Source organism: Lepidochelys kempii, chromosome 11 (assembly GCF_965140285.1).
Source record: "Lepidochelys kempii isolate rLepKem1 chromosome 11, rLepKem1.hap1, whole genome shotgun sequence".
In the NCBI taxonomy this organism is placed as follows: domain Eukaryota; kingdom Metazoa; phylum Chordata; order Testudines; family Cheloniidae; genus Lepidochelys; species Lepidochelys kempii.
Window position 1 is genome coordinate 29,672,994 of NC_136390.1, and position 276,484 is coordinate 29,949,477.

Here is a 276,484-nt window from a genome sequence, read left to right on the forward strand (position 1 = left end):
TGGGTGGGATACACCAGTAGGAGAGGGAAGCTGAAACCTGGGAGAAGAGAGGTGGGAGGACCTTGGAGAGGGCAAGGCACAAAAGGGAACTGGAGAGACATGCGCAGGGTGGGAGTTGCTTTGGCTGAGGGGAGCTCAGGAGAGGGGGACTGGGAGGAGGTGAATTAGGGAGGCAGGGGTATTTAGATGGAAGGCAGAATGGGAGGTGGGGGATATGAAGGGGAGGGCAGAGGGAGGAGTGTGGGGAGATAGGGATGGGAGAACAAGGGGTAGGCAGTGGGGGAGAACTGAGAGGCTTGGGGCACAGCAAGGGGTGTTTGGGGAAAGGGGCTGGGCTGGAGGGGGAGTGTGAGGAGAGGTGAGAGACCTGAGGGAAAGGAGCAGCGCTGGGGTGTGGGGGGAAGCGGAGGGATGTGAGGCAGGGAAAACGGAGGGTTTGAGAGGACAGAGAATTTAGGGAATATTTGGGGAGCAGGGCGGTGCACAGAGCGGGGAGGGAACATATTGAGGTACTGTGAGGGTCTTTGCGCCCCCCACGTGTGGGCAAAAATCACGTGGCGACTCTCTCATATGTTCTGCATTTGGCGGGGGGCGGGGGACAACCCATTTGCACGGAGCGCTGCCTCAGCTGCTGCTGAGGTGCCACAATCGCGGCAGCTTGTCGGCTCCCAAGCCAGTGAGACGCGAGCCATAAACCGTAGCCCGTTAGCCTCCTCCGTGGCAGTTGTTGCTCTGCGGGAGCCAGGGTAGGAGGGAGGCGGGTCCGGGAGCCGCTGGGGGGAGCCCCGTTGCTCTGGGGGCTCCGGGGTGGCGGTGCTGCCCGGCACTGCAGAGCCAAGTGAGGAGCAGCGGAGGTGCAGAGCAGGCAGGGGCAGGCGGGGCTCGCCGAGCTCCGCAGCTCCTCGCACGCGCCGCCGCGCGCACAGCTCCGGGGCCGCGGCCGCTGCCTCGCCACAGCGCGAGTCTCGCTGCCCGCTAGCATGAGGAGGAAAAGACCCCTGGAGCACGATTTCTGTTCCAGCTAAAAACCGGACCGGGAGCAACCGACAGGCTGTAACCCCCGCCCCGCGGCTTGCAGAGGAAGGGGAGAAGCTGCCAGCCCAACGGGGGGTCCTTCCTGCTGAGCTCCCTGGGGCTCTCTGCTTGCTACCAGCCGCCGCCGGGGGTAACGGGGGACCTGTATCTCAAGCCCTCCTGTAAGCCGCAGAACCGGGGCTGAGAAGAGAGGGGAGCAGCTCCTGAGGCGCAGCTAGGAAGCTGCCTCCTCCCGGGGATTGGGGCGCCTCGCCTGGTGCTCGCCGATCGCCTCTCCGTCCATGTGCTTGACTTGTGTCCGGCTGGGAGTGGCTGATAGTGAGAGCCCGGCCAGAAGGAGACTCCCTTGCTGCATCTTGCTGGGTGGGGGGATTAGGAAGGCTGCCCTTCCCCGTCTTTCTAGGGGTGCACTGAGCCTGGGAAGAGAGACCTTTGTGCCCGGTCCTCGCCAAAGGATAGCGCCGTGGAGGAGGAAGACAGGGAGGAGAGGGGCAAGTATCTGCCCCTCTCATTGCAGGCTTTGCACCTAGTTTGCTCGGAATACATCTACTTTCCCCCTCTGACATGCAGGTGCAGCAGAGGGAAGTGGAATAAGGGAGATACAGAGCGAGCGAGCTGCACAAAGGTAAAACGGGACTGAATGTCTTTGTGTGGCTCTTGGTTTTAAGGGGGGGGGAAGGGAAGGTTCTGCCTGTTAGGGAGCGATTGGAAAGTAAGGGGCTGCAGAAAGAAAAAGAGGAAGCATCTGAAAAAAGGAGGGGAGTGAGGAGAGAAGCAGGAAGGGAAAGAAAAGAGGAGGTAAGGAGAGGGAATAGGAAAGAGGAAGGGAGACGGAAGAATGCAGAAGGGCAGAGAAAGAGGCAGGGAGAGAGAGGAGCAGAAAAGTAGAGAGTGAAGGGGAGCGGCAGACCCTCCCCCCTTGTGCTGTTCAAGCCCAGAAGTGCCTCCTTTCTGGTGACTCTGGCTAGCCCCTCTGTATTATGTCTGCACTCCGAAGGAAATTCGGGGACGATTACCAGGTAGTGACCACCTCTTCCAGTGGCTCAGGCTTCCACCAGCAGCAAGCTGCAGCAGCAGCTCCTAGGAGAAAGAGGCAGCGATTTGTGGACAAGAATGGCCGTTGCAATGTGCAGCATGGCAACTTGGGCAGTGAGACAAGCCGCTACCTGTCGGACCTGTTCACCACCCTGGTGGACCTCAAGTGGCGCTGGAACCTCTTTATCTTCATCCTCACGTACACTGTGGCCTGGCTCTTCATGGCCTCCATGTGGTGGCTCATCGCTTACATGCGGGGTGATCTGAACAAAGCCCATGATGATAACTACACTCCCTGTGTGGCCAATGTCTACAATTTCCCCTCCGCCTTCCTGTTCTTTATTGAAACTGAGGCTACCATTGGGTATGGCTACCGTTATATCACTGACAAATGCCCCGAGGGCATCATCCTCTTCCTCTTCCAGTCCATCCTGGGCTCTATCGTGGATGCCTTCCTCATTGGCTGCATGTTTATCAAGATGTCACAGCCTAAGAAGCGGGCAGAGACACTGATGTTCAGTGAGCATGCTGTCATCTCCATGCGGGATGGCAAACTTACCCTTATGTTCAGGGTAGGCAACCTTCGCAACAGCCACATGGTCTCCGCGCAGATCCGCTGCAAGCTACTTAAAGTAAGTGCATAGTCCTGTTCTTGCCTTCTCCTTGGCGCTCAAACTTCCTCCTGAACGATTTATCTCTCCCCACAGCTCTTGTGCTGCTGTCTTCTTTGCAGAGCCCATCCAACTCCTCCTTCACTTTCCTCTTCTCTCTAGGACCTTCACACCATCTCTTCCTCCTCCTCTGCAGGATATTAACACCTCCTGCACATTCCACTGCTTCCCCTTGTCCTCATGCTGCCTCTTCCTTCATAGAGTACTCACATTTCACCCTCTCCCCAGAATTCTCTCACCTTTTCCTGAACCTTTCCCCAGTCCCTTGAAGCACTCACACCTTCTTCCCCTTTCACCAACCTCCTTCTCTCCTGACCACTCTCAGTTCCCCTTCTACTTTCCCACCTCTTCCAGAGAGCATTCAAGATTATTTCTCCACCTTACCACTTCTGACTTCAGTACCTTCCTCCTCTTCTCTCCAGAGCATTCCCTTTAGCACTGTCCTTTTTTCTGCTTCTCCTTCCTTTCTTCTCTTCCTTTACAGGACTCTCAGCCCCATCACCTTCCTCCTGAGCACTCCTTCCCCTTCTTTCTCCAGAGCACTTGCATTCCCACTCTATCCAGAATTCATCTTCATTCATTCCTCCTTCATTTTCAAAGCATTAGTTTCCCAAGTCAGAGTTAATTTTTAAACTCCCCTCCATCCAGCTCAGTTTTTTAAATCAACATTTTTCTTTGTTCTTTGTGTGTCAATCTTTGGAGTATCTTACAAGCACAAGAGTATTTTCTACAGTTGGCCTTTAAGTTTTGGTCTCTGCATCCTTTACACTATAATTTGCTGTCAACACATTTCCAGTTTGGTTACTATGTCTATTCAGCACTGTAATGTGTGTGCATTTTATAGACAGAATAGGTAGATTCCTGCCCTTAACATTATGCAGCCTACATTTTGAGCTGTTAAGTAAACAGGATCTATTTTTTAAAAAAAGCAATCTCTATTCAGAATCTCTGGTTATTGTTTTACCTTTTGTTTTGTCAATTTTCTGCTGTATATTTTTTGAATAATATTGAGGGCTAATCACGGAGACCCTTTTTTGCGCAGATAGTTCATTAACTTCCTGGGAGGCCGAATCTCAAGATAGTGGGTTTTAAAATTGTATAGGTTTCAGAGTAACAGCCGTGTTAGTCTGTATTCGCAAAAAGAAAAGGAGGACTTGTGGCACCTTAGAGACTAACCAATTTATTAGAGCATAAGCTTTCGTGAGCTACAGCTCACTTAGTCTCTAAGGTGCCACAAGTACTCCTTTTCTTAAAATTGTATAGATGATTTGTAAGGAAAACTGACCATTTAACTGACATTTTAAATATAACTTAACATCCTTACAAACTTAGATTCAAATCAAATTTGGTCCAAAACCTAAAAACAATTTAAATATTTCTGTAGTGTTCCACAAGAAAAATTCTGTGGTAAACAGTACATATTTTAAAATATCCACCTGAAGTGTTTGCAGCTCAGACATTTCAGTATTTTTATAGGGCTTGATCTAAAACTCATTGAAGTCATTGGAGAGACTCCCACTGTCTTCAATGGGCTTTGGATGAAGCCCGTAGATCAGGGGTGGCCAACCTGTGGCTCTTCAGAAGTTAATATGTGGCTCCTTGTACAGGCACCGACTCCAGGGCTGGAGCTAGAGGTGCCAACTTTCCAATGTGCCCTGGGGTGCTCACTGCTCAACCCCTGGCTCTGCCACAGGCCCTATTCCCACTCCACTCCTTCCCACCCCCTCCTCTGAGCCTGCCATGACCTCACTGCTCCCCCTCCCTCCCACAGCCTTTTGCACACCACAAAACAGCTGATTGGGAGGTGCTGATTGGTGGGGCTGCAGGTGGGTGGGAGATGCTGGGAGCGGCGGGTGGAGGAGCTGATGCGGGGGCTGCTGATGTATTACTGTGGCTCTTTGGCAATGTACACTGGTAAATTCTGGCTCCTTCTCAGGCTCAGGTTGGCCACCCCTGCCCTACATTATAGTAGTCTGCAAATGAAATTGACTAAAATCTGACTATAAAATACTCATTGTCTAGGAAATGGATATTCACTATTCTAAAATATTGAAAACTAAAAACATTTTTTTAATATTCTCGAGGGTTATTGGTAAGAGAGGTTAAGAGATCCCCACCCCCTGCCAAATTCTGTTCTCAGTTACACCTGTGCAAGCCCTTTAAAATCATGGTTTTAACTAAGGCCCCAGTCCTGCAATTTGAAAAGTGTTGGCAGAATCCCATTGATTTCCAAACAATGAGGCATATATGCCACAGTACGGTTATATGCGGAGGCTGCAACTTTATTAAAACTTTGTAAATTACCTGGAAGGGCTGTTCTAGAGCAGGTTTCAATTGATCGTCAATGGCTTCAGCTTGGCAGACGTGAGGGTAGAAGTGAGGGCTATGCCCATTCAGGCCTGCCCAGGAACCCTGGCTGGAAGCCAGGGTGCCAAACTGTTCCCCCTCTTCCATGCAGGAGGTAGAAGAGATGGGGGGACCTCACAGTGTGTAAGACATGAGAGCATACTCTCTTATTGTGCAATGCTGTGCTTGGGGTCCTTGCTCAAGCAGCCCATTGGGTTACATGGATCTCACCTCGGACCCTTTTGAATCCACCAACCGTACTAGAAACTTTTAAAGTCATGACAGATGTTATTTAAACCCTAAATCTGGACCTCCAGGATGCTGGCTGGAAGGTGAAAAATCCCACACAGAAATTTGACAGTTCTGTCATATGGGGAAAAATCCCTTCCAGAGCCTGAAGAAAACTTGGCAATCAGCTTTCTGCTGGCATCCTAAGAGATCTAGCTCACGAGAGAAGCGGGGGCCTGGAAAAGAGCCCAACATGGCTGCTCCCAAGCACCAAACAGACACAGCCTCCACCTTCTTGCTGCCCGGTAGGGGAGAAGTAATGAGCTGCCCCATCCCCACCCTCCATGTCCAATGGAAGCAGCAGTAGGCAGTACAGGGCCCCTCCCCCATCCCACAGCACAGGGAACGGGGGTGAGAAATGAGAAAGAAGCAGCACCTTCCCCCCTCTCCCATACACATATGCTATGGGGAGGGAGAACCTGGTGAAGTGCAGGAGCTGTGCCGCAGCTGCTCCTGCCTGAGCTCTCTCTCTCCCCCCCCACTTGTGGGGGTGTCCCCATTGCTCCTGGACCCATCAACGATGCACACTGCCTAGCCAGATGAGCACCAGTGAAAGTGTCACACTATATGGATTCAGTGGCAGGATTGTGGCATTTAGACCTGAACAAATGTTTCCAAATGAGATTATTCTCTATTTTCAGTAGTATTTGGAGAACTAGGTCCATAGTTATGTACTAATTCGTGGTAAAGTGTAACCTCCAACTATGGTGTTAGCGAACACATTGTCCTCAACTTCAGTGAATTTCTTATATGCATCATAGGATAGAAATGTTTAAAGAAATTATAGAAATTAAGTTGCTTCTTTATTACCCTGCCAGGATAATTTCCATAGATCAAAAATAAAACGTTACGGAGGTACTCTAACTTCCCCCCTTCGCAGCTATTTTAGATCTTTTTGATAATGAAATCAGACATTAGTTATATATTTTCCGTATCTGGTTAAAGGGGATTGTTTTCTATTATCAGTTGTTTAAATTACTAGAATAAAATGTGTGAAATAGCCTGGTTGGTGTTCATTTAGTCTTTAGGGGGCACCAAAATAAACCATGGAACTGCTTTACATTATTAGGCTGTACTATCCAGTTAGAGGTTATGCTACTGATTTTAGCCCAACCTTATATTTAAATTAAATATTTTAAGGAGTTCAACCTTGAGGTACATTTCAATAACAATGCTGCTTTGTGAATTAAAAAGTTCTCCCTTTGTATAATTTTGGCATGCCCCTGCAAAGGATTATAAGAGGTGAAGCTGCTTTTAGAACTTGCCATGATTCCACAAAACTTAGCAAATATTACAGATGTGAGTGCATGACTCTATAATCACTTTTTGTGCTTGGTTTAGAAGAGTGAGCCAGTCCATGAGGGAGATTTATTGTGGAAATTTGTTGAATATAAATATTTCTGTGAAGAAAACTTGTCTTAGTATCAATTTAAATAAAATACCACATGCATTGTAATATGTAGAAATAAAATCACATAAAACCAGGCTACAATTAAAGGCATTATATTAAAAATTATACTGTAGAATGTTCATACATACTGTGCCACACAAACAGTAACAGTATGAGAGTTTGTTCATTATCGTAATTTTGGATGGATTGTGTCCCTGAGCTGACATGCATAGAGGGTGCTCTCCCCACTCACATTTCTCCCTGACTGTGGAATGATGAGGTGGTTTTGTGGAAATGTGTCCTCAATTTTTCAGATGTTGTGGAGCGCTCTCTGCAAGGATGGGGATGTGTGTGTGGAGTGTCCTAAAGGAGAAGGGTAAGTTAGGGGCCAGAAAATGGCTAGAAGCTATGTACACTGACCCCAACTAACTCTGCAGGGTGTACTCTGAAAAGTTTGTGAATCTCTCTTCACCATGGATCTTTGAACATGCGCAGGTTCTGGGAGCTGAGCCCAGAGCATGCTGGACAAAAGTTGGCTCCTAGATAGAATTATATGACAAAAAAATTCTGCAGTGAGAGTGATCTCGTAGGAAAAGGAAAACTTCAACGAAGAGTACTGATACGTGTAAATAGTCTTTTTAAAAAGTTTTCTATTCCAGTATAGTATTTGAAGGATATCCCACTATTTCAACATGGAAAACATTTTCCTATGATTTGTGTGACCTATGCTGGATTTTCTTTGTTTGGGGAACACAGGAGATTCATCTTAGAGGTTACTGAAACATTGTTTTATCCCAAGACAAAGTAATAAGATTGGAATCTCAAAGTTATGTCTACAGCTGGTTTAAAAAAAACCTTCTGTTAAGATGCTTATTTGATGGGAAATAGCTTTTTCAACAAATTAGAATTTTTCACAAAAATGTAAGTTGTTGAAATATTTTTGATTTTTGCTGAAAAACCAAAAAACTCAAAAACTAAAAGTTCTGGAAAACATTTGGTTTTGAGGTTTTTGAGGTTTGTTGACAAAACCCCAAAGATTTGGACAAAAGTGAAAACCATGTCATTTCTATTGACTCCTTTCTCTCCCGACCCCCTTTCCTCTGCCATAAATATATATTTCCCAGCCTGCTCTGGTTAACTCTGCCCATCATCATAATGGTCTTTTGAGATCACTGGCAAACTACAGTTCTATTGTTTAAAATAATGTAGGGGCCAGACGCTTGTACTCTTGTTCAGATTGAGTAGCACCTTGACTTTGTTAGGACCTCTTGTGGAATAATGGATTATATCACAGAAATGTAAAGATTCTGTAGTGTAACATTAGGGGTATCCTGACCCTACTTCAGGGTACTAGAGGGAGCACAGTGATGAACATCATATGCAGGGTAGAGTGATTTCATATCATGGTTTGGACACCCATAGAACATTCTAGAGCTTTGATTAGACTTTCTCTGCCCTGTACTGAGTCGCTGTTTGCTCCAACCCTCTCCTTTCTCCTCCCTCACAATTGCTTCACCTCCGCTTCAATCCACCTGCCCTTCTTATCTTCTCCCCTGCTGTCTCTCTCCTTCCTTTGAATATTCCCTCTCCCTTCGCTTTTCTTTCCGTTTTTTAGCTTATTCCTCTTAAACCAAACCCCCTTTCTCCCCTCCCCTCACCTGAAAAAAAAATTGTGGAGCTAACATGTTTGCTACCATCACATTGTTCACTGTGTGTGTTATACCCCTTCCCTCACTCTAGGGTGACCAGACAGCAAATGTGAAAAATTGGGACAAGGGGTGGGGTAATAGGAGCCTATATAAGAAAAAGACCCCAAAATCGGGACAGTCCCTATAAAATCGGGACATCTGGTCACCTACCTCACTCTGTGTCTGTCTTGTCTATTTACACTGTGTGCTCTTTGGAATGGTGATTGTCTCTTACTCTGTGTGTAGAGTGTCTAGCCTAGGGGGTCTCAAACTCAAATGACCACGAAGGCCACATGAGGCTGCATCACTGACCCCCCCATGCTGCCCTGGCCCCGCCCACACTCCGCCCCTTCCATGAGGCCCCGCCCCTTCCATGAGGCCCTGCCCCTGCCCCACCTCTTCCCAGCCCCCATTCCAACTCCTTCTTTGAAATTCCCACCCCAACTCTGTCCCATCCCTGCCCCCAGAAGGTGTAGGAGGAGTGCGGGGTGCAGCAGGGGGCTCAGGACAGGGGGCTCAGGGTGCAGGAGGGGTGTGGGGTGCGGCAGGGAGGTTGGGGTGCAGGAGGGGTTTGGTGGGTGGGCTCCGGCCCAGCGTGCACAGCAGGCTCCCCACCTGCCTGCCTGTCCTACCCCTGTGCCGCTCCAGGAAGCAGCTGGAACCTGGGGGCTTGGGGGTGGGGGGCACAGGGGTCTGTGTGTTGCCCTGGCCGCGCCTTCAGGCACCGCTCCCCACAGCTCCCATTGGTTGGGAACGGGGAACCGTGGCCAATAGGAGCTTCGGGGAGGTACCTGGAGGAGCGGCCAGGGAAACACACAGATCCCTGTGTCCCCCCTCTCCCAGGTCCCGGCTGCTTCCTGGAGCAGCGTGGGGGCAGGGTAGGCAGGCAGGCGGGGAACCTGCCCTTGCCCCTCGTGCGCGCCGGGCCGGCCAGAGCTGCTCTAGGTAAACGCTGGGGACTGCGGGGAGCTGGCGGGCAGCAGAAAATAACTCCGTGGTCCGCGTGTTTGAGACCCCTGGTCTAGCCCAATGGGGTTCCATTCTTATTTCATTCTTAGACACTACTATAGAAGACTTTATTTTTAATAAAAATTAGCTTCAGGCTTTGTCAAGCAAATTTGAAAATGTCATTGTAACATCATATTAAAACTTATAATGAACCAGATTATAAATGTTGGGTTTTCAAAAATGCAAATTAAGGCTCTGATCCTAGAAACATGTACATAGGTAACTTTATTCCTATGAATACACCACTTGACTTCAGTGGGACAACCAGTGTGCTTAAAGTTTAAGCATGTGCAAAAACGTTTGCGGCAGCAGCCATTAAAATTGCATTTTATTAAAACCAGTCTTTGTAGCATAAAATATTGTCATGCAGAACAAAATAGCTTTAGCATTAACAATGAAAAGTAATTTAGACTTTCAATACATTAGCAAAGTTATTGGTGAACTTTTTTTATGCACATAGACCAAAATTTTCAAAAATAGGAGCCTAAAATTAGGATCCTAAACCCTAGGATTTAGGGAGCTGAGGGTGGGATTTTCCAAAGCACCTAAGTCCCATTGACTTCAAACTGTGAATTTTGGTAGAGAAATATGGCCTGGTCTAAGTATTTCAGCCTTCTTGACTTGTGGAAGTTTAATATATCAGAAAGTGGCAGATATAACATGGACTGTTCGCTTATTGGTTTTGTGTCTGAATTTGTTTTGTTCATAATAAGAGAGGCATTGAAACCTTGGACTTTTCCTTTTCAGCACAGATGAGGAATTTAAGTGTGAAACTTTTTAGTAAAAAAAAATAAAATAAAAAAATTTCCATGTAAATCTGAAATTCTGCTAACATTTACTACTATGACTAATGAAATTCTAACACCACTACACAGAGTTCGGAAACTAATTAAAGAAACAACCACAAAACATCTACATTAGCAGTTTAAAGTGGTAAGAAAGTAAAGAACTAGAAAAATGGAAATTAAAAAAAACCTGATCTAAATATAATCAATTTAAATAAAAATCATTATTTAACATTTTTTAAATGTCAGGTTTTAAATTATTTTTAAAAAATCATGATTTTATCTACACTGACCAGCTGCTGATCCATTAGGACAAGTGGCTGAAGAGGGAGAGGGAGTGGGTGGAGCCATGGCTCTTGCTCCTTCAGCCTACTGAGTTGGTCAACCACTTGGGAACATGCTGTGTATTGAAAGGGTGCAGCAAATTGCTCCCCACTTCCAGTACAACCGGGATGCTCCTGACTCTATTCGTGGGTTGGTGCTATTACACGCTACTCCTTATTTGGGATATACATATAATGCAGTAAAGCATCAAGAGGTTTGCAAGGCTGTTAAGTATCGTGCATCTTCCATGATCTTCTCAGTATTTGCAATCTCAGAAAATCAAAAATCCTGAGCTGAACCCTCTCGAGATCAAAAACCATGAAGCAGAGCTCAAAACCTCATGAGATTTGCCCAACAAATCCTGAGATTTTTAGAACAGTAGTTCTCAAAGCTGGTCCGCCGCTTGTTCAGGGAAAGCTCCTGGCGGGCCGGGCCGGTTTGTTTACCTGCCGCATCTGCAGGTTCGGCTGATCGTGGCTCTCACTGGCAGCGGTTCACCACTCCAGGCCAATGGAGGCTGCGGGAAGGGCGGCCAGCACATCCCTTGGCCCACGCTGCTTCCCGCAATCCCCATTGGCCTGGAGCGGTGGACTGTGAACAAGTGGTGGACTGGCTTTGAGCACCACTGTTTTAGAAACATCATCAAACCATGTTTTTTAGTCTTTTGACTTTTTAATTCCCCTCTACTCTTCTGGCTATGTGTGTGAGATAATTTCAGGTTGAAAAGTCAACCTTTAATGCACACAAAAAAGCCTCTTCCTGGCTGCTCAGATGGAGACTTCACTTACCTCTCCTCACCCCTAAGCTGTGGCAACTTCCGTACATTTTCTTTTAATATCTTGACTCCCTCCTGCCTTGATGCCCCCTGGAGCTTCTCTTCTTCCCTGGACCCAGGAGTACCACTTCTTCAGCTCTCCCTCTCCCTTGCCTTACTGCTCCCCAGGATTTCTCTGCCTGGATTCCAACCAACACAGCGTTCCCCTGGCTGCTTTGGGAGGACTCCCCTTTCCCACAGCTACCACCAGGCTGGGAGAGTTGCCGCCTCCATCTCCCACCCCATCACTGTTCTCTGCATCCCCTTCAACCTCCCTCCTCTCTCCATTCCCTCTGCAACTCCTACATTTGCCTCCTTCTCCCCCCACCCACCCCATATCCTTTATTAAGGACAGCCTCACTTCCACATGCATCTGAATTGTAGGGAAATGGTGGCCATCTTGCTGGCTTCAGCCCCACTGGCAGTAGTAGGAGATGGTGGCCATTTTGAATATTTATGAAAATTAATAAGTTGTCAATGTCAGCCTTTCATTATTTTTTTCATGAGACAGGTAAGTGAACACCCCCAAATCGCTAGTCATGATAAAATGGAGAGAGGTGGCAATACTGCACTCTCATTCAGCTACCCTGTTGTGCTGTAGCTCAGCTGAGATCTCCTGTGTCCATCATGGTCATAGAAGTTGCTGCTGCAGGCCACCAAGGGCTGCTGTGTAACCTGCCGAGCAGGCAGCCAGGAGGCCTCCATATCTACTCTCTTTCTGGCTTCCCCTACTGGATCCAGGGAGAGATGCTGCTGGGAGGGTTTAGGCAGTGGCAGCAGGTGTGGGGAAAAGCCCAGCTTTACCTCAGACAGCTCTATGCAGCAACTAACTATCCCCTACAGCCTTCAGCATCCATCTTAGCTAGCTTAACATTCCCCAGACTTTCTGCAGCATGCACCCCCTCCATCCCCACACACACACTCCCTCATCCATGACTTTTGAGTTTTGTGTAGCTCCATGCCCCACCTCCGTCAGTGCTTAAGGCAGCTTGTGTTGCCTATAAACTGAAGTTTATGGTTGTATGCAAAGTATTTTCAGCTATTCAAAGTGCATACAAAACACAGTGGAGTAGCGCCAATTTTGGCAGCTACTGATTTAGATGCCATCATGTCGTAACCATGTCACCAAGTTAAGTACAGCACCCTTATTCAGTTGCATTGTGTTTTTACAAGACTGCTAACAAAAACAATTCCTTTCCAAAACTGTCTGGTGGCCCACCTGTATGTTTTTGGCAAAATATTGTTCCTTTGAGAAGCACAGACAAGGATATTTATACAGATGTGTTTTAGATGTTTAGTTTGATTTGATATATTTACATAAAGCTCATTGTTTTGTGGTAGGATGTGATAGCAGAGGCAACTCAGTCACTTCTATCTATGATGGATTTGAATTCATTGTCGTATTGGAATCCTGTTTTAATAAAATGCAATAAAATCTCTTGGGCTTTTCTCACCCCACCCCATATTTCACAGCTAAAACTTCAGGGCTATAAAATATAACCTGTGATTACATATGAATCTGAAATATGATTTTCTTAGAGACTGGCTTTGGGTTTTTTGGTATAGTTTTAAAATGTATAGGACCAAATCCTGAGAGGGGACCATAAAAAATAAACAGGCAATTATATCACAGAACAAACATTTTACAAAGGGTTCTGGTGATGTTATAAACTATTATGTTAAAACATGAGTATCCAATCTCAAAATGGAATTATAGCACTATCATTTAAAAATTCAAACAGATGCTTCAGAGTGCTAGACCTGTGGCTTTCATGGTTCTTGCTCTTCCACTGCTCCTATTTTGGTTAACCCTGAAATTTCACAGAGAATTCCTCATTTGTCTCTCTCTCTCCCCCTGAACACCCCATTTCTGACCCTCTGTTCCACTGCCTATCTGAAAGGATCTTTAGGTTTCAGAGGCTTTTAATATACAGCTGCCAGAGCAGAGGCTTTTAATATACAGCTGCCAGAGCAGAGTCCTCTGTTGCTTAAAAGCTGGATCTTTCTCTCAGGGCAACTAGTATGACTTCCTCCGGTCCCATAAATGGTCGGATTTTGTAATTCACTGCTATGCTGACTATAATACATTCAACATTACAATCCAAGGGTGTGTGTGTGTGTGTATATTAAATATATGCAGATATAGTGTATAGTTTTATGTAAATGTTTATGGTCCCAGTATAACTAATTACTGATGCCTTCTGAATTATAACAACAAAAGACATAATTAGAGGAAATAATACAAGCTGGATCCTGCCAACATTTAAGAATGTAACTTTATCAGTGTGTGTAATCCCCTTGAGTTAAATAAGACTATCCATGTTAGTTGCGTGCAAAGTAAAGTTGCATGCAAGATCTGGCCTACATCAGTAATGAATAGTTTTAAAAGGTATTAAAATATTACTTTAAACTAGAAACTTCATTTTGGTCACTTATATCAAAAGTTGGTATTTGCAGATGTGCCAGTTTTTGATTTAGTTCACTTTTACTTAGAAAAAATAACTTCTCTGTTTTATGAGGTAAAGTCAACAACAAACCGTGGTTACCAGCAAAGGCTACAGTGGTCTGTGCTAGCCAGCATAGTCAGAGCACTAAGAAAGAGAAATAAAGAATCAGAGCAACAGCAGGAGGTGGGAGAGAAGAAGGGAAAAATATGGCAGAGCAGCAGGAAAGGAGGTGTATTGAGTCAATAGGAAGAGAAGAAGGAGGGTGATATATGGTAACAAATTGCAAAGTGTCCTTTGTTACTATACATCATATGTAAATTAGTAATCCAAAAATTATATTAAGATTCAATTTTTGTGCGAGATCATGGCTATATTAACAAACCACTTGCATTTCACTCAATTTATTGCCTGAGCCACTCGATGAAATTAAGTACATAAAGTTGTTATATTTAGTTCTTGAAGGTAGGATAATTTTCTCTTTATAAGCTGGTAATTTACAAGGTTAAAACTAACTGGAAATAAAATGGAAGATTCCTTCATATATTATCAGGCCAGAAGGAACCATTGTGGTCATCTAGTCCAGTGGTTCTCAAAGCCGGTCTGCCGCTTGTTCAGGGAAAGCCCCTGGTGGGCCGGGTCGATTTGTTTACCTGCCACGTCTGCAGGTTTGGCCGATCGCGGCTCCCACTGGCCGCGGTTCGCTGCTCCAGGCCAATGGGGGTTGCAGGAAGGGTGGCCAGCACATCCGTCGGCCCGCACTGCTTCCCGCAGCCCCCATTGGCCTGGAGTGGCGAACTGCAGCCTGTGGGAGCCACGATCGGCCGAACCTGCAGACGCGGCAGGTAAACAAACTGGCCTGGCCCGCCAGTGGTTTTCCCTGAACAAGAGGCGGACCGGCTTTGAGAATCACTGTTGTAGTCTGACCTCTTGTATGACACTGGTGTTAGTATTTCCCTGAATGATTCCTATTTGAACTAGAGCATATCCCGTAGAAAAACATCTTGATTGTCAAATGTCCAGTGATGAAAAGTCTAACACAGCCCTTGATAAGATGTTCCAATGGTTAATTATCCTCTTTTAAAATTTGTGCGCTATATTTCTAATCTGAAAATGGTCCAATCTTGTTTAAATTAAATTTAAATTTTATACATGTGAGTAGCCACATGTGTTCTTACTCATGAAAGTAAGGCCAAGGGACTACTTGTGTGAGTAAGAACTCATCACCTGGGAAAAAGGTTTTCCAGAACAAACCTTAAATGAGTATCATAAACTTGAAATCTAGTCAAATTTTAATAAATGTGTTAAAAGTGGTTTCTGATTCTATACCTGTCCTTGAATCCCTCTGCCAATTTTTGTGGTTTTTACCATTACATTTTCCTATTAAACAAAACATTTTCCCTCAAATCCTCTGTTGCAGAGTGAATAATTTTCACAAACAGAAAGAAAACTGACAAGCTAAGGCTCCAAACCTGCCTTTGCACAAGAGGAGTGCTGTGTCCATGCAGATCCCATTGTAGAACTGGGCAACGTAAACAAAGTGGAAAATCACATTTTGGTCTGCAGCATTTTAACCAATGATGCTACAATACCTAAACTTACTGTAACTGAAAGAAAAACAATTTTCCCTAAATTTTGAAGTATGTACGTTTGAATAATAGACAAAAAATGTAGCCTATAAAGCAAAAGTTTCAATTAAATCAGATTAAAAAGTGTCTTTCACAGCACTGGAATGATATTTTTCATCTTTATGGTTACAGCCATAAAATATGACTTTTTTTTTTAAAGTGTTAAACTCGGAAGGTTTACGTTTTTTAAGCAATGTTGCTGCCTTATACAGATAGATTAAGATGATCAGAAATGGAAAAAAAAGTGACAGTTGTCATCAACATTTTGAAATCTGTGAATTTTTCCAAACTGCTTTAAAATAGATTCCAGTTGAATCTTGATTTGCAGAATTGCCTTTGATATTGCAATTCTGCTACCTACCAAATAGCTTTCATAACGACTTGACATTAAACCTAGAAAGCTTGCATCCTGTTTTCCCTTGTTCACTAACAAACAGAATCATGCAAAAGAATAACATGAAGGAGGACATATGACCTGTTTTTGATAAAAGGCAGTTTTAGCTGTTGGTGTTAGTCTTGTGATATATTTTAAATATAAAACAAAGCATAGAGAAAAATTGAAGGGCTTGTCACCATTGCCATGCAGTTTGAACTATGGGGCTATGAATAGCAATGTGCACCAAAGTGCTGCACTGTAACTCCCCTGTGTGGATGCTGCTGGCACAAACTAAAAGGTTCCTAGTTCATATTAATGTAATCCTCTTCAGACAGTATTACATTAAAGTGATCTAGGAACCTTTTCATTCACACCTGAATCATCCACATGAGGGAGTTTGAGTGTAGCACTTTGGTGTACAGTGCTATTCAGGCCACCGTAGTCTGAACTTCAGGGCAGTGTAGAAGTGCCCTGAGAATCTATACATCATATAATAATAAACCCCACAGGCTTTATTTGCAACTTATAATTACCAGTGTACATTTAGATATGGTGAAATTTACCCAGCTTCTTTAGAGACACAGAAGTTGCTAATGCTGGAGAACTGCTATGGTTATGATGCATCAGACAAGGAAAGAGGACTCCATGCTCCTTGTATGCAATAGAGTTGGGCTCCAAGACAGCATTGTGAAGGGCAGTGGGAGGTGTCGTGTTTTGGTGGCAGGCATAGCTAGTGCGTTTGAGATTAAACAGATGTTAGTTCAGGTGCTGAAATAGTAATGACCTGCAAAGTTTAACTTAAATATGCAGATTTTTTTAAACTAGGTTCATTTGAGCTGAGACCTTGAACTTCAACATTCAGCTCAGAATATTTTTACAGATTTGTTTTGAGGTTCTTCAAATACAGCTTATAGGAAAGAAGTTGAAACCATTAACTACAACAACAAACACCGCTCTACTCTGTGATTATGTAGTTATGCACACTGAGTATGTAGTTATAGAGTAAAAACTTCTAAGGGAATACTTTAAAATATGTTTTCTACTCACTTTTACACTGCCATTAATCATTGTTAATCAGCTTCCATACACCTATATTTTGATGAGCAGCCCATTAATATGTTTAAATGCAGTAGATGTATGAAATAAGTTTATTATAATAGGCCTGTAAGTGGACTTCTGACTCTTTGGTCTTCTCGGATACATTCTGTAGCATGCAGTGGTTTTATATTACACTTTAACATATATACACCAGTTGGTAATAGGTTAAACTTGTAGGAAGGGCAATGTAACACACTCTGGCTGCACAGATACTTATTAATGGCCTGAATCTGCCACCCTGACTTTCAGGGAGTAGTCCCTTACATGTGACTAGTCCCATGGACTTGATTGCAACCACTTGCCTAATAGTAGCAGGGCTCTAATTAAGGGTACTCTTCAAATTTCCTTTCAGCTGTTTTTGTGGCTTTTCAATGAACTCTTGCTGCTTTTCTCGGGGGCCCCCTAGTCAAACATGCACATTTACACTCTGTAGTCTGAGCTATGGGAGGAGCTGCCCCTACATGAATACTTCATTTGACTGAGCTGTTCTGTAAAATTAGGGCTGTGAATGAGCTGCAGAATTAGATTAAAGGCACATTTATTTTACTCTGATTTTATTTCCTGACTTTTCAGTGTGGCAGTGTCCTGGTGGCAGAACCACCACTGCCGTACACCCACTTCTGTAATTTGTGTGAACAGACATTTTGGGGCCAGGCATTTTTCCAAAGCTCTTGAGTTAGTGAGCTGTAATTATAGTTAGATGTATATTGTAAATAATTCATGCATGTTCTATATGAACAACATTGGGTTTCTGCCTGGTTTTCTGTAACATAGCAGCGTAATGATTTGTTTGGATTTTGTCTCAGATGATTGATAATGCAAAGTGTTGGCAATGATGTGAATTGCTTTCAGGCTGTCTCGAAAATTGCTGTACTAGAGGTGATTTCTTCTCTTTTTTTTCTGCATGCTTGTCTAGTCTCGGCAGACACCTGAGGGCGAGTTCCTCCCTCTCGATCAACTTGAACTGGATGTAGGTTTTAGCACAGGGGCAGATCAACTTTTTCTTGTTTCCCCGCTTACAATCTGCCATGTGATTGATGCCAAAAGCCCCTTCTATGACCTCTCTCAGCGAAGCATGCAAACTGAACAGTTTGAGATTGTCGTCATCCTAGAGGGCATTGTGGAAACAACTGGTGAGTAAAAAAAAACAAAACAAAAACAACCACCCAGCAAAAATTATGTTTGTATATATTTTATAATTGTTTTGCTTTTTCCAAAAGCGAAATAGATTTTTACAATGGCTTTTATTCTGTTGTCGTAGAATGTCATTAATGAATACAAGGTTACTGTACACCTATTTTCATATGAACTACATATTATTTGAGAGATTGTTTTGAAAACTGAAATGTATGTTTTATAAATATGCATCTGCGTGCCCAAGATGGTTGGTAAGCTAATACAATAACAGTAAATATCTGTAGAAATTGATTCAGCTGCTCAGTTGTGCCTGTCTCGGGCCTTTTGGAAAGTAGAAAATAAATGACAGATGCATGCAGGTCTGTTCTCTTTGCAGTCTTTACTGTAGAATAATGTATTTTATGTTTGCTGCAAGGTACATGCATGATTGTGTTGGAGTTACTAGTGGACACTCGCCAGTATGCTTGCGTGCATGCTGATAAGCATGGCTTCAATGGGAGAATATTTAGAGATAATACATTTAGGAAAATATTCTATTTACTATTTTTTCAGTTCATATTTTTGTTTTTAAATATTTTTGTACTACCCAAATGTAATAGGGGGGAAATATTTAAAATAAAGAGAAACTTTTGATATTAGATTCCTTCTAAATGGGAAAAGTACACTGTGTGCATAAACAAGGGAGTATATTTTATGAAGAATTTATGCCACTAACTGTATTTTTAATCCAAACATACTGTTCTAATCCTGAACATTGTCAGCAGTAATGTAATTTGAATACACCACCTTTGGTTCCAAAAAATACCAGTTTTTTGAGGATGGAATATTGAATAATATAGGGCCATGAGCGTTTGGACAAGAGTCAACGTGCACAGAGGTTGTGGCAGGATAGAAGCCAGAGGGACTAAGCTCGCAGTCCTTGAATAAATTCAGTTCAGCTTTCACTGAAGTCAGTGAGAGCAGAATTAGGTTCTATCCTTATTCAACTAAAACTCCTGCTAACATTAGTGAGTGTTTTGCTTGTGTAAAATCTTAAGAACTGAGACTCAGAATGTTTATATAAACAGAACTACTATGCATATGCTATTTATTAGAGATTGGTGATAATGGGAAAAGAATTCTGCAAATAATAATTGGAAATTTTAAACTTGCTTAGACTGGGTTTTCACCCCCTTTTTAATTCACTTTTTGTAAATATTCTAGTCTTAAGATGGTCTTCATGTTATCAAAATCAGCTGCTGGGAGTAGGATCTTATTCTGCAAACCCTAACTTACATGAATTTTTAGGATCAGGAGCTAGATGTATAGAAGTAGACAAAAGTGTGATAAACGAAGTGAAAAATAATATATGGATAAAGCATGAAAAAAATGAAAGCGCTTAGAGTACAATAGAGAGAATGTGAACAGAAGATAGAAGAGGAGAAGCTCAGAGAGAAAGCAACCCAATTCTTGAATTAACTGGTGAGAGATGAAGCAGAATTAAACGATTAGAGTTTGAGAATGTAGAAGAAACAGTGGAGTGCAGCAGGGAAAGCAAGCTTTGAGAAATTAAATGGGAAAAGGATGGTACTGTAAGAGGACTAAGAAAGAAGAAGGTGGGGGCCTGATTTCATACAAAATACATTTGGCATCTGCACTGTGAACAGTTTTTACCATGAATCTGATCTAGAGAGAAGAAAAATACAAGTGATACAAATAAAAAACTGAAATAAAAAGGCAGTCTAGTCTAGTTTCTGGTGCCAAACATATTACTTGTAGGGATTTACCTCATGTTTCTGGATTGAACAATAAACTGAATCTAGTGGAAATAAAGTGAAAATTAGAAAGTTTCTCTATTACCTTTTACATTTAAAAAAAAAATCCTTCTCCAGTTTTTTCCTTCCTTTCCTTCCTACCATCTCTTCCCAAAATATACTGCAATTTAAAATGAAAACTTGTTTAAATTTTATCAACTGCCATGTCACCTTCTTTTTAAACATACCAGTTCTGATCTTCTCTAAGGACCAGATTGTCATCTACCTGGGAAAAACTCAGAGTTCCCACTCAGACTGTTCTGATTTTTTGGGGAGGATGAGAGGCAGGATTTGCCCACACACAGACCTTGAAGAAGGCTTACTCCCATAAATCTCTGGAAACCCCATGGATCTCAGGATACCTGGCAGAAGCCAGGGCTGTGCACATGGACATCCTTTTCTATGCACTAGTTCCTAGGCTCACTTGTCTTGTGATTGCTCCTGAATCTTTCCTTGGGAGATCAGTTCTTATAGTGGAAGGTGCTACCTGTGTAGGGTAACACTAACTCATCCACTATTATTTTGCCTGGGTTTCTGGGCTGATGATGCTGTGGAGAAGTGGTCACCCTCTGACCACATGGTTTTCACACAGAGAGGCTTCTGTGATCTCTGAGACCAGCAAACACCACTTAGCTTCTTTCACATCATTTGGGTTCCCCCCACAACGCATAGCCTTAAATACTGCACGCTGACGTTTTTATTTATTGGATTCATATACTGGCCTTTTTTAATGGTGTGTTCATTGTAAGTTTAACTGAGATCCTTGGATCACTTTTCACCACTGTGAGCTCTTCCTCGCACTAAGGAAGTTTCTGATGTAATATTTTCAATAAGGGGAGTAGATTTGGTAACAGACCCTACCGCCTTCATATGGTAAATTGAGGCTAATGAGGAACTCCCTTTCTGCTTTGATTTGGGGACAGCATCAGCCCACACATTTGGCCTTAAAAGCATAGCTTTAAGGGAGAGGATCCTCTTTTGAAAATATAATAATAATGTTGCTATGACTTGTATTCATATAGATGTCACTTCTGCAGTGTCATCTAATGGTCACAGTTGAATCATAACAAAGACGCAGAAACTGTAGTATCCAAACTCCTTTGGAAGAGTGACTGTATTTCCTCAACACAAAAATGTTCCACAGCAGTTCCAGGGAAACAAAATGGGTTAGGACAAAAGTGGACCGATTTCTCTGTCTGCACTAGCAATATGTGCTTTCATAGGCTTCCCAGTAGATATGGTCTGAAGCAGGAATTTTTCCTCCAAATTTGGACAGCAGGTGCAGCTTGATGTATGTTTACTATAATGAGTGTATCTTAAATAGAAGAGTATCTCTGTTATTCCAGTGGTATTCCAAACTAATATGATGTAAATTATGATGACTAAGTGCCCTGCTTCCCACCTTCCATTATTGTGAGAAGTTGGGATATCTCCTTGAAGAACCAGGTAAGGGTTATATAAAAACTACTCTTTTTAATTTTAAAGTTCAGTAGAGAAACAAGTGGCCAAAAACAAACCAATCATCCCTGCCTCCCGATTTCAACCCTACAAAATATTCCTTCTATCTACTTTAAAAGTGATCTGCTAATCTACAGCTCAAACGAGCATTAAGATTCCTGGCCTCACTGAAATCAATGACAAAATTCCCATTGACTTCAATAGGGCAGTATTTCAGCTCAGTCATAACCTACTGCTACAGCTAGGTTTCTGCTTGCTCCTTTATTTTTAACAGTTGCTTAAGCGCTTCCCTTAGCTGTTCAACTCAACCCTCTTGATGATGCTGATCTTTAGAGTTGCTGAACAAAGGGCATTGCATCTGTATAGCATCTACCATGATCAGTCCATACAGAAGAGAGGAACAACAATTCCCATCTAGAAGGATTAAAATCTTCCTGCCAAACAACCCCTAGAACCAGGAAAAACTACCAACAACATCACTGTATATTACAAACATTCCTATAGTAAAACTATAATCTGGGATATATTCTGTATATTCTGAATCACAATTGCAACAAAATGCTACCCAGTTACTAACCTACGTCTCCCCAGAGGCCACGTCTAAAGTCAACGTTCACGTTACTCACCCAGCTTTTAGGTGTGCCTGTATCACATGGAGCCCCAACGTGGAAGTAGGACACCAAAGGAAAATAGCAGTTTCCTGTGTCACTGCCTACTTTGTTAGTAATGGTTTCATGGTAGGAAGAGGAGGAAGTACTTCTGTATAGGTTGGCGTTGACCCATGTAGCAGTGAATGTATGAGGTGGCCTTGGAGAAATGCCATTCCCACTAACACACACACTTGCTAAAATTTGCTGAATGTAATGTAACAGCAGAAAGGAGGAAAAAGGTGAAAGGCAGCGGCTCTACTGCCAGCTACATTAGTGGCTATAATACCACTAGTAATGCAAGAGGACATACCTGCAGGTGGATGGGGGCTGTGAAGAAACGGCCTGCCACTTTTCCTTCACAGGACTCAGCCTGGCTAGAGCTTTTTCTGCTGTGGGTTTTGGGCCGCTTTCCTTGCCAGCAGTGTATCATCTGGGGGTTTATTCTAATTACTTCTTCTCTCATGTAGTGTAGGACCAGTGCCTTCAGGCAAGAAATGGCCTTCTGGCAAACACTCTTGGGTGAACTGGTCCCTAAATCTCAGCCTAATATACTCACCTAGAACAAAATGACATTTTGTGCCTTGCTGAACAATGATCACCCTAAGGGAGTGTAGGAAGACACACAGTGCTAGTGTAAGTAGGTATACTGGAATGTCTGAGATGATTCCCTTTATGGTCCCTGTTTAAACATTGCTGTTCTTGATGCCTTCTGTAGGATCAACAGGCATGGACTTCACTCCTCCTTCCATGAAATTATCTCTGAGTGACATGCAGGTTCCCAAAACATGGTTCCATTGAACCCCTCTCAAACTTTCAGAACCTTCCCTCAATTTAAAGCCCACCAGACTTCTTGACCTGTATCTTGGTGGGTTGTCCTTAATACTGTCATCTGTGCTTTCATAGAAGTCCTTACTTGGTTGGTGTCAGGGTTCCTTCCCCACTCTGAACTCTAGGGTACAGATGCGGGGACCTGCATGAAAGACCCCCTAAGCTTATTTCTACTAGCTTAGGTTAAAACCTTCCCCAAGGCACAAATTTCTTTGTCCTTGGATGGTATGCTGCCACCACCAAGTGATTTAAACAAACCTTCAGGGAGGGCCACTTGGAGCCCTATCTCCCCCAAAATAATCCCCCCAAGCCCTTCACCCCCTTTCCTGGGGAAGGCTTGAGAATAATCTACCAACCAGATAGGTAAACAAGGTGAGCACAGACCCAACACCTTGGGTCTATAGGACACTGAAAAATCAATCAGGATCTTAAAAGAAGAATTTTATTTAAAGAAAAGATGAAAGAATCAACTCTGTAAAATCAGGATGGAAGATAACTTTACAGGGTAACAAAAGATTCACAAACACAGAGGAGATCCCTCTAGGCTTAGTTTCAAAGTTACAGAAAACAGAATAAGCCTCCCTCTAGCAAAGGGAAAATTCACAAGCTGAAAACAAAAGATAATCTAATGTGCCTTGCCTTATTTACTTACTCTTTTTGCAATATTGAGACTCATTTTAGGATGATTTTAAGAGAAGGAGTTTTTCTGACCTGATGCTTCTCTGCTTCCCTAGAGAACACACAAACAAGGAGCCCAAACAAAACCTCCCCCCCCCCCAAGATTTGAAAGTATCTTCTTTCCCCATTGGTCCTTTTGGTCAGGTGCCAACCAGGTTATTTGAGCTTCTTAACCCCTTACAGGTAACGAGGAATTCTAGGCTACCCTTAGCTGTATGATTATGACCGTTGGCTAAGGAGTTTATTGATTATCCAGTAAAGAAAGGTGGAAAGTGTGCAAGTTTTCCTGTTAAAAAGAATACAGAAAGCCTAACCTTTTAAAAATATACGTTTATGATAGATCAGTAATTTTAATTGATTAGCATCAACGTTTCATTCCAAATCTGTATTTAGTGTAAGTTCAAAACCTTTATTTTTGATGTTGGTCATGTTTCATATATATGATAAGTCCGTTAATGCCATTACTATTCTTCAGTGATAATAAATATGAGGTGAAGGTTAGTAGTTTAATGTTTCATTTTAAATGTAATGAAGGATGGAACATTTTTGCTATGTCAAATGAACACATGAGAAGCAATGATTCACTGATAATCCTAATTGTCCTGATCCCGGCCTCATTGAATTCGGTAGCAAAATGACTTTATTGAATGCAGTGGAATCAGGAATATGCCCTGTATCTCAAAATGTACATGTAGAAGGGACTGCTTTTTACTACATGTTATTTACCACAGTGATTGCATGATTGAGGATATGCAAGGGAGTAAAATTTCTTATTCCCTAGCATTTGTCTCTGTTGCTACTCCAGCCAACATTACTTCCCCCTTTTAAGTTCCCACAATGTGGGAAGTGTTCTCAGAGAACAGTTGCCTTAAAAGTGAGCAAGGGTTTTTCTGAAGGAGTTGCAAGCAAGGGATTGGGATTGTGTTTTTTGCAGCTTCATTTAATCTAGGTGTGGGTGTCAGCAACTTAGGAAAGAAGCCCCCCATCCCACTTCCAGATAGCAGGTTTCCCACAGAACCTTATTCCCATGCAAATTCTTCTGTGGGATTGCAGGAAGAAAGCAGGGCATAGTTTTAACCACAGATTCCAAACCTTTCCATCCTTCTCTGTCCAAGCCTCATCCTGTCTGATAGTTGATGGAATGATAGGGGCCATTATCTTTTTGTTGTAATGGCAAAACCGTCTATTAAAATATTTTAGCTTATTTTATTCAAACTGATTTGAAATTTAATTTTTAGTGTTCAGATTACTGAACATTCCAATATTATAATGACAACGTGTTGAATTTGTTGCCACATCTATCCTGGCATATGGTTGATTCCAAAAGTCAAATTTAAGGCATATGCAACAATGTACTGTATGCACCTGTTCACGTTACATAATGCCTTTCTATTATTCTGGTGTTTCTCTCTTTAGACAAAGATCTTCTCTGTTGCCATTAAGTAAACTATTGTTTGCCTAGAGAACTGCTTTTTTAAAACTTAAAATCTGACTCTACTTTCAAATTCACAGTATCAAAACATTTTATTTTTAGTTCTGATGCCTTAATTCCGTAAGGGTGAACCTCACTCTCGACAGAGGATCAGCACAGGGGTGAATTTCAAACACTATGAATTTATATTTAGAATACTATACAGCCTTTCTTCCATTTTGCATCTACCCTTTTTTATTTCCAAAGTGAGTTTACATGTCAGCACAGAGGATATGATTACATAATATATCTGAATTTCAAAACCTTAAGCAGCCCTGTAACACAGTAAGTTTTCTGAAGCTGCTTTCTTTTTTTATAAAATTGACTTGCAGACAGTCATTACCATGGAGAAGAGATCACTTTAGAAATAATAAAAATATCATATGGGGGAGCTGTGTTTTCCCCTTCAGTTGTGAAGAGCTCGAAAACTAATCCTTCGTGGTTCATATTAGACTCTTAGTCCCGTGCATTTGTTGATACTAACATGACAGAATGAACTGCAAAGGCCTTTCTTAGTGCTTATTGTTTCTATAGCTTGAGTTAAATGGAAATTCAATACCCATCTGCCTAAACTCAGTTTTTGCTTTTTTTATGGTAAAATATTCTCAATACGCTCTTGAAAAGTACTGTGAACACAGGGGCCAGTCCTGTAGTCTCCCGGCACAAAGAAATCTTATTGAGTTCTATAAATGGGTGGTTTATAGGATTAGGCCCATGGAGGACTTCTACCTATTAAACTCATCCTATTTTAATAATCTAATTATAATGAATAAAGTAAAAAAAATCCTTAGTTGAGAGAGTGAGTGTAAATTACTAAAGCTACTGTGCTGTTTTAATGTCAAGAATTCCAGTGAACATTTGAAGAATCTTCATTTCAACTGTTTTCAGCATTCTCTATCATCTCATTGATACTGACATGCCAGATATTGCATCATATAAAAATCTAGTATATTAGGTTGAAAGGAAGAACTTTATTTCCTTTTTTTTAAAAAAAAAAACTAAAGCAAAACAAAAACCTGTGTGAAGGAAAATATAGAATTCCAATTATATTAAGAAAAAAATATGAGATAGTTGGACTCATGAGAAAAGTATCAGGGAAACAATGTAGCACTCAATTTTTTTAACGTGTTTTATATTTTGAGACTTTTCACTTTTTAAATTCTTACAGACATTTATTTGAGAAGATCTTTAAAAATGAAAAGTTTTCCTTTAATATATGGGCTTCAGCATAGTTGGAAATAAAACTGCTTTAAAATGTGATATTAAAAAGTAGAAGCACATTTGGTTGCCTTTTGAGTGTTTCTACTGCAATCGAACTAGTAATATCATGATTAGATCATTGGGAATGGCTCTGCTTGGGGAATAATCTTCGATAGAAAACTCAGAGTAGCAAGAGGAGTGCACACATTTTGCATGTCACACCAAAATAGTGGCATGTTAAGTTAAAGTAAATAAAAATGGTATTTAGAAGTGGGAGGACATATCACACCATTTTATGTTAATGTTAAATAAGCATAGGTATAATTGAGGCCCTAATTAATAACATCTCTTTGGTTTTTCAGTTCTAAGGTTAAGCTGACATAGATTTTACCATTTGCTTTGATGGGCTGATTTGACAGCTTATTTCTCTTGCAGTGAAATAGCAAATTTTACTCCTAATTGCCCTTGTTTTTGTGTCTCTGAGAAGTGAAATTTGAGCAAAGCTATTAACTCCCTATGCAGAAGCATGTTTTGGGGAGAAGTCTGGATAGCTGATAATCACCTTATCTGCCTTCTCCTTCCCCCTTGAATGACTCCATCCGGGCATGATACTCATAACAGATGCATGAAGAGTGGGATGGGGAGCTCATGTGGGCCACCTTCAGAGTCACAGCCTCTGGTCTCCCCAGGAGTCAAATGTCCACATAAATGATGTAGAATTGAATGCTATTCCACTGGCGTGCATGTGTTTCTTCCTGTTACTTCAGGGTGACACAGTACAAGTGCTCAGTGACAATACTACAACAATATACTGTGTCAACAAACAGGGAGAGGCATACTCATTGCCACCGCATCAGGAAACAATCAATCGTTAGGACCAGTGCATCAATCATCAAGCCACATGAGTAACGAACCCTTCACATTCCTGGTCTACAGAATGCTATGTGTACTACCTACAAGTTCTTGCTGACAATATTCAGACAACCATAAATGGTCTTTCTAGGATTTAAGACATCTTGTGCAAGTGGGGGTATTGGACAATAGACCTAAACAAGAAATACCACAGATTCTGCTCCATTGGGGAACTTGGTCATGGCTTTCTCTCAGGTTCTTTCTCATTCTGTGGTCACTGAGGGTCATGTATGCCTACCCTCTATTCTCCTGATACTGAGAGTGCTTGGGAAGATCAGACAGGATGCAGCCCTGATGATATTGATAGCCCCAGCCTGGCCCAGGTAGTTCTGGTACTGTGACCTCATGAACTTGTTAGTACGGCCTCCAATCAACATATCCAGATATGATCGTACAATTGAAGGGGTGAGTTTTGCAGCTGGACTCTTCTTCCCTCCCTCTGACTGCCTGGATGCTGGCTGGCTAACATCTACAGATAGATCCTCCTCCTTGACCGTTCCAAATATTGTAGCATAGAGCAGCAAGACTCCACTAAACCCACATATGCTACCAAATGGAAGATAGTCTTCATCTGAGCTGTAGAGAATTGGCTGTCCCCTGTGGGGGCTCTGCTTGTCATCACTCTCTACTACCTGCTCACCTTAGGACACTCAGGTGTCTCCATTAGTGCCATCAGAGGGAGACTATCTGTGCTCAACACCCTCTGGTGGAAGCCCCCCTGCTTTCTTCCATCCAGCCATGACTAGATTCCTTATGGGGCTTATTCAAGTCTTCCCACCAATCAGAGAGACCCACCCTCCTGCTGGAATCTCAGTATTGTTTTAACATATCTGATGGGTTCTCCCTTTGAACTGCTGGCATATTCTCCTTTCTACCAACTGTCTATTAAAATTGCCCTTTTAATTGCCATTACATTGGCCAGAAGAATAGGGGAGATTCAGCTCCCTGATGTTGGGATCTTCCCATGCTGTTTTCCAGAAGGACAAAGTGACTTTGAGACCTCACCCAAGGTTCTTACCTAAAGTGGTTTCTGATTTTCATCTTAATATGATGATTCACCTATTTGTCTTCTTCCACAAACCTCAACGTAGTTGGGTGACAAGCCATGCTTTATACCTTGGATGTTGCCAGGTGCCTGTCTCACTATTTACTGAACAAAGCTCTTCAGGAAATCTCCAAGACCAGTCATTCTCAACCAGGGGTCTGGGCCCCCCGGGTGGGACTTGAGGAGGTTTCAGGAGGTCCACCAAGCAGAGCTGCCATGAGACTTGTTGAGGCCCAGGGCAGAAAACCAAAGCACCACTTAATGGAGCTGAAGCCCGGGACCCTGAGCCCTGCCACCTTGGGCTAAAGCTGAAGCCTGAGTAACTTAGCTTCATGGGGCCCCCTGTGGTGTGTGGCCTCGGGCAGTTGCTCTGTTTGCTACTCCCTAACGCTGGTCCTGCCTTTTATATGCAGAAAAACAGTTGTTGTGGCTAGCTAGGCCATGGAGTTTTTATAACATGTTGGGGGGGTGGGGTTCAGAAAGAAACAGATTAACAACCCCTGTCCAATATTCACTCTAATTTTTGACAGGCCGTGTGCGCAAACTTGTCTTCTGTGCAAATTTTTGTGCGTGCTGTGTTTCGTTGTGTGTGTGTGTGGGGTTTAGGATCTGTGTGTGTACGCACACAGCTTAGAGGGAACAGTGCCCCTGTCCTAGACTGTTTCTAACATTTCTCAACAGAATGAAAGGGCAACCTATCAAACTGGTTTCAGACTGTTGAGACATGGTATGAGCAGGTCTAGTTAGACCCACCTGTGCAAGTTAGGGCTCATTCCACCAGAGTCCAGGCAGCCTCTGTTGCATCTCTTGAGGCATTCTAATTCAAAAAATGTTTGCAAAATTGCTGCTTGGAGTTCCATTCACACCTTCACCCTGCACTATTCTCTGTTGGAGGGCTCGAGATCAGACGCCTGTGTCGGTAGAACTGTCTTGCAGTCATTATTCTAGTATACTGTGAGCACCACAGGACACAAGTTACTGCTTGTGAGTCTCCGGAAGTGGAATCTATGTGGAAGAAAGAATGGTTACTTAATCTACAGCAACTGTGGCTTTTTGAGATGGCATCCACATGTATTTCCCGACCCATCTTCCTTCCATGCTACTGTGGAGTCCTTGACTGCTTGGTTTTGTGTTAGCTAAGGCACTGGCAAGCAGATGCAGCCTCACCACCCTTTAAGCCCTTGGTGGTGGAGTGCCAGAGGGCATACAGGGTGCAGGGGCAGCCCCTACAGACACCGCCACTCAAAAAGATTCTAGCTCACTCACATAAAGTACATACACCCCTGAAGTGGGTTCTCAAAAGTGGGTTCTCAAAGAGCCACAGTTACAATAGGGCAAGTACCCACTCTTTATTTCCTTTATAAACTGCTATGGCTTGAGTTGCAGGTCAAGAACTGGATGGTGACATTTTATCAAAATGTGATTTCTGACTAATTTATTATTGCTCACCCAGAAGCTATTGAAATTCTCTAGTACTGGCCACTTGCACTTTTTACTCTCTGGCACTTTCTCCAGAGTATTAATATCTTTCCTAATTTGAGGTGATGAGAGAGCTTGTAGATCTGCATTTATGTCATAAAAATTGTAGATATTTTATTTTTGTTGCTGTATGCACCAAGCTCCAAGTACTGCTGTAGTGTCCATGCTTTGCAGGCTATTGAATTGTTGGGCTGGGTAGTAATATGTGAGATGTCAGTGCGCTGTCTTCAGGGTAGCGCATAGTTTATTTTTCTTCTTCTTCTAAAGTAGCTTTAATCTTCCATAGGATTATATGTCTCTGAGAGGAGTGGAGAAATATCTTCTATGTGTTGCTTGTAGGCATGAATGTTACAGGGGAGGGAGTAGGAACTGTGGGTTTTCAGTCCTTTGAAGGATCAGGAGAAGGGACAACCAGACAGTTATTTCTGGGCCCCTCAGCCCTTTCTTGTCACCTGGGGAACATAAGAGAGGAAGTTGTCCTTTGTAGCATTGCAAGAGTATGTTCTCTCTGCCCCTCCCTTTATGTTTACGGTCAAATAGGTTGTATGTTTTTTGAAGCAGGGACAGTGACTTTCTATATGCTTGCACAATGTCTAGTACAATGGCATCTTGATCTGACTGTGGCCTGAGTGTAACTGCATTACAAATAAGTGTCAGAATGTACCCTACATTTCTTACTCTAACATAGGCCTGTATATATTATAAATTACAACTACCAATGAAACCCAGAAACAACAACTTTCCAGTGACCATGAAGCCATTTATAGCCACTGGTGTTTATCAAATTGTCATAGAACTGTTTCATTCTCTGTGTCTTTTTACTTTCGTCAGTAAACTTTTATGTGGCGCCTTATCAAATGATGTTTGAGAATTGTTGCTTCAAAATTGAATTAAACTAAACCACTATCTAGTTCTCATGCATCTTATCTGAACTGTGCAAACCTCTGGAAATATATATTAAGATTTTATTACCACCATCTTACAATTTAGTTATTATCTGAACAAACTAAGGGCTATAACATTTTAGCATATTTTAAAAATTTCCATACTTTTTCATAAGAATTTAAAACATTATCACTTTAAAAGTATGGGCGCTATAGGAGTTCCTCAGTATAGTTCACCTTAAAAGCCATAATTCTTTAAAAGACCAGATATTGCTTATAAGAGCAACAGCTTTAACTTAAGGGGTATTTTTACCTACTTAAACATATATTGAGTAATAACTGTAGCCAAACACACACATCAGAGAAGAGCTTTATGATCCAAAAAATAGAGAATACAAACAAAACAGAAGACTTCTCACAGTTGCTCTTGGCACAATGCTGTTATAGAAAGCTAGACTGGGCTAGTGTTTGAGAAGAGGTGATGGGAATAGGTGGGAAAGTTGTCCCACTTAAATAGGGAGGAATAGAAAAATTAGAAGAGTTTTCTCCTCTGGGAAGGGGGAGGCAGGATTCTAATTATGAGCGGGTGGGGGTAAAAGAGCATAGGAAGTGCTAAGTACAAACATATGTATCTTGTGAACCTCTGTGCAGACCAGTACATATCAGTATACCTTTTCTGTTCTAAAGGCTGTAATCAGAATGGATAGAATACTGGAAGATGCACAGGGAAATGGACTTAGATGACCTTATTTATGTGTCTCCCATCTGTAATTTTTAAGTTATGAATTATCAGGAGAAAATCCAAGTTGGTGGTCTTTGTGTGGCAGCTCTGTAAATCCATCTCACTCTTCAGCTAATAGCTGAATTATGAATTTACTGTAATTCCTTCCTGTCATGCAGGGAAATATAACCCTTTGACAGGTACTTTTCCATCCACCCACTCATTTGTGAGACAGAAGCAAAATAAATGAGGCAGATTTTCCATTTCTTTATTCCATCTGCTAAATCCTAGTCTGTCACTTTTTTAAGATGGTCTATTTCTATTACCTTCTGTCTAATGTTAGTGCATTTGGAAAGTGTTGAACTGTGATTGCCTTTACTGAAAGGACTAATAGAGTCTGAGTATGTAATCATATCTAGCACATCACAATAATATTTGGTGGTCTCATGATGTGACACTCATATTGCAGAGGATGTAATCCTTTTTGTCCTTGAAATGCTTTTGTGTAATTTTTACTCATCTCCCAATTCTGTTCCTTACCTCACAGTACATGTTTGAATTGTGCATAAAAGCTTATGCTTAGGAAATGCTTTGGGAACGTGAAAAAATAGGTTGCCAACATTTTTGGATTATTCAAAGAAAACTGCAAAGCAATTCCATGTGGTTCTACCAGGTTCCTCAACCCTATCTCAGATGCCTACTTCTGAGGTTTTTGGGGCCAAATTTTGCTATTAGTGCTGTAAATCTGGAGTAGAGCCATTGAAGTTAAGGAGTTACTCTAAGTTTACGTTGATGTAACTGAATGATTAATACTGCATTCATTTTTTCTGTTCTTTTTTGTATTTGAAGGTCAGCTTAGCATTACCTTGCTTCTCAAAGATCGTGCAAAATTTTTTTTGGGGGGGAATAAATAAATAACCAGCTAAGGTGCTCAAGAGTGGCCATGACTCGTGAGGGTAATTTCTAATAGTTAAGGACCTGAAAATCATCATTTGATATGTATCTAGTCCCCAGAGTATTAAGATGTACAAGTTTTTGAAGTGCCCCCAAAGCATTTATTTTCAAAATTGACTGAAGTACTGTCCTATTTTTGTGAAACATTGTTGTAATAAAGATGTTTTTTTAAGAAATCTGCTGTTCATATAGGAATAGTGAAACGTCAAGAAATTGTTGCTAGAGAGAAATAATGTTTGAGTCTTATATTGGATTTCCATCAGAGGCCTCAATTGCTGCGTATGCTTAGGAGCCCATATCCTTTATAAATTGCAGTATTATCCTGCAACTTACTGATAAGCTACTGAAACTGTTACAAAGTGAGCATTTAATCAGAATCTGAAACTTGTAGGCACCTAGAAGGAAATTGGTTCATGAATTCATTCTTAAAGCTTATTAAATGTTATTTTGAAAATGTTTAAATAGAGCACAGAAATCAAACTTCCTGTCACATATTAATCAAAAAAGTGAGACTATAACAGCATATTTTTCATTGTTGATGTTTTCTGAATGATGAAAATTTAGATATCCCCTCAAAGAGCTTTCTCAAATATAAATACTTATCTAATAAAAAATGCTTAAGTGATCAATGAAGTGCAGTACAAATTTGAAAGCTGCGTATAATTTATATAAGTACTAATCTTGTTTTAAAATGTGTGAGGTACTAAGTATTGTCCTCAAGGTTACTCTATTCATATTGTTGCTTAAAAGGAACTTACAATTTATGTTTTTAATCTTTTTTTTTATTTCCCATTGTTTCTATTTTTTTGATCCAAATTGCCATCTCCAGCACAGACTCAGGCACGATGGGGAGGGGTGGGAGAGTTTGTTAAACACTTGGAGATTTGCAGATAAAATAACTGCTAAATGTTTGTTATTGATTTCAGCACAGAGAGACACATACGCTGTAAGGAACTTCATAAATCCTTTGAGTCATTGTGGATAGTTCTCTGAAAACATCCACTCAATATGCAGCGGCAGTCAAAAAGCTAACAATGTTAGGAAACATTAGGAAAGGAATAGATAATAAGACAGCAAATATCATAATGCCACCATAGAAATCCATGGTATGCCTACACCTTGAATAGCCTGTCTCAAAAAAGGTATATTAGAAATGGAAAAAGGTACAGAGCAGGGCAGCAGAAATGACTGGGGTATGGAACAGCTTCCATATGAGGAGTGATTAAAAAGACTGGGCCTGTTCAGTTTGGAAAAAGAGATGATGAAGGGAGGGATATGATAGAACACTATAAAATCATGACTGGTGTGGAGAAAGTGAATAAGGAGGTGTTATTTACGCCTTCACATAACACAAGAATCAGGGGTCATCTAATTTAAATAAATATGCAGCAGATTTAAAACAAACATAAGGAAGTGCTTCTTAACACAACGCACAGTCAACCTAAGGAACTTGTTGCTGGGGATGTTGTGAAGGCCACAAGTACAACTGGGTTAAAAAAAGAATGTAGATAAGTTCATAAAGGATAGCTCCAACCCTGGCTATTAGCTAGGATGGTAAGGGACACAACTCCATGCTCTGGGAGTCCCTAAACCTGAGACTGCTGGTTGCTGGGACTGAACAACGGGATGTATCACTTGGAAGCTGCCCTGTTTCTGTTCATTCCCTCTGAAGCATCTGGCACTGGCCACTGTTGGAAGATATGGTCCTGGGCTAGATGGACTATTGGTCTGACCCAGTATGGTCATGCTTATGTTCTTAATTGGTGCAACCTCTGTCTAGAACATCCCCACAGCCATCTCCAGAACCTTACACAGTCAGAGAGCATTAGCTCTCATTGTGATGCTGTAGCTAAAAGAGCTAACACGATCCTGGGATGCATAACCAGGAAAATCTCAAGTAGGAATTAGATACATGTATATATTTTATATGTATATTTGGCACTGGGGCAACTGCTGCTGGAATATTGTATCCAGTTCTGGTGCCCATAATTCAAGAAGGATATTAATAAATTGGAGAGGGCTCAGAGAAGAGCCACAAGAATGATTTAAAGGATTAGAAAACATACCTTATAGTTTTCAGAGTAACAGCCATGTTAGTCTGTATTCGCAAAAAGAAAAGGAGTACTTGTGGCACCTTAGAGACTAACCAATTTATTTGAGCATGAGCTTTCGTGAGCTACAGCTCACTTCATCCACGGTATGCATCCGATGAAGTGAGCTGTAGCTCACGAAAGCTCATGCTCAAATAAATTGGTTAGTCTCTAAGGTGCCACAAGTACTCCTTTTCTTTTTGCGTATACCTTATAGTGAAGGACTCAAAGAGCTCAATCAATTTACCTTAACCAAGAGAAGATAAAGGGGTGACTTGTTTACTGTCCATAAGTATCTACACGGGGAACAAGTATTTAAGAATGGTCTCTTAAATCTAGTAGAGAAAAGTATAACATGATCCAATGGCTGAAATTTGAAGCTAAACAAATTCAGACTGGAAATACGGCGTACATTTTTAATGATGAGAGTAATTATCCATTGGAACAATTACCAAGGGTTGTGGTGGATTCTCATCACTGACCGTTTTTAAATCAATATTGGATGTCTTTCTGCAAGATACGCTGTAGGAATTATTTTGGGAAAGTTCTATGGCCTGTGTTATACAGGAGGTCAGACTAGATAATCACAGGTCCCTTGTGGCCTTGATGATGATTTAAGTCCTGGTTCCAGGCCTTCGAAGATCTGCAGCATTCATGTGTAATCTCTCCATTTTCAACATGCCAAAACTGGCAAGGGCAATTGGTGATTATTCCTTAAAAACTACAGAAAGGCAAAGACCTCACCTTGATAAGACTGCTAAGATCATTGAAACTTTGAAGACCAAGAATGAGCATTCTAAAGAAATGATTGGTGCACTTTGCCTGCATATAATCTGTAAGGAAGAGTTATACTTACAAATCTACTACTAAGTGATGCCAGTGGAGTTGTACAGGAGAATTAAAGGAAGAACTTGAACGATCAGTATTGCCATTTTAATGCAAATGGTTGGGCCATAGGAAATAACTCAATAATGGTTACAAACAATCTTAGAAGAAAAAATGAATTCCTAATTAATGCTATTGTTTCTACATCTAAAAAGAAAACCATATAAGATTATCTGAGTTTCTGAAGATGCCATCCGAGAATACAGCGGGAAAAAAATGTAACTGAGGCCAGACAACAAATAATAAACATAAAAGAACTTGTCAGTCATCATAAACTTCTGATGTATGGGCATATAGCATAGTTTTAAAGATCATTTGAAAGAAGTAACACCTAGCACAGTCCTAAAGCATGTTAAAATTCAAAAATCACAATTAACATCAACCTCCTGGTTGTCTGATGGAGCTCTCAAGAAGATTCTGTTTGCGTCCAACTACTATATGTAGATTTAAAACTTTAACTATGCAAAACATAGAAAATGTTTTACACAAATATTTTAAGGACTCTCCAGTGAGGTACTAAACTTCTAAAACAATGGAAGGAGATTTTGGGAGGACTTGACAGATTAGAGGCTGAAAACACTTTGTTGCATTCACCGTGGAAAACTAGTTTAAGCAATAACAAACAAGGATTAAAATAATAAAAAATGATTCAGAGAAGTTTTGGACATTCTCCAACTTAGCCAGCATAACTGATCTCAAATACAAAGGCCATAGCTTGATCCCAAAACAGGAAGAAAAGGCTGAAATGTGGCAGATGAAAATGCTAATCTAGTTCCTTATCTCCTGGTTCAGAATATTTTCTTGAAACTTCAGATTTTTAACTCAAATCTATGTTTGTGAAGAAGGGTATGTCACAGTGTGTGGCATTAAAATAGTGGAAAATGTGAAAGTAAAATCATGGACGACAGGACAGTTGAATCCTGAATTTTGGGGTTTTTATATTACTTTCACGTCAGTCAAGCCAGATCAGCATCAATTAAGTGTGTGTTTTGCACATTCAGTTGTTTTGCTCAAAATATATAATAGGGTATATCATGAACATGCAGCTAAGGGTAGCAATAAAATCCCTCCTTTACCTGTAAAGGGTTAAGAAGCTCAGATAACCTGGTTGGCACCTGACCAAAAGGACCAATAAGGGGAGAAGATACTTTCAAATCTGTGGGGGGAAGGGTTTTGCTTTGGTTCTTTGTGTGTGTTCTCTCGGGAGACAAAGAAAGAGACCAAGCAAGTAATCTAGCTCCTACTGAATGATATATCTAAATTTACAGAAATAGTAAGTAATAGCAAGGAAATGCGTTAGAGTATCTTTTGTTTTAGCTTGTGAATTTTCCCTGTGCTAAGAGGGAGGTTTATACCTGTTTTTTGTAACTTTAAAGTTTTGCCTAGAGGGGAATCCTCTGTGTTTTGAATCTGATTACCCTGTAAAATTACCTTCCATCCTGATTTTAGAGGTGCTTCTTTAATTTGTTTTAATAATAAAATTCTGATGTTAAGAACCTGATTGGTTTTTAGGGTCCAGTTTGTGATCACCTTGTTTACCTATCTGGTTGGTAGATTATTCTCAAGCCTCCCCAGGAAAGGGGGTGAAGGGCTTGGGGGGATATTTTAGGGAAACAGGAACTCCAAGTGGTCCTTTTCCTGAATCTTTGTTTAACTCACTTGGTGGTGACAGCAGTACCCAACCAAGGACAAGGAAGGATTTGTGCCTTGGGTAAGGTTTTAACCTAAGCTGATAAAAATCAGTTTAGGGAGTCTTTCATGCGGGTCCCCACATCTATACCCTAGGGTTCAGAGTGGGGAGGGAACCCTGACAGGGTAGGTAATGAAAAAGCAAATAATTTGGTGAAAGTATATTGTTATCTAGAGGCAGATGCAAAAACAGTAGTATTTAGTTGGCAGACTGGGGTCTTTATTGTTCTCTTGTGTTTTACTTACAGAATTGCAAGCTTTTCGTTTTGAACAGTGTTTGCATTTTAATGTTTGAGGCATAAATATGCTAACAAGGCTAATTATATAACATTTTGCGTTTCACTTAATACAGGGTACATGTATAGGTTATTCCCTTCACTTTTTTCCCCATCAGAAAAGACTGATGTTTTGGCTTGTTTTTCTGGGTAGGGAATAGCCAGAACAATCCTGGTGAGACAGCAGAGAGAAATGATTGCATAGAGGTTTAAATATTATGAGTTAGTCTTTTGGAGCTTTCGTTTTACCTTACATAACGTGAATGCCTGGAAACCAGTCATGTTGTTTAAAAACATTTTGTTCATCCTTTAATCTAGTGGTATTTAACCCTCTGGGACTAGGCTTCATTTAGTGATTAAGAGGCATACATAAAATTGACCATATGTGGTCAATGTATACATGTATTTCAGTCTTTTCATGAACAAGTATTGAAGTGCTAAGCATGAGTTAGTAATCACTGCGGGACTGACTTGTGCGATGATCCAGAAAACTTAGGCACACTAAATTGTGATCTCTGAGTGTATCATAAATCCGAGCAATGCTTGCAGCAAGTAGAACATATTTAACAGGAAAAATATTAATTCCCAGCTCCCTAAGCACATGTGATTTATGTCCCCTGTGCAAGTGAAGCATTTTTATTTTCTTTTTAAAATATTGTATCTTAAATGTAGCTTAGAAGGAGTGAATGCACTTTAACCTTTAGGTAAGTGTAGTAAAATGAAGGCACAGCCATGGCAGGCACTGATTTATTGCATCCTGCAAAATCCATGAACATTGTTTAGACATTGTATAGAGGAGAAAAATACTTCCATTTCCCCACAAAGTGATTTTAATACTAGAGTGGCTATTGTTATCTCTTCTGTGCTGCAATGCTCATGTCACATTAAATTGTTAGTCGTCAGTAAATGTCCATTTTATCTGGCATGCAGAAATTGAAAAAAAATGCATCAGTATAATCAGGGAGCACTGCCCTCCCTCTGCGTCTTTCACCCACAGGGATCTAGTATCCTGTGCCTCGCATGTAACAAAGCCCTGGCTGGGATGATTTAACTGGGAATTGGTCCTGCTTCGAGCAGGGGGTTGGACTAGATGACCTCCTGGGGTCCCTTCCAACCCTGATAGTCTATGATTCTATGATTCTATATGTGCAGGGAGCCTCCTGGAACCCCACTGTCACTGGCCCCATTTGTTCACTCACCAGCTGGGCGGGGCCTAATGTGAAGGTGCAAATTTCCATCACTACTTGTTGGGTGCAACCCTCCAGGAGGGACTTAAACCATTTTAGTGTCTGACCCTGGACCCTAGCCACCTCTCTCACGTGACACAGCAGAATCTTATGGTCAACAGAGCTGAATGCTGCAGAGACATCCAGGAGGATATCCTCTATCTGTTGACTGGAAGAAATCATTCATCAGTGTAACTAAGGCAGTTTCGGTTCCATTTCTGTTTCAGTTGTCATCTGTAACTTCAGGTAAATAAGAGTAGTTAAACTTCTGTTTATGAAAAGTACTCTCTTAAAGTCTGTATTATGTCATCTTCTGGGGTCAGGGTGGAAAGGATTAGCCACGGTGTAGGAATTGACTCTAGTTCTTAGACTCTATAAATATTGATTTTTTTTTGGTATGTAATGATTTAACTCCAATCCTAAATTGAGACTAACTTTGTTTGATTTGTTGAATTGATCTGATAGCTTTAATACTTTGAGTTTAGTTTAATATTATTAACAGTAGCTTTGTTTGTTTTCCTGTTTTGAATTTTAATAAAATAAAACTGATTGAGTTACATTTCTTTCAATAAAACAATGTGGGTGTAGAACCTTTGAGGTGGGATACCAGCCAGTCAACTTAAAAGCTTGACCAGTTCCCTTCTAATTAGTCTTTTGTTTTCCAATGACGTAATGAGTTATAGATTTCATTATGTGAGCATGGGAAAAAGGCGTAACAATACTAAGGGTATGCCTACACTGGAGATGTCTCTTTGACATCACAAGGCAAGCATGTACCCTGCTAGCACGAAGTGTAGCCATGGCAGTGCGAGTGGTGGGAGGGCTAGCCGCCTCAAGTACGATCCCATCCTAAACCCTAGCTACATACTCAGGAAAGTTAGCCCCTCCCACTGCCAGGGCTACACTTTCATTTTTAGCATCCTAGCTAAATCACAGAACTCGAGGATGTCGTCTTGAACTAGAAATGATATCTTCCAACTCCAGTGTAGATCTACCCTAAAGCTTTCCATTGAGATGGACACTGACCACCAGCAAAAGCAGTGAGCATTACAAGGATCTGAAGTCTTGTTCCCTTTTTTTAATGGGGTGATGCCAGTGTATTAGTATTCTCCTTTTGGTTTGTAATTTTTCATGAGACTTTCTTTGAGAAATACAGAAAATAAAACTGTAGTAAGTACAGTGATGCAATTTTGTTGGTGCCTTGCCTCCACATCCTGGCAAAGAAGTGGGGAAAATCATCCTGACTAGATAGATGATTCAGGAATGTGAACTTTATTACATTAGCTTCTCCATTTCTGTGCAGAACCAGTCTTGCTTTCACCACTCCTTTTTTGCTGGATGGTGGTGGTTTCCATTGTTGAAATTAGAATGCTTAATAATGTTGTTCATCTCTAAACAAAAATCAGTCACATGACTTAGGTAGATGTGAGAAGCTGTAGAGACAGTGTTATGACCTCTTGCATAGACCAGCCAGATTGAATTTCTTAACTGATGTACGTCTCTATATGGTAGCACAGTTAATTGTGTTCATTGACGAGTCTTTGATTAGAACAGATGCTCATATTCAATATGTTGCAGCACATGCCAGGTTTATCATTAACAAACCTGAGTTATGTAACAGCAGGAAATAGTAAATCTTTTATTATATGTGGATCTATATCCTGGCAAAATCTTTGCATTAGGTGCTCATAAGGAGTTGGTATTTTCAGTAGTTAAGGTCTCTTATATCTGTCATCTATCAAACAGAAGCAATAGCTTGAAAACTGACAATGCTATGCCCAAGTGAAAACTGTTTGAAGAACTGTCAACCTTCAGTCCCTTTTTAACAGGGATGGTGAAGCCAAATCCCAAGGGGATTGCTGGAAACTTCAAAAGTCAGGTTTCACCAGCTGTGCATGGTAAAGGACCAAAAAGATTTATTTGTGTATTATTGAGCAGTAACACAGCAGCATCATCTGTGGTGATAGAACAGTAAAATTTTGCTGTGAACAGGGAGTCAGTTAATACTTTGCATTGCCTTTTTTCCCTATGGAAATATTTCGGAGTCCTTTGTTCTGGTGTGACACAGCCGACAGAATCTCGCACCATAGCTTGCTATGCTGGTGCATACAATGTGTTATGCACCACATAGACTACAGTGTGTGGAGGGTCAGGAGTCATCTGTAACAGTTTTTCCCTAATGGTGAATCCTGGGAAGATTCTAGATTGGTTGTTATGCCCAGGGGTCAGATTAACCTATCACTGAGAGTGAGCCTGCCTCACAATCATCTAAAGGCAGCAGCTTCTGTCCCACAGGCTGGGCCTGGCTTCCCATTCCAGGCATTGCGACCTGGTGCACGGCTTCGCAGCACCACTCAGGTTTGAAAGCTCCCATCTGAGGAGTTATATTAGTAGCCCTCCAGCTGGTGGAAACAATTAAGGAAGGAATCATGACCTGTACAAGTTATTGTTGGATAGTTCCCAGATATGTTACTTAATAAGGCTGCAGCCTAAGTAAAACACATTTCTTGCATCTTGTCTTTCTTTCCTGCATTTTCAGGACAAACACTAGTGCTAGCCAACGATTCCAATGGAAGCCAGTGAAGGGCATGTTGAATTAATTTAGATGGAAAATATATGGGCCAAAATAGTCAAAGGTGTTAACATAACTTCATCACTCTCCAATGTTTAAACAAGGTTTGGGGCTTGGTAACAGAGGCCTCAGCCTGCTTAGTACATGGTGCAAATACCTTTAAAAATCCTTTAAACCTTTTATTAAAAATACAGGGGAGAAAAAAGGAAGAACAACTTAAAGCATTTGAAATGTGGAGTATTAAATAAGGCTTTAATTTTAACATCTTTTTAGCTGGAGAGAGGTTTCAGAAGGAAAAAACCTCCTTATTAGCCTTTTAGACTATTTTAAAGATGGTAATAACTGTCCTTTTGGGGGGAAAGAGTAGAAATTAGTTGAGATGGACTGGAACAGTTGTTGCTGTTAAATTTTGATCCCATTTCCTAGAAGAGAAAACAAGACACACACATAAAGAGAGAGAAAAGTATAGCAAAGATAGCAGCGTCTATGTTTGCTGTAGGCTGTCACTTGTAACCTCACAGCTGGAAAAACACAGGCACAGCACATGGTCTTATCAGCCACTCTGAGACCTGGCAAACTTGTGTCAGCATTGGGCTGTTTAGGGCATTGCTTTTATCTGCCTCTTTCTGACCACATGCTCACAGCAGTTTTGGCCTGCTTAGCCAGACCCTTATTAGAGAGAAGGAAGAACAAGAGAGTTAGGAAGGAAAAGGAGACACTGAGGTGGGAGGGGCAAACAAAGTCTCACATCCCAGGTGGTATTGGGGATTTAGTTGGAGCCCATGGAGGTGCGATGTCATATGGGTCTCTGGGTTTGGCCCAGTCTGGTCAGGACATCTCTCCCAAATAAGATGAAGAGGGTCCCAGGAAGGGTTGGGGTGGTAGCCAGGATGGTTCCAGTAGCCAATCTTTATGTTTAAGGACTCCAAAAGGGAGTGGTGGGTGGAATAGCCCATTCACTCATCATTTTCTCTGCCAATTAATTTTCAGTCCTCAACTTTTGTTTAATAGGCATGATCCTAACACAGTCCTTGAATTATATCAGTAGGCCTTTTTGTTGGGACTAACTCATTCTTTCTGTCTCTTTCACACCTTTTTCCATCAATGTTTGTTGTCATAGATTATTGTGACATTTTATAAACTTTCACTTTTCACAATTGAGCTCACCATTAGAGTAAATGTTTAAGTCCAGTTATTACAACAGGAGGAATGCATTGGGTGTAAAGTCAAAATATACACCTCAGGGAGAGTCTACTATACTCATTAATTAAAACTATAGCTCTTCTTCATTAACAGGTGAAAACTAACTGGGATAAAATAGTATAGAAACATGTATTTCAGACAAAGAACATACATAAGGCACCTACATGGGAAGAAATATTTGATAATGGGCTCTTTAATGTAGTAGAGAAAGGTATAACACAATCCAAAGGCTGGAAACTGAAGCTAAGCAAATTGAAACCGGAAATAAAGCATAATTTTTTAACAGTGAGGGTAATTAACCAGTGGAACAATTTACCAAGGATTGTGGCTGATCAGATGTCTTTCTGAAAGATATGCTGTAGGAATTATTTTCAAAAGTGTTGTGTTATACAGGTCAGACTAGACTATCACAATGGTGTCTTCTGGCCTTCTAATTTATGCATATAATTACAGCTTAGATTTGAAATAGTATATACACAGTTTGAGTTTATTTCTATCCCCTGTTGTTGAACTGTTCTATTAAGTATGATAGATACTGTTATTACTTGTGAAAAATATTTTTCTCCATGCCATGAGATTTGTTTCATTAATGTACAGTATCTGAGGAAGATCATTTGATCTAAAAGTTCAAACTCTACAGTATGCAACTGATGGACCACTTTGAAGAAGCCTCAACCTGACTACAAAATTTGTCCCTACAAAGAACTGTGAGCTCAAAGATAGAATTTAGACGCCAAATTACCTGAATGTACATTTTTAGGGTTTTATATAACTCCTGAGGGAATTCTGCGCCAAAAATTAAAAATTGTGTACAATATTTTAAAATTCTGCAAAATACTTGATTTTCAATTATTTTGATAATTTATTTCAAAATACCTGTCAGCAAATATGTCTGTTGCAATACAGATAACACAAAAGATTCAGGGAATGTTTTTTGACAAATAGATTCCTTACTAGGCATATTAGCACATCTATATGGCTTCATGGTGCAGATGGCAATACTAATATTTTCATCTATGTCAAGCACAGAACATATTAAGGGTATGTGTACACAGCAAAAGAAAAACAAAAACAAAAACCAACCTGTGGCTGGCCCATTCCAGCCAACTTGGGGCTCAGGCTGTGGGGCTGTTTCATTGTTGTGCAGACTTCTGGGATCGGACTAGAGCTGGAGCTTGTGACCCTCCCACCCTACAGGGCCCTAGAGCCTGGGTTCCAGCCCATCACTGTATAGTCTGGGTGCTGGTGGACTTTGGCTTAGTGGGGTGGGGGTCTGGGTGCAGGTGGGCTTGGTGGGGTGGTCCACATGCAGCCGGGTGGGGGTTCCAGTGCAGGGGAGGCTAACAGGGAGGTGGTCTGGGGGTGTGTGAGGGTCTGGATGAAGAGGGTGGGGCTTGGTGGGCGTGCTCTGGATGTGTGTGGGGGTCCAGAAGTATGAGGGTTGGGCAGACAGGGGCAGGGGAGTGATGGGGGCAGAAAGCGAAGGAGTGGGCTGTGGAGTTTCCTGGAGCTGGGGGAGGTTCCCAGGGTGGGTTTGACCCGGCCCCGGCCCCGGCCCCGGCCCCGGCCCCAAGATTGGCCTGTGCAGGGGAGAATGAAGTCCCCCTCCCCCCCCCGGCCCACCGCCAAGCCAGGCCTAGCAGCTGGAGCCTTGGGTGGGGTAGGATCCACTGGTCGGGGCATCCCTAGCTCTGCCCCTCTCTGGATCCAGGCATACCATGATAGCAAGTGAGAGGGATAGAGTCTTGCACTCACGCCTAGCCCTGCCCCCCAAAGCAGTGATTTACATCTCCCCCAGCTGTTCCCGATGTACCACTTGGGACTACTGCCTGGGTGGTGTGCACGAATCAATTATTCTGTAGAGAAAGACTAAAATCTGTGGGGCACATTCTGTGCTTGTGGAGCGGTGCAGAATTCCCCCAGGAGTAATATATATATAACAACTTTTTCATATTGCAGAGGGACAGGCTGGCATAGTAATTAAAATACTATAGTATAATAGTATAAAATGGCATAGTAATTAGCAATGAAAGCAAACTACCGTATCTCTTAATAACCCTGCCACTGCGGGATTATTCCCTACAGTATGTTGTTAAATTCTTTGTCTTGTCTAATTTTAGATGATTCAAGTGAAGCCAGAAGGATACATAAACTTGGCAAGTAACTGCTATATTAACCTCCCTCCCCCAAATTCATACCTCTGGATCTACAGCACATACAACCTTTCAGAATCATCAATATCGGGCACTAACTGTTTTGCCATGCAATAGCCATTCCATGATGAAGGAATGTTCGTGTTTTGCGATCCCAGATATAACTGATTTTTTTTTTTAAAGTTCATTTCCTGCACATTACTACCACCATCACCTTCCTGGAGTCAGTTTTTGGCAAAGTTGTGTTTGTTTAGAGTGCCTTATCTCTGCATTTTCCATACATTACTATGTTTGGATGTCTTTCAAATTTAATCTTAACTCTGAACTTCCTGGGTTTGTATTGCTTGTTTTGGGGGTAATCATATTATTATAATGCTTTTTAATCCTTAAGTCATTGTTATATGTACTGAACCGTAACACCAGGTTAATGAAGTATTTCTGTCAGGGAATAAATATTAGAGTGAAATCCTGGCTTCTTTGAATTCAGTGGGCCCAGATTTCACCCTTTCTGATTTAGCTAATATACGGTAAGATGAGGATTCAATTACCATATATTCAACATTTCTTCCATTAGGGCCCCCTTCTTTGAAAATACTTGGGAAACATTCAAGTTTTATCATTCCCCTGCCATGTTCCTTCTAAGTGTCAATTTTTTTTAACATTATTGCAATAATGGGCTCGTAACAAGGAAAAGAACAGTTCAATCAAAATCTGCCTTGGTTACTGCAACTTTTTCATCACATAAAATGAGCCATAATATTACCATCAAATAATTTGTGTTGGAATAGACCTGTAGTGGGTCCAGCCTGTCCCTCTGCAATATGGAAAAGTTGTTACATGTACTTCAATGACAACCTTAAAGACCATAATCAGCAAAACTATTGTTTTTAAAAATAGTTTCACGATGGATTGCATAAATGTAAATTTAAATATGATAGCTTCTTTTCTGCCTGCAAATCAGTTTTGGAAAACTCAGCATCAGCACTGTTGTAGGCAAATTCAAAATCTGCTACTTCGTGATTTGTCCTTGAAAGACGAATGCATTGCAGTGCTAACCGCATATAATTAAATGTACTGTTTGTTATGAGCATAGTTAGAATATTTGGGCAGTATATTAGTATGTTTAAATGCCAAAGTTAGTGTACTGCTCTGAATTACCTTTTATAAAAAATAATTAAAAATATTAGATGAAGAGATATTCTAGCCCTGGTCCTGAAGCTGTAAACAAGTTTGGTGGATTGGCAAAAAGTTTTGTAACATTAAGGAGAGAGAATGAACGTGGCAGGATGTTACACTGACTGTGAAGCCCTGTGAGGGTATGTCTACACAGAAAAGAAGAACCCATGGCTGGCTAGTACCAGCTGACTTCGGCTTGTGGGGTCCGGGCTGCAGGGCTATTGCTGTGTACACTTCTGGTCTCGGGCTGGAGCCTGGGTTCTGGGACCCTGTGAAGTGGAGGGGTCCCTGAGCCCAGGCTCCAGCCCGAGCCCGGAAGTCTACACAGCACTTAAACAGTCCCACAGCCTGAGCCCTGCAAGCCGGCCAACCTCAGGCGTTCGTAAGTTAAAAATGCCCAAGTAGATTTCTAGAGAGACAAGGTGGGTGGGGAACAGTAGAACCTCAGAGATCAACATCTCGGGAACGGAGGTTGTTCATAACTCGGAAATGTGTGTACCTCTGAACAAGACATTGCGGACTTCAGCCATGGGGAGGAGAGGGTTGGCGCTGCAGTCGCAGGGGGTGGAGGGGTCAGGGCTCCAGGCGGGGGTCAGGGCCCTGGGCATGGGGGTGGGTGTCAGGGCTTCTGCCCCCCGGGAGCACCAGGGCTTAGGGCTTTAGACCACCTGGGAAGTGCTGAGGCTCAGGGCTTCAGCCTTGCAAGTCTCGTCCTGGCTTCAGCCTGATGGAGGGCGCTGGGCTCCCCATGGCTCCACTGACGGTTTCAGCTGGGGGTGGGACGCATCGGGGCATGGGGTTTTAGCTACTGGGGGAGCGCAGGGGCTGAAACCAGGAGCAGAACTGCAGGGAGCTAAAGCTCGGAGCCCTGGCGACTGCCATGGGACTGAAGCCGGGAACAGAGCCAGGGGGCTGAAGCCCCTCCCCCTGGGTCTGAACTGTGGGGCTGAAGCCGGGAACGGAGATACAGGGTTGAAGCTGGGAGCGGAGCCGCGGGGCTGAAGACCGGTGCCCCAGAACTCCCCCCTGAGTCTAAAACCCTAAGCCCTGGTGCTTCCAAGGATCAGAAGCCCCGAGGCTCCCAGAGCCCTAAGCTCACCCCCACCCCATGGCTGAAGTCTGGAGCCCCCTAGACTCTAGAGTTTTTATAGTATGTTTTCTTTTGGGGGGAGGGGAGGGGAGCTCTGAAAGAAAAAGTTTGAGAACTTCTGCAGTACGTTATTTGCTTCTTCTTTTGCTCCACTGCTGCCTGATTGATTACTTCTGGTTACTTCTGTAATTCTGGTGTTCCTGTCTTTGAGGTTCTACTTTAATATCTTTTATTGGACCAACTTCTGTTGGTGAGAGAGACAAGCTAGTTCTGTGTAACTTGAAAGCTTGTCTCTCTCACCAACAGAAGTTGGCAGAATAAAAGATATTCCCTCACCCAACTCCTCTTTTAATATCATGGGAATGACATGGCTACAACACTGCATACAAGTGGAATTCTGTCAGTTGAAAATTTTTCATTGGTTTCTCAATTGCATGAGGCTTTGTAAAATGAATAAACTGGTACTGATCTCGTTTTCCCCTTTAAATGATCATTTCCCTTACCATTGGGTTTTAAATAATATTTTTAAATGTAAGCCTTAACTTTCATTCTTTACTTTGAGAATTTGAGGTCACATTAGAGCCTTTACCATGGTCTGAGCTATTAATTAAATCTTCATAGATTTAAACAAACACATGCAAGCAGAGTTCTTTTCCACATTGCTCCAACAGGCATGTGGAAGCATCCTGCTAGCTGACATGAATCTGTCTTTAGAAGAGATTCTAAGTTAGTGTAATGAACAGATCATTAAGTATTTAATTTTTTCCTTCTCTACACTGATTCACTAACTGTTTCCAGCAATTCAATATGTGAGTCTTGATTTATGTAGTGTAATCTGTAGAAATATAAATCAAGTGAGCCTGCCGTCTTCAAGTACAGTTTACAAGCCCCTATTCAGCAAAGCTTTTAAGCACAAGCGTAACCTTAAGCATGTGCTTCAGCCCATCCCAGGATGGATTGATTTAAATCAAAGTGGTATAAGTAATTGATCTTATTCATGGTTTAAATCAGCAAGCAGAAAATTTGATTTAAGTAATTGATTTTAATCTTGTTTTGCATTCACACTTGTTAGTTATTGTCTTAAACAAAGGGCGATTCATATGTTCATTTGCAAGTAACTGTAGCCTTTACACTAAATTTGGTGCTGCTGCTTGCTAAGCAGGAGGATACATCACACCTATACATATTTACATAAATCATTATGTAGCTTAATTTACCTATTCAGAGTCTTACTTTTATATCTATTATTATGTTAGAAAAATGGCAAATGATGCATTTCTTAGTTACTAAATGACTAATTTTTTACTTGTCGTGTGTCAGTCTCTATTTGGATGGAAATTCAAATTAAATTAAAAATGTCTCAGAACAGAATTTTAATTTTTTTTTATTAATCTACCTTAAATGTGCTAGAAACATAAGAAAGGAAAAGTTTATCGAATAATTTATCAAACAAGTTTTGCATTTAAAACTAACTGGTTAATTTAAACAAAGGAAATATTATCTTTAGTTAGTGTAATGAACTGTTTGTTTCTGGTCAGTGAGTCCTTCAGGGTTTTAGAACTAGTAGATCTCATCATTCACACCAAGTTTTCATTCATAGATTGAAAGAGGAAAACGAGTTTTCCTATTTTCTCAGCTTCCAATTGGTTTCTTAACTTTAAATGAACTAGTCATTGAACTGAATTGGTTGAATAAACTGAAATGAAGAAAATATTCTCCCTGTACCTGTAGAAGAGGCTGCTGCTGTCCAAATCTGTTTTAGCACTTTAGCAAACTCAGGAGCTCAGCCAGTGACTTCCACCAGATCAGTTGTTTGCTTTCTTTAAAACTTGGCAGCAAACATGTACCACTTAATATTATTTTTTTAATTTTATTTAAAAGATCTTAATATCTTATAAGTAGTTTAGGCCTTAATAGAGGCTGTCAATTTCTAATTTAATTTTAAATAGGTTTATTTTTAAACAATAAATCTGTATTTAGTTTAAATATAATCTGATTATAAAAATGAAACTTTTTTATTTTTTTCAGTAATTGCTTTTTATGTACTGTGGTCTATCCTTACTCAGCAAAGCACTTAGGCATGTGGTTAACTGCTTGGCTGAATCAGAAATATGTTGTGTATCACTACAGAAAAAAACAATAGTGTTCTTTCATATTATTTACTTAACTTGCTATAGATTGAATACATAAGTATACAAAATTTCATACTGGGTTTTAGTAAAAGTGTCTGTCTTTTTTTAATTGTCCATTTTAAAAAATGCTATACATATGGTATTTCAGCTGGTTAGTATTCTTCTAAATATTGTACTTCGTAAACCAAAATAGGGAATCATTTGCAGAAAGTTCCAAGAGCGCCACATTATATGGATGGGACATGTCTATCTGAATTGCTCTTACTTCCCCTGGTGTTTACCGGGATTGTTATTAGCAATGGATGGCAATGCTGATTTCCATCCAGCTATAAGGGAGAAACACTGGAGGATAGTTGAGTTAGAAGAGAGCATCCAGACTACTAAGAGGTCTGTGTTTGCCTGAGATTGTAATCATATACTAGGCATTTACCTGAATTGTTATTGGCTAGAATGATAGTGGCAATTTCATTTGAACATGAAGAGGGAAGCCCATGTTAAAATCTTTCAGGTGTTTGCATGCTTTTAGAATTGTTATGGCTTTTTATGTGTTGCTGAAAATAAAATAAGATTTTTTTCCATATACTCTCAGTATTAATGTAGATATTTAGTTACTGTTTATCATTTTCAGATTAACATGCTTTAGAATATTTTTGTTGGGTTTTTTTGAGAGAGAATTTTTCAGAAAATATTTTAATATCCGTATTGAAATGACAAAATTCAGACAATGTTTTACACATTGGTGCAATGAATCTGTGATCACTCGCAAGGTGCTTGGAGACATGAGCATACTGAGGTGGTTGGGGAACCCATTTCAGGGCTGTGCTGGTATTGCCCATAGACCAAACATCGAAATATTGTTCTGAAAGGATTGTTCTTGGCCCAGAGATGGGTGAAGCTCTAACTTTCATGAATAAAACAGTTTTTGTGGACTTTCATCCGAGTAATCCTTGTTCATGAGAAATGTATGTGAAACCTAGTTTTGTAAGCCTTATAGAGTGAGGCTAAAAGAAAGCAAAAAATTAAACCATCCATTGCGGGACACTACCCTACAGAACTTTGTCTCCAGCAATTATTTGTGCTAGTGTGTGGCAGTGGGACCTATAAGAGGAGCAAGGTAGGTCAGGGAGGAGAAGGGTAAGGTAACAGAACATAACAGGATTTGTAATTTTTTTTAGGCTTGTTCTGCTGTATGGTGTTTACATGCTGAGATTTTTCTTCAGGCTTGTGTTAGGTTTTTATCTGGTGTCTAAGATAGATACTACATATTCTGCTATGCAGAAGAGACTATATTGACTGTTGGGGAAAGTTAGTTTTCTATTTCAAAAAGAAGAAACTCTCATTGCTCTATTTCTTTGACCACAGTTTGTTTGATATTATAAGCATTTTTTCCTTCCACTCAAAACTAAAACTGGTGGTTGCTGAAATACAAGTACTCTGCAGCTTATACAGTGCAGAGCAGAATGTGTGGCAGCTCTCTCTTACATTACTGTGCAAAGAGTATAACCAGTGGATCATCATGTATTTTGATCCACTGGGTAAAACGTTCTGCTTAGAGAGGGGAAAGTAGAAGCCCAGGGTTCTGAACAGTAGCAGCTGCAGAATCGCTCTGCTGATACTCCATGGCCTGGGGAAGAGGAGTTCTGACTACTGTGGCCAATGCCTGGACAAGGGCCTTTAAGTGCATTTTTATCTAAGTTTCTTTGCACTACAAACCTTGGGTTGTGTAATGTAATGAAATCAGTCCTGGTGGGGGAGAGAGTTGTCACACTCAACATACTGATACTGATTTACATCACTCCCAATGTACCCTCTGGCTGATTTTATGAGTGGTATTGACACGGTGTAGAGCAAGGTCACATCCTGATGCAGGGTTTTAGGCAGCGGTTGGGGGAGGGATGTGTGTGTATCTGTCATGGGAGCAGTGAGGGGATGAAATTGGAGAAGAACCTGCGTGACTCTCCCCTCCTCACCAAATAGGCTATTACTAAAGCAATATTAAGCCATTTTGATGCCTTTAGTCATCAAGGTATATTAGATAGAAAAGGGCAGAATGGCAACAAGCACTTTTTGCTACAATTTACTAGCATAAATTGAGTGATTTGTTTTAGATTAATGTCAGACTTCTAGAATCTATATACTGCCATTAGAGTATGTCCCTCAAGCAAAGGGGTCTTTGTCTAGCTAGCTGAACGGAAAGGGTATTGCCCCTTTAGAGGTTCCCTTACAACAGGTGGGAGAAGGGGGAAAGTTTACAGGGATGGACAGGAAGGGCAGGAAGCAGTTGGGGCCAGGTAAGGAGAAGATACTGAATTATGCTTCCTGCTGACCAGAAGAGTGAGGGGTTAATAATATCCCATGAAGTCCTGGCAAGGCCCTTTTTTACTGGGATCAGGTGGGCAGCAGCAACCCATTCTCAAATTTGTCAGGAGGATCTGGTTTCTCTTTGATCTGCTGCGGACATTATATTAGTTGCCCTTTTCCTTGTAGGGCTGGAAAGGAATTTTTCCCTCACTGCCAGATTGGGGGGTGGGTTTTTTCACTTTCCCCACAGCAGGTCTGGGACCCAGTGGGTGGAAGTAGGGGGATTGGGTTATGATATTGCAATTCAGTATGTAAAACCTTGTGGCAGATATCCAGTGCAGGTAGTCTGTATGGAAGAGCTATAGATATTGGATAAAATGGATTAGGAAAGGATTTCAAGGAAAGCATCCCTTAAGGCAGCTGAATTAGGGGGGTTGGAGTTCCTATGCCTAGAACTGCAGGGAGCCAACCCCCTTCTCTTATAGTGCCTTTCACCTTATGCAAGGGAAGGGCAGCAGGCTCCCAGCAGCAGGATAGTTGGGCAGGGGTGCTGGAACAATTTGTATAGTGCAGGTGCTGACAGCCATTAGACCTGTGTATGCTGGAAACCACTTCAAGACAAGGGGTGAGGCTGCACCCCTAGTTCATTCCCCTATGTAGTTGGAACCTGGCTGAGGATTATTTGGAAATGTTTAAGGAAAGGAGGGTGACCTTCACTGTGCAATTTGTTGCTGGTATTATATTGTCTGGAGTGGCTCATGACTGAGTGTGACAATTTAAGGGCAGACTGTCAAAAACAGGCCAGACACCCCAAACTGGTGGCATGTTCTATAATTAGATTTTCACTAAACCGGTAACAAATGTGGACTCCTGGATCACTGTAACAGTTGTGGAGTCACAGTCTGCCCCCTTAGGGTCTCCAGTCTATCTTGCCACCCAGGCAAGCTGGACTTAGTGATAAATGATCACTTACACCAAAAATCACAAAATATTTAGGTTGCTCCCATTCCAAGAGACCAGTCACTTACCTCAGATCAGTTTGTACCTTTACATCTCGTACCAAAGACAACATTGGTAGCCACTCTTTTAATAAATGAATTAAGGATTTATTAACTAGGAAAAAGAAAAGAGTTATTTACAGATTAAAGCAGGAAACATAATGTACAAATGAGTTCAGTCTATGGTTCCGAAAGGTGATAGATATAGTAATCTGTCAGCACTGAATGTCCTTTTAGGGCTTAACCCAGGTTGACCCAGGGATCTCTGCTTTCTTTTTGTTGGCTCCTGTTCACGTAAGAGTCCGAACAGCAAAGAGATGACAAATCTTGCCAACTATTTTTATTTCCTTCTTCCAGCATTCAGACTGATGGGTCAAGGGCTTCTGTATTTAGTTCTTCATGGGTGGATGGGGCAATAAAGAAAGCTTTTGTCTTTCAGTGGCCCCCTTAGTTTTGATAGTCCTTCTTGATTGGCAGGGGGAGCTATTCTTCCTATATGAGCTCACAAGTTCAGAGCAGGCATTTTTACAATTATAAAACAAACTTATATTTTAGCTTCTAGCATGGAATACAGACATTACAAGTATGCAATGTATGCAGCAACTCACAAGCCTTTTATAGAGTCTAAACACATCCTATATTATAGAGTCTAACACCTATCTTGAACATTAGTAACATATAGGTGAGCTGGTCTGATTTCCAGATATGAATATCATTCTTTACCTGATGCCTACAGACTTGGCAATAGCTGGCACTTGATTTACCAATGTCACAGCTAGGTTCTCCCAGATATTTTAAGTGAATTAAGGTGCAGCCTAATTAAACCACATCCATTGCCTCCTGTCTTTTTTCCGGTGCGGCTGGACAAACTATTATAACTTTTGCTAGTTCATCATGGCTGTTTAGCTGTGGTATGTCCTTGTAGTACCCCAAAGTGTTGATGCTTGTTTGTTTACATCTGGGAATTTGAGTTAAAACCAAAATTTCCAAAAATTGCATTGGACATGCAGAGAAAGTCCTTGTTTTACATTTCTGAAGATTCTCCAATCCACTACTGCAGTAGAAAGATTATAGAGGCATATCTTTTGACAAATGCAGAAATGTCTTTACCATCTTAAAATCCATTACCACAATCAAATCCCTCAACTCATTCTGTTAGACACTTTCCTGGTGAGAACTCTGTATGGAAGACATATTGGTAAACTTGTACAATATAAGTAAGGCCCTACCAAATTCACGGTTATGAAAAACGCGTCATGGTCCATGAAATCTGATCTCCCCTTGTGAAATCTGGTCTTTTGTGTGCTTTTACCCTATACAATCAGATTTCACAGGGGAGACCAGCGTTTCTCAAATCGGGGGTTCTGACCCAAAAGGGAGTTACGGGGGTGTTGCAAGGTTATTTTAGGGAGGTTGCGGTATTGCCACCCTTCTGCTCTGCCTTCAGAGCTGGTTGGCTGGAGAGCGGTGCTGTTGACCAGGTGCCCAGCTTTGAAGACAGAGCCGCTGCCAGCAGCAGCACAGAAGTAAAGGTGGCAATACCAAACCATGCCACCCTTACTTCTGCGCTGCTGCCTTCAGAGTTGGGTGGCCAGAGAGTGGTGGCTGCTGACCAGGAGCCTAGCTCTGAGGGCCACGGCACAGAAGTAAGGGTGGCAATACCATACCATGACACCCTAACTTCTGCGCTGCTGCTGGTGGTGGTGGTGGTTCTGCATTCAGAGCTGGGCTCCCGGCCAGCAGCTGCCGCTTTCCAGCCGCTCAGCTCTGAAGGCAGCGCTGCTGCCAGCAGCAGCACAGAAGTAAGGGGGCAGTACTGAAACCCCCCTATAATAACCTTGTAACCCCCCCACAACTCCTTTTTGAGTCAGGACCCCTACAATTACAACACCGTGATATTTCAGATTTAAATATGTGAAATCATGAAATTTACTATTTTTAAAATGCCATGACTGTGAAATTGACCAAAATGGACCATGAATTTGGTAGGGATAAGAGACAGAAAACCTACATCATGATTTAGATATTTAGAAAAGCTGGACATGCACAAGTCCATGGGGCCGGACAAGTTGTATCCGAGAGTGCTGAAGGAATTGGCGGCTGTGATTGCAGAGCCATTGGCCATTATCTTTGAAAACTCGTGGCGAATGGGGGAAGTCCCGGATGACTGGAAAAAGGCTAATGTAGTGCCAATCTTTAAAAAAGGGAAGAAGGAGGATCCTGGGAACTACAGGCCAGTCAGCCTCACCTCAGTCCCTGGAAAAATCATGGAGCAGGTCCTCAAAGAATCAATCCTGAAGCACTTACACGAGAGGAAAGTGATCAGGAACAGTCAGCATGGATTCACCAAGGGAAGGTCATGCCTGACTAATCTAATTGCCTTCTATGATGAGATTACTGGTTCTGTGGATGAAGGGAAAGCAGTGGATGTATTGTTTCTTGACTTTAGCAAAGCTTTTGACACGGTCTCCCACAGTATTCTTGTCAGCAAGTTAAAGAAGTATGAGCTGGATGAATTCACTATAAGGTGGGTAGAAAGTTGGCTAGATTGTCGGGCTCAACGGGTAGTGATCAATGGCTCCATGTCTAGTTGGCAGCTGGTGTCAAATAGAGTGCCCCAGGGGTCGGTCCTGGGGCCGGTTTTATTCAATATCTTCATAAATGATCTGGAGGATGGTGTGGATTGCACTCTCAGCAAATTTGCGGATGATACTAAACTAGGAGGAGTGGTAGATACGCTGTAGGGCAGGGATAGGATACAGAGGGACCTAGACAAATTGGAGGACTGGGCCAAAAGAAATCTGATGAGGTTCAATAAGGATAAGTGCAGGGTCCTGCGCTTAGGACGGAAGAACCCAATGCACTGCTACAGACTAGGGACCGAATGGCTAGGCAGCAGTTCTGCGGAAAAGGACCTAGGGGTGACAGTGGAAGAGAAGCTGGATATGAGTCAGCAGTGTGCCCTTGTTGCCAAGAAGGCCAATGGCATTTTGGGATGTATAAGTAGGGGCATTGCCAGCAGATCGAGGGACGTGATCGTTCCCCTTTATTCGACATTGGTGAGGCCTCATCTGGAGTACTGTGTCCAGTTTTGGGCCCCACACTTCAAGAATGATGTGGATAAATTGGAGAGAGTCCAGCGAAGGGCAACAAAAATGATTAGGGGTCTGGAACACATGACTTATGAGGAGAGGCTGAGGGAACTGGGATTGTTTAGTCTGCAGAAGAGAAGAATGAAGGGGGATTTGATAGCTGCTTTCAACTACCTGAGAGGTGGTTCCAGAGAGGATGGTTCTAGACTATTCTCAGTGGTAGAAGAGGACAGGACAAGGAGTAATGGTCTCAAGTTGCAGTGGGGGAGGTTTAGGTTGGATATTAGGAAAAAATTTTCACTAGGAGGGTGGTGAAACACTGGAATGCGTTACCTAGGGAGGTGGTAGAATCTCCTTCCTTAGAAGTTTTTAAAGTCAGGCTTGACAAAGTCCTGGCTGGGATGATTTAATTGGGGATTGGTCCTGCTTTGAGCAGGGGGTTGGACTACATGACCTCCTGAGGTCCCTTCCAACCCTGATATTCTATGATTCTGTGTGATCTTCCACTTATTTCTCGTCCATATTCTGTGTATTTCAGATCTGTATGTAAGTGAAAGGTCTGAACTATCTGTATAATATTTAATCTAAGCTTTTTGAGAGAGGAGCTGCCTTTTCTTACACATCTGTATGCCTTCAAGCAAATCTGGCGTTCTGTAAATAGTAATTACAACCACAATCCAGATTAGGCTAATTCACAAATAACAGTTAGTGAGAGACAATGGGTCTGTACTGATGTATTTTAAAAGGTCTTGCTGTAGATACAGATTAACTTTCCTTGCTTAGTATTTATTATTGTTTCAGCTGTAGTAAAATAAAAACTTCAAGCTCATTGATAAAGAAATTAAATATTTGTCTACTTGCACTTCACATACTTAAAAAAGCTATGTCCTTAAAATGTGCTACGGGTGGACAAAGGTAAATTTTAAAATTGTTGAACATGAAATAATTTTATTGTAAAAGGGCTAGAGAAACAAGAAATAGTAGGCCAGCTCTAATTGTGTCTCTTACTGCCAGTTCAGGGATGTGACTCCCACTATTTTAGTCACGGGGGTTCTTTTACATACCTTCAGGAACACTGATTAAATCCAAGCAAAATAATCACAATTATTAACCATAGCTATTATTAAGGAAAAATAAAATATTAAACAAAACATAAGATAGTGGTTACTGTAGTGATATGTTTGTAGAAGATTATAATTTAGAGACTCCCTCGTAAGGGACAGTATTATGAGCACAGGAATTTGGAGTTGTTCTGAAGGTGGGGGTTGGGAATACCACATGGTTGTGGGCATGTGCAGCAGTTTTCCAGAGACCCTCTCCAGTTTGTTTTATTAAAGTTTTATTCCTTTCTCATTCGCTGGTTTCTTATTTAGTGAACCCCAAGATCGTTACTGTTACTTAGATTGAAATCTCTTTTGTTGTCTCTGTGGAGAGCTGTAGCCAGAGATTACATCTTTGAAAATGGGCCTGACCTTGGTGAAGCACTTTTCTTTTGTTACGTATTGTTGCCAACCTTTCAGGATTGGCCTGGAATCTCCAGGAATTAAAGATTAATCTTTAATTAAATATTGTCATATGATGAAATCTCCAGGAATACATGCAACCAGAATTGGCAACCCTATTGGTACACTGAAACCAAGGTCTGATTGCCCAAAATGATTGAGTCCAAGCTTAGAGTACCATACAAAAGCAAAGTCTGTTTATTAATTAGCACAAGAATAAGTTTAAGGGCAGGTGAGCTTGTCTGCTTATTGTTAATCACCAGACAGTTGATAGATGAGCAAGATAAGCAATCTTAACTAAATCCTATGAAATCAAAAGCTATTTTAATCAGTTACTTAGCAGAAGTCATTTAAGGAGCTGTCTTATGACAGACCAATTAACAAATATTAAGAGTCTTAAGTCCAATTACATACCACTATTTCTGTGTTAGCCAGTGATTAGTAGCCCCTGTCTCCTCTCCAGGAATAAAAGGTTTAACCTTGTGGTGATCAACAACAAATTGTTAGTATCTTAAATTGCAATAGCATCTCAATATTCCAATAAAATCATTACAAGAGTTATTAAATATAATTCATTGGCAGTGTTAGTTAACTTTAATATAGACTGGTAAAAGGAAGTTTTGAGGAGGCTTTCCTTGGGTTGGTTCTTCTTAGCTGTCTGTGGCAGCTTGCTTATGGAGATGGACATAGTGAGTTATGTTGAGTGCTGTGTGTCTGAGTAGCCTCAGTCTGGACCAGTCCACACAAGAGATCCACTTCCTGGGCACTACAGTGCTAATAAACGATGGTCACATAAACACTACCCTATACCGGAAATTTACTGACCGCTATGCCTACCTACATGCCTCCAGCTTTCATCCAGACCACACCACACGATCCATTGTCTACAGCCAAGCTCTACAATACAACTGCACTTGCTCCAACCCCTCAGACAGAGACAAACACCTACAAGACCTCTATCAAGCGTTCTTACAACTACAGTACCCACCTGCTGAAGTGAAGAAACAGATGGACAGAGCCAGAAGAGTACTCAGAAATTACCTACTACAGGACAGGCCCAACAAAGAAAATAACAGAATGCCACTAGCCATCACCTTCAGCCCCCAACTAAAAACCTCTCCAACGTATCATCAAGGATCTACAACCTATCCTGAAGGACGACCAATCACTCTCACAGATCTTGGGAGACAGGCCAGTCCTTGCTTACAGACAGCCCCACAACCTGAAGCAAATACTCACCAGCAACCACATACCACACAACAGAACCACTAACCCGGGAACCTATCCTTGCAACAAAGCCCGTTGCCAACTGTGCCCACATATCTATTCAGGGGACACCATCATAGGGCCTAATCACATCAGCCACACTATCAGAGGCTCGTTCACCTGAACATCTACCAATGTGATATATGCCATCATGTGCCAGCAATGCCCCTCTGCCATGTACGTTGGCAAACTGGACAGTCTCTACGTAAAAGAATAAATGGACACAAATCAGACATCAAGAATTATAACATTCAAAAACCAGTCGGAGAACACTTCAATCTCTTTGGTACTTGATTACAGACCTAAAAGTGGCAATTCTTCAACAAAAAAACTTGAAAAACAGACTCCAACGAGAGACTGCTGAATTGGAATTAATTTGCAAACTGGATACAATTAACTTGGGCTTGAATAAAGACTGGGAGTGGATGGGTCATTACACAAAGTAAAACTATTTCCCCATGTTTATTCCCCCCCCCCACTGTTACTCAGATGTTCTTGTCAACTGCTGGAAATGGCCCACCTTGATAATCACTACAAAAGGTTTCCCCTCCCCCCACTCTCCTGCTGGTAGTAGCTCACCTTACCTGATCACTCTTGTTACAGTGTTAAGGGTAACACCCATTGTTTCATGTTCTCTGTGTATATAAATCTCCAATAAATTTGTTAGTCTCTAAGGTGCCACAAGTCCTCGTTTTCTTTTTGCGGATACAGACTAACACAGCTGATACTCTGAAACCTGCATTAGGGTTGTAATTCTTCCTTTTACAGTTATATTTTCTTTGTCTCTCTGGTGGGAGAGTCTCAGAACATCATTAAATGTGGAATTTTAACTCTTTTATTCAATCAGTTTTCTAAGATTTCTTCAGTTTCCTTAGGCTTTAACAGGAAATGAAATCTTTTCAGAAAGTCCAAACACACCTGTTCTTTATATAAAGGCTTTTAGTTTTCAAAACAGTTTTAAAAATTAAATAACTATTAGAGAGTCTTTAGCTTAAATAGTTATTAAAGAAGTTGTTGATTCTTTTACAATTTTTGAGGAAATGATTCTTGTTATTTACCTGAAGTGGGTGAAGTAGTTGCTTGCTTGCCAGATAACTAACTAAAATAACTCCCCACATTAATATCACTATTCTATATTTAAATGACTTCTTATATTAATAGTCAGTTTAGGAAGGTCATTAGATTTCAGGTTGGTTCATAAACTATTTTACTCTTTACATAGCAATGATAATAGGAAATAACACTGGAAGTTTTTAATATAGCTAATATATTTGCAGGTGTGCATTTCACAAAGGTGTTCACCATTTCAACAGCTCAGAAATAATAATAATATAATAATAAAGGCTTTAAACATTTCCAGCTAAACATGTTTTTCTTAGTGGCTTTTCTTCACAAAGTGTGTGTGGGAAGGGCTTACTTTATGGCTTAGCAGATACCACATCCCTACATTCCTCTTTAGTATATGCAGAATAAGGAGCATCCTGAAATTATTATTAATGACCAGGTATTTCCTAAATCGGGTTCTCAACCTTTTTCTTTCTGAGCTCTCCGCCGCCCCCATCCCAACATGCTGTAAAAACTCCATGGCCCAACTGTGGCACAACTAGTTTTTTGCATGTAAAAGCTAGGTCCTGTGTTAGGGGGTAGCAAGCAGGTCAATTGCCTGGGACCCCATGCCACAGGCGCCCCCGTGAAGCTAAGCTGCTCGGGCTTTGGCTTCAGCCCTGGGTGGTGGGGCTCAAGGCCTCGGGCTTCAGCCCCATGGAGTGGGACTTCAGCTTTGTGACTTGGGCCCCAGAGAGTCTAATGCTGGCCTTGCTTGATAGACCCCTTGCAACCTGCTTGTGACCCTCCAAGGGGCCCCGGACCCCTGCTTGAGAACCACTGTCCTGACCATCATCTTTGCAACATTTGTTTTCTTGAGATAAAGCTTGTACCTATACCAATCTGGTACCTTATATAAGAGGGAGATATCCTGCTCTCGATAAGAAATTCTTCTGGTGGGTTTATGTTGGCTTATGACCCAATCTCCTGTTCGTTGCAGCAATTAAATTTCTGTGAAATACTGTACAAAGCACAAATTTTAATAACCAATACATCTTTTAAAACATGGAACAAAAGAAAATAGTATAAAATTAAAGCAAAGTAAAATTAAAGACTGTATTTTAGATTTGTATAAACGTACTTGGGTGTAATAAACATGATCTTATGGCTAAGGTGGGCTATCTTCCTGACATTTGACTTGTCATTGAGTGACAGAAAGCAGAAATCTCCTGCAATTTCTTTAACTATCCCGAAAGTCTTACTATTTAATAAACTAATCACCAAAACCAGAGGGATGTAAGTTATATTTTCCAAGCATCATATGCGACAGTAAATATCTCCTGAAATTTAGTAAAGTCACAGGGCTTTGCTGATGACCTAATATTTATAAGAATAAGTTATTAAATAAAATTATTATTATTATTGCTTCAGTATTGAAGTCTCTCCACTACAGTTCCCATCCAGAACTCAGTGGTCTAATGTTTGTATATGATGGGAAAAATATTAAACAACACACACTAGTGACCTTGTCCAAAATATAAAATCCTGCAAAGCCCACCCAATTGAGGGACTTCCTGGCATCCATGGCAACCTACTTTCACAGGAAAAAGCATGAGAGAAAATGAGCTTTCCTGCATGAGCTTAAGATCAACAAATTCATGCTACAGCAGATTGAGCAAGAAAAGTAAGTTCCAGGAGAGAGTACTAGGGTGACCAGACAGCAAATGTGAAAAATCGGGACGGGGAGTGGGGGGGTAATAGGAGCCTATATAAGAAAAAGACCCAAAAATCAGGACATCTGATCACACTAGAGAGAACACTTCATTGAGAATGCCTTTCCTCCAGTACCTTGTGTACTGCATTGATTCACATTCCTGGGAATAGCTTCATCAACAAAAAGGGGTGAAGATTTGTTTGTTTGTTTTTTTAAAGAGCTTATTTTGTGGAGAAAATAACATTTGTGAAGCAACCCCAAATCCACAGCAAAGTGCAGAATCTTCAATAATATTCTGCCACACTGAAGTCAATGGGAGTTTTGCCATTGACTTAAATAGGGCAACATTTTTTGGCCCCATGTGTTCACAGTGCCCCAAGTAATGGGCAAACCCCTCAACAATTGCAGGTTTGCTTTGGCTTAGATAATCTTAGAAAAGTGAGCTTACCTCAACCTTTTGAAGTTGCCCTTGTCCTTCCTTTCCACATCCCATATTTCTTTTCCACAAATCCCACAAGTCCTGACCCATGTCTCAGTGATGGTGGTAGTAATGAGAACTGGCGAGGGCACAGGGTCTGGCACCTCTCTACCGTGCCTTGTCCAATACTTAGTTTTGCATGCTTTTGTGCTTTCCAAAGTCAGAGCTACTCCAGATTCCTGTGTTCCTTCTCTCATCCAAGTGAAATTGATTTACAATCACAAGTTAGCTCTGTAGAAATAGCCAGTCCTTGGTTAAGACCCTGAGATGGATTTTAGCATAGGTACCTGGTTGGGAATCAATTTAGGGGCAAGGTTGTTACTAATATATGATAGATTCAATTTGTTTCAGTTTTGGGCTAAGCTTCAGACTGGCTTCCCCGCCCACCGGACTACATTGATCAATTATGTAAATAGTAGCTACTGCACTTAAAAATGTGGAATACCAAAATGGTGTCCTTTGTTATGTATGATTTTCATCCATTTTCTTCAGGACATGGGGTGCTGTGAACTCTGCACATAATATGCACTTTTTAATATCCTTCTTGACATTGTTGCTTAGTGTAGTTTTATAAATGTCTGTTTCTCTTAAAGCACTGGAAATTGGGTGACAATTTGGAAGATAAGTGGTTCTAAAATATTCCGTACACTATTTTAAACAATAAAGAAAACAAATTCTTCCAGAAAAGTGGCTTCTGATGTGCTGGAGATTTTAGGTGGCACTAGTCTATTTGACAGAAACTATGCAGGATATACATATAGTAACTTACCTGTTAATTAGATATAGCCCTAAATATGTGGATAATATGCTTTACACAGGATATACTAAGTGGTACATTATTTATATTAAATACTGCTCTAAGTAGAGATAGACAAACCAACAAACTATTTCGCAAAATATTAAAACTGTAGCCATATCCCCAAATATGTTTAGTTTTGAAAAAGTTTAAATAAACAGCTGCTCTCCTTCTTTTTCAACTATTCAATGTTCCTTCCCTGTAGGCAAGCTAGCTTTAAATAGAGACCTGCTAATTTGAAAATCTCATTATGAAACTTAGCAGAGATCTATTTCTTTGATAGAGTTTGGGGAGAAGTCTGAGGTTTCCCTGCTGGAGGTGTTGGAGAGTTTTGGTGCATGGCTTTGGATCTTGATAGCTTTAAACTACGTTCTCATAGGCCTTTCGGGGCCTTATTGTTATGTCGTAGGCATGTACCATTTCCAAGTGATGCAGTGCATGCATTTCCTAGTGATGTCATCAGTGGGAGGATAAAGGAGGGAGAAATACCTACACCAATTATTTTAAATTAGAGAAAAGAAAGGAGAAATAAAGATACACATTATTCTAGTTTACCTCTATTTCCTGAAACCTTGTCCCACTCTTGAACATTCTGGGTGTAGGCATTTTGTTTAAAACTATACATGCTTTATCTTGATCAGCAGCCAAAGGCTATAATCCCACAATTTGTATGCCAGCTCCTTTTCCACTGCACTTCTCTCCTCCTCCCAGCTTCTTCCCATCTTCAACAAATGTTCCATCTTAAACTGAACTTGGAGTGTTGAACCAGTTCACGATTCTACAGTAAATGTTCATTTAAATTCAGCCTGGTGCTCCACTTCCCATGACACACTGTGAACACAGACCATGGAAAGATCCGCCTCAAGGGTTTGACAGATGACAGCCCCATGACAGCTGATTAGCTCCCTGCCCCATATAAACCCAGCGGGCACCACAGAAAGTGTCCAGGCACTAGCGTTGATCTTCTGTAGCTGCCATGATCATTCCTGCTCCTTGCTCTTGAATTCTTGGCTTGACCTCGGCTTGATTTGGACTTTGCCTCCTGACTCAGCCCCTGAAACCTGATGCGGACTCTGACCCTTGGTATCGACCATGGCCAGGACCTGACTATGAACTCCTCAGCTACTCCTAGCCAAATGTTTGCCCCTGCTCTGACCCTTGCCCCGACTGCCCATGTTGGGATCCTGACACTACCAAAAACATTCTTCAATAAAAGTTTGCCGTAGGAAGCTCAGTTAATTAATATAAAAATACAGAAAGAAAGGGGGAAGCAGAGGAGAAAAACAGCGGCAGTTTGAAATTGTTTCTTCTTCCTCTTCCCCATTAGTTTGGATTTCCTTTCGGCCTGTGGCCTAGCAACATCCGTCAATGTGACATCTTTTTCTCCAGAAAAAAAAATAAAACTTAGGCTCTTAATTTAGCTTTTAAAAAAATTGAAAGTGAGAGTCAGAATTATCCTTTGGGCCACACGTTGATAGGGCAGAGAGGTTCACATGGGAGAAGGAGAGGGTAAAGAGCATGTGTGTGTCTGTGTGGGAAGAAAAGCAGAGACTGTCATTTAGGCAGCTTTGAGGAAAAGTTTTGAAGTATATAATAAAAATAGAGTTTTGCTTGCTGTGTGAGATAAGGAAAGGAGTGGCTTCTTTGTTATTGGTCTGCATCATCTTGCCATGGAATTATTTTTAACCCTCCCTCACACCTCCCTTTCTTTTTAGATAAGAAAAGCTGAGCTATTCAGTTTCTGCAGTTTGCTACTCCTTTGATTTGTAGCTACTAGATTTGTGGAGCCTGTGGCTTCTGCATCTGGAGCTATTTGTGGTGCTGCAATTTGAACCTAACTGATCTTTCACTGAAAGATGTTCTTAACTCCATGGCATCCTTACCTCTCTATCTGCTCAAATTTTAAAACATACAATAAAGTTGGGATGAGGCTGCCTGTTACTGGACAGAGCTAAGAGCACCAGTCTCAGGTCAGACTGCTATGAAGCAGGGCATGTTCCCCAAACTGGTGGTATATTCTATCATAAGAATTCACCAAGCCAGTGACAAATGTGTGCTTCCAAAATCCTACACTAGTTATTGTGAAGCCACAGACAGTCTCCCTCATGCACCACACAGACAAACCAGACTTCTGTGATAAATGATTATTAAAACCAAGAATCACATATATTAGGTTCTTCTAGTTCCAAAGAACCATGGGAGAAGTAGTGGGAGCATTGAACCAGTTTGACACACTCCAGGTCAAAGTATACTTCAGATATTACCCAAAAATCACACTGGTAGCCAATCCTTTAGTAACTAAAAACTAAAGGTTTATTAATATAAAAAAGGAAGAGAGTTATTAATAGGTTAAAATGAACCATATGGGTTACAGCTTATTTCAGAGTTTGTAAATCAGGATAATATCAGTGATGTTTAATCTGCCAGTTTGTTAAGTCTCTCTAGTTCCTCCCAAATATTGAGTTCCTCAGTCCATTGTTCAAAGCTCTTCTTTGTTAGATATCATAATCCAGAGATATGCAGCAGGAAAGAGGAAAATTAGTAATGTCACAATCTCCACTTTTATATCCTCAGCCCATGTGCCTGGAAAGTTTGCTGGCACAAACATGGAGTCTTGGATCATGTGGCGTTACATGGCATTGCTGAGTCATGGGGCATCCATTCTTTCCGTGCCTTCCGAGGCATCCTCGAGAGGGGCTCTTTGGAAGAGCTGATTCTCCTTAATGGCCTATCAACCATGGCTGGCTGGTCTGGATGTAAATCTCTCTCATGGTGTTACCCACGAAAACAGCATGTTTGAGATACAAACACATAGAAAACAATCATAACTTCATACATAATGCTAATACACACATATAAACAAGATAACATTGTTCAACAGATCACAGCTTTTCCAGTGGTACCTTACAAGGCATACTTTGCATAAGATTTAGCACAATTGTGCAATAGTGGTGATACATCAGTGGTGATACCTTAGTGTACATATGATCCTTTCTCTTTCTATACAGTGTCACAGAGAACAAGCATGGAAAATGTTAACCTCAGAGATTGTGTCTGAGAACATCATAAGTAGCTGAAATGGTGGGTTTAAAATTGAAGGTGAAACTCCAGCTTAGAGGATTCTGACATATTGGGCCTGATTCTCATCTGGCATAGCTCCATTGACTTTTGTGGAGAATGGAGCTGAGAATCCGGCCAAAAATGTGTTGCTTATGGGGAAACTGCCAGTATGTGAGATTGGAAAGGAGAAACTGGCCTCAAGCCAAATAAAGAACCTGGCTATCCGCTGGGATCAGCAAATGTTCCACCCTGCACTCTCTCCCCTACAAAGGGACTGGAAGACATGTGGAAGTGAGTAGGAACCTCTTGGGGTCCAGAGAAGGGAGGAGGACTCTGAAGGATTAGACAAACATCTGAACATGGGAGTATCTACCCAAACCAAAAAGGCAGATACTCTTAGGTTCACATTCTGACTTTAAGATGGGAAAATGATAGTTTTAATATTTTCCCCATTTTAATGGGTTTAAAGCTTTTTTATTTTTTAAAGCTACATTGTTTACATGATCTAAGCACCTCCCACATAGCGGTGGTCTCTTGCTATATGTTTTTATAATAGATTAAATGTGCACCAAGAACTACACAAGAATTGAAGTGAAAAACATAAATCACTACTTTTTTGACAAGTAGGACCTGCAAATAAGCAATACAATCTATATCCTTCATGCTGTTCCATGATAATTCATGTTGTGAATGAGAGAAGCCATAGCTCTGTGGTTTAGCACTCACAGTAGAAAAATGTACTCTGTCTGTGAGTTATGTAATTTGAAAGGACTAGGAAGAAGTGTTTTCTGTTTCACTGGTATAAACCTATTTATTCTGCTCCTCACGCTCTGTTAAATAAGGAGCAGTTTAAAATGAGACTTCTGAAGAGAAGTGTAGTTCGTACCTGTCATACAAAAATCATACTTTTTAGTTCGTATCACAGTTTTTAAACATTTATAAGTGTGACTAGGGCTTTGCTCACATTTCTAGAAACCATTTGAATACGTGAAAGATTTTCCTGTAATTGAGAGGGGGAAATAGAGGTGAAACCTTTTAAGTGAATCTTAGTGACAAAGTAAAACTAACTCATTTAAATTACATGTGCAGTTAGAATGGTATTATTGTTCTTCGTTTCCTGTCTTAAACTTTTTTTTTGTTTGGTGTTGCTCTGCACATGTTCCATTCCACAGTAAGAGAAATTATTTCTACTTGTATGTGCAAATAAATTTGGCTCCCTTATATTTATAAAAGAACATGGAGGATCTGATGTAAAATGACATACAGTCAGTTAGTTTTGCACCTGTCAAGGTTCCTCCCGCACTCTGAACTCTAGGGTACAGATGTGGGGACCTGCATGAAAACCTCCTAAGCTTACTTTTACCAGCTTAGGTTAAAACTTCCCCAAGGTACAAATTAATTTTATCCTTTGTCCTTGGAATATCCACTGCCACCACCAAACTCTAACTGGGTTTACTGAGAAACGTAGTTTGGACATGTCTTTCCCCCCAAAATCCTCCCAACCCTTGCACCCCACTTCCTGGGAAAGGTTTGGTAAAAATCCTCACCAATTTGCATAGGTGACCACAGACCCAAACCCTTGGATTTGAGAACAATGAAAAAGCATTCAGTTTTCTTACAAGAAGACTTTTAATAGAAATAGAAGTAAATAGAAGTAAAGAAATCACCTCTGTAAAATCAGGATGGTAGATACCTTACAGGGTAATTAGATTCAAAACATAGAGAATCCCTCTAGGCAAAACCTTAAGTTACAAAAAAGACACACAGACAGAAATAGTCATTCTATTCAGCACAATTCTTTTCTCAGCCATTTAAAGAAATCATAATCTAACACATACCTAGCTAGATTACTTACTAAAAGTTCTAAGACTCCATTCCTGGTCTATCCCCGGCAAAAGCAGCATATAGACAGACACAGACCCTTTGTTTTCTCTCCCTCCTCCCAGCTTTGGAAGTATCTTGTCTCCTCATTGGTCATTTTGGTCAGGTGCCAGCGAGGTTACCTTTAGCTTCTTAACCCTTTACAGGTGAGAAGTTTTTTCCTCTGGCCAGGAGGGATTTTAAAGGGGTTTACCCTTCCCTTTATATTTATGACAGCACCCCATCAATATTTATAATAAACTCCCTGTTTATAATAATCATCTTTCTGAAGTACACAAGGCACATCTCCTCATAGGAAATGCTGAGGGAGCTATATTGTATATAAATGTACTTGCTGTTCTGAGTTTTCTGTAATATCCAGACACTCAGTTGGTCAAACAAAAAAGGAAGTTTCAATTTTAACTATGAATGTTTTGCTTTGAATCCGATTCTTCAAGTTATTAGAATAATTTGTTTGCTACAGTATGTAATCAAATGCCAATCAACTTTTGTTGCATGTAAATTGATTCCTCTCACAGAAGAACCACAAGAGCATCTGTTCTCAGTTGAAATTTAGAAAAATTAGGTTTATAAGGGGATGGAAAATGGATTGTATTGAAATGATAGAATGACTTTTCTATGTGGCTTGGTTTTATTTCAGATAATTGTACACAAGTTGTTCCACAGACATAGCAACACCAGATAGAGTTACAGGCTACTATTGAAAGGCTAAAGATAACAAAACATGAGCCAAAGTGTTCCCTGGTGTAATTCCATTGATTTAACATCAAAGGTGAATTTAGCTCTCGATTTTCATACAGCTCAGTTATAGACACTGCTCTCCAACAGTGCAGAGCTCCCCAGTCCAACTGTTGCTATACTCTGTTAGGGATGCAGTATATTTCCTACTGTGTACCCCGCCAATTGTTTCTCTCTTGAGCATCCCTGGAGAAGCTGGGAACATTCATGGTTTTGTGTGTGTAAAATGTGGAAAATACTGGAAAGCAAGTACAAATATATGAAGCCCAGGAAAATGAGCCTCCCCTAATCTAAATACAGTAATTAACAATCACAATAATTGGGTACTATATCACTACAAAATTTACCTATGAAATATATATGTATACACACACACACACAATACAGCACATATATAGCAGATATGTAAAAAATGTTTTCTGTCATTATATGAAACAGCACAAATGATAATGAAAGTGAAATCCTCCAAGACTAAATCGTTCAGTAAAGTACAGTTCTAGTAATACACCTTTCTACTACTGATTTGAAACCATTTCTAATCAATCTGCCAAGTCAGCTTACTGAAGCTGTGTTGATGCTTTACAGCATTAGCCAGTGCCTATTGCCTTCTTTAATGCTGCCACCCAGTCAAAACCTGTCAAAAAAACAATCTTCTTTATGACAGTTTTGCTCCAGTTTTTAGAACAGATTCATAATTGTCTAGTCCTTTACTCAATTTTCTGATCTGGGAATGTGTGTGTGAAGTGATTTCTTCCAACATTTAGTATGGCTTATTGGTACTGAATATCAATGACCCAGCATGATTCTTACAAAACATTAATGCAAGTCAACTTTAAGGACATCAGATGGAGTGGAGATCTATTAACATTTATAGTGGTTTCATAATCACAACATGGAATTTGTGACGAGATAAGAAATTAAATTCAACAGGATTAAGAAAACATCATAAAATGATGTGTGTTCCAGACTGAGAAATTATTGCACTTTCTATATACCGCTGCACTCATTACTGTACAAATGAAAGAATTACTGTTATTTTTTTACCTCATGATCTTTACCACAGAATCTTCTGTGCCTGTCTAGGTTGAATGGTATAAAACTAATTATTACAATTGTGGACAATTGCATGACATAATTTTCACCTGATGTGTATTTATAATCAAATATAAACAAGTCATTAAATTCACGTAAGGTCTTCAGTTCATTATCCATTTTATTTTATGTTTGGGAAAGCCAGAGGCTTGGTAACCTCCTCCCAAACTGAGAGATCCACTTCCAGGAGTGACAAAGTTTTCTGCTCCTTTGTTTTGGTGTCAAGTTTCTTTCTGGGCTGTCCAAAATCCATATACCTCACTCTACCAAATTCCTATCTTCTGCACAGACCCCAGCCACACTTCTGGTACAGCCTGATGTGATAGTACAGAATGGAAGGCCGATTCTACATCCAGATACAGCGTTGCTGTACCTCACAGCTTGGATGCTGGCTTGCTGACATTCATATTCAGAGCCTTTTTCACAGATGTCCAGAACATTCTTGTTTGTAGTGGAAGAGATTCCACTATACTGACTTATTCAGTAAAATGGAAGATGATCTATATCTGGGCAACACATAAGCAACTATTCCCATTAGAAACTCCAATATCAGATATTCTGGATTACTTACTAGACTTCCAAGATTCTCCATCAGTTCCATGAGAGTCCACTTGGCAGCTATTTCTATTCTTCCTCCTCCTATGAAGGTCACATATCTTCTCACGCTCTACAGTTGCAAGATTCCTTAAGGGCCTAACTCATCATTTCATAGTGTTTTAAGGCCACAAGGGGCCATCGGATCATTAAATCTGACCTTCTCTATATCATGGGCCATTGAATTTCACCCAGGTACCCTTCTACTAAACCCAAAGACTTGTTAGACTAAATCATTTCAGTCCATAGGAGACTTTGTTGTTGTGTGCACAGGCAGAGAACAGGAGAGACAAAGGTGCTACCAATGCCTGAGGCCCCTTCAATGACAGGGAATTAAACCATGCTCAGATGAAACCAGTAGGCAAACCATATCCCATGCTACCGAAGAAGGTGAAATCTCCCCCTCCCCATGTCCTGGCCAATCTGACATGGGGGTAAAACTCCTTCCTGATCCAATATATGGCAAGCAGTATGACCCTTGAGTGTTTGAGCAAGATGTACCACTCAGGCATCTAGAAAGAGGATTCTCTGTACCACCTCAAAGCACTGTTTCACCTGGCCAAACTATAGTAGTTCAGGAGAAGGTGGAAAACCCCTGGGATACATCTAGCCAATTGTGCATTGGGTGAAGAAAACCGTCCTGGCTCCTGCAGGTGACTACCTGAAGCATGCAATATAATTATAGTCACTATCTTCATGCAGACTTGCTATTGTTATGAACACGTGGAGAACAATGCAGGTAATCCCATTCTCCCCCGACCCATCAAGGAAAGAGATGAAGAGGGGATTCTCAAATCTATAGACTCTCAGAGGAGAAAGATCACTGTGACTATTCAGCCCACCACCCATCACCGCCCCCAAATCCCCACCCCTTCCCTGCCTCTTTTCCGCCTTCTCCACTGAGCGCGCCACTTATTTGAATCTATTCACTGACTGAAATAAATGCTCTTGCCATAGCTGGACTTTTGACACAGGCGGGTCATGGAGTTTTTATAGCATGCTGGGTGGGCCTCAGAAAAAAAAGGTTGAAAACCCCTCCTGTAAAAGGCATGCCCTTTCTGTAGAACAGATGGAATACTAACTCGTCCAGGACTGCACTTATCCATAATGTAAGAGGATTTTTTGAACAATGATTTTTTTTTTTAACCTGCCAATGTACCTTTTATGTGGTGGTTCATTATGATCAGTGGACAAATGAATAGGGAGGGAAGGAATGAAAGGGAGACCCGAAGTCTTTGCAGGTTGAGGTACCTCTTTGGGTTCAAAAGTGAGCTCAGTCCTAGGGGCTGGCAGAGTATGGTCTACCCCGAGCTATTGGTTAAATGCCTAGTATGCTAGAGATGGGCATGTAGCACCTCCTTCTAGTATTAAGTTAATAAATGGCCTGGCACTTAAATCCATCCCTGTATCTGTCTTCATTTGCCTGCATGTCGTGATCCACGTAGTTCAGGGGTTCTCAGTCTTCTTCTTTCTGAGGCCTCACTGCCAACGTGCTATAAAAACTCCACAGCCCACTTGCATCACAGCAACTCTTTTTCTGCATATAAAAGCCAGGGCCAGCATTAGGGGGCAGCAAGCTGGGGAATTGCCCAGGACCCCATACCACAGGGGCCCCTGAGAAGCTACATAGCTCAGACTTTGGCTTCAGCCTCAGATGGCAGGGCTCAGGGCCCTGGGCTTCAGCCCCAGGGAGAGGGGCTTCAGCTTTCTGTCATAGCGAGTCTAATATTGGCCCAGCTTGGTGGCCTCCCTGAAACCTGCTCGTGGCCCCCCAGGAGGTCCCAGACCCCTGGCTGAGAACCACTGATGTAGTTAATGGACAATGTGTGTAAGTGTAAGTATAGATTCAAATAGACCCTTTAATTATATTAAAATACTCATTATATCTGGCAGAATTATGGCTCTGGAACCTCTGCCCTCTAGCATCAAAATATAAACACAGTAATAACTGTAATATTAAATACCAGAATCTGGTAGCAGATCTACTGATATTTTGATGTCTCTGCATAGATCATCACAAGTACCAGTTTGACTCCAAAATTGCACTCTAGTCTAAGGGTCCAAGGTTTACATTTATAAATATTAATCTAAGCACTAGTAAATTTGTTATTTTAAGCGTGCAAGCATATTTTTATACATTCTGTGCAATGGTAACTTTTTATAATTTCTGTCTTTATTCACAAATTATTAGTCAATAGGTACCTTAGCGATCTTTGTAGGTTTGGAAAAAAATATTTAGAATGTTGCTATTTTACTGAGCCAAACTTCATGAGCAAAGAGTATAATCAAAAGTTATAATGTTACTACCAGCAACCTTTATTTCTGTTATGATTTTGGGGGAGAAGAGGTTTTTTTTAATTCAGTAGAAAATGGATGTTCTGTTTAAAGGGGGATTCCTGATTTTTTGAAGTGTTTTGTATGCAGCACACTGTAGCTTTTAGTGGAATTGTTTAAATTGCCTTTACTTCCTGTAAGGCTCAGTTGATAATACTAGTTCTTGGTTTGAAAGAGGAACAGTTGTCCTGTCATGTCCCACCCCAGGATTTGAGCTACTTGCCAAGGCTCATACCGCAAAGTTGAGGGGTGAAAGAGGTGCCCTGCATCTGGCAAAATATTAAATCAAGGTTCCTTCTGTCTGTCTCATGTGCTGTCCAAATAAAAGATGATGAGCTGATTGCAGGGCAGGAACTGAACATACTCCTTAAACCCTGCTCCACCAACTAATCATTATCTCGAGCTAGGTTTCCTGGGCCCCCTATCAAATCCAGCTTCCTTATGGTACAACCTGTCTTTGTTGGAGAGATTGCCAGCAACAGATCTTCTAGGGAGGACTCACCAGTGGAATGCTTTTTAGCCCCAGGTAGGAGAGGCCAAGAGCATTTTCTTGCCCTACAACAAACTAGGTATAGAGTTAGCAGCAGTTTCTCTCTTGTCGCTGTGAAGAAGAGGAAGACATGTAGCAGGGGTCCTTGAGCTACTCATTTTCTCTTAATTCATCCTAATTAGTAGCTTAACATGGGGACTTGACTTTTGCAATTGCTGTTTGCAGCAGCCATCTAGCTCTCTTTGAGCTTGTGTAACCTGCTACACTTTGGGTACTTGTATAATCACTGTAATTCCATTTTACAGCATGAATCATGAGCGGGTTCAGTCTGTTTTGACAGCAGAACTCCTGTCTATGAGTAATAACACAGAAGATAAATATGCAAATTTGGACTGTCATGGATGCGCGTACCCTGGGTTGCTTGAGTTTGGAATAAAGACATCACAATGTCATAAAGCTGCTAAGACTAAAAATCTTTAAGTTTATAAGAGGACAGTTTGCAAATACTATGTAAGCAAAATAATAGTATCAAACATACAGATTTCTTCAGTACCAAAAGATACACAGACCACACATCCTATGCAAATCCTGGGATTGTTTAGTCTGCGGAAGAGAAGAATGAGGGGGGATTTGATAGCTGCTTTCAACTACCTGACAGGGGGTTCCAAAGAGGATGGATCTAGACTGTTCTCAGTGGTAGCAGATGACAGAACGAGAAGTAATGGTCTCAAGTTGCAGTGGGGGAGGTCTAGGTTGGATATTAGGAAAAACTTTTGCATTAGGAGGGTGGTGAAACACTGGAATGCATTACCTAGGGAGGTGGTGGAATCTGGAAAAAGGCTAATGTAGTGCCAATCTTTAAAAAAGGGAAGAAGGAAGATCCTGGGAACTACAGGCCAGTCAGCCTCACCTCAGTCCCTGGAAAAATCATGGAGCAGGTCCTCAAAGAATCAATCCTGAAGCACTTGCATGAGAGGAAAGTGATCAGGAACAGCCAGCATGGATTCACCAAGGGAAGGTCATGCCTGACTAATCTAATCGCCTTTTATGATGAGATTACTGGTTCTGTGGATGAAGGGAAAGCAGTGGATGTATTGTTTCTTGACTTTAGCAAAGCTTTTGACACGGTCTCCCATAGTATTCTTGTCAGCAAGTTAAGGAAGTATGGGCTGGATGAATGCACTATAAGGTGGGTAGAAAGCTGGCTAAATTGTCGGGCTCAACGGGTAGTGATCAATGGCTCCATGTCTAGTTGGCAGCCGGTATCAAGTGGAGTGCCCCAAGGGTCGGTCCTGGGGCCGGTTTTATTCAATATCTTCATAAATGATCTGGAGGATGGTGTGGATTGCACTCTCAGCAAATTTGCGGATGATACTAAACTGGGAGGAGTGGTAGATACGCTGGAGGGGAGGGATAGGATACAGAAGGACCTAGACCAATTGGAAGATTGGGCCAAAAGGAATCTGATGAGGTTCAATAAGGATAAGTGCAGGGTCCTGCACTTAGGACGGAAGAACCCAATGCACAGCTACAGACTAGGAACCGAATGGCTAGGCAGCAGTTCTGCAGAAAAGGACCTAGGGGTGACAGTGGACGAGAAGCTGGATATGAGTCAGCAGTGTGCCCTTGTTGCCAAGAAGGCCAATGGCATTTTGGGATGTATAAGTAGGGGCATAGCGAGCAGATCGAGGGACGTGATCGTTCCCCTCTATTCGACATTGGTGAGGCCTCATCTGGAGTACTGTGTCCAGTTTTGGGCCCCACACTTCAAGAAGGATGTGGAGAAATTGGAGAGAGTCCAGCGAAGGGCAACAAAAATGATTAGGGGACTGGAACACATGAGTTATGAGGAGAGGCTGAGGGTGCTGGGATTGTTTAGCCTGCAGAAGAGAAGAATGAGGGGGGATTTGATAGCTGCTTTCAACTACCTGAAAGGGGGTTCCAAAGAGGATGGCTCTAGAATGTTCTCAATGGTAGCAGATGACAGAACGAGGAGTAATGGTCTCAAGTTGCAGTGGGGGAGGTTTAGATTGGATATTAGGAAAAACTTTTTCACTAAGAGGGTGGTGAAACACTGGAATGCGTTACCTAGGGAGGTGGTAGAATCTCCTTCCTTAGAGGTTTTTAAGGTCAGGCTTGACAAAGCCCTGGCTGGGATGATTTAACTGGGAATTGGTCCTGCTTTGAGCAGGGGGTTGGACTAGATGACCTTCTGGGGTCCCTTCCAACCCTGATATTCTATGATTCTATGATTCTATGATTCTAAGCTCCTTCCTTAGAAGTTTTTAAGGTCAGGCTTGACAAAGCCCTGGCTGGGATGATTTAGTTGGGGATTGGTCCTGCTTTGAGCAGGGGGTTGGACTAGCTGACTTCCTGAGGTCCCTTCCAACCCTGATATTCTATGATTTAAAACATGCACCATTGATTTGGCATTAATGTCATCACGCTGTTCTGAGCTGAACAAGCACCAAGTGGCCAGTTGTTTGAATAGGCTGTATCCATCTCCTTGTGGCTATCTTCTTGCTGCAATTAGTAAAACCAGGCCTTTCTGCTCCGAGACTCAGCAGATCTTGCAGAGTAAAGGAACAAAGGAGCTAGAAGCAGCAAATGTTCTGCATGGGTGTCAGATGGCCACCTTGCAGCTACTGAAGAGCACCCCCAGCAAGGAGCTCCGAGCTTTGGACTGGGGGTTTTCACTGATGGAAAAGGAAGATAGCAAAGCTCTTTAGCCCATGCTTCTGTCCGCCACTATCACAAAACCTCTCCTTGCTGAGGTTATGAGATGAGCTCCCCAAACCTCAAATTAGTATTGCTCCTGTCTGACTGCAGACTCTTTTGAAGCGTGTCCAGGAAACCTGGTATTTTGGCTAACAATCTCTTTCCTATTAAACCAGTCTAATGTCAAACTGTGTATGAGCTATTGCTGAGCTCAGGGCTGCTCTGTTTGTCTACACATAAACTGCACCTCCAGAATTTATTAGTCATTACTTTATGTAGAACTTAGAGATACTGTGAGTGGCAATGCACTGTGGAAAACCAAATTCTGTTGTTCTGTAACTGGATTCTGTTGCTGACAGCAGTAAATGTCATCTTTGTCAATAAGACTTGGAGAAAAAAATGTACCTCAAAGTAGCCTTAAAACTTTCCTGGAGCTGGGCAGAGAGATTCAGGTCAAACAGTATAGAGTGATATAGCTAGGCTTTTCAAGCTAACATGAATAAAAATATAGGTTTTCCTATAGGGAAAGATAAGCAGCTGTTTGGTTTTTTTTAAAAAAAACAAAGTTTAATTCCCATTCCACAACCACAAGGTGAAAAGTTGTTACTATCAGCAAAAGCCAATCCAAGTAGATACTGAACATATGGGAAATACAGACAGTATTTGATTTCTTTTTGAAGAATCTTATGCATATAAACTTGCGCAAGCAACTTTGGTCTATATATAGTCTCAGCAAACTAAAATGTCTACTTTTATGGAGTAATCAATGTTGTTGTTTGAAAGAACACTGAGAATTATGAGTACTAGGAAATGGGTAGAATTTTGCATAGGCGGCATATATTGCAAGGGCTTTGACATTTCTATTTGTGTTTTCGGGGCAGGTATTTCTCAAGCAGAGCACCTATTTTTGAAAAGCACTTGTCCAGTGGAATTCATAACACACCTTCTCTCTCTCTTTTCTTTTCTTTTTTTTGGTCTTCAAATATGGAGCTAGAACAAGCCAGAGAAGGAGACAACTTAAAATGAAGGTGAAAGAAATAAAGGAGATGAGAAATAATATAAAATAGGAACAGCAATAAACCTTTAAAAGAAACCAATCAGGAGCTGTTAAAGTAAAGAAAGAAGGTGCACATGGAGGGGGAGAATAAATGAGGGAGTGAGAGAGGAATAAAGTTAAGATAAATAAGACTTGATATAGTACTTAATTAAATTTTATTTTATTGACAGTATGGCTTCAATTAGCTAGCAGTTTCAGGGCACATCCAAAACCTTCAGATAGCCAGGCTTCAGAAAGCCAGCTGAATTCAGGCTTATTTTGCATAGCTGACCATTTCTACTGTAGACTACTGGGCAACTTCCCCCAAAAGAAAACTTTGTGCTGAAGCCCTGAGACACTTAATGGCTTTAATTTATGAAGGCTGTCATTTGACAACCCCAAGGGCACAGTAGCGGTAGGGCACGTCGAAGTGCCCCAATCCAAACTATACCCTTAACCACCAGCCTTGGAAAGTGTATGTCAGTCTTTACAAATATCTGAACCTACTTTACCTTAAAACCCATTATCTCCAGAGGGACATGACCCTGTTTTGGGCAACAGAGGATTTCAGATAAACCCAGCTTTGCCAAACACATTCTCCACTTTTTATTTTATGCCTCTAGAAAATGGCTCTCGACTTTTCTTATTTGGAAAGAGAAGTGATGATAGATGTGAGATAGTGCTGCTGTTGCTTAGTGTGTGTTTCTAGCATAAGTCATTAGGCAGATCTTTTTAAAAATTACTGCCAGGGTGACTAGTAGCTTTTTCACTGAATTTCCAGCCTTCTTTGAAGAACTGTGTGTAATCCCTGAAATGGTTTCACTCTTATAAGTCTATTATTTTAAAGTTTTGTTTGCTTTAGTGCTTCATTGTTCATTTTTATCTCTGTTCATTCTCAATTTAACTTTTTAAAACTCAGTTTAAAACTTAATTAAAGAAAACCAAAAATTTCTTCCAACTGGAAGGAGTTAAATACCTTACATAAAGAGCCTGAATCCATACTAGTCATTTCTAATGTAATGAAGTATCGTTGTAACTTTTAAATATTTTTTATGTTGCAGTATCTGAGTTCTTTTAATTTTACATGTAGGACTTATTAAACACATTTGCACCTTCAGACATACCGATGAATACAGATGGGCAATGCAAGTTGTTACTTTCCATGGAAGAGACACGGTCACAACCTAATCTAAATGTAGAATTGTGCTTGACTGAGATTAGAACCCGTCAGTAGTATTAACTTAAAACAAACAAACAAACAAAAAACAACCAAAACCCTTTAAGTTTAAAAAGAACAGGTGGCCTTTCTTTTTCTACCTGACCTTAAACTATCATAGTATGTAAAATTTGTAACTCTCACACTGCTGAAATTGTATTTATTTATCTTTTCCACAAACTGCTCTACATTTTTAATTCACAAAGTGGAAGACATCTATGTACTAATGGTGTTCACACATTCCTTAATTTATATGCCTGCTTGTACTTGAATGCATATGGATGTATCCCACTGATGTCAGCAGGAGCTTTGCAGACGTTCAAGGAGAGAATTTGTCCATGATCTCCCTTTTTAATAACGTTGTTTATTTCTAAATATGTTATAAAGCAAGAACGATTATCAAATTACAACAAAGCATTCTTATGGTATTTCTACAATGCCTGAATCAGTAAGATACTTTCTGTTGCAAAGAGTTGTAAAGTTAATATTTTCATGTAAAGTTTTGGGGTATTTTGGTTATAGTCCTTGAATATTGATAGCAGACCATATTATTTCTTCTTTGTCCAAAGAAGCGGTGGATGTGTGTGATTTCAGTATTTCTTACTACTGATAGTCCTCCTTATCCGAGCTAGTATTTTATTTACTGTATTAACCAAAACCTTGGTTGTTATGTTACGTGGTAGCTTAATAGGTCAGTAGGGAGGGTATATAGTAGCATCTTACTGTGGCAAGGATTATTTTAGAGTTACTCTCACTAATGCTGCAAGCTTCTTCCCCATTAGTATAGTATTTACAAATGTCTGTCAGTGGGCCTATTAACACTTCTTGAAAAGTTTTGTGAAATTCAGCAGGATAGCTGAGGCAGAGGCTTTACCTGGTTTTATATCTGAGTTGGAGGCCCATACCTCACCTCCTAGCATAAAATTTTACCTACTTATGGATATTTTTATTCAGAGCATTATATTTTTTCTTGCAAAACTCTTTAACTTCCAAACCAAAAGCCTGCCCCTTTATTTTGTTTTTTTTTAATATTTGTTTTATTTATCTAAGTTTTTTTCAGTTTGAATCTATTTAATTTCATCCTTGTATTTTGTAATTGTTGACAAAATTTCTTTGAACCATTTTATTTATATAACTGTTCCAGATTAAGTATGTTCTTATCAATCTATCTTTTCTTTTGTGTCTTCTTTAATTGGGAGCATCTGCTAATTAACTGGCCTCTCATTACAGCCTTCTCTGAGTCTAGGAACGGGCCCCTGTTAATGTTATCTTTAAGTTCAAAGTATTGAAGGATCTCTCTCTTTTTTTGATAGCTTCTTTTCTCTGAGGAAAAGAAGCCAGCTTAATCACCATGAATTAATGTGGGAAAGATAGTTTCGTAGGTCGAGTGAGGCTGAGCCATTGATCTTATCTTATGACTGTTCCAATTGTGCTGCTTTCAGCTAATTGCAAGAGAGACTGTATAAAGACATGTTATATTAGGTATGGTGAAGGATGTCTGGCTAAACCCTGTCCTGCTCCAGTGTCTAATGATTCATTTGTGTCCGTACACCATGCTGCCTAACCTGTTAGCAGTAATGTACATACTATAAGTGATTCCTAGTTCAGGCGGGTAGGGTGGGCTGCTGGAATGGAGGCAAAAGAGGCTCCACATGGCCCCTGCACTAGAAGAAATCCTGGGAGCTTGGGAATGCTGGCCAATCAACATCCATCTCCCCTGGCTGGCCAATGGGTGACAGAGACCCCCCAGGTAGGGTGACCACCTTTTCAAAAGGCAAAAGTGGGATACATATAGTCCTAGCCCTCTGTGGCCCCTGCCCCTCCTCTCTGTGAGGCTCTGGCCAGGCCAGAAGCCAGAGCCAGGCTGTGGTAAGAACGGCCCAGGAAGCCCGGGACATTCCACCTGTCCTGGGCAGGGGGCTGGGCTGGTGCTGCTCCCGAGTCTTGGGCAGGCAAGGATTGGCACTGCAGGATATCTGGGACAAATGCAGTCCAGAAGTCATTCAGCCTGGAACCAAGACTTGAACTGTGCATTTCGGGACTGCCCCGCCCAATTTGGGACACATAGTCTCCCTACTCCCAGGGGGAGGAACTACCTATTGTCCCTTGGCGAGAGCTCCCTGCCTTGCTACTGGGACTGTTCCCCTCAATTTCCTCCACCTAGTGATGGGGGTGGGTGGCATCTAGCCAAGGCTTTCAAAGGAAAAGAGGGTCCATTCTGAGCTTTATGGTTCTATGGCTAAGGAAATGTAGTGTGAAACTGCTAATCTAAAACCAAAATGCCTTATCTGTCAAAAATAAAGATACTAAGGATCAAATTTTAGCCATCTGAAATAAGGCAGCAGACTGGTTTTCCTATTAACTTGAATGGGAGCAGGTTGAAGTCCTTAATGAGGAGGAAAGAAGTAAGCTGGGACTAATGTTATTGCTGTATTTGCTTTTTAGTAAAAACTAACAATACCTTGCCTATTAGAGATTGTGCAGTAAATGTGTGCAGATTAAAGCTACCTAATCACCACACTCCAATCCTGTTTGTTAGTATAGCTTGTTGCTTTTGGTCTTAAATTTAGAATTGTAAGCTGTTTGGAGCATAGACTCTCTCTTACTATAGTTTCTTGCTTTGTACAGCTCATAAGCTTGAAGGGATCCTGATTTTCAAAATGGTGGTGTAAAGCTTTAAAAAACATGTGAGGCAAAAGTGGGTCAGGAGAGCCTCAGCTGGTGTAAATTGTTATACATTGACTTGAGTGGAGTGATGACAATTTACACTACCTGAGCATCAGCTTGTTACTTTTTTATATAATTAAGACAATGCATTGAGGGACATAATCTGATATAAGACTAATCAAGTTAATGATGATGGTTTCCATGAAGTTACAGTATATTCACCCTTTGGCCCTGGTCCTGAAAGCTGCTCATGTGTTTTTCCCCTGCACAGAATTCCTCACGAGTGAGTGTTTGCAGGATTGGAGTCTTAGACATAAGCTATTACATAAATTATGATACAAAGAAATCATTAAGGCCCTATAATGGGGAATATAAATCCTTCCTGGTCTGGAGGAGGCTATGTTGCTGCCAGAGGCTCAATTAGAGCCTCAATCAGAGGCCCCTTCCCAAGTGCACCTGTATTAGCTATTAGGTCTGGGTGAAGGACTTAAAAGAGAGAGAAGCTGGGACACGCTTTTGCAGCCTGGGGCAAGCAGGAAGCCTGCTTGGGTGGGGCCCTGGTGAGCTGTAGCCTGCCAGAACCTCTGAGTAAGGGAAAGATTGTGCCAGCTTCTGGACCATGGGGTTTATCAAGACACAGGTGCCCTGTGGTTAGACAGAAGGACAGCTTCTAGCAGCAAAGGCAAGCTGTAATGGGGGGGGGGGCAGCACACCGAGACCAGCCAGGATGAAGGGTTGATTGTTTGCATGTTTCTATTGCCTTTAGGAGGAGGAAAAAAAAAAAAATCTCTGTTGCCCTGGAAAGGGCTGGTCTCTGTAAAGTGGCCTGGTTGGTGATCCAGGTTGTTCCTATGGCCAGAGAAGGCCAAAGTCAGTGGGAAAAACTGAGGCAGTGTTGCTACATCACTCTGTGGCCAAAAATGGGTGTGCTTGAATGGTAACTTTACTACAGGCTCCTAATTCAGGCACATACATGCCTAAATGTTTCTCCAGACTGAAACATTGTTCTTTTAGTGAAAACAAACTTGAAGTGTTTGAAATGTGAGTGTCTCTTCTGAGATGATCAGCCCTCTGTTCATTTTTAGTACTACCATGTTTTGAGATCATACTAAAATTATAGAGAGTATAGCAGTTCTCTGTACCCATCATGCCCATTAGACGCATGAGCACTGTTGCCACTTAGACATAATGATTTTGGTTTTGACCAGGAGAGGCAAGTATTTTCTTTTTTGATGTACACACAAGTCCCATTAACATTAGACTTCCCACACACTCACTCAGAGGAAAAGTAGATGCAGCGAAAAAGATGGCAGACTTTTCAGTAACTAGTAATCAGATCTTTACAGTTTAGCCTTATTCTTAACAGAAAGATGAAACCAGGGGTAAATCAAAATACTCACTGTTAAGCCACTGAGAGAGCTTTGCCCTTGGCTTCTGTGCACAGTCACATAGCATTATATACCTAGCTAGTCAAATACTAGGAGTTAAAGAAATTTGACCATTAGATTATTGTAATTTTTAAAGCATTTAGTATCATTTAATGCATTTAGGAAGAGAATAGAGAGTGGTTCTAATACGTTCCTATTTTGTGGATCTCTGATTCACTATAAATAGTGTGTGTGTAAAAATGTTTTCAATGTTCATTCATATTTTTATAAACATGTGAATGAACAATGCAATACAACAACACTGCAAGTGTGTGTGTAATATATGTGGAAAACTTGAGGAGCTCTGTGTAGCTTGAAAGCTTCTCTTCCACCAATAGAAGTTGATCCAATAAAAGATATTACCTCACCCACTTCTCTTATGTTTTATATAAGATTTAAAAAATCTCTATCTTTTAACAGCAAAATTTTTTTTGTGCTGTTCATAGACTGGTAGTTTTTCTACCTCAAAGTTAACAGTATCAGTGGAAAAAAATATACTGGGCACAGATTAACAAGTCCAAACAACTGGTTTAATTAAGCAATACATGTAGTATCCAGTTCCGTGCTAGATGAATGCGTGGTACCAAACTTTGTAATTCTTATTCAGTCTTTGAACTGAAAATTGCAGGTTTTGGACACTAGTGAAGAAACGAGAGAGGGTTTTCCACTGTTTCTGTAACCTCTGTTGGTGGTTTTATTTATTTATCAAGGGTGGTGGTTATTAAATAAAAGACTCTTATAAGAGTAAGGATTTTAATACTTTAAGGGCCAAATGCTCATTCTGCATGTAAAGATGTAGTTAAAGGGGCTCTATGTGGCCTATGGGAATCCTCTAGACCAGCGGTTATCAAACTGTGGGTTGGGACCCCAAAGTGGGTCATGACTCCATTTTAATGGGGTCACCAGGGCTGAAGTTAGACTTGCTGGGGCCTGGGGCTGAACCCTGATGCACTGTCTGGGGCCAAAGCCCAAGCCCAAGGGCTTCAGCCCTGGGTGGTAGGGCTCAGGTTACAGGCTTCCCTGTCTGGGGCTGAAGTCCTCGGACTTTGGATCTGGGCCCCCTGCCCAGGACAGCGGGGCTTGGACAGGCTCAGGCTTCGGTCCCCCCTTCTAGGGTCCTGTAATAATTTTTGTTGTCAGAAAGGGATCACAGTGCAGTGAAGTTTGAGAACCACTGAATCTATACACGTTCTACCCCAACCAAGTCCAGGACACGGAGCAGCTGTGCATTCCTGTGGCTCATACTGCAGTCTTCAGGCTGAAGTAGTGACATCAGCATGCTGTTCTTTCCCACCACCTGCCCCCCCAACTCCTGCCAGATGGGTATTTTTGTTTCAAGATCTGTGTAGTGTATTGACCTTCTGGCTGTTGTTGGGGAGTAAAAGTGGGAAACTGAGTCACAAGTCCACCTAATGTAGGCTTAATCATTTTTTGCCTTTATTTATACAATTTTAGATGGAATTTTTGTTACTTAGTGTCTAGACATGTTTATTCCAGACAAATAACAGATAAGACGGAATTGGTAAACGGGCTCAGGTCACTGCATTCTAGGGCACCTGGAAGTCCTTCCACCTTCCATGATAGTCATCGCCTTCTCTGATCCCTTGATCTGGTCTTTCAATCCCACCCTTCAGTTTCTAGTCTGGTGTTTCTCCAGTTTGGGCCTATGTCTGGGCTGGGCTGGTCTTTCTCCATTTGTGCTGATGTTCACATAGGCCTTTTATCTACATTAGACTACTTAATCTTAATCCAATTGGCTTTTAACACATTAACCCTTCTGGTTTTAGGAAACCTGTACATCATGCATATGCAGACTTCAATTACCCAATTTCTGCATTTTTCCTGTTGGTTTTGTGGTTTCTGGGTCATGTTATCCTCCCCTGGGTCTTCCCTGAAAAAGGTCTTTTTGTTGTTACAGGTTTGTGTGGCCTTTTTTACCTCAACCTCCAGCACAATGTTACTTTTGTTCTGTCAGTAATAACGTTATTTTAAGCAACACAGCACTTATGCCAGCAAGGCCTTGGCCTAAGTGTTCCCTGATCTGTACTCATTCACTACCTGTAATTACAAATCATTAAAATATAACTGACAAAGCTTTAAATTTTACCATTTAGCAATCCTTCATGTTTATATTTCAGTGTTATAAGTTAGTATATGTATCCCCTTAACTTATTTGGGGAGGGGAGTTTGGAGAACATGCTCTGATTCTTTGATGTCAACGGTTCGTATCTTCTTTAAACATGGGGTTTTCATTCAAAGTTCAGTTTTGTTCGTGCATCATGACAAAAACTTCATTAGAAATTTTTCTATGAGTGCATTTTGATGCATGTCTCAATTTTAGGGCCTTGATACTTAGTAGCTTTTAATGATAACCCAACACTGTCTCACTTCCGGCGTCCTCTCAACACTCTTCTGTGCTTCCATGGACCAAGCCCCTGTAGAGCAGTGTTCAGCAGGGTGCACCATGCATTACTTCTCTGAATTTGTTACATGGTTCAGAATGTAAACACTTGGCCCCAAATTTTGTAATTATGCTTTGATGCCTGCTCTCTGCATGGCTGATAGTTGGTGGTTCTACTGATCTGGGGGCCTTAAATGCTTATTCTGTGGAAGGCTGACAGAATTTATCCCTACATCTGAGATTGGGCAGTTGTAGATTATATGGCTAGAAAAAAAATTAAAATGATTTGTCTGTTCATAGACCAGTATTCTTCTTCAAGCTTGAGCATTTGAGGAAAGCCTTGCATGATGTCCTGTTGATGCAGCTGTTGTGCCAGGGGAAAATGGCAATTTAAAACCAAAGTAGAGGTGGACGCAGATACATGTGAGGGGCAGTGACTTTGGTAGAATAGAATAATTCCTTCATTTAATCTCACATAATACATTAACTGTTTCTGTCGATGAAGCAGTTAAATAGTTTGAGGTGTTAATGATTGACTGCAACTTTTTTGGAAGGTATATTCTTAGTTAAACACATTGAGCTCTAGCTATTTCTCTGGTGTACACTAACAGGAGTTATGCATAAAATGTGAGAGCTGGTAATATGTATAGGTCTTAAAAACTAAAAAAATAAAAATGTGACTGTTCAGAGAATGGGGGCTGGGGAACAGTGTTTTAAACCCATAAATCTATGTGGAGCATACCACATGGCTGCATGTGCTCACAAAACACTGGGAACAGAAATTTTTGGTGGTACAAACATGGCATAGCAAACTTCACAATACCCTTGCACCTTCTGGCAACCGGGAGAAATGGTGAGAGAGCAGGTTTGGAGTGCATAATGGTCAGACTGATCCATGGCCAGAAGAGCATACATAGGGCAGCTCCAACTGGCATAATTTAGAGCTGTCAGGGGCCTCTGATTTGGGGGAAATAAAAAGGTGTCTTAGAGCTACTTTCTTCCTCCCCTTGTACCCTCCTGAGCTGTATCAAGTGAAACCTTGGCTCGGTTGAGGATCTAGTGGTTTTTCACTGAGAGGTACTACATTGTATTTATACCTACTGAAAAATACAAAACGAAGAGTGACCTCTCAGAATGAGGTAAATAGAAGCTGTGAAGTGTAATAGTTCTAATCGCTGCTTATTAGGAAGAGTCCTTGAAACTGTATTTTTTAATGTAATGTCATATAGGAAAATAGCCCCTTTTTCCCAATTAACATTAACACCTTATCCTAGAATAAAAAGAAATTACCAAATACATATTTGAACCAATTATAACAATTTTCCCAATTCTCATGATTCTTCTTGCATAGTGCAGGTGTCAGTTTAATCTACAATACTTTCAAGAGGACTGAACATTTCTTCTAGTATACAGACTCATTAAAAATACTTTAATTTGTACTAATGACTAGGGCTGTTGATTGATCTCAGTTAACTCATGCGAATAACTCAAAAATTGTGATTAAAAATTGCAGTTTTAATTGCACTGTTCAACAATAGAATACCAACTGAAATTAAATATTTTGGATTTTTCTACATTTTCAAATATTGATTTCAATCACAATACAAAGTGTACAGTACTCACTTTATTACAAATATTTGCACTAACATTAACAAAAAATTTTCAATTCACCTCCTACAAGTACCATCATGCAATCTCTATCATGAAAGCGCAACTTACAAAAGTAGGGTTTTGTTTATCACTGCACTCAAAAACAAAATATAAAACTTTAGTGCCTACAAGTCCAGAGTCCTACTTCTTGTTCAGCCAATTGCTAAGAGAAACAAGTTTGTTTACATTTATGGGAGATAATGCAGTCTGCTTCTTATTTACAATGTCACCTGGAAGTGAGAACAGATGTTCGCATTGCATTTTTGTAGCCAGCATTGCAGGATATTTACATGCCAGATGTGTTAAATGTATGTCCCTTCATGCTTTGGCCACCATTCCAGAGAACATGCTTCCTTGCTGATGACGCTCATTTAAAAAAAGCGTCAATTAAATTTGTGACTGAACTCCTTGGGGGAAGAATTGTAGGTCTCCTGTTCTGTGTTTTACCTGCATTCTGCATATATTTCATGTTATAGCAGTCTCAGATGACCAAGCACATGTTTGTTTTAAGTACACTTTCAGAGCAGATTTGACAAAATGCAAAGAAGGTACCAATGTGAGATTTCTAATAATAGCTAGAACACCTGACCCAAGGTTTAAGAATTTGAAGTGTTGTCCAAAATCTGAGACGGACAAGGTATGGAGCATGCGGATGATACTAAACTGGGAGGAGTGGTAGATACGCTGGAGGGCAAGGATAGGATACAGAGGGATCTAGACAAATCGGAGGATTGGGCCAAAAGAAATCTGATGAGGTTCATTAAGGATAAGTGCAGGGTCCTGCACTTAGGACGGAAGAACCCAATGCACCGCTACAGACTAGGGACCGAATGGCTAGGCAGCAGTTCTGTGGAAAAGGACCTAGGGGTGACAGTGGACGAGAAGCTGGATACGAGTCAGCAGTGTGCCCTTGTTGCCAAGAAGGCCAATGGCATTTTGGGATGTATAAGTAGGGGCATAGCAAGCAGATCGAGGGACGTGATTGTCCCCCTCTATTTGACATTGGTGAGGCCTCATCTGGAGTATTGTGTCCAGTTTTGGGCCCCACACTACAAGAAGGATGTGGACAAATTGGAGAGAGTCCAGCGAAGGGCAACAAAAATTATTAGGGGTCTGGAACACATGACTTATGAGGAGAGGCTGAGGGAACTGGGATTGTTTAGTCTGCAGAAGAGAAGAATGAGGGGGGATTTGATAGTTGCTTTCAACTACCTGAGAGGTGGTTCCCGAGAGGATGGTTCTAGACTATTCTCAGTGGTAGAAGAGGACAGGACAAGGAGTAATGGTCTCAAGTTGCAGTGGGGGAGGTTTAGGTTGGATATTAGGAAAAACTTTCACTAGGACGGTGGTGAAACACTGGAATGTGTTACCTAGGGAGGTGGTAGAATCTCCTTTCTTAGAAGTTTTAAGGTCAGGCTTGACAAAGCCCTGGCTGGGATGATTTAATTGGGGATTGGTCCTGCTTTGAGCAGGGGGTTGGACTAGATGACCTCCTGAGGTCCCTTCCAACCCTGATATTCTATGATTCTATGCTTTCAGAAGTCTTAAGAGCAATACTCTGATGCAGAAACTACAGAATCCAAGCCACCAAAAAAGAAATCAGCCTTCTGCTGGTGGCATCTGACTCAGATAATGAAAATCAACATGTGTCAGTCCACACTGCTTTGGGTTGTTATCAAGGAGAACCCATCAGCATGGGCACGTCCTCTGTAATGGTGGTTGAAGCACAAAGGGACATGTGAATCTTTAGCGGATCTGGCATGTAAATATCTTGCAGTGCCGGCTACAAGAGTGCCATGCGAGTGCCTGTTCTCACTTTCAGGTGACACTGTAAACAAGAAGCAGGTAGCATTATCTCCTGCAAATGTAAACACTAGTTTGTCTGAGCGATTGGCTGAACAAGCAGTAGGATTGAGTGGACTTGTAGGCTCTCAAGTCTTACACTGTTTTATTTTTGAATGTAGTTATTTTGTACATTCCCTTTTGTTCTTACCCTTTTCCCCCTTGGGTGGGGTACCTGCAGTCCTTAGCTGTTGGGGAATGGAGTCTGATTTTCCACGTCTCACAGCACACCTCCAAGTTCCAGTCCTCTCTCCTTCCTCCTCTGTCTTCCTGAAGCAGGGGGTTTTATTAGGTTCCTAACAGGGCCTTAATTGACTGCAGGTGCTCCAATTAACCTACAGCCACCTTCCCTAGTCTACAGGGAACCACACCTTAATTAGCCTTCACCTTATATATTTCCCCTCTAGCACTCTCCCCCTGGTCCCTGGGAGAATGTGTGATACAGGAGGGCCAGGGAGCAGGGGTTGGGCTACACCACAGGGTTGGGCTACTTGGGATGAGAGACAGTGTTGTCATGACAGGCTGTCCGCGTTGTTGTGTTGGCTTCCGGCTCTATGTTGTATCTGGAGGTGGAAAGGTTGTAGGGATAGAAACCATCTAGTCACTTGTGCATTTTTCTCCTTGTTTGTGCTCATCCTTTGGAGTGGGCGTGGTCTGTCACAAGGATGAACCTCTGCCCAAGCAAGTAGTACAGTACCCATTTAACTGCTAGGCATTCCTTTTCTACTATGGTGTACCGTTGCTCCCTGGGCAGGAGCTTTCAGCTAAGGTAAAGGATTGGGTGCTCCTTATCCCCCACCATCTGTGAAAGGACGGCCCCAAGACCTACCTCCGAGGCATCAGTTTGTAGGATGAATTCCTTTTTGAAATCTGGGGCTATGACCACCTGATGGCTGCAAAGGGCCATCCTTAGGTCTGTGAAAGCTTCCTCTGCCACCTCGGTCAACTTAACTATTTCTGGGCCCCGAGCTCTTATCAGGTTTGTCAGAGGCGCTGCCCTTGTGGCGAAGTGAGGGATGAACTGGTGATAGTACCCTACTATCCCTAAGAATGCTCTAACTTGCTTCTTGTGGATCAGGTAATACCATTCCTGTATTGTGTTCACTTTGTTCCATTGAGGAATCACCAGGCCCCTTCCGACTACATACCCGAGGTATCTGGCCTCAGCTAACCCTATTGCACATTTAGATGTGTTAGCAGTGAGGCCAGCCTGTCTAAGAGCATCCCATACCACTTCCACTTTCCCCAGGTGCATCTCCCAGTCAGGGCTATGGATAACCACATCATCTAAATAGGCAGCAGCATACTTGTCATGGGGTTGAAGTAATTTGTCCATCAATCGTTCGAAAGTTGCAGGGGCCCCATGGAGCCCAAAAGGGAGGATGGTATATTGGAAAAGGCCATCAGGTGTAGAGAGCTGTTTTTTCCTTGGTGTCCTCAGCCAGGGGGATCTGCCAGTAGCCTTTTGTCAAGTCCAAGGTGGTCAAGTATTGGGCCTTGCCAAACTGATCCACCAGCTCATCAATATGTGGTATTGGGTAGGCATCAAATTGGGATACCTTGTTTAACTTCCGGAAGTCATTACAAAATCTCAGGCTGCCATCAGGCTTGGGGACCAAGACAATAGGACAGGACCACTGGCTGGTTGATTCCTCAATTACCCCAAGTTTCAGCTTCTTTTTGCCTCTGGTATGCGATACGGTTTTATTGTCACCCTTGCTCCAGGACAGGAGACAATGTAGTGTTGGATCAGCATTGTACAGTCTGGTTGTGTGGAGAACATGTCTTGGTTCTGCTGGATCATTTTGATGACCTCTGTTCATTGTTCTGGGGCTAATTTGGGGGATATCTTTACCTGCCCTCGTGGGCTATCTGCCTGGGATGGAGCCGGCAGGACGGCCAGGCACATCTCCCGATCGAGCCAAAGTTTCATTAAGTTGACGTGGTATATCTGCTCTGGCCTTCGGCAGTCTGGCTGATTCAACTTATAATTCACCTCCAACGGCTTCCATGATCTCATAGGGTCCACGCCAACTGTCCAGGAGCTTACTTTCTGTTGGTAACCAGCACCCGTTCTCCTGGTTGAAATTTCCATGTTTTTGCCAGATGATTGTTGTATGTTTGTTGGGCCTCTTGTGCTTTCTCCAAATGCTATCATACTAGGGGGTCACTTGGGCTATTCGTTCTCTCATCTGGGCTACATGTGCAGTGACGTTCTTCCCTGGGTTGGGTTGTTCCTCCCATTCTTCCTTCGTGATGTCTAATATGCCACGTGGGAGGCGTCCATACAGTAGCTCAAAGGAGGAGAATCCAGTAGATGCTTAGGGAACTTCTCGCACTGTAAACATCAAGTATGGTAGGAGGGTATCCCAGTCTTTTCCATCTTGGGCCACCACCTTTCAGATCATGCTCTTGAGAGTGCAGTTAAATCACTCAACCAGATCATCTGTTTGGGGATGATAGACTGAGGTCTGCAAGGCTTGGATGCAGAGCAAGGTACGCAAGTCTTTCATTACTCTTGACATGAAGGCAGTCCCTTGTTCTGTCAGGATCTCTTTAGGGATGCCTACCCTAGCAAAAACCTGCACCAATTCTTTTGCAATCACCTTGGATGTTGGATTTCTTAAAGGAATGGCTTCGAGGTACTGTGTAGTGTAGTCCAGGATGATGAGTATGTTTTGGTGGCCCCAGGCTGTTCTTTCTAGGGGGCCCACTAGATCCATTGCTATCCTTTCAAAAGGGACTTCAATTATAGGCAAGGGTATCAATGGAGTCCTTAACTGACGTTGGGGGCTATACAGCTGGCACTGTGGGCCAGAGGTGCAATAGTGCTGGACTTCTGCCCATACCCCCGGCCAGTAGAACCTCCTTAGGACTCTGTCCAGGGTCTTGTCTGCTCCTAGATGTTCCCCAAACAGATGACTGTGAGCTAACTCTAATACAGTCCTTGTGTGCTTCTGTGGCACGAAGAGCTGTTCTATTACTTCCCCACGTATTGGCACTACCTGGTATAACAGATCCTGTTTGATTTATATAGTATGGCCCTGGGCCTTTGGTTTTCTCTTCTGTTGGCACACCATTTACTTCTACTACCTCCTCCCTCACGTTTGCATACAGTGGGTTATTGGCTTGGTCCTGCCCAAAACACTCGCGTGCGGCACCGATCTGGCCTGATTCTATTGGATTGGGCTCCCCTCCTTCTCTTGGGGTGCTTGTGCTGGAAACTGTCTCTGGATCTCCACTGGTCCATACTACCTTGCGGATTCCCTGACGGGGTCTCCTCCCAACCAGGGCAGCTCTCTGGTTTGCTGCCAAAATCCTGGTTCCCAATACTTTATCTGCCTTCCTTTGCCATCTAGATTTCCAGGACTTCCCAGGGGGTGAATATAACTCTGGGGAAAACACCACAAAAATTGTGGTAGGGTCATCCACCTCAAACTCTTCTGGGGGTTTACTTCCCTCCCCTAACTTGATGGGGAGAGTAAGCTCTCAAACCCAGGAAAGTCCCTGCTAATTAAGACCAGATAGGGAAGCTTGGGGACCACCCCTGCAATCATCTTGGTAGTATTTCCCTGGATCTCAATATGTATTGGAATTGTGGGGTAGAAATTTACTATGCTGTGGACACATGTCACTCTGGTGCTCTTGCCCCACTAACTTCCCTGAGACCAATGTGACAGCACTCCCAGAGTCCACCAAAGCTATGGTCTTGATGCCGTTCATTTTTTCCAGTCTGGTGTACTCATGTGGGGTCTTTGTGACCCCCACCAGACTGATTAGGCCACATTTGTCCCTGGGATCCCCCAGATTACATTGCATGGGCTCCTCCCTATTGGGCACTGGGCTGCTATACTCCCCAACTCCCCACACTCATAACAGCGATATCTCATCCCAGAGGTTGCTATCTATCTTAGACCCTCTGACTCGCTCCCCCAACTCTCTCACCCTGGACCCCCAGGTCTTTTTGGGGCCTGTTCTTCTGGCTGTGGCTTTCCTGGCATTCTCAATGATCCAGGTCCCCGGGGTTGGGACTGGTTTCCACCTCCTGGGGTTTCAAACAGTTCACGGGCTGCCAGTTGTCTCAACAGTTCATCATAGGTGGAGGGGTCATTCTGGCCTACCCAGGCTTGGGGGCCCAAGGGTAGTCCCCCTCATATAGTGGTCCAGCACCAGGAGCTCCATCATTTTCTCTGATCTGAGAGCCTCCCGGCATAACTCCTTCCAGGCTTGGTGAATTAGGTCAAATAGTTGTGATCATGGTGTCTTGTCTTCGCAGTACTGCCATTCATGGAACCTCTAGGCTCGCAGGGCCATCGTTACCCCTGCCCTGGCCAGGATCTCTGCCTTCAGTTGGGGGTAATCTGCTGCCTTCTCTGCGGTCAAATGATAGTAGGCCTTCTGGGCCTCCCCGCACAAAAATGTGGAGAGGATGCCTGACCATTGGTCTTGGGGCCAGGAGGTTTGCCTCCACATCATCCTCCCAGGTCATTTTCTGCAGACAGTAGCTGGCCTGTATGGTCTGCATCCCATCATACCCGCGGCTCCTCTCTGTAAGGGCCTTCACCTGATTCACTAGTTCCTGCAGCATGGCCTGATCTTGGGTGGCCTGGGTCATCAGCAGGCGATTGGTCTCTTGCTGCAGCTGCATGGCCTCCTGTTGGGCAGCTGCCTGGACCCAGGTAGCCTCCTCCTGGGCCGCAGTGGCTTGCGCCAGTGCTTTGACTACATCCTCCATTTTGAGGCAGGATGGTTGTAACCCACCTGGACTATGTTCAAAGAAATTCCACCTCTCTCACCACGTGAGAGAAGATGGCTGTCAGGGTTCCCGCCCCACTCTGAACTCTAGGGTACAGAGGTGGGGACCCGCATGAGACCCCCCCCAAGCTTATTTCTACCAGCTTAGGTTAAACCCCCCCAAGGCATAAATTCTTGCTTGTATCTTAGATTAGGTAACACTGCCACCACCAAGTGATTTAGACAAACTCAGGCAAAGGACCACTTGGAGTGCCTACTCCCCGCTAATATCCCCCCCAAGCCTCCACACCCCCTTTCCTGGGGAGGCTTGAGAATAAACAAGACACTAAAAAAAACCAGCCACCCAAATCGGATTCTAAAAGAAACACAACTTTTTAATAAATAAAAAAGGTAAAAGAAGCACCTCTATAAAATTAGAATGGAAGATAATCTTACAGGGCAATCAGATTCAAAAACAGGATTAAACTTTGGCCCAGAGGGAAAAGTTACAAAAAGAAAACCAGGAATACACCTTCCACTTAGCACAGAGAAAATCATAAGCCAAAACAAAAATAAGCAAACTCATTCCCTTTGTAGTACTTACTTAGTTCTAATGGAGTTGGATTAGTTGCTTCCTTGATCTGTGTCCTGCAAACGCACAGGACAGACAGACCCAAACCTTCCCTCCAGATTTGAAAGTATTGTGTCCCCTTATTGGTCCTTTTGGTCAGGTGCCAGCCAGGTTACCTGAGCTTCTTAACCCTTTACAGGTAAAAGGATTGTGCCTCTAGCAGGAAGGGATTTTATAGCATTGTATACAGGAAGCTTGTTACCCTTCCCTTTATATTTAGGGCAATGGCCAATGTTAGTCTGGTGGGTCCTGCACTTTTCTTGGCAGGAAGCTCAGATGCCACCCATTGCCCCTGTTCTTGGGGCAGCGATGGCCCCACTAGTAGCCCAGGAAGGTGGTAAAGGAGGGAAGTGGGGGAGGGGGTCTGGGTTTGCTCCTCACTCTGAGCCTCAGCCCCTCTCAACCCCTGCAGTTTCTTACCCTCTTCCCCCTTGGGTGGGGTACCCTGCAGTCCTTAGATGCTGGGGCAGGGTCCCCCTTACTTCAGTCCTCTGATTTTTCTAAGCTCCAATCCTCTCTTCTTGTCTGCCTGCCTGAAGCAGGGGGTTTTATTAGGTTCCTAACAGGGCCTTAATTGACTGCAGGTGCTCCAATTAACCTGAAGCCACCTTCCCTAGTCTACAGGGAACCACACCTTAATTAGCCTTGACCTTATATATTTCCCCTCTAGCACTCTCCTACTGCTTCTTGGCCTTCCTGTATCACTTTCCATAATGTTTGCTTTGTTGCATAGTTTGCTTTATTCTCTTTGGTGATTTTTTGTAAGTGTTACACAAATAAAATTATTTTCTGCTTCAAAAAAAAATCACTTTCCATAAGTACAGAAGGTACCTAATGGGGGTGAAGAGCCTGGTGGGAGGGAGGAATGGATAGAGTGCTGCCTTTGCAGTGTCACTCCCCTTTCTCCAGATCTATAGGGACTTCATTAAGACTGTTAATGCTTATCTATTTTCCTCTGCCATAGAGCAGGCGATACTAGGGAAAGTGGCCAACCAGGGTAGGTGACAGCCTCTGTAAGACTTCAAACAGGACAACTCAAGTAATTAAAACAAGCAGGATTTCACACACAATATTAGAAAAAGAAGGCATCTACAAAATTTGCTTTTTGATTTTTATATTTTGAATGATCTCTTCTATCATTACCAATTCTGCAAATTCAACTTTCCTGTCTGTAGTTTAGAGTTAGGGATTTTTCATTTGATCAGAATTAATGTACTGGGCTACAGAAGATCACACATTAATCAACTTCCTAGAATTGCTAAAGACCTAGGAGTAATTTATATACTTCTGAGAATAAATACCCAAAGACTACATGGGACTGAAAAATCTAAAACCATGTTGGTTCTAGCATCCCTCCACTAGAGGGATGGGTTTACTCTATAGTGCCACCAGACTTTACTAGCTGTAACATAATCAGCATGTATATGACTAAGCTATTCTGTTGGATCAACATACTTGAATGTACAGCAGAATACAGTGAACTTTTCTTATACTTAAATAATATTTCTATCAATATGAGATTTAATTTAGGTATCTTGTTCCATACTTCAATCACTGGTTTACCTTTCTAGGAATAAACAGTAGAAATGTAATGATTCATGAAATGACTATGTTATTTGAGTGAAGTCTGAAATATTTGACTAAACTATGTCTTAGTTAAAGATAATGCCAAAATGAGAATAGCAAGATTAAATGATTTTTATATCTTAATAACTTTATTAATACAATTATTTGGAAATAATTGATCATGGGGAAAAATCCCTCCTTATCCAAGATGTATACAAAATTGGAGTTTTAAAAAATTTCAGATACAGCTTACCACACTGTTACTTTGTAGTGAAATGCTTTTTTTGGATTCCAAACATTGTGGTAGAGCATACAAGGTTTTTGTTTAGGTTGGATGTTAAGGCATTAAGGATGTACTGTACAAGTTGTTTGTTTTTGTTTTTTGTTTTCTGTGTGTGGTACTGTAGTTTACAAAGTTTGCATTAGGAATGGGCAAAATGATACAGACTTCTCTTCAGGTGTGGGAAAAATAGGATATAATCCCTCCCCCTTTCACCTTACCTTTGGCATTTTATCACAGGGATGATGATGGGAACGCAAATGGTCTCCCCCAACATGTTCTTCAAGGGTTGAAAAAAAGAAACAAGACAGCTCACAGCTTCCACCTGTAGTGGGAAGAGCTGTTTGGAGGAGTTAAACAGGCTTCTTCAAGTGGCATCTGTATATTTCAATGTATGGGATCTGGTGCCTCTGGCATCAATCTGTTGAACTTTTCTGGTGAGCGGTATCTGTTGGTGCCAGTTGCCCCTCCAAGTCCCTCATGAAGGAGTCCAAGGGTACGAAAGGGAGAGTAGTTCCAGCTGCCTTCTAGTTCTTTTACCATTGAAGGACCAGTAAGTTGGAATCATACAAATGTCTGTCTTGGGTCTCAGCCTGGCATTATGTATTATAAATCAAGCAAGTCTGGACTAGGCTTCTTTAATATTAAGCATAACACCCATTGTCTTCAGCTCCGCTTCGGGATCAAACAAAACCCAGTGTCACTGGCAAACTCCCTTTTCTTGGACTAGAATCAGGAGTTCCTCCTCATGTTCCTTCTGATTTTGTTGGTTCAGGAGGTCAGCTCAGAAGTTGCCATAGTTGTAACGGTCTTGGCAGTTTGGTTCAAATATCCTAGTTCTGAAGTTAGCACCACGTCTATATTAATGGACCAGTGTCTTCAGTTTGAGGTAAGAATCCACACCAGATCGTGGATTGCCTTGGATTACACCCTAACTTCTAGTGGGTTTTTTTTTTTGTTTTTTTTTTAATATTCAGTATCATCTTATGAATTCTTCCATAGGGGAAGGATTGTCGTGGAGAGGAGTTGTGATTTCAGCTTCCACCCTCACGTGCTCAGTCATTGCAGTACTCCAGTTTATGGAACCATTGCTTCATGTACCACTAGGGTTACGTGTGTCTTCATGACTGCATTGGAGGAATGTAGATTTTTTTTTTGTAGCTGTATACTCAGTTGTACTACAGCAGGAATAGATACATTTTGCTGCCCACAGAGTATTTCCTCTAGTGCATGTGCCTTTTCTGAATTGGGTCTGGAGTCTTGTTTCTCAAAACTCTTTGGACATCTGTTGGCTATTTGTAAGAATATCATCTCTACCACACATGTGAGAAGAGGATACCTCTCATAATGGTAGTTACTGCCTTGAGAGATACAGGCCAAATGGCCTTCCGTATGGGAAGTGTGACTTAGTGCCCTAAATTCCCATTTCCAGCCTCAAGTCACTTATGTTTTCATCTCAAACCTGTCATCTACTACTATTGGGTATGAAGAAAAGAAATGGCTGGAGCCTTCTGACTGCCCACCATTCCTTTGTGCTGAGTGGCACAGAACTGCTTATGGGTATTTTTGTGGCACAATACAAGAGAGTGTAGGTGAAGATGTTTCCTCTGCATTTTGACCTTTGCTTGGCTATGTGAGGGGACGGAGGCAGGATTTCAAGAGAGTACACCTTAAACTGAAAAGTATTTCCTTTTCTCAGATGGCTTCACTTTAACAAAAAGAACAAAATAAATCATGAAAATTCAAGTCCACTAATTATTGAAGAAAAATGTTTGTAAAAACTTCTCATAATGTAAATATTACCCAAAGCCTAAGAAAGACTATACTAACTTTATAGAGAAGAAGGTTTGAGGGCCTGATCTTTATCTGATTAAAAGCACTGGAGAAACTCCCATTCATTTCACTGGGAAGTGAATCAAGTCCTGAATGAAAAACTCTAAGGGTTTGATCTGCAAAGTGCTGAGCACATTTTACAAAGTGTTGAGCACTCTCACTTCTTGTTTGAAATCAGTAGGCATTGAGGACACTCAGGAATTTTCAGCATCTAACCTTAAAAACTTTCGAAGGCACTGTAGGATCAGAGCCTAAAGAAGGCAGCTAATTGCATAATTAAATTGTTTGGCAAGAGAGAGATGAAAAAAATCTTAATTTGGCAATTTGGAAGGAGTTATGGAGGCTAAATAAATTTAAATATAATTTTATGGGAATGTATTTGTGCTGAGAGGCTTCCCAACCAGTTCCAGCCAAAATGAATTAAAAATGTGTTATGCAATCGGAATGCAGAAAACTTCTTAATCGTCGTGGCATTGCCATTAGACAAGTCTGCAGGGTGTAAGAGAATCAATTACAAGCTTTATAACTTTCACTTCTTGTAGTTGCATATATTATTCATGCTTATGTTACATACTTGAAACGTAAGCAATAACAATAAATGATGAAAAATGCTGCTCGTGTACTCTAGCAACAACATGGATCCTGCATATATTGGTTTAATGTGGCTGAACACATGCTCCTTCCGATAGCATTTTTAACATGATGGTCCTGACTGGGCTTCTCAGTTGCACATCTGTAATTTTCAGCTAAAATATTTTTGGAATAAAGCAGCTGGTTTGCTGCATGCTTTAAATGTCCTGTACCTTTATAATGAACACACTATGAGCTAGTTGAGTTTAAAAAAGATTTGTTTATTTGAAAACATCTCTGGAAGCAAGTAAACAAGGTCTTTCTTAATATTAGTTGTTATACTGAATTGTGTGTAGTTAAGCAAAGTAAGGAAAATAATTTGTGTCTAAACACTGCTATGCTCAAACATTAATATTACTAGAAATGAGGCCTTAGAAATGTGCCATAAGGAGATAATGATAAACCTTATTACCTTGAGTCCAGAACTGGCCTGGTTTAAGGGTTAGTCAGGTGTGTTTAGTATGCTCCACCATTTGTGCTGAAATTTTAAGGGTACTTGCTCAAGGTCTAAGCTTTAAATTTAAATTTTTGAGGCCTGTGTTCCAGGCCTCAAAATAGAATTAATACTAAGAGGAAGAGTAAATTCTTCTTTAGCTCAGGTCACCTAACTGCTTTTGATTATGTCCTTGGTCACCATTGTGTTCAGCACTTTTCTACATCAGGCTTTGCCGCTTGTATTCTTCTTCCTAGAATGTTTACTCATTCCCTGCTTTTCCTTTATAGTATATCTGGCTGAAATTGCACTTTAATTCTAATCCCCTACTTCAGTGACTTATACTTTCCAATACAAGTACTTTTAGTCTGAAATTTCTCATGCTTGTTCTCAACTCAGAGGAATCTTTTATTTTATTTTATTTTTTATTTTTTTTAAAGTTGGTAGAAAATTCACGTAACTGTTTATAAAGATCACACATTCAGGTAAACAGGCACATTATGACTGAAGATACGATTTGTCATGGAAATCATGGATTCCATAACTTTACCGGTCCTCCGTGAATGCTTCAGCTGTCAGTGGCTGTCACCAGAGCCAGGAGTGCGCTTGTGCGCACACACACACACACCGCTGCAACTTTGGCCGGGGTTGGGGTTGGAGTTGGGGCTGTGCAGCCTTGCTCCATAACTTTGGCTGGGGCTGTGCCCCCAGTCACAGCTGGGGCTGCGTGCCCTCCCCTCAACCACTGCTCCCCCCTCGATGGTGGGACTCGGGCTGTCAGTCCCCCCTCATTACAATTCCCCCCCCCAGTTATTTTTAGTAAATTTTAAGTGGACAGGTCACAGCTCTCATGCCCTTCTGTTTATTGCCCATGACCTGTCCATGATTTTTACTAAAAATAACCATGACAAAATCTTAACCTAGTTAGTCATTATTAAGGTTATTTTTCTATACTTCTTAACAGTCAGGGAAAGTAAATACAAAAAAGGCAAAGTTGCCCAAAGGTTTAAATTTACTTTCATAAAGTAAGGAAAATTCACTTATGTTTCTCTTAGCAATGTTAATTCTGCTTCTCTACACAGTGGTCTCTCAGTTACCTGAGCATCACACGATACTGAGCATTATTACAGGTGTAGACATAATTTCCAGTATACTGAAATGGAAAGGTACTGCATTATTTTCTTCACTATTCCACTGATAAAGATTTGGGCCCTGATCCTACAGGATTTTAGGAACATAAGTAACTTCACTCATGTGACTAGACCATTGAACTCAGTGGAACTGCTCACATACTTAAGTGTTTGCAGGATCAGGGCACGTGTAAGTAGGTTACATGGAAAGAATATGATCAGATTTTTCACAACAAAATACATGCAAAATTCACAACAAAACACTAGAAGGATTGCCATGCATGACATAAGGGAACCATCTTCGTAGTTTCTGGGAATGTCGCAAATTGAAAGAATTCTGATCTGATGTCAGAAAAATCATTTCAGGAGTCAGTAACCCAAATCTCTGTTATTTTAGAGCAAAGTCCTGATCTAATGAAATCGAACAAAAACAAACACCTCATTAAAATCCTTTCAACTGCATGACAGTATATGTTTTATCACTATGGCTGAATACAGATACCTACTACGTGCAGTACGTAAACAGAAAACATGGCAAGCTGTAGTCATTCTATTTAACTGCTGAAGTATTTGAGAACAATCAGAGCAAGATTAACTGCTTAAAAAAAAAAGAATTTAAATGTTGAGTAGATTTAATCCATAATGTAAACAACCTCAACTCTTGCTCTATTTTCTTTCTTACACTTTCCCAGTATAGTGAGTGCTGTCTTTGTTTAATAATATAAGATATCAACAATTCAATTTAATGTTAATACAAATTACTATAGTATTTTGTATTAGTGCATACTTTTACTAAGACTGTGATGCAAACCCCCATTTGAAATGTATACAAAAGGGAACATTGTTACAGATGCTGTGGTATCATGCATTTGTTTTCTAACCCTAAAATGAATTAACATATCCAAATTCTGCACTCATCCTTTGCAGCTAACATGGAGGCACAGGTGTAATTCAGGTCAGAAATTTTCTCCTATACGTCTCGGTTTCTATTTCAAGATTAAGGGAACAATGCAGAAATTTGTACATAAAAATAAATTGGATAAACTCTCAATCCTTAGTCTTTAGTGCTCTGTTGAAACATTGTACTAGTGATAGCATCAACATTCTGCTCAACTCAAGAGACTGAGCATATTGCGATTAGCCAGTGATGTGCTGCCAAAATGTTAATGAGAGACTCTCAAAAATATATTCTCATGTTGTTTTTGATTAACCCCCCTCAGCTAGGCAAGTATGCACCATTTGGGGCACTAATAAACCTCCATTGAGTCTCATGTCCCACAGATTACCCATTATCTAGCAGATAATTATGTAGCTTCAGAGAGATTATTTACATACATACATATGTACATACCTGGAGATGGCTTCCTAAAAGAATCAGAGGACTGGAAGAGACACATGGCAGGACTAAGTCTTATCTAAACCATTCCTGACAGGTGTTTGTTTAACCTGCTCTTAAATCTCCAATGATGGATATTCCACAATGTCCCTAAGCAATTTATTCCAGTGCTTAACTACTCTGAAAGTTAGGAAGTTTTTCCTAATGTCCAACCTAAACCTTCCTTGCTGCTATTTAAGCCCATTGCTTCTTGTCCTATCCTCAGAGGTTAAGAAGAACAATTTTTCTCCCTCCTCCTTGTAACAACCTTTTATCTACTTGAAAACTGTTATGTCCCCTCTCTGGCTTCTCTTTTCCAGACTAAAGAAACCCAACTTTTTCAGTCTTCCCTCATAGGTCATGTTTTCTAGACCTTTAATCATTTTTGTTGCTCTTCTTTGGACTTTCTCCAATTAGTCCACATCTTTCCTGAAATGTGGCTACCAGAACTGGACACAATACTCCAGTTGAGGCCTAATCAGTGCGGAGTAGAGTGGAAGAATTACTTCTATCATGTCTTGCTTACAACACTCCTGCTAAGACATCCCAGAAGGCTGTTGGCTTTTTTTTTTTTTTTTTGCAACAGCGTTACACTGAAGGGTCACTTTACCAAACCAAGCTGCAGCCACTAGTTGAATTTCTCTCTATTTGCCTCAAAACATGAAGAATGTATCAAAGAACCAATGGTTTTGCTATGTATGCGGTGTCATTCATGGCACACGATACCCACTTGATCAGCTGGGTTTGAATAATCAGGAGTGCCTAGAGTACAGTGCTTCAGCAGACTCTCCAAGGAACAGAGATTACAGGAGCACAGCTGCTGCTGTGTTCAGAGCAATGGCGGGTACAGCAAGGGAGTAAGTTGTGACTGAGTTTTCTGTATAAATAAAACTGGCTATATTATAAGTAGCCCCCATTGCCCATTACTCACATGAAAAACTAGCTGGAAAAACTATCTAAATCTCAAAGTATCATTAAACAAAAGCCTGTCTCTGAACATTGCAATTCACCTACTTACTGCTTCAAGCCAATATTATTAATGAAATCTTGAATCTGAGCCTTGTTACCACCTACAGCATCACACCTAAGCACCTATTTTGCTGCAAACAAAACCGTCAGAGGTAAAATTATGAATTGATTTGTAGTTACAATGTATCACCACATCTCTTGTTCTATTAGTCAAAGATGATTTAGTGCTCATCCAAAACCAAAATGGATATTGGCACCCTGCCACTGTCATAAAAGCAGGATCTACTGGCAGATCCTACTGCACCCAGACCATGCTGATGGATGTGAACTTCTTTAAGCATTATGTCTATGACAAGGTTGATACAGATGGTAGTCCAGAATTGACAGATGCTTTCATTTCAACCCCAACTCCTGCAGTAACCACGATAACTACCAGTGTTTGCACAGCTGAAAACACAGTAGTCACTGTTGAATGGTTTTGAGTTTCCCAAGTATGGCAGTTAAATTTGATCCCAGCTGAAGTCCAGAAACACTTCAAGCGAAGCCTGGGGAGGCATTCTAAAACGATGCTGTCAATTGTCAACTGGGTTTCCCTTTGTTTGTATTCTGTAGGAACACTGAGGCTTACTCCTCACCCTTTAGCCCTTCAGGGCCTGTATCTGAAACTCCTGGTTAGGGAAAACTGGGCTTCATATTCTTTCAGTGCTACTCCATAATTGGCCAGAGGGTGTCAGGTGAACAGTGTGAGTGACATGCCACACATAAGGGCTCATTGCCTATGCAGCACTCCAAGTCTTTAATTTTGAGGAAGCAAGAGGCTGGGAAGTAAGCACCACCATATATGAGGCTAACAGTTTCCCTAGGTTTGCTTATCATCTACATTATTGATTGATCTGTAACATAGTTTTGGAATTCAACATCCAATAAATTCAAAAAATTCAGGTAATGTCATGGGCATCAGTGAGCACAACCCTACTGACTTTGGTACAAATCAGAACTCTGGACCAGCCTGGTTCACAGGAAAATCAAGGCCCCTAGGATGCCTGGTGCTACAAACAAAGGAATCTCATAGGCAGCCGTTCAATTTACCATATAGGAAGAGTGTCTGTCTGTAGCCTGGACTCATAACAAAAATAAGAGAGCCTTACAGGGAGGATTTGGAGGTGAGACTGGGTTGTGAGGGATAGTAGGCAGGATTGTTGCAGACCCTGGCTTTGGGGTCTGCTGTGGTGAAACAAAAGGACCATAGATATCAAGTGCCCTGAAAGGATTTGAGCATTTTTATACTCACAAAAGTACATACACATGCTCCTCCTGTCCTGGGATGGCTGGTGGTGACAATTAATTGCTAAGACAACTTTGCAGGCAACACTAGATGCTACTGTCTGTAATCCCTAACTGCAAGATCAGTGTTATAATGCAGAGAGCCTCTTGGTTGGTTGCTTCTGAGATTCCAAAAGTAGTCCAGGCAACAATAGAGGACTTATGTTTTGTTTAGCTCAAAAACTAATGAGGTGTTATTCACTGAAGGATACACAATCAACCCACCATTGTTTAGGGCTCTCTGCCCATCACATAGGAGGAAACAATTCAAATCTCAGATGACTTTGAGGCAAAGACAAGCTTCTTGAATATATGATCCAGTTTCAGTCTTTGCCTCCTCCCTATCACCCAACCCCATCCATCTTCAGGGACCATTTTCACAAGCATCTACTTCAGCAGGAGATGGATACTCTATTTCACGTGAGTGCAATTGTCATAAATATAAAGGGAAGGGTAAACACCTTTAAATCCCTCCTGGTCAGAGGAAAAACCCTTTCACCTATAAAGGGTTAAGAAGCTAGGATAACCTCGCTGGCACCTGACCAAAATGACCAATGAGGAGACAAGATACTTTCAAAAGCTGGGGGGAGGGAGAAACAAAGCTCTCTCTCTCTCTCTCTCTCTCTCTCTCTCTCTGTGATGCCTTTGCCGGGGACAGAACAGGAATGGAGTCTTAGAACTTAGTAAGTAATCTAGTTTGATATGCGTTAGATTCTGATTTCTTTAAATGGCTGAGAAAATAAACTGTGCTGAATGGAATGGATATTCCTGTTTTTGTGTCTTTTTGTAACTTAAGGTTTTGCCTAGAGGGATTCTCTATGTTTTGAATCGGATTACCCTGTAAAGTATTTACCATCCTGATTTTACAGAGGTGATTCTTTTTACTTTTTCTTCTATTAAAATTCTTCTTTTAAGAAACTGAATGCTTTTTCATTGTTCTTAAGATCCAAGGGTTTGGGTCTGTGGTCACCTATGCAAACTGGTGAGGATTTTTATCAAACCTTCCCCAGGAAAGGGGGGGGGGGTAACATTTGGGAGGATTTGGGGGGGAAAGACATTTCCAAACAGGCTCTTTCCTAATAAAATAATACTGGTTAGATGTTTGGTGGTGGCAGCGAAAGTCCAAGGGCAAAAGGTAAAATAGTTTGTACCTTTGGGAAGTTTTAACCTAAGCTGGTAAAAATAAGCTTAGGAGGTTTTCATGCAGGTCCCCACATCTGTACCCTAGAGTTCAGAGTGGGAAAGAAACCTTGACAGCATTTGAGAGAGTTTCCCCTGAATTTTGCAACACAGATTTCTGTTCTCAATACTTCCTGATTCCAGATAAGCAAGGAGGCTTGACCTGGCCCTTGGGCATCTGAACAAGTTCATCCATCACATCAAGTTCCAGATGGTGACTCTCATGTCTGTAATCCCTTCCTTAGACCCCCAAGGATTGGTTCATAACTCTGGAATTGCAGGTTGCTTACTTCCTGTGAGCCAGATGGACAGACACATGGAAGTATCTGCTTCACGGAGGAAGGCATACATTATCAATTCAGAGCTTTACTCCCTTTTGGCCTGTCTCCTCTCCCGAGGGCATTCACAAAATGTCTGTCAGTGGTAGCTGATCATTTAAGGAAAGGAGGTCTCTATATTTTTCTTACCTTGAAGATTGGTTAATTCGAGAGAAATCATCTCCACAGTTACCAAAGTTTTACACTTCATTCTCCAGCTCTTTTTCCATGCTGGGTCTCAAGGTCAACCGTAGCAAGTTTGTTCTCATCCTGACCAAGTCAACTGACTTCGTAAGAGCATTCCTGCCTCATGTCAGATTTTGCACCATTCAAAGCGTCTTAGCAGATCTTCACTCTCATCCAATTACTTCAATAAGGGTCTGTCTCAGGTTGCGGGATCACATGGCCTTGTGTTACAACATGAAGAATGACCTTACACTACAGTAGCGTTCTTGAACTGGAGTTCTGTTGTTTTTGATTTGCCTATAAAGCACCATGCATGCCAATGGCACTGTGTAATTAACTGTTGTCCTGGGGGGATTCTGCAGAACTTCATGGCTGCAGAAAATGCCTCCATCCCCGCCCCCCTCTTCCCCGCCACAGATTTCCTGTGTTTCCCTGCAGAGAGTGGCAGGGAAGCAAAGGGAAAGTGGGCCTGCGGGGGAGGGTGGGGGACGACCATGGGCACAGTTTTGGGGAGGGGATTGCCCCCTTCCAAATAGAGGTGAGGCATGGGGGGGCACACGGGGTTATATACCACTGCCCCCCTCATTCTGGAAGCGCAGAGCTGCCCACCTGCAGGAGGCTGTGACTCAGCTCCACTGATTCTGCAGCTGAATGCTGCCTCCTGGGTCTTAGTGCCACTTGGGCTACCATTCTGTGTATGGGAGCCTTCCTGTTTTCTAGTCTGTGAAACAGTGAGTGCCCTCAGTGGGGAAGAGGCAGTAGGGAAGGAAGTGGATGGAATAGGGCAGGGGCAGCGGAACATGGGACTGCGGGGAGGGGGATGAAGAAGAAAAGGGGATAGGGGAATCACGGGGGGGAAGTGGTAGCCCGGCACGCTGCATCCCCCCAGCAGCAGCTAGGCTCCCCCATTAAGCAGGCCCATCGAACCCTCACCCTGGCAAGCCCTACCCCACTACACCTGGAATCCCTCCGATGAGTCCCCCAGACCCTCACCCCACTGATCTCCAACCAGCTGTACCTGGATCCCCACCCCATCAAGCCCCACTACCCCACCTCCCCAATCCCCCTACACCCAACCCCCATCCTCCTGAGCTCCAACCCCCTTCACCTGGATCCTCTGAAGAGTCCCATTGCCCCTGCATCCGAACCCCCTAACGAGCCCCTGTGCATCCAGATCTCCCACTGAGCCTCCTGCGTTCAGATTGCCCCACACAGAAACCTCTCACCCCACACCTGGATCACCCCACACTAAGCCCCTCCAAATTTGGATCCTGCTGGGCTGAGCCTGCCCACCCACACCTGGCGCAGAGGGACAGGGCTCCAGGATGTTTCTGTGGCAGGCCTAGCCCTTGCGCTGTGTCAGGGTCAGGTGCAGCCTCACTGCCGAGTCTCTGTACCAGGGGAGGTGGAGGCATCAGGATGATCTCCCACCTCAATGCAGCCGGTGGCCTGTGCTCCCCACTGCCATGCTGGAGCCACATTTATTTATTGACATAAAATTTGCAGAATTTGAAAATATTATGCACTTAATTTTTAATTTTTTGGCACAGAATTTTAAACTTTTTGGTTCAGAATTCCCTCAGGAGTAAATTAACCTGGTACTTTCTTGTGAGTGTAAATCAGCATCTTTGAGACCAGTACAGTTCTAGAAACAGTACTAATTCGATAACCTTTGTTTAAGAGCCAGCAAAAAGAGCTGAACAGTTGTTTTTTATGAGTTCTGCAAAAAGGGACAGTGTCAAGTAATTGTATATAGATTTTATTTTATTGTTTTCATCAGTTACTTGCTGTCTGTACTGCTCAGAAATACCATGTTCCATTAATAATCCTGTCATTTTCCACTTGATAACCCTCAAGATTTTTCCTGTGTCACATACAGCTGAAATTGACACTGATGTCTTTTTTTATAAACAGAAGCATCAAGTCACATAACACATTCTCTTGCCAAAACATTTTTGTTTTTTGAACCAGTGTCATCCATTGAACTGAACACAGCTCTGGGAATGGAGAATATAAGCTGCACAGCTAGCAGAGGGAGCAGGAACTATAGTCTGTGTGGCTGTCAAAAATGGTGGCCCCTATATTAAAACTTAAAGTGACTTTTTTACAGAAACTGTGGAATGCAGTGATTGCCTCTTTCCCATATATGGAAAATGGGTAGTTCAGAATGCTCTCTAGAGAGAAATTTTTGAGCATGTTTTGGGAGTTCATTGCCCCAATGTCCTAACACAGCGGTTCTCAAACTGTGGGTCGGAACCTCAGAGTGGGCCGTGACCCTATTTTAATGGGATTGCCAGGGATGGATTAGACTTGCTGGGGGCCAAACCTGAAGCCTGAGCCTCACCACCTGGGTCCAAAGCCAAAGCGCTTCAGCCCTGGGTGGCGGGGCTCAGGTTACAGGCCCCCTGCCTGAAGCTGAAGCCCTTGGGCTTCAGCTTTCCCCTGCCCCCCCACGTGGGGTGGTGGGGCTCGTGCTTTGGCTTTAGCCCTCTCCTGCCTGGGGTGGTGGGGCTCGGGACGGCTCAGGCTTCAGTCCCCCCTCCTGGGGTCATGTAGTAATTTTTGTTGTCAGAAGGCGGTCATGGTGCAATGAAGTTTGAGAACCTCTGTCCTAACACAGTGCCTGAACTGTCTGACATGTCAATTCTTGAGGTTAGTCCGGGAGAGGTTGCCTTGAGTATACAACACAGAGGGTTAGCAATGGAAGAAGATCCTGTAAGAATGAGATAAAGTCTTCTGGTCAGTGATATCTTTTTGTTGTTGTTGTTGCTTGGGGGAGTTTCTCTGCACTCTTTGTCAATTTTGTAGGAAAGTAGACGCTTTTATACTCTTATTTCAGAAGAAAGGAATCCTTTAGCTGCAACTGGGTGATTCAGGAGAAGATAAGAGTTTCTCACTCTTGGGTAATTAAATTTTAGCAAAATTGGTCAGGCTGTGCTTGCGACTAGGACTCTATCTCTCCATGTGGAATTGGTATGTGTTTATGTTGAAGCCTGTAAGTCTCCATTGCATCAACTCCTTTTAGCAATTCTAGGTTTTCTGCAGCATGAGGTACAAGGCCTGGAGTGGCTTCTCTGGGAAGAGTATACTTGAATTTGCAAGCAACCTAGATTTTCTTTTTGTGGTGTTCTGGTAATTCTGATGCATAACTTTCTCCTGATGAGCTATGGAGCCAACATCCGCTGCTGACCAAATTTCACACTCAGGAGCCTGTAAATATATTGGGCCTGACTGTGCTTTGACCTACAGCCAAAGTAACATAAATGAGCTGTTAAGCCAGCAGATCTGACCACAAAATAGCCCAGATGTAGACTGATTTTTTCCCTGCTTGGAGTACAGCAGGCAAAATGGCTCCATGGGCTCCCCAGGCCCTTTCTTGCCATTGGTATTTGGGACTCGTAGTGGATGTGGCTCCTTTCCAGTTATTTTCAGCTGCCTGAGTGGCTCTTGGAGCCAGGGCAGCTCACTGTAAGTGAGAGCGGCCCTAAGGCTTTTACAACAAATATGAGCAGCTGATCCCAAAATACAGAGACGCACAAAGGAGGCATGAAGTAGAGCCTGGGCAGAACTGAAATATAAGCTTCATATGGTGCTTGGTCCATGAAATATCTGAGATGCTTAGAAAACCTGTTCTCTAACTGCTGTTAACTTATGTAACTCCGTAAGTTAGTGAACTTTGCTCTGCCTGCTCCCAAGGACATTCCTCTCTCAATGCTGGCTTTCTACAGGACATATTTTGAGAGGATGTGAAGATGAGGATATAGGCAACAAATAAACATCAACATTATTTTCCCTTGTTAAGTTTATTTTTCTTTTGTATACCAAGATAACTTCAAAAGTATTGTTTTCATTCTTAGTGAAGTGTTCAGTCCTCACAGAGTGAAGCATATTCTCTAGTATTTAAGGCATTTTACAAAGCTAAGACATTGTTACAACCGCTAGGACTGACGAGAAATTTGTACCCTGAAATATCATGTTCACTGGACCTCATCCTCTTCCATTTCACTTTATTTTTATATATGTTTTTGTGGAATAGCCTAGGCTCAGGGCCCAGGTACAACTGCCCCCTCTCCCCCCTGCATTATCCTCTTCTCATTAGGCATGCCATATGAGTTTGGTACACCCAATATTTTAAGTGGATTTATTCCTATTGTTTTTTGGAGAATTAAAGTCAAAAGGAGCAGATTTTGCAGTGGTACCAGCTGAGCTGGAGCTCCAGATTGAATAGAAGTTGAAATGTTAGATTGTGCACCTGTTTTTAATATTGTAAATATATCCTAGATCACAAAGACACATGCCATATCTTGTTAATAACACATACAACTAGATGCAATTATTCATAGTTACTATAGTGATGGCTGCAACTGGAAACAGAAAAATCATCCATCAACCCAATAGACAGGAGCTTAGTTACTCAGTGGGATGCTGCATTGATATATACAGGATACTGACAGGGGTACTGGAACAATTTGTATAGTGGGGGTCCTGAGAGCCACTGAACCAAACCATAAACCCTATATACAATGGAATCCACTTCAAGCCAGGAAGTTCGGCAGCAGCACCCCTTACCCTCCCTAGTTCCAGCACCTATGGATACTGACTGATATAGATAACTTTTTAGTTAGGTTTTTAGTCAACAAAAAAGTCAGTAACCCTTTCTAGAACACATTTTTAATAAATATTTTTGGGAAATTGTAAAACCTTTAGAAAAAATGAAACATGCTTCTGTTTTGAACTAGGGCTGTCAAGCGATTAAAAAAATAATTGTGTGATTAATTGCACTGTTAATAATAGAACATCATTTAATTAAATATTTTTGATGTTTTCTACATCTTCAAATATTGATTTCAATTACATAATAGAATACAAAGTGTACAGTGCTCACTTTATATTTATTTTTGACTACAGTTTGCACTGTGAAAAAACAAAAATAGTATTTTTCAATTCACCTCATACAAGTACTGTAGTACAATCTCTTTAAAGTTGAACTTACAAATGTAAAATTATATACAAAAAACTGTTTTATTTTTGAATAATGTAAAAATTTAGAGCCTGCAAGTCCATTCAGTCCTACTTCATGTTCAGCCAATCGCTCAGACAAACAAGTTTGTTTACATTTGCAGGAGATAATGCTGCCTGCTTCTTGTTTACAATGTCATCTGAAAGTGAGAACAGGCATTCTCGTGGCACTGTTGTAGCAAATGTCACAAGAATTTACTTGCCAGATGCACTAAAGATTCATGTGTCCTTTTATGTGTCAACCACCATTCCAGTGGACATGCGTCCATGCTGATGACAGGTTCTGCTCAATTAACAATCCAAAGCAGTGTGGACTGATGCATGTTCATTTTCATTATCTGAGTCAGATGCTGTCAGGGTTCCCTCCCCACTCTGATCTCTGGGGTACAGATGTGGGGACCTGCATGAAAGACCCCCTAAGCTTATATCTACCAGCTTAGGTTAAAAACTTCCCCAAGGCACAAATCCTTCTTTGTCCTTGGACGGTATTGCTGCCTCCACCAAGTGATTTAGACAAAAATTCAGGAAAAGGGCCACTTGGAGTCCCTATTCCCCCAAGCCCCTTCACCCCTTTCCTGGGGAGGCTTAAGAATAATATACTAACCAATTGGTTACAATGTGAGCACAGACCAAACCCCTTGGTTTTTAGGACACTGAAAATCAATCAGGTTCTTAAAGGAAGAACTTTATTTTTAAAAAAGTAAAAGAATCACACCTGCAAAAATCAGGATGGAAGGTAACTTTACAGGGTAATAAAAATATTTAAAACACAGAGGATTCCCCTCTAGGCTCAGCTTCAAAGTTACAAAAACCAGGAATAAAACTCCCTCTTAGCATAAGGAAAATTCACAAGCTAAAACAAAAGATAATCTAATGCATTTTTGTAATCTTAGATGCTTAGGTATGTTTTCAGGAGATGAACAAAACAAAGACAGCACAAACAAAACCTTCCCCTCCCCCCCTCCCCCCCCCCCTCCATTTGAAAGTATCATCTTTCCTTATTGGTCCTTTTGGTCAGATGCCAATCAGGTTATCTGAGCTTCTTAACCCCCTACAGGTAAAGATTCAGTATAGCTGCTCAGGAGGGATATTGTTACCCTTAGCTGTATGTTTGTGACAGATGCCACCAGCAGAAGGTTGATTTTCATTTTTGGTGGTTTGGATTCTGTAGTTTCCACATTGGAGTTGCTCTTTTAAGACTTCTGAAAGCATGCTTCACACCTCGTCCCTCTCAGATTTTGGATGACACTTCAGGTTCACCTGCTCAGATTTAATTTGAGCCCTGTTTCTCCACTGTCTTGCATCTTTTATAATTACACCTCTGCAAAGTGCTACTGCTATGATTTAGTGTGTGCTTGGCATAAGTGACTACACAAGGTACAAGGCAATGGAGAATCAGGTATACAGAGTTTAAAAACTATATCAGGTGAGCAGTTAGAGGGGGTAAATTCAGGCTATGCTTTATTAGATGAAATAAAGAGTGCGAATATACAATTTATTGAGAAGAGTGGATTGATTTAAATTACTGAATTTAGTGGATGGTTTAAATCAGCAAGCAGGAAACCTAAATCTAAGTTGTCAATTTTAATCTTTTTCTGCATATTCCTAAAGGAAAGTTTGTTCTAGCTGGTTGGTATATTCATTAAAACATGTTGATTTACAACTAAATGTAGCTTTTACACTAAATTTGGTACTTTTTTGCTAAACGAGGATACATCTATACACATTTAAACAAGTTAGCTTAATATTCATTTATTCAGATCTGACTTTTTTTACTTTTTATTAAGTTACAAAGTGGTGAATGATGCATTTCTTAATTATTAGATAAATGTTTACCTGGATTTAGGTAGAGCTTAATTTGGATAGAAAATTGAATTCAATTAAAATTATATGAAAATAGCATTTAAAATTATTTTTATTAGTTAAAACTGCCTTTAAATGTTCTGGATACATAAGAAAAAAAATCTTATCAAAATTTTGCATTCAAAACTGACATTAAACAAAGAAAGAATTAACTGTCGTTGGTGAATGGATGGATTGTTTCTGGTCACCGTGGGCCAGATTTCCAAAGGTAGTTAGGTTCCTAAAGATAAGTGCCGAATTTTCAAGAGTATCCAAGCAGCTTAGGGGCCTGTTTCCCTTTGATTTCTTATCTGTGTCATTAAGTGCCTAAGTACTAGGTTAGGTGCCTAACTCCCATGGAAATCAGACAGCCCTGTGTCCCTCAAGACTTTACAGTTCTCTCTCATCCTCTCCCACCTGGATTTTTCTCTTAGATTGGAAAAGGAAAACAAGTTTTTTCCTGCTTTTTCAATTCCCAACTTCGAATGAATTAGTCCAAATAAAGAATATATTATCTCAGTATCTGATAGCTAAACGGAGACCAAAAGTAATTAAAGTGAAACAAATTAAAGCCCAACAAACTGAAACTGCTTGCATCTGGAAAAAGATAAACACTGGTATTTCGTCCATTGTAAAGCCTGCAAATAATAGATATTTACTTAGTGCAGTGATATTGTAACATCATTAAAGCTTGAGTTGACCTCAAGAGTTAAAGATGTTGTTTTCCCCCTGATTTTATATAAAATTTACAAATAAGCACTCTTATTAAAATTTGAGGAGTGCTCATTGATGCAGCATATTTTATTTAAATGATTTTGATTTTAGTAAGATTAGGCCTTAACATAGGTTGTCATAACCTTAAACCATGTTTATTTTTTAAAAAAGAAAATTTATTTCATTTACATATCATAATTTTTTTTTAATTCTAAATAGATTTTTGTAAGTTACATAAAAACAGACTGGATTGATTTTTTTTTTAAAATATCCTTAGCCAATGAAAAGGCTCAAACCTAAAATAATTATTCAATTTCAATTCATCATATTGATTCTAAATAATTCAGAAGCTTGGGATGGCGGATTGTGTCACTGACTCTACCTTGTACATTTTCTCTTATGCCTCTAGGGGCAAAGAAGGATTTTAGACAGTTCCTGGGATGTGAATTTGGTGAACTCCTCTAATTGATAACATTGGATGGATTTCTCTGGAAATTTTTCTGACAGATCTCATCTTGTACCTGCCAATAAGTATTTTGTTGACATGGAAGAAAAGACCACAGGAAGGCAGAGAATAAGATTAAGATTATTTTTACAAAATCAGAACATGCAAGTGAAACTAAATAGAAAAATCTGTTAGTAAATACTTTCTAGTTTTGTACCTGAGAGCAAAGAGCAACCTTGATCTGAAGTTTTGAAAATGAGAATATACCAATTGCTTTATTTATAAAGGGATCTGCTCCCTGATCAAGACCTTGCAGTTAAATTTTTATTACCCCCCACCATGGGAAAATATTTTAAAAGTTAGATTACTGTTATAAACATGTCTATCCCCATTTTCTTGTGATTTATAGTTGTTACAGTAAGTGTTTGTCACTCCTGGAAACTTAACATACTAGTAAAGAAGACTATGAATATTATAATCTAGATTGCATCTGCATTATGGGGCAATAGCACAGGAGGATAATTTCACTTGAGAGAAGCAAAAGTCTGTTTTGTAATAAAATTAGCTTTTCAAGACAGCACATTTTGCCAAAAATAGTTTTAATATAAACATACCACATTGAGGATATCTAGCTGGATGCAGTCTTGAAGAGGGAATGAAATGGGAGTGCTGTTTCTAGAATTCTAAATGTGAAATCCTGTCCGTTTGAAGCCAATGAGAGTTTTGCCATTGAGTTTACTGGGGCCAGGATTTCACTTTAGGATTAAGCCCTGTACCGCAACATGGAGTCTACTCAAGCCTCAGTACTCAACACCCCATAGTTTGTAGGTATTTAGATCCAACAGTTTGCTTTTGCTCATCATAAAAATATTGGCCAGCTGTGAAATTTGAATCCAGATGCAGGTTCAGATTTTTAAAACCTCCTGTGCCAGAAGTTTTGGTTGTTAAAATTTTGAATTTGTTAAGGACCTTTCAACAGACTGGGAGTTGCTTAAGTTATGAGAACCTATCCCTCTCCAGTGGTCTAATTTAAAATTTTCTGATGTTTTGAAAATTTACCAGTATTCTAACAGTATTCCTCATTATGTGTATAGACAGTATCTCTCAAATAAAAATAGTATAAACATTTTAAGTGTAACTACTGTAGAGCTGTCCATAAAGCTATTCCTATTTCAAACATGCACTGGAGATTTATCATATTTTTATAGAAATATTGATCATGTAATGACGTTAATTCCTATCTCTTCCTAACAATTATTTCATTTGTTTTCAGGACATTGTTTGCAAACCATATTTTATGACCACAATTAAAGTGGTGTCTCCTTTGCCTTCAGGAATTTTTCTCATAAAGAAACTGTTCAGATATTTCATTTCTAGGATTCAAGAATTACTTAAAGATGTGTAGTCAGTATTGGCTTCCTTTGTATTTATCTTAAATGGTTGGAGAAGCATCAAACAAACTGATGTTTAATTACCTACCTTAATACATCTTTTTTTTTGTTCATTTGACATGATAGTTTCACAGTTTGAAAGACTCTAGAGCATCTGTTAACTAGAGTTTAAATAAGTTGCAAGATTCTGCATAGGCATGTTTTTGAAAAGCCATTTTTATTCTTCACAATATTTTATAGTCAGATTTTAATTAAGTAATTTTACATCAAGTAAAACATTATGCCAATTAAGTGATAGGGTATATATGTGGCTATTGATTCTTTAAAGGTAAAGGTAACTTAGGATATGCTGTGTGGGTGAAATGTGGCCTTATTGAAGTCATGGGAATTTTGCCATTGATTTCAGTGGGGCCAGTATTTCATCCTAGATATACAACATGAAAACAGTCTGACTGGAAGTATGGATAAGTAAGCATAATTGTCAACTGTTATATCATCTTCTAGTCCATTTCCATGCCAATGCCAGCTTGTTCATCATATTAAATTATCTGACGATTTCCCCAGTCTGTTTTCCAGTGCTCAGGTAATAGGGCTTTTACTAGACTATAAACAAAACAAATTATTTATTCTTATGATATGTCTACACTGCACATGTCTAGTGGTGTCATGTAGGGCAAGGGTAGCTACATGCTGCAGTGAAAAGCAAGCCACTTCCATGTGTGGTGTGTAGCTATGCAAGCTTTTCCCTGCTGTCTCCCTCATGCCAGAGCCTTTCCCCACCTCAGGGAGTTGCTGGAGCCTTTCCCTGCAGCGGGGGAAGGCTCTGGCAGTGGGGAGGTAACAGGACACTACACTGCTAAAAACAGCAATGTGGACAGGGGAGGCACTGCTTGTGCAAGTACAGAGCCATGTAGGGTACATACCCATAGAGTTCAAACATGCCTTTACTCGCCTAAGCAGTGTCTCACCATATGCATTGCTATTTATACCTGTTTTTGGGGTGTGGGGGGCATGTAATGTATGTACTCTACATACATACAGTGCAGACATACCTTTGAGATATGCCTACTCTGGGGCTGAAGATGTAATTTCCAGCTTGGGTAGATATACCTACGTTAGCTCCGGTCGAGCTAACAGCAGTGTAGCCACAGATGCATGCTGGGTGGGATGAGCTAGCCACTTCATATGTCTCCCTTCTTGAAAAGAAATATTAAATATAGAGCTATGCTATTTCATCATGCACGATTAAATCCGTGTTGTTTCACTGTGGGAAATGTAAACCTCATTGCTGCTTACAAGTTTGAATTTTAGGCTTCTAACTCAAACTGCAAATGTAACAAGAAAGATGAATTATCCCTCAATGAAATAAACAGTCAAGAATAGCACAATAGCGTGTGCCCTATGCAATGACTTCATCTAATCAAATACTTCTCAAGTGTCTGGTAAAAGAATAACATCCCAAAGCATAATTTGGATATATTTATATTTAGAGAGAAACTCTCTGGGATCTTGTCTATAGCACTTATTTCTCTTATTTAGCTAAATTGCCACCTGGTGTAAATTGACTTAGCTCCTTTGGGTTCAATGTTAATTGAATGTTGCATGATGAAATAGCATAGAGCTATATTTAAACTCCTTGCTAGAAAAAAAAACGTTACATTAAAAATGTACTAATATATGTTTCCCAGGGCATTTGATTCATCCAAAGGCTACTTAACGCCTTGAAAGACATAATCTATCCACTTTTCATATATGGCTGGGGCAAGTTATTTTAATACACAATATATTAAATACACACTATAAAATTTTCACTAAAAGTAATCAAGATAAACATTTGATAATGCCCTCAGTCAGCCATTTTCTGTGACTGAATCACCATCACAGTAAAGAGCTTTTGGATTTTTAAAACACGCAAAGCACGTCTACCATTTATACGTATACTCCGCCAGCCCTTTCTGTGGCTCCTGTTAAAGATTAGAAGAAGGATACAAAGACTAATGAATGATCATGCGACAATTTTTTTAAGTTACTCAGGTTTTCCCTGCTCTCCTACATGTGCCACAGCATTGAGAGGTTAAAACAGAAGAAACAGATACAGAAATGGATCGCCTCACTAACATTAAAGAAAAGGGGGTCATATAATTCCCTTAAGCTTCGTGACACGAAGAGAATGAAAGCTGTAATTTTGATCTAGCGTCTCTAATGCCATTTACAACAACACATTATTGTTTCCATCTGAATGAACAGAAGCACCTCTGTCTCGGTGGGGTCTATGCATTTAAAGGAACCATGCCTGAACAGAATGGCCTGAGACAGCTATTCGGTCACAGCGTTCTCTCAGCAAATCTAAAATGGAATTTCTGTAGGAATTAATGTTGACCTTGTCCATAATAATTTCTGCACATTTTGCTCCTGTTTTATAACATCCCCCTGTTTGGGAGTAGGAGTGGCAGTATGGCTGTGACAGCTAGCTGGGGGAAGGAGGCCCAGGACCAAGTGCAAAGGCACCTGCCCCTCCACAAGCACACTGGAATAAGAAATACTTTCCTGTTTAGCTTTGCTTTTTCTACATGTTTTTCCACTTGATGTAGATCCCCAAATCAGACCTTTTGTTATTAAGAACCAGGGAAGTCTGAAACTAGACACTATATCAGTAAGACTTATTTTTTTAATTAAGTTCCCTGCTCCTCTACATGGTCACTATAAATTCTGTTTCCCAATTATCTGAACATTAGCAGCTATTTTTTATTGTCATCATGGTGCCCTAGCAGGAGGTCTGCCAATGGTAGGAGCTGGTACACTTCCTGCTGCCAGGGGCCTTTCCCAGGGCCTGTTCTGGCAGAACTTTGGCCAAATCTGGCTCACCACAGTTATATGTAAATTGCTATGCTAGGTTGATTAGGATGGCTTTGTGTTGTTTTGGCTACTTACAGTTGACTCTGAAGCTTTAATGCATGCTGCTCTTGCTGTTAGACACCCAGCTGGATTGAGGTAGATTTGTAGCAACTGGGTATCTGTTGTCACCAACTAAAAGCTTGATGGTCATTTTTTTAACTGCCTTTCCTGCAAAGACTTGTCTAGGTGCCCGAGCAGGAGGTTCACCAGCTACTTAAGTATTAAGTTCTCACTTGTACTCATATGGAGCTTGATCTAGTTTAAGGTATGATTCCACATTTTGCACTTTGCAGAAAGGATTTATCCCTCCAAAACTCCATGTCAGAACAGTATTGACAGTGTGTTATGACCTTTATACTAGCATTTCTTTCTTGTGCAATGAAAATGGGCTTTTTCTCTACTGTTTTTTCTATGCCAAGACCTATCTAGTGACGCTTTAAAATGTCATACTGCCTTGAAATGCTCCATAATCAATGGAGGACACAGACACTTTACATTTCCCTCCAGCACTAGACGCCAAGTACAACAGAAAGAGCAGACAAATTAGCACAAAATGTAGGCTATATAGTATCTTCACTTTCTGCTTGTCATTGAGTGTCTACCGAGGCTTCTTAAAAAAAGAATATACCACCACAAATAGGTACAGTAATTACAGGTCGTTGAATAAGACTCAGGACAAACTTCAGATGAGAAATATTTGAAGATTTGAAAAAGAATGCTCACAGTTGTAGGTTATTTTGGTTCAATACTTGAAAGCTGCTCCTTCACACATTAACATCAGCCTAAAGTTTTTGTTCTTAAAAGGACTACATCATTGGTAAAGTGACCGTTATATAAAGACACTATGGAAACTTAGGAACACTGTCACATTTTGTTGAATCCTTTCAGTATGTGAAAGGCAAGAATTTCCTGCATGTGCTCTCAAATTCTGTTTTTCTGTTAGCAGTAAAGGCTTTCAGTTTTATTCTCAGACACATTGTTTAATATTTTTTGTTTTTAAGTCATCAATGACTATAGCCTTTTTAATGGCAAATTTATGCAAGACTGTACATATCAGAAGTTGCCAAAACTCAGTGTCTTAACTTACTTTCCAGTTGTAATTAGTTTGGCTTATGAGACATGATTCTTCTCTGTTGAATCATACACTGTATAATACAACAGTATTGTAGTTTCTTTGTGATATTTGTCATGTAACACAGACTGACCCTTACGTGCAGTAACCAGACAAGGGTCAGTGCCACAGATGGTTCCCAGCACTTTGTAAATTTAATATAATTAATTTGGGGATGAAGGGCTGTACCTTTTCATTGACCTACTTCCTATTTTTTCCTCTAGTGACATACCATTATAGCTGCTAATTAGTAATTACATTCTGGTCTTTACCCAGGGCTGTGATCACACTCCATGCCCACTGTTATCATTAGACCTTGGTGCATATCTAAGATGTTGTGTAAATGTTTAAGTAAGTTTACTGTTTACAACAAACTTTATTTTTTCTGTCTCATGAATACACAGCTTCAGAGACCTGCAGAGAAGCTTATTGAACAGTTCTCAGAGAACATAGAGAGGACCAGAGTAGTAACTACATACTGTATATGAAGTCTGTTGAGGGTCCTAGCTCAATCTGACAGCAGATTATGAAGTAGTGTCAGGATGGCAAAGATGAGTGGAGGGCTGTTGAGCTGTATGATTTCCTTTTATGTAGTATTTTAAGTAATTTTAAAGGAGGTTCTGGTTGTCTAAAATGAAATTTTACACTGTTAGGACCACGCTCACAGTAGTAGATTGCTATGTCTGGACCAATCAATTTAGATCAGATTCTAGAAACAATGTATCCCATTCATAAAGATGTTTTAATCTATATCCAGCTAAGTAGCATGATGTACTGTGACTTCCAATGTTTGTACTCTATGATAGAATTGGGTCTCCTGATAAATCCATTCAAGAAAAAAAATTGAATTTGTGAAACAAAAGATAATATAATAAGGACATGTAAATGCAAATAGTAATCATATAATAATACTATGATGTATATAGATACTAATACTGAATCTATTTTTTCAACAATCTGAGATGTGCAAATGCATAGGCAAAAAATATTGTCTAATATCTTCAGATAACTTTCATCTGTGTATTCAACTGCGAAAAGATAAAGGTCTCTTTTAGCCCAGGTTTTATTCAAAATCATTGTAACGTATAGCATAGTACCACATGTCAATTTTGTATCCATTTATGGATGCATTTGTGTACATATTTGCAGGAAATGTGTAAAGCTGTAGGGAGTCAGGGAGACTTAATCACATGGAGTGAAATTTTCAAAAGTGCACAAATGAGTTTATTTCAATGGGAAGTAAGCACCTAACTTGTTGAGGTGTCTTGAAAATTCTGTTAAGTCCCTATCTGCATCTTTGAGCACCCAAATTACTTCTGAAAAAGGGATTTAGGCTCCTAAGTTACTTATGGCCTGATATTTTTTTCAGATGTCTTTAGACACCTAAAGGTGCAGATTGATTTCACCTATTGGAGTTAAGGGCTAACCTGCATAGGTGATTAGTGGGATTTTAAAAAGCACCTGTCTGTATCTTAAGCATCTAAATATTGTAGAAAATCTGGCCCTGTGATAAATGAAGGAGGGGAGTGGGGTAGCTCCCTTTTTATGGACACCCAGCTAGCCAGTAGCTATAAAATCCCTCTTAGTAGCTGTTCTCTAACTGCTCTACCTGTAAAGGGTTAAAAAGTCTCACTGCTATGCATAGGTAAAAGAAAGTGAATGGGTACCTGGCCAATGGGAAGGCTAGAACTTTTTAAAATTGAAAAGACTCCCCTTTTATCTGTTTGTCTGTTGTTGTTCTCCTGGGGAGAAGGGACAGGGCAGCAGCTATGCTGCAAGAAGCTTGGGCCAGGTATATAAAAATCATCAGTATCATACCTAGAAACTATGCATTTAAAACCCCAAATATGTAAGTAGATCCGGAAATGTCTAGGAAGACACAATTAGGGTTATCCCTTTTATTTCGTTATGGCTTGTGGATTCCTCTGTGCTAACCCCAGCTACTTTTGTTTTGCTTGTAACCTTTAAGCTGGACCCCAATAAAGCTATTCTTGGTGCTTAATCCTTGTAGTTGCTCTTTTAAAATCTAGCAATAGCCTGAGTTCCCAGATATTTTATTTCATGTTTTTTATTAATAAAATTTATCTTTTTTAAGAACAGAATTGGATGTTTGTGTCTTTTGACGTTTGTGCGCATGTTTAACTAGCTGGTGGCAACAGCTGATTTCCTTCCCCCCCCCCATTTTTCTGTCTCAGCTCTTCCCTGGAGGGGGCACGGGTGAAAGGGCTTGAGGGTACCCCAAAGGAAAAAATTCCCAAGTGTGCCTTCCTGGGCTCTCAAAGGGGTTCTGCACTTGAGTGGTGGCAGCATCTACCAAACCAAGGTTAGAGAAAAGCTGTAACCTTGCGAGTTTAATACAAGCCTGGAGTGGCCATATTAATTTTTAGAATCCTTGCGGGCCCCCACTTTCTGCACTCAAAGTGCCAAAGTGGGGAATTAGCCTTGATAGGCCTTGAGGTATTTCTGAAATTTATGCCCAACTCAGAACAACACTGTTGGGTACAGTCAATATAATTTCCCATTGCTCCTAAGTACCTAGGGAGAAATTATTTTATTCAGGAGCCTCAGAGAACAGATTACATGGATCTAGTAAAGTGAGTGATTAAAATCAAACATTCACTGGAAGAATTAAACATAGTAATGGGCAAGAACTATGATTTGTTTGAATCACAGAATATCAGGTTTGGAAGGGATCTCATGAGGTCATGTAGTCCAACTGCCTGCTCAAAGCAGGACCAATCCCCAACTAAATCATCCCAGCCAGGGCTTTATCAAGCCTGACCTTAAAAACTTCTAAGGAAGGAGATTCCACCACCTCCCTAGGTAACCCATTCCAGTGTTTCATCACCCTCCTAGTGAAAGTTTTTCCTAATATCAAACCTAAACCTCCCCCACTGCAACTGGAGACCATTACTCCTTGTTCTGTCATCTGCCACCACTGAGAACAGTCTAGATCCATCCTCTTTGGAACCCCCTGTCAGGTAGTTGAAAGCAGCTATCAAATCCCCCCCTCATTCTTCTCTTCTGCAGACTAAATAATCCCACTTCCCTCAGCCTCTCCTCATAAGTCATGTGCTCCAGCCCCTAATAATTTTTGTTGCCTTCCGCTGGACTCTTTCCATTTTTTCCACAACCTTCTTGGAGTGTGGGGCCCAAAACTGGACACAGTACTCCAGATGAGGCCTCACCAATGCCGAATAGAGGGGAATGGTCACGTCCCTTGATCTGCTGGCAATGCTCCTACTTATACAGCCCTAAATGCCGTTAGCCTTCTTGGCAACAAGGGCACACTGTTGACTCATATCCACCTTCTCATCCACTGTAACCCCTAGGTCCTTTTCTGCAGAACTACTGCCTAGCCATTCAGTCCCTAGTCTGTAGCGGTGCATTGGATACTTCCGTTCTAAGTGCAGGACTCTGCACTTGTCCTGGTTGAACCTCATCAGATTTCTTTTGGCCCAATCCTCTAATTTGTTTAGGTCCCTCTGTATCCCCTATCCTCCAGCATATCTACCACTCCTCCCAGTTTAGTGTCATCTGCAAACTGCTGAGGGTGCAATCCACGCTATCCTCCAGATCATTAATGAAGATCTTGAACAAAACCGGCCCCAGGACCAACCCATGGGGCACTCTGCTTGAAAATGAATCTTTGTGTCCTGACCTTTTTTCAAAGAAGTGGCCTCTAACTGATAAAGGATCAGGGTCAGTAGGGATGTTGCACTTTCTAGGTAGGTGGGATTTGTGTCACTCCACTATATGGCTCTGGAAGTAGACAGCTGAATGTGAATCAAACCCAGCTGGGAACAAAGTAACTGTTTAAACTCTACTTGTGTGTCCAGTGTTATGTCTTTCTCCCCCCCCCCCACCATGCATTTCTACAGATAGGGACCAAATTCAGCCTCCCAGTGACTTTGGCATACGTTCATAGGTTCCTGTATGCTTTCTCTGCTCAGTTTTTAAATGTATATTTTGTGTAATCTAGTTTAATCATTAATTATTTTGTCTAATCTCACTGCTTTATCTGGGAAAACGTAGTACACTGTGGAGTTGCTGGTCTCACCAAGAAACCCAAGCTGTACAGAAACTGACCTGGTACAGGTTAGCAGTGGGATGAGCATCAAAAGACAAGATGAAGAGGAAGGAGCAGTTATACTCTTACCCAAACCTATTTAGTTTTTACAGAGGCTTTGTGAAAACATTAAAATATTTCAGTTGTAAAGAACTTTGAAATACTCAGAGGCAAGATGCTATATAAGTGCAAACAATTATCTTGGGCCAAATTCTCTGTTGGTACAAATCTACCCAAATCTATATCGACCTTGTTCCTTTCCTTTGGCTGTTGCATATATAGTATGGCCCTGTTTTTCCTCTCACTTACACCACTGGAAAGCAGCAGTCACTCCATGGAAATCAGTGATACTTCACCAGTGTACCTGAGAGAAGAATCTGATTCTATGCCTTCAGTATCTTCTGTGCCACCTTTTACTTCAGAGTATTTTAACAGGGTAGGAAAGTGATAGAGAAATGGCTGAAATCATTGGGAATGGCAGGGGGGAGGGAGAGCCCTGCATAATATGCTAATGTCAAATAACACCCAACAAAGGAGGGTCCTTCCTCTTGATAATTCCCTGTAACTCCCTTTTCTGTTTCTTTGCACAATAAAGACCCTCTTTTTTTTCCTTTTTTTTAAATTGTTGGTTTTCCCGATGGATCTCCAAGATTTTAGCACTGGAGGTTTTGCTTCTAACAATATGCCAATTAACTGATCTGCATTCATGATTTTGTCATTGGATGTAATGTCTCAATTTTGTGTTTTTGTTTTTTGTCTTTTACTTTCTTTAGAAAATTAGACATTTAAGGTAATTTGCGGAAAATAAACTGAATAATTAGCAAAGGTGTGAAAAAATAGGAAACGAGATCTCCAATACTGTATATATAGGTTCTGTATGTTTACTTATAAAAAAAGTCATACTTCCCTAACAATAAAATAGCTATAATAAGAATTTCAAAAATTCATCCTGCCCTTATAACATAGATACCGTATTTGAACTAGTATAAAAATTCGTCAACAATTTCCTGCTCAACAGTGAATAACTCACCACTTAACTATCCCCATGAGGAAAAAGATAATTATATATTGGGCTAAATTATGTCATGTAGTATTTACAATGCTTAGCCTACTCCACTCTAGGTAACACACACAAACCTTTGTAAATGGACAAATTTCCTTTTTCTGAAGTAAAATCCTCATTGCTGTCCTGTGGAGATGATCTTCTTCCCTTTAGCCAACCTAGTATGGATCAGTGGCTCCATGTAATGGGCAGTGATAAATGGCTCCATGTCTAGTTGGCAGCCGGTATCAAGCAGAGTGCCCCAAGGCTTGGCCCTGGGGCCAGTTTTGTTCAATATCTTCATAAATGATCTGGGGAATGGTGTGGATTGCACCCTCAGCAAGTTTGCAGATGACACAAAACTGGGAGGAGAGGTAGATACGCTGGAGGGTGGGGATAGGATACAGAGGGCCCTAGACAAATTAGAGGTCTGGGCCAAAAGAAATCTGATGAGGGTCAACAAGGACAAGTGCAGAGTCCTGCACTTAGGACGGAAGAATCCCATGCACAGCTATAGACTAGGGACCGAATGGCTAGGCAGCAGTTCTGCAGAAAAGGACCTAGGGACGAGGTCAGTGGACAGTGGACGAGGAGCTGGATATGAGTCAACAGTGTGCCCTTGTTGCCAAGAAGGCCAATGGCATTTTGGGATGTATAAGTAAGGGCATTGCCAGCAGATCGAGGGACGTGATCGTTCCCCTCTATTCAACATTGGTGAGGCCTCATCTGGAGTCCTGTGTCCAGTTTTGGGCCCCACACTACAAGAAGGATAGTCTGCAGAAGAGAAGAATGAGCGGGGATTTGATAGCTGCTTTCAACTACCTGAGAGGTGGTTCCAGAGAGGATGGTTCTAGACTATTCTCAGTGGTGGAAGAGGACAGGACAAGGAGTAATGGTCTCAAGTTGCAGTGGGGGAGGTTTAGGTTGGATATTAGGAAAAACTTTTTCATCATTATTAGGAGGGTGGTGAAACACTGGAATGCGTTGTCTAGGGAGGTGGTGGAATCTCCTTCCTTAGAAGTTTTTAAGGTCAGGCTTGACAAAGACTTGGCTGGGATGATTTAATTGGGGATGGGTCCTGCTTTTGAGCAGGGGGTTGGACTAGATGACCTCCTGAGGTCCCTTCCAACCCTGATATTCTATGATTCTATGATTCTAAGGATGTGGAAAAATTGGAAAGAGTCCAGCGGAGGGCAACAAAAATGATTAGGGGACTGGAACATATGACTTATGAGGAGAGGCTGAGGGAACTGGGATTGTTTAGTCAGCGGAAAAGAAGAATGAGGGGGATTTGATAGCTGCTTTCAACTACCTGAAAGGGGGTTCCAAAGAGGATGGATCTAGACTGTTCTCAGAGGTAGCAGATGACAGAACAAGGAGTAATGGTCTCAAGTTGCAGTGGGGGAGGTTTAGGTTGGATATTAGGAAAAACTTTTTCACTAGGAGGATGGTGAAACACTGGAATGGGTTACCTAGGGAGGTGGTAGAATCTCCTTCCTTAGAAGTTTTTAAGGTCAGGCTTGGATGATTTAGATTGGCCTTGCTTTGAGCAGGGGATTGGACTAGATGACCTCCTGAGGTCCTTCCAACCTGATATTCTGTGATTCTATATGATTCTATGATACCAGTTTAGGCATTGGGCTTTCCTTCCTAATAGATTTTAAACGTATCTATGATGTTCTTTACCTCTTTGGATTCAGTCCAGGATCCTGCAGCCAGCTCTTCCAGTCTGAGGCTTGTATTTTGCTGTGGCATTGAGCAAAAATGCAGTTACTATCTTATAAACTCAATGTTAGGCCAGCAAAGCAGCAACTCTTCTCATGATTCAGTTAGACTTAGATTACTCTCACAGAGTATCTACAATTATTAATTTCTCTTTGATGCTTTTGTTTCCTTACCCTGATTTTTTCCCCCTCTTTATTTTGTCCTAAAAATATTTAAACTCTGTTTTTTCCAGCTGAGCTGGAGAAAAGAATTAGAATTAGGGACAAGCACTGGCTATCTGTGAGGCTTCACTAAGTGAAGGAGTGTAGGCATCATCTAATATACATGTATGAAAAGGATTATCAAAAAGTGTTTTAGTTGTAGGTCCTTTGAGGCTTCATGTCCCTGCAAGGTTAATGCCTCTTAAGGCCCTCACTCATGTGCTACACCAGCTCTCCATCTCAAGCTCAGAAAACTACACCAGAGCCTTAATTTTCTTGTAACCTTGTTTCTTTTCTTACATGCATCCAGAATGCTGAAACCTTCTCTTTAATGTAGTATTTCTAGTGAAACATAATTCACATCAATGTAATAATTCCTATTGCTGCTGTGAAGGATTTGACTTGGGGGCTAATATGTGCCCTTCAAAACCATATTTAGTAAATTGGCTGTAATGAAAGTTTATTGGCTCTAGAAGCATTTGGGAATATTTTTTGTAATGTGATTCTATATTTCTTTGAAGATGACAGTAGGTCCTCGAGTTCAGACTCCCATTTTCACAGTAAAGTTTAAATTGGTGCATCAATAATTAGGTCCAACTACATAGCACAGGATGTATATCTACCGGTGAGCTTTTTTGTATTTTTCAGAGGGGAAATCCTCGGGCTTTAAAATTATGCTTTGGCAGAGAGAAGTGCAGTATTTCAGGGAAACCATGCAGGGATTTCCTACCTGCCGTGCTCAATTTCAGAATTCAATGCTATTATTAAAGTTATCATTTTGGCAGGGAGGGAACCTATTTGCTCTTTCAGCCGTGAACCTCGCTGCACCAATTTTTCTCAAAACACATGTTCTCATAGTGCGCACCCTCAGGCACCCCAAGAATTGAGGGTCTTTGGTTGCTGCTGTAAATTGATTCCATTTACGCATGATGTGAAATGTCTTTTTTTTTCCCTGCAGGGTGGAGGGGGTCTCAGTTTCCCAGCCAAGACCTCTAAAAATTCCAGTTCTCTCAATAAGCCTACTCGCTGCCTTGAATTGTAGCACTCTTCTTCTGGCATAGGGGGACTGAACAGCAACAAGAATCTTTCTTTGTCAAGGCTGCTTTTTAATTAGCTCTTGGGGTAGTTGGATCTTTGCTGAGTAGTTCATGACACTCTCTCTGCACACAGGGCAACTGAACAGCATTTATGGCACTCACGCAAGATTTTTCTTGGGGGTTTAAGTGCTGAGCAGCATGATTTAGAAAATATGATCTTAGCATACATAACTTCTTTCAGGGGACCATAGCCTATATAGGGGAGTTATACTTGTATTTTGAGGGGCCCTTGTGATAATCCTTGAAATGGTTTCTTAACATGTAAATAAAGGCTTTGCACATTTCCATAAATGACCAGTAAATATTCTTGGCACTATTTTCAAACCTGGATGCCTAACTTAGGGCACCTGTTCATATTGGTTGCTGACTTTGGGACCTGTGTGCTCAAATAATCATATTTAGACATACTGTCAAGTATTGCTGTTACATCGGTATAAATCCAGAATAAATATTGAAATCTTGGAAGCTGAAATCAAATTTACATCTATGTAATGGACAGCAGAACATTGCTTGTACATGCTAATTTAAGAACCAAAAGGTAGAATTAACCATCTTAATGCAAGCGTCACAATTGAAAAACTGGGATTCTGGTATTACTGCAATGCTGTAATATACTGACATATAAATGGATTACTTATTAACTGTTCTAATTTATCATAATACATTAATATCATTGCTTCCCACTTTTGCTTAAGATTGTATCAGCATATCTGTTATATTGTCAACTGTTCTTCCTGTAGTTTATATTTTACTTAAATCTGAAATTGAAGCTGTTACAGTCTATTGGGTACACAATATATTATGCAGAAATAGGTATACGTATGTATTCACTCAACAGATCAGAAGAGCAGAAAAAGGTAAAATGCATTTGATTGTGCTTGGACATAATTATAAATTTCTAGTTAGTAAAACTGGTTGAATATTCTTCTTCAGATTCATTGGTTAATTGTGCGTTTTTCATCAAATAATAATGTTTATCCAATTTTATTAAACCAGCTCTAGTAGTTAATTGAGAAGCGAAGAAAATACATTGGCTCTCAAAAAATTCAGTGAGTACTTCACTGATATGCAGAAGGCAGGGCATACAGTCAGGACTAACCAAAGAGAAGGTCTTTGCTATCATATTTGCAATGAGGGGCCATGTAGGTATATCCAGGGGCAAAATTTGGCTCATTACAAACAGAGAGAAACATATTTTGTGGACGTCTATTGAACTGTAGCCAGGATTTCAGTTGGGCTTCCCTGAATTTATTATTTAAGCCCTGGTCTACACTAGGACTTTAGGTCGAATTTAGCAGCGTTAAATCGATGTAAACCTGCACCTTTCCACACGATCAAGCCCTTTATTTCAACTTAAAAGGCTCTTAAAATCAATTTCCGTACTCCACCCCTGACAAGTGGATTAGCGCTTAAATCGGCCTTGCCGGGTCGAATTTGGGGTACTGTGGACACAATTCGACGGTATTGGCCTCCAGGAGCTATCCCAGAGTGCTCCATTATGACCGCTCTGGACAGCACTCTCAAGTCAGATGCACTGGCCAGGTAGACAGGAAAAGAACTGCGAACTTTTGAATCTCATTTCCTGTTTGGCCAGCGTGGCAAGCTGCAGGTGACCATGCAGAGCTCATCAGCAGAGGTGACCATGATGGAGTCCCAGAATCGCAAAAGAGCTCCAGCATGGACAGAAAGGGAGGTACGGGATCTGATTGCTGTATGGGGAGAGGAATCCGTGCTATCAGAACTCCGTTCCAGTTTTCGAAATGCCAAAACCTTTGTCAAAATCTCCCAGGGCATGAAGGACAGAGGCCATAACAGGGACCCGAAGCAGTGCCGCGTGAAGCTTAAGGAGCTGAGGCAAGCCTACCAGAAAACCAGAGGGGCGAACGGCCGCTCCGGGTCAGAGCCCCAAACATGCCGCTTCTATGATGAGCTGCATGCCATTTTAGGGGGTTCAGCCACCACTACCCCAGCCGTGTTGTTTGACTCCTTCAATGGAGATGGAAGCAACATGGAAGCAGGTTTTGGGGACAAAGAAGATGATGATGATGATGATGAGGTTGTAGATAGCTCACAGCAAGCAAGCGGAGAAACGGGTTTTCCCGACAGCCAGGAATGGTTTCTCACCCTGGACCTGAAGCCAGTACCCCCCGAACCCACCCAAGGCTGCCTCCTGGACCCGGCAGGCGGAGAAGGGACCTCCGGTGAGTGTATCTTTTAAAATACTATACATGGTTTAAAAGCAAGCACGTGAAAGGATTACTTTGCCCTGGCATTCACGGCTCTCCTGGATGTACTCCCAAAGCCTTTGCAAAAGGTTTCTGGGGAGGGCAGCCTTATTGCGTCCTTCATGGTAGGACACTTTACCACTCCAGGCCAGTAACACGTACTCAGGAATCATTGTACAACAAAGCATTGCAGTGTATGTTTGCTGGCGTTCAAACAACATCCGTTCTTTATCTCTCTGTGTTATCCTCAGGAGAGAGAGATATCATTCATGGTCTCCTGGTTGAAATAGGGTGCTTTTCTTCAGGGGACATTCAGAGGAGCCATTCCTGCTGAGCTGTTTGCCTGCAGCTGAACAGAAATGTTCCCCGCTGTTAGCCAGGGGGTGGGGGGAGGGTTGAGGGGGTAGCCACGTGGTGGGGGGGAGGCAAAATGCGACCTTGTAACGAAAGCACATGTGCTATGTATGTAATGTTAACAGCAAGGTTTACCCTGAAAGACTGTAGCCACTGTTTTATAAAATGTGTCTTTTTAAATACTGCTATCCCTTTTTTTTTCCTCCACCAGCTGCATGCCTTTCAATGAACACAGGATCTTCTCCTTCCCAGAGGCTAGTGAAGATTAGAAAGAGAAAAAAAATGCGCTCGAGATGAAATGTTCTCTGAGCTCATGCAGTCCTCCCACACTGACAGAGCACAGACGAATGCGTGGAGGCAAATAATGTCAGAGTGCAGGAAAGCACAAAATGACCGGGAGGAGAGGTGGCGGGCTGAAGAGAGTAAGTGGTGGGCTGAAGAGAGGGCTGAAGCTCAAATGTGCTGGCAGCGTGATGAGAGGAGGCAGGATTCAATGCTGAGGCTGCTGGAGGACCAAACCAGTTTGCTCCAGTGTATGGTTGAGCTGCAGCAAAGGCAGCTGGAGCACAGACTGCCACTACAGCCCCTGTGTAACCAACCGCCCTCCTCCCCAAGTTCCATAGCCTCCACACCCAGACGCCCAAGAATGCAGCGGGGGGGCCACCGGCCAACCAGCCACTCCGCCACAGAGGATTGCCCCCCAAAAAAGAAGGCTGTCATTCAATAAATTTTAAAGTTGTAAACTTTTAAAGTGCTGTGTGGCATTTTCCTTCCCTCCTCCACCATCCCTCCTGGGCTACCTTGGTAGTCGTCCCCCTATTTGTGTGATGAATGAATAAAGAATACATGAATGTGAAGCAACAATGACTTTATTGCCTCTGCAAGCAATGATTAAAGGGAGGAAGGGAGGGTGGTTAGCTTGCAGGGAAGTAGAGTGAACCAAGGGGTGGCGGGGGGTTCATCAAGGAGAAACAAACAGAACTTTCACACCGTAGCCTGGTCAGTCATGAAACTGGTTTTCAAAGCTTCTCTGATGTGTACCGCGCCCTCCTGTGCTCTTCTAACCGCCCTGGTGTCCGGCTGTGCGTAACCAGCAGCCAGGCGATTTGCCTCAATCTCCCACCCCGCCATAAACGTCTCCCCCTTACTCTCACAGATATTGTGGAACACACAGCAAGCAGTAATAACAGTGGGAATGTTGGTTTTGCTGAGGTCTAAGAGTCAGTAAACTGCGCCAGCGCACCTTTAAACGTCCAAATGCACATTCTACCACCATTCTGCACTTGCTCAGCCTATAGTTGAACAGCTCCTGACTACTGTCCAGGCTACCTGTGTACGGCTTCAAGAGCCATGGCATTAAGGGGTAGGCTGGGTCCCCAAGGATATATATAGGCATTTCAACATCCCCAACAGTTATTTTCTGGTCTGGAAATAAAGTCCCTTCCTGCAGCTTTTGAAACAGACCAGAGTTCCTGAAGATGCGAGCGTCATGTACCTTTCCCGGCCATCCCACGTTGATGTTGGTGAAACGTCCCTTGTGATCCACCAGAGCTTGCAGCACTACTGAAAAGTACCCCTTGCGGTTTATGTACTCGGCGGCTTGGTGCTGCGGTGCCAAGATAGGGATATGGGTTCCGTCTATGGTCCCACCACAGTTAGGGAATCCCATTGCAGCAAAGCCATCCACTATGACCTGCACATTTCCCAGGGTCACTACCCTTGATATCAGCAGATCTTTGATTGCGTGGGCTACTTGCATCACAGCAGCCCCCACAGTAGATTTGCCCACTCCAAATTGGTTCCCAACTGACCGGTAGCTGTCTGGCATTGCAAGCTTCCACAGGGCTATCGCCACTCACTTCTCAACTGTGAGGGCTGCTCTCATCTTGGTATTCATGCGCTTCAGGGCAGGGGAAAGCAAGTCAAAGTTCCATGAAAGTGCCCTTACGCATGCGAAAGTTTCGCAGCCACTGGGAATCGTCCCAGACCTGCAACACTATGCGGTCCCACCAGTCTGTGCTTGTTTCCTGAGCCCAGAATCGGCGTTCCACAGCATGAACCTGCCCCATTAGCACCATGATGCATGCATTGGCAGGGCCCATGCTTTCAGAGAAATCTGTGTCCATGTCCTGATCACTCACGTGACCGCGCTGACGTCGCCTCCTCGCCCGGTATCGCTCTGCCAGGTTCTGGTGCTGCATATACTGCTGGATAATGCGTGTGGTGTTTAATGTGCTCCTAATTGCCAAAGTGAGCTGAGCGGCCTCCATGCTTGCCTTGGTAGGGCGTCTGCACAGAAAAAATGTGTGGAACGATTGTCTGCCGTTGCTCTGATGGCAGGAGGGGCAACTGACGACATGGCTTACAGGGTTGGCTTCAGGGAGCTAAAATCAACAAAGGGGGTGGCTTTACATCAAGGAGTATTTCAGGCAGGACTTCACGGAGGGTTCCAATAAGAAATGGTGCACCTAAGTTATTGTTCTTATTGGAACAAGGAGGTTAGTCTGGCCTCTGATTGATACATGGCTAGATTTACCTCGCTGCACCTTCTCTGTGAGTGACTGCAGTGTGACCTAGAGGAATGAGTCCCCTAGACGGGTGGTGGGGGGAAGCAAATGAGTACAAAACATATCTGGTCTATTTCTTGTTTTGATCCACTCCATCTATCTTTTACATCTTTGGCTGGCAGCAGATGGTGCAGAAGGACTGCATGCCATCCACATCTCATGGCTGCCCGGCAGAAGATGATGCAATAGGACTGCTAGCAATCCATATCACCTGCCTGCTCACCATAAGATGGTTCAATAGGACTAACTGCAGGACTAAAGAGAAAGACCTGGTCAAGTCACTCCAAATTTAGTCCCTGCGCCCATGTCTGCCCAGGCGCTCCTGGCCGATGTGGCCAGGAGCACCTTGGGTACATGACGATGATTGCTACCAGTCGTACTGTACCGTCTGCTGCCACAAGGCAAGGGGTTGATGCTGCTGTGTAGCAATGCAGTACCACGTCTGCCAGCACCCAGGAGACATAGGGTGACGGTTATCTGAGCGGGCTCCATGCTTGCCGTGGTATGGCGTCTGCAGAGGTAACTCAGGAAAAAAGGCGCGAAATGATTGTCTGCCCTTGCTTTCACGGAGGGAGGGAGGGAACAGGAGCCTGACGATATGTACCCAGAACCACCCTCGACAATGTTTTAGCCCCATCAGGCATTGGGATCTCAACCCAGAATTCCAATGGGCAGTGAAGACTGCGGGAACTGTGGGATAGCTACCCACAGTGCAAGGCTCCGGAAGTCGACGCATGCCTTGGTACTGTGGAAGTACAATGCCGAGTTAATGCACTTAATGCACTTAGAGCATTTTCTGTGGGGACACACACACTCGAATATATAAAACCGATTTCTAAAAAACGACTTCTATAAATTTGACCTAATTCCGTAGTGTAGACATACCCTAAGTTTATAAAATGTCATCTAAAGTGAGTGAAGTCATATCATATTGCTACTGTGAGTGTCTTAACATTAATAAATACCCTTTCTCCAAATGCTTATAACATTTACTACTGTAGGTCAACATCCTTTCTTGCTATCTTCTTTTGTACCTGCCACCATTATTAAATTTTACTCATGTTATTTATTAAAGCAGTCTATGTAATTCTCTTCGTTGCTGCTTCATGAATATCTTTTCATATGGTCTTGGAGCCTTTCATAGAATCATAGAATATCAGGGTTGGAAGGGACCCCAGAAGGTCATCTAGTCCAACCCCCTGCTCGAAGCAGGACCAATTCCCAGTTAAATCATCCCAGCCAGGGCTTTGTCAAGCCTGACCTTAAAAACCTCTAAGGAAGGAGATTCTACCACCTCCCTAGGTAACGCATTCCAGTGTTTCACCACCCTCTTAGTGAAAAAGTTTTTCCTAATATCCAATCTAAACCTCCCCCACTGCAACTTGAGACCATTACTCCTCGTTCTGTCATCTGCTACCATTGAGAACAGTCTAGAGCCATCCTCTTTGGAACCCCCTTTCAGGTAGTTGAAAGCAGCTATCAAATCCCCCCTCATTCTTCTCTTCTGCAGGCTAAACAATCCCAGCTCCCTCAGCCTCTCCTCATAAGTCATGAGTTCCAGACCCCTAATAATTTTTGTTGCCCTTCGCTGGACTCTCTCCAATTTATCCACATCCTTCTTGTAGTGTGGGGCCCAAAACTGGACACAGTACTCCAGATGAGGCCTCACCAATGTCGAATAGAGGGGAACGATCACGTCCCTCGATCTGCTCGCTATGCCCCTACTTATACATCCCAAAATGCCATTGGCCTCCTTGGCAACAAGGGCACACTGCTGACTCATATCCAGCTTCTCGTCCACTGTCACCCCTAGGTCCTTTTCCGCAGAACTGCTGCCTAGCCATTCGGTCCCTAGTCTGTAGCTGTGCATTGGGTTCTTCCGTCCTAAGTGCAGGACCCTGCACTTATCCTTATTGAACCGCATCAGATTCACTTTCTCTGTGTGGCTTCTTGGCGTACAAGGTGAATTTCATTGATTTTAACACTAAGTCCCCATTTTAAAAATACCAACTTTCCCTGTCTCCAGGACATGGTGACTTTATAAAGTTCTGAGTTTTGTATATGTTGAGGCCTTCTATAATATCTCATGGCACTCACAGGCTTCAGAACTCTGTAACTATCACTGATGGATCTGGCCTACTTACAAAACGTGTTTGGTATTCTTTTATACTAGAATTTCAGACTTCAAAGGAGTAAAATTTAGATTCCTTTTCTTGCCATAAATAGCTTGAGATGATGCTTGTGGTGTCCTGGCACATTAAGTGGCACAAGCAAGAGTAAAGAAGATGGAAGGCAGCCACGTCATTCAACAGCAAGAGTGGGATGTTCAGAAAGAACAAATTTCTTGGTTATATCATCATTTGAGACGAAAAGAAAGAAGAGAAATTTAAAAACCACATCTCATTTTCCCACTCTGCACCCATTGCACTGCTTGGATAGGAGTTGGAGGGCCTCTTCTTCTCCTGTGAAAGAGATTGTTATGCTGAAAGACAAGTAAACACGATATGCTTTCAAACTGAGGTATGCAAACATATCATCTGCTATTTTTAGCAAATCACTAAGATCAGGAGAGGTATTTAGATTTGAGAATTGCATTAGATTTTAGTTACATCTTCCATCTTGAAAAGATTTAAAGTTAATACAAAGCTTTATATAGCCACAGCTTGCCACGGCTGATTACATTTGTTGTTGCTCTGCTGAGCCTCAGATCTGGTCAGATGTATGTATTTCACTTGTAATGGCTCACCTTGTTATGCCTATGAAGAAAAACTTGTGTATTTTTAATCGGTCTCCTCTATGGGGAGAAAAATGGGCATATTGTCTTTCATCAATAGACCTAAACACATGGCTGCTGATCTGTTAATGTCCTTGGATTCTTCCGCCTTAGGTGATATGCTGTTCCTTAAAATACACTGCAGCAACCTAGGTGAGATTGAGATTGCAAATTTATAGTAAAGATGTTACCAGTTGATTTACAGTACATTGGCTTTATATTAGTTTTCATGTATAGATTAAATGGGAAACAGAATATGATTGAGGCCATCAGTCTCCCTCATTTAAGTGGCCTCAAAGTCTCAGGATAGTTTGAAACCTTTCCATAATTCTCCATACAGCGTCCCAATCAGCCTTGCACAGTCTTTAATGGTAAAGAGCAGGCATGCTCACTGTAGTTGACACGTGGACATGCTCTCTGTACTTACAGCTTCTGAATTGTTATGTTCATGTAGGTTATCAAATTAACCTGGAATTATATATTTGAAGGCAGATTCTGCCACTGCCACTTACAAGTCATCCCATTAACTACTTTTGGAGAAAGGTATTGGTCAGCATTAGTAAGTGTGACCGAATTAGAACCTAAATGAACAGACCGCCTATCACTGATGTCGTAAGACACATTTTCCTGATCATTAGAACCAACAAACCTGATTCTAATCTTACACTGCTGTAAATCAGAAGCCAAAGCAATGTATGAAATAGTGTAAATGAGTTCACAGGCAGGCTCAATAAAGTATAGGCAGGACAGAGAGATCAAGGACTGAGACACTAGAAGTCGTACCAAGCAAATTCTACAACATGTTGAGTGTAGCATGGGACTATTCATATGTAACAATGCAGAGTGTCACTTACTTTTGAACATGAGTTTACAAGTAATAAATATTTTGCATTTCTGTAGTGCTTTTCACCTAAGCATCTAAAAACACTTCACAAACATTAATTAAGCCTCATAACATCTGTGAGAAAAATGCAGGCTACTTAGCATCACTTCACTCGGCAGTGTAATAAAGTTGGTGTTTAACAGCAGCGAATAGTACATAACATTTTAGGATTGGAAATGAAGAGTAAGAGAAAAATTTAGATAAGTAGAAAACTTCATTTTGAGTTTGGCCAGAATACTAACCATTTCAAAAACTGCCATAGGATCTGTAGGGCAAAATTTCCAAAGAGGCTTTAACTTGGCCTTAAATATGCACCTTAATTTTGGGTATGTAAATTAGTTAGCGTCTGTGATTTGGGCATACAAATGCAGGTTTTTCCAAGAACGACGACTGGTGCAATCATAGAATGTCAAGGTTGGAAGGGACCTCAAGAGGTCATCTAGTCCAACCCCCTGCTCAAAGCAGGACCAATCCCCAATTAAATCATCCCAGCCAGGGCTTTGTCAAGCCTGACCTTAAAAGGAAGGAGATTCTACCACCTCCCTAGGTAACGCATTCCAGTGTTTCACCACCCTCCTAGTGAAAATGTTTTCCCTAATATCCAACCTAAACCTCCCGCACTGCAACTTGAGACCATTACTCCTTGTCCTGTCCTCTTCTACCACTGAGAATAGTCTAGAACCATCCTCTTTGGAACCACTTCTCAGGTAGTTGAAAGCAGCTATCAAATCCCCCCTCATTCTTCTCTTCTGCAGACTAAACAATCCCAGTTCCCTCAGCCTCTCCTCATAAGTCATGTGTTCCAGACCCCTACTCATTTTTGTTGCCCTTCGCTGGACTCTCTCCAATTTACCCACATCCTTCTTGTAGTGTGGGGCCCAAAACTGGACACAGGACTCCAGATGAGGCCTCACCAATGTCGAATAGAGGGGAATGATCACGTCCCTCGATCTGCTGGCTATGCCCCTACTTATACATCTCAAAATGCCATTGGCATTCTTGGCAACAAGGGCATACTGTAGACTCATATCCAACTTCTCGTCCAGTGTCACCCCTAAGTCCTTTTCCGCAGAACTGCTGCCTAGCCATTTGGTCCCTAGTCTGTAGCAGTGCATTGGGTTCTTCCGTCCTAAGTGCAGGACCCTGCACTTATCCTTGTTGAACCTCATCAGATTTCTTTTGGCCCAGTCCTCCAATTTGTCTAGGTCCCTCTGTATCTTATCCCTGCCCTACAGCGTATCTACCACTCCTCCTAGTTTAGTATCATCCGCAAATTTGCTGAGAGTGCAATCCACACCATCCTCCTGATCATTTATGAAGATATTGAACAAAACCGGCCCTAGGACCGACCCTTGGGGCACTCCACTTGATACCGGCTGCCAACTAGACATGGAGCCATTGATCACTACCCGTTGAGCCCGACAATCTAGCCAACTTTCTACCCACCTTATAGTGCATTCATCCAGTCCATATTTCTTTAACTTGCTGACAAGAATACTGTAGGAGACCGTGTCAAAAACTTTGCTAAAGTCAAGAAACAATACATCCACTGCTTTCCCTTCATCCACAGAACCAGTAATCTCATCATAGAAGGTGATTAGATTAGTCAGGCATGACCTTCCCTTGGTGAATCCATGCTGACTGTTCCTGATCACTTTCCTCTCGTGTAAGTGCTTCAGGATTGATTCCTTGAGGACCTGCTCCATGATTTTTCCGGGGACTGAGTTGAGGCTGACTGGCCTGTAGTTCCCAGGATTTTCCTTTTTCCCTTTTTTAAAGATTGGCACTACATTAGCCTTTTTCCAGTCATCCGGGACTTCCCCCGTTCGCCACGAGTTTTCAGAGATAATGGCCAGTGGCTCTGCAATCACAGCTGCCAATTCCTTTAGCACTCTCAGATGCAACGCATCCAGCCCCATGGATTTGTGCACATCCAGCTTTTCTAAATAGTCCCTAACCACCTCTTTCTCCACAGAGGGCTGGCCACCTACTCCCCATGCTGTGATGCCCAGCGCAGCAGTCTGGGAGCTGACCTTGTTCTTGAAGACAGAGGCAAAAAAAGCATTGAGTACATTAGCTTTTTCCACATCCTCTGTCACTAGGTTGCCTCCCTCATTCAGTAAGGGGCCCACACTTTCCTTGGCTTTCTTCTTGTTGCCAGCATACCTGAGGAAACCCTTCTTGTTACTCTTAACATGTCTTGCTAGCTGCAGCTCCAGGTGTGATTTGGCCTTCCTGATTTCATTCCTACATGCCCGAGCAATATTTTTATACTCTTCCCTGGTCATTTGTCCAATCTTCTACTTCTTGTAAGCTTCTTTTTTATGTTTAAGATCGACAAGGCTTTCACCATTAAGCCAAGCTGGTCGCCTGCCATTTTTACTATTCTTTCGACACATCAGGATGGTTTGTCCCTGTAACCTCAATAGGGATTCCTTGAATTACAGCCAGCTCGCTTTCATGTTATTCCCCCAGGGGATCCTACCCATTAGTTCCCTGAGGGAGTCGAAGTCTGCTTTCCTGAAGTCCAGGGTCCGTATTCTGCTGCTTATCTTTCTTCCCTGTGTCAGGATCCTGAACTCAACCAACTCATGGTCACTGCCTCCCAGATTCCCATCCACTTGCTTCCCCCACTAATTCTTCCCAGTTTATGAGCAGCCGGTCAAGAAAAGCTCCCCCCCTAGTTGGCTCCTCTAGCACTTGCACCAGGAAATTGTCCCCTACATTTTCCAAAAACTTCCTGGATTGTCTATGCACTGCTGTAGTGCTCTCCCAGTAGATATCAGAAAAATTAAAGTCGCCCATGAGAACCAGGGTGTGTGATCTAGTAGCTTCTGTGAGTTGCTGGAAGAAAGCCTCATCCACTTCATCCCCCTGGTCCGGTGGTCTATAGCAGACTCCCACCACTACATCACTCTTGTTGCTCACACTTCTAAACTTAATCCAGAGACACTCAGGTTTTTCTGCAGTTTCATACCGGAATGTAAAGTTAGAAGTCACTTGGAAAATGTTACCAATTAATTTACCTTGGTTTTGTGATTTCATCAAGAAAAACCTGCACATTTTTCAGGAGCTCAGTAAACCAATTATTGACCTGGCCTGACCCTGTTTAACTTGTGAGATCTGATGGAACCATAGCCCAAGGTGGTTTGGTTTGAGGCCCAATGTGAAATTTATCTCGCTAGTGTTTAAGTGGATTCAGAGCAATGAAAAATGTATGTTGTGAATAGTCACTGAGGTTATGATAGTCTGCTTACTGAAGTACTAATGGTTCCAAACATTGTTAGCTTTTTTGACTGCCACTATGCATTGAGCACATGTTTTCAGGGAGCTCTCCATGACGACTCCAACACTTTGAGTGGTAACAGCTAATTTAGACTCCATTGTTGTATTTATAGCTAGGGTTACTTTTTTCCAGTGTGCATTACTATGCATTTATCAACATTGATTTTCACCTGCTATTTTGTTGCCCAGTCATCTAATTTAGCGAGATCCCTTTGTAACGCTTCACAGTCAGCTTTGGACTTATATATTGTCTTGTCTGCAAATTGTGTCACCTCACTGTTCACCCCCTTTTCCAAGTCATGTATGAATATGTTGAACAGCACTGGTCCCGGTACAGATCCTTGGGGGATCCTACTATTTACCTCTCTTCATTGTGAGAACTGACCATTTATTCCTACCCTGTTTACTGCCTTTCAGCCAGTTACTGATTCACAAGAAGTCCTTCCCTCTTATCCCATGACTACTTACTTTGCTAAAGAGCCCTTGGTGAGGGACTTTGTCAAAGCCTTTCTGAAATTCCAAGTGCACTATATCCACTGGATCATGCTGGATAGATTGGTGAGGCATGATTTTCCTTCCAAAAGCTCTATTGACTCTTCCCTAACATATTGTGTTTATCTGTGTCTGATAATTTTGTTCTTTACTATAGTTTGAACCAATTTGCCTGATACTGAAGTTAGGTGACCTGGCCTTTAATTGCCTGGATCGCCTCTGGAGACTTTTTTTTTTTAAATAGGTATTATATTAGCTACCCTCTAGTCATCTGGTACAGAGGCTGATTTACGCAATAGGTTACATACCACAGTTCTGCAATTTCATAGTTGAGTTCCTTCAGAGCTTTGAGTGAATACCATCTGGTCCTGATGACTTACAGTTTAATTTATCAATTTGTTTCAAAACTGCCTCTATTGACCCCTAAGTCTGGGACAGTTCCTCAGATTTGTTACCTAAAAAGAATTGTTCAGGTGTTGGGATCTCTGCCATATCCTCTCCAGTGAAGACCAATGCAAATAATTTATTTAGCCTCTCCATAATTGTCTTGTCTTCCTTGTGTGCTCCTTTAGCACCTTAATTGTCCAGTAGCCCTAATGCTGGATTTACAGGCTTCCTGCTTCTGCTGTACTTAAAAAAACAGAAATTAGTTTTATGTCCTTAGTTAGTTGCTTTTAAAATTCTTTCTTGGCCTACTGTATTATATTTTTACTTTTGACTTGCCAGAGTTTATGCCGCTCTCTATTTTCCTCACTAGGATTTGACTGCCACTTGTTAAAGAATGTCTTTTTGCCTCCAACTACCTTTTACTCTGCTGTTTAACCAGGGTGTCATTTTTTTATCCTCTTACTACTTTATTTATGATATACATTTAAATTGAGCCTCTTATGATATTTTTAAGTAGTCTCCATGCAGTTTGCAGGCACTTCACCCTGACAATTGTTCCTTTTAATTTCTGTTAAACTAGCTTCCTAATTTTTGTGTTGCTCTCCATTTTGAAGTTAAATGATAATGTGATGGGTTTCTTTGGCATTTTTCCCTGGACAAGAAAGTTTAATTATATTATAGTCACTATTACTGAGCAGTTTAGCTATATTTATCTCTTGGACCAAATCCTACTTTACACTTAGGAGTACATCAAGAATTGTATTTTCCCTTGTGGGTGCTAGGACAAGCTGCTCCAAGATGCAATTATTTATGGTCTCTAAAACTTTCTCTGCATCCTTTCCTGAGGTGACATGTACCCAGGAAATAACCCCCCCCCATTATTGAGTTTTTTCTGTCTTTATAACCCCTCTAATCACCCATAGCATTTCACAATCACCATCTCTGTCCTGGTGAGGTGGTTAGTGGTATATTCCTACTGCTATACTCTTATTGTTCGAGCATGGAATTTCTATCCATAGACATTCTCTAGTACAGTTTGATTCATTACAAATTTGTACTTTGACAGTTCTGCGGAAAAGGACCTAGGGGTGACAGCGGACGAGAAGCTGGATATGAGTCAGCAGTGTGCCCTTGTTGCCAAGAAGGCCAATGGCCTTTTGGGATGTATAAGTAGGGGCATAGCGAGCAGATCGAGGGACGTGATCGTTCCCCTCTATTCGACATTGGTGAGGCCTCATCTGGAGTACTGTGTCCAGTTTTGGGCCCCACACTACAAGAAGGATGTGGATAAATTGGAGAGAGTCCAGCGAAGGGCAACAAAAATGATTAGGGGTCTGGAACACATGACTTATGAGGAGAGGCTGAGGGAGCTGGGATTGTTTAGCCTGCAGAAGAGAAGAATGAGGGGGGATTTGATAGCTGCTTTCAACTACCTGAAAGGGGGGTCCAAAGAGGATGGCTCTAGACTGTTCTCAATGGTAGCAGATGACAGAACGAGGAGTAATGGTCTCAAGTTGCAGTGGGGGAAGTTTAGATTGGATATTAGGAAAAACTTTTTCACTAAGAGGGTGGTGAAACACTGGAATGTGTTACCTAGGGAGGTGGTAGAATCTCCTTCCTTAGAGGTTTTTAAGGTCAGGCTTGACAAAGCCCTGGCTGGGATGATTTAACTGGGAATTGGTCCTGCTTCGAGCAGGGGGTTGGACTAGATGACCTTCTGGGGTCCCTTCCAACGCTGATATTCTATGATTCTATGATGCTTTCTTTCACAGTGCCACTCTCTCATTAGTGTGACCCATTCTGTCACTGCTATATATTTTGTACCCTGGTATTACTGTGTCCCTCTGATTTATCCTCATTCCTCCAAGTTTCCATGATGCCTATTATATCAATATCCTCATTTAATGCCATACACTCTAGTTCACCTATTTCAGTGTTTGACTTCCAGTGTTTGTATATAAGCACATGTATAGTTTGTCAATATTCAGTTACTTACCTTCATGTGTTGTATTTAAATGGAACTCTTATGTTTGACTATTCCTCACTAGCTCCTACCTGTACTTTACCAACTTTTTTCCTAATCTCTTTACTAGGATATAGAGTTCCTCCTTAATTAAATTTGTTCTTAAAGGATGCCTTGGCCTGAACCATGTGCTTCTCTGCACCTACCAGCTTTTCCACAGCTCTTAGTTTAGGAAGTCTTCTAGAACCTTTTCTTTTAATTTTATAATGCCAGCAATCTGGTTCTGTTTTAGTTTAGGTGAAGTCCATTCTTCCTATATGGGCTCTTCCATTCCCAAAAGGTTCCCCAGTTTCTAGGAAATCTAAACCCTCTACTCCTTACACCATAGTCTCATCCACACATTGAGACACTGCACTTCTGCCTGTCTAACTGGCCCTGCACATGGAACTGGAAGCATTTCAGAGAATGCTACCATGGAGGTCTCTTACCTAGCAGCCTGAATTAGGCCTCCAGAACCTCTCTCCTATTTATGTCAATGATATCTACGTGTACCATGACTGTTAGGTTGCTAGATTTCAGCTGTGGCTCTTAAGTTACAGCAATTGAACTTATATTAATACTAAAGAGTATCCTTAAAAATCTAAACTTCATCTTCTGTTTGAGCCATGTTCATATAGTTAAGTTCTCCTAAGTCTACTTGCAAAATTGGTAATTCAATTCAAATAGCATGCATTGTTGTTTTTGGACTCAAATATATGTAGAGCTGTTGGCACAAAAAGGAGGATGAGAATGTATAGGTTTTGCATCTTTTATTAATGGACTTGAAAAATTACATTTATATTTTATTTGATAAAAATATGGCAAAACTTTGAGTCATTATCACTGATCTATGCTTCAGTGTATCAATGAGAAATTTGGAAAAGGAGACTAGAGAATTTGGAAAGGGAGAAAACCCCATGTGAAAGTGTAATTGTATCTACAGTCCTATCCGTTCGTCATTGCTCTCTGTTCCCTAAGTACTGAGGGCCAGATGCACAAAGGTACTTAGACACTGCAAACACCTAACCCTTAGGTGCCCTTCCACCTACAGAAATCCTCAGCCCTGAGTTAAGTGCAAGGCTCCCTGTGCATTATATGGGAAAAGTTAAGTGTCTATGAAAGGGGTCCTGAGAAACTAGCAAGCTGAGCAGGGAGCTGCTTAAGCTATCCAAGAATGAAATGCAGAGAAAAGGGACAGGCCTAAGCAGGAAGCCACCTAAGCTAGTCCGGAGTGGAATGTACACCTACAAGGTCAGGCCAAGCTGGCAAGATAAGCAGGGGAATACCACATTTGAGGACAACTTTGTGCTGCCTACTGGTAAAAACTACGGCATCTAGTCAGTTTGGCAGTTATTTTAAGAATGGCACCTAAAGAGGCAGTTAGGAGTGTAAATACCTTGGTAGATCTGGCCCTGATAGCCTTTGGCCCCCAATACGGATGCACAGCTACCATGACTTGCTGCCAGAAGCGGCAGCCTTTGCCAACTGTTTGCCTAAAAGTGAGAGGTGTTTTTCTAGGGTTGGTGGGTTTTTGCCCATATTTCAGGTTTAGCATTCTTATTGTCATTGCTACATATGCACCATTTCAAATAGGTATGCCCAAGGATCCAAACCTCATCTCACATGTTGACTTCTAAAGTGATCTATCATAATTTTGTAAAAGAAGAAAATTTAATGCCATGATCAAAGAGAAGCAAAGCTGATTCATCTAAAGTTACACTAAGTATGTGGTGCAGCATGTAAGTCAGGCTTCTGTGAGGAATTGTTCACAATCATGAATTAAAATAATGTAAACCGATTTTTATAAGCTTGGTGCAGTCATTCACTGTGAAAAAGAACCACTAAAAAATTGAAAGATAAGAAAATTCTGTTCAAGATGTTGTATTAAAATCAATTTTTATTTTTCATTTTAGAAATATTAAAGATATAATTTTGTGGGAAAGATATCTTATTTTGGAAATTAAATGTACTTTATTTAATGCATTATAATAGGATATACAGACTCCACTCAAATTGTGGAATTGTAGGACTTAAGAGGTCATCTAGTCCAGTCCCCTGCACTCATGGCAGGATTAAGTATAATCTAGACCATCTGTAACAGCTGTTTGTCTAGCTTGCTCTTAAAAATCTCCAGTGATGGTGATTACTTTTCTTCTTTGGCTATCCCTCAACATGAGGATGAGGTCAGCCCAGGGGTTCATTGGTGGGTTTTTAAGTGGCTGAGGAGTCCAATTCGTGCCCTACAGATTTTCCCACAGAAGTGACAGGTGTAATCTTGGAGGAGACAGTTGTTGGCTGGACTGTTATGCCCTTTCTTTCTCCGTCACTTCTGTTTCATGAGCACATCTGTTCTCCTCAAAGTGAGCTGTGGGTTGGTGTATGATGTGGCACCACTGTGTTCTGTTCCACGCCGAGTCCTCCCAGTTTGTTGGGTTGATGCCTCCCTTTAAGGGGTACTAGTATGTCTTTGAAGCGCTTCCACTGTCCTCTGTGAGACCTTCTTCCCTGACTTAACTGAGAGAAGAGTACTTGCTTCAGGACGTCAGTGTCAGGCATATGTACACAGTGGCCAGCCCAGGGGAGTTGATATTTTATGACCTGCGCTTCTATACTGCTGATGTTGGCTGCAGAGAGAACACTGATGTTAGTATGTTAGTCTTCTCAGCAGATCCTAAGAATCCTCCTGAGGCAGCGCTGCTGGAACCACTCTAGCCACTTGAGAGGTTGTCTTTAGGTTACCCAGGTCTCACACCCATAGAGAAAGGTGGGGATGATAACCAAGATCTTGGTTTAGTCCGGCTTGAAGATCCCTATCAATGAAGACTTGTTTGAGTAGTCTTCTAAAGGGTGTGCTGGCACAGCAGATCCTGTATTCAGTACAGGATCCGATGTATATTCCACAACCTGCCTAGGCAATTTATTCCACTGTTTAACCAGCCTGACAATTAGGAAGTTTTTCCTAATGTCAAATCTAAATAGTTCTTGCTGCAATTTAAGCCCATCTCTTCTTGTCTTGTCCTCAGAGGTTAGGGAGAACAATTTTTCTCCCTCCTCTGTGTAACAAGCTTTTATGTACTTGAAAACTGTTATGTCCCTCCTCAGTCTTCTCTTCTCCAGAAGAAACAAAACCATTTTTTCCATCTCCCCTCATAAGTCATGTTTTCTAGACGTTTTATCATTTTTGTTGCTTTTCTTTGGATTTTCTCCAATTTGTCCACATCTTTCCTGAAATGTGGCACTCAGAACTGTATATTGTACTCCAGTTGAGGCCTAATCATGTACATGTCTAAAAATGGCACATCAAATAAAGGGATAAAACACAGAATGAATAACTATAAACCTAAGAGGACATTATGTTGACTGTAAAATTAGGTGTGACCTACTGGTTTATGGCCAAAATGGTTTAAAAACTATTTTCACTGATAACAATGCTAATGTTGCCCTGTTGCTGCTTTTAATCCATTTATATGTATTTATCATTCTCCTACATATCCTGATCAAGCCACTGTTGTTCTCAGTGGGAGCTGACTTTTGAAAATCTATTACATTCATGTAGGTGTCAAAAATAGGAGCTGGTCTCTTCTGAAAAATCTGGTCACGAATGTAGGTATCTAAAGAGGAGCCCTCGGGTGCTGAACACTTCTGCACAGCTGAACCTATAACAATAGTAGTATGTATTTGGTGTAATTTTAGTGTATGGATTAACAAACAATATATAATGGATTTATGTTTAATACAAGTGTCCCATTAGCAATCTGAGCCAGAATGTGACCTCCTAATTCCCAACAGGGAGCATTTACTAACACAAATAAGCAATGGGGTTGCTCATGTAAGTTACTGCTCACAAATGCGGTTTATAGGGTGAGATATTGAACCTATCATTTTAATTACAACCCCCTTCTCTTCCATGACATCCCACTCAAAATAAAAAAAGTGGATCCTAATGTGCAATATATCAGTTACTCAAAGGTAAGTGGAAAGTATATAGTGACAGGCACCCACACTTGAATAGCAGGGGGCAGTAGGACACCAAAACCAATTCAGGTACTTTTCATTAAAGTAGTGAAGGGAATTACCAGTCATAAGTCTGAGTCACCAGCCCAGGCACTGGCATTTGAGCTTGGGAAACACTGCATAACAATTCAGTATAAGTTAGCTGGACTGCTTTTTTGTAAAGAAAAACTAGTAATCTTACTACTTCGCATCTAACCATTCATATCCTCTAGTTTTATGAAAGCTTGATAAATCAGATTAGTTCACCTGGGTGAGGTATACTTCCATTTTGTCTGGAAACTGTTTGCTTCTGGCAATGCCCATAATATGCATATATAAAAGCACTGTACATATATAAAGGAGAGCACAGTTACTTCCCCAAACATTTTACAATCTAGTGATGGTGCTTTATTTTCCGATACCCAGCATGACCAGAATTGACAGAACCTGAGCCAATTTAGTCATTCTGAGCATTAGTTTCTTAGAAAAAAGTGTGCCTGACAGTATTTTCAAGAAGTTTTGTCAATTAATATCAGAAAACTGAATAGCATGCAGCAAAGTCTGTGTTCAGTTCAAAGGATCCCCTGTGAAGTACTGCGAATGAAGTCTAAAAACATGACACAAGCTGTACTGTACTGGGAGATGCTCATTATGATAGAACTGGTAGTTAAGAATGCCATTTAAATAGAAAAAGCGCATCTGAAATATGGTAGATGCGGATGAAAAGCTAGTGGAAACACAAGATCAGACATTATCAGTCTGTTGTAGCAGGAGATAATAAAATATTCCCTTCAAGATGTAAATTACTATTTTGGGATCCTTAGGTTAAATTGTGAAAGTGAACTTGATATTTTTAAAGTTCTGCATGAACACTAATATTTTTAAGTAATATTTATCATCTTAAGGAAGGAGGGAAAACATGCAGGTCCAAATTCATTCCTCAGTTATTATGAGTCCAGAGATATTGGACATGTGTCTATAGCCTGCAAGCCATTGAACTAGATTAGAAAAACTGGCCTATGGTTCTTAAAGACAATGAGATTTGTTGCACAGTACTTTAGTACAATATCATCTATATTTCTGGTTCAGGATATCAGATTTTGAATGCTAGTTTCTTAGGTTGAAATCCATGTTACAGTTTTGGAGAGCTAACAGATTATCTTGTACTAAATACTTGTAGTTCAATACCAGCATTTGAAGCAATACAAAAAAAACCCGGTATACAAAATAGAAGTTAAAATTTTATGGTTTATGTTTAAATAATTAAATGCAATATGTATTAAAAGAGCTATTATAATTTCCCTTGGTATGAGATTTAGTTCATGAACTTCTTTAAAATATCTAATTTTATCCCTTAAAATAAACTTGAAGACAATTATGCATTTCAAATTAAGATTTATTATTTTTTTTTTGGACTCAGATTCACAAAGCACAGTACATTGTGATCAGCTATTCTCTTCCTCGCATAGAAGCCTGTGGAGATTTGTGTAACTTATGTCATCCAGAATTCTAAACCTCCTAAGGTTCTAACTGTTTATTATAATCAGTGTTAAAGGTTTATTCAGCTCGGAATTTCATGGAAGAAATTATACTGTAAAATGATAAACAGCATGTTTTACTTCTGCTTTCAACAATGAATTTGAAGATTGATTTGCACAGTTGCTTCATACTGCTGTATTCTAGAGAAAGTGTACATATTAATATAATATTTAATGACATGGTACAATGTCAAAATAATAGTATCAAACATTAGTTATGATTACCTGTCTGTTATGCAGGAATTATTTTGCACGGGAGTAAGTGATGAATTTTCAGAACTAATTCATGGTAAAGCTGTTAAACTCATATTAAACAACATTTTAGCCACTATAAATAAGCTTCCTTGCAACATTTGGGTACTGCTGAAAAATATAGTCTGTAGATTTCTATTATGAAGAAAGTCATCAGTGCATGTGTTACTGCTTTTTTCATTTCATATTGTTTTAATGATTTTTAGCCAAATTCATCCCTCATAAGTCCATTGACTTCAATAATTGTTGAACATTAACCTCATGAGAAGAATTAAACCAGTTATACACTCTCTTGAGGATTCAGAGTAACAGCCGTGTTAGTCTGTATTTGCAAAAAGAAAAGGAGTACTTGTGGCACCTTAGAGACTAACCAATTTATTTGAGCATAAGCTTTCGTAAGTTGGTTAGTCTCTAAGGTGCCACAAGTACTCCTTTTCTCTTGAGGATATATGCTTCCACAGGGTCTGCATCAGACTGAAGAGATTTTCAAAACATAAAACACGATGATACTTTGAACACATGCTTGCGTGAATATTATCAAAACACTGAACAAATATGAATTTTTGATATCTTAATCTATTGCTATTCAAGATCTCTATTGAAACTTCAACTTTTTCAGTTTCATTGATTGTAACTGATCTTGTGTGTGGAAAGTATGCATCGCATATCCCCAAAATATTAATTCTGTAAATACTTTTCTAGTTATAGTAGAAATAAGTGATTTTCACAACTTTACATGACAAGCATCAAATAATGAGCAAGGTTCAGATTTAAAAAGAGTAATCTTCAGTTTTGTACAAAAAATATTTTTTTCTTGATCTCTAAAATAGCATAGTTCATGCAGAAAATTACATGATAAAACAATTTCCCTTTGCTGAATTCAGGCTCTCTATCATTACTCACTCAATGTTTTTTAATTAAAGATGTCAGTTTAAAATAACTATGATAATGCAGTCATAATAATAATAATGAGAACTCTCTTCTTGTAAGTAAACTGGAATGCAAATATTTAAATCCTTGTTACATCTTTGAATCGTGAATATCAATATGTTGTGATGGATTTTGTGTTTCTTTAACATATTTTTCCAGAGGTCGTTTTTTTTCATGCCAGGAACCTCAAAAATTGCACTAGCATGGGAAAATGCTGTATTAAAAAAATCTCCATATTAGTGCATGTAACTATCTCTGTGGTATTCAGTTTTATGGGCTCTTCTGCCTTCATTTTATATGATATATATATATATATAGTTCTGTTACACTTTTGTGACTGGGGAGATGTGGCATGTAGCAATCACAAGAGAGCCTCAGGTCAGTAGAGTTGTGTGTAAAGGCTTGTAGGATTGGGCCCTATAATAGTTACATCACATTATACCAGTCTGTTTAAAATAAGAAAAACAGACAAAATATGTATGGCAGACAGACCAGTAGTGCAACTTTTACACTATGCGATTAAATACACTTGAAAAGGAGATGGTAAACATTCTACACCATTTCTGACAGATTTCAGTATTTTCTTGCAAGTTACACTTTATTTAAAACAGGGCCCACTAGTGGTTGGCAATTTTCTTTTTATGTCTATCTGAGGTCATGATAGAGCAAAATGTACATTGCTGTTCTTTCTATATGTCTGCTTTTTTTTTTTTAAAAGAGAAGGGCATCCTTTAACACAAACTTTTCAGGATTTGATGCCACAAACAATTAAATGTGCAATTAATTTTACTCACACATTCCTGTTGAATTCAGTACTATGGGATCAGAGCTATAATGGACAACTCGGGGGGGAAAAAAACACTTATGTTCACCCTCCATAAAACAAAAGAGAATCTCTAAATCTGTGTGTTGCCATGTCTGTGCTGGATGTTGTGACTCTACTAAAGATAAGTGAAATTAGTAAAATAATTCAATAATAATTTATATCATCCAGAATGAGTTTAGTTGGGTCCACATTTCAGTATAAGGTTGTAGCAAGGTTGATGACTCACCGGTGTGGCACCTCCTGCTGGTCATCCTGGGAATTAGCTCTCCAGCATATGGAGCGCCTACTTCTGCCGGTCACTCACCTGCCTCAGGCTCCCATATCCCTTCCGGACCCCAGTGCCCTTTTACCTCAGGGTTCTGCCCCAGAAGTACCCCCACTCTCAGGGGTGTCCCCTCCCAGGGGAACCCCCAACCCTCTAAACTCACCTTGCCTCAGTGGCTACTGCCAGTCATCATCTAGCCCCCTTTCACTGGGGCAGACTGCAGTGTATAACAGCCACTCATTATTGGCAAGGGGTTAGGACCTGCTGCCTTTGCCTATCCCCTCTACAGCCCCAGTACCTTTTGTAGGGCTTCAACAAGGCCTGAAGCCCAGGGGTTTACCAGGCTAGAACTCCCCAGCTCCCTTTACCCTTCCCCAGCTCTGCTCTACTTCAGGTACCTCCCTCCAGGAAGGGAGAGAGACTCCTTCAGCTCCTGCCCCCCAGCCCTCTAATAAGGGCCAGGAGCTGAAGCTGGCCACAGCTGTGGCTGCTTCCCCAATCAGCCTAGCTTGGCCTTTTAACGCCTGCCTATCAGGTGGGGCAGTTGCCCCACTACAAAGGTACTGTCCACTTTAGATGCAGTAACTTGCAGTCTTGATCATTTTTGTAGGGCACCAGCTCTGCAACCTTTGATTTAGTCAGAATTGTGGGGGTTGGGAAGGCAGGGAAGCAAAAAGTACTTTTACCTTTCACTGTTAACTTAAGTGAAATTGTTAAAGATTAAGAGAATTTCTACCAACTTCACAGACCTTCACCCTGACCCTCTGGGACAAAGATGCAAACTCAAAAGTTCTATACTCATGGATCTTTAAGTTGTATTTAGTTTGATAGAACCCTAAAACATTAGTTTTTGCAGTGCATCGATTCTAGAAATTAGATAAATTGATGCATTTCCACAGTTCAGCTGCGTTCAGCTAGAAGAGTGATCATTCTTTCTACTTGCTGGATTCTTGGGGGATGGGTGAGGGAGTGAGGATCTAGTAGTACGGTGGCCTTCATGTTCTGTGCAGATGGGGGAGAGTGGGCAATTTTAGCCCTAGCATGTGGTGGAAAGTCTCTTTGGACTGACTGGGGTCATAACAGTATGGTGTGAGAAAGCATTGACTGGCCACACCAAAAGACAGACAGGAAACTATGGATGTGGTTTAATTAAGCTGCAACTTTACTCACTTAAAATGTCTAGGAGTACCAGTGGGGGTGAACTAGTGAGGGGGAGGCCAACCCCCCATCCACCAGCCTTTTAGTATATGAGTGGCACCTTCCCCCAGCAGCAGCTCCTGTTCTGCGCGGCTGGGCCAGGTTCCCCTCTCTGAGCATTGTGACATGGTGCACAGATTGCTTAGCACTATGCCCACATGCTCAAATGGGGCCTGGCCTCCCACCCGCCTCCATCATTCTGGAGAGGCGGCTGGATCAACCCTGAACGGCTCTGAGATCCCACGTGCTAGGTCATAATGCCCGCGGAGGGACAGGAGCCTCTGCTTTTGGGTGAGTGGGGGGGTGGGCTTGCTGTTCAGACCACCACTAATGATCCATCATGCTTTTTCCCCTCTCCAAGATTACGGAGAGTGAAGGGGAAGTAAATTCCCCCACCCTTTCTGTGTTCAAATGAATGTTCCACATACTAGGTTTTTGCATTAAGGCAAAATTGGTTGATAAAAATAGCCCTGCAAATCCACGGGTATCTGCTTTGTATCTGCGGATATCTGTAGAAAATTTTTGCGGATCGTGGATTGGATGTGGCTACACCTTTTTGTATCTGTGCAGGGCTCTATTGATAAAGAACCAGGCTTCCTGAGATCTTACTGTACCTGAATGGGTTTCTTATTGAGTCCCTGTACCAATCCTCAAATTCCACCCACCTCATAGTCTGAGTGACTTGAAGACCTGGCCAGTACCAATGTTTGTCCCTGCCTGACTTGACTCCCTTGCCCCTGGCTTCACTCTTGTAAGTAGTCACTACCACTCAGACAGGAAATAGCTCCCACAGGATTATGTTCCTGTCTCTTCACAGATCCAATGAGTACTGCTCAATTTTCAATCTGAGTCTGGCACCCCATCCTACCTACAAGGAAACCATATTGCACTGAAGGATTGTCCAACACTCAATACATTCTCCATCTCTTAATTTTTCCTGACTAAATTGGGTCTGGCCATGACTGAGAAGGCAGGCTACTGCCAAGTGTAAAACACCCACTCCAAGGATGTGAAATTGAAATGACCAAGCATTTAGTTCATGCAAATAATCTTGGATGCTTCAGTCCTCCTAGCTAATGCCCTTGATCCTGCCAGTTTATTAACAGGGAATAGAGATACCGGCCTTTCTGTAACTTATCTCCAGACACGTGAGCCTGATGGGGTGAAACATTCTGTACTTCATTTTTCTGGCAGTACTCTTCACCTACCGGCCAATGTGCAATAAAGGAAACAGGCTTGTACCTTTTTTTTATCTCCTTCTTTGCTTCAAACAAACATGTATCCAGGTGGCCCACCACCACATGCAAAGCTGGTCTTAAGTAAACTGTTACACCTAGCTTTCAGTTACCCAGATGGGGAAGGGATTTATCCCCCAACCCTTTGGCATGCCTTCCTTGGGGTTTGGCTCTTCCCATGGACTGTGTGTATCTGAGGTAACCATCTCCCTCTTTTTGGTTAACACTATGTTCCTTCCTGAGAGATAGCTTCCTCTCTGTGCCCTGCCTCAGTGTGTGCTGCAAGTGTCTTGACTGAGATGTCCGCTGATATCCAGGACCACCCTCTGTAAAGAGTCCTCTGTTATAGAGTGCAGACTTCCACAGGCTGCACACATCCCATGCCTCAGTTTTCCCAATTTTGGCTGGGGTCTTAGCCGTTCTTCAATTTCCCCATGTGCAGGGAGGGGGAATATGGCATCCTTTCGAAGGAAACAAAAATTCTTTTTCGAGTGCTTGTTCACGACCATTCCACATTAGGTGTGTGCACGTTGTGTGCCGAGCGTTGGAAACTTTTTCCCTTAGCGGCTCTCGTCGGGCCGGTGGGGCCCTCCGAGTGGCGCCACTGCACCATGCATATATACACCCCTGCCACCCGACCCCCTCCAGTTCCTTCTTACCGACCGTGACGGCGTTGGAACAACCTCTCTCTCTCTCTCTCTCGTATGAGAGCAGTCCCTTAGCCTTTCTCTGATAGATAGCTGTTATCAGTTAATTAGCATACCTTTGTTGTGGACACTTAAGTGATTAGGTGCTTGGAGGCTTCCAGCACCCGCCCCGGGCTGCAGGGCATGCGGGAGGCCTACGGGTTTAAGGCTTGTGCCACGTGCCGCAAGCCTATGCCAGTCAGTGACCTCCACGACTCGTGTCTACATTGCCTGGGGGAAGAATATCAAACTGAGTGGTGTAAGATTTGCAAGGCGTTCAAGCTAAGAACAAAGAAAGAAAGAGACTTTTGTTTAAAGCAGTTGTTGATGGAAGACACATTACAGCCTGTCATAAATATAAAGGAAAGGGTAAACCCCTTTAAAATCCCTCCTGGCCAGAGGAAAAATCCTCTCACCTGTAAAGGGTTAAGAAGCTAAAGGTAACCTCGCTGGCACATGACCAATGAGGAGACAAGATACTTTCAAAAGCTGGGAGGAGGGAGAGAAACAAAGGGTCTGTGTGTCTGTCTTTATGCTGCCTCTGTCGGGGATAGACCAGGAATGGAGTCTTAGAACTTTTAGTAAGTAATCTAGCTAGGTATGCGTTAGATTATGATTTCTTTAAATGGCTGAGAAAAGAATTGTGCTGAATAGAATGACTATTTCTGTCTGTGTGTCTTTTTTGTAACTTAAGGTTTTGCCTAGAGGGATTCTCTATGTTTTGAATCTAATTACCCTGTAAGATATCTACCATCCTGATTTTACAGGGGGGATTTCTTCATTTCTATTTACTTCTATTTTTATTAAAAGTCTTCTTGTAAGAAACTGAATGTTTTTTCATTGTTCTCAGATCCAAGGGTTTGGGTCTGTGGTCATCTATGCAAATTGGTGAGGATTTTTACCAAACCTTTCCTAGGAAGTGGGGTGCAAGGGTTGGGAGGATTTTTGGGGGAAAGACGTGTCCAAACTGCATTTCCCAGTAAACCCAGTTAGAGTTTGGTGGTGGCAGTGGATATTCCAAGGACAAAGGATAAAATTAATTTGTACCTTGGGGAAGTTTTAACCTAAGCTGGTAAAAGTAAGCTTAGGAGGTTTTCATGCAGGTCCCCACATCTGTACCCTAGAGTTCAGAGTGGGGGAGGAACCTTGACACAGCCACATTTGAAGGTGCGCTTGAGGACAGTGTACCAGACCAGTCACCAGATCTGTCCCCTTGTTTCCTGAACTGCCTGGCCCATTTCTCCCGTGCGTGGTCCAGCATTACGTCGGATCGTTGGGTCTTACGCACTGTATGGAATGGGTACTCACTGCAATTCTCTTGCCTCCCTCCCTCCCTCCCACACCCCTTCCCTGTCCCTCTTCAGGGACCCCTCACACAAGCATCTCCTAGAGAAGGAGGTTCTCTTTCTGCTACAGGCAGGGGCGGTAGAGGTGGTGCTGCACGGTGTAAGGGGGAAAGGTTTCTATTCTCGGTACTTCCTCATCCCTGAAGCCAAAGGGGGCCTTTGTCCCATTTTAGACCTGCGAAAGCGCAACAAGTTCCTTGTCACGGCCCAGTTCCACATGGTCTCTCTGGGCACCATCACCCTTTCTCTGGATCCGGGAGGCTGGTACGCTGCCTTCGACAGGGACATGTACTTTGAAGGACACGTACTTTCATATCGCCATCCACCCAGCTCATTGGGGGTTCCTGCGCTTCACTGTCGGCCAAGAGCATTACCAGTTTGCGGTTCTTCTGTTCGATCTAGCTTTGGCCCCCACGGGCGTTCATGAAATGTATGGTGGTGGTGGCAGCGTTCTTACAGAGGCAGAGGGTCCGGGTTTACCCGTACCTCGACGATTGGCTCCTGGCAGGTCGATCCAAAGCGGAAGTGCGGGGCCACGTGGAGGTGGCCCTGAGATTGTTCCGCGAGCTGCGGCTCCTGGTCAACGTCCCCAAGTCCACTCTCGTGCCCACGCAGAGAGTGGAATTCATAGGGATGGTCTTGGATGCGATGCAGGCCAGGGCAAGCCTTCCAGAATCCTGCTTGTGAGCTATCCAGCAAGCGGTGGCTGCCCTGCACCAGTTTCCAACGACAGTGGCCAGGTGCTGCTTGCAGCTGCTGGGCCACATGGCAGCATGCACGCACATTTTCAGGCATGCCAGACTGAGACTCTGGACTCTGCAGGCGTGGCTCACTCGGGTGTACTGCCCATGCAGGGACCCCCTGGACTTGGTAGTGACAGCCCCAAGGGACGTGCTTGACTCCCTGCGGTGGTGGCAGTCCCAACCTGTGGTTTGCGAAGGCATCCCCTTTGCCGCCCCACAGCCGGACCTGACACTGGTGACGGACACGTCAGACCACGGATGGGGGGCTCACCTGGGGGACCTCAGGGCTTGTGGTCCGGAGCAGAGCAGTCGCTCCATATCAATGTGAAGGAGCTCAGGGCGGTTTGTCTAGCCTGCCGGACCTTTCACGCCACTCTGAGTGGTCACCGCATGACAGTTCTGACAGACAACCCTACTGCCATGTTTTATATAAACAAGCAGGGCGGGGCCCGTTCCTCGCCACTCTGTCGCGAGGCTCTCCTCCTCTGGGACTTTTGTATAGCCCACGCCATTCTCCTCGAGGCGTCGTATCTCTTGGGGGTGCGAAACAAGCTGGCGGACTACCTCAGCAGGTCTTATCACAGGCACGAATGGAAGCTCAGAGCAGACGTCGTGCTTTCGCTCTTCCACAGGTGGGGGTTTCCCTGAATAGACCTGTTTGCCACCAGGGACAGCACCCAGTGCCCGCGGTTCTGCTCATTCCAGGGTCACAGCCCGGGCTCAGTTGCAGATGCGTTTGCGATCCCGTGGGGAGGGTGATCGATGTATGCATTTTCCCCGCTCCCCTTGGTACACAAGGTCCTGCTCAAGGTATGCAGGGAAAGGGCGGCGGTGGTCCTCATCACCCTGGCGTGGCCCCACCAGCACTGGTACACAACGCTTCTAGAGCTGTCGGTGGAGGCCTCGGTAGTCCTGCCCCTACACTGGGACCTCATCACGCAGGACGGTGGGCGGTTTCTCCACCCTGACCTGTAATCATTACACCTGACGGCGTGGAAGCTCCATGGCTAAATGCCTTGGAGAGCCAGTGCTCCCTTCCTGTGCAGCAGATTCTGCTTGGCAGTAGGAAACCCTCTACCAGAGCTACCTATATGGCCAAGTGGAAAAGGTTCTCCTGTTGGTGTGAGCCCAAACAGGTGCAGCCATGCCAGGCCCCAGTGCAAGCCATTCTCGAGTACCTCCTGCACCTCAAGCAGCAGGGGCTGGCCCCGTCCTCACTTAGAGTACACCCGGCAGCCATCTCCACCTTCCATTGGGGTTTTTGGGGGGCTCGGTATTTTCCCACCCAATGGTGGGACAGTTCCTTAAAGGATTGGAGAGGATGTTTCTGTACTCACGCCCCCCCCCAGTCCCTCCTTGGTACCTTAACTTGGTCCTCTCTAAACTCATGGGACCCCCGTTCGAGCCCCTTGCTCCCTCCTCCACTTTCCTGGAAGGTGGCATTTCTGGTGGCCATTACCTCGGCCAGAAGGGTGTCCGTGCTGAGGGCTCTCACCTCTGAGCCACCGTATACAGTGTTTCAGAAGAATAAGGTGCAGCTCCGACCGCATCCCAAGTTCCTCCTGAAGGTGGTCTCGCAATTCCATTTGGGCCAGTACATTTGTCTGCCTGTGTTTTTTCCAAAATCCTATACGGACCCGAGTCACTGCAGCCTACACACCCTGGATGTCCATCGAGCACTGGCATTCTATTTGGAGTGCACCAAACCCTTTCGTAAACCTGCGCAGCTGTTCGTGGCCGTAGCCGAGAGGATGATAACAAGCTGCATCCGGGAGTTTGAGTGCTATGAGTTTGCAGGTGTTCTGGCCCCGGCAGTCACGGCCCACTCGACCAGGGCACAAGTGACTTCCACGGCTTTCCTGGCACAGGTCCTGATCCAGGAGATCTATAGAGCAGCCACCTGGTTCTTGGTGCACACTTTCACGACCCACTACACGGTCAACCAGCAGGCCAGAGAGGACGCGGCATCTCGGTCCTCCGAGCAGTTGTTCCATGACTCCTACCCTCCTCCAGAGGTAAGCTTGTGATTCACCTAATGTGGAATGGACGTGAACAAGCACTCGAAGAAAAAAAACGGTTACCTTCTCGTAATTGTTGTTCTTCGAGATGTGTTGTTCACGTCCATTCCACCACCCACCCTCTGTCGGAGTCGCCAGCAAGAAGGAACTGGAGGGGATCGGGCCGGCGGGGGTATATATGCACGGCGCAGTGGTGCCACTCGGGGGGCCTTGCCGGCCCAACGGGAGCCGCTAAGGGAAAAAGTTTCCGACGCGCGTGAACGTGACGCGCGCACACCTAATGTGGAATGGACGAGAACACCACATCTCGAAGAACAACAGTTACGAGACGGTAAGTAACCGTTTTGTATAGTGAAGGGGGAGGGAATGAAACATAAATCAAAGTTGGCAGAGGTTTTATTTTATAGAAAGTTTTCTGCCAAAACACGCAAACAATGAACAGTATGTACAATAAATATTCTTTCTTAGTGTTGTGTCTGTGGCATCCATCTGGCTTTTTTTCCGCCTATTTTAAAGCTATTTAAAAAATGGAAAAGCGCTCATTCTGACATGAATACAAAGGCTTTTGGTCTGCTAGTCATGTCAATGTATAATGTAGTAATGGTAAATAGCAAATTGCACCTATCATCAGGATAGAGGCATTCTTGTCATGTTATTTTGGAGTGCAGGCTGATAATGACTCGAAGTATATTAAATCTTTGAAATTGTTATTTACTCACAGAAACCATAGAATTGTTATCACTATGCCTCCCCCTTCCATAGCTCAATTGTGCCACCCTCCCGTACAAAGTTATGCCCCTATCCTTTGTTATACATACTACTTGTACATTTTTGTGGCAGTAGCAGCAGCAGATTCACATGGCTATGATGAAGGCTGCCAGTCTGTCATGGAGGTCATGGATTCCACCACTTTCTGGGAACTCTGTGACTTCTGCAGTGACTTCTCAGGCCACTGCATCGCCCTCCCCCAGCAGCAGAAGGAGTTTGGGTGTGGGAGGGGGCTCAGGGGTTCCCAGTCAATGGGTGCTGCAGAGTTGGCATTCAGGGTGGGGACAGTGTGCAGAGCCCCCATGACCGCACCTCCTCCTAGGAGCCAAGGAATATGTTGCCTCTTCTGGGGAGCCGCATGGTTCTGGACAGAGAGCCTGCCAGCCCCGCCTTCACCCCCCTCCAGCAGCAGCGGGGGTCCCGGGCCACCACCCATCCTCCAGCACCAGCAGGGTCCTGGGCCATCACTTCCCTAGAGTACCCGCGGTGCCCCTTGCCCCAGAGCACCCAAGATTTAGTCAGGGATATATAGTACAGGTCACAGGCCGTGAATTTTTGTTTACTGCCCGTGACCTGTCCATGACTTTTACTAAAAATACCCATGACTAACACACAGCCTTAGTGGCATGCAAAATGGATTTCCATCTTCAATGGTGCCTTGCAAGTCATCTTCCTTCAGCAAGAGTTGGAATGGGAGGATTTAGACCAATGGTTCTCAACCAGGGATTTGTGTACCCTTGGGGTACACAGGTCTTCCAGGGGGTACATCAACGCATCTAGATATTTGCCTAGTTTTACAACAGGCTACACTAGCAAAGTCAGTACAAACTAAAATTTCATACAATGATTTGTTTATACTGCTCTATACACTTAAATGTAAGTACAATATTTATCTTCCAATTGATTTATTTTATAATTATATGGTAAAAATGAGAAAGAAAGCATATTTTTCAGTAATAGTATGCTGTGACACTTTTGTATTTTATGGCTGATTTTGAAAGCAAGTAGTTTTTAAGTGAGGTGAAACTTAGAGTACGCAAGACAAATCAGACTTCTGAAAGGGGGTACAATAGTCTGGAAAGATTGTGAACCACTAATTTATGCTTCTTAAATCCCTCAAAATTTCATCTTCAAGCCTCATTCTAGGTCAGCCTTGTGTTCTGCTTCCTTCAACTCGGTCCATCAGAATAATGCTAACCTCAATGTCCTGTTTGTCCTCTTCTTCCATGACCATCTCTACAATTCTTACATGTCTCCATTTCCCCAGGAATGACCCTTCCTGAGCCAGTCCTCAAAGCCCCTAACTTTCCCTTCCACATGCTTACCCAAAACTTGCCAATTTAAATATCTCATTTATTTTTCTGTGTTATGCTATTTCTTAGCCTTTGCCAAGTGCAAGCTCATTGTCCTTCTTCTTCTGCCTCTCCTTAATATTTTGTTATCTGCCATGTCTTAAATTAATTTGTAAACACCTTGAAACAAGGACTGGGTCTTCTCTATAGTGGGAGGCAACTAATACACTTTTGAGGCACTGTTGCTATAATTAATAATAAATTGCAGTTCCCCACCACTAGACAGAGGAGAGGATCAGTGGAGTCCCCCTTATGCATGCCAGGATAGAGGCTTGCATGCTTGTTTATGTTCAATTTTCAACATGTAATGACCACATACAAATTAGGGGTGGGAGATAACAAATCTAAAGCTACACCAAAACACCTGCAGGTTTTTTAAGTAAATCTCATGATGTTTTGGGGGGTGTAACTCATGTTTTGGACACTTAAGGTTGGCAACACTGTGGAGAAATTTGACTAACAAACATATACATAATTATTCCATCTGCACTAAATAAGGGAAGCTTATTGTAGGACATAAGTACGTGGTAAGAAAAATACCTTCTACAGATACAGTTTATTATACCTAGTGGTAGATTATTTTCTAGTAATACATACTACTTTCATAGTGTTTTTCATGTTCAGAGGGGATTTTTTAAACATTGTCTAATTAAATCCCCACAACAGTATGTAGAGGAAGTACTATCATGCCTCTTTTTGCAGGTAGCTTTTCTTTCTCAATTTCCTTAACTTGTTCAAGCTAACAAGGAGTTAGTGTCAGAGCCAGGAATAGACCTCAGATTGTCCTTATTCCTCTGCTTAAAACTTTCTCTGAAACGAAGCAATTAAGAAGCAAATTGATAATTTTCTCTGACCTGAAAAAAGTGCTAAGTATGTGGCAGTGCTATATAGTACTAACAAATCACAGTTTTCAACAGAGAGGTAAATAGAAAGAGTCTGTCATTCCCAGAAGGGTGATCACTTATATGAAATACTTCTTCAAATTCTGTTTTTTTTTAAATCCAACAAACAGCTGCACATGAAAATCAATGTATTTCATTGTCCCAGCAACAGATGGGCCAGTGGGTGTTAGAGAGGTATAGAACGACTGAAGAATGAATTTATTCAAACATAAAGGGCTGTTTTTCATTTTTATTTTTCTTGCTTCAGAATGTAAACATTTTTAGTGCATGCTTTTTTTAAAAACTTCTCTTTAATTTCCCCTTCTGAATGTATGATTGCTGAATTTCTGTTAAGTGTTTATCTGATTCAAAGCTCTTGATAAATTAACTGACCTGAAACAGCATTTTCTGGTCAAAAACTCTTCCAGATGGAAAATCTGGAAAAGCACAGAAACTACTGCATTTCTGGCCGCATTGCTAATCTGTAATAGGTCATATTCTGTTCTCAGCTTCACTGGTGTAAATCCAAAGTAACTATTAACTGCAGAGCACAATTTGGCCAACTAAATGTCCCAATAAAAACTGGTTATAGAGTACAAGGATGCACAGCACAGAACTGCATACTCCCTTAACTTTCCTATGGGGAGTCAAAGAAAACAAATGATTTATGAGGCTTCATGTTAAAAGGGAGTTCACTTCCAATATTAAATTAAGATGATGATTTAGGCTATTCCCTCCAGATATTCTGATATTGATCAAGGGTAATTTAAAACTTCTCACTGCTAAAATCAGAACTTGCTACTGGTATAGTGATGGCCTTTCATAGCCAATGTAGATTGTACACAATTCAAGAGCAGCTGTAAATTTTTTTTAAAAAGTTGAAATACATTTGCAGTATTTTGCTATCACAAGGAGGTATGTCCCTGTATTATAACATCTTCTCATTAGTCTGGCAGAAGATTGAATCCTGCAAACATTTTCTACCATAGTGCTCGTTACTGTAACTAGTCCCATTGATCAGACAGAGCCTTAGCCAGCATGTTTTACAACATAGATTTTTCATAGCCAGGTAAATCATGCATGAGAGTCCTTTTAGAATGGTAAAAGATGTAATACAAACCTGGGTTTAGAGAGGCAATGGAACAGGCCTGAATGATGACTTGAGGCCCAGTGCAGAGCTCCTCTGAATGTAAAGTATTTAAATAATTATTTGCATAATGACAGCCAAAGCTGTCAATGTTTCAGAATCAAAGCTAATATCACATTATGTGGGTCCAAACTTTATCGCAAAGAATTTGTCCAGTCCTTATTTCAAATCAATTCATATTTTTTCTTACAACCTCTTCCCTGAGTAACATCATTTTTCCCCCAGTAACTTTTCTTTAAAGATTTGCATTAATTTCCTCAAGAGTTTCTCAGGTTGAAAGGGAGGGGTTTCCATTGAGACTGCGATTCAGTAAAATCTACAGAGAAATCCTGTCTTTGAAAAACCTGAAGCCTAAAGCTTTTAGGTTTTCTCAGGAAAAACAAGGGTGGAATATAATAGTATCTCAGTTTCCTCTTCTATGAAAAGTCTAAATACAGGATGGGGCGGGGGGCAGACTCTAAAATTTAAGAGATGAAAAATTATTTGTCACATCATAAAGATTTTTGCTTCTTCTATACAGAGGCAGGTTTCAGAGGAACAGCCGTGTTAGTCTGTATTCGCAAAAAGAAAAGGAGGACTTGTGGCACCTTAGAGACTAACCAATTTATTTGAGCATGAGCTTTCGTGAGCTACAGCTCACTTCATCAGATGTTCAACATCTGATGAAGTGAGCTGTAGCTCACGAAAGCTCATGCTCAAATAAATTGGTTAGTCTCTAAGGTGCCACAAGTCCTCCTTTTCTTTATACAGAGGCAGAGTTGCTAGTGCTATTTATATACTTGGGATGCTTCATGTTACTTTCTACATTCTATTCTTCTATATATGTTATATTTAAATATATTGGTATTTTTCTTTAATGATCTTTATTCACATCCAGTTTGTTTTGGATTACTTGTGCTCACTTCAGAGCAAGACACACTCTAATGGCAAGAAGCTACATCTCCCACAGAGGAGAAAATCCAGAACTGATATTGATACCTCCCTGATCTCTTCTCATAGGGAGGGAGGATTACGCTGAGTGAGCCTGGGTTTCTGCTTCAGTGTCTGTGGACAAAGAATTTTGAAACACTGCTCCATCCTTTCTTCCCTTTAGTGTGTTTGAGTCATAAGAACGGCCATACTGGGTCAGACCAAAGGTCCATCTAGCTCAGTATCCTGTCTTCCGACAGTGGCCAATGTCAGGTGCCCCAGAGGGAATGAACAGAACAGGTAATCATCAAGTGACCAATCCCCTGTCACCCATTCCCAGCTTCTGGCAGACAGAGGCTAGGGACACCATCTCTGCTAATAGCCATTGATAGACCTATCCTCCATGAACTTATCTAGTTCTTTTTTGAACCCTGTTATAGTCTTGGCCTTTACAACATCCTCTGGCAAAGAGTTCCACAGGTTGACTGTGTGTTGTATGAAGAAGTACTTCGTTTTATTTGTTTTAAATAAATAAACAAATAAATAAATAAACTATTAATTTAATTTGGTGACCCCTAGTTCTTGTGTTATGAGAAGGAGGAAATAACACTTCCTTATTAACTTTCTCCACACCAGTCATGATTTTATAGACCTCTGTCATATCCCAGCCCCCCTTAGTCATCTTTTTCCAAGCTGAAAAGTCCCAGTCTTATTCAACTCTCCTCATATGGAAGCCGTCCATCCCCCTAATCATTTTTGTTGCCCTTTTCTGAATTTTTTCCAATTCCAATATATCTTTTTTGAGATGGGGCGACCACATCTGCACGCAATATTCAAGATGTGAGTGTACCATGGATTTGTATAGAGGCAATATGATATTTCCTGTCTTATTATCCATCTCTTTTTTAATGATGCCCAACATTCTGTTTGCTTTTTTGACTGCCACTGCACATTGAGGGGATATTTTCAGAGAACTATCCACGATGACTCCAAGATCTCTTTCTTGAGTGGTAACAGCTAATTTAGACCCCATTATTTTGTATGTATTGTTAGGATTGTGTTTTCCAATGTGCATTACTTTGCATTTATGAACACTGAATTTCATTAGCCATTTTGGTGCCCAGTCACCCAGTTTTGAGAGATCCTTTTGTAGCTCTTCACAGTCTGCCTGAGACTGAACTATCTTGAGTAGTTTTATATTATCTGCAAATTTTGCCACCTCACTGTTTACCCCTTTTTCCAGATCATTTAGGTATATGTTGAATAGGACTGGTCCCAGCAGAGACCTCTGGGGGACTCCACTATTTACCTCTCTCCATTCTGAAAACTGACCTTTATTCCAACCCTTTGTTTCCTATCTTTTAACCAGGTGCCAATCCATGAGAGAATCTTGCCTCTTCTCCCATGACTGCTTACTTTGCTTTAGAGCCTTTAGTGAGGGACTTTGTCAAAGTCTTTCTGAAAATCCAAGTACACTACATCCACTGGATCCCCCTTGTCCACATGCTTGTTGACCCTCTCAAAGAATTCTAGTAGATTGGTGAGGCATGATTTCCCTTTACAAAAACTATGTTGACTCTTCCCCAAAAAATTATGTTCATATATGTGTCTGACAATTTGTTCTTTACTATAGTTTCAACCATTTTGCCCAGTAATGAAGTCAGGCTTACCGGCCTGTAATTGCCGGGATCACCTCTGGAGCCCTTTTTAAAAATTGACGTCACATTAGCTATCCTCCAGTTATTTGGTACAGAAGCTGATTTAAATGATAGGTTACAGACTACAGTTAGTAGTTCTGAAATTTCAAATTTGGCTTCCTTCAGAATTCTTGGGTGAATACCATCTGGTCCTGGTGACTTATTACTGATTAGTTTATCAATTTGTTCCAAAACCTCCTCTAATGACACCTGGGGATTACAGTGGACAAGAAGCAGGATATGAGTCAATAGTGTGTCCTTATTGCCCAGAAGGCTAATGGAATATTGGGCTGCATTAGTAGGATCATTGCCAGCAGATCGAGGGAAGTGATTATTATTCTCTATTTGGCACTGTTGAGGCCAGATCTGGAGTATTGCGTCCAGTTTTGGGGCCCCCCACTACAGAAAGGATGTGCACAAATTGGAGATAGTCCAAAGGAAGGCAATCAAAATGATTAGGGTGCTGGGGCACATGATTTATGAGAAGAGGCTAAGGGAACTTGGCTTATTTTGTCTGCAGAAGAGAAGAGCAGGGCGGGATTTGCCTTCAACTACCTGAAGGAGGGTTCAACTACCTTCAACTACCTGAAGGGGGTTCCAAAGAGGATGGAGCTAGGTTGTTCTCAGTGGTGGCAGATGACCAAACAAGGAGCAATGGTCTCAAGTTGCAGTGTGAGGGGGTGTCTAGGTTGGATATTAGGAAAAACTATTTCACTAGGAAGATGGTGAAGCACTGGAATGTATTACCCAGGGAGATGGTGGACTCTCCATCCTTAGAGGTTTTTAAAGCCCAGTTTGACAAAGCCATGGCTGAGATGATTTAGTTGGGGTTGGTCCTCTTTGAGCAGGGGGTTGGAGTAGATGACCTCCTGAGGTTTTCTTCCAACCCTAATCTTCTATGATTTTATATAGCTGTAAGGCCTATAACCACTGCAGTTAATGGAAAGTCTTCTTTTTTCAGCAGTTAAAGGCCTAAGATTTTTTGAGTGGACAGAGAAAGTTGTGTTCATGTAATTACACTGTGGCCACAGTGTGCACTATAAATAACTGTACAGTATAGAGTCATTGCAATTCACAAGGGAATATGGCAGATAAGATAATCTTTTCCAGCTCTATTTTCCATTACTTGTCTTAAATAATTATGCTTGGATTTATTTTGGCATTAGTGTCAGTGCAATCCTTTGAATCATAGGTGCGATGCATTAAAAAAATAAATAAATAATGCATGAATCCTTACTACAACAAAAACAATGCAATACATACTATAATCTTATGCCTTGCTTTTTGTTATTGAGCTCTCACGATTACTATTTTCCTAAGTGACATAAGCAAACACAGCCTGCCCATGTTTGAAAGATGTATTTTTACCCCTTTTTCTTTTACTGCTGGATTTCTTATGTGATTAAACATGCAATAGCTTAAAGAGAAGAAACCTTATATTATATGTATATAACACTGCTCAAAAGTTCCTGTTATCATTAATTCTGTTGTGTATATATGATGACACTTTGGCAGTTCTGGTTCCATTATAAATAGAAATTGGTTGTCTGGGAAGTAGGAGGGAGGAAATCTGTTATAATTTATGCTAAATGATGCCTTTGTCCATGCCATCTTTTGGCTGTTGTGTCCATTTGCAGTTAATACTAGGAAAGGGCTATGGACAGAAATATCGCGAAACAAAAATAAGAATTTTGGTGAGTACTTGGACCTTCCATTCATCTAGTTATAAGCCCTCCAGATCTTGATGGTTTGTAATAATTTATTTTTCACTGCTTCAATAACTTATTCAGTCATCTTTTTATATATATTTTTAAATGGATCATACTGTATACAGTGTGTTTTATCTTTTAGATCAATGAAAGTCTCCTTTTTGAGGGATTCTGTCCTTTTGAAATAACACACTCCTTTGGTGCATAGCTGAGTAGACCTTCCTTGAGAGAAAATATTATGCTATGTAATATAACTGCATTGTAGAGAGAAATAATGTATAACTCCTATTACTCTACATACAATGATTCGTAATGATAGCACTATTAAATGACTGGAAAATAACAAAGGGATGAATGCTGCTGGTAATCTGTCAAGAAGCTGAATTTATTTTTTAATGTCTAAGCTCTCCAAAGTATCAATGTGTTGCATATTAAAATATGCAGATTTGTTAGCTTTTTAAATAGCATGCGTTTGTCAAAGTAAGGACTATGAAGTACATATCTCACAAATTACATTGTGCTGGTGCCAAGGATGTGTCAGACTACTATTATTTGGACAGTGCCAGCAATATGTCATTATCATTTAAAATATCATGATCTTAAAATGTATTGAAAATCTGAGAATAGATATTTTCAGAGATTTTATTAGAGTGGGATATGAAAAAGAAAGATCCACTCTTAATACTTCTGGATAACATTATCATTTGGGTGAGAGTGATTCAAGATACAAAATTAAATGCTTTTCATCTCACTACACAGTTGACTGCATTTTGTATCAGAGAACAGCACTTTCAGAGTATCACAAAGAAGTCATCACTTAAAATAAAAATCATGTAAGACAGCATGGGTTGTAACTCCTGCCTGTTATCTGGCATATGGATATATCTGATAGTACCTCTTTCCTGATCTCAGGCATATTAATACATCTTCTCCCTGTTCTCTCTTCACTTCATGTTCCTTTTTTTTCTCCCTTCCCCTCCACTGGCCTCGGCATTAGTTGTCTGCTGTCTTTTTACGCTGTGAGTCTACTGTTGGTACTAGCAGGAAGAAATTAAGATCCCTTTCTCTGAGGGATCCATGATCATGATCTTTATGGATCAGGACATTAATGGATCAGGACTTTTCACTCTGGTGCTGCCACTCATTTGAGTAACATACTAGTAGGAAGGAAACGGTGCAAAAATTGGAGTGTGACAAATGGGCCTTTAGACGTATCTCTTCAAGAAGGAGCCTTGAACCTCAACCTACACTTAGCCCTATACACAGAAGGTGAGGGGTAAATCAGAGAAGTCGATAAAATGGCTTGGAAAACAACGTTTGTGTTTCTTAATACGTTCTACATAAGAGGAATGTTGGGACAGGTCCTCAGCTGGTATAAATTGGTGTAGCTCCATTGAAGCCAATGACGTTATGCCAGTTTACACTAGTTGAGAGAGTATGGTCCTGTGTTCTTGGAAGAGAGGAAGCTGCTACTGAAAACTCTAATAATAATAACTAAGACTAAGATTTTGTCATGGTTATTTTTAGTAAAAGTCATGGACAGGTCACGGGCAATAAACAAATATTCACGGAAGCCGTGACTTATCTGTGACTTTTGCTTCTGTGGCTCCATGGTTTCCCCCGCCACTGTGGTGGATGGGAGTTGTGGCGTTCCCCCTCTGCTCGCGTCAGCCCCCCGCCACCCTAGGCAGCTGGGAGCTGCAAGGTAACCATATTTCCCAAAGAGAAAATGGGGCATTCCCAGCTGCTCCTCCAAGGCTTCTCTGCCCCCACTTCTTGGGGAGGGCCCCCTCAGGAGTCTGTTACCTTTCACTGCTGTTGCCTGTTGCTGGAACTCTGCCAGGGCCCCAGAGTCGCGCAGCCCCTGGGGCTGAAGCAGAGAATGTCACAGAGGTCTCTCTGGAAGTCACGGATTCCATGACTTCCATGACATAATGTAGCCTTAGTAATAACCAATCCTGGGTTTCTCTTCTGGAGGACACTTCTGGATATTATCAATATTAATATTGTAAAATTGTAATGTGTTATGCCAGATATGCTATGTAAGGTACCTGCAAAAATGTTATAACTTGCCAGATATGATAATCTCATTTATGTGTTTGTATCCCCTTTGTATTATGAGTTATAGATATGTATGTCTGTATTTCAAACTTGTGCTATGCTTCTGGGTGTCACCCCCAGACAGTTTGGACATCAGCTCTGCCTCGCCTGCTTGATGGCCCATTAAGGACCATCAGCTATACAACTGACTATTGAGAGAAGGCAGATACTCCTTATGACTCAGCAAGGCGTGCAGGGGCATGCCTATGGACAGAACTCTAAGGCCTCCAAGCCATTGGCTGGGCAGCTTTTTGTTTGAAACAAAGGCAGCACAGGCCGCATGGCAAATGACTATAAAAGGCAGCTCATCTTATCAATTTTGTCTTCAATCCTGCTTCTTACCTCTGGAGGAACTTTGCTGCAAACTGAAGCTCTGAACAAAGGATTGAATGACCCATCCAAGCTGTGGATGTATTCCAGAGGGACTTTCAAGCCAGCAAACTCAACCGTACTGCTAAGAACCTGATATATGGACTTTGAAATCTTTGTATGTATGTGACTATTTTACCATTTAACATTTCTCTTCTTGTTTTCTCTTTTCTCTGTATAATAAACCTTTAGTTTTTGATACTAAAGGATTGGCTGGCAGTGTGGTATTTGGGGGGAGATCCAAAACTATACTGACCTGGTAACGTGGCTGATCCTTTGCGGTCCAAAGAACATTTTGTATATGTGAGTAGAGTTTTAAAATAACTTCTCACTATACTGGACCGAGGGGCTGATTGGGAGCCAGGGAACTGGAATGCAATAAAGGGGGCTGCATGATTTCTTTTTTGCTTCTTGATAACAAGTGGGGGTATCAGTAGCACAGTTTGAGACTGGTTGAGGCGTTTAACTTCAGTGTTACCCACCAGTCTTGGGAGTATCTGCTCTCCCTTTTGCAGCCTGCCCTGACCTTGGCATTTCCAATGAGAGCTGCCCTAGGCACCACGGGTCACACTGTGCATATGTTAAAAATGTATTATAATAAAGACTAATAATAGCTAGATACTTCCTTAATAAGGATCAAGACTATCTTCAAGGCCACACAAAATTATCGCTATATTTAGTGAGTGATTAAAAATGGTCTTAAAAAGAGGATAATATATTGGATCAAAAATATCTTGGCTGTCACTGCTGGGGTTTTTTAAGAACTGAGATAACTCCTGGGAGAACCCTGCAATTTGAACAAGCTAGGGATGTATTCATAGTACTGGAGCATAAACAAAGCATCTAAATTGAGCTGCAGAATAAAAGGTTCAATTTGCTATGCAGCATGATGGGAAATAAAGTATAGCAGCATACTGTGATGTTTAAATGTTAGTAATCTGAATGCATGTATTTTATTTCCTGATGAACTGTATGTCTCTTCGTTTTTTACACTTTATTCGCTTAAAAAGTGGTAGGAAATTAAATTATTAGAGCATCTTATAGATGTATAAAATAAAAAATGTTTGGGCTGGGCAGGGCTTTCTATGAGCAGCATGCTGAAGATTTAAATTCCAAAGAGAACTAATAAGGTTTTCTTTCTCAAACAGTAAGCCACATCAGTGCCATGCCTGAGACATGATAAATTGATTCATGGTAAGAGGCAGAATTAAAACATGATTCACTCACTGCAGTTAAAAATCAACATTTTTTTCTGATAATCTGGAAACTGCCATAGTTTCCCATGTTTTTAGGTTTAACTGTTGTTCCTTTTTTCACTCCAAAGATTCATAAGGCATTCAGTAGCCCTAACATTGTAATTAATCCCAAATCAATTTATTCCACTGTAATGCTGAATTTTGATTTAAATTTCTATAAGTATATCTATATCAGCAGTGACTATTTGGGTCTAGTAATGAATTCTAAATAATGAATATTGTAGTAATTGGGTTTTTAGGGGGTTTCACTAGAGTGATGAGAATCTCATTGACAGATAGATCTTATCCACACTGAATTCTGAAGAAGAAGCTTCAAAGCTCAGTGCTATTCCTTATTAGCTCACAATGAACTTTAAATCTTTCAACTGATCTACCAAGCAGTTACAGAATTACATAGAATCTTACAACTATGTTGTAAGCCCAAATCATGTGGAAATCATAAAGCAACTGCAGGAAAGGTCCTCGCAAGACTTCTCCGGAACCGTCATCTTCCTCTTGCCGAAGACATTTTTCCTGAATCTCAGTGTGGGTTTAGAACATCTAGAGGCACTAATGATATGATCTTCACTGCTCACCAGCTGCAGAAAAAATGCAGAGAACAACACACACCACAATACCTGGGGTTCACTGACCTCACAAAAGCTTTTGACTCCAGTAATAGGGAAGTGTTGTGGAAAATCCTTCTGAAGTATGGATGGCCACTGAAATTTGTCATGATTATTCATCTCTTTCATGATGACATGCAAGTGGTGATCCTTTGTAATGGACCTACTACATCTCCTTTTAATGTTAAGACAGGCATCAAGCAGGGCTCTGTCATTGCCCTGATACTCTTTGCTGGGATGCTCTATTTTGATCACTAAGAAGATCCTGGGAGGAGTGTAGCTAATCTACTGAATGGAGGCCACTTCTGATTCAGAATCAAAACATTGCTGACTTCAGTCATCAAGCTTCAATGTTCTGACGACGCTCTAGCATGTGCTTACTTGGCAATAGAACTTCATGTGATCATCAACCTCTTTGCTGAAGCGTATCAGAAAATGGGACTGACACTTAACATACAGAAGACAAAGGTCCTCTATCAATATGCTCCTGGTGCACAATTCCCAGCACCAGCAATATAGATCCTGTAAAGAATGTTCCATTTCTTAGAAGCTTCCTCTCCCAGACAGCTGGTATTGATAAAGAAATCCAGTACTGGCTCAAATGTGCAAGCTGAGCATTTGGTCGTCTGAGAAAGAGGGTGTTTGAAGATTACGACATCAGAACCAAAACCAAACTCATGGTCCATACAGCTGTTGTGATCCCTACCCTACTGTATGGGGCTGAAATGTGGACAACATACAGGAGACATCTTAAAGAACTGGAGAAGTATCATCAATGTTATATACTTAAGATTCTTCCAATCAAATGGAATGATAGATGCACTAACATCAGTGTCCTCTTGCAAGCCAATATTATGAGCATTGAGGTAATAATTATTTACCATCAACTATGCTGAGCGGGCTATGTTGTCTAGATGTCTGATTCCAGACTGCCAAAACAAGTCTCCTATTCTCAACTCAGCCAAGGTAAACGCGCTACAGGAGGGCAGAAAAAACACTACAGGGATGTCCTCAAAGGCTAGTATGAGGAAATGCAACATTGATATCAATTCATGGGAATGTATAACACAGGACCAACAACAGTGGAGGAACTACTTGAGGCAGGGAACTCAGCATTTTGAGAATCAGACTCTGTACTACATGTAATGGAAAAATGGAAGAGACAGAGCATGCTGTGGCTTGAATCAATATCCTAGGTTCAGAAACACACGTCTACAATGTGGCAGAGTGTCTGGCTCTAGATGAGGCCTTATCAGCCATCAGCAGACCCACAGATAATTTAAAATGGACGATCCATAAAAGACAATCATCCTGGACTTTGAGGGATTCCTGATGATGAGGAGGCCCAAATCTTGTAGCCCAACTAAGGGTTACAATTCATAATGCAATATAATCAGTGTGGTTCTGCAGTAAGCAGTGTGGTGGGTATATAGTACGTAGGCCCTCTGTGCACAGCAGAACAAAGCTTTGCAGGAGCTCTATGCACCCTACTGGAGAGAAGTTTGGGATATGGTCAGGGACAATGGATCTGCTTCTTGTGGCTCCGTATGTGTACCCTCATGATGGAGGCTTGGTTATCTCTGAGAGGATTTCTTATCCCTTCTCCTGCATACATCACCACCTCCAGCACATAGCACATTTACTTAATCTGAGTCCTGTGAAGAGGACTTTCCCAAACAATCAGAGAGAAAAATGAGCTATGTGTTAGGTCATCTGTGTACTATCTAGGATAATTCTCAATATTATTCAGTGCATTGGCCATTAAAGTTTTAAGTGACTCAAGCAGTTGTATTTCTGCCACTTTGAAAATTATTCGACGACCTAATAGATCTGATATTCATCCAAAATATCCTTTAAATTCATCCCATTTTTCTTAATCCTCTAGTTCTCAAAAGTGTTGGTCTGTGGGCCACTAGGGAGCTGCAATTCACTTCCAAATATTGCATGGAACAATACAAGAAGCAATGAAGAACATAGGAGGTGGATGTATAGCGGTAAGGCGAGAAAGAGGATGATGGACAGAAGGGAAAGGGATGAAATAGGGAGGAAATTTGTCCACTAGCCAACTGTGGCAATGATCTCTTTGTAAAGTACTCAAATATGGTAATAAAGTAGGCACAGTGCAAAAACTTAGATTGCAAATATTCTTATCCAGACCTGCCTCTTATATCTTAATTCCTGTACCCCCTGGTCATTCTGATTCCCAAACTGCTGCACTCCACTACATGCAAATACTCTGTCAAGAACATCTATCACCCTAAATATATCAACACTGCCTCTGAATCCTTGAGTCTTTGTTTTTCATTATCGCCTTTTTATACAGCTTCATGTCCTCTGCATCTATCTCTCTTACCTAGTCTTGTGTCATAGTGCCTTGCCTTTATGCCACCAGTCCACCAATGATGCCAGACTTGTTCACTTGTTTGTCAGCGTCTCATAAAATGACTTGGTATTTTTTACTTTTGCTGATATGGGCATAGGGCCACTACCTCTGTCCTTCAGATCTCCTCAAGATCTACTTTCGCCCTTATAAAAAATCAGCCAACCAGTGATATCTAGGTTGTGTGACAATGGGGATAGCTGACTTATTTATTTATTTAAGTAGGGGAGAAGGGTATTCAAATGATTTATAACCATCAAGTTGTGAAATAGCATCTTCTTGTTACCATTATCCTGCTTTTCCTCACTGCTTCCCCTCTTATTGTTTGTTACACTTGCTTGTTGCGTCTTTCTTCAGATTAACCCACAAGGTCTTCAGGGCAGGGAACCTGACTATGTGTTTGAACTGTACATAGCACAGTAGAGCATTTAATTTTTCATTGGTGTACACAGATTTATTTTATGTTTAATCTGTCAGTAGTCTTGCACACTCTGTGAGCCTTTCCATTACCTCCACCCCTTTCACTGCATATAAAACACCAGCTGGTCTAAGGAGGTCTTTTCAAGTTCTTATAGCTTTCACTTAAATCATATTTTTATTAATTATTCCTGATGTCTTATTCATCATAGTAATTTTTATTTTGCATCTCTCCCTGACAGTGGTACAGGGACTGAGTCTGCCTGTAGCTTACATATACACCTCTTGCATAAAAAACAATGTATTAATTTTATAAAATGCATACCCCTTTGGAGTAAGACAATATAAAAAGGCTTTGTTTTGTTATATTCCTGTTTATAGACTGAGTATCACAACACATAATTATTACCCTCTGCTATACCTCTCAGATTGCTATGATTTTAACAAAAATATTAGTAGATAGAAACAAGGCAAATGAAAAAGGAGCCACTGCAGTGTTTTCATCTTCTTCTCTAAATCTTGTGAGAGTATCTGGAGTCATATGGGGATTAGAACAATTTTGTATATCACGTGATATAATTTAAATTATATTTAGTACCAGCAAAGAGCTACAGCGTAGTAGTGAATGCAGCTAATGTTCCCTGTCATATAACAGAGAAATGAATACTCTGCCCTAATGAAGGCTAGTTAATCTAGTATCAGCAAAATATGAGTGCTGGTTTATGAAGCTCAAAGATGGGTGTAGCCTCCAAGTAATCAGAATTCACTGTTTAACATGAATCATTTACTTACTGTTTTATTTTACAATAAACAGAAAAGGGTTGACCCCCCCCCCCCGTCCAGCTGTAGTGCAGGGGGCTCAGGGCAGGGGGTTGGGGCGATGCAGGAGCGGTTTGGGGTGCGGGCTCCGGTCTGGTGCCACTTACCTTGAGTGGCAGCGGAGTTAAGGCAGGCTCACTGCCTGCCCTGGCCCTGCGCTGCTCCCGGAAGCAGCTGGAACCACAACCATTTGGCCCCTCAGGGAGAGGGGGCAGAGGGCTCCGCATGCTGCCCTTGCTACAGGTACCTCCCCCGAAGCTCCCATTGGCTGTGATTCCCATTTCTGGCCAATGGGAGCTGAAGGAGGTGGTGCCTGCAGGCAAGGGTTGCACGTGGAGCCCTCTGTCCGTCCGTCCCCCCCCCCACCCCCCGAGGCCACAGGGACGTGGTACTGGCCGCTTCCAGGAGCAGCGCGGGGCCAGGGCAGGCAGGGAGCTTGCCTTAGCCTCGTGATGACATGGGGGTGGCAGTTCTGAGGGCTGGATCCGGCCCACAGGCCATAGTTTGCCCACCCCTGCACTATCTCATAACTAGGTATATCGGATAGCTTCTGTTATCTTTAAAATAATTTTTGTCTGTTACATTCCAGTAAAATTCTTAAACCTTCCCCATTTATAAAAAAGTCTGTGTTGTAAATCCATTGAAAAATTATTCCAGTTGTAATCAGTAGATTCATACACTATCCATCAGTGCATACAGTAGGTAGCCATCAATGTGAGGGTGGATTACGTATCTCAGTCCTACTGAAAAGAATCAAGTTACAAAAATGAAAGCACAGCAAGATGATACATTTAACAAGGTGTAGCACACCGAGAGTGGGCAGCCACAATTTAACCCAAAGTACTTCACAGCACTGGCTCTGATTATTCTCAATCTAATACACAGCACGTTCTGATAACGTTATGATAAAGCATTAATACTAGAAATAGCAAAACTTCATCAAAATAAATGGAAAACTTATACAGTTTAGCTATTAACTGACTAGCACTTTAGAATTCCTTGGCTAGGTAGACAGATTACATATTCTTCACAATAACCCCTTCTCTGGGTTGCCATTCTAAATTTAATTTCAAGGGTTTCATAAAAATAAAAGGGGCATAAGCCTCAATAGTGTGAGCCCCTTTGAAGACAGAGCTCTTTGAAAAGTTTTTGACCTACTAAAATTTTCTCTTGGTTATAGAAAATTTTCATATTCACCTGAATAATCAGGGACTTCCAATTTACATTTCTTTACTTCTATTTACAATGTCTCTATTTTCTGTGGCCAACAACATATAACACAAAATAAAATATATACAATAAGTGAATACTGCCACCAAGGGCATCAATCTCTATGAGAATATTAGTTGCTGTCGATGATATTCAGATATTCTGGTATTTTAGTGTAGAAGAGAGTTCTGATTTTGGTCAAGATTGTTTGAATTTCAAATACTTTCTTAACACAGAATCCAGTCTGTTAATTTCAGTATAGTATTTGGTTTACAAATAAAGGGCTAGATTGTTAGAGCTCTTACCCGGGAATGCAGGACTTTAACCCTTACTGCCCTGCTCAGCCCAGTCCCGATTATGACTTGTGCTCACCTAATGCTCCCCTGCAAGTGAGTGAGTAAGGAGGAGACTCTGGCCTCTCTCTTTCCCAATGCCATGCCCACCCTCTAGCCAGAGGAGCTGGCTGGGTGCTCAGAGGGAAATAAAGAGCTCTAGAAGCAACTCACTCTCCTCTACATATCAAGAGAGGAATTCAGGAGGAATTGTAACAATTCGTTCACCACTCTGTTCCTGGGTGCAGCTATGCTTACTTAGCGCAGATGGTAAAGTTACATCTAGGTCAAAAAAGTCACCTGCCCTTTTACTTTTTCCTGTGATAATATGCTTATTATCTAGTTCCATAATTTTGTTTTCTAAATCAATTATTTCCCCGTGTACATGTGTGTAGTTATGATAGACAAATGTAGGGTTTTATTTTCTTAGGAGTATATTATATGTCAACTTAGGATATTGCAAGCAGTGAGGATTCACACCCGAAATTTAAAAAGAAAAAATCAACTGCATGCATTTTCCTGGCTTATCTCACAATTCAGTCTTCAGGCATAAACTCTGTCTGTTTTAATTAATTCAAAATGTATGAGAACGTGAGTGTGGTCAGATAATTTTGGTTGTTGGATTTAGTGTTCAAGAAGGGGACCTGGCAAGCATTTGTAACTAGATGCATTTCAATCCTATTACTTAGCTGAAGTAAAGCAATTGCTGAGTCTGAAGGTGCGCTGAGAAATACAGGCTGTGGTTAATAAATGAAACACCAAAAATAGAAATTGAAATGTTGGTGGCACCACTCTGGAGTGGGGGTGGCGGAGAGAAGCAAAACTGGCATAGTTGAAAGTGGCAGTTGAAGTAGGGGGGAGAATGTATCATGGGGCAAAGTGTGGTACGAAGTGTAGGAGTTGGAACTCCTAGTTTCCATTCCAGATTTCATCACTAACAAGCTGTTTTGCCTTGCTCAGGTCCCTTAATATCTCTGAGCATTGGTGAACTCCTCTGTGAAATGTGCATACCTACCTCATTAGGAGTATTCTTCTGCTTTAGTAATCTCAGTAAAGAAAACTTAGTAAAGTCTTTTGAGATACTCTGATAAAAGGTAGTACATATTAGTAAAATGAAAATGGCAGTTAATGAATGATAGGATATTGGCTACATTCAGTAATAATGGGATATGCATATCCCACCCTTATAATAATGTATTATGAGTTTTAGAGATTAATTGAATAGATTCAGCTCCATATGGATACTTCAGAATTCAGGAATGTTTTGAGGCTCATAATAAGACAAGCATTTTGGCTTAATTTACCTACAAATTTTGGCGTAATCCTACCCCCCTTCAAAGTCAATGACAAAATTCCCAGAGACTCTATTCAAATTTTTGGGATGTTGCTTTTTTCATTCTTTTGCCACTGCAAGAAAGTACGGCATCTGAAAATAGGCATTTGCTGAATGACAGCACAGTGAGTAAAACTGATATCATTTGTAGAAATGTTTTCTCTAAGAAATAGTTTCCAGGGAAAGCATTAAGATTTTTTTCAACCACCTTTAGGATTCCATGGCTAGGTTTTTAGTACTTATCCCTGTACATTTTAATCAGGGATCATATCTAATCGGTTCATGTGAAGTACTCATCACGGTAGTGACCCCACCTAATACACCATTTAACATAACTGCACTAACTAGAGTTAGTACAAGTTGAGGAGCCAAAAATCAGACCCTCAGGTAAGTGGGTGCCACTCCATTAGAGTCACTGAGGTTAGATCCACTTACAGACAGTTTAAAACTTTTTAGATTTGCTCATAAAAATAATGATTCATGGTCATGGCAACTCATATAAACTTAATGACTCTTAGGTTATTTTCTTATTAGTCACTTTTATTACAATCATTTTAAAATCTAATGATTATTAAATTTCCAAATAATTTCAAAACTCTTGTTTTTCTATTAGGCACTTAGCTCATATTGTACTTAGAAGCAATTACAATAGACACACTATAAAGACTTTGGTCAAAGTTACTTCTTCTATTTTTATTTAATTATTTGTATAAAGTGTCATGTGAAATCTAATTCTAATGTGCTGTGCTGGAATATTTGCATAATCCAACTTGTTTCCTGCTCATTGGTGCCCCTGGGAAATAAGATACTTGATCTCAGTGGTGCCAAAATGTCATGAAATCTTAACTAGCTACACAAGAAGATAAAGGTTTAGACAGTCTACTGCCTGGTTGAGTTGAAGTAATTACATCCAGTTTTTCAGTCATGACTAGACTCATAGATCTTCCGTTCTGAAGACAAAAAGTTCTACCTCATTAGATGTAATAATTTGTAATTAATCATTTATAATTTGGCAAATAGATGCATTATTCAGTAATTAAATTGTTTCTTACAAATAAAGCACATAACAGAAAAATGCATACATGTTACCGGGAAGGTTAATAACGTAATCATCAATGAAGCAAAAAAGCTAGTCTAAACCCCATGCTAGTCTTCCAGAATTGTTTTTATTTTCTTCAATTAAAACCGTGACTGGAAATTCTGTTCAGTATGAATGATATTTTTTCCTGCATGCCCTCCCTATTACTAACCACTGTGTTATGTGACAGTCTGAACAAAGGGACAAAAGATCAATATGATTGGACACAAGGGACTAAATTAATCTGTGGTGAATTTACTTTTAATTAAATGGAGTTACACCAGTGATAAATTTGAGCCAAGGTTTGCTTTGAGCAGAGGATTGGACTAGATGACCTGCACTCTCTTCCAACCCTAATCTTCTATGATTCTGTGAAAAGCAGATCCTGGCTGTCTTCTGTCAAAGTAAGGATAACAGTCATAGGAAGGGGAAGTACACACATAATCACTATGATTAGGAAAGGTTGCATCGCCGGTGCCAACACTGTTCCTGTCTCCTCTGCCTGCACCTGTATCCAGACACACAACCTAACCATGGATTCCTCTACCCAGATCCTGGTGGGGATTTGCAGAGACTGTGACCTGCATTTCCCACTCTCAGAAAGCCAGGCTGGGGGGACCGTCTAGTGTGAAAGGTGTCTGCTGGGTGGAATCTGAAGATGCAAGTGGGAGAGCTACAGGAGGAGGTGGCTAGGCTAAGAAGCATCCATGCACATGAGGAATTCATTGAAAGTATTCATATGGAGATGTCCAAGGCTGAGGAAGCTATCCAGCTAGAGAGGACTGCTGTCACACCACTGGGGGAGGATGATAGAGCTCTAACACAGGGAGGACACTGGCTGCTGGTTATTTCTTCATAGAAGGCTGTGCTCCATCCCTACTCCCAACCCACCACCATAGCAATGACGATCCATTATGCAGACATGGCAATGAGGAATTGCCCCCAAAGGTAGAGGAAGAGAAGCCATGTACCCCCAAGGCTGGGAGGATTACAGCCACCACTCCCACAAGGAAATGTAGGATAGTGGTGGTTGGTGACTCTCTTCTGAGTGGGATGGAGGCACCCATCTTTTGGCCTGACATTGCATCCTGGGAGGTATGCTGCCTGCCAGGAGCCTGTATCTGAGATGTTACAGAGATATTGTCGAGGATTGTCATAAATATAAAGGGAAGGGTAAACCCCTTTGGAATCCCTCCTGGCCAGGGGAAAGCTCCTCTCACCTGTAAAGAGTTAAGAAGCTAAAGGTAACCTCGCTGGCACCTGACCAAAATGACCAATGAGGAGACAAGATACTTTCAAAAGCTGGGAGGAGGGAGAGAAACAAAGGGTCTGTGTGTCTGTCTATATGCTGGTTTCTGCCGGGGATAGACCAGGAATGGAGTCTTAGAACTTTTAGTAAGTAATCCAGCTAGGTATGTGTTAGATTATGATTTCTTTAAATGGCTGAGAAAAGAATTGTGCTGAATAGAATAACTATTTCTGTCTGTGTATCTTTTTTGTAACTTAAGGTTTTGCCTAGAGGGGTTCTCTATGTTTTTGAATCTAATTACCCTGTAAGATATCTACCATCCTGATTTTACAGGGGGGATTTCTTTATTTCTATTTACTTCTATTTTTATTAAAAGTCTTCTTGTAAGAAAACTGAATGCTTTTTCATTGTTCTCAGATCCAAGGGTTTGGGTCTGTGGTCACCTGTGCAAATTGGTGAGGCTTTTTACCAAACCTTGTCCAGGAAGTGGGGTGCAAGGTTTTGGGAAGTATTTTGGGGGGAAAGACGCGTCCAAACAGCTCTTCCCCAGTAACTAGGATTAGTTTGGTGGTGGTAGCGGCCAATCCAAGGACAAAGGGTGGAATATTGTACCTTGGGGAAGTTTTGACCTAAGCTGGTAAAGATAAGCTTAGGAGGTTTTTCATGCAGGTCCCCACATCTGTACCCTAGAGTTCAGAGTGGGGGAGGAACCTTGACAAGGATCATCCAGCTCTCTGGCTACTACCCCATACTACTCATCCATGTGGGCACTAGTGATACTGTGAGGTATGACCCTGAGTAGATCAGAAGGGACTACAGGGCTCTGGGAGTAAGGGTGGAAGGAGTTGGGGGTGCAGGCGGTGTTCTCTTTCAAGGTCAAGGCCCAGGCAGAGACAGATGCCTGGAGGTGAATGCCTGGCTGCAAGGATGGTGTCACCAGGAGGGCTTCCTTGACCACAGGATGTTGTTCTGAGAAGAACTGCTAAGCATAGGTGGGGTCCACCCATCAAGGAAGAAGAGCATATTTGAAGACAGACTGGCTAACCTAGTGATGGCTTTAAACTAGGTTTGATGGGAGCAGCAGACAAAGGGTTGGAATCTGAGGGGAGTACGGGTCGTTATAGCAGGGATAAGGGAGAGACGAGAGAATATAGGGAGGAATCAATCAGTATCTTAGATGTCTGTATACTAATCTGAGAAGTATGAGGAAGAAGCAGGAAGAATTAGAAATGCTAGTTAATAAACAACTATGACATAGTTGCAGTGCTTAATTTGTAATGAAAGAGGTGCCAGAGCTCAAGCAATTAGGTAGGTGCCAGGGCTCAAACAATGGGTGATGTTATGGTAGGGGTTTACTACAGACTACCTAACAAGGAAGGAGAGGTCGGTGAGGCTTTTTATAAACAACTAACAAAATCATCCAAAGCACAGAACTTGGTGGTGATGGGGGACTTCAAATACCCAGACATCTGTTGGGAAAATAACACAGCAGGGCACAGGCAATCCAGCAAGTTCTTGGAATGTATTGGAGACAATTTTTTATTTCAGAAAGTAGAGAAAGCCACTGAGGAAAAGGCTGTTCTAGATTTGATTTTGATAAATAGTGAGGAACTGGTTGAGAATTTGAAAGTGGAAGGCAGCTTGGATGAAAGTGATCATGAAATGGTAGAGTTCATGATTGTAAGAAATGGTAGGAGGGAAAACAGCACACTAAAAATAATGGATTTCAAGATGGCAGACTTGAGCAAAATCAGGGAGTTGTTAGGTAAGTTCCCATGGGAAGCAAATCTAAAGGGAAAAATAGTTCAGGAGAGTTTTTCAAAGAGACATTATTAAGGGCACAAGATCAAATTATCCCCACTGCGTAGGAAATATAGGAAGTTTGGCAAGAGACCATGCTGGCTTAACCAGGAGATCTTCAATGATCTTCCACTCTCCTCCATGCTGATTAGGCCTCAACTGACCACCTTGGGAGGGGTTACAAGTGCTTTGGAAGATAGGATTAAAATTCAAAATGATCTGGATAAATGGTCTGAAGTAAATGGGATGAAATTCAATAAGGGCAAATGCAGAGTACTCCACTTAGAAAGGAACAATCAGTTGCGCACATACAAAATGGGAAATGACTGCCTAGGAAGAAGTGCTGCAAAAAGGGATCTGCGGGTCATAGTGGATCACAAGCTAACAACCTTTTATGTACTTGATCTCAAAGTTCTAGAACACATGACCTGTGAGTGAAGATTGGGGAAAAAACTGGATTTGCTTAGTGTGGAGAAGAGAAGACTGAGAGGGCACCTAGTTCTGGTAGCTTGGGTTTACTTCTAAGTGAACATGACTGCTCCTCTTATATTATTTACTACATGATAAAAGATTTCTAGGAGTTGACAGATTAAGTGAAGTGAATATGTATAGCTTGGAAATAAACAGATTAAAATGTGACATAACCGTCCGCAAATATCTGAAAGGTGTCAACATCAAAAGTGAAAGAAACTGTTCAAAGTAGTGCCAGTAGGGATAATTACAGTTTGAAATAGCATGAAGGAAAACTTAGATATTGCAGCCCTGATCTCGAGAGGTGATGAGCACCTTCTGTCTATTGACTTCTTGGCTTCAGGAATGTTGTTGTTCTTAATAGTAAGAAGAGTGACTATAAAGAACGGGCTACTGAATTCAGTTGAAGATACTCCATCACTGGAGATATCCGAAGGTAATATAGATGAAGCACTTCTCAAATATCCAGAACTGACAGTCCTGCCCAGTACAGTATACAAAGGCGCAACTACCTACTCCACCTGTGTCACCTTGATAGCAATGATTCTATATCAAGATAGTCTTTTTTGTTTTCTTTTAAAACTTGTAACTGCTGCTTTTGCAGTATGTGCATGTGCACATCATGGAAACATTTTTGTGGGCAGTTAGAATTTGGTCTCTACGATGGAGTGAAGGACTAGCAGCAATTTTTCAGTTCAGTTACAGTTAAATCAGGTCCATTAACATGTTAACACTGAAGGCACTGTTGGCCCCACAGCATTTTAAAAAACACCACTCCCATAAAATCAAAAGGAACTGGAAAAGGAAAATATATTAAGGTAACAGTAAGTTTGCTTTGATAACAAAATCAAGAACATTCAGAGCTGAGTCTGCAAGGTTATCCCTAATCTTTAATCTCATTAATCAGTTCTGCAGCGCTTGATAGACACTCAGTAATCTAGAGTGTCATAAATTCTGACATTCCAAAGTCTGGGGTTTCACTCTGATCAGTGTTAGTTTCATAAACACAATTTACTTATTGAATATGTTTGGTAGAATCATATAAAGAAATAGTGACTGAAGAAAATCATGGGACAGTATCAGTTTGAATGCAAAGCAAATGTGAAAAAAACATTAAGACTGAAATGTTTAACCAGCTTCTTCCAAAGAAAGTTTATTGTCTTCCAATAATGACATTTTTGTTGTAGAATGAAGCCCTGACCCTTTGGTGATTCACCAGCACAGATTGTGACGCCCTCACAATGTCCCATTCACATCCCTGGGACTCTGCAGGGACATAAAGGTCTGCACTTGTGGCTCACGCTAGGCATAGTAAATTTCTTACATGGATAAAATTTTCCCCTCCATGTATACAAAGTGACAGTGTAAATTGTTCTACTCTTAACTTCTATTTTACACGGGGGAAATGTCTTTCAAAAATGTATCATTTATGAAATATTGCAAAAATATATGTTTTAATTTCATTCCTATTCAAACAATTTTTATCAAAGCATTCCAAATCTTCACTGTATTGACTAACGGAAGACTTCTATAGTACTATTAGTCATACACATGCTACCAGTACTGTTATAAACTTTTTTGTGGCTTTTGCTGCTATTGATAGTTCAAAACTATTGATTAAGTTGAAATCTCTGGCTTTGGAACTCTAATTTGGAATAATTTGCCTTACTTGTTTGGGAAATAAGAATTTGTTTAAGGAATCGGACAAAATTATCAGTTGATTGCAGTTATGAGAAGAATTCCTCAGTGCTCTGTACTATTCTTTTATTTGTCATTGTCCTTATAAATATATGTACTGTAAGTAGTCAGCTATTCATCCATGTGCGGAGGACAAAGCAGCCTTACTTTAACTGATATTTTGATAATATTCAGAATCTGTGTAGGAACAAGTACTTTCAAACAGAAAAAAGTTTCAGTGTTTAGCTCTTACTGGACATTAGCATCACAGTGGCTTCCTGAGGGCTTTTGTTGGTTACATTTAAAGATCTGAGGCACCAACTAATTATTAAAAAGCACTTAAAATTAGGGCTGTCAAGCGATTGAAAAAAATTTATTGCGCGATTCATCATGCTGTTAAACAATAATAGAATACCATTTATTTAAATATTTTTGGATGTTGTATACATTTTCAAATATATTGATTTCAATTACAACACAGACTACAAAGTGTACAGTGCTCACTTTATATTTATGTTTGATAAATATCTGCACTATAAAAAACAAAAGAAATAGTATTTTTCAATTCACTTAATACAAGTACTGTAGTGCAATCTCGTTATCATGAAACTTGAACATACAAATGTAGAATTATGTAAAAAAAATAGAACAATGTAAAAGTTTAGAGCCTACAACTCCACTCAGTCCTACTTCAGCCAATTGCTCAGACAAACAAGTGTGTTTACATTTGCAGGAGATAATGCTGCCCACTTCTTGTTTACAATGTTGCCTGAAAGTGAGAACAGGCATTCACATGGCACTGTTGTAACTGGTGTTGCAAGATATTTATGTGCCAGATGCGATAAAGATTCACATGTCCCTTCATGCTTCAACCACCATTCCATGTGTCCATGCTGATGATGGGTTCTGCTTGATAACAACCCAAAGCAGTGTGGACCGACACATGTTGATTTTCATTATCCAAGTCAGATGCCACCAGCAGAAGGTTGATTTTCTTTTTTGAGGTTTGGATTCTGTAGTTTCCGCATCAGAGTGTTGCTCTTTTAAGGCTTCTGAAAGCATGTCCCACACCTCATCCCTCTCAGATTTTGGATGACACTTCAGATTCTTAAACCTTGGGTCAAGTGTTGTAGCTATTATTAGAAATCTCACATTGGTACCTTCTTTGCATTTTGTCAAATCTGCTTTGAAAGTGTACTTAAAACAAACGTGCTGGGTCACCATCCGAGACTGCTATAACATGAAATATATGACAGAATGTGGGTAAAACACACTAGGAGATATACAATTTTCCGCCAAGGAGTTCAGTCACAAATTTAATTAATGCATTATTTTTTTAATGGACATCATCAGCATGGAAGCATGTCCTCTGCAATGGTGGCCAAAGCATGAAGGGGCATACAAATGTTTAGCACATCCGGCACGTAAATACCTTGCAATGCCAGCTACAAAAGTGCCATGTGAACACCTGTTCTCTTGTTCAGGTGACGTAAATAAGAAGCAGGCAGTAGTATCTTCCATAACTTGTTTGTCTTAGTGATTGGCTGAACAAGAAGTAGGACTGAGTGGATTTGTAAGCTCTAAAATTTTACACTGTTTTATTTTTGAGAGCAGTTATGTAACAAAAAAATCTACATTTGTAAGTTACACTTTCACGATAAAGAGATTGCACTACTGTACTTATAAGAGGTGAATTGAAAAATACTATTTATTGTTTATCATTTTTACAGTTGCAAATATTTGTAATAAAAATCAGAACATAAGTGAGCATTGCATGCTTTGTATTCTGTGATGTAATAGCAATAAATATATTTGAAAATGTAGAAAAACATGCAAAAATATTGAATAAATTTCAATTGGTATTCTATTGTTTAACAGTGAAATTAATCATGATTACATTTTTTTAGTTAATTGCATGAGTTAACTCTAATTAATCGACAGCCCTACTTAAAATATAAATTCACATTTAAACTGGTTTCTTTACCAAAAAGTTTTTTTCCTTTCTCATTCACTGATTTGTTATTTAATGAACTCTGAGATCATAAGATATCATATTGCTTTTGGCTTCAGTTTCAAAGAAAGGTGGTCTCTCTGGATCAGCTTCCTAACTTGGACTTTGCATCACAGTGTGATCAGTTGTCCTTTTGGGTCTGTGGTTACGTCACAAGGTACTTTTCTTTTGCTCCATCCAATGGAACGGAAATAGCAATCCTATAAATATGGGTTGCCACTGTGGAGAAAGGCAAACTGGTAGCTGAAGTAGGCCTGTGTTGTTAGAGTATTATAGCTCCTTCCTACCCAGCTTGAAAAATGGAGTTTGATATATTCCTTGGAATGGTAAGTGAATTGAAACTCTGCCTAAGGGGATGTTTACATGGGTTGAACCTCAATACTATAGATATATTTCTGTTAATCTCAGTTCCTTGATACAGACCCTTACAGCTGACTGATCTTAAGAATCAATCTTCAGCTATTGTTTTGGGAGAGGGCATTGTCTCTGTCACAGGATGGGTGATCCCTTTAAAGGGAGATGGACCTGAATCGACCTCTGAGAAACTTACCACATCTCCCCAGGTGGGGAGAATGAGTAGTAATGAATAAGGCTACGTTTATGTCACAGAGGTCATGGAAGTCACAGAATCCATTTTCTCTTTGGGAAAAGTGGTCACTCTGCAGCTCCCAGCTGGGTGCAGCTTCCAGCTGCCATGGGCAGAGGGGGAACCCCACAGCTCCCAGCCACCATGGTGGTGTGGGGAATCCATAGAGCCGCAGCAGCAGCAAAAGTCACAGACAGGTCACAGCTTATATGAACTTTTGTTTATTGCCCATGACCTGTCCGGATTTTCTACACTGCTTCAGAATTTCTCTTGCAATATTAAACCCAAAGAAGGGGTGAGGTTGTGGAAGACTTTTAGATTGTGTTGGTTTGCGACAGTTTTGGTTATGGATATTAGTTTAAATTTTATATGAATTTTATTTAACTCTGTATATGTGCTCAGATAGGCAATGTTGTGTATTTGACCTGAGTGGTTAACCAATATTGGTGGCTCTGTAGAGTTATTTCTGACAGGATGAGCTATTGGGGAGACAAGGAATCAGAAAAACTTTTGATGTAATCTTTGTTGTTTACAAAAAATGCACATGAAGTCCTGTTTCCCTGAACCCCATAGAAACATATAAACAGCAGGCATTTTCCTTGCTCAGACATCCCTAAATCTGCCACTCCAGTGACCTCTGTGCCCAAGAAGCTCTGTCTCTCTGCTTCCTTGAAGGGTCATGCTCACAACTACATCTCTTGGCATTTTGCCTACAATTAGTATCCTAGCCCCAGTTAATGTAATCAACCTGGGTTAGCCCTACTTAAGCCATGCAATTTAGTCCCTCAGGTAATGAAGCTGTTTAACTAAAGGGGTTTCATTGCTCGTTCAATTGAGTTTGAGAGTGCCTGGCACACCCGTTGGCTTTAACATGGTCGGTATAGTCTTTGTTTCAGCATAACAGGCATATTTTAAGTAAATAGAAATATTAAAACACAGAATACTCTCTGCATGATATATTGTTGTTTCCTGTGAATAGCAAAGAGAAATTCTGAAGTAGTGTAGAGTATTGCCTGATGTGGTTTATTTGCAGCTCAAATGTGTATAAGTAACACAACTGTGAAACGGTATGCTTACTCCCTGTGACTTTAGAAAGGAAAAAGTCTATTCTAAACAATTGCTGAGTTGCAAATGTTATTTAATCTCTCTTGCGTCTGTAGACATATAAAAAGAATATCTGAATTTCTGTCAGTGGAGGACATTATTTTAAAATAATGCAAAAAAAATTAACCTATATTTTGAAACAAAACGTTTTGAATAAAAATCACATCTTTCTATGACAGAATATCCTGGGCCAGTGATAGAAGTAGGCCACACAATCCTCACAGTTCTACTGTTGGTTGTGATAGAAGAAAGTTTTAAAAGACTGTAAATGGCATGGCTGTTTCACACTAAATAGTTTGTCCAGTGTGCAGACTACTTTACTGAGGAATTTGTTTTGCTTATTATTTTGGGGGACAATAAAGATAACACAGGCATATGCAAATTTTCAGTTAGCTATTTGTTATGTACTGATAAATTTTAGCTATACATTCTAGAGTAATTTATGCAAGATTGACTACTAATTGCAATATTCAGGCTACATGTCTTCACATATATGACTTGAAGAAAATCTAAAGGGCATATTGCAACAAGCATATTAACAATGGACAAAGAACTTTGTAGGTCAAATTCTCCTTATAAATTCTTGTGTGTGCGCTACTTCAATGGAATTCAAAGGGATTTGTACGTATGGTTCAGAGAACAGTTAACCCTCCTGAAATGAGAGGTAGCACTTCTATGTGACTCCACATCCTTAGTGACTGATTTTCTCTTGTTGATTTCAGTGGGAACAGGACTATGCCTAGGTGTGTAATTAACATAAAGCTATGTATATGTGACAATGGAACACAGAAAGATAAAGAGATTATTGCGGATATGCATTTGGCGCTCATCACCATAGTGTCTGAGGACCTGTTTTGTATCTGGGTGAATCTTAAATGGTTGTAACATGCTGACAGTTGGAGCCTTCAGGAAGCACTCATTGACTTGTCCACCTCGCAGTGGGTGGGTGGGGGTAGAGAGAAGAGAAGAGATTACCAAAAATGAATTTGTGTTACTGGACTTTGATGGGTATTTTAACACAGTCTTATAATTTAATTGGTGAAGTAAACTGAAGTAATTTCGTTATAATGTTAAAAATTGCATTTATACTGTTCCCTTAGGCAACAATTAAAAATGTTTACTAGTCTATAACTATAAAAAATGACCTCAAACATGATTAAACCAAGACCACTTAAAACTGTTCTGTTTTATTAGAGGCTATTTGTTCAAAAACAGATATTTCCTTGTGATGTTATATTATCTATCCTCATGCTAACCTGATTGCACACTGTTGTTATTAACATACTTTTCCTTACAATAGGTATAAACCAAGTTTTATCCTAGTTTAGAAAGCAGCAAAACTGAATTGAGATAAATGATTTAGCTGGGCTTTTTCATTACCCTACATGTAAAGATAGAGCTGTATGTGATGTAGAATCAATGGCAATAAATATTCAAACAGTGTGATATGTTTTATGATCAAGGTATCTGCACTCTTTAAAGCTGTGAGCCGCAGAACCTTGCAGGGTATTGTATTCCTGTTGCATCAAGTTGTCCATAAACTATTAGAGCCTTTTCTCATTAGGAGTGAAATTCACCTCTGTGCAGTAGGCCAGCACAAGGCCTACTGAACATACATTAGTCCCATGTAAGAGAGACTTAAATGATACATAGGGCATGTGCCAGCTCTCAGCACAGGGATGATGTTCCTCCTCTCAGTATAAAACCACTTCAGGTCTAGAGATCTGTTCTCACACAGTGAACCCCCATACATTTACATGAACCCAATGACATGATTTCTTTGGCCAAGATTTTTGCACATTGGTGACTCTTAACACTTTGCATGAGGGAACAGATTCAAACATTTTGTACTATCAAAGAAGATAGCTATTAAAGCTAGTTTACAAAATGTATTATTTGACCATCTTTTCACATTTGAATACCGGTTGCTTTTGATTCTCTATTACGTATGATAATTGCTTTTCTTGTCCTGTAGGATAGTGTCCAAATGGCCTGGTGGACATCAAAAGTTTCAGATATCCAGGCATTCCGATGAACAGCACTGATTAACTAATGTAGGGCTACATGAGGGATGCACTGATGGATTCAGATAACGAGGATTTTCAGATAAAAGAATTTGGGATAACTGGAATTATACTATATTTACCTAAGTTACATCTGGCCACTTTATGTACTGGTATAAGACTTTGTCACATCATGTAAGCAACTGAACAGAGTGGGCACATATAATAGAACAAAAGAAACCATTGAGAAGACTCTTTATGCCATCTCACCACAGCTTTCTTTAAAGCCATCTGGCTGTAAAATGTAGCTCCCGGAAATTCTGAAAAACAATGCATTTGGTTATAATTGGGTCACTTAAATATTTCAGTTAAAATGTTCTTTTTAGTTACTCAGTTACAGTCCTGAGAGATTGCAGCCGCAGATACTTAAGGGGAAAATTCACTAATGAACTTTTAGCCCATAATTCTTCAGCATCCATCAGTAGCTATAGTCCAATCAAGTTGGTAAAACTTTTTCCTTAGTCATAGGCAATAAACATTGGTTAATTGTAGCCTAAAGCAATGAAAGAAATATCATTTTTTTCCAAGTGTTGCAAAACAGATTACTTTAAGCAATTAGATTAAATGCATGCTTGCCAAGATACCTATCAGATGACAGTCTTACATATTCTTTTATCATAGTCTTTCTGCCAGTACAAATTAGTGAATACTGCACGTAGTCTTTTAGGTCTCTGCTTATCTGCAGGTCAGTTTGCTACCTGTGAACTGTCTCCTGTGAGAAGATAGAACTCCCTCATAGTTACGTGGATTACTTTCATGCAGGAACTTTTACTTTGGGTTTTTATTTAAAAACAAATAAAAATTAAGCTAGCCAGTAAACAACAAATTCAGAACCACAAACATCAGTTGATTTCTCTCTGTCCCTTAGGACACTGTCTGCTCGGAACCACTCTGTATGTGAAGCTTGGTTCAGTTTCTCTCACATGCAAACCCTTAATTTGTTTTCAGTGTTTCACGTTTTAAAAAAAAAGTGAAGATTTTTCTGCTCTTCTGTTGATGTTTATGAAGTTATTTTCAACAGAAGAGAAGAGGCCTACATATGCCTAAACCAGGGAAAGGCGTCAACACATTCCTCAAACCTCTGGCAGGCGGATTCCAAAAGGGGACAGGACCATTGTCCTATCTTTTCCTCACCCTCTTTGGCATGGCAGCATCTGTCTCTTTAGTAGTTTCTAGAGACAGATGTGTTGCTGATTTGCATTACTCCAACAGTGACACCCAACCAGGTAGCTGGACACCTACTTAAAGTGGCCAGAGCGCCTTTGGAAAAACAGGTGCGAAGACAAGTGAGGAATGAATGGTGTATGTTTAAACTTGTACACCAGATCAGAAGCTGCCCAGAACCATTCACTGTAAGAGAGCTGGAACAGACACTGGGTAGCATCAAGTGTGGAACCGCTGTGGGCTATGACAACATATTTCCAGAATTCCTGAAAAACCTTAGGCCCCGTGCTCGGCTTTGGCTTGTGAAATTCTTCACCAGAGTCATCAGTGAAGGCAGGCTACCGAAGATACGGCACACCGCAAAAATCATTGGCCTCCTAAAGCCTGGAAAGGACCCAAGTCAAGCATCAAGCTATCATCCCATACTATTGCTGTCAGTGTGCTTCAAGGCAGTGGAACAGCACATATTACCCGACGCGGAGAGAATTTTGAGCCTTGACCAAGTTGGCTTTCGCCGAGGACATAGTACATGTGACCATTTGTTGAAAATGACTTCCAGAGAAACTTGAAAACAGGCGCTGTTTTCATTAATCTAACAGCGGCATATGATGTGGTATGGCACACTGGCCTGCTCATGAAGGTATCACGGGTTCTGCTACCTCGGGTCACAGGCATCGTTGAACTGTTCGTCTGCAATAGGCAGTTAGAATCCATATGGGGGAGAAGACGAGTGCTTGGAGACAGAGCAATGGATTACCCCAGCGCTCTGTGCTTTCTCCAACCTTGTTCAACCTTTACATCAATGACCTGCCAATAACAGAGTCACAAAAGTTCATTTACGCAGACAACATCTATTGCAGTACCGAGGCCCGGACATTTAATCAGCTTGATGCCATCTTAAACTGGGACATGATAAAGTTAGTTGACAACCTTAGAGGTTTTTAAGGTCCTTCCTTAGAGGTTTTTAAGGTCAGGCTTGACAAAGCCCTGGCTGGGATGATTTAACTGGGAATTGGTCCTGCTTCGAGCAGGGTGTTGGACTAGATGACCTTCTGGGGTCCCTTCCAACCCTGATATTCTATGATTCTATGATTCTATGACTACTGTAAGACTTGGCGCCTCCAGCCAAGCATCATAAAAACAGTCTCCAGTTTGTTCCATCTTCATTATGCCAGCACAACCCAAGAACTGAATGTTTATCTGAATCATCAGAAGGTGAAGCATGAAGTAGAACCAGTCTATCTAGGTGTGACCTTAGACTGCACACTGAGTTACCATGGCCACCTGAAGAAAACATCAGCTAAAGTTAAGACGTGTAACAATCTTCTTAGTAAACTGGCAGGTTTGACATGGGGTGCCCATGCTTCAACTTTGCGGACATCAGCTCTTGCTACCTCGTATTTGGCGGCAGAGTACTGCGTACCAATGTGGAGTCGATTGGCACACATCAAACTTGTGGATACGCAGTTACATGCTGCCATGCGTATTGTCTCCATCACCCTGTGTCTGACTCCACTCCCATGGCTTCCAGTTCTGAGCGATATTGCTCCTCCTCATGTCAGACACGAGGTTGCCACTGGCAAGTTACTAGAGAAAATATGCGCCAACTGAAGCCTGCCACTGCACAATGACCTTTTTAAACCACCAGCTGCACATTTGCCATCACATCAGCCATTATGGTCTCATCCGCAATGCCAGGTTGTTAGGGTGGAAACACTCTGGCGAGCGGAATGGATGTCTGTTATAATCCCCAACCAGTCCCTCGTTGCTGACCCCACAATCTGCCCGCCTGGTTTTGACCTGCCCTATCGCCAATGTTCCCTATTGAACAGATTCTGGACCAGACAAAGTCTCTGTGCAGCCAACCAGTATCACTGGGACTTTTGTGACAGCCCTTTGTGCAGCTGTGGTGCAATACAGACGATGACGCACATTGTCGCTGAATGCCTGCTGACTGGGTTCAGCGGTGGCCTAGAAGAACTGAAGATGCCAACACTTGGTTAGATGACTATGCACACGCTAAATAAAATAAATACGTAAATTACTCCAGCATGTCAGTTAGGACTTATCGACACTTAGAAGGCTGCCAAGGTGGAGATGCTACCTACACCGATGGGAGGGCTTCTGTCGCTGGCATAGGTACTCCATCTTGCTGAGAGGCAGTAGCTATGTCAATGGGAGATGCCCTCCCATCAACCTAGTGCTGTCTACACTAGGAGTTAGGGGTATAACTATGTCATTCAGGGATTAGTAATATTGACATAATTGCTAGTGTAGGCCAAGCCTGAGTTAGGCTTGTATAGATGACTCATTTTTGATGACACACAAACTTGTGTGTTTGTAATTTACGAGTTGGTGACTCACAAAAGCTCCATACAAGTCCTCTTCCAAAAATAATGCTGTAATATCTGTGCTGTTTCTAGTCATCAGTGTACATAGACAGTAACCCTTGAGCTGTTCCTACTTTGCATCTCACTAAGGTGTCTCTTTCATAGTGAATTACATATAATTTTAACTGCATCATCAAAGCCCACAGTTTGGGTTTGTTGTCAATTATCTCTTTTGTAAAGAGATATTTACATTTTATGTAATTTGTTAACTACACTAAACAAAAGGTCAGCAGAGCTAAACAACCATGATGTTTACAGTAATCATAGATCTAATTTCCAGTGCTGCTGTATTCATTTTCCATATATTGCTGACAAACACCCATCTACTAATGAGTTCCCTAGCTAACATGAGATAAAAAGAAGCTGAAGATGAAGGTCCTGTTGTTCGGATTGTTCTTTGGCTGTGCCTCCATAGATAATGAACAACTGCAGAATAAAGGACACAGATGGGCCATGTATTCGACATAATTAACACTCTTCTAAAATGTGTTTCGCGATCTGTTGTGTGATGTGATTCTTTCCCATGGTAAATTCATAATAAAAATTGAAAGGCCCTGGGATAAAAAGAAAGCAGGTCATCAATCTAATTTATATACATGAGACATAATTAGAAAGAAAATCACTGTGTATAAATAATATATCTTACCTGAGTGGAAGATGTTTATGGTTGAAGATTTGTTGTGCAGCAGGACTTAGATATCATGCTTTCTTTTTCCTCATTTTAATAAAAAGCTGAAATGACCATGAAAAGAACTAAAACAAAACTGGCAGAATAATATTAGTATGATGCACTGAAGCATACCTGTTTGCATTATTATAATTAATTTGAAAATGAAAGATATGTTTCCAGGAAAGACTGTTAATCAGCAAAACGGGATGGATTTGGTAAGGCTTTGTCAAAGATTATATTCTGACAATAGTGTGTGCGTTTTTTTTAACCTTTCAAAGCCTTCATTTAACTTTATTTCTCATTTTTGAGTGTTGTCCTTTGTTGCTGTCTAAAACAAGGACGTTTGCTCATGTCTGTGTATCTTACCCAAAACTAGCCATTCCTACTGTTTGTAATAATAGTGTAAAATAGCAATTAACAGAGTTGCAAAATATGTTGGTAGATTTAGAATGTAATTATGTTCACAGATTACTGCAAGTAAAAAAAAAAGTCAAATCAAACCACCATGGGAATCAGTTGCAATGACTGATATGAAAATGTAGTTGTTGAATATATAGACTGTTCCTTACACTCAATTCTCCTTATTTCTCCTAAATCTCCTGATTAAAACTGTATTGTGGTTGAAAACTGATTTTTATTTCAAATTTTCAGGTATGTGAATTGGGATGATGTCAGGAATTGGGTTGACATTAGCAGCAAAAAATGAGAGGAGGAACCCCATTTTTAAACACTTGATTATAACAGGAGCCAATACAAACATTTTGAGATTAGCAAAAGCTCAGTACATAAAAGTGGATTACCATATAGTACTGTACAGTGCATAAAAGTGAATATTACAAAACAACATTTAGCCATTGTTGAACAGATAAACTATTTTCCCCACCTTTCTGGGTCCCAGAAAATTCTTTGCTTTACTATGCCCAGCCCCCTGGTATACAGCCTGGAACTGTGGGGCCACTGTGCCCCTTATCTCTCCAGCCTAGGCTGTGTCTCTCTCAATGCTTTGCTAGTGACAAGCAACAAACTCCTCCAGTTGCTGTTATCACGTGGCCACTGGCATACAGAGACAGAGCCAACAAAGTTGTATGAATGCTCTTTAAGCCACTGATGAACTGTACAGAAGCAAATGCGAGCAAATTCCTCACAGTTCCCAGCCTTGCACCCCAGAGATGTACTTTCTTACACTGTTCAAGACCGTCTCTTGAACAATGCAAGCTCATTAGTTTGCTGCTTCACAGTGGAATGCACCAGCCTTTGTAATCTGAGCAAATTCCCCAAGAATTTTAGACAAACTCACTGGTAGAGATAAAACATTAAAATAAGTTTACTGACTACAGAAAGATAGATTATAAGTGGTCATAAGTGTTAGGCATAAAGGTCAGCGATGGTTACATAAGAAATAAAAAGTAAGCACACATTCTACATCCTAAACTTTATCAGACTCATTAAGCTTCTCTCACCCCACTGGATGTTGCAGGCAGGTTACTGTTCTTAATACACAGGCTGAATTCCCTTTGCAGCTTGGGACCAATCTCATGAGTTCAAAATCTCTGTCTTCCTAGTGTTCTTGTTGCCTTCAGAGTAGACGGGGCAGGTGATCTCATGATGCCACTGTCCTCTATTTTGTACTCTCAATTCATGTATCTGGAAAAATACTGGCCCAGGCATGTCCTGGTGGGCTTTGGTGAGTCAGAGTTGAGCAATCCCCATGGTGTGGTGCTTGCATAACTGTCTCTTATTGAATTGTAAATCTCTTGTTTACAGTTCCCCTGCTGGTCAATGGCTGATAATGGTTGTTTAACACCCACCTGGGTATAGGTCACCTCCTTTGTAGCCACTGGTGAGCTAGATGTGGGCATCTCCTAAACTCACAACATATTTCAATAATAATCATATAGCAAAATCTCATAACTCCATATATAATGATGATCTGCATTTTTTCCACAGAACAATGAGTTTCAGCAGATCATGACCTTTTACTGATACCTTACAAGGCATTCTTTGTACAAAATATAACCATACACTAGTATTGGGGTTACAGGGTGCTATTTTGAGGTACCCTATGTCATGTTTACAAATAAACATTTAATATGTATGGGCTGACTGAATTGTGGCTAGTTTTCTTCCATGAACATATAAGTGGCCATGCCCTTTAGCAGCCTTGAGTCAATTTTGCATCTTTTAGTTTTTGCCATGCTTCTCTTTTTATACTTCCTCTAACTGGTTTTCCATGTTTGGGATCTCTTTTGGCTCATACGCAGTCTTTGTTATAAAACATGCAGCTGCTAATAATTCTCTACTTCTGTGCAAAAGCAGATGGAGTGGAACAAATTCATGCTAGAATACTGTGGCTTTGACCATTCTCATGCTCCAGGTACAGGGCACCAGTTGAGATACCAAATGGACAGTGGTAACCCAGAAAAGGGACTGGAGAACCAGTTCCAGGAGTGATTCCCCTTCTGTTATAGCCCTACACAGCCCTTCCTCCTAGTTGCTCACTATTTCACACTTCTGTGAGGCCACAGAGAGAAGGAAATTGCAAAATACATAGTGGAGAGTTAATGCTGTCTCAAAGTAAAGTAGGGGAGTTGAAACACAATCTATTAGTAAGGGTTGTTTGGATTTTGTAGTTGGATGAGCAGGGCAGGTACATCAAGTATTCGGTGATAGCAGTGTTTGAAATTAAGCGAATATTAGAGCAAGTTCTGCAAAACCGATTATTTTTATGAATAATCTGGCTAAATATACATTTCAAAAGTGTGCAGGTTCCTGCTACTCGTGTGTGAGTGAGAGTGAGAATATAAATTCTGTGGAAAAAGACTAAGAATTTGCAAGTTTTGGGAGGGTTATTTAACTTTCTTTTTAAAAAATTTCAATGTCTAACAACATTATATATCATGTGGGATATGCCAATACATCAAAATATGTTCTAAAATATTACAGATATAAAACTTCTTTAAGAAAAATATGTTTTTTATCATTTGTATGTGCAGTTAGTAGAATTTACATATGCAGAACCCATTACCTATGTGGGCATATGATCGTGCCGATATACTCTTGCAAGTGACACACAAAGGGGAACATGTTAAAAATATGGCCTGTAAAATGCTACAGAGAAATAGTAACAACAATACTTGGCATTTATTTAGCATATATCATATCTTCAAGGTGCTTACAAATATGAATTGATTAATCATCACATCTAGTAGTTAACATAAGCATTTTTAGGCAATGTATTATCTTCATTTTACCTGTGGGGGATTTAAGACTAAGGGCGGTTAAATGACCTGCCACATTCTATGTCAGTGCAAAACCTGGGAGTTCTTGGCTCCCAAAGAAGGTAATGTTCTTTGGATAGCAAGATGACTAATCTGTGTCTAGTTCTGCATTGCAGATGGTCTGCTCCCTGAAAATATAAATAAAGCCTCTTTTATGCTGAGATAGGAGTAAACAAGAACTTTTAAGCCCTCAAGATTTGGTACTATTCATTTAAACCCCGAAGACGCAGCTAAACATTAATGTAACAATATTAGTCACTTTCTAATTTCTAATCTAAATAACTGGTCATTAAACTACATTACTGTTATCTACAAATTCGGAAACAGAACTGTCACCACATAAACAATCATTGTAACTGAAGTACACTGCTTTGAGGTCAATATAAAGCAATAATACAGGAATGATTGGCAGCATGAGTGGTTCCCCTCCCCCCCAGCATTTTTCTTTAAACCTTTAATATCTGTGTCTCCATTACTAGTCGTGACCCACACTCTGAGTGCTATTGGCCCCTCTGGTAGCAGGTATTTGTGGGACAACGACACTGTTTAGTGCAGTTTGTTCTTTTGGTTAGTGTCCACTGCTGGGGAAGCTACATACTTCAGTTACAGAGATCGAAACAGAAATGAGCAAAAACAACTAAGAACAAAACTCAGTGAACTGTTAAACAAAATAAATGGGTCTTGTATTGTGCCTGAATTGCCTACTAGATGGGTTGCCAAATTTAAATACATAACCTAATTGGAAGAGAGAGAAGAAGCAATCTGCTCATTCCACACTGCTATACCCATTCCCAAAGGAGCTATGGGATTGCTGCATGCCTGTGTATGGGTAGCCCTATTACAGCTGTACTTAACTCCTGATAACAACCACATTTACTTTACTGATATAAAGCCCAGATATTTGGGGTCTATAAAGGCCTGGGTTATGGATTAAGCACTATAGGCCTAGGGCCCAACATTGAGGAGTCATGTGATAATATCAGAATTTATGGTTTAATTTTTGATAGCCCTCATTGTTGCAAAGAAAACTTAAAAATGTAAACCAAGAATATGCAGACAGCCAGAAACAATAGCGTTGACAGGTTTGAACTGGCATCTCAAAGGGATGTTAACTGTGCTGGGATGCCCAGGTCAAGGGACAGGAGTCTGCATAAGGAGCATGCAATCAGAAATAAAAAATTGCCTATCTCAACTATCAAGTTTTGATGGAGAAAAATAAATAAATATTTATTCTGTGAGCTCTCAGCAACCAATTTCTAGGTTTCAGAGCTCTGTCTAATCTGTGTGTCATTTAGGTGTACCAGTCACAGTGGTAAATCTATGTACTGGTACCAAGTTAGGTTCTGATCTGCAATATTGTTTGCATATGACTCCCATTGGAGAAGAGCAGGCTGTCAAATTTTGATAAATAATTGTGGGGTTTTTTTTTTCAAAAATGCTTGTGAAATTTGTTTTCTGTTCACTGATCAGCTACCGGATTTAAATTTATGAATAGACAAAAGTAAAAATTAAATGAAAAACAGAACTGAAGTGGTTCAGATATTTTGTGACACCCCTCCCTTCCTCCCAACCCTCCCCCCCATTTTCTGACCAGCTCTATATTGGAGACTACAGTAATTGATTCAACAGAATTATTAGATTGGGGAAAATGCAAAATGTGCAGGGAATGTCAACAAAAAGGCCTATTGTAGCAATCTTTCTTATACAGGAACATATCTGCAAAATAGCTAGTCAATGATTTCAGAGTTTAATTAGTACTGGTGTGTTAAATGCATGAAAAAAGCTTAACATATGCTTATATGACATATTACAAATCAAAATTCTACACATCCAAAAATCAAGTTAGATTTTACTTATGCAATTTTATTTCTTAATAATTTATCAAGAGTTTTATTTCCTTTTTTGTTGCAGGGATGACATGTCAAGCCCGAACTTCATATACCGAAGATGAAGTTCTCTGGGGTCACCGTTTTTTCCCTGTGATTTCCTTAGAGGAAGGATTTTTTAAAGTAGACTATTCCCAGTTCCATGCAACATTTGAAGTCCCTACTACACCCTACAGTGTGAAAGAACAGGAAGAAATGCTTCTTATATCTTCCCCTTTAATAGGACCAGCTGTAAGTAACAGTAAAGAAAGGAATAATTCTGTAGAATGTCTAGATGGTCTAGATGACATTAGTACAAAGATACCCTCAAAACTGCAGAAAATGACTGGAAGGGAAGACTTTCCCAAAAAACTGCTAAGGATGAGTTCTACAACCTCTGAAAAGGCCTACAGCATCGGGGATTTACCTATGAAACTTCAGCGAATAAGCTCAGTTCCTGGCAACTCAGAAGAGAAACTGGTATCTAAAACTACAAAGATGATGTCAGATCCTATGAGTCAGTCTGTGGCTGATTTGCCACCAAAGCTTCAAAAATTGTCAGGAGGAGGAGCTAGAATGGAGGGAAAAATTCCTCCAAAATTGAGGAAGATGAATTCTGATCGCTTTACATAACAAGAATAGACATTTAGATATTATTTAAAGTTTGAATTACTAGTCAATCCAATTTGAGCAGGAAAGCAAGCAAGCAGGAAAGAGTCTTATTGCTAAAAGGTGAAAGTTTCCTAAGCACTACATGCAAACTGGGACAGCAGTGTTCTTCCCAGATAATGTACTGTAAGTATAATGTTATGATGAAAGACCTGAAGTCCAGACTGAGGTCATAGGAGAGCTAATATTAATTGGCATGTAGTGTCACAACAAGCATGCAATAATAGTGTACAATTTTTGCATATAGTTTTCTGGCATGATTCTTACTATATTTATATTGTATATTCTGAAAATATGTAAAGGGGGATGTTACTCTCACCTATATTTCTTAAGGGTAAGTTGTAGGTAAAACATAAGTAGGAAATTTTCAGGACAAGTTATAATTTAATTTAAAGTGTGTTTTTTTTCTGATGTAGATTGTGATGTTTTGTTCAAACCAAGTAGTTATGGTGCATGTTTTCTTTCTTAAAATGAGGCTATAAGCATTAGTCAATTCGAAATACCAAATTTCTTAGCCTTAAATTATGTGCCATTTTATAATTTGCTTTAATATTTTCTTCATTTTTTTTCTGCCATTACAATTCTGGGAGAATTTAAAGTGTACTTTATAAGAGGTGTTAGCAAAAAATGTAATATTTAGGGCTGGGCAAAATATCTACATTTTAAGTACAAAATTTAAAATAAAATAATGAGATCATTTTGTTTCATGACTAATAATATTTGTGTAACAAAACATTCAAAATGGGCACATTTGCTTGATTTTCTAATGTCCATAGTATCAGCCTAATAGAAAAATGTAAAATCAACTACTTAGACTTTCTGGGTGAAATTTTGTCTCGATTACATCAAAGGCAAAATACCAATTAGCTTCAATGGGACTGGGTTTTTACCCTCCATATTTAGGACAAATAATTCTGATTGTGACATTCCAATTTGATTGGAAAACTAAAGCAAAAGATCCTGCAGACTCTTGGGTTTTCACCCTCCAAAAGTTGGACAAATAATTCTGAGTGTGCACAAACTGTTACTTGTGCATCATGGGATTACTTGTCTGAGTAGGGACTACTCACTTGAGTAAGAGTCTGCAGGATCTTTTGCTTTAGTTTTCCAACCAAATTGGAATGTCTCAATCAGAATTATTTGTCCGAATTTTCAAAAAATGCTAAATCATTTACTGAAACGCCAAAAAATGTCAATGCTCTCTTATTGCCCACAAAGTCCATCTAGGCAACTTTCCCCTCTCTTTTATGGGAATTTTTCCCTCTTGCTTTCTATATGGTGATAATATTTTAAACTGATAAAAATACATTTAGATGGGTTTTGAAGGGCAAAAGGTCAACTCTTCTTAAATGTATTTTTGAACTTATTTTTCCTTTCACTTTGTTCTAAATTCTCTTTGCAGAGGTGAGCCAGCCTGGTATGGCATAGTATAGGTACCTCCAGCCAACCATGGGTAAGTAACATTTTGGTACCTATCCTCTGCCTCTGCTTGGAGTTGTCTCAGTTCTTCCACTAAAAGTTGAACTTCTATATAGCATACATCACAGCATCTGAAAATGCTCCTTAGTTGATGCTATGATATTACTAGAAGTGGTACTTTGGCACGGTTCCTGCATCTGGTTTGGAGTTTCAGGAATAGGTCTGGCTTTCGGGGTACCTTCAGGCAATGAGTATTTCTATGTTGGCTCATCTCTATTCTGTTCATAAAAGGGTCAGTGTGATTAATTGGACCATAAATGTATAGCTGGTGCACTTTTGGAAACAGGGTAATTAAAGTATCCCCTGTGCAATTTGCACATAGATGTCTGTATTTCCCGCAGCTATTCCATAGCTGTGCTTTTACAGTCTCTTTTCCCCACAGGGCAAGGAGATCCAAGACTTCTTGTTTACTGCAGGTAGGAGCATCTCTAGGAGCAATCTGTGTGCAGAGCGAGCATGGCCAGACACACACAACAAAGGTGAGCTGGTAGGTGTGCTCGCCAAGGTAGGCAATCAGGAAGAGTCATTTCAGAATCACATGGGAGGTGCTAATGGAGAGGTGGGATGGTTAAGGGATTCCAGTCTCTGTGAAGATTAGCAATGGAGTTCAAATTTGTTGCGGGCACATGCATATTGTGGGACAGCTGCTGGAGGACTGCTAGGATCAACAGAGGTAATTCAGTATTTACACTTGCACTGCATCGACCTAAGTAGGCCACCATGGCTCTGACACTCAGGGAGGTGGTGCTGTGTGATGGACACTTATGTTGGTAGGAGATGGGCTTTGGTTTAAACACGTGCACAATTAGGTCAACACAAGTGGACTTAGGTTGACCTCACTTTGTAGTGTAGACCAGGCCTTAGTAATCTGAAGAAATCATGCTTTGAAATTGGACAGTACTGTCCTTTTTATGTTAGACGTTGCAAAATATTTTGCTACATATTCAGTTATGATTAATTCAAAATACTTTATTAACACAAAACATTCACCCTTCCCTGCTGGGAATAAGGCTGCTGAGTCCTGTGGCATGTACGTTAAGATTAAATATTGATAAATGCAAACAAACATGAATAAATTAGTTTGTAATTTTTTAAAAAAGAAACTGAAGTTATTCTGGGTTAATATTTTATTTCTATTTGCACAGTCATTTCTCTCATTTCATCATGTTTTGTTTTTGCCCAGCCCTAGTGCTTAAGCTACAAAAGTATTTCTGTTTGACTGCACAGCAGGTCTGTGTTCTCTACTGCTGAATTTATGCTTGAATTCTATTGTAAATTGTATATATTCAAATTAGAATCAACTAATTGCATTTTCTGGCATGCAATCTATAATTGTATAAATGTACAAGTTTATTTGGATTATACAAAATTACAAACTCTTGTATTTGTTCATACTGCAAGCTCAGTTTTATCTAAGCTATATTAAACTTTCAAAAATTGTTGGGTTTAAATGTCATAGTGTACTTGTCATTTATCAGATGTACCCTATGTATATTTTTTAACAAGTGAATAAAAATTCAGGGTTTTGATTTTTGTACAATTATTTAAATGATGAGGCGGTAGCCTTATGATTTGGCATATACTGTACAAAAATGACTGGTCCACTTCAAATCAGGAAACAAGAACAGGACTTCAGGTGATTCAGGTTTTAAGCAAAAGTGATCACACAAAAGGACATTTCGGGGGGGGCTTTGGGACTGATCCATCTCCTATTGAAGTTACTGGAAAGACTTAAACTAATTAATATTGGATCATGAACATGTTGACCAGCTGGGAAGAACTGATGGCCCATGACCGTATTAATTCTAGGCAGTCATCAATTCTCAGGAAACACTATGCTCAGTAATAGTTACTGCTTGTAAATTGTATGATATTGCCTCCAGGTAATTTGACCTTCTGTACCTGCGTGTCCCTCTATGCACCTCATACAAGTCAAGATCAAAATTAAGTTCACAACATATAACCAGCAACAGGCTGTCACCTCACTTTCTTGTCTTTGGCACAGATAGATCTATCATGTCTCTTTAAGAGCATTATTAAAAGCTACTTCCTGTCCCCCACATGTGATGTAATTTTAAAAGTTTTTCTGGGAGGAAAACTTTTCCCCAAACCTGCGTTAGTAATAGCCAAATACTCTTTGAAAGTGGACTCCTGATATATATTCGTATTGGCTTTTCTTTAGAATGCAGTCCTTCTTAATAAAGCTGTTTACTTAGGAGGATACAGGATGTGGTTTCAATTAACCTAGATATTGTTGATTAATACAAGTCCATTTGAAACAAAGTCTTTGAATGTCAGACATTTCCATAGTTCATTTTCTCTTCTGAGATGGATTTATATACCTACTAGTTTCTAGAATTGTTTCGTTTTAATAAAAAAAAAATTCTAAACTAATAAACCAAAACACCTCTTACCACTATTGTAACTGTTTGTTATTTTTTAAAACCATTTCTATATAATATGGTAGTGGGTTTTTCCCCCAAGTCATCCAAATTTGCTGGTTCAGGAAAGAGAATCAGTTTTGATATGAAGGGATCTGTGAATCCGACTTTAGTTGCAATGTCACAAAACCAACCAAGCTATTCCCTTGCCAAAAATATCTTCCTAATGCAGCCTCTGATATTTACCTGTAGACGATTTACCATCCATTGCATCATAGCATGGAGGGCCTTTATAAATAGCATTTTTCAATTACAACACAGTTCAATTACGCAAGTATACCCTAATGTTCAGAAACATCCTGCTGATATCATTCCCTGATGTTTTAACCTCGTGGTGCACAAACTCTTTTTGCAGGGATGAGAGCAGGAACCTAATAAAATAGAAGTTTAGTGGACAATCCATCATAGAACATCAGACAGAATGGAGCTGTTCAAAATATCTACCAGCAGCATGTTCTCTTTTAATTTGAAGACTCCCATATCATAATATAGGTCATACTCTGTGGGAAGGTATCATTGTTAGGTCCTATATTTCTTTCCATTAACTATCATCCCATCTGCACAAAGAAGTGGCCTACTGTGGCCTACTCCCCTAACCCTGAAAAATCAGGCAAAAGATGGCTCCAAAAATCAGTGGCCACTTTTGAAACTAATCATTCTGAGCCTCTGCTCCCCCAACAGCACAATGGAACTAAGAACAGTTGCCTACCTCAGGAAGTTGTGGAGTCCTTAGGCACTACAGCCATTGACACATGTAAATAAAGAGAATCAGGCAGGATTAACTCCCAAGTTTTCCTGTGAACTGGTGAGCAGTTTGGGGCGGGGGAGAACATGCCACTTTTTGCATGTCAGATCTGGGCTGCCTGGATATTTTGTGAAGAATTTCTCTGAATTTTCTCTCTTTACAGGTGAGGGCAATATTTGTGGGCCATGGATAGATAGGGAGAATGGTACTGAAGTACACTGTGGGAAGACTTAAACTTCTGTATTTAAGGCAGAGGCTGTTTCATCCTTACATTATTATGGGAAAAACCCAATTTGCATCAAGGATTTATAGTCACAATGCTTTGAAAAAGACAAACATTGATAACTTCATTTGTGTTTTCACCCCCTTGATGCTAGAAAATGCATGATCAAGAGAGAAATTGGAAACAGCACTTTCAGATCAGGTAGGATTATTTAAAGGGGAGAATTATTACTGGGACATTTAGACTTTGGGTCTGAAGTAGGCTTTATTATCCTAGAGTAAAAGTAATGTTTGTATAACCTTGCCTGGAGAGTAGGGGCATGGAAATTATGGGCAAACAAAAAGAAAAAGAGAGAGAGAGAGTGGGTGAGAAATTTTGTATGACAGATTTATATACACCAAGAAGGGAATTTCACATGGTAATTTTTCACTGGATGTCCATGAACATGAACTCGTTGGAAGGAAACTGAACTTCTGTTTGAGTGTATAATCTGAGGGTAGACTCCAGTCAATGGGAGTTTTGCAACTGGAAAGTGAAAATCCCTCTGCAAGCACCTGTGTGTATCATTTGGTACCTTACTACCTTTAAAAAACTGGCCCATAGGCTCCTAAACCACTTAGGAGCTTTTGAAAATGTTACCCTGATTCAAATTACACTTGCAATAAATACTTTAGATAGGATTTTATCTTTAATTAAAACATGTAAGCAGAACTTAAATGTTAAGACAGAATTTCTAACAGCAAATTATAACAGGAAAGTTTGGAGCTCAAAAATCTGGATCTTTTTTGTTCTGCAAGATAAGAGTGAAAAGTGTCACTGTAAGGGAAATTGAGAATATATAGCAATTTGGTGTTATTACAGCCATCACCCTATCACTTGATGTAAATCGATTGACTGTTATGATTTACCTTCACACTTTGAATGCAATCCATAACACTTGGTTAAGGGCCAAGAGCTCAATGACCTGAGAAATCCAGCTATCTGAAGATAAACATTTTCTGTAAATGAAAAAGATTAAATTTCCTTTTTCCATTTATAAATTAGTACAATACTTTGATTTTGTATACATAGTGTTATGTATATACAATCTTCCTTTACATTATTTTTCCCCATTGTCAGTCCATTTTGAACTGAAAATGGAATCCTATAATCCATAGCTTCTTTTAGAATACCAGCAATACTTACTACCTCAACCATCTCTGACAGCTGAATCGACTGTGCTGCAAGTGTGCTTGTGGTGTTTTAAAATTGAACTGATTCCAGGAGAAACCCATGTTTTCACGCAATATGCTATTTTAGAGATTCTTACATTAAAATTTCATCTTGAAAAGGTGGAAATATTTTTCTTTAAATTGCTATTTCTACTCCTGTTATGACTTACCCATTAGTAATTACATTATACTGGAAACATGCACTGTGCATTACAGAACAAATAAAAAGACACTGTCTTGCCCTAGAATAATAGTTGGGCTAAAGTCAGTAGAGTTACTGTGGATTCACTCTGGTCAACTGGAAGTAGAATTTGACCCTACGTTCTAAGACAGCCAAGAACACTGGGCAATTGCAAATATTTGAGGCCTCTCTCATTGTCAAAAAAACACAAATATTGTGGTGATAGATACAGCATAAGAACCTAAACAGAATAGAAAGAACATGTTCATAATTTGTGGATATAAACAAAATTGTTCATGGAAAGTCAGATACCTAGTTGCACACACACAAGTCCCTGAAAGTGGCAATTGCACTTGCCCATGTTTGAAAACCAGGCCCTAGAAATCTCTGCTGTAGCCTCGGCGAATACAATCTGCTCCCACAGAAGTCAGTAACAAAACTGAGTGGGTTTAGTAGGAGCAGGAATAGATCCAGCGGGTGAATTGCCATGGACACAAAGAGTACTTTATAAATGAAGATGAAGCCCTGCTCTGAGTCACTGGTCAATTAAATTGTCATTAGTAAAGCTTTCATCCAAACCTCTTTATAAATATTTAACCATCTATATAGAATGGGAATTGGATAGCAAGAAGTGTATGTTGGGAAGCTGATCTGAAGGATTTGCTTGATTCATAATGTCAATGATTGGGTTCATGAAGACATGTTCAACTTGATGTTGTGCAAGGTTTCAATGGGAAAACATTTTCTTTGTTGTTTTTTTGCCCTTCTGATTTAACTGAAGAATTGTCCTCCCAGATTGAGAGTTTCTTATTATTTGCATTAATTTAGAGTCCATCTGCCCCAATCAGGATTGGGGTTCTAGTGTGCTGGATTCTGTACCAGCATGTTGGAAGAAACAGTTCCAGTCTTGAAGCTCTCACCATTGAACAAGAGAGTTTGACAAACCGAAAATGATGGTAACAGAGATAGGGAGATGTAGTTACATAGCACACATTGGAGTCTGCTTTTTTGTATCTTTTTTTTAAGAGATAAAGAAACTCATAGTGCCCACTTTGTCAATTCCTAGGCAACCACTGAGCCATAATAGTGCACTAATTATAGGTACAACAAATTTAAGAATCCCAATCTTTAGGTACTATAGGTATAATCATGGCCCTATTACAGTTAATCACAAAATTTCCAATTTAGGGTGAAAGCTTGGCTCATGTGAACATGTGTACTATGGTCTATGTCTTCCTGCGGTAGATAATCAACTTTATAAAGCAGGGCACACAGGGAATGGAATGCACGCATTTCATTATTTTATTTACTGGTGTTATTTCCCAGTACAAAATCAATTAAAGCTCATTTGTATCACCATGATAAGATCTGATGATCAGTGTGTTGTGTCGATTCTTTGGAATGTCTCATAGGTATCTACCCAGCTATACCTCAGGAAAAAAATATTAGGGCTGAGGCTTCTAATGCAAACATATGTGGAACTGGAAAACAGTCTTTGAAGTAACATTATGAATGAAATGAAAAACACTGCATAGTACTATCAAGATTTGTGTAGCAAAATCTGTTGTTGAAATGGGCAGATGTCTGACAAAAAGATATCATGATGCTACAGAATGGTGTCAGTCATTTTGGGTCATAAAACATAAGACATGTTGAAACCTATTTCTTCAGCCATGTACATAACCAAGTGAACTGGCGACATTTAAAAAAACAAAAACAGACTAACCTGAAAATGCTGATGGGTTAAAAATATTTCAGACGAATACAGCCTGGGAGGTGAATGTGAAGAAAATTGGAGTGAAAGTGAACCACAAAATCTGGTAAAATAGTAAGCCAAAACCTGGGTTATAGGCCCAATCCTGCTCCATTAGCTTCAGTTGGAACAGAACTGGGCCCCTAATTTTCAAAATTGTTTAATTATCCTAGAAAAGATGTTTGACCTTAGATCTAATATTTGTTTAAATGAGTACTCTGAATAAGATATCCTATGGATGCTGATGTTAAAATATTTTTTAAATAAATCTGTACAATCATCATATTTGGTATCAGGATGGAATGATGCAGAGAGTAGGGCAGAAAGAGAAGAATGGACTTTTAAATAAGGGCTATGAGTTTGATTCTGTGCAGGAGAATAGGGAACTTAGCTTCTAGGCTATGAAGGGGTGATTTAGCTTTCTGGGACACTATTGAGCCCCACATGAGGCCAGTGGCATATCAATGTGTAGCCATGACAGTACTGATTCCCCCACCCCCCCCAAGCACTGCCTGTGTTCATAGACCAATAATTCAGGGAAAGATGGGTAGAGTCATTTGCTTTTAAAAACATTTTAATCATGAGTTGTCATTCTAGAATGTGCGTTGTACTCAGACCCAGCATATGCTGTGCACTGTGTTAATCTTCTTATGTTTGTAAGGGGAAGAATGAGGGGGGCAATTCTCTATTCATTTATGATAAACGAAATTACCATTTTCATAGATTCAAGGTAATTTATGCTTATGCATTTCACATTTCCACTTCAAGAAAAGAGAAAAAACTGACCCTTTTATGACAGCTTAATATATGTACGATTATAAGTACTATTTAACACAAGTGCAATACTGGTTTTGTTAGTCTGTTTACAATACTTCCAAGTACTCTGATTGCTATGAAAATGCACTTGAATTATTATTCCAAAAAGATAAACATCTGTGCATCAACTTCTATGAAGAGGTGAAAAGGCCCAGCCTACTCTATTATGGTATGGCTTTATAACCAGCAGGATGACTCCATATAAATAAATCTAATGCTCTTTAATTTTATCATCAGAATCCCAGACAGCCTTCTTGTTGATGGAGTGATCAGTTAACTTTTAAGTTGTGCTTCTAATGAAAGTATTTTTTTAAAATGAAAGGCTTATATTCGGACATTTTTCTGTAAAATGTCTCTCTTCTTACCACCTACAACTAATATATACATAAGTATTAAACTCCATAATTTTACAGCAGTAAATCTGAAGTTAAATTAAAAATACCCACCTGAAATACAAAGAAAGGTGTACGATAATTAGTCACATGCAGACAAAACAAAAGATGTATCTAAACACCATAAATTCTTCAGAGAGATCATAGGGCAATAGACTTCAAGGTATATATATTAGATTTAGCAAGATAATCAATTGTGCCCAGTTGTGATGAATGTGGGAGCTATCTGTCTTAGATTTATAACATTCATAAAATTATCTTTGTGGGCTTGCTGGTGGTTATATTTCTGGCTAAAGAATAAATGAGAATTAAATCAGGCTTAGCTAAGTTTGCAGGAACCAAATATCAATAGCCATAGACTGTCCTAATGGATAGTACTCAAACATGGATGTTATAATTCCTTTGAGGTTTACCTCCACCGATGTGTGGAATCAGCACTGGGTTGGTCCAATCAAGGTGTGTGGAACTTGAAAGCCGTTAAAAAGCAGATCTTATGAAGAGACAAGGGTTGCAGCTTGATAGCAAGGAGACTAGGTTGGGGGTACCAAAGCTATCTAACTGCAATAAGTAAATTTTAAGTTTAGATAATCCTTAAACACATATTAATATTGTCTTTTCTTGTTTTAAGCCTTTTCTCTCTGTTAAGTTCCTTATTGATAAATAATATTTTGTTTCAAACAAACTGTTCTCTGTCACTGCATTTTCAAACTGGTCACAGCTCCTGGAGTGAAGTATATAGCTGGGTCCAAAGGCAGTTGGAAATGCTGAGGTGATACAAGCGAGGGAGTCTGAAGCCTGGTGATTCATTTTAAAAGTGGAGTGAATCTCAGGATTCTGTGAGAGAAGTACAGGTGAAGGCCTGTCACTTGGAAAGGATGCCCGGGGAGAGATTGAGAGGGAAGTCAAAGGTATACCCAGCTCTGAAACCATAAAACCAGGTAGCAAGATAACAATTCTTATATATACCTTGAGGCTGTAAGCTTCCCCATTGTAAAGATGTTTTATACATTATTGTACCAGATGCTCGGGGTGGGGGGGGAATTGACCCAAAGTCCACTGAAGTCAATACTCAAACCACTTTCATCTTCCTTTCACCAGCTGGGGAAGGTGAAATCACATTCCAAACAATGGCACAGCTTCAGTTCTCTTCACTGGGCATTCTTTACTGAAAATATTCAGAACACCACAATACAGAACAGTCTCACTGCTCCTCAGCTCTTAGCGTTTGTTTCCAGGGCTTCACCATCCTTACAGCCCTTCTTCCAGGGCGGACACTTCCCCCAGCTGGTCTCCTGCAGGTGTTTTCCACCTGCCTGGTGCAGAGAGCCTTCTCAGTTCCCCATCCAGAGATGCAGAAAGTCGCACGTGCAGCTTCTTGTACGACACCTGACTAGGAGTAAGCAAGTGACCTGCAACTATAGCTCCCAGTCGGAAATGGCCTCAGATTTGTAACAGGCAGAGTGGGATGCATGCAGGCACCCTAAAGCCCAATGCCCTATCAGATCACCCCACTTTTCCTGTCACAATTGTTAATTCCATTAACTTTCCAAACACTCAAACTTTTGATTTTGGTGTCATTTTTTACCCCTCCCCTAACATCCAAACTATCCCCAACACCTGTTGCTTCATAGAATCATAGAGTATCAGGGTTGGAAGGGACCTCTGGAGGTCATCTAGTCCAAGCCCCTGCTCAAAGCAGGACCAATCCCCAATTTTTGCCCCAGATCCCTGAATGACCGCCTCAAGGATTGAACCCAGAACCCTGGGTTTAGCAGGCCAATGCTCAAACCACGGAGCTATCCCTCCCCCCAATGCTTCTCTGACATTTCTGGCCATTCACTTGGGCTTTGTGCAGGGAACCAGGAGCTCATAATTTACACCTTCCTGCACCATGTTTTTTTGGATTCAGGCTTGTTTTGTTTTACAGGAGTCCTTGTCTTGACTTCATAAATGTGCCTGGTTAAATATCACCTGTTGCTAGAGGTGAATTCAAACTTTTGGTGCCAGGCATCCTTTGACCCTCATCAGTCATAGCCATTTGTAGAAAACAATGTGTCATTGTTCCCCTCATATAAGCAGAATGAGGTTTTCTTAATATCATACTTCAGGTAACCTGTTTTATCACTTGGTTTTTTAAATAGCACAGAAATATGCTAATAAAAGAACAAAGATAATGAATTCCTGTATGTTTTATTTCAGCAAAAATTTAAGATTTATAAAAACTATTTTATAGCTGACTGTCTCCAGTGAGTGAGACCTATACTCATGGCTGCCTGCCCCCACCAGTAATCTGTGCTAAGGGCTTGACAATATCTCTGTTCCGAAGAGCTTTATCATCTTCATTTTAACTCACATTCACACCGAAATAACCTAACATTTTTTCCCAGCTACACACACATCCAATCAGCGTGTAAAGAGCACTGCAAGCAACTGGGTAGGAAAATTGGAAAGGATTTTTTTGAATGTGAAGAATTCTAGTTAAGAATATTTTAATTTCTGCCTATGTGAAAGAGCATTGTAAAACCTGTAGCATGCAAAAGTGAAAGATGTCTGGATGGTTTCTTGTTATAATGTGTTAAGTTATTACAATGGCATAAAAATATGGAGTCATCTGTGTAACAGATTTCATTGTATTCTACTGGAAAATACATCTTGTACTTAAATCATGTATAAATTAATACCATGTGTGCTATAGGTTTTTAATTTGCCCTAGATAATATTGACCATCCTGAATTACACACATTCCTTTTACAAAGGAAAATTTCTCAACTTTTATTATTATATGTTAAATATATAGCATTTTAAAGCTGCATGGTGCTTAATAAATGTGCACTGTGTTTAACATCCCCTCTGGACTGGGCAATTTCAGTATTCATCAGTACTTGATCCTTTTTGGATTTATAGTCTAGTAGCCATAAATTTCTATATGGCTATTTCTGAAACCAACTCATGAGAAGAATTTTACTCTGGACCTAGTTATTTACTGGTACTTGTTTCTCCCTCTGTTTTATTTAATTTGTTTTACTGATCAGTTATCAGTCACTTACCTCTTATTGCTTCATTTATCTCTTGAACAGATCAGCGCACCCCACAATTGTTTAAACCCAAGGTGCAATAGGACAGGAAAAGTAAAATCTCAATTAATGGGGTCTTGACCTCATTTTAGGATGAATCTATTGTTTTCTAGAACAATCACCTCTAGAATTTTCAGTATTGAAATTATTCCATTACTTTTATTATATTTGATTATGAACTCTGTGCATGCATCTGTTTCAGACTGAAAATTCCATTTTGATTAGAAGGCTGATTTTTACTTTCCTACTGCCTGTTGACCTCCATCTTGAAATAGAATTCCAGAGGGGTGCTGGCACAGGACTAACAATAGACGGTGAAACTTTGTCACTTGGATGGTCAATCCTCAAAGAAATGGCAGCTGCTGCTCAGGACAAACCAGTTTTTCAAATTTGTACTCAGCGTGGGGGGAGAGAAGTCACCTTGGCAGTGAAGTGATAAATAATCCCAAACTCAGTTTGCTGCTTTGCTTAGACCAGAGTGTGGCAATAGGAAAGTCTGTTGCCGTGCAGTGGAACTTCAGTGGAAGGGATCTTTTGTCCATTATTGTGATATCTGGAATATTCATTTGAAGCAACAATGGCATTTCTGCAACATGGTCTCCTTTTTGCTCTCTGTTAATTTTCTATGGGGAAGAATAAACCAACTGTCTGAGGTTCTGGACAAGATCCTGAATCCATGCAATTAGCAACATTCTGGGCCAGAGTCTCAAACTCATAGCCTGGATTTTCAGACTTATTTTCATGACCAGACTCAAGAGGACTGGATTAAATTTGATGATGGTTTCAGTCCCAACTTGTTGAGGAATAAAGACAATATATAAGCTTGAACCTCTGGAATGGTCCTGCAGTTCTACTGAACAGTGTTGTTAAATCATTTATAAAGTACTATAAATATATTCTGTGCTTTACCAGCATAGAATAATTACACATTTGAACCTGTTATTGAATGATTTATATTGTGGTATCAGCGTGTATAGCACTTTACACACACACACAACATGATGACAATGTCCCTAAATGAACAAAAGAAGTGAGTTTGGAGGAGGAGAGTGAGTTACATTGTTTATTGCATAGGAAGTAAGAGGATTTTCCAGGTGCACTATGAGGCACAAAAGAGGCACATGACTTGAAGGAGGCAAAAGGAGCAATAAGCAATGGAAATTGGCCAATAGAAAAGTCATTGAGAGCTTTGGGGAAAGATGTAAATGGGAGTGGAGCTCAGTAGAGCCTTGGTGATAAGGTCAAGAACCATGTGTCTGGTTAAATGTCATCTGTTGCTAGAGGTGAACGTTAGTAACGGAAGTTGAGGAGAGTCAGGGTGTTGGAGGAGAGGCATATGTATGGAGCAGCTGCATTTTGAATAGACTAGAGAAGCTGCAGCATTTTGGTTAGTTTCCCACATCTCCACTCTCTAGTCTGAGCCAAGAAAAGGAGGAGGCTGCAGTAGTCAAGGTGAGACATAATTAAAGCGTAAACAGATGTAACAGGATGAGACTCACCACTGCAGCACCTCCTGCTGGCTGTCTTGAGGATTAGCTCTGCATGTTAGTGCACCCTCTTTGGGTGGTGCCTTGCCACCATCACTCTTGCTCCAGGACCCACAGTTCTCCAAAGACTGCAGCATTCTTTTCAGCAACACAGCCCTCCGGCCATGCCAAACACTGTGCTCCCACCTCCCAGGGGACCTGAAGTCCACTGTTCAACCACTTCCCTTAGTGGCTACTGCAGCAAATTCTCTGGCCACTTCCTTGTGGCCCCAGCATCCTCTTCACCCTCACCACAGGGCCTCAGCCTACAAACCCCAGCAGCTAGCTAGCTAGCTGTATGTCACTCCCCCACTCCCTGCTAACAGCACTGCTCTGTCCAGGGTGCTGGCAGTTTTCTCAGTCCTCCAGAGACACAGTCCTTTCTCCCTAGGCTCCTAGCAGAGAACTACTCTCCCCTATGCTGCAGCTCCCCTTTTATATGGGCCTCCTTGGCCCTGCTTGGCTGCTCCTTTCAGCTCTTCTCTGATTGGCTGCCTCCCGTGCAGCCTTCCTAGGTCTCTATTAATCCCTTAGAGCCCAGTGTGTGGCAGATGCCCCATCACAACAGGGTTTATTGGTACAATGGAGAGCAATGTTGCTAACTCTTGCAATTTTATCATGTCTCATGATATTCAGTGTTTTATTTCAAGCACTAGCTCAGAGAGACGTGACTATGTGAGACTCCCAACTTTAATATTTAAAACAAAAGTTTCTGGCCTCCTTTATGGTTGCAGAGAAGAACTTGAAAACCTGACCGAAGCTCTCTCTAAAGGCTCTAAAACTAAAAACCAAGCATCAAACCTGACCAACTGGAACCTGCAATTGTCATCTCTGAGCCTCAAGATGAATGTCACCTGTCAATTAGCATGTCTTCCTATCCCACTCAGGGAAGGAGCACATCTATAAACTTTGAATCAACTTGTACAATGCCCAAAAAATCTACTAGTATTTAAAAGCTAACTTTATTGTAATGTAAATTAACAAGTAAAAAAAGGCTCACTATATTTAGCTAGTAAAATACACATTTTCTGCTTTTCAAATTGTACAGTGATAGTATTTCAATCTCCTATGAAGTGGGCAAATGCCTCAACATTTTTTCAACAAAGAGATAAATTAATCTAATAAATTATTTGAGGCAAATTCTCTTCTCAGCTCCAAACCCCTGAGTGGAATAAGAAGGTGTGCAATTAACCTCAGTTTCCTCATTCGGTTCAGTACTGGTGATAAGAAAAATCCCTAGGACTTGTAAATTGAGGCATGTTGGTTGGGACTAAATGTGGAGTGCCATGATAGAAAAAAAATATTCAAGTTAACAACTGTCATTACAGTTTAATTTCATTGTCAGAGCAGGTGAGCTATCTTGTATGAACAGCACTTTATAAAAGTTCAGTGTTTTGTTGCCAGAATTATAAGACAGATGCAGCAATCTTCTGAACTCCTGACAGGAGTCTCTGACTGAGCTGCACCAGCCTGAGGACATTTAAATATGATGTTCATGCCACTTGCAGACATATTTGGGAGTAAAAATTGAAGAAATGCCACATAAGACAAAAGCCTGTAAGTACATATGCGAAAAGAAGAACAGGGATCTGTTTCAGAAAACACATTTTCTAAAAATAGAAGACTTCCTGTCCCTCCCCGCAATCTTAATCTCAACAGTAAGAGAGCCGGCACATCTGGAATACATTTTGAAGATATAAACACACCTCCAAAAAAGCACCCAGCCTGATTCTCCATTGCTGTTCATCCTATGAATTCATGTACACCTGGGCAAAGAGTTCTAAAACTGGTGTAAATGAGTCGAAAATTCTAATTTGGTAGCATTTAAGATTCATTTGGTAACTGACTACAAGTGGTGCTGGATAGAGGAGAATTTGTATGCTTAATTTTTCTAGCAATTAACCAGAAACAACTAGTTGCTGTCTTGGCCTGCTGCTATCATGCTATCCTATTGAATCTTACAATTAAAATAACAGTCATGTTTTTTTCTAGCAAACGTCAAAAAATTAGCAGCAGACATTCAGAGTTTGCACTCAAGCTAAAGGCCATGTCATGATCTTAATGTATGCTATAGCTGGACAATTTACAAGCTACTGTACCTGCAGAACTAAAAAGTGACAGTATTCTCAAAGAGTTGAAAACACATGTGGAAAGTTACATCTAATATATCTAGGATTAGCTGTGATGTAAGCCTGGGGGAATCTGCTAATTGAACAAAGCTCACATTGAAGATAAATGTTCTAAGCTTACCAAGTTTATGAGCCTTGAGTGACTTATTTTGGTCTGCAGCCAGGACAATTCAGTCTTCAATAGTGCAAAGATTTTGGCTTGGGCAGACCCTTATGTCTGTGTAGCACCTTTTGCAGGATTGAGGCCTAAGACTGTGAACTTCCTATACAGCCCAGCCTCATTAGTAAGTGGGTAAGAGACTTCCATATACATCCCATCAGGTTGTAGGGAGTAGTATTTATTGTTCAGGTGATTGAAACCTTTCCTGGAATCTGACTCAACAATAAAGCCAAGGTATGCTGTTCTGTGCACGTGTATATAAACCATACACATGTTATACAGATGATATCCATGTGATAAATTGCACAGGCACATACGATAAATAAAGGTAACTCAACTGTCCATTAATTGATCTCTGAAAGACATACTCTAACATTCCCAAACCACTACCAGCATTTTTTTAAAAAAAGCCATTTAAAATAAACCAACCTGTTAGGAAAACGTTTCCTCCTCCTACCACCAAACATGTGAAAGTGAGAAGGGGTGCTGATGTTGGCAGTGACCATCATCTTGTGACAGCCTCCATCAAGCTAAAACTGAGAAGCGTGGGTCCACCAAACAAGGGACATAGATGTTATGATATTGACAAGCTAAAGTCCCTTGAAATACAGAAAGCCTTCATTCTGCAGTTAGAGAACAGGATACAAGCATTTGCAGACCTTGACGAGGAGGAGGGGAATGCAGATGAGGAGATCAACAAAAGGTGGGACAAAGTAACAGCAATTTACAAACAGAGCAGTGAAGTCTGACTAGGCTACAGGCAGAAGAGAAGGAAGGAGTGGATTACACTCAGCATATGGAATGCCATAGAAACCAGACGAGCCCTGAAGAAAAAAGTTTTAGACACAAAATGCCAGAAGCTAAAGGACAAATACCACAAGCAGTATAGCAAGGCACACTGGGAGGTCAAACGCCTTGTAAGAGTGGACAAACGGCATTATATTGATAATCTGGCAACACAAGCAGAGGATGCAGCTGCTCGTGGTGAACAAGGAACCGTCTACAAAATGACGCAGCTTATCAGTGGTAAACAGCAGACACCAACAAACACTCTCATCAGGAACGAACAAGAACACCTACTAAAAACCGAAAAAAAAACAAGAAATGCACTGGGCAGAGCATTTCAAAGAATTGCTGAACAGGGAGCCACCTAAAGAGGAAGCAAACATCCAGCAGGCAGAAGAAGATCTTGATATCAACTCAGACACCCCAACTAAGAAAGAGATTGTTCAAGCCATCAAATCCTTAAAAAATAAGAGAGATCCTGGCAATGATAACTTGAATGCAGAATTGTTCAAGGAAAATCCTAAATTAGCAGCATCTATCCTGGTCCCTCTAGTTACATCAGTCTGAGAAAGGGAAAAAGTGCCAGATGAGTGGACCAATGGCGTTATAGTGAAGATACCAAAGAAAGGAACTCTGTGATTATAATAACTGGCGTGGTATCACACTTTTTTCTGTGCCAAGCAAAGTATTATGAAAGATCATAGTCCACCATACATCAGAGGCAGTTGATAGCATTCTCAGAAAAGAGCAAGCTGGTTTTTGGAAAGGGCGTGGATGCACAGACCAGATCTTCATGCTACAAAACATAATAGAACAGTGATTAGAATGGCAACAGTAACTCTACATAAATTTCATAGACTTTGAGAAGGCTTTTGATAGCATTCACAGGACCAGCCTATGGCGCATTCTGCGGGCATATGGAATTCCTTTCTGTACAATCAACGTAATCAAAAGCTTCTATTTCCACTTTACATGCAGTATTGATCACAGTGAATTCAGTTTTTAAGTCAAAACAGGAGTACATCAGTGGTGTGTCATGTCTGCAATCCTCTTCAACATTGCCATCAACTGGGTAATGCGGCATACAACAGAAGACATGCCAAGAGGCATTAAATGGACACTCTTCTCATCCCTTGAAGACCTGGACTTTGCAGATGATGTTGCTCTCCTATCAAATACCCAACACCATATACAAGAAAAAACAACTCGACTCAACGCAGTCAGCCAGTAAATTTGACTGAAAATCAATTGCAATATCATGACCTTTAACATTACCTCACCATCACCAGTACAGTTAGAGGATTATGTTCTCAGCAATGTAGAAACATTCACATACTTGGGCAGCACCATCAGCCAGGACAGTGGAACAAGCCAGGACATCCCGAACAAAATCAATAAAGCCAGAAACACCTTCAGGAGCTTAAATACAGTCTGGAAATCATCAAAACACAACACCAAAACCAAACTCAAGATTTATCAGAGCTGTGTACTTTCAACACTACTTTATAGTGCAGAATGCTGGGGAATGAGAAAGTTTGACATGTCCAAACTGTTCTCATTCTATACAACCTGCCTCAGAAAAATCCTCTATATCTTTTGTCCCAGAACAATCTCAAACCAAGACTGATTGACACAGTGCAGACAAGAGGATCTGAGCACCATCATTTCCAGGAGGTGCTGGAGATGAATCGGTCATGTGCTTCGGATGGAAACTGATTCCATCAGAGTAGCAATAAGATGGACACCTGAAGGCAAGCAAAAATGAGGACAAAAACTACATGGTGAAGAGCTGTCAAAACCGAGCTGAAAAACCTGGGGCACAGCTGGGGAACCACTGAAAGACTTGCCAGACACAGACAGGAGTGGAGGAGCTTCATCACTGCCCTAAACGCCAGAGGCGTAATAGGAACATGATGATGATGATGACCACAGAATATGAACTTTTCCCACCTCCAAATTACTCCTGCTGAATACACAAGTTGGGCAATTTTCAGTCCTGGCCCAACAGGAACTTCCTTTGCTACAAAAAACATCTTTGCTTTAAAGTCCAATTGTTCATGACCCTACAGGCTACAAATGAGTGCTACATATCTCCAGGAAATGGTAGATTCCCCTCTTTCTTATGCGACTTATTACTTACCTCTAGCCTTGGAACATTTTTATGTACAGAAAGACTAGTTATAGGTCTTCTTTTCACTTTTACTCTGTCTCTGAGCCTCACTCAAATAGATCATAGTAACCAAAGAACATCACTTTACAGCTGGAGGGATCCAAGAAAGTACTTCAAAATAGCGATAATCACAATTATTCAACATTTTATCAGAATTTAAATTTCAGCCAAAAAAAAAAAAGTTCTTTGACCAGCTCTATTAAAAAACATTTGGAAGCATAATATAACATGTGGCATGGATAGGTTACATGAGAGTTTGGTATGCTTTTAAGCTTTTATCAACTCTCATTTGGTATTAGCTGCATAACTCATTCTTGACCTCACCCCAAATAGATACCAATAAAATCTTTTATATTATGCCGCACTGATATATTAAATACTTGTGTGTATGTGTGTGTGTATGTGTGTGTGTGTATGGTTAGTTTATAAAACCTTTAGAATGCCAGTGTGAAAGAAATGACACTATAAAAATGTAAGCTGCTTATAATCCTTAAGACTGAAATTAATAGGACAGAAAGTTAAAAGTGGTCTGATAACTCAGAAGCCAGAACAAGTCAAAATTAGAAGAAATATTTTAAAAGGGTGTTTATGGGTTTAGGTTGTTAGACAATTATGTCATTTGTTGCCATATTAAGGCAATACCCCAATCTAGCACTTTGTTCCTTATATGTACGCAAAATAATACTGCTTTAGCTAGCTGGCTGTCTCTCTCTCTTTTGCTGCTTTGCTCTTTCTAATAGCAACTGATTTTGAAGTGCTCTCGCTTCTCTCCCCCTCCATGTGATGCACATCATTCTGCCCTTGGGCTTTTTTAAAAAAAATACACAGACTAAGATTCTGAGGCAGTGCTTTTTTTCTGCAGATTAACTTCTACTTCACCAACACCAGTGAATCCTGTAACTACAGTGTTTGATGGCTAAGAAGAGTGACATTCATCTGCATTTGTTAAGCTTATTATTTCTCAATAGCCTAATGGACACAGTTGGATTTCTGATGAAAATGCTTGATAAGCAGCAGAGAGCACAAAGAATGTGAGAGGTTGGTTCACGAGAGCTGTTGACAATTGTTATGAATAGGTTACTATAGCTGTAATATATATAGTGACTGGGAGTCAGGTCTAATAGATATATATCATACACGCACTTGGAGTCAAGTTAGGTAAATTTATTTCAGTGACTTACTAAGTAAGATCCAACTTTGCAGAATTTGAGGCACTACTCCCACAATACTAATCACTGAAATTTTATTCTTGGTGCACAAAACTCATTGGCATTATATCAGGGATGAATTTCGTTCAAGTGTTTTGAATAGTCCTTGTCTACTGAACATCCCATAGGAAAAAATCTTTTTAATAAATGCTTTAGCATTATCATGGCATAAAAAATTCTCTCTCCAACTTTTTGCACTTTCTTCATTAAGAGATGAAGATCATCATTAAAGGGCTGAGAATCTACAATATTAGACTGAGATGGGCAGGGAAACTTCTCTTCAAAACTCTATGCCAGCAAGGGTACCAGGCAGCACTAAAACACTATTGAAACTAAGGCCTTGTCTACTCTACAAACTGAAGTCGACTTAAGTCGACGTACATCCACTGCAGTAATTAAAGTGGTGGTTCATGGGCACACTATGCTCCTTCTGTCAGCGGTGTGCGTCCTCACCAGGAGCGCTTCCACTGACTGAAGTGGGGCACTGACACCTGGAGCCCCTCTCCCCGGGTGTGCAGGGCTCCAGCTGTCAGCCCCGGGGTGGGGAGGGAGGGCTCCAGCTGTCAGCCCCATACTAGGTTGACAGCCACCAGGGAATGTGCAGTATCTACACAGACACTTTGTCGCTTTAATAACATCAATATAAGCCAGGAGTGGGCAAACTTTTTGGCCCGAGGGCCACATTGGGGTTCCGAAACTGTATGGACGGCCAGGTAGGGAAGGCTGTGCCTCCCCAAACAGCCTGAGCCCCGCCCCCATCCGTCCCTTCCAACTTCCTGCCCCCCTAACGGTCCCCTCAGAACCTCCGACCCATCCAACCTCCTCCTGCTTCTTGTCCCCTGACCAACTCCTCCTGGGACGCCTGCCCCTAACCACCCCCCCCAACCCCACCCCCTATCTAACCTCCCCTGTTCCCTGTCCCTTGACTGCCCCGACCCCTATCCGCATCCCCACCTCCTGACAGGCCCCCCTGGGACTCCCACGCCTATCCAACCTCTCTCTGTCCCCTGACTGCTCCCTGGGATCCTCTGCCCCTTATCTAACCCCCCCCCCGCTCCCCACCCCCTTACCATACCACTCAGAGCACCAGGACTGGCAGCTGCATAGCCCAGCTGGAGTCAGTCATGCTGCCCGGCAGGAGCTCGCAGCCCAGAGCGCTGGTGGCATGGCGAGCTGAGGCTCTGGTGGAGGGGGGGACAGCAGGGGAAGAGCCAGGGGCTAGCCTCTCCAGCTGGAACTCAAGGGCCGGGCAGGACGGTCCCACAGGCTGGATGTGGCCCATGGGCTGTAGTTTGCCCACCTCTGACCTAAGCACTATGCCTCTCGCAGAGGTGGAGTTATGAAGTCAATGTAGTAGGTGACTTACATCAGCAGGAGCTCCATTGTAGTGTAGACTAGGCCTAAGTTTAGCTTCAAATTCAGCTAAGGCTCTAACTTTCTTTGGTGGAATATAATCACGTTGGTTGAGATATTGGCTCCAATGAAATCAATGGGAGTTTTGCCATTGACTTTGATGGAGCTAGAATTTTACCTTGTATCATTTAGATTACAGTAGTGCATTCTACGTGGTAGGCAATTCCCACAAACAACAGAAGACACAAGCCCTTCTCTGAAGCATGTGTAACTTAAGGGAGACAAAGGGTGGGGGAAATGAATGCTTCATACAAGCATTGTAATCAGGGTGCTGATACACATGTATCCTATTAGCAGCAGGGCTTTAATTTTTTTTCCCTAAAGTTTACATTAATTTAACCTTGTCTCATCCTTCCTCCACAATTCAGGCCCCTCGTTTCCCCCCCTACATTCATTCTCAACTTCATATCCATCCATGTTTCTCCCAATACTTGATTCTTTCCCTCAACAAAAATGAACTGATCACACGCAGATAAATTGATGAAACAGCATTGGCCATCTTCATGTAGACATTGTGGAAAAAATGGACCTTTAGGAGGGATATAAATGAGGGTTAGGAAGGCGCCGTGTCTGGAACACTGACCCCTTACCTCTTCTAGAAAAAAGTAGTAAGTATTAATCAAATTCACAGCTCACCTAAGTTTGGAATGTCAGAGCAGACTGCTATAGGAGACCAAAATAAGAGTAAAGCTTTGGCCCATTTTAATTCTCTCATTAACTTCAGTAGAAGCAGGCTGTTTATAAGAACTGTGCAAAAGTAAGAGAGAGAGAGAATCCTGAAGAAGATTATCAGACATTTCCTATTTGACTACATGATGAGTTATCAAATCCTTGTAATGCTGGAATTATTCTAGGCGGGTTTTTGTAGCCAGAGGGCTTCCTTCTGCTTGTCTGAACTATAACTAGAAGTGTAGTTATCTCTCCATGCACACTCCCTTGGTAAATATTTTCAAATGATGAAGTATTTAACACAGGGGTTGCCAACCTGAGCCTGAGAAGGAGCCAGAATTTACCAATGTACATTGCCGAAGAGCCAAGTACAGTAATATGTCAGCAGCCCCCCCATCAGCTCTCCGCATCCAGCCCCCAGTGCCTCCCACCCACCAGCAGCCCCACCAATCAGCACCTCCCCCTCACACCCCACACCCACTGCAATCAGCTGTTTTGCGTGCGCAGGCTCGGAGGAAGGGGCAGGGGCCTTGGGGGCAGAGCAGGAAGTTGAGCAGCGAGCACTCCCTGGCACATTAAAAGGTTCGTGTCTTTAGCTCCAGCCCTGGAGTCAACACCTTTGCAGGTTTCAGAGTAACAGCCGTGTTAGTCTGTATTCGCAAAAAGGAGGACTTGTGGCACCTTAGAGAGACTAACCAATTTATTTGAGCATGAGCTGTAGCTCACGAAAGCTCATGCTCAAATAAATTGGTTAGTCTCTAAGGTGCCACAAGTCCTCCTTTTCTTTTTGCGAACACCTATGCAAGGAGCCACATATTAACCTCTGGCGCCACAGGTTGGCCACCCCTGATTTAACACCAGAAGAGCTTTCTAAGCTCAAATGATTGCTCTGGTTAGTTGCAACTCTGTAGTTAAGAGAGAGCTGAGAATTCTATTCTAGTATTCAGCTGTATAAGCTCGTTGATACACATGCCATTTATGCTACCCAACTGTGAACGTATTTTCTAAAATGTGGCTCAAAATAATGTTGAATTCATCTAGTTTTTAGTGCAGACTGTTGCAAAAAATCTATCCTTTAAATATTCCTTGAGCAGATACTCCATATAAATACCTAGATTTCTGCAATGGTATCAAATCAAGAGCAAAATCATGTTTGTTCTATTCCAAACTGTGTGTGTGTCAGGGACTCAGGCTGATACAAAATAATTAATTGGTAACTTCCTCCTCCTACACAGGGACTACACAGACATATTAACAGCTTACAGTCAGAGACTAATATTTCAGAACTAGAAAGAGCCAAAAGTTTGCACTTGAGCATAATAATATATGCATTTCACTGCTACACACGTTTCAGAATTAGTGGGATAAATTCTGATCTCTTTACTCAAGCAAGAAGTCTCAATGGAGTGAGTGAAAAATCAGTTGAAGTCATTGGGACAGGAGCTAGTTGGGAATTTTTCAGCAAATCGTTTTTCCCTGATGTAAATGCTGATGTCTTGAAACTGAAACTGTTTGTGAAACTGGTTCATATTCAATGTCTCTCCTGCCTGAAACCATTTAAAAATGGTTGAAACATTTTGTTTCAAAATTTAAGCTAATTAGACTTCAACCCTTCTCTTTTTTTAAGTTTCTAAAATCAAAACTAAACATTTTGAAATGATGTGAAAGATTGAGATTGACCCAAACTGAAAAAAAATTGGTTTTTGAATATTTTTGAGCATTTGATTTTTTGTTCTGATTTGAGCCCGCATAATATTTGAAGAAATAGAAAACTGTTTTCTACACAGCTCTAATGGGGACTATTTGAATGAGTGAGGCAAGCCTTGTACAATTTGGCTTCACTTTGGGAGCTTGATTACAAGATCATTTTACTTCATTTCTTCACTGTCTTGACATTAGAAGATGTAGCTCTACTTCGGTGGATTAGCTACTTACCAGTCACTGAAAATCAGACGTGGCCCAAGAAAGAGTTAACCAGTCTCAGATGGCAAAATACTCCATTTAAAACTCCGCAAACTTTATCACACTCCTTAATTCAAATCTCACATTTTCTCCCAGTATCAACTATTCATCTTTAATCTAAACCTTTCTCTGCCTAGCCTAGTCAGCTTTGAAACATCACCTATCTTCAACTCCTCTGCTTGAAACTTTATTCATATTATCTTCTTTCGTATGGATAATTATAGTTGACTGACACCTTTGTGCTATATTCTGCCCTGCCCTACACTCCATGTAATTTCATGAATGTTACTGTTGTCGCACAAAGTTGTAGGGAGGAATATTGCTTTTTGGTCTAAATCTCTACTCTACAAGTGTAAATATGGTGACCTCTCCTTGTACCTTGAAGTGCAAACACCATCCATCCATCCTCAAGATTCTTCACCGGCTCTTTCTCCATTTCCCCTCTGTTCTTTAAAACCCCTAATGGATTCCCCTCTTCCTCCCTCATCCAATCTCCAGCCCATTTCCTCTTCTCCTCAAGTATTGGAAGTTTTTATCGCATCTCCTTTTTGTTTCCAGCATGGGTGAAAGAAATCTCTCCTTCCTTTAAATGGTCTCTACACCTAACTGACTCCATGTCATGTCTCCATTTTTCAGTGCTTCTGGCTAAGGGGAGAACTGGCAAGAATGATACCTGCCTTCTTGTCTGAAGGGGTGACACTACCATGAGTGACTCAGTTTCATGATCCTGGAATTCTATGAGACACACAGCTACTGGTGGAAATTCAAATAGCAGATGCAGCCAGATAAGCAATTTTTTTTCATCTGCATCTAATTTAATGTTTCTTTCCTGTGTGGATCTTGCTACTATCATCCTGGCTTTGCCAATGCTAGATGAGATTCCTGTAGAGTTCTCTGCACAGGATGATGATTGGCCACCATTTGGAAGCATAAGGTAATACAGAAAGCAGCATGCAGGGAATGTGTAACATCCATAATTAGCTCCTGATACATTTCTGAGGGGAGTTCGAGGCGGGTTTTAATCTATGAAGTCCTGATTTGGGACCCTGCTTTCCTTCTTGGCCCATACTGCTATGACTGTGATTAATGGAAGTGCTAAAATTGAAGCACACTCAATGTAATAGAGAGAGCAGCTGGCAGGGGTCTTTCAGTCTGAACTTCTCTTCCTTTGTCGGTCCAAGAGTATTATTTATGCCCATTTTACAAATGTGTAAACTGAGGCACAGGGATATTAAGCTCAACGCTTTTCCCACTCCTACATACACACATGACTAGCCAGCACTAGAATTCCCATGCTCTAATGCTAGATTACAATGGCTCAAATTAAAAAACCAAAATGCATGCAGTGACATGGATACAATCTCAAATTGCCTTGAGTCGTGCAAAAATCTTGCAACTTTTCTAGACAGTTTGTTGACAACTACTACTTTCCTGACCTTTGCAAAGTTTGGAAGGCTTTAAATGATTTACATAACCAGTATTAATACGAAGCAGTCACTTTTCTCAATAGTCATCTTACTATGAATATCTGAATGGAAAAGTCATGATGACTGTTCAAGTAAGAGATAAATGTAATGCATATTTTACTTACAAATCCAGTTACTTTTATATTCAGAAATATCTCATCTGATGCTCCTTAGGATTGTATCCGGTATGAACGTCAGAAGAAATGAAATATTAAGACAACCAAATACAATATCTCTACTTGTGCATAGAATCATATAATATCAGAGTTGGAAGAGACCTTAGGAGGTCATCTAGTCCAACCCCTTGCTCAAAGCAGGACCAATCCCCAACTAAATCATCCCAGCTAGGGCTTTATCAAGCCTGACCTTAAAAACCTCAAAGGAAGGAGATTCCACCACCTTTCTAGGTAACGCATTCCAGTGCTTCACCACCCTCCTAGTGAAAAAGTTTTTCCTAATATCCAACCTAAACCTCCCCCACTGCAACTTGAGACTATTACTCCTCATTCTGTCATCTGCCACCACTGAGAACAGTCTAGATCCATCCTCTTTGGAACCCCCTTTCAGGTAGTTGAAAACAGCTATCAAATCCCCTCTCATTCTTCTCTTCCACAGACTAAATAATCCCAGTTCCCTCAGCCTCTCCTCATAAATCATATGTTCCAGTCCCCTAATTATTTTTGTTGCCCGCCACTGGACCTTTTCCAATTTTTCCACATCCTTCTTGTAGGGTGGGACCCAAAATTGAACAGAGTACTCTAGATGAGGCCTCACCAATGTTGAATAGAGGGGAATGATCACTCCCTCGATCTGCTGGCACTGCTCCTACTTATACAGCCCAAAATGCCGTTAGCCTTCTTGGCAACAAGGACACACTGTTGACTCATATCCAGCTTCTCATCCACTGTCACCCCCAGGTCCTTTTCTGCAGAACTGCTGCCTAGCCATTTGGTGCCTAGTCTGTAGTGGTGCATGGGATTATTCCGTCCTAAGTGCAGGGCTCTGCACTTGTCCTTGTTGAACCTTATCAGATTTCTTTTGGCCCAATCCTCTAATTTGTCTAGGTCCCTCTGTATCCTATCCCTACCCTCCAGCGTATCTACCACTCCTCCCTCTTTCTTGCCTCTAGCACCTATCAGGCAGAAACTCAGAGCTCAAACTCTGAATCCTTTGCATACCCACGAGCAGGCAATTTGACACCACTCTCTTATCTCTTTTATAGGCTACAGACTAATGACCGTCATCTAGCTTTTCATGTTTAAAAATTCAATGTCTTCCTATACTAATATGAGGATACTCCTTCCTATGGTTAAGGATGCCTGTTACAAGAGTGCTCTGTATATGTAAATAGTTGATAGATGAAGTGTCCATAGCGGGTGCCCAGGAACCTGTATCTCAGCTCCTGGGTTTTGTAGGACTAGTAAAACTTCTTGTGCACTGCAAATGACTTCCTTTGTGCAGCTCTTAACAAAACCTAGCTAACCTTTCTAAATGTTAGGTACCACGTAAAAACGTGTTCACATGGAGACTTAGACTGTGGCTACACTACCACCTATATCAGTATAACTTATGCCACTCAGCGATGTGAAAAACACACACCTGAGTGACATAAGTTACGGACATAAGTGCCAGTGTGGACAACGCTATGTCAGCAGGAGAGCTTCTCCCGCCAAAATAGCTACCACCACTCATTGGGGGGTGGAGTAATTATGCTGATGGGAGAGCTCTCTTCCGTCAGCATAGAGCAGTTATACAAGAGATCTTACAGCGGCACTGCTTCATCGGTACAGCCGCGCTGCTGTAAGCTCTCTAGTGTAGACAGGGCCTACAGCAACAAACTGTTTTCCTGCTACCTACAGTGCCTCTCTGAACAGCATGAACTGAATGGTCACTCTTAAAGGGGTATATTTTCCCTCCATCTACAATACACAGGTGTCATAAATATAAAGGGAAGGGTAATCACCTTTAAAATCCCTCCTGGCCAGAGGAAAAACCCTTTCACCTGTAAAGGGTTAAGAAGCTAAAGGTAACCTCGCTGGCACCTGACCAAAATGACCAATGAGGAGACAAGATACTTTCAAAAGCTGGGAGGAGGGAGAAAAACAAAGGGTCTGTGGCTGTCTGTGTAATGTTTTTGCTGGGGACAGAACAGGCATGGAGTCTTAGAAATTAGTAAGTAATCTAGCTAGGTATGTGTTAGATTATGATTTCTTTAAATGTCTGAGAAAATAGCTGTGCTGAATAGAATGAATATTCCTGCCTGTGTGATGTTTTTGCTGGGGACAGAACAGGCATGGAGTCTTAGAATTTAGTAAGTAATCTAGCTAGGTATGTGTTAGATTATGATTTCTTTAAATGTCTGAGAAAATAGCTGTGCTGAATAGAATGAATATTCCTGCCTGTGTGTCTTAAGGTTTTGCCTAGAGGGATTCTCTATGTTTTCAATCTAATTACCCTGTAAGGTATTTACCATCCTGATTTTACAGAGGTGATTCTTTTTTACTTTGATTAAAAGTCTTCTTGTAAGGAAACTGAATGCTTTTTCATTATTCTAAGATCCAAGGGTTTGGGTCTGTGCTCACCTATGCAAATTGGTGAGGATTTTTACCAAACCTTCCCCAGGAAGTGGGGTGCAAGGGTTGGGAGGATTTTGGGGGGAAAGACGTTTCCAAACAATGGTTTCTCAGGAACCCAAATAAAGTTTGGTGGTGGCAGTGGAAGTCCAAGGGCAAAGGGTAAAATAGTTTGTACCTTGGGGAAGTTTTAACCTAAGCTGGTAAAAGTGAGCTTAGGAGGTTTTCATGCAGGTCCCCACATCTGTACCCTAGAGTTCAGAGTGGGGAAGGAACCTTGACAACAGGGTTGCAAGTGATTGTTTACAAATTTTCCTATTATGAGACTCGTTTATTTCTCTCAGGCCGCTACAGTTGCCTGAGCATCAATAGTATTAAACCAAGTCATATTAACTTATGAGTCTAGCCACAGGATCCACATGAGGACTAGCAAAGACAACCCCTAAATGGGGATTAGTAAAAGTCTTCTCTGCTAGGCACTGTGCATAGTCAAACCTGTCTGAGGTGCCTTTGTGTTGCAGAGCAGCTGGACAAAAGGCAGGATAATGGGCAGGCCAGTCTGGACTACACTGATGAGTTCCATGAAATACAAAGCTAGTGACTCTGGGCTAAAAGGCTTCCAGGGAGAAAACCAGTATGCTCAACGCGAGAGAGGCAGGCTAAGGCTGCAAACAAAAGATGCTGTTTCTTGGCAACAGGGCTTCACTCATGAGTGTCTCAGCCAGTGGTCTGCAAACAGAATTGCCTGTGTGCAGTTTTGGCCACCCCTGTTGAAAGTAAAGAGGCCTGTGTGTACATTTTGTAAATAACTAAAAGTGACACTGGAAAGTACCCTCTGCCTGGCACCAATCTTTCTGCCAGCAGGAAGCTGAGCCCTTGCAAAGGCCCAAATCCATTACGGTTTGCAAAGGGGATACAGCCATCTGCCTCACCCTTAACCTAGATGAATTGCAGGTAGGGGAATGAAGCTGTCTTCTCACCCCATCAGCCCAGGGCTTCCTGCTGAAACTACTACACATGGTGTCAGTAAGGGGGGTGGTTCGGGTATCAGAACATCTATCTGTTAGAAAGGGACTGGAGAGCACTGACTCACGTACAGCCATTGAATAATAATAACTTCAGTTAGCACTAATCTACGAGATCTACTTTTCTAAAGGAGGACAGGGAATGCAATGCTCCAGATGCAGAAATTCATAGAGGGCATAACGTGGGATCAGAGAGTCCAATTAATAAAGCAACCTTAAAAGTATACACCTTATAACATGCATGCAAGATACAAATTACAATTTAAAGAAAAAATCTTGTAATCCTTCCCTACTTACAGTTCTGGAGACCAACCATGCAGAAAAACAGTTCATTTGTTAGTGAATCTGCTCCACTACGCAAGGCACTGTCTAATTCATAATAGATGTTTTATGTTCAGTCAAACAAGTAAGCTAATGGGCTGAATATCCCTATATGTTTTATTTTGTACTACAGCCATTAAACATTTAGGAACAAATTCATCCCTAGTGTAACTCCACTGAGTCCAATGGAAATTCAAGAAGACTGGAATTTGACCTTTATAGTTCACCCAACAAAGCAGAAAAAACCACTACAGTCAGAGTGTGTGTGTGTGATTGTTAGATATCCATCTTTTGTGCTCCATTCACCAACCTTGATTACCCTACCCTACTTTCTCCCTCAGGCAATAAACTGCTCTACCTTGAACATTTAAAGACAGCTCTTCCCTCAACACCCACAAAATATTAAAAGCATATTAACAAAGAAATGATCATTTAGAAGAATTGTCTCTTTTTAAAAAAAAAAAAAAAACTTAGCCTTAAGTTCCACTACTGCTTGCCTCACTGACAGAGATATACTGGAAAGGTTTCTGGTATGCCACTGAGAAATTAAATCACCTTGAAGTAAGTGGAGTCTTTTACCCCAGCAGAAAGTCTTGTCTTGGGACGAATCCTCTGTTCATACTGGCAGGTTGTGCGCAGCCCACAATTACTCAAACTCCCTTCAGCTTTCCAAACAACCCTATTTCTGAAGGCTGCTGACAGTTTTTGAATCAGCGGTTTAGTCCATCTCTATTTATTATCTCTTCAGCGCACCCATCTTGCAGTCAGATGGCACTGGGACATATATACATATTTGGAGGGGAGAATAAATGTCTATTATTTAACTATGTTGTGACAAAACTATTATATACTCTTTCAAAAGCTATTGGAATTGAAAAATAAATGGACAATTGACCTGGACTAAATCTTAAGCAGAAGTGCAAACAAATAGGCAAGGAAACTGTTTTGCTCTGTTCACTGATTATTTTCAGGTAGTTAAACTTTATGCTCTGTAATACATTTCTCCATTGTTATGTTTTTCTGCACATCTCAGTTTGAAGATTTTATTCCCTAGTGACACAGGCACTTAATTGAACTTGTCATGGAAATCCATGGTTGAGACTGAGCTGCATTGTTCATGTGTCATATGATGGCAAACAAAGTCCAGGAATGTTATTTGGAACATGGATACAAATGTGGATGAATCCTCCCTTGGCTCTCTTGCTAGACTGGTACCTACTGGCTCCTCATAGGCGAACGCGTGAATACATCTATGGTGCCCTAGTTCTGTCTAAACCATCCATATTATTCCCCTCCCTTTTTAGCTCTTAGGACAGATTCTCCAGAAATCTGCTTACACAGCAGAGAGATGGTTCTACCTGATTCTGTCCTAGCCCTGTTGCAAGTTAGAGCTGCCTGTCTGAGACTGTCCACCAGCTGGTGAGCACACTCCAGCCATTCCCCCTCTATGGGGGGATGCAGAGGGTAGGTTATTGGGGGTACAGAGGGTAGGTTATTCAAGCCAACACTCCTGGCTTTACATACTGTAGGTCTGCTAGGGTGGTCCCTAGCTGGAACATTCAGGCAGTTTCCATTCTTTGTGCAAGCTGATTGGCATAAAGTGGAGTGGAACTGGGCTATGAATCTGGCCTGTAATGGTTAATATAGCTTAGATATTTGTCCCCTCATCTTTTCTTCACATATTTTAAATTGCACCCCCACTTCCTGCCCCAGCACTCCCCTCTGTACCAGGCCAGGATCAGGGTTGCGGTGTCAGGGTGGAAGGTGGTGCTGTGTGTGTGTGTTTGGTGCTCCATTGGCAGGATAAGGAAGCAGAGGAGAAGGATGCAGGCCTATGATTTTGCCTCCTCCCCCACCATGAATTTGGACCTTGGGTGGATTGAGTTTGGTGGTTCAATTTAGTGAAAAGTTTGGGACCCATTGCCAGGAAAACACAGAGAGATTGTATGGAAATAATAACCACACACAATAAAATATTGCTTGACATGCAATATTGACTATTTCAGCCACACAGAACAAACTTTTTCAGGGATTTGGGCATAATTCCTGCTAGAATCCATTTTAAGATGTAAAATTAGAAAGGAATCTAGATTTCTAAATTGTCCATGTACTTATCATTGGCAGCTAGCAAGTGTTCTGCATTGCCATAACATTTGATGTTCCTGGCATGCAACCAGACAAATTAGACAAAAACATGAAATGCTGTTGCTAGACGGACTACTTTATATCTGAAAATCCAGAACATTAACCCACAACAACTAAAAACAGAGAAATCGAGCACGGGCTACTCCCTAAGGCAGAGAAGCACAACTCATTCTACCTTGCTTTAGGCAGGCTTCATGCAGAATAGCTCCAACTGCAAGCTTCCCTATAGCCACCTAGCCTGCCAACAGGGCCAGAACCCCCCACCACACACACACACACACACTCTCAGAGCCGTAGCTTGCAACTCCTACACAGTCATCAGTTCATCACACTACGTGCTGCTTAGACAATCACATGTAGATGTTTCAGCAGCTGCCTGTCATAATGTGGCTACAGTCATTAACAGACAATTATCATCAATAACGTACTTGCTGTTTGTCACAATAGTGGAGTAGCAGATTATATACCCAGCATGCAATCTTCAGCTTCTAAGGGCATCTGTCATAATTAGCAATGTGTGGCTATAATTTTCCAAAATAATTTTATTAGTGTGTATGCAGCAGCACATGATATAAAGTCCCCGCTTCTCCTCCTCCTGCATTTGGCTGGGACCTGTTTATTAACCACATGGGGTATGTAGTCATGAAACACTATTGTAAATAGAGTTTGTTGTAGCCGACAGCACACCTCCAAGCTGATGGAGAAAGCTTTTTTGCAAGTCATAGTATCTGTTCCTTTTTAGTTTAATATTGCCCTTGCCTGAGGTCTTAAATTTGAAATCAAATTGATTCCTGTACTTCTTGTTTCCTCTCAGTCTGTGTTTTATAGCAGAAACACATTTCATGGGCTGTAATGTTATCAAGGCAGGGTCCAGATGTACTACAATCTTTAGTTACAGGTGAAATGGGAGCACCACGTTTTCTAAATATCCATGAAAAAAACGTTAGAAATGACCTGCTGGATGCTTTACTTCTCTCCAACCGTATGTCCAACAGAAACTGAAATGATCCACTGGGAGCTGCATGACCAACATCTACCAATTTTAAATGAAAGTCAGGAGGATGAATCTTTACTGGCTAGACATATATTTGCCTGGCCTCCACTGCAGTTGCTTGCATGGGATGTGGCATCTGTGAGTTTCATTGTGCTACAGCCCAGATTAAGCCCGCTTCAGTCCTCTTACAAGACGTAAGTGGAAAGGGCTCTAAAATACAAATTGTCCAATAACGGAATCATTTTGTAAACTATTTTTATAAAATTGCACCATTGGTGAAATCTTATCTGTTTCTATGGTGACAGATAAGAACAAATGGGATGCAGCACTGGCTGTCTTCTACTTTGTTTTCAACAAGGTGTCCATTATCATCACTGAAAATACAGCACATTATTTCCCAAGTATCATAAACTGAGAGTAACTAATGAGATCACAACAAGCCTTAGCATGTGAAGACTCACAGTAACAGAACTGCAGATGGGAGTAGCCTGTTTCATTAGCGCTAATAGCAATTACAGCCTCGCTCTTAGGAATTTAGGAAATAAATAGAACATGAATTTATGTTTCTGAGCTGGGCCCTTGTGAATCATATAAGATAAATATTGAGGACTAGGGAACAGAAACATCCCATGATCACTAACAAACCTGTGAATTGAAAAATACACATCTGTCCTCTGTGTGTGTGTGTGTGTGTGTGCGCGTGGGGAAGTTGTTTGGTTTTTTTCATTATAGTATAGATGTGTGAATTTTCAAAAATTTTCTAAGTTTTCTTTGCTGCAGATCAGCTCATTTTAATGCCCTGTTTCATGTGCTGTTGTAATGATGACAGACCCCAGTCATTGTCACTCGGGCTCAAACCTGGGATCTCTGGAGTTTAATGCATGAGATAAAAGACACATCTCTCTTAGCCCAGGCTGTGGCAGGCTCATCAATTGCTAGTTGGTCTAGTTGCCACTAGAGGGGGACAGAGTGCCACACCAAGCAGGCATGAGTTACAGTCTATGCAATAATGATTTAATCCTGCTCTCATCAACATCAAGGGGATTTTTCCCATTGATTGTGAGCACTGGCTATTGTACTAAGTTTCTTAAAACATCTGTTGGTTTTTAGATTAGCAGGACACTCATATTAGTCTTGTCTCTGGACTCACAAATCAGGTAGAAGCACTAAAAAGATTTTTATGTGAGTGAACTTTTTCTACCTATGACCTTGTAAAGAAACATAATGGCTACCTTGCCTCTAGATTTGTTCTCCCTGATTTTGGGTCTGTGACAAACAAGATATTTGGGAAGGAGGTATGGGATGAGGTAAGGCAATGCTGAGCTAAAAGTTAGAGTTCCGTGTTTCAGACCAAAATGGAAGATTTGGAATCACAGATTTGGTAAGCAGTTTACTGACCACAGATTTTGCACTGATGGCGGTGGTTCAGGCTTGCCTGTTTTAGGCCTGTGTGAAGTAGTTGATTTCTGACTGTGCAAGACTGGCTAAATTCATTTAAGAGTGCCAAAGTATCACAAACTTGTGTGTGAACTAAATCAGTTTTAAAATGTTTTTTGGTTAAACCAGGGCAACTTGTAATAGAGACACAGCTGAAACTTTCCTGGAATATATCCAGATCCACAACATACAAACAAAAACCCTGTAATGCAGCTAGTTCTGCTACAAGCTGGGAAAGGGGAATGCCGGGGGGGGGGGGAGGTGAGGGAGGAAAGAAGAAAGAGAAGGAAAGAAAGAAAAAAAGATTATTTCTATTTTGAAATACTTGGGATTCATTCAGATATTTCAGTGATCAATGCCTTATACATAACTAGATCGATGTCATTGTGAGCTGAAAAAGCAGAGGGAGGGTAAGGCTAAGAGCTGTGTTTATGCACATATATAAAAGAATTTTCTTGGGGAGGAGGAGAGAGAGCGCAGAGGAATATCTTATCAGGAGGATAGTGGTGTTCTATGTATGCTTTTCTTTTTCATGGGGAAATAAAGGTCAGTCCATTCATATTCTTAATCCACGCCTGAAAGACTCAGTACCTAAAAATTTTCCCTCCACATGCATACACAGCTCCCAGTGATGTCCATAGGAGTTGCATGTGTTCACTCATACATAAATTGTATGGGCTGTTCCTGGATTTCAAATGAAATACTTTCATCTCAGAAGCCAATTGTAAACACTATACTTGACTAAAAACTTCAAGATTTGGCATATGATATTTTTATTATTATGTAACCTCAGTGTAGACATAGTGCTCAGTATAAATCATTATTATTTAAAATATTAGAATTCACACCTCTTTCCTAATGTGGTTCTCAACATAGCACTCAGATTTCTCAGCAAAATTGCCCTTTGCATCAGGTATAATTTAAACATTTGAATCTGCTAAAATTTTGAATGGTATAAATTACCACCTGTCTCACTTGTGTTTTCAAAATAAATAAAGTGATTGTTCAATCTCGAGTCTGGGAATGTTTGGAAAGCTACATTTCTACTGAGCAAGAGAATTTAATGCCCTAGAAATAAATCCACAAAAAAATTTGAAAAAGTGTAGAAACCATCAGTAATTTCAAGCACAATTTATCCTGTGGTGTCTTTGAGTATACAGTAGTACATCCTGCACAAGGGTGCCAATAAACCTGCTCTGTACACATAAGACCTATAACATTGTATCATATTTTAAAATAAGCTGATCATCTTTAAAAGGTAAACTCTAAGTCTCTAACCCTACAAAGGTTTATGTATGTGCTTAACTCAGTGGGACTACTTGTGTGCAAAATTAAGCATGTACACAAACTGTTCCAGGATTAGGATTTAGGTGTCGTCTTTAGCAGGAAAATCAAGGTTCAAAGTATCTGTACATCATAGGAGAAGAAAGAATGTCCCACCCCAGCATCCGCAAGTGGGAGGGGAAGAATGTTTGATTGGACTAAAAGGAATGACGCTTAAACTCCCGAAGGGGGGAGGGGGAAAGGAACAAAGGGGCCCCTTCTCCTATATCTGTGAGGAACATGCATGGGGGAAGGGTTGTTTTCTATTGTCTCCCATTGGCCAGCCAGGAAGCAGTGGGGGGTCTGTGTGAAGGAACTAATTGTCTATTATTGCCCCTCAAATTTAAAACCTGCCCAGTCTTGCAGAAGCCATCTTGCTTTTATGGTTGTCCCGCCCTCCCTGCCTTCCTATAGTTGTTCTGTGCTTTCAGGATGCTCTTGGCCTGGCTGGTCCTCTCTTTTGGGGCTCAGGAAGGAAATTTTTCCCATTAGGCAAATTGACAAATAATTGGCAATTTTTTTTTTGCCTTCCTTGCAAAATTGTGGAGGATCAATTATGTTCCAGGGGCAGGGGGATGTATTATTAAGAGATCATATAGAAAAATTTTACTTCATTGCAATTTGCAGCTGGTGTCCAGGGCACATAAAGGTGAAAAAAAGGGGCCAGCTCCCAGATGTGTCCCCCTAGCGGACCTTGTTTTAGTAAAGTAAGGAGAAGGGGAAACCTGCACTCTTCACAAATGAACTCCACCTTGGTACCCTTTGCCTCCTTCATGAATGGGAGGGAGAGGGGATTCTGAAGAAAGCTGAGATCTACGGCTAGGCTGAGAGGGTCTCCCATGAGTTATTGGTGGTTATACAGTGTGTAGCCTATAGAGATGTTGCTTGCTTATGTTATATAGAAATGTGTTCAAATGTAAGTAGGCCCAAAAATCTATTCTCTACAAATAGGTTTGTCAAAAGTCAAGTGAGGCCTGGTAAAATATGAGTAAAATGAAGTGAGACCATTCAGAGACCAGTTACGGCATAACTCCAGGTCATGTTGTAAACATGGTTTGGTCCTAACTGGTTTTTACAAGTGTTTTAGATAAAATGTGAATGCTTTGGAAAATGCTATCTATATTGATAGTTATTGGTATGGTATTTATGCAGTTGTTAATTAAAATTATGCTTACTATTAATTAGTCAATGAGAAAATAGGGAATATTTACTCCTGGTAGCAGAATATAGATATGGTAAAAGGTAGATTTAATGTTAATTAGTTAAGGGATGTTATTATCATTGATTATAAAAAAGGCAGTTTGCCGATTTTAGATAAGCACAACCACCCACCATCAAGATATGAGTAGGGACAGGATTATACCTGCGTGAGGCTGGCAGACCAGGTGCCATGTCTTGCCAAGGTTTCAGGCCTCAGCCGAGCACTGTCAAATTCATTGCTGGAAACCAGTCTGTTCCACCTGTGTGTTAGTATGGTTAAGATGGGTATTGGACTTATAACAATGCATTTAGTGTTTAGACTTTATGAAATACTTTTAAGTTGCTGCTTGCATTAATTTCACTTATAATATCTTTATCATTTTCTATAAGGTAATATTTCAGTTTTTGCTTTGTAACTGTAAAATATGTTTGCTCTGATACTGTGAACCCAGTCAGAGAGATCATCTCCTGCCCCTTAAGAAGGCCTATCAAAACTAAGTGGGCCGTTGTGGGATATCACAATACAAAGATTTTATTAATTGCCCCCTCAAATCCATGAAGAGGCGAGGTACAAAAGGGCTCATCCCTTCAGGTTGAATTCTGGAAGAAGGAAATAAAAATAGCTGACAAGAAAATATTTAATCTTTTGTTGTTTGGACTCTCACAGGCAGGAGCAGTGGAAACGCCCTAAAACTGGGGGGAGCAGAGGGCCCTGAACTATTCCCTCTGCATTTTTGTCCTCAGGCTCTGCCCCATGCCACCCATTTCCCCTGCCCCCATGCCACCTCTTCCAACTAAGATCCCACCCCTGACTCGCTCCTCCCTGCCCTCTCCCCCTGTTGTTCACTCTTATCGCTGGTAAAAAGTGGAAGGGGGCATGGCTCCCTGGCCGCCCTGTTCCGGCACCCCTGCTCACAGGGCTGGAGCTATGAAACAGAAGCAGAGATCCCCAGGATCAACCTGGTTTTGCCCTAAAAGACTTACAGAGCTGAAAACTCTGTCACCTTTGGAAACCATTGATTGTAACTCATTTGTATATATGTATTTTCCTACTTTAACCTTGTAATAATTCTCATTTCTGTTCTTAGCTAATAAACCTTAATAAACTTTAGATCGCTTACAATACTTTGTGATCTTTGGCATATAGCAACCATCTATCACTTGCTTGGGTGGCAAGACAGATCGGAATGCCCAAGGGGATTGTCTGTGACTCTATAATAAGACTGTTACAGTGCTTTAGAAGTTCACACTTGTTACTAGATTGAGGTCTCTGCCCTGCTTCTTGACAGTCTGCCCTGAGGTTGGCACTCATGGTTGTGAACCACTCCAGACAGTGTGACAACTCATTCTTCTCATCCAGAGACTCATCATCCTGGCTGCATCATTTCATCTTAGAACGTGAGCATTGCTGCAGTGTATGGTCTTATTGTAATGCCTGTTTGCTTAACTAGCTATTTTATATAAAGTCTTTAGTTTTATCACTCATTGTGCCATTTCCAATCTTCTACTAAATTAAATTGTCTGTAACCACCCTGGAGGTTTGAACCTTAAAGAATTCAGATTGGTTTTATTCCTTGTCTTTAAACTACTAATCAGGGACACATAAATCAAAGGTTACAGAATGGAGTACTGCAACCTTACACCAGCTCAGTACCTGGTATGTGAGAGGTGGTGCGTTTTGTGATGATTTGGGGAAGCTGTCTGTGCAATTTGTTAATTCAGTGTGAGATTATGAACACTCTTTATGTATCTTTACCAAGCTGCAAATCCCATTTTCAACGTGCAACACTTTGCCTTTGGAATTGCAGTCTGACATGGAAGTAGAAAAAGAAAAGGAAAAGGGACAAAAGCGAGTTGTTGATTTTCGTGTCCAACCACTGAAATGTAAATCGCTCTAGACAAAGCACTGGTCCCCAACCAGGAGAACTAGATTATCTGGGGAGAGGTCAACTAGCAACAAATTCATTTGGTGAGGGTCTGGGGTCACTTGGGAGGATGACCCAGGAGTCACTTGACAAAAAGAAGGTTATATGGGACAGTCAGGAGCTGATCTATTTGCTCTCTTGGGACATTTTTCACCAGCAAAAGAGGAGGGAAGCTGTTGCAGGAGCCAGATGAACTGGGAAGATGCTGCCAACTTGAACACAAGTGTTCCTCCAAAGACTCCCAAGGGAGTGAAGGCAAATGCCTGTAGGGTTTATTATTTTTGTATAGATCTGTATTTTGCATGTGATTCAGTAAAGAGCAACCACATTGTAGAAGTCTGGGCAGTGTCTGAGTGCATTATATGCTACAACTTTCACCTGTCTGCTGAGAGAGTTAAACTGTAGCCCAGACGATTCACACCTTTGGTGGTATTCTGGAAAAGGGTGTGTTTAAGCTGCGGGGATATCTTGGATGTCAATGATGGATCTGGGGGCCTAGGCAAATGGGCTGAGGGGCTCTATTTCCATGAAGGGATAACAAACTGAAAGTGTGTGCCCAGGAAATGGGACAGAGGGGCCCAGGAAGCAAACAGTGCTTCAGCCTACTCAGACTTACAGAAGCTAAAAAAAAACCTGGGGAAACAGAGGCTGGGTCCCTGTGCAGTCTAGTGAGTGGCCAAAAGAGGGCACTCATCTGGAGCTGTGACAGATGTCTAACACCCCACCTTAGTGTACGTTAATAAAGTTGGTGCTGCTTAAATCCTGCTCCATCTGAAAATGATGACATCATTCTTACCTTGAGAGATACAAATAGTCTGTGTGCAGGAAGCCAAAAGATAAGAATACCAAGCTGTTGCTACCGTTCACAATCTGCTATCCATACCTGTCTGATATTTTGGGCTGTTGTATACATCCATGTTCTGTGCCATTAGAGAATGTGATTGAGTGGAGTAAATTGCTTTACATGTGCTATGGTGTCAGGGGAGAAAGGGAATCTTTCATCTGTGCCTGTGGAAAAAATAAAAATGTAATAGTTATTTCTGTAGGTGAAATAGGATTTATAGACATGAAGTACATTTCAAACGCAGTCCTGTGACAATAGTAGATAGAGATCAGGTCTTCAAGGCCCTATTATCAGTAAATGTAAGAGATACTCGTCTAAGAAAATAACTGGAAAGTTAATTAGAAGGCAAGGTTCCATGTCATAGATTATTGGCTACAGGGGAGAAACACTTTTTGCACAGAAACTTTTCAAACACAGGAAAAATGATAGGTCAAGGCCAGCAGATAAAATGATGAAATTAAGTAGTTTTGGGTCCAGATGACAAGATACAGAGCACACAAATAATAATATTTAATGCTTAGGTTTCAAATCACTTTGCAAGCATTAGCTAATTAATCCTTATAACACCATTTAAAACTTAAGTAATTATTATTCCTAATGTTACAAATGGGAAAACTGAGACAGTGAAGTAAAAGGATTTGCCCAAGGTAAGCGATATTTTGGCCCAGCTGGGATTAAAGCTCAGACGTTCCAATCTTCTAGGCCCTTGGTCAATCCATTAGACTACATTGTCACCATAAGAGAACAAAGATCCAATACACTGACCTGGAAAAACAGTTACTGTCAAGGTGGGAAACATTAGCAAATAGTTAAGTGGGGTGTTGCAACAAAGAATAGTATACAGATGAAGGGTAGTGACTCTAAAAAATGTACGAGACCTATAGATTAGACTTTACTTAGGATAATGGATTATCTTTTCCTAGGGAGGGTGCAATGTTAGAGGAATTTACAATACTGGAAAATGCAAATTATTGCAGGTTTTCAGAGGTTGTTTTTGTTACCATGGATCAATTTTTTAAAAAAACATTGTGGGTGCAAGGAAATTGAATAAAAGCAACCAGCATTATGAGGAGTTTGATAATGATGATCCATGTTCACACACAAGTATCAGAGTTCAGTCTGTAGAGCGGTTAATTAACAGCAAAGAGGGAAATCAGGTGAAGTATTTCCTACAAAGGTAATAGATAATGTGTCAGATAACATATGTAAATCAAATTATACACATTAGTTTAAGAAATGACTGAATTGTGACATCAATCTCAAGGAAGGGGAGCAGATTTTTGCCTTGCCTCTGGAGCAGACAAGGAAGCAACTTGTGTCTAGGAGAATCACAACTTGATCCTGTTCAGACTTGATTTTAGGGAGAAGTACTCAGTGCCAGGCCTACAGTAGGCAGAGTATATTTCCCCTTGGTACGCTGGCATGCCTGTTCTAGCCAGTGCTTTTGGGGGATGGGAGTGGAGCCAAGACTGTCTGCGTGGGAAGAACAAAGTGAGTCCATGAGCATGTTCTCCTCCCCATGCTGCAAGTCATGGCGTGAGTAGCCAGCACAAGAGAATAAGGGAGCATCTTAACCCCCTTACAACTTGGAGCTGCTTTGTAAACTGGACCTCAAGCTGGCCCAGTGAAAATAGGTATTAAGACTAGGGCATAATAAGCAATGACGCTTAGGCATGTTAACATGAGAAGGATGTGGTATAATGAGTATCACTCTGATTGTGAGAGAAATGGGTGGGTAGGGCCATAGAGCCTATCTTCTCCTCCAGGGCAAAGCTGGCCCTATGTGTTTATCGGGGACTTATAGGAACCTTGCACTTGGGCACAATGCTGCCTGGAGCCCATCTACCCATAAGGACTCCAGCTCTACCTTGCTCCCTGTCAAGTGCTATAACATTAAGTCACAATTGAATACAAATATTAATGTTTGTAACCTTACTAAGCCAACAGTATTCTGCACAGAGGGACTGAGAGATTGTTAAAATAAACACCACAAGAACATGCCTGGTAAGTCAAATGAAGTTTCTTCCCCCCACCCCTCTCACCAACCTCTATCCAGATGTAAGTAAATGTTTCACTCTTGCATAGCCCCAAAGGCAAAAATGACAGTCTGAAAGGGAGGAAATTAGAAGGTGGGCAACTGTAGATAACATGCTGTTACCCAAACAAAGCCAAAATATAAAGACAATTACAGGAAAATTTCTGCTGAAACATGAGGAAGAAAAAAAATCAGAGTGCATGTTAAAAATAAAGGAGATACGACAAGGGAGATGATGAAGCTAGGCTGAAATAGGCAAATGGAGCTGAAGAATGGGAAGAGATGCTGTGGTGATAGAGTAAGCATCTGAAGAAGTGAGGTTTTTATCCATGAAAGCTTATGCTCAAATAAATCTGTTAGTCTTTAAGGTGCCACCGGACTCCTTGTTGTTTTTGTGGATACAGACTAACATGGCTACCCCCTGATACTTGTTTTCCCTTAGTTGTCAAGATTTTTCTCAAAACCTTGTTATATAAAATTATGCTTCTTTCTCTGTTTTGGTTTTGAAGACAGACATTTTCACAGCTTGCTTAGCCCATAGCGGCTAAGTAGATGCCAGAGATGACTTTTGAAGACACGGATATACAGCTCCCAAACTATAGTACTGTATGACTAGTGTCGGGGTATACTTGCACTAAGAGCGAAAATAGCACATCCCATGTAGTGATTCTTGAGCTTTAAAGAAATTAGGAAGCAATTCCTTAAATTGGTGCTCCATTTAACACCAGGTTCACTCAGCTTCTAGTTGAAGGTGCATGTGTTTTTTGGGACTTGTATTCAGCTTTAGCTGCAAGAGTTTGTGTATGAACCTCAAAACCTGAGTAGGAGTACAGGATCTGTTCTGTGATGCCTGTTGCTAGGGAAACCACTTCCTTTGTCTGCTTTGTTCAGAACGATTGTTTTATTTCTTGACTTTAAATGATGCAAACCATATTGTGGCATCTGGAAAAAACAGTGTAATGCCTTTATATAAAAATATTATTGTATAATGAATAATATTATAAGTACCTAAATGAGTATTCACTCACACATATGCCATCATTCCATTTTAGACGTGAGGTGGGGACTAATTCATGAAAAAGCTATTAAGGTGCATTGGAATGTACTTACTTGAAAAAGGAAACCAGAGGACCAAAACAAAGTTTTCTTTATGATTAAAAACATATAAAAACTGTGATGACTAGAATGAAAAATTCCTCAGGGTTTGTGTGTGGCTTGATTATGCTCTGTTATACAAGACTGAATCAAGAGTGACATCTACACAGCAAAGTAAAAACCCACAGCTGGCTTATGCCAGCTGACTCAGGCTCACGAGGCTCAGGCTGTGGGCTCTTTCATTGCTGTGTAGACTTCCAGGCTTGAGCTGGCATCTGAGCTCTGGGACTCTCCCATGACTGACTAAGAAGGGGAAGAGCATGTTTCATGCACTGACTTGTTAACTTAGTGAGACGAGTTTTAAACTAAATTCAAAGGGGAAATGTCTCAAAAGCGCACATGTAAGCATAAAAAAGGGACTTGAACAGAGGGCTAGATGTTGGGAGTGACATGGAAAATTAGAATAGGGACATATGAACAATAAGAGTGAAATTAGGGAGGGAATCTACTCAACATCTTAGATCTCTATTCCCCATACTCCTTGCATTTGTGTATAAACAGGAAGAACTGGAAGTATTAGTACGTAAGCTAAATTATGTCTTAATGGCATCACAAAGACTTAGTGGGAAAAATCTCATGATGGGAGTATTGGTATGGAAAGCACATAACTAATTCAGGAAGGACAGGCAGAGAAAAAAGGGAGGAGGTGTTACATTATACATCAAATATATACACGCTTATTCTGAGGTCCAGAACCTGGTGAGAGGCAGACCAGTTGAAAGTCTCTAGGTAAAGATGAAAGGAGGTGATGTCATGGACATGGTTGGAATCTATTATTGACCACCAAATCAGGAAGAGGAGGTGGATGAGGCATTTCTAGAGCAAATATCCAAGACACGCCTGATGATACTGGGGGACTTTAACTACCCAAACATCTGTTGGAAAAATAATACAGCAAAACACAACGTCCAATACATTCTTTGAATGTATAACGGACAACATTTTGTGTCAGAAAGTGAAGGAAGTAACCAATGGACAACCTCCCTAATATACAGACTTGCTGAGTGAGCTCTCTACTTCTGCATTAATGGAAAAAGTGACTGTCTAATAGAAACATGTGGAAAACAATATGAGGATGTCTGATCACACTTGAAACTATTGCATATCTTTTCAGTTTAGTATATATTAGTCCCTGATACTTGTAGGTACGTTCTCACTTGTTTGTCTATTTAGTCACTTTAATAATTAATATCTTGCATGATCTTTAGAGATTCAGAGGTTCCCCCCACCCCAGGTTTTGCAAATAATGAATATTGAACTTCATTATTTATATGCTATTTCCACTTTATTTATTTATATATGTTTTGTTTCATTGTATACTTATATTTTATATAAAAATAATAAAAAGTAAGTTTAAAAAAGTGGAGGAAGTAACCAGCCATTTTAGACTTGATTCTGACCAACATGGAAAAATTGGTGTGACGGTGGAAGGCAATATAGGTGAAAGTGATCATGAAATGATAGATTTGTTGTTTCTAAGGAAAGGAAAGCATGAGAGCAGCAGAATAAGGACAACAGACTTCAGAAATGGAGACTAAAACTCAGAGAATTGACAGATTTTCTTCCCATAGGATCCTAAGTAAGAGATAAAGGAGTTCAGGAGAGTGGTTTCTCAAGGAGACAATATTAAACACATTACTGCTAACTATTATGATGCAAAGGAACAATAGTAAGAGGCCAATATAGCTCCATCAGGAGCTCTTTAATAACCTGTAAATAAAAAAGGAATCTTACAAAAACTGGAAACATGGAAATTATTATAAGTTGGGTGCACAACTGGTTGAAAGACCATACTCAGAGTAGTTATCAATGGTTAGCTGTATAACCCAGATGGCCCAATCTAACTGGGTCCTGCACTATTCAATATTTTCATTAATGAGTTGGATAATGGAGGGGAGAGTATGCTTATAACATTTTTTGATGAGACCAAGCTGCACTTTGAAGGGCAGGATTAGAATTCAAAAGGAACTGGATAAACTGGAGAATTAATCTGAAATCAACATGAAGAAATAGAAAAGTCAGCAAAGACAAGTGCAAATACTACACTTTGGAAGGGGGAAAAGTCAAATGCACAAAAATAAAATGGGGAATAACTGGTTCGGCTGTAGAACAGCAAAACAGAATCTGGACATTACAGTGGATCACAAATTTAATTTGAGCAAACAATATCATGCAGTTGCAAAGAAGGCTAATATAATTCTGAGGTGTATTAACAGGAGTGTTGTACGTAAGATGTGAGAGGTAACTATTCTGCTCTACTTGGCACTTGTGAGGTCTCAGATGGAGTACTGTGTCCAGTTCTGGGTGCTACACTTTAAGAAAAATGTGGACAGAATGGAGACAGCCCAAAGAGAGCAACAAAAATAATAAAAGGTTTAGAAAACCTGACTTATGAGGAAAGGTTTTAAAATTTAGTATAGAGAAAAGAAGACTCGATGGGTGGGGAGATGGGGGGCTTGTAACAGTCTTTAAATATGTTAAGAGCTGTTATAATGGGAACGGCAATAGATTTTTCTCCATGTCCATCAAAGGTAGGACAAGAAGTAATCAATTTAATCTATAGCAAGGGAGATTTAGGTTAGATCTTAGGAACATCTTTCTAATATAAGAATAGTTAACTGCTGGAATAGGTTATCAAGGGAGGTTGTGGAATCCCCATCATTGGGGGTTTGTAAGAACAGATTGGACAAACACCTGGCAGGGATAGTCACTTGCTTCAGACTGAGGGACTAGACTTGATGATCTCTCAAGGTCTCTTCCAGCCGTACATTTCTCTGGTTCTATGACTATGACTCCAAATGGAGTTATATATGTATAATAAAAAAGTGTCAGTGAGAGGAGAATCAAAACATAGTGTTATAGGTGGAATGATACAAAAAATAGGCCCAATCATATATTTTTAAATCTCTTTGTGACAGATAGGACAATTTCCTGCAATATCTTTGAAAGACGTTATTGTATTAAGTGTAAGTATTATTGTGGACCAGGATTGAATGTAACCTCCCTAGGGAACAGATGTGACAGATGTAATACCTGGGAGTTCAAAAGAAAATGTGTCAGACAAGTATGGACTTTTGGGACAAGAATGGTTAAATAGATTTCGTGGAGAAACATGATCCAAATTACCCAACTCAGGTTATCCAAAAACCCATCCTTTTGAAGCTATAACCTGAGGAGAGGGTGATTTTCTGTTGCTTTCAGAAGGCTAAGATCAAAGGCTGAAGTTCTATAAAGAAACTGCTGATCTGCCCACCTGGGTTCTGGATTTAATACTGAGATGAACTTGTAAGCGTGGGGAAGACCCAGTTTTGGATACTGAAATCTACCAGAGTCCTATGCTGGAGTTGGGGGTGACTTCTGATAAGCTTTTAAGCATGGCGGCGGCGAACCAGCTAGGCAGCGGGGAACAGCAAAGCAGCACACAGCAGGAGTTTGCCTGGGATTGGTGAGTATCCGAGTGCGTGTTTGCTGAGTAAGTAGCCAAGTGTGTGTTTGCTGGGAGGGCAGTGTGAAAGCCTGAGCGCGTGCCTGATTGGGTGGTAGCCTGCAGGGGGCGGGCATTGGGGCTGTCTGTTTGTTTGTTTCAGGGAAGCCTGGCTGTTTAAAAATAGCAAGAGCTCCGCAAACCAGCTGAGCAGCGGGGAACAGCAGAGCAGCACACAGCAGGAGTTTGCCTGGGAGTTCGCCTGGAGTGAGCCTAGTGAGGCTTACATCTTGCCAACTTCTCTGAGGAAGCTCGTAGTAGGAAGGTGATATGGAAGGGGGGGGTTCAGCTATTGTGACCTGCACTGGATGTGCCATGTTTGTCTTTCTTCCACAGGACAGAAGCGACTTTGTCTGTACAAAGTGCAAGCTAGTATCCATATTGGAAGAGAAGATTGAAGGTCTGGAGTAACAGATAATGACCCTGCGTTGCATACGAGAATCTGAGGATTTTCTGGACAAAAGTCAGGATATGCTTCTATGGGCACAAAGCTCTAAAGATTTAGAGCAGGTTGCATAGCGGAGCCAAGAGGCCAGTGAAGAAGCTTGGCAACATGTGACCTCCAGAAGAAGAAGGGGGAATGTCCGGGTTCCAGCAACGCGGATACAGGTAACTAACCGGTTCATGTTCTCTCCATAGGTACCATTGTAGAGAGTGGACCAGATGATACGTCTGGGGGGAGAAAGCAGAAGGAGACTCCGCTGGTTGGAAGGCATGAGATGTGCTGTCCTGAGGTTGGGGGTTCCACGACCACCACTCCCAAGAGAAGGAGGCGGGTGGTGGTGGTCGGGGACTCTCTCCTCCAGGGGACTGAGTCATCTATCTGCCGCCCTGACTGGGAAAACCGAGAAGTCTGCTGCTTGCCAGGGGCTAAGATTTGTGATGTGACAGAGAGACTGCCGAGACTCATCAAGTCCTCGGATCGCTACCCCTTCCTGCTTCTTCACGTGGGCACCAATATACTGCCAAGAATGACCTTGAGCAGATCACTGCGGACTATGTGGCTCTGGGAAGAAGGATAAAGGAGTTTGAGGCACAAGTGGTGTTCTCGTCCATCCTCCCCGTGGAAGGAAAAGGCCTGAGTAGGGACCATCGAATCATGGAAGTCAACGAATGGCTACGCAGGTGGTGTCGGAGAGAAGGCTTTGGATTCTTTGACCATGGGATGCTGCTCCACGAAGGAGGAGTACTGGGCAGAGATGGGCTCCACCTTACGAAGAGAGAGAAGAGCATCTTTGCGAGCAGGCTGGCTAACCTAGTGAGGAGGGCTTTAAACTAGGTTCACCGGTGGAAAGGAGACCAAAGCCCTGAGGTAAGTGGGAAAGTGGGATACCGGGAGGAAGCACAGGCAGGAATGTTTGTGAGGGGAGGGCTCCTGCCTCATACTGAGAATGAGGGGCGATCAGCAGGTTATCTCAAGTTCTTATATACAAATGCACAAAGCCTTGGAAACAAGCAGGGAGAACAGGAGGTCCAGGTGATGTCAAGGAATTATGACGTGATTGGAATAACAGAGACTTGGTGGGATAACTCACATGACTGGAGTACTGTCATGGATGGTTATAAACTGTTCAGGAAGGACAGGCAGGGCAGAAAAGGTGGGGGAGTAGCACTGTATGTAAGGGAGCAGTATGACTGCTCAGAGCACCTGAGTGTCTCTGGATTAAGTTTAGAAGTGTGAGCAACAAGAGTGATGTAGTGGTGGGAGTCTGCTATAGACCACCGAACCAGGGGGATGAGGTGGATGAGGCTTTCTTCCAGCAACTCGCAGAAGCTACTAGATCGCACAGCCTGGTTCTCATGGGTGATTTTAATCTTCCTGATATCTGCTGGGAGAGCAATACAGTGGTGCATAGACAATCCAGGAAGTTTTTGGAAAATGTAGGGGACAATTTCCTGGTGCAAGTGCTAGAGGAGCCAACTAGGGGGGAGCTTTTCTTGACCTGCTGCTCACAAACGGGGAAGAATTAGTGGGGGAAGCAAAAGTGGATGGGAATCTGGGAGGCAGTGACCATGAGTTGGTTGAGTTCAGGATCCTGACACAGGGAAGAAAGGTAAGCAGCAGCATATGGACCCCGGACTTCAGGAAAGCAGACTTCGACTCCCTCAAAAAACGGATGGGTAGGATCCCCTGGGGGACTAACATGAAGGGGAAAGGAGTCCAGGAGAGCTGGCTGTATTTCAAGGAATCCCTATTGAGGTTACAGGGACAAACCATCCCGATGTGTTGAAAGAATAGTAAATATGGCAGGCGACCAGCTTGGCTTAACGGTGAAATCCTAGCGGATCTTAAACGTAAAAAAGAAGCTTACAAGAAGTGGAAGGTTGGACATATGACCAGGGAAGAGTATAAAAATATTGCTCGGGCATGTAGGAATGAAATCAGGAGGGCCAAATCGCACCTGGAGCTACAGCTAGCAAGAGATGTCAAGAGTAACAAGGAGGGTTTCTTCAGGTATGCTGGCAACAAGAAGAAAGCCAAGGAAAGTGTGTGCCCCTTACTGAATGAGGGAGGCAAACTAGCGACAGAGGATGTGGAAAAAGCTAATGTATTCAATGCTTTTTTTGCCTCTGTCTTCACGAACAAGGTCAGCTCCCAGACTGCTGCACTGGGCATCACAGCATGGGGAGTAGATGGCCAGCCCTCTGTGGAGAAAGAGGTGGTTCAGGACTATTTAGAAAAGCTGGACGTGCACAAGTGCATGGGGCCAGATGCGTTGCATCCGAGAGGGCTAAAGGAATTGGCGGCTGTGATTGCAGAGCCATTGGCCATTATCTTTGAAAACTCGTGGCGAACGGGGGGTGTCCCAGATGATTGGAAAAAGGCTAATGTAGTGCCAATCTTTAAAAAAGGGAAGAAGGAGGATCCTGGGAACTACAGGCCAGTCAGCCTCACCTCAGTCCCCAGAAAAATCATGGAGCAGATCCTCAAGGAATCAATCCTGAAGCACTTACATGAGAGGAAAGTGATCAGGAACAGTCAGCATGGATTCACCAGGGGAAGGTCATGCCTGACTAATCAAATCGCCTTCTATGATGAGATTACTGGTTCTGTAGATGAAGGGAAAGCAGTGGATGTACTGTTTCTTGACTTTAGCAAAGCTTTTGACACGGTCTCCCACAGTATTCTTGTCAGCAAGTTAAAGAAGTATGGGCTGGATGAATGCACTATAAGGTGGGTAGAAAGTTGGCTAGATTGTTGGGCTCAAAGGGTAGTGATCAATGGCTCCATGTCTAGTTGGCAGCCGGTGTCAAGTGGAGTGCCCCAGGGGTCGGTCCTGGGGCCGGTTTTGTTCAATATCTTCATAAATGATCTGGAGGATGGTGTGGATTGCACTCTCAGCAAATTTGCGGATGATACTAAACTAGGAGGAGTGGTAGATACACTGTAGGGCAGGGATAGGATACAGAGGGACCTAGACAAATTGGAGTATTGGGCCCAAAGAAATCTGATGAGGTTCAATAAGGATAAGTGCAGGGTCCTGCACTTAGGACGGAAGAACCCAATGCATAGCTACAGACTAGGGACTGAATGGCTAGGCAGCAGTTCTGCGGAAAAGGACCTAGGGGTGACAGTGGACGAGAAGCTGGATATGAGCCAGCAGTGTGCCCTTGTTGCCAAGAAGGCCAATGGCATTTTGGGATGTATAAGTAGGGGCATAGCGAGCAGATCGAGGGACGTGATCGTCCCCCTCTATTCGACATTGGTGAGGCCTCATCTGGAGTACTGTGTCCAGTTTTGGGCCCCACACTACAAGAAGGATGTGGATAAATTGGAGAGAGTCCAGCGAAGGGCAACAAAAATGATTAGGGGTCTGGAACACATGACTTATGAGGAGAGGCTGAGAGAACTGGGATTGTTTAGTCTGCGGAAGAGAAGAATGAGGGGGGATTTGATAGCTGCTTTCAACTACCTGAGAGGTGGTTCCAGAGAGGATGGTTCTAGACTATTCTCAGTGGTAGAAGATGACAGGACAAGGAGTAATGGTCTCAAGTTGCAGTGGGGGAGGTTTAGGTTGGATATTAGGAAAAACTGTTTCACTAGGAAGGTGGTGAAACACTGGAATGCGTTACCTAGGGAGGTGGTAGAATCTCCTTCTTTAGAAGTTTTTAAGCTCAGGCTTGACAAAGCCCTGGCTGGGATGATTTAAGTGGGGATTGGTCCTGCTTTGAGCAGGGGGTTGGACTAGATGACCTCCTGAGGTCCCTTCCAACCCTGATATTCTATGATTCTATGATTCTATGGATGTAGGTTCTTCTATTATTTTCTCTGTAAAGTTTTACCTTAAGAAAAGCAAAGCCCAGAAACACACTGGCATGTGTAGGATAGTAGATGGTGAGGTATAACAGGTTTATTGGTATGAAATTCTCTTTTACAATTTTATATACACACACCATCCATATTGTTTGTCTGGCTTTTCTATTTTGTGGCTAATATATTTGTAATTGCAGGTTCAGCTTTCTATTTCAATTTTTCTATGGTTGGACAAACATTAGAAAAGCATACACTTCTGACATTCTTTAGACTGCTTTCCCCTGTGCAGAGAAGGGATACTCCAAGATCAAAAGCAATAACTATGCTTATCCATTCATAAAAACTTAAGAAAAAATTAAACTGCCCAAACTGCAACAAGCATCCTGAGTATTGCCCTCCAACCAAAATGTTCTTCTAAGATGAAGAGCTGCTTTTATGCCAGAGCCTGTGTACGATGTGGCGTGATTTTGTGATGTATAAAACCATCCATTTGTGGCTAATCTGAAAACAGCAAATGTAAAAAACAATTTGCAATCTTGGTACCAGAATGCAAGACACACAAGACCACTTAATGGATTTATATGGCCCAAGTGTCATATTCTGCTTTCTTTCAAGAATAAAATTGCTAACCCTTATGTATAGCCAGTGATATTGGCATATAGCTAAGGAATAGGTCTGAGTTAAAGCAGTAACACAAAAGCCTACAGATCTGAAACCCGTAAGACAAAAGCTTAGCCACAGTAACTGAAGCTGAAGGACTAAAGACTTAGCATAGGTAACTAACCCATAAATGACCTTATAGTACAAGATGTGTATGCTAATAAGTTTGAGGTAGAAGATTTAATGATCTAAAGGAGAACACCCCAACATTAGTATAAGATAATGAAAAGGGACTGAAACCCCCATGGAATCTAGGCATTAGCTAACCTATGATAATAGGTACTTGGCCTTTTATATTTCAAAGAGATTTTCTGGAATCTGCCATGCCAAGGACTGCTTGTGGGTCATCTTATCTCTTACTGGCTCTCCAGCAAGAGATGATGTGAGTATTAGATTGCTTGACACTCTATATCATTTCTCCCTACTTTGCTATGTTGTATTGCTTGTGATATTACTAACTGTGCTAATAAAAGTATTACAAATTCAGAAGGTCATCCCTAAATGCGAGTTTCTCTCCTGCATCTACCGGGGTCCTCACTCCCAAAGTAAATCTGTGGTTGATCTAGAGGCAACTGAATCCTGCCAAACCATGGAATGTTATTTGGAAACTGTAAATAATACCTAAACAATAGATCAAGAAACGCATGGTAGCAATAACAACATTCCAAATGTGAACTGAATGCAAGCTTTTCTCCCTGAGTCTTCACATAAACTGAAACAATAGCTTCGATGTGCTCTCTTCTACCTGTTATTAATCACATTAGGGTGTTAACTCTACAGCCTGTTGATGAGACTTTAAACGTCAGCATTAACTATTTTGTTGCTGATCATTTTTGCAGATGGGACAGGAAAGTGAGTGGGAGTGGTCCACAAAAAATTAGAGGTGGCATTGGGAGTTGCTTCAAGGAAGGATATGCAGCCAGAAAGCAGGAGGAAAACGGTAGAGAAACAGAAAGGAGAGTGAAAAAGAAGAAAAACAAAGGGAAGAAGTAGCATTGATGCTAACGGTCAGAATGCTTTCCCTCTGAGCAATATTGAGAGTGGCAACTTTCATGGGACTGAAATCCTAGCCTCGTTGAAGTCAATGACAAAATTTCTCCCACTGACTTCAATGAAGCCAGGATTTCATGCTTATCTTTCGACAAACCTCCCGGGGGCATGGATCAGTGTACACATTGCACTCCACGTCAGTACCCGGCCTGGGCCAGGGAAGCTAATGATCTAACTAGCAGACCCAATTTGATGCTGAATCATGGTCATGTGCCACCTGAGCTATGTTGTGCATATACTAAGAAGACAAAAACCCTCCCAGTGACATTGCTGTGGCTTGAGGGTAATACAGAGAGCACCACAAAAAGTGCATTCTAGTTTTAAAGGTATTAGCAAGTCCAGTGATGATTCCAAACTTGACATTGGGAATACAGCTGGGACCAGTAATACCTCTAAAATTGGAATTAACTTTTTAATAGCACCTACTGTGTGTAATCCTAAATTTGGATACCGGCTTACAGACCAAATCGGAAATGGAATCCAGTCCCTCTCACCGAATGGGTTTGACTGCCCTGTTAGTAGATTTTAATGCTAGTGAATATGAGAGACAAATAGTTAAACTGACCTCTATCATCCCTCACGTTTAACACCGGAGCACTCACAAAGAGGAAGTCTGGCCTTCGTGTCAAAAATCTGTATTTTTACAATCTACAGGAAAAAAGGGAGAGAGAGAAATGAGTTTCATTAAGCATGTACGGTGTAAAATAAAACCTGTGTAAGAATGTTAGATTGGGTTTCAAATCTGAAACAGTTAACAAGTTACATGAATACCAACTAATATTGGCCTTAATCACTACAGTTTAATGGAATCCCACTGTATTTGGAACTAGCTTTCCCTGTTTATTTTTGGGTTCAATTCAAGCTGCTAAAGATAATCTTTAAGATACTACATAGTAAGATACCAAAAGGGGCAGCCTTTCACCCCAAATCCTAGCATACTAGGATTCTTGCCATTGGCTGCTGGGATAAAATACTCTGCATCTATCTGTAAATAGGCATCTAGCTGCTATGGTGATAAATGCTCTTTAGTATATTAAATTATAAACAATATAGTATTTTGGGACCTGTCTAGATTATTGGGCCTGGTCTGGTAACTATTTTTTTTAATTTACCTTTACTATTCAGTCTTATATTAAGTTAATTTTGGGACCTGTCTAGATTATTGGGCCTGGTCTGGTAACTATTTTTTTTAATTTACCTTTACTATTCAGTCTTATATTAAGTTAAGGGTGTATCTATAGAGAGACCTTGTGTGTATTACCACCTCCAGCAAGGCTTGCAGAACTAGAGACTTTTAAGAGGAACCATTAGGAACAGCAGCATGCTCAAACTTGAAATCAAATAGTTTTATCACTGACTTTCTGGTAATTCAAACTGTTCCTGTGCATTAGCCACTCACCTGGGCTGCCTCTTTACAGAGGAATTTTCTGTAAGAGAGTATGCTCCTAGTTAGGACTTGCTTTACACTCCAATACAGATTATAGTCACATTCAGATTCAAACACAGCACCCACAAAGTCAGCTCAAATCAGTGTGTGGTGTGGCATAATATGAAGCAAAGGCTTCTGTTCTGCCATGCAGATGATAGATGAGAAGATAAATATGCATGTATATGGGCCAATTTTTTAAAATAAATTTACACCTCATTCAAACCAACTGATGCCGTTAAACATAATTGTAAAATAAGAATGAGACTCGCCCCTTTGAGATCTGGAAAACATTTGTTACAAATCTGGTGGAGCTTCGCCAGCTGGACATTCACCAGACTGCTGAGCAGAAATCCAAAAGCTGAATCCTTGCTGGGCTGGGCAGAGTTGAGGCACTGTTCCTGGCTTTGAGACTTTAGGTGCGCACTCCAGGTTTAGTCCTCATATCTGACACCCTTCTTGGCAGTGGGGACCGCACAGTTCAATTGCCTAGCTGCAGAAACTAGTGCTGTCTTCCCCAAGCATCCCAGCAACTCTTACACATTCTCCAGAATCCCACCAAAATCCAAGCCCTTCTGGTTCACAGCTTCTCTCTTCAGGGGCACACAGTAGTAAAACCCAACACACATAAAGACTTCACATAGGATCCTAACCACAATTTACTCCTCACCTATCACAAGAAATACACAGACAAAATCAAAATAATAAACACACCTATACACACTTTCCCTGGCTCAGTTTCCTCATTACTTTGGAGAGTTCTTCAGACTTGGGGCAGAGTCCTCTAAGGAGTCCAGGATTTGTTCTCTTCCAATGACTACTGACTCTTTTATAACCTCCATCTCCCTTTTGTCAGGATACTCCCTGATCAACCTTATCAAATTATCAGAATGCCCTACTGAGTCATCTGTTGCTCAGTTAACCGACACCTAGGCATCCTGGTTCCTATGGGTAGGAGCCAGCCTATTGTCCACAGTGGTTTCATTTCAGTGGTAGAGCACTTAAGTTAATGACCCTTTATTGTTAGTTTTATGCTACCACCTCTTGGAATTTCAGTCGAACAGAGAGGTAAAAAAAGAGGGCAAAGAAACAGCACATTCAAAACTGAGTTTGCAGGTTGATAAAGATACCTACTAAATCCATAATCTTACACAGAATAAATAAATTGTACAAAAATGAACTCCCCAGATGGTCACTCATGTCTTATAGTGAGAGACTAAAGAAACTCAATTTGTTTATCCACGAGAAGGCTGACAGGTGACTTGCTCACAATCTACAAGACATGGGGAAGAGATTTCTGAAAGCAGGGGACTCCTTAATCTAGAAGAAAAAAAGCATAACTAGTGTGACAGACCTGAGCCCTGGGGAGCGTAAGGAGTTCAAAGGGTTATATAGAAATGTGACCAGAAAGGCATGGATTTTTGGAGCAGTGAGTGTTAAGTGGCTGCCTGAAGAATCTGTAAGGAGAGATTAATACAATGTACACAACCCCAGTTAGGCAAAAACCCAGCCTTTTGAAGCTATGCCCTGACGAGAGCGCCTTTGACTGGTGATTACCAGTTTCCAGACACGGAAGATCAACGGCTCAAGTTGTATAAAGAAACAGCTGAACTGTCCAGTCGGGGTCTAGTTCCTGATTTAAAAACTTACTTGAATTTGTAACCAAGGTGGCAAAGCCTGGTTGTGGAGTTTGAAAGACTGACACTTACCAGAGCCCTAAGATGGAGCTGGGGATGACCTCTGGTAAGCTTTTAGCATGCATACAAGTTATTTTATATGTTATTTCTGTAATACTTTTGGTCTAAGAATAAATGCAGTTTATTTATGAAAGATGGTTGGCAATTGGTGTACACTGTTACAGCCTCTGGAGAAAGAGTTAACCACAGGTCCTGGACCTTGGTCAGACCTCCTGGAAATTCACAGTGAGGTGAAGATGGGACAGCAAGCCTAAAATCCCAGTCTGAATGGAGAGAGAGGAGACTCCCCGCCCCAAGAGAGTCGATGGCTTGGGAGCCAAAAACCGTAAGTAGGTGCCCTCAGAGAAGACCAGGACGTGGAATCAAAGGTGCAGTTAACCGTGAAACTGACACAACTAGATTTAATTGTCTGAAGCTGAATTAGACAATTAAAAGTTTACACCTGATTAATAGTCTGAACATTGAGGATAATTAATCACTGGAAGAATTTATCTAGGGATGTGGTGGATTTTCCATCACTTGAAGTCTTTAAGCCAAGACTAATTACATATTTTTAAATATATATACTATAACTCAAAGAGAAGTTATGGGCTTGGTGCAGAGATTATTGGGTGTGGTTCTTTGTCCTATGTTCTACAGGAGATCAGATTATATGATCATAATATTCCCTTTCTGGTTTTAAAGTCTATGGATCGGTATTCATTAGTCTTTATATTAATACAGACTACTACTGCATGCATACAGAATCACAGAAATATAGGACTGGAAGGGACCTGGAGATGTCATCTAGCCCATCCCACACACACTGAGGCAGGAACTAGTAAACCTAGACCATCCCTGACAGATGTTTGTCCAACCTATTCTTAAAAACCTCCAGTGATGGGGATTCCACAGCCTCCCTTGGTAACCTATTCTAGTCTTTAACTATTCTTATATTAGAAAGGTTTTCCTCATATCTAACCTAAACCTCCCTCGCAATCGATGAAACAGATTACTTCTTGTGCTACTTTCAGTGGACATGGAGAACAATTGGTTGCTATCCTCTAACCATTTGAAGACTGTTATCAACCCCTCCGCCCCCCATCTTCTTTTCTCAAGACTAAACATCACCAGTTTATTTTTAACATGACCTATGAGGAAAAATTTGCTAAACCTTTTATAATTTTTATTGCTTTACTCTGGACTCTCACCAATTTGTCCACATCTTTCTTAAAGTGTGGCCCCCAAAACTGTACACAGTACTGAAGCTGAGGCCTCACCAGTACCAAGTGGAGCAGAACCTCCCATATCTTACATATGACACTCATGTTAATAGACCACAGAATGATATTAGCCCTTTTTGCAACTGCATCACATTGTTGGCTCATATTCCATTTGTGATCTACTATAACTTCCAGGTCCTTTTCTGCAGTGCTACTGCCCAGCCACTTATTCTGCATTTTGTATATATGCATTTGATTTTCCCCCTTTAAGTATACTATTTTCACTGTTCTTTACTGAATTTCATCTTGTTGATAACAAACTGATTCTCCAATTTATTCAGTTCCTTTTGAATTCTAATCCTGTCCTTCAAAATGCGTCTTGCATAATCTGTAAATTTTGTGTGTGTTGCAGGGAGGGAGGAGGAGACATTCCATTTAGGAGGTTGTATGTTTGTATTTAATAATTCAAGATTGTCAAATAATAGGCTCAAATGGAATTATTTAATCAAAGAGAAACAATCAGAGATTAGTACAGCACTATACAGAATACAGGAAGAGGACATACGTTACTACCCCCTCTAGATGGTGAAGAGAAGGTAGTTTGGTTCCTTCCTCTGTACCTGGAGGAACACTGACAGTTTTCATTTCCAGTCTAACTCCCAAAACCTTTGTCCTTTTATAGGGTCAGAGACAAAGAAACTTCTTTTTGGAGGGAAAATACTCTCCCACGATTAATTTTACCATTTGTTCTGACATTTTCATTTTACCTGATTACTTATAGAACTTCCTTGAGGTTACATGATTGACAAGCTAAAGAGAATTCTAATCCAGTCATTATTACTGACAGCTGACATCAGGCACCCCTTAACAAATCACCCAGACATTGTTTATATCATATTTCTGTATTTTGAGAGGTCTTTTCAATAGACATCTATTTTCCTCACAGATTTGGGGGTACCAGCCATTACAGCTCAAATATTTGGTCACATTAAATTCCTGACTACAGCTCACTCACAGATTAAAAACCAGCTCTCTGGCCTTAGAAACACACTCTTTGCTGTTATCATACAGATTTTGGGAGAATAGTTAATATGTGATTAAATTTAATATACAAAAAGGAAAAGGGGACTAAAAGGGTTAATATTTACTAAGAAGTGAAATGAGCAGTGTCATGGCTGCATTCTTGCTGAACAGCTACTTTTCTGTTTTTATTACAACAACTTGTACATTTTTAGAATTGGTCAGGCCAGCATGCGGTTCCCACATGCAGGAGCTAATAGAGGTCTGGATGGGCCTTACAATATGGCACGTCTTCATCAGAGTAAATTTTAAATGAATAATTTAAAGAAATAGACATGCAAAGTCAGTGTTTCTCAGGCATTTTCACACTGTGGGCACTTCAAAAACATGGACCCCGTGGACTCCATCTCTTAATTTCTCAATCCCAATCTTATCCAATCTCTTCAGTAATCCACAACACAGTGCAGGTAAAACACCCAAAACAAATAACTAACTCTGCCTGGTAGTGAGGGGAAAAATATGAAAAAACCCTGTGTCTTTAAATATCAGTTTAATCTAATTTAGGACATCAAATATTAAAATACCTTAATCACAATTGTATGGTTATTGTACAGCATCATTACCTGTCTGATTCAAGTGTGAGTTCCTTAATTGTCCATTTCTTAGTTTAACATGTTTGGATTTCTTTTAAGCATAACCGTCACTGTGAATTTCCTGGCTTCGGAACACTTAGTTTTGCAATAAATACAAAATCCCCATAATGTTTTTGAGCATTACATTACTGATACACACTCTGAACTTTAATGACATTTTTTGATCTGGGAATATTGTAGTATCACAAGATCCAATAAGGGAGAAAGATGAAGTGGGTTTTTTGCTGTGAGAAGTAATCATCTAAATAACCAATGAGGAACCTAAGAAAAATAAATTATACTAATAGAAATTTTATTATTTGTATTTCAGTAGTGCCGAGGGGTCCCAATCAAGAATCAGGACCTGCTATGCCAGGCACTGCATGAACAAAAAGTTGGTCCCTGCCCTAAATAGCATAGCATCTAAGTGTAAGACAACAGGTAACGTGTGGATGCAAGAAACAGAAGGAGCACAAAAGAACAATAATACAATTATGATAAGCAGTGATCAAATTGCTCTTTTATAAAATAAACTTCTTACACTAAGGAGAACCAGTAGATCTAGAAATAGGACAAGAAGTAATGGACAAGGAAATAGGACAAGAAGCAATGGACAATGGAAATAGGACAAGAAGCAATGGACTCAAACTGCAGCATGGTTTAGATTGGACATTAGGAAAAATTCAGGGTGGTTAAGCACTAGAATAAATTGCCTAGGGATGTTGTGGAATATTCATCACTGGAGACTTTTAAGAGCAGGTTAGACAAACACCTGTCAGGGATGGTCTAAATAATACTCTGTCATGAGTGCAGAGGACTGGACTAGATGACCTCTTGAGATCCCTTCCAGTCGTATGACTCTATGATTCTATACCTGAAGTGCAACAAAAGATCCAGATAATCAACTGGTGTAAATTTACTGCAGATCTGGCCCCAAAATCTTCATGCAATAATCATCTTCCATATCATGACTATTCTTAGTACTACAGGCAAGTGTAAGCAGTGCTAGAGTGAGACTGGCATTTGGGTACCATGGTAACAACTTTCCTTTTCTCCCCTGTGTTCTGGATTTTACATTTTGAAATTAATTATTCAGTGCTGAAGCAGAAGCAAAAAGAGAGACTCCTTCCCGCCGCCCCCAACATAGCCGGAAGAATCAGGTCTCCCAGGTTGCTAAGAGCAGCGATAATGAAAATTGCTTTGTTGTGTTTTGTTACTTTGTTCCAGAGGAACTATTTATGCATATTCAGACAATTCAGGATATTTAACTGAGTTGAGAGGTTTTTTTTTAAATTCTCTCTCAACAAAAGTTTTTGATAGCTGTAAAGTTTGTTGTAGTGTAGCAACATTCTGCATGATCCTAGGTACTACACATTTAATCAGAAATCTAACTGGGCTAAATTTTGATTTTAGGACCCAATCTTGCAACGGGATCTATGCAGGAAGACCCACTAACTTCAGTGGAAATTTGTGAGGATATAGTAGTTCACCCATAAGGATCTGACTGCAGGCTCTTAGTCACACTGGTGTCAGTGCAGAGGAACTCCATTGATCTTATTTGTTATTATTTCAGTTGAGTTTCTCCTGTTTTACAGTGCTGTAATTAAATGCTTTAGTCTTTGCCATTATTATTAAAAATTATGATGTAGAATTGTGTTTTGTTTTGGGTTTTTGCAGTTATTTCATCCACATTTGAAAGCTACAGAACAGGCCAGTTTATGCTTATGTAAATTAGTTTTATATGATGGTAAAATAAAAGTCCTTTTTGTAAACATTTTTTCAAGAATTTAGGGCTATAACACAAACAAAACACTGAGGACATATCATAGGCAATATCCAAAGTTAAATATTCTTTCAAATTTGCATTAAAAGAAACACCTGCAAGTTACAAATGGATGTGACTTTACTTTATCTAACTCATGGACAATCAGATCCCAGACTGCAATACACATGTAATTAACAAACCCATTTCATAATATAAAGGAAGGGATCTGGTGTTCCATATAAAAGAATTCTACAAGCCACAGGAATGTCTCTAAAACTTTCTGCAGCTTTTAAAAAAACTTGATCAAATCTGGTAACTTTTCTTGTTTAAATGAAAAGATTGTCTGCCAGTTAGACACTCAGAAGAAGAAAATGATTCATCTATTACTTAAAGGCAGGCTGGAGGTATCTGCCCAAGAAGTGAAAGAAAAATTTCTTCTACTGTTAGATATGTCTTAATATTTATTTCCTTATGATTCTAAAGGTATTAATTTCTACTGACAGCTGATCTCATTAGTGACCTAAATCACCTTGAAGTGGAACCTGGCATTTTTTCCATGTTGTTTTATTCTTTCACAAAAGGCAGCATGACATTCTGAGGAGAGGGTTCTTGAAAGAGCAGTGCATTTGATGTGACTAATGCATCATTTGTCTTCAGAAATCCAATTTCAGCCACTTCTAGCAGCAGCATCACCAGGGAGCTCTGAGTGAGTGCTGGGTCTGCAAGCCCCTCTGCTGCTTCCCACACACCAGAAACCAGGTTCAATGGCACCAAGCTCCAGCTTTCCATTCCCATATTGTTCCCAAGGTCTGTGAAGAGAGGAATGTAGAGGCTTCTGTGGTGCTCTATAAAGCTTCCTTGCCCCAATAAGTCCCTGATACACAGTCACTGGCAGCAAGAGCAGAAACTGAGGCCTACCTCTGTTGTCTCTTGTACCATGCCATCCACTGATTGTCTTGGACTCTAGCATCTATCACTATGCACAAGCCCCAATTCTAACACTCTGTCCCCCTTTTTCCTCACCTCCTTCTTTCCTTTCTTGCCTCTGTCCTCATCTCTTCTTCTTCTTCCCCTCCTTGTTATGTACCCCTCTTTTTGCTGCTGTTAAACTCATTCCTTCCACCATTTCACTTCTCTTTTATACCTTACATTTTCTTCATCTCCACCAACATGTCTGATTATTGACGTAACCTTTGCAGTCTTATGCCTTACCTATCCTAGCATTTGTCAACACTTGTCTACTGTTAGACCATACGTTCTTCAGAGCAAAACCGCATCAATAACATTGTAAAATGCCTGACATGCTAATGGGTTGAACAAATGTTAGCTAAAAAAATAGAATAAAATAACAACAACAAAAGTGTTCAATTCTGAGACCTTATTCATGCTGAATAGTACTTTATTCTGCTTCGAAATCAGTGCAGTTACTGGTGGCACAATCAGGCCTTTAAGCAGGAATTGCCAGACTGGATCAGACCCCAGGTCCATCTCATTCAGTATCCTGTCTTCAACAGTGGCCAGTACCAGATGCCTTAAAGGAAGGTGTAGAAAATCTCCTATTCCTTAACAGAGATTGACTTATACCCTGAAGCAAATGCTATTGTAACTTTGAGGCAGAGCACCTGCTGGTGTTGCCTTTGGGGAAGTGCAACTCCACCTGGATGTTTATTATTTTTCAGTAAGAAGCAGTAGACAAAAGGCTCTGTGTTACATGCCAGAAACTTTTATAGTCTGAGGTTAGCTGATCTACACAAGATACATTTTTGTATTGATCCTTGTGCAATGTGAGGTTATAGTACTTAGCCTGCTGGTTCTAAATCAACAATAATTAAATAACTAGTTACATTAAATAGTTTAGCGCTTGAGTATTAAGCTTAGTAATAACAGAAATACTGTCCTTTGTGGCTTTAGTAAACAAATTGTCCTATCTCCGTTTTCACTGCAACAGCTATCTTAAGAAAGCTAGATGAGGCTACACTTCCACAGTGGTCCTTAGCAAAGAGCCTAATATTGACTAGATTATCTGCAACATTCAATGAAAAAAAGGCCCACCTCAATCCTTTTATCCATGGACTTGCTGAGAAGCTTGCACTTTTGCTTGTCACCAATATGGAATTGGTGACATTTTGATTTTAGCCACATAAAAAGCTCTGAGACGGAGCAGCCACAATTTCCAGGCTGCAGTGACAGGAATATGATGGAGAAGTACTTCATAGCAAGGGAAGAATATTTTCATCTCAGCTGAGTTTATGGCTTTTCATGCATAGATGCTGCCATGTATGTTAAGATTTTTGAGGTGTAGATTTATATGGTCAGTTATTTAAACCAGGAGTGATAGAAGACTGAAATTATTACATTTCCTTCTATTTTTTTCTGTTTAGTGTTTGTTAACCTAATAGCTCCTCTAGATAGCTAACTGTATGCCTTTTTTTATTTCAGGATAGGGCAAAATGCTTACTTACAGCTTGTGACCTGGTGCACATTCACAGAAGTAGTAGCTATTCCTGTGGATGCGCACTTTACTACTTTGTGTTCTGTTGAATGGCAGCCCTAGCAAATGTGTCTTAAGTAGCATGAGAGGCAAGAGGGACCACAGGGAAATATCTCCAGAGCAGTTAGATTACATCATAGCCACTGCCGAAATCCTCTGGTCAGATCCCCACTTTAAACAACAGCTCCCATTAGTGGTTGATGGGGAAGAGAAGGAAGAGCTGTGACACAGCAGAGAACCCACAGGAATTCTGTCTAACTCCACCAGAATTCGGGAGGAGGAGTGCATGCCGCAGCAGCTGCTCCACCACTCCTTGAAAAGGTGCAGCATGTGCTTTTCTAATATTGGCCCAGGTCTGCTAGTCAATGCAGGTGTTCATCGCCCGGGCCCCACTTTTACTCCATCCTTCTGTCTTCTTGCTGCTGGTGGTGGTGCTAAGTAGGAGAAGTCCTTATTTTCAGAGAGCTCAAGGACTGTGACAAGTCTTGCTCCTGGTCTCATCTTTGCTGTAGAATGACACCATCAAGGGCTTTGAGATTAGGATTCTTTTGTTTTCAGCTCAACATATAATTTGGAGGCAGATGCTGGGGCAGATACCGGATGCCTACATCTCCCTCCTTAGAAACCAGACCATGGACTTTCTAGGAGTTCTGGCCTACAGGCTGTGTTGTTTAACTGTAAGAAGTATGCTACTGATCATGCTGAGTAACCAAAATATCTCCATTTATTTTAATGGGTGTGACTTTACAGTAGAGCCAAGAGAACCTGTGCAGCAGCAGTTCCTCTGGTCCTGCACCATCTTTTCTGCACCCACCCTTCCTGCACACGGACACTCAGCTGGACCTTTTGAATTCAGCCCCCAGACACAGTAGAACTGCACAGATTCCATGGTCAGGGCTGGTTGGAGCAGGATTTATCCCACATGGAGAGCAGAAAGCCAGTCGAGATCTGCTATGGGTATCTGATCAATTTTTGTCTTTTTAAGTATCTACAGCACTGTGGTCAGGTAGGTAATTTTAATGTTCAATGTATTTTAACATTTTAACGTTTAAGGTAATTTTAACATTTCAATGTACAAGGTACTAGAATGGGTAGGATTAAGTAAAATCTCTATCAGAAAATGAGAGCTAACAAACCTACTTAACACTGGTGTTGTGGGGGGAGGAAATACGAACCAAGCCAGTAATGCTAGTTCCATCGCACTACCAAGAATTAATAGTGACTAAATGCAGCCTTTTTCAGAAAACAGATGCTTTTGGAAAACTGGCCCTTGATTTAATGATGATTAATCTAATTTTACCATTGTGTACAACACTCCACTGGTCGAGATCCAAGACTTTCTTTTCTGACGACCTTCTTAAGTAAGCAGCAATTCTGTACCAGGATTGTCACAAAAGACAGTCCGAACGTAGGGTTCATGAGAATCTTATAATCTGTAACAGGGTACACTCGCTGCCTGGGTGCCTCCTTGTGGCTAGGTCTGGGGATTAGCTCTTACCCGGTCTGGCACCCCTTTCCATCAGTTGCTTGCATTGTGCTCTCTCTCATTCTCTTAGGCCAGGTCACTATTAATTCCTCCCCTTTCAGGGTATCAAAGTCCTACTAGAAAAGCTGTCCATATGCCGGGTCAGGCAGTCTTCCTGCCCCAGTCCAGGTCCAGTGCCACTTTTCCAGTGGCTGGTAGAGGAAACCAGCCTGTCCACCCACTAGTCTGCCCAGGGACCCTATGCCTAGCAACTACAGTCTACTCAATCTCAGACCCTGCTACTGTTTCCTTAGTCTCCGTCCTACCTCACTTCTCTATTTCTTGGCTGGTCTCTAGGTTTATCAGCCCTTTGATCCAGGGGCTCCATCGCCTTTCTCAGCTTCTTGCGAGGCCAGGATTTAAGGGTTTACTCTCCCCCTGGAACTCCTCCTTATCCCTAGCCAATTCCCTTTCTCTCTAGGGAGTGACTACAGAGCTTCTACTTGCAGCCCCGTTCTGGGTTCACCTTGCCGGGCGTCCTTGGGCGTCTGGGTGAGGAGGATATGGAACTTGGGGAGGAGGACAGGCGGTTATACAATGGATGCAGCGGGGGTCCATGCTCTTGTTGACTTTCCTGCACCTTCAACAGATGCTTCATCATGTCCGTTTGCTCCCCCATTAACCTCAGCATCGCCTCCTGCCTCTGCTCTTCGCGCTCACTTAATGCTTTCCTGGCCTTTGCCACTGAATGCCTCCATGCATTAAGCTGTGCCCTATCAGTGCGGGAGGACTGCATGAGCTCGGAAAACATGTCATCACGAGTGTGGTTTTTTTCGCCTTCTAATCTGCGATAACCTCAGGGACGGAGATGATAGGGGGAGCATAGAAACATTTGCACCTGGGGGGAGATAAAAAGGGAGAGTAAAATTTAAGGTGATACATTTCTGAGAAGAAAAGGGAGATTCTTTCACAGTGAATCAAGCAATTCACAGCAGACAGCACATGTGCTTTAGGTACAAGGTCGCATTTTGCCTTTTGTATTGAGCACCTGTCGGTATGGTGACACATCCCATACGACTGGGCAACGGAATTCGGTTTCCAGGCAGCAATGGTAAGCCTTTTGGTATGCGGGGTTGGCTTCTTCCGCCTTCATAACATGTGGGAATGTTTTCAAACTGCAGCGCCATCCTTTCCCACAGCAAGCAATGCTGGTTGGGTTTCACATTTAAAAGGAGGGGCTGCGGTTTTCAGGTAGTTGTGCAGCACACACCTCCCCCCACCCCACCGCATGGCTATTCTCTGGGATGATCCCTTCACCCTCCCTCCGCCATGTGGCTATTCTCAGGGATGATCTCTTTTAGCCAAATGCAAACAACCCAGCATGAATGGGGTCCTTTTACTGTTCCCTTACAAAAATTCCCCTATTTCAACCAGGTGACCATGAATGATATCACTCTCCTGAGGCTAACACAGAAAGATAAAGACCGAATGTTGCTTGAATGCGACCAAAACCCAGGGCCATTCGCTGCCATGCTTTCTGCTGCAATGATTCCAGACTACTTGCTACTGGCTTGGCGTGGTAGTGTCCTAGAGTGGAGGACGAAATAAGGCAGCCCTCCCCAGAAACCTTCTGCAAAGGCTTTCAGAGAACCTCCAGGAGAGCTTCATGGAGATGTCCCTGGAGGATTCCCGCTCCATCCCCAGACATGTTAACAGACTTTTCCAGCAGCTGTACTGGCTGCAAATGCATCCCAATTCTTCAGGGTAAATCAAACATTAAACACTATTACTTTTAAACCCTGTACTGTAGTTACAAATGTGCACTCACCAGAGCTGCCTTCTCCAGCTTCAGGGTCGGGGTTCCCACCTTGGGTGGGTATCGGCTCCAGGGTGTTGAAAAGGTCCTGGCTGTTGGGGAGAACAGATTCACCACTTGTCTGCTGCGCATTCTCCTCCTCCTCTTCCTCATCCACAAAATCCTCCTCTGTGTTGCGTGAGACTCCTCCTTTGCAAGTGTCCACGGACAGTGGTGGGGTAGTGGTAGGGTCCCGCCCTAGAATGCCATGCAGCTGATCATAGAAGCAGCATGTATGGGGCTCTGACCCAGAGCAACCGTTTGCCTCCTTTGTCTTTTGGTAGGCTTGCCTGAGCTCCTTAACTTTCATGTGGCACTGCTGTGTGTCCCTGTTGTAGCCTCTCTCCACCATGCCCTGTGCGATTTTGGTGTATATATTAGCATTTCTTCTTTTTGATCAGAGTTCAGCCTGCACAGATTCTTCTCCCCATACAGCAATCAGATCCAGTGTCTTCTGTTCACTCCATGCTGGAGCTCGTTTGCGACTCTGGGAGGACTGCATGGTCACCTGTGCTGATTAACTTGCCACGCCGACCAAACAGGAAATGAAATTCAAAAGTTCCCAGGGCTTTTACTGTGTACCTGGCTAGTGCATCGGAGTTGAAAGTGCTGTCCAGAGCAGTCACATTGGAGCACTCTGGGATAGCTCCCAGAGGCCAATAATGTCGAATTGTGTCTGCACTACCCCAAATTCGACCCAGCAAGGTCAATTTTAGCGCTACTCCCATCACCGGGGAGGAGTACAGAAGTCGGTTTTAAGAGCCCTTTAGGTCGACGGAATGGGGTTGGTTGTGTAGACGCATTAATTTTTAAGTCGACCTAAAGTGGCTAAATTCGACCTAAGTCTGTAGTGTAGACCAGGGCTTAGACTGTATCTGTCCCTGACTCTCCTCTAGGTGCAGCCTATAAGGTTAATTGACCCTTTTAAAACTGCTCAGACCTTCTGCAGTGCGGACACCCCCTTGTATAATCAAATGCATGGTGTACAATTTGGTAAGTATAGGTTTTATGTGTTCGATTATGACATTTTCATGAAAACAACATTAGTTTTGATTGAATAATGGGTAAATGATTTTTGAAAAGAAATAAAATGCAGATACCGCCAAATGTCATGGATTTTCTAAATCAATTTTGCTTTGACATAGTTCATCACATTACTTTCTAATCCATTCACAAACAAAAAAAAACCTTGATCGAAGAAACCATATATATATTTCTTTAAAATAGAAAGAACCTTGAAAAAACATTGGCAAAGTGAAAACATAGTAATGAAGCTTGTTTTTTAAAAATGAATTGCTTATATCTCTGCTTGTTCAATAAATTAAATTCACATTTACTCTTACATTTTAATGTATCCCTTATAAGAACAGAAACAGAAGAGTATGGGTTAACAGATCTCTGCTACAGAACGAATCTTAAGTCTCTTCCTTAAAAAGTCATTTTTCTTCATTTAAATTTCAAGGGAACATGTTGGAAAGCTTTTTGTCCTTTTCCTCAGATGCAGTGGAAAAGAACTTTGCAATAAGTGACTACTATGCAGTGCTGCACTCAGAATATCTCAGAGTGAATAGTTCTGGTGTGAACAATTTATATAATAAATGTATGCATTCCAGAATCTTAGCGAAATAAGATTTCATATTTTATTTTCTCTTCTGCAGTTTTTTTTTAAACCAAAATGATGTCCATTAATCAGAATTAGATTTAGGCAAAGATATGGCAGATGATAATGCTATAATTACAAGATTAACAGTAAGAATATAAATTAAACTGCTGTTTTGCTTCTCTACACTTCATAAACTAATCAAAATATTACATTAAAATGTGATCGGTAGCATTCTTTGCATGAATTACCCATTATGTTTATATTTGATTGCTACACTTGCAGACACAAACTATTTTTCATTCAGCAGACAATAGGAAGTTATGAAACATTCACTGTTAATTGTGAATCAACTATAGATCAAACATTTTGCCATATGGAAGCAGCATTGATCATTGTCAAGGTTCCTCCCCCACTCTGAACTCTAGGGTATAGATGTGGGGACCTGCATAAAAAACCTCCTAAGCTTATCTTTACCAGCTTAGGTCAAAACTTCCCCAAGGTACAAAATATTCCACCCGTCCTCCTTGGATTGGCCGCTACCACCACCAAACTAATACTGGTTACTGGGGAAGAGCTGTTTGGACGCGTCTTTCCCCCCAAAATACTTCCCAAAACCTTGCACCCCACTTCCTGGACAAGGTTTGGTAAAAAGCCTCACCAATTTGCCTAGGTGACTACAGACCCAGACCCTTGGATCTTAAGAACAATGAACAATCCTCCCAACACTTGCACCCCCCCTTTCCTGGGAAATGTTGGATAAAAAGCCTCACCAATTTGCACAGGTGACCACAGACCCAAACCCTTGGATCTGAGAAAAATGAAAAAGCATTCAGTTTTCTTACAAGAAGACTTTTAATAAAAATAGAAGTAAATAGAAATAAAGAAATCCCCCCTGTAAAATCAGGATGGTAGATATCTTACAGGGTAATTAGATTCAAAAACATAGAGAACCCCTCTAGGCAAAACCTTAAGTTACAAAAAAGATACACAGACAGAAATAGTTATTCTATTCAGCACAATTCTTTTCTCAGCCATTTAAAGAAATCATAATCTAACACATACCTAGCTAGATTACTTACTAAAAGTTCTAAGGCTCCATTCCTGGTCTATCCCTGGCAGAAACCAGCATACAGACAGACACAGACCCTTTGTTTCTCTCCCTCCTCCCAGCTTTTGAAAGTATCTTGTCTACTCATTGGTCATTTTGGTCAGGTGCCAGCGAGGTTACCTTTAGCTTCTTAACCCTTTACAGGTGAGAGGAGCTTTCCCCTGGCCAGGAGGGATTTCAAAGGGGTTTACCCTTCCCTTTATATTTATGACAATCATAAACACATAAGATTTACTGAACTTCTGCCCTCAACTGTACAGGATAATTTCACATCCTTACAGACTGAAAATAATTTCATAAAGTCAGTTAGACAAATGACCTATGCACTTCTGCTGGAGTTGACATTATAAGTGCAGATTGCCAGGAAATAACTATTTTTCCTTTATAGCAAATGCTGTTCTGGAAGCCTGCCTCTGAAGTCAGAATTGTTAAGGGGTCATTCTAGAAAAGAAGGATGTTTAATACTGCAAATGAAATAACAGTCTGCCCTGCTGCTCTACTTGAACTTCATGTCTCATTCTTATATCTCACTTTTAGTGAAAGGAGAATAGAAATTAATCATGGTATCAGGAACATTGTTCTGCAAACTAGGAAGCTTCTGGGTTAAGTTAGTTAAAAAAGGGACGGAGGGAGGGTAAATTAGAATTGAAAAATGGATTATTTTTTTCTTAACTGAAATTTTGAAATTCAAAATTTAAAAAAATCTATCCAGTTCTACAGCGGATTGAAAAATAGTGAGAATAAAAATAGCAAAAAACAAGAACAAAACAAAAAATCCCAACAACCCACCAACAATATTTTAAAGGGGTTTTTTTTAGGGCTGTTAAGCTGTTAAAAAAAATGAATCACAATTAATCATTCTGTTAAACAATAATAGAATACCATTTATTTAAATATTTTGGATGTTTTCTACATTTTCAATATATTGATTTCAATTACAACACAGAATACGAAGTGTACAGTGCTCACTTTATAGTTATTTTTATTACAAATATTTGCACTGTAAAAAACAAAAGAAATAGTATTTTTCAACTCATCTAATACAAGTACTGTAGTGCAATCTCTTTACCATGAAAGTTGATCTTACAAATGTAGAATTATGTAAAAAAAAACTGAATTCAAAAATATACCAATGTAAAACTTTAGCGCCTACAAGTCCACTCAGTCCTACTTCTTGTTCAGCCAATCACTCAGACAAACAAGTTGGCTTACATTTGCAGGAGATAATGCTGCCCGCTTCTTGTTTACAATGTCAAAATGAGAACAGGAGGTCGCATGGCACCATTGTAGTCAGTGTCACAAGATATTTACATGTCAGATGCCCTAAAGATTCATAGGTCTCTTCATGATTCAACCACCATTCCAGAGGACATGCATCCATGCTGATGACAGGTACTGCTTGATAACGATCCACAGCAGTGTTGACTGAAGCATATTCATTTTCATCATCTGAGTCAGATGCCACCAGCAGAAGGCTAATTTTCTTTTTTAGTGGTTCAGTTTCAATAGTTTCTGCATCGGAGTCTTGCTCTTTTAAGACTTCTGAAAGCATGCTCCACACCTCATCCCTCTCAGATTTTGGAAGGCACTTAAGATTCTTAAACCTTGGGTCAAGTGATGTAGCTATCTTTACACATTTCACATTGGTACCTTCTTTGCGTTTCATCAAATCTGCATTGAAAGTGTTCTTAAAATGAACAACATGTGCTGGATCATCATCCGAGACTGCTATAACATGAAATATCTGGCAGAATGTAGGTAAAACAGACCAGGAGACATACGATTCTTGCCCAAAGAGTTCAGTCACAAATTTAATTATTGCATTTTTTTTTTACAAACATCATCAGCATGGAAGCATGTCCCCTGGAATGGTGGCCAAAGCATGAAGGGGCATACAAATGTTTAGCATATCTGGCACATAAATACTTTGCAATGCCGGCTACAAAAATGCCATGCAAACTTCTGTTCTCACTTGCAGATGACATTGTAAATAAGAAGGGGGTAGCATTATCTCCTGCAAATGTAAACCAACTTGTTTGTCTGAGCGATTGGCTGAACAAGAAGTAGGACCAAGTGGACTTGTAGGCTCTAAAGTTTTACACTGATTTATTTTTGAATGCAATGTAACAAAAAAATCTATATTTATAAGTTGCACATTCACAATAAAGAGATTGCACAACAGTACTTGTATGAGGTGAATTGAAAAATACTATTGTTTGTCATTTTTACAGTGCAAATATTTGTAATCAAAATAATAATATAAAGTGAGCACTGTGCACTTTGTATTGTTTGTTGTAATTAAAATCAATATTATTTGAAAACAGAAAAACAGCCAAAATATTTAATAAATTTCAATTGGTATTCTGTTGTTTAACAGGGCGATTAAAATTGAGTGAGTTAACTGTGATTAATTGACAGCCCTAGGGTTTTTTTTTTGTTTAAATTCTAAATATTGACCAGCTCTAGCTATGGAAGTTTCACCAATGAGTTCAGGGAGGACAAAGTGGGGTCCATAGTGTAACTTGGGGGTGAATCTTCACTGTGTTCCCCAATTTTACATATTCCATTGATTTCAATGTAGTTACACTGGCCTAAGAATGGTAACACAGTAGTCAATTTGGGACCTTGTGATCTAAAATAGCCTAAATCTTTGTTTTCTGTTTTTCTTAGAATTGACATGTTAAAGTTTCACTCTGATTAATTATGAGTAATTATGGTTAACTCAGCATTGGCTACTATTAGACCTGGGAAAGTGTACCCCAATATCACAACAATTAAAGATATAAGAGGGGGGAATTGTTTTGGGGAAGGCAGCTGTGTACAGTTACCAGTTACAACATTTCTTCTTTGAAGGTCCTTTTTTGTCATCACTTTGGACTTTGTGTATTTGAAATCAATAACTATTTTATTACAAAATCATTGTATAACCAGAAAGCTCTTAAATAAATAAATCATTTTCTAGAATTTATAAAAAAATGTTTTTCAGACATAACTTTTCCTCATAAAATCTCACAGGAATTACTGTCTCCAATTTTACCATCTTTAAAAGCTCCCAGCACTGTCTGCTGTACATATGTAGTTATTAAACCTGGCTGTAAAAGGTAGCAATCTTTATGTTTTTTTGAAGGTATTTCCATTTAGTCTTAGAATTATATATGTCTATTATTTTAGAGTAACAGCCGTGTTAGTCTGTATTGTTCCTTTGTACTCTTTTTACTGAAATAAACAGGTTAATATCCTTTAATTTGATGCACGAAAAATAACTGGGGCTAGATTCATCTGTAATCTAACTCTATTGCCTTCAGTGAAGCTGAACACCAGCGATGACACTGACCTAGTGCTCTGATAGTAATCTATGACTATATCATAATAATCAACAGACATTGCAGCCTGAAATGTTCATCTGTTTTACATAGAAAGAATTCTCTGAAGAGCAAACTTTATTTACAGCTCAGTAACCAGAATGCCAATTAAGCCCAGTGACTTAAGACGGAAAACTGTACTAGTTAGGGTCAACAGATATAATAGCATTTAGCATAACAATCAGAAATAGCAGCTATGCAGTGACTAAGCGAGGTGGGGAGAGACAGAAAAAACACAGGCATCATGATTGTCTGAATCAAGAGAAATCAGGTTTAGAAGACTATATCAGTCAGATACAACTCTGTGCTACTTTTTAAAGAGCTCAGGGACAGTTTTACAAAGGGACTTTGGCACCTGCCTGCATCTTTAGGTGCCTAAGTCCACTGTTCACAAAACCACTCACTCAGCTGCTATCTAAATTTCCAAAGGCATTTTTTCCCAGTGGGCATGTGCAAAGCTGCCTAAGTCCTGACATCTCTCACAGTTAATGAGCTGCTTAGAAGTGTCAGCCATGTCTAAACTCTGGTGGGATTCTCAAACTAGGCATGCCCCTGCATAACAAGTAGGCTTGTTCAGAGTGTCTCCCATAGTACCCCAAAGTCCAGTGGTTAGGACACTCACCTGCATAGGCGCCAACTCCGTAGGTGCTCTGGGGCCGGAGCACTCACGGGGAAAAGCCCCCCTTTCAGCTCCCCCTGCACTGCCTCCCACCTGCAGACCCCGTGGATCATCACCTCCCCCTCCCTCCCCATGCCTCCCGCCTGCCACGATCAGCTGTTTCATAGTGTGCAGGAGGCTGGGAGGGAAGAGGTGGGGTGGGAAGAGGCGGAGCAGGGGTGGGGTCTTGGAGGTAAGTGGTGGAGTGTGGGGCTGGGCCTGGGGCAGAGCCACGGGTCAAGCACCCCCCAACACATTGGAAAGTTGGCACCTGTGCTCATCTGGGACATAAGAAACCAACATTTAAATCCCCACTCTGCCTTAATTGGAGCAGGGACTTGAAGCCAGGAGTTCTATATCCCAGATAAATGCCCTAACCACTAGATTACTCCTGCTCCAGTACTAATATTGACAATATAGTGCCCGTGCCAATGGTACATAATGTGTGTATGGGTGCAGGTAACTCAGGCACCTATAGACTCTCATCAAATGGGAGCTAGGCTTCTAAACAACTCTGAGTATCTTGGCCCTAAGGCCCCACCCCTTTCTTCTGCATTTCACTGCTGGCTAGCTTCCGCACAGCTTCTCTCTTGTTTTCTGGCCTAGTTTTTTTCTGCATAAGTCCTCAGTTCTTGCCATCACCCTAATGAATGTTATACTGTGTATTTTCTTGTAAAATCCTTGTTTTTTTTCCAGATGCAATTAATTCTACGAAAATACTGGTGCTGGTTGGTTAGTCAAAGCATTTGCAACACATTGTTCGTTTTGGGCCAAATCACGGGCCACGGTGTCATCTGAATATAACAGTGCATAAACCCTCTATTCTGGTGCTATGTTAGCTTGAATTTTTCTGAGCAAGACAAAAAATGAGGGGGCATCTCTGGGCCTGTTCTTCTGGAATAGAGAGTTCACATAAATGAATTTCTCTGCCATCATAAGTGACTCATAAATGCTTAAAATTAGTTCCTTTTAAGATGTGTATTTCCAAATACTTTGTATTTAATAACTTCCTAATGTCATTGATATGTGAACCGGAGATGTTTCATGTAGAAATATAACAAGGTTATTTTATGTTGTAACTGGTGATTAACATAAGAAGCCATTTGACTACAGAGTATTCATATTAATTGGGGAATTAGTTCTCTGGTAATGCTTTCACAACTTCTTTACCAAACTCTGAAAGACAAATCACCTCTCCAAAGATTGTTAAAAAAAAGGACAATGACTTATTAAATAACAATTCAAGGTTAAAAAACTCTCTTTAAGAATTAGTTAGGTTTAAAAAGACCATTTTTGTGAGCTGAATAACTTTTATGTAGAAAGGAAGAGTGTTTTGAGTTATTTGGAATAGAATTTCAATTGTTGCCAGGCCCATGTGAAACTAAAGAGAGAGATCAGAAAACAGACTGAATAGAAGGAAAAAGTTAAAACTCTAACTTTAAAGATGAGAATTCCCTGCTATGAAGACAAAGGCTGTATAACTATCAAGTTAAGAAAAAATTACAACTCTGCTGCATATGAAGTAGCAGATCGCTCATGAGCTGAAAGTGCTAACAAGACAACCTATGGAGATGTTAAGACAATGAATGGTTGACAACAGCTAATTTTAAATCTAGCCAGACCTGAAAGAGGTGTGCTTTCCACCTTCTACAAAATTATAGGAAAGAGAAGGGTATAACAACTTTCTGAACTGAGCAACAAGCAGTACATTCTGCTCCCATCCTCCATTTTACAGCATTCATTGCAGCCCCACATCTCTGCTCAGCCTGTCTTTACAACCAAAACAGCTAGAAGGAAACAGTTACAGACCATCATCCAGCAGAAGCAACCTTCCAAGTCAGATGATAATATCACCAGGACCTCAGCATGTGCTGGTGAGATAAAGTTTTAAAAGCACTGCCAAGGGATTAGATTTAAATTTTCTTGTAATTACTTATTGAAATGCTATTGTACTTAAGTACTAACATCTCCTGTTAAACACCAAAATGTTAAACCATGTATTCCTAGAAAGGAAACATAAGATAACCTTTGGTAAACAGTGAGAAATAGTGGTACTCCAGTAGGATTTAAGATTGTTAATATTTATTAATTCTCTGGTCTCAAGACAGCTTCTTGAATGTCTTCTTTTTAGTAAGTGACTTAAATATTTCCTTGTTTCATAGACTTAAGTTAAGCTCAGCTATGTTAATTTATAAACTGTTTAGTTTGTCCAGGATGCACAAAATAGCATTCACTTAAGTGAAGTTTCCTTGGCCATCTATAAAATGGTTTCATTATCTGTGATATACTGAACAAGGACTCTCTACAAATTTGGGGGAATAATATATTTCTGTCACAGAGGGACATACAGAAGAGATTGTAACTGAAGTAATCATTGTTCTTTTGTTTTTACTTATTTTTCTTTCGGTAATAATAATAATAATCATAGTCAAGCTCAACTGTGATTATGTTGCTTTTCTTGAATTGTGGTGTCCCCTAAGGCATGGTAAAGAACTCTATGTGACTAAAACAGGGGGAGTTACATCCCTGGATTGGCATTATGAGCGAGAATTGTCAAGATTTGGCCTGTCATTTCTTGTTTCTCTAGACCATAAAGTTTTAGCAATTTGGAGGATTAAAATTGTTTGGTGTTCAACAACCTGAAACACCTTTTTCATCCCACAGTGTTCACCATCTCCCCCATACCGTTCTAATCAGCCTACAGATAGACAGAGCCACAGATTCTGCCCCCTGACTAGAGGTCTGGTGTTCAAGAGCCAGGAGGTGTTATGTGACCACTTGAAAGACGGTGTCCTCTGCTCTGAATACAATTAATATTCCAATTGCGTGGAGCATGATTGGGCCATGTAGTGTCAAATGGGCCTTAAGCAGCACAAGGAGCAGGGAAAGAATGTGGCCCATGATTAAATTACCATTTAACAGTTCAGGAGCTTTTACTCCTGAGCTCTATAGATTTTGCAGCTATTTATCATGATCTGGAAGTGTGTACAAAATAGCTACAAACGTTCTATTTACTGTGTCAGTGGCTCTCAAACTTTTTTACTGGTGATCCCTTTCACATACCAAGCCTCTGAGTGCGACCCCCCCTTATAAATTAAAAACACTTTTTATATATTTAACACCATGATAAATGCTGGAGGTAAAGCAGGGTTTGGGGTGGAGGTTGACAGCTCGTGACCCCCCATGTAATAACCTCATGACCCCCTGAGTGGTCCCGACCACCAGTTTGAGAGTCCCTGCTCTATGTTGATCCAGTGATAATTTAAAACTTGAAAAATAAATACACAAGTCAGATTTGTGTTGATAGTTTCTCCCTCCCATTTGTGTTTCAGATTACCATTCCTCTAATGTATTAGCTTGCATTTTTCCAAGATCAGCCACCATCTGTTCTTTTCTTGTCCATATTCCTACCTCTCAGTCCCTTTATATTACTTCTTTGTCCTTCTGATGTTTGCAAGTCTTTTAGATCAATGTTTTCTTTAGAACTATTGGTATTTGACTTTTCTTCCAGATCACCAATAAAGAACAAGACACAGAAATCAATTCTTGAAGCACTCAATCTAATACTTCCCCTCAACTCAATACATTAACCAGTTGTCCCACAAAAGCCTTAGTAGTTAGGTTCCCCATGAGTAGAGCATTCAGTCATTTGAAATTAATCAATAGTTGGACCAGACATTTTCTGTTCTCATCCTTATGGTAACTTTTTACTGTAGTTTTCTTTGTAATTTCTCATATTTTTAACCCACCTCTTTTACCACTACCTCTCTTCATTATCCATTTTTCACCTCTCTGGCTGTCAGTAAAGACCTATGACACCCTTCCATCTTTCCTTACTTTTCTATCTTTCCAACTTTATTATATAAATTGCACTTAACAGTATTCATATTCCACTAAGTCATGCTTACCATGTTTCATTTCTGTACCTGAATTTGTATGTAGAAACTGAATTACATAGATACTTTACAAATATTGTTCACCTTATGTTGCTGTCTTTCTTATAATTCAAACTGGAAATACATGCCATACTTTCTATTTATTTCATACCTTGTTTCATGTCCACCTTACTAGCCCCATACAGTTTTGAATCCTGGATGTTTAATAGTTATCAAAGCCCTAAAGCCCTTTTAAAAGTACTTAGTAATCAAGTAATCAAGTACTTAGTAATCAAGGTGGGCCGAAACTATTTCCCCATGTTTATCCCCCTCCCCCCCCCCACTGTTCCTTAGACGTTCTTGTAAACTGCTGGAAATGGCCCCCCTTGATCATCACTACAAAAAGGTCCCTCTCTCCCCCCACCCCCCGCTCTCCTGCTTTTATTAGCTCACCTTTAAGTGATCACTCTCTTTACAGTGTGTATGGTAACACCCATTGTTTCATGTTCTCTGTGTATATAAATCTCCCCACTGTATTTTCCACTGAATGCATCCGATGAAGTGAGCTGTAGCTCACTAAAGCTTATGCTCAAATAAATTTGGTAGTCTCTAAGGTGCCACAAGTCCTCCTTTTCTTTTTGCGAATACAGACTAACGCGGCTGCTACTCTGAAACCTGTCATTATGCAAGGGACTGGATAAGTGAGAATCTGGGAATGCCAAGGAAGTTCACCACATGCACGAGAGAAAAACTCCAGAATAAAAACCTATTGAAAGCCAGGCATAAAGTGGCTAGCAACAAATTTGTAGTTTAGTACAGTGAATAACTGCAGTAATCCATTCAAAGTCAGAAAGAAAGACACGCTGAAGACAACACATAAGCAAAGGACAAAACCATGATTTAAAAAAATTCCAGAAAAATATGGTTTTGCCCTTTTATTGTTTTCATCTTGCTATATTAGGATCTGACCATATGAAGTGCTGAATGCCTCCTGAGATATTGGGGTATTCTCTGGTCCCAGTGAAGACAGTAGTGCTCGGTGCCTGATAGAAAGCTGTCATAGAAATCCCTTTAAGGCCTTAGCCTGTGATGCATCAGCTACCCTCCCCAACAGCTGATCCTGATCCGTTGGAGATTAGGTGACTTGACATAGGGTATGTCTACACAGCAGCTGGGAAGTGTACTTCTCAGCTCAGGTACCCATACGTGCACTAGCTCTGCTCGAGCAAGCACACTAAAAACAGCAGAGTGGCTGTGGTGACATGACCAGTGGCTCAGGTTAGCTGCCTGAGCATATTCCTGCCTGACCCCACAGGGCATGCACTCGGGCAGTTAGCCTGAGCCACCACCCATGCTGCCACAGCCCCAGCCACACTGCTATTTTTAGCACCTTGTTCAAGCAGAGCTAGTGTGTGCATGTTTACCCAAGCTGGGAATCACCCCTCCCCTCTCCCAACTGCTGTGTAGATCATTCCTTTAGTTATTAGAACCAGATGGTGGAGAGCTGGGGATTTCCATAAGGAGTTCGGTGAGCCCCCTGGGACAAGGGAATCCCAGAGCAGAGTTGAGGTGGGAAATTCCTTCTTTATGGGAAGCAGACTGTAAGAAGGCTGAGAAGCAAATAGAAGAGGACAACTCCTAGGGTGAGCTGGACGCCTGACTGAAGGCAGGAATTCTGACCAGTGGCAGCCTGCCTGAACCGCTAAGAAAGGGGAGGAGTGTGCCAGTCCTGGGCAATGGGGCTGTTTGAGAAAGACGATGAGTGAACCTGTGAGAAAGAGGCATTCCACTGAGCCCAGCTGGATAGAAGGTTTGGTTGGTTCATATTTTTGGTTGGATTTTGCTAAAAGACACTGAGGCCCAGAAGGGGCTGGACTCTGTGACTGGTCACACTCATGGCCTGAGTAGGCCAAAGAATAGCAGGGAAAACTGAGGCAAACTTGCTTCAGCACTACAGCTGGACATGAGCAGGTATGTTGGAGTGGCAAGTTTGTTACAGAAGCATTTAGTGCCTCACAGAATTGGATCCTTGTAGCACTACAATTGTAGAGGTAGAAGTTGAGTTTTCCTTAGTGAACGTAATCTAAACAAGTTCATGCATATGCAGGACTTGATGAGTAAATAGACCAAGTATTGATCCTTTCCAGCCCCGTCTGGCTAATCTCTGTTGGCTTGAAAAGGGACTAGGAACAACATATTTGTGGACATAGTCACAGTGAGTACTCAACAGCAATAGCAGACAGCACTAATGGAGGACTAATCTAGTCTTGTGCTGTATGATAAGATGTAGATTTCAAACCAGATGAGTATGAGACAAGAATATTTGTATTAAAACTCTTGAACTTGAACTAAGTTATTGCACAATCTCAGTTCTGCCTTACAGCAATGGCAATAGCACTTCCATTTATATTAAAGTGAGGACAAACCTAAAACAAAAGAGAGTCAGACACAGAAAAAACAAGAGCATAAAATGAGAAATCTTGGCACAAGAACCCAAAGTAGCACAAGTAGAGTGCAGAGAAATGTTTCTATACAGTAACAGCAAAAAGGAGATTTCTTTTTAATTTATGAAAGGAAGGAGTCCACAACCTGGAAACTGGAACAACCACATTTGAAGTTTTAGTCTCCAATGGGCCAGACAGCAGAATATTTTTCTTAAACTTCAACCATATTTCCCCTTTCTTACTGGCAACTAATATTCCCCATCCCTTTCCTTTCCCCTCAGATCTGTGTGTGGTCTTTGTAGCCAGATCTGTAACCACAGACAATGCAAATCTACTTTAAGATTGCAGATTCCTTTCCCATTGTCTATCTAACAACTATATATTTACCTCACCTATGAATATACTCTGTCTCATTCTTTGTCAATATTGTACCAAGTAAAATGTTCAACAAAGCATGCCATTCTGCCTCCTCTTTTTCATACACCTCATTGTCTGAGGTCCCAACATCAATATGGTGTTTCTTTCTCTTTTCCTTTCCTAATATCACTGTGCCATCTTTCTCTGGTAGTTCTGCATGGTCACTGTACTACTTTCCTCTGTTATTGCATCATTTTCTTTTTTAATACAACAGTATCTTGTTCTGAATGTTTACTCTTATTATATTTTCCTCTCTTCTAATCTGAATATCACACTATCCTCTCCACCATGTTATTGAACTTTTCCTTATCTCTATCCACTCACTCATATTGTTGTCAGCAATACTTTTGGTTAATTCTGAGGAATTGTTTAAGTTGTCTTCTTTTTGCTATGGAAAATTTCTGAATCATGCATTCTGCCTCAGGTCACCTGGGGTGAAAGACACCCTGGTGCAGAAGACCAGCATAAAGCCTATGCCAGAATTAAGCCTTATTTTGAAAGCTCAATGCTCATCCACTGCTACTTAATAGTCTTCCCAACAAATATGAAACACACTTTTGTTAGTGTAGTATTTGATATGTTGAATAAAAGTTACGTGACACAAGAAATATTATGAATATCACATCTTTTCTGAAATCTGAGCTGTAGGTTTTGGAACAAGTAAGCACTTTTTGAACTTCTAATCTGTATGGATATTTAAAACATTTAACTGTTTTAACTACAATAACAGCATTTTTGCAATTTCTTACTAGCAAATGCTGCATTTCCAAAGCTG

The 276,484-nt window shown here is 41.1% G+C and overlaps 1 protein-coding gene across 4 annotated transcripts; it reads left to right on the forward strand.

The window, feature by feature from the left end:
• The first annotated feature begins 454 nt into the window (after positions 1–454).
• KCNJ3 (potassium inwardly rectifying channel subfamily J member 3) lies at positions 455–199,442 on the forward strand. Of its 4 annotated transcripts, none has more exons than XM_073305508.2 (3): positions 455–2,702; positions 17,847–18,063; positions 127,895–128,141. In XM_073305508.2, the coding sequence occupies exons 1-3, from the start codon at positions 2,016–2,018 to the stop codon at positions 127,978–127,980; spliced, it is 990 nt and encodes a 329-aa protein (XP_073161609.1). In that variant the 5' UTR covers positions 455–2,015; the 3' UTR covers positions 127,981–128,141. The 4 variants fall into 4 exon arrangements, with proteins under 4 accessions (XP_073161609.1, XP_073161612.1, XP_073161611.1 ...); XM_073305510.2 differs by lacking the exon at positions 127,895–128,141 and adding an exon at positions 180,170–180,242 and having other exon boundaries at positions 461–2,702; XM_073305507.2 differs by lacking the exon at positions 127,895–128,141 and adding an exon at positions 195,837–199,442 and having other exon boundaries at positions 468–2,702.
• Positions 199,443–276,484: the final 77,042 nt, after the last annotated feature.

What these genes read in the sequence shown, in the direction of transcription:
- KCNJ3 (XM_073305507.2), top strand. Translation starts at nt 2,016, where the DNA reads ATGTCTGCACTCCGAAGGAAATTCGGGGACGATTACCAGGTAGTGACC. An exon ending in TCCGCTGCAAGCTACTTAAA is followed by an intron (nt 2,703 to 17,846) that starts GTAAGTGCATAG and finishes ATGCTTGTCTAG; the next exon opens with TCTCGGCAGACACCTGAGGG. An exon ending in GGGCATTGTGGAAACAACTG is followed by an intron (nt 18,064 to 195,836) that starts GTGAGTAAAAAA and finishes TTTTTGTTGCAG; the next exon opens with GGATGACATGTCAAGCCCGA.